A 288,358-nucleotide genomic window follows, 5' to 3' on the forward strand; every position below is an offset into this window, starting at 1 on the left:
TGTTGCAAGCAGAAATGAGCTGACAGGACTCCCAAAACCACGGATAACACTTGACGGATGATCTGATATCGTCGTGTTGGTGTTGTTCCTGGAACAACATAGTAAATGATGTTCCAGGATCAACATTGCAAGTGACCAATCACATTGTTGTGACGTAACTCTTTGGCGCGCCAAGCCATTGGTGCATTTATGAAATTCCAATGTTGCAAGGACAATATCAATTCTGCTTAGCGTTTATTAAAGGGTTAGGGTTAGGGTCAGGTGCAACACTTGACTATCTTAACTCGTATGGCAATCTCTTTGACGCACGCACAGGTTCACAGGCTAACGACAGACCTGGATGAATGGATGCAGACCCACTCTCTGCTTCTCTGCAGGTAAACTTCCCTCTAATCAACAAGATGGTTCATTAGAGGGAAGGTTAAAAGCAAGAACAGGAGGAGAGAATACTAAAGAAAAAAGGCAGACAAATGCTCCTAATGCCTAAAAGTAAGTGCCTGACCAATCTTAGTGTCTTAGCCTAAAATCACAGACTAAAACACTAAATAATCTGCTTTACATTTTAGCTCATCTTCATTTTCATATATTTTTTCAGATGTTTTCTCTGGTTCACTGCCGTGGTGCCTGTTGGGGTGGCTGTAGGAGCAGGTCATCTACTAATTGGAAGGTTGGTGGTTCGATCATTGGCTGCTCCAGCATTTCTTGGATAAGATAACGAACAACAAGTTGCCCTCTGAAGTATTCATCTGAGTGTGAATGATATAGATTAGATAGAAAGTGCTTGAGTGAATGGGATCGCTGAGGATGTTGTATAAAATGCTTTGAAACTGCTATATAGTATAAGCCAGCTATATAAAAACTCTTTTTATCAAAAATTTAGAAGGCATAAGAAACATTTTTAAATATTTTTTAGAGCAAAGTCAGTAATTTTTTTAAGAACCTCTAACATATTTGGCTGCTAATTCTATACATGCAGTGATATGTTATGGTGACATTTAAAATACAGTTTAGATTGGTTTAAATTGGGCTTCAAAATAAGTGTGCAGAGTAGTTTAAAGTAGGGCTGCCTTAAAGTGGCAAGAGTTGCTCCTACAAGAACTTTGCACGTGCTGCAAAGAAGACAAACAGCATAAAGTAAAATTGAACTCTTTAGATTCTGTAACCGTTTCTAACAATTTCTCATTTGCAACAAAAATGTGCATTATTAGCTTTAAGCATGTATCAACCTTCAACAGTGAGCTGCATTAAAAACAGGGTTTGGACTGAGGGGAGGAACAACGTGTGCTTGGATGGGTCTACAGGCCAGCTATTTATATGAATGAAGAGTTGATGAAAGATTACGAGAGTCACGTTCAGAGAGAGAAGGAAACTTTCTGGCACAAAGGACAGGGAACATTAAATGCTTGGAATAAGAAGTTAGTTCCCTGGTCTGTTTGTACTGTTTTTGGGAGACCAAAGGTGGTTAAAAATTTGATTAGCGCCTTAGTAATGTTTGCAGTGGTGATCCTCCGCAGAGGAATTGCTTCAGGGAACCGCGTGGATAAACACATTATGGTCAATAAAAACTGATTACCTGCCCGTGTTCTTGGCAACGGGCCAACACAATCCACCAAAACGTGTTCAAATGGCTCACCAACAGCAGGTATTGGACATAGTAGGGCACAGTTTGGTTTGGTTTGCCCACTAGTTGACACGTGTGACAGGTATTACAATACCTTGCAACATCTGCCTTCATTGCCGGCCAGAAGAAGTGCTGCAGAATACGGTCATACGTTTTAGTTATCCCCAAATGTCCTGACCAGGAATGATCGTGGGCTAATTGTAGCACATGCTGACGGAAACTAGCCAGGACCACTATCTGTTGGACTACACTCCAGTCCTCCCCTGGCTTTGAGGTCCATCTGCGCATTAACAATCCATTACAAACCAAAAACGTCTGCTTCCTGTCTCCTGTCGGACCATCACTCTCATCTATGGCGGCAAAACATTTGGCTAATGATGGGTCCTCTTTCTGAGCAAACATAAGGGAGAGGGGAGGCTGCGGGTTCAGGAGCAGGGTCAGCTACCTCTCGAGCCAGTTACTTGGCATCAGAACCCGCCTCCTCCCCGGAGGGCATCACATCCTTTTCCAAAATAGAGCCAACCACCGACTCTGACAAGCCAACCACTTCTCCCTGCCGATGGGCGTGTTGTTTTCGTCCGAAATCCGTTGTTTTCATTCTATATCTGTGTTTTCATTCAAATTCTGTTCTTGTCATTCTAATTCTGTTGTTTTTGTTGTTTTTTGTTCAAAAGCCGTTGTTTTCCTTCTAATCCAGTTCTTTTCATTCAAATTCCGTTCTTGTCATTCTAATTCTGTTGTCTCATTCAAATTCTGTTCTCTTCATTCTAATCCTGTTTCTTCATTCAAATTTTGTTGTTTTCATTCTAATTCAGTTCTTGTCATTCAAATTCCGTTCTTGTCATTCTAATTCTGTTGTTTTCATTCAAATTATGTTGTTTTCTTTCAATTTCTGTTGTTTTCATTCTAATTCTGTTGTTTTTATTCAAATTCCGTTCTTGTCATTCTAATTCTGTTGTTCTCATTCAAATTCCATTCTTGTCATTCTAATTCTGTTGTTTTCGTTCAAAAGCCGTTGTTTTCCTTCTAATCCAGTTCTTTTCATTCAAATTCCGGTGTTTTCATTCAAATTCCATTTTTGTCATTCTAATTCTGTTGTTCTCATTCAAGTTCTGTTCTCTTTATTCGAATACTGTTTTTTCATTCAAATTTTGTTCTTTTCATTCTAATTCAGTTCTTTTCATTCTAATTCTGTTGTTTTGATTCAAATTCATGTGTTTTCATTCAAATTCCATTCTTGTCATTCTATATCTGTTGTTTTCTTTCAATTTCCGTGGTTTTCATTCAAATTCTGTTGTTTTTATTCAAATTCCGTTCTTGTCATTCTAAAACTGTTTTTTTGTTCGAAATCTGTTGTTTTCCTTCTAATCCAGTTCTTTATATTCAAATTCTGTTCTCTTCATTCTACTTCTGTTGTTTTCATTCAAATTATATACTTTTCATTCTAATTCAAATCTTTTCATTCTAATTCAGTTTTCTTCATTCTAATTCAGTTCTTGTCATTCTAATTCTGTTGTTTTCATACAAATTCCTTTGTTTTCATTCAAGTTCCGTTCTTGTCATTCTAATTCTGTTGTTTTCATTCAAATTCTGTTGTTTTCATTCTATTTCTGTTGTTTTCATTCAAATTTTGTTCTTTTCATTCAAATTCTGTTGTTTCCTTTCAACTTCCGGTGTTTTCATTCAAATTTTGTTCTTTTCATTCTAATCCAGTTCTTTTCATTCAAATTCCTGTGTTTTCATTCTAATTCCATTGTTGTCATTCTAATTCTGTTGTTTTCGTTCGAAATCCGTTGTTTTCTTTCTAATCCAGTTCTTTTAATTCTGATTCTGTTGTTTTCTTTCAATTTCCGTGGTTTTCATTCTAATTCTGTTGTTTTTATTCAAATTACGTTCTTGTCATTCTAAATCTGTTTTTTTGTTCAAAAGCTGTTCTTTTCCTTCTAATCCTGTTGTTTTTATTCAAATTCTGTTCTCTTCATTCTAATTCTGTTGTTCTCATTCAAATTCTATTCTTGTCATTCGAATTCTTTTTTTTCTTTCAAATTCTGTTGTTTTCATTCAAATTTTCTTGTTTTCTTTCAACTTCCGGTGTTTTCGTTCAAATTCCATTGTTGTCATTCTAATTCTTTTGTTTTCATTCAAATTCTGTTCTCTTCATTCTAATACTGTTTTTTTCATTCTAATTTAGTTCTTTTCATTCTGAGTCTGTTGTTTTCTTTCAAATTATGTTGTTTTCCTTCTAATTTAGTTCTTTACATTCTAATTCTGTTGTTTTCATTCAAAATCCGTTGTTTTCCTTCTAATCCAGTTCTTTTCATTCAAATTCCGGTGTTTTCATTCAAATTCCATTCTTGTCATTCTAATTCTGTTGTTTTCATTCAAATGTTGTTCTTTTCATTCAAATTTTGTTGTTTTCATTCAACTTCCGGTGTTTTCATTCAAATTTTGTTCTTTTCATTCAAATTTTTTTCTTTTCATTCAAATTCCATTCTTGTCATTCGAATTCTCTTGTTTTTTTTCTAATTCCGTTCTTGTCATCCTAATTCTGTTGTTTTCATTCTAATTCTATTGTTTTCATTCAAATTCCATTCTTGTCATTCTAATTCTGTTGTTTTTGTTCGAAATCCATTGTTTTCCTTCTAGAAACAAAAACAAAGCAAACCATAACAGAAGGGAAGGACAGATATACAAATCAAGTTTCAGGCTGTTACAGTTTTTCTCCATTGGTTTGGCTCATTTCTCGAAACAGAAATTACATTCTCAAAATAACATGGACAAACCTCCAAACCTCTTGGCAAATGTTCACAACAGAATGGCATTTCTCATTCATTTTATCAAATGGCAAATGCCTTAGTACATGTCTCAATTGTCTCAGTGCATCTTTGCAAATGATTAAGTACAAGTAGCCTACAGTTATACAGTTAGCCCACATGTAGCACATTTTCCAAATGAATAGATCTTGTAGATCTAAACTGATTAGTTGATTCTCAGTCTAATGATCATTCTCTCCAAAACATGTCAGCATGATTTCATTGTATAAGTACTCGCATGCACAACCGTCTGTTCAATTGTCAAAATTGGTCAAGAACATAATACCATGAATACCATATATGAATTTCTTTGAATATTTGATAAATTGAGGACAGTCATTGACAGTCAGGTGAAACTAGGTGTCACACACAGGTGTGTTCCATGATTGTGTGCTGCCAAACACAGATATATAGAGCTTGACCAGAGCCAGTCTGATCTCTGAACATGGATAGACAAGGCCAAGCAAACGGACAAGGGGAAGTTCTTCCTCAAGGAAGAGGAGGAAGAAGAAGAAGAGGAGGACTGAGAATGCGTGGTGGAGGAATAGGGGGAAGAGGCCGAGGAGCGAGAAGACACTTTATGACATGGTTTATGACCATGTCATAAACCATGGCCTCACAATGGCAGAGACAGGTTGTCGAGTGCAGCCTAATGTGCCTCGCTCTACAGTCTCCTCCATCATCCAAACCTTTCGCAGGGAAAACAGGTATGTACGCTATGTAATCTATTATGGAATTATATGTTGTATAGGACAGGGCACTGTGCGTGAGGCAAAAAATTTATAACTTACTGTAGAGATTTTGTGTGCATCTGCCCACAGTGGTAGGTCTATACTAGCAGGTGGAGAGGACTAGTGGAATGTTTTGATACTAAATATGACAAGAAATATATTTAACAAAAAACTGTAAACTATGGAATTACATAATTTATACAGTTTAGAGTAGTATTCCAGTCACTGTGCAGCGGGAGAATGAGTACAGCGACCACTGAATAAGTCCTTGTTTTTTGATTTTGTGTTCATACAATTTACTACTGTAATGTACATTTTCTTTTTACATATGTATGAAACTTTCTTTTGCGTGTGAATAAAAAATGGTTATCATTTCCTTGGTAGTGTGAGTGCAATCTGTGATGTCAAACCTTGGAGGCTACTCTTTTCTGTTGTATATTGTTGGTCCTCTGCCATAGTGACAAAACATCTAAACATTTTGTATGGCAGTACTCACACAATGGCAAAGGGACGATGCATTTTGGGGGCACTGACTATTCAGATTAGAAAGAAATGTAGTTTTGACACATGAGTGAACTGTTTTAGGGGAGATATGAGCTTTTGCAGGTGGACCATGTTGTTGTGATCAACCATCCAGGTTTATTTTGACAGAAGCACCAAGAATGATGAGACTGTCCAATATGTGTCGAGGAATGAGCCAAAGCTATTGAGAAGGATCTTTGCCATGTTGGAGACACTGACTGTTTAAATGAGAAAGGGATTTAGATTGAAGCCTGAGTGAACAGTTTTGGAAGAGATATGAGCTTTTGCAGGTGAGCTATAGTGTTGTGCTAAACTGTAAGAGTGTTTTGCCAAATGATCTTAGAGTTTTGAGAATGTAATTTCTGTTTAAAGAAATGAGCCAAACCAATGGTGAAAAACTGTAATTCCACAGTGTATACGTTTCAGTTCTCCAGAAAGTTGTAGAATTTTGACCATATAGCCCAAAACCTGTCCATTTTATTTCTTAATGTATAAGTTATTTTCTCCATAGATAGTATAGATGTCACTCCATTAAGCCATTGACATAGTCCACACACACACAGCCTTTCTGTCATACCACTTCTTCATGCTTGCCTGGGATGTACACAGGGCCTCTTTTGCTAATGAGGTGGCATGTTGCCTTCAATCCCTGCATGTCTTCACAAAATCTGCCACGTTAGTTTTTGGAACACCCCCTCTTTCAACACCTTTAGTGGGCCCCGCACATCGCGGCCAAACACAAGGGTAGCTGGGCTGAACCCCACGGACTCCTGCTTAGCATCGCGTATCGCAAACAGCACAAAGGGGACACCCTCATCCCAACTTTTGCCCGTGTCATGGCAGTACTTTTTCAGCATGGCCTTAAGTGTTTGGTGCCAACACTCAAGTGCACCCTGCGACTCTGGGTGTTCCATTCTGAATAAGAAAAGACAACAAAGGAGCTGAATGGTTTGGAACGCAAACCTAAGCATTGTTGTCTCCGTATTATTATCGTTCTTCCTTTTTTGTCCATTGTCAGTATTGCAGTGAATTTTGGCTTCATTTCCTGTTTTTTTTTTTTTTTGTTGTTGTTCTTTAAGATGTTCGAAATATTCTTGAGATTCTGCTCCATTATTTCATTTAACTTCCATAATACCTCACAGACCCAGTGTGCTTCCTTGGGATTAAGGTCCTGGTTCCTCTGTGTAGAGGCTGCTGAAGTTCAATGAAGTCATTTCTCATTGTTCCCAAAAACAGTTTGCAGTGCTTTTGTTTTATGACCAGCTGTCAAAAATCAGTTTGTCTGCAACAGTCAAACTACAGTTATCACAGTTAGTGAGATCAACCTTTTACCTCCTTCTGATGTAAGCAGTAATTGAAGCTTCTGACCTTAATCTATATCCCTCCAATTATCTTTGAGGGAAATTGCATGAATATATGTACAAATGTACCAGTATTTCTAATAAAGTGCTTGGATAGTGCATACATTTATAATGGATCAAGTTCCAATTAAATATTTTGCATATCTTGTCTATAATGCAAGGTCTTTGCAAGTTACCTCAAATCCTGCAGAGTGATCCTGCATTACTGGGACGTTGTTTTGGTTCACAAACATTACATGGTTAGAATGCACACAGGCAGTTTGTTGTACTATCACAGTGAGAAAACAAGGAATAAAGCATAAAGATTACCCAGGGCCTTTATCTCCCTTCATTTAGGTTTTTCAACCATGTATTAAGATATTTAATTCTGAATTTATAATTAAATGTAGTCCCATCATTACTTGTAATCAAAAGACAACTGAAGTCTCTAAAGAGTCTCCATCAGATTCCTCAAATGGCTGCCTCCATCTGTCTGGACAAATAATTGATTTGCCTCTGTGGTGTTATTCTCTGTGGAGCTGTGGAGGCGAACACAAATAACCTGAATGATGGCAACATTCAACCTGAAGTGGCAGTCAGAGCAAACGGTGTTTCACTAGTTTTTAATGGCTATTTTACAGTTTGTAAATTTTCTTTTGTATTCAACATAGAGTATGCTGTGAAAGAAATGAAGTGAATGACTCATCCACACGGGTTATTTATAGAGCGAGGGACAAAGCAGCTCCAGCAATGAGGGGAAGATGTCATAAAATGATAAGTGTTAACTCACAGCTTCCTGCGTCCACAGCGCAGATTAATTAAAAGTAGAAAGAAAAGAAAAATAATGTCAAAGGAAGAGCAACGAGCCCTGCAGTCAACAACAGGTCATGCTTTCTAATCCATTTGAGCGTTTTCTGTTTTTGTCACTGCTCAAGAGTTGTGTACGACCACGCCTATTGCTGCAAAAACACGTAAATCTTTTCTTTGCCTGCATCATCTTTTCAACATCTACACTCACAGTTGAGCAAAAGATGCAACCCTATTACTGACTCAGTTATTTCTTTCATTACAATCTTTCAGTAATGCTCACCAGCAGTGAGGGTAGGGCTGCTTGGACAATCTGTTCTTCTCTCTTCTATTTCAAAATTAAATGTCAAAATGTATTTGTTTGTGCTCTCCAGAAGCTTACAGGGAATCTTTTTACTAACGCACAGCCTAGTGAAGAGGAGGACATCGACTAAGCCTTCCAAAATCCTTACATCACTGTTGGAGAAAAAAAAAAAATCAATATTGAAATGTGTTATCAGGTGAAACAGTATGTTTGCTTGGGCTTACACACAATGCCACAGTTCAGGGAAGGTGCTTGAGTGAACACAAGCTGACAACTGCTGGCTGAAATCCTAAAAGATTGTAAATCTGAACTCAAAATGTAGCAGTTCAGTTTTATTTATATAGCGCCAAGTCACCTCAAGGCACTTTATATTGGAAGATAAAGAACCTACAATAATAGAGTGAAAATCCCAGCAGTGTGACGATCCCCTATAACCACTTGGAAACATTTGGAAAGAAAAACTCCCTTTTAAGAGGAAGAAACCTCCACCAGAACCAGGCTCGGAGGGGTGAGGGGAGGAAGAGAGCCAGACATGAATAATAACTAATAATCAAATGCAAAGCAGTGTATAAACACATAGAGAGTGAAAAAAAGTGAGTGAAGAGGAAATAGTGCGTTAATGTTGGGTCCAACTTTGAGGCCTTGATTTGGTGCTGTATAAATATAATTGAATTGAACTGAAGGGAACTGCATCATGGGAAGACCCAAGAAAAAAACACAAGCATACCAAGTATGCTGTCATATTCAAATGTCTGCCATATGGTGACTATAAGTGTGTCTACTACTTTGAAAATTAAAAGTATCAAGCAAAACGATTATACATGTGCCTGAGGTGGAAAAGAAGCATCAAATCAAATTACATGCAGCTGTTTGTGCTTGTTTTGACTTTTAACAGGAAAATCTGTCAACTTTTGCTTTGTTTCAAATTTCATTTGACATGCCGAGCACCACAAAGAAAGTTCCATTTTCTTTCATAATGCTGGTGTGGCTGCAGAAGTCTCAGAAGTGGTGCTATCAGCGGAGCAAGAAACCTCCAGCTGTAGGTGAGGTTAATATTTTTCTTCATGGATCAACTGATCCTTTAAGCCACTTTTGAAGTCTATAAGTTTCAATTTGGATCTCAAAGGATGGAGTTGGGTTGAAGAATCAGTTTAACATGCAAAGTGTACAGGTCATAAATGGATTGCCGTCGTGACTGCGCTCTGTAATGCGTCCATTGCACCTGGTGGGACATAAAGCCACTGCAGGGGGAATGTGAGGAACCGTGGAAAAATGTGAACTGAAAATCATCTGAATGAATAAGATTTATGTAAGGAAAATAAACTAACAGGAGTTTGCTGATGCTGCTGTGCTATCTTTACCTTTTTATTGTTATTTTGGATATTTTGTATGATTGTGAGCTGAAGAGTGTGAAGTTTTAATGGCTTCTGAACAGGGATGCCTTTCCAGTTTTAAAAGACAAAGCAAAAATCCCAAGGCACTGCTCCCAAAACCCACACAGCACAATACAGACGTGACAAGGGCTACAGCCAGACAATTTCCACTATCTGAGAGCCAGTCGACTTTATCTTCACCACCATGTCTTTGGGGAGTTTACTCACAAAGACCTCTGATAACGTATTGCTTTGACCCTCCACATCCTCCAGTTTCAATTCCAGAACATTTTACGCACTACTTAAACTTCTCTTTCTGACTTGTAACCATATCCCCATCTGAATTCCACATTTCTCCACCCTCAGCAACGTCCTACTTTCCACTGTCTGCAGTCACAGAAGATGTTTGCAGTTTTACGGCCTCATTAAATGCAAACAAAGCCAAAGTTTTAATCATGTGATGGCATTTGCTTCTACTTCACCCCTACACGACGCTCAAACACACCCATGCACAAGGGAGAATCTCAGCATTGATAGCAACTTTTTGTTGGAATTGACATTTAACAAAGTTAACCCTTTTCCAAACAGCATCCTCGCTGATATTGACGAAAAAATAGTTTCTTTTGATGAATCCAAGTGTCGAGGCCAGTGCTTGGCAGCTTTTATGTAACTGCTGGGCTTATAGTGAAGTGTCAACATAACAGGATACAGCGTAGAAGCAATAAAGCAGCCCTGTGAGTCAATACGCTGACAGACACCGAAGTAGTCACAGGGGATCTGTGTTGACAGCATAACTTTTCACACCTGTCCGTTCTTTGGAACTACATGACTCAGTTTGTTAACCCTTAAGTTTCTATTTGTAATGTGAGTATATGATTTTCTGTAGTAAGCCATCCTGAGCTGTGCTGAGCAATTTAGCATCGATTAGCTTGTTGTTTTGGTTTTAATCACTGAAGGTTAACTGTTTGGATTCAGTCTCACTACAAGGATTACCACTGTGGGTATTTACGAATTTAGAGAGAAAAATTAGTTCAAGGGACAATAAATGCTTACAAACATTCAAAAGCATTTACAATGGCACAAGACCTAGGTGCCGGGGTGGCAGTGGGTTGCAAAGCGACTTTTCAAATTCTGAGTTATGGATATGTGAAGGTCACTGCAGCTGTTCATTTTGAATTAGCTTTACAGTTTAAAATCCATTATGGATTGTTTTGTTTTTTTAATTGTTTCTATAATATTTATTTATACGTGTTGATGTTGGGTAATCACAAGTAACTGTGAGACTGAGTGTAAAATTCAAATCAGTGAGTTTATGCTTTTATGTTTTGTTGTACACGTGTGTTTTGCAGTCATGAGTCTCTCAGAGGCAGTAACAGCCACATGTTAGCCACTCCTCAAGATGGTATCCATCCATCTTTGGTCTCCATGGATACCAGCTGTGCACCTGAGCAAAGTGAAATCCATTTGTTGGTTGGAAATATGAGATCGGCAGATACGTGTGCATTCTGGTCAATTTTTAATTGAGTTCAACATGACTGTGTAATAGTCACAAGGAGGGTAATATGTTCAGCAGACTGCGCTGTGCATGAACACACACCCTCCGCTTGCACTTTCATCCTCTGTCTCTCGCTCGTGCTCTCTCTCTCTAGCGATTAGGTATAATTGCTGTCATTTTTTCTCTCGGTAATCGAACTCTGTGTGGGCACCAACATGATATGACACGAAAAGTACTGGGCCTCAGCACTTGTTCTCCGATGCTGAGGAAGTTAATTAAATTCACAATGAACCTCTGTCAAAATACACCCCAGATAATTCAGTTGTTTGGACAGTTTTCGCAATGGATTCCTGCTGGCAGACTGTATGTGTGTGCTCCAGCAGCAGTTCTGTTTGGAGTAAAGGAATCAGGTAGGAAAAAATGACAAGTTAAAACAGCTAATGAAGAGAGATATCAGCTGAGTATTTTAACAGCTGTGGGTGACAAGGAAGAGGAAACGGATTTGAGCACAGCCAAGAAAGAACATATTTGTTAGTCTGCCATGAGTGCTTAAATCCTGAGGAGAAAGATCACAGAAACCAAAAAAAAGAGGAGTGTCAGTAATCTATCACAGCGTTAGAAAACAGCATCAGATTTTGAGTTAATGTGTGTTTGTTTTAAAGACAAGTCACTTTTTTTCCCCATTTCAGTCATTTCTTCAGCAGCAGCTATTTTTTATTTAGGATAAATCATGACTTTTGGATTGAAAGCTGGGCTTATCTTGTAAGACATCCTGGAGTAAATGGTTTTGTTGCAGAAAGGGAGAGTTTGTTGCTGTTGGTCCTACCTAATATGTCCAGCTCCAAATACAGATTTTCCCACCTCTCTGGAAATGGATAAAATCTCTCTAGAAGGAAGCCTCTTCACTCGCTAGCCATCTTTGTAACACCACCAGGCAGTTATTTAAGCGGATGTTTTGAAGCTACTCTTTAAATCAGCTTTGGTGAGTGCAATAACGTTATTTTCAGTGGTCAGCACAACATAAAATCCTTAAAGTCTGTTAATTTTGCCCCCAAATAAGGTTTAAAAATCTAAAAGAAGATATACTTTTGATCATACACGTTTCCATACAGCCAATAAAGTCAACATCTCTTGCTCTTCCCAGCAGAGCACTGAACAAATGACGTGCGGATTCACATGATGAATGCAGTTAGCCAAGATAAAAACAGAAGCCAGTTTCTCAAACCTTTGTGAGAGATGTGTTTTACAGTGTGTGCTGTGACACACTAGTCACAGCCAATCAGGCATAACATTCTGACCTCCTAATATTGTGTTGGTCCCCCTTTTTTGAGGCATGGACTCTGCTAGACCCCTTGCAGGTTTGCTGTCATATCTGACACTAAGATGTTAGCAACAGATCCTTTCCAGTCCTGTACTTACAGACTTGTTTGTCCATCACATCCCTCAGATGTTCGATTGGATTGAGATCTGGGTAATTTAGCCAAATGAACACCTCAAACTCATTGTTATGCTCCTCGAACCATTCCTGAACCATTTTTGCTTTGTGGCAGAGTGCATAATCGTGCTGAAAGACACTACAGCCATCAGGGAAACTGTTTCAATGAAAGGGTGTACATGGTCTCCACCAGTGCTTAGGTAGGTGGTACGTGTCAGTGTAACACCTACATGTATGGCAAGACCCAAGATTTTCCAGCAGAACATGGTCTAAAGCATCACACTGCCTTTATAAGCTTGCCTTTTTCCCCATAGTGCATCGTGATGCCAGCTGTTCCCCAAGTTAAGTAAATTTGATTCATCAGACAAAGCCACCTTTTTCCATTGTTCCGATGTGCTCGCTTTTAGTGGTGGACAGGAGTCAGCATGAACACCCTTACTGGTCTGCAGTTATGCAACAAACTGTAATACTCTGTGTATTCTGGCACCCTTCTAGCAGAACTAGCTTTAACCTTTTCCGCAGTTTGAGCTATAGTAGCTCATCTGTTGGATCAGACTACATGTGCCAGCCTTCACTCCTCAGATGCATCAGTGAGCCTTGGATGCCAGTGTCCTTATCGCTTGTTCATCACTGTTCCTTCCTTGGACTACTGTTGATAGATACTGACAACTGCAGACTGGGAACACCTCACAAGAGCTGCAGTTTTGGAGATGCTGTTGCCCAGTCATCTAGCCACCACAGACCACTGGGTAAGAGTACCTCTCAAATCCTTACGCTTGCTCATTTTTCTGCTTCTAACGTCAATTTTGACGACCAAATGTTGACTCTGTCCCTAATATATCGTACCCACTAACCATCCTAATATTATTTTTGGCATTCATGCACGTTCTTCTTTTTTCCTTTCCTTGTGTGACCATCATTGGCTTATATTTCACAGCTACACAGGACAAGACGATCTATCTTTCTCCCCACTGAAATAATGGCCATGTTCTAGGTGATGCTGACCTTGTGCTTTTGGTGTTAATCCCCATAATTCATCCTCAGCATGGCCATAAACTGTTAACCCTTTAGACCCCAAAGGCCACAGCAGTATAATTTGCTACCATTTTTAGAAGCTTTGTGCTTTACCATTTTGATTCAACAGACATAGAGCTACTGTGGCTGTAAGCAGTAGTGGGATATTTCTGCACTAAATTGTGAATAAGCAACTGATCGTTTGAGGGCATTTTGTATGGATTGAAGCTCTTTTGAAAGATTCAGAGCACTTTAAAGGTATTTTTTCTTTTACAAACGAGCATGATGTGTTATCCATGTGTCATGTTCAAAGACACAAAAACCATCAGGTAAAATTAAGACAGTTTTGCTAGATTTAAACAAAACAAAACCTTTTTTCACTCCCACAACATACTGAAGTTTGATGATTAACCATTCACAATACATTTTAAAACACCAGGTACACCTGATCTGCTGGGTTCTATTTCTGAACATCTTTCTGCCAGCTAACAATTGTATATACCATTAACAACCAACAATACCAGTGCTAAGTAACCAAAACGTCTCCCATGAAAATGACCGAATGCCATGTAGGGATGAAATCTTTAAACTATTTCAATTTCAACTGCTGTTTATTTAGTTTATTTAATGGCTGCCCTGGTTCCTCAGCTTCCCTTGCATATATCTCAGTGGCAATGCATACAGACAAAAACATCTTCCTCCACTATTGACCTATCTAACAAGATCAATTGGATTAGATTAAAGCATGCTGTTTGTACATTCTGCCTGTACTCTGCATCCCACATAGCAAGGAAGTCTGGCCCGGATCTGGTGTCAAGCCGGCACTGCTGTCTGACTTCTGGCAGACGTATGTCATCCAGATATGGGCCAGGCCTGGCATAGATGGCACTGTCTATGTGATGGCATGCCATATCTAGCTTGATTGTGGTTTGGTGTATGTGGCCCAGGCTCATAGAAAACAGGTCTTCCCTGGATCCGGCATCAAGCTGGCACTTCTGACTGACTGGTGTCATGGCAGGGTGCATGTCAACCAGATGTGTGCCAGGTCTGGCAATGATGGCACTATTCATGTTCCTATTTTCCTATTTGAGTTAGAAGGCCCAAATGCCATGTTGCCATACTATACTGCAATGGTAGCCAATGTTTCAAATGCAGCTTAGACAGGTTTGTGAGTGTGCACTTTATCCACAACCCAGTGAAGGTTTACTCACGCTCAGCCAGTGGGTGGCTGTAGCTCAGGAGGTAGAGCAGGTCACCTACTGATCGGAAGGTTAGTGGTTTGATCCCTGGCTCCTCCAGTCTGCATGTCAAGAGTCTGAATGTGTAAGAATGTAGTTAGGAAGCACTCAGTTTAAAGAAAATGTGTGATTGACTGAACATGGAATGTTGCTTCCTTTTATGCTGTTTGTGACTCAGTTACTGTCATCTATGTATGTATCCATGATCGTTTATGTTAACGAGAGAGTGGGGAGTGAGTTGGAGGGTGGGGAGGGCTGCTTTTAACCATGTAAAGCACTTTGTGCTACATTTCTTTATGAAAAGTGCTTTATAAATAAAGATTGATTGATTGATTAATGTCTATTGCTGTTGATGCCAGCTCTGTCCTATGCTCAGGCTTGTTGGTCTTCTCCATCCCTACAGCCTCCCATGTATGCATGTGAAATCAAAAGCAAGTCCCAGAACAGAGATGTACAGCAAGTGACAGCATTTTGACATCACAAAGGTAACGGATAAAATTATTTTTTTATGAAACCTAGAAGGTAAACAGGGCTTGATCGGATCTGACAGGAGAGTTATGAGTTGGAAACAAGCAGGGGCTGAAAATAAAACCAACACATCTGCTAAAAACTCCAGTTGCTCTGATGGCCACTTGAGGCCCCACGTAACAACTGTAGGGTGGATGATTTGTAAGTCATCCATGTAGATACAAGTAAGTCAAGTTATTGTGATTGTCATGTGTTGTAGCAAATGCAGCAGATTGCTTTCTGCTCAGCTTCATCTCAACTAATCCAAATCAAGGAACTGGATGTCTTCAGTTTGTCTGGGCTGTTTTAAAATACTCCTCTATAGTACAGCCCAACAAACCAAACCAAATTTCCCACATCCACATCACTTACCTGTCATTGAGTAAAGTGTGTTTGAATGCTGGATTCTGTTTTTTGGCCAAAAAAGGAGGACAAAAACCTTCACATGTTGTTTTTGCACGAGTCTTAAACTATACTTTTTATTTTTATTTTTATTTTTTATCGAATAAAAGTATAATCTTGCAGTAATTCAGGGTAATTAGGGCAGTCAACAACTGAGGGAAGCATTTAGTTTATAAGGTCTTTTTTTCAATAGCTACATGAGCAAATGTTCAATTTTAGAGTTACTTTGATGTATTTTTTAATGTGTTTTGAAAAGCGTAGCTAGTGAATGATTCAGCCGGAGGATATTAGAGAGACTTGAATGCTTCAAATAAATTAACACAAAAGCACAACTTTGCATAATGTGCAAATGCAGAGAGTTGTGCTTCCACATGCACACACAGGTGCACGTACGCTTTCTCATTCACTAACACAGATCTGACCTATGAGTCATTCTGGCTCTACTTCCAGACACCCTCTCTCTCTGCCTCCCTCCCTCCCTAACCTGCTGGATGTCACAGATGGATGCAGCAGACAGCCGCAGTCTTAATGCTGTTTCCTGTCTCTCTCTGGGCACTTAGCAACCGCTCGGCTAAGGGCGAGTTTAACCAGCAATTAAAGGAGAAATTCGTCATCGCTCACCATTACAGAGAAGGATCGGGACTGGATAAACCAAAACAAAAGCATGAACAAGACCACTGAGTGAGAAACTGGGCTAATCATAAGATCAGCTTTGAATAATGTGTGAACTGATGTTTCATTAGAATTAAAATCACTCTGCGGTCCGAGTGACATGGGGCTTTATGGGAATTTGAAACTGACCAGTGTGTTCCCTGAACTGTTATCCTGTGGTTAGGTTATTGCTGACTGCAAGTCTCTCTGAGCCCAACGCAAATATATCAGCTTAGTGTGGTCCTAAATTAAAGCATGAAATCTTTTTAAAGAAAAAAATGTTGCACACAATCTCATGGCTAGCAAAGCTCACTCAGTCTGCAGATTTAAACAAAACTCTTTCTCATACAGTCAGTTCTCAACAAAAGCTTTTCCTTCTCTAACAGTAACTGTCCATGTCACAGCTACAAATCAGGTGCAGTCAGGTTTCAGTCCCTGAGTGCTGAAGCCCGGCATTCATAAAAGTCGCCAACATGCTGCTGACTCAATGATTGCAGATTTTCAGTCCTCCTCTGGCAAAAACATCAGCACAGAAAATCTAAGGAGCTTGGAAAGAAAAGCGTCTGGACTTCTTTAAGTTTCTTGAAGATGTTTCACCTCTCATCCGAGAAGTTTTTTCAGCTCTAAGAGCAAATGGTGGCGAGTCCCAGTATTTCAAGGTCACAAAGGTCATTCTTTCAAGGATGCCAACGTTCACATTTTGGACAGAGAAGACAGATGGATTGAAAGAGGAGTGAAAGAAGCCATCTGTCATGGTCCTGTATCTGATGACTCGGTGTTTTGTGTTTATTAATATTGTCTTATGTTCTTGTTCATCCTGGTTATGCATTCTGTTAAGCTTAGGTTTCGGTTCTGTACCCCCTCTGTTCCAGTTCAGTCAGGTCTCTGTGTAAAGTCCGTGTCTCTGAATCTGTGTCTCTGCATGCGTGTTGAGTTTCCTGTTTTACTTTGAAGGTCTTTGTCTTATGTCAGTGTCACAATGGGTTCACCCAAAACCTTGGCTAATTGCGACCCACACCTTGGCTTGTGTGATTAGGTAGAGGATCAATAGGGGGATACTCCCATAGGGGTTAAATTTCTGGGACTCTCCACCATTTCCTCTTAGACCTGAAGAAGCTTTTTGGGTGAGAGGTGAAACGTCTGCAAGAAACTTAAAGAAGTCCAGACACTTTTCTTTCCAAGTTCCTAAGACTACGACAACCTGGATGACTGAGGACCTTCACAGACATCAGCATAGAAACGGTGCACCGGAAGCTTTATGGCATGGGTTACCATGGTGAAGCAGTTCCTGTAGGTGTGACGTGTAGTAGGTTGAGTTCTTTTGTCTATATAGTATATTTGACATAAGTGCGTTACAAGCAATTATATAATAGTAATTATATTAATGAGTTACACTGTACATTACCTCACCTATCAAGAATTGGGCAGATGGGTCATGCCACAGCCTTGATTCAGTGGATCAACAAAAGTATGCACATTTTAAAGTTGAAATTCTTTAACAAATAATGATAAAATACACACAATCAATATTATGCCTACATATCAGGAATCATGCTTTTGCCTGTTGGTATTTTCTTCATGCATTTTGAAATTGCTATGTCTATATTTTAATTTTTCGTGTGCTTGGCTGTCTTGTTATACCTGTGAGAGTTAAGATCGAAGAAATTGGTTTAATAACCAAACAGGACTTGACTTAAAAAACATTTGCATCTCCTTGCTGCTCTCAAGCCTGTTAAACATGACTTTATAAGATGCAACGCGTGTGTAACAAAACATGCATGCATGAAAAGGGCAGACTTAATTCTTTAAGTCAAGTGAGTCATACTGTGGCATCTCAACACCTTCTAATTATTAATGTGGATAGTTACTGAGGGGTTTAAGTGTCATCCCCATGCAGCCGTTATGCCCATATGACAGAAGAGAACAGCTTTTCAGACACTGAGCGCTAAACAGGAAATGTTACACTGTATGTGAATGTAATATGTTATGACAGTCTGCTGGTCTTAGCCAGGTCTGGAGGAAAGACTGCAACAAACAGCAAAAACATGTGGTGTGATGTGTTGAGACAGCTGGATATCGTGCTAACACTCAGCCTTGCTAGCAACTTTCCAAAGTGGTCACTTGTGGTATTGCAGTTTAAAAAATCCTGTATTTTCCCGTAATTTAAATTTCAGCGATGAAATTGCTGCTTCACAACAAATGTAGGAAGTTTGTAACTCGCTCACTAGAATTTTCTCAACAAATTAAAATTAGCATTGTGGCTGCCTCAATCAACGCAGACAGTTACAGCTGATCAACTTCACCTGGTCCAATTCAAACTGGGCCTTTGGTCTGTATTTGTTGGATTTGTCTCTTTAAAAGCATGTTTTTATTAAAACAGTTTTGATGAGTGCAATGCAAATATTTCTTTAGTATGTAATGTAGCACTAATGAGTGTCTCATCTGTCTCCAGAAAAATAAAGACAATGATGGTCATATAGCTAAACTGGAGCTGTCATAAACCCAGCAATTTGCCCAAGGGGTGGACTCAAATGCAGACACCCCACACACTGGAAAACCATTTACAACAGTCTTTATTTAACCATGAAAATCACAGGGGAGAGGGGATCTGGGGCAGGAATGGCTGTGGGGACGAGATGGCGTCTAGTACTGGAGAGTGGGTCCTGGAAACCGGGTCATGGAGGGGAGAGCCGTGACAAATAAACTGAGGAATGAGGGAGGGTCTGCGAGAGCTAACAAAAGATAACAGAGGAGAGTTTGCTAGTGAGTTTGTTCGTGGAAGTATCAGACACAGTTCAGCAGCCAGAGAATCCAGGTTGCAGGGGCAGGTAACCAGGCAGGGAATATATTTCCAGATATTTCCAGAGCAGAAGAATGAAAGTTCACTCCGGTGAGTCCAATTTGCAGAAGCGACACCCTCGCCGGAAGGCACATAACAACCTGGCAGGTTGCTCTGGTGCTCTGGGTTAAGAAGCCCTCCTGCTGGTTGCACGTAGACAAAGCCCAGGTGAGATGTAGGAAGCTTCACCCCAAAGGTGTGGACAGCAGACCGGCAGCCACAGGTGGAATAGAATAAAATTTGTAGGTAACCTAGTGGGGAGCTTATAATACTATAAAGACCAGAGTTCCTTGAGTGGTAGTCTAAATTATTAGACTACCACTCAGTGTAAGGTTTGTGCCATACATGTTTAAAATCGTTTTTTAGGTTTCTGTAGAAGTATGCAAGTATGCACAAGCTCTTTAATCAAAAAGATATTTTTAATGGAGAAATATAATTACAGTAAGAATAAGTATTGTAAAAGTAGAAAAAAACACCGAACCACAGTATTATTTTGTATTTACTTTCATATCTCAACAGAAAAAAATAGTTTTAGTGGTTTAATGCTTGATTGATTTCTGACTTCTGCTTTCAGTTCAGTGAATTCAGTCATTTAGTTTTAATCAAGTTTTTTTTTGACAGATTAAAACAAATGTTATGGCAGGTGGTCTAATTATTTATTAGCACTGTAGGTGCAAAACACACAAGATCAGAGCAGAGCAAAAAGAAAAAAAGAAAAAAACAGCTGATACAAGCCAATACAGTTTATCCCATCTATGACTGTGGTATGCTAAGTCATCTGTACAGCAGACAGGAGAGACCTGTGAAAAAAAAAACGCTCATAATAAAATATTCAGTAGATCTGTGCTGTGGGAGCTTTGGGATCGAGAGAATCAATAAGAGGAAGCAAACGACACAGCATCTGAGACATATTTTTAAGAAGAGATGAAAAGGGGAGGTTGTAAACGCTGCGGGTTAAGAAGTGCAACAAGCCCTGAGGAGAGCTGAAACCCCAGTGTTCAGCTGAAATAGAAGCACAATTCAGCTTATGACTGCAGCCTTTTCTTCTGCTGTCATGCCCACTGACTGTTAGTTTTACGGTTTTGTGAGTTTTTTGCATCGCCTCATGTGCACCCCTCGCGTGTCCCTCCATGTGTTATGGTGTCTTCCGGTCTTATGCTACTCTCTTTGCGTTGCTTCTTTTGATTTTTTTTCTTCTTCCTGCCCTCATTTGTTTCCCTTGTGTTCAGTCACTTTAGTGTATTTATTGCGGCTTCATTGCCTCGTGCACTCTTAGAAAAAGATTGTATGTTTTCCCTTATTTATTTATTTTCACCTTGTGTTTTTGCTGCCAACTTTTGTCATCATGTTTTCATTATGTTTTTTTCTTTTCCTTTTCTGTCTTTTTTTAAAATTAAAGTTCTCCATTTGCTTTTTTGTTTGTTTGTTTTTTTAAAGTCTGTGTCCTGTGTTTGAGTATTTGTTTTGACCATATTTAACATCTACGACCTTGGCCAGTTTTTACACGGTTGAAGCAGCCAGTGTTGCTGCCCCATGCCAGTGTGTTTGTGTTTTTCTACAAGTCAAAATAACTCCTCTTACATTGTAGTTTCTTTACTTGTACCCATGGCATTGAATCCCCAAGGATTACAAATATAACTTATAGCTTTAAGTTGTAACCATGGTAAGCACAGTTTTCATCATTCACCTGAGAGTTATCCTGCTGCACTTGAGCACGACATCATCAGTGGCTGTCTGGTCAGTTGGCATGAATGGCATATTGATACCATTTGTAGCTGTCAATAACAAGTGGGATGAAAAATTCAGAATAATTAATTCAAATATGAGGACAAATAAAATGGTTCTATATTTGGATCTGATTAATTGATAAGAAAAGTTTCTTTTTTTCTTTCAGAATGTCCCCAGACTCAGTGAAACACAGGATTAAAGACTAAAATCTATGTGGGCAGTTATTCTGGAGACTCTCTTCCAGTTAATGTGTTGTAAGCAATAACTTTAAATTTAATGGTTAAAACTTCACAGATGGAATCATCAATCAAATCTGACAATAACTAACTTAATACATTTCTTGACTTATCAAAAGCAAATACCTTAAAATCCTCACAAGTTATCCTCCTGCAAATCATCTGCAAAGCTGCATCCTTTATAGGAAAAAATAAAGATAGCAAGCATTACGTCACCAACAGGTTATGAAGCCTTGAGCTGTGAGCTTTGAAACCGAACATCACAAGCTTACGCCGCCACATCCAGGTTTATCCTACTTTCTGGACCCAGTCATCATTCACAAAATACACTTGAGGTGTATTTTCAGGCTTCAGACTTGCAACTAGTGAATGAGTTCATAAACTCTTTGGCAAAGTGTTTACTGAGGTCGCACACGGAGGAACTGAAGAGTTATTTTCTAGGCTTCTAAACTGCTCGACTTCTTTTAGGAACCAGAAGAGTCGCCCCCTGCTGACTACTGTGAAGAATGCAGATTAAAAACCCTTAATAATGGGTTTTACTTTTCAGACCTGAAAGCTAGCTCCATCTCCATCTAAATAAATGGACTCATCCAAATGTCATGCTAGTTCATATTACGCAAGTGGTTAGCAAGGTTTATAATGAGCAGCAAACCGAAATCATGGCGCAGGGTGTAATAAAAAGGTCGGTCCACTGTGTCCATTTCACACTTCGCCTCTCAAATGTCTGAAATGTGCACATTTCACACATTTAGAAGTTGGGACCATTACTTTCCACTCCACATAGTCTGCCAGCCCAGACCTTGACAATACATCTTTTGCTCACTACCAACTTCTTGGCTTTAAATGTTTAATCTCCCCCTGCTGATAATGTAACGTTTGCATGCGTGTTATTTTTAGGCTTTAGCTCTCTAAAGCAGGATTCTGTCAGTGCCAGCCTGTGTTAGCCTAATATGGTTTTTCATGTGCTTCTGGATGAATGCCCATCTTTATTTGCATGTGTGCCTACATTTGTGATACCTGCCTGTCCAACCGGTATCTGCTGCGACCCTGGAGCAGAGGGTGCACTCCCTGCAAGCAGACTATGAAGCTGGGGAGCTCAGACAAGAGCTTTAACTTTATCCCTACAGATACAGTCAGGAGTCAAAGCTCAGCCTCTCTGCTCTTCCTCCCTCTTTTGCTTCTCTATAAATTTTCCATAGTAATGCATTACAATTTATTTGAGAAGCCTCACATTTAGCCCCCTGCTCCTTTACAAGTATCCCCACTGTTTTTGGATGTGTCACAGCACAAAGATTGTCTCACAGATATACCAGCAGGGCAAAAGAGGAGGGATGGGCAGGTTTATTTTTGTCTTTCAAGAGGATATAAACAATAAATATTTCCCTGCACATCCACAACACAACATCTGCTCTGTGGCTTTAAGATGAAGGGATGAGGCAGAAGCCTCATTCAAAAGCAGCAGCATCAAAGCCCAGTGAAAAGGCAGCATGACTCTGCACTGTATTTCAGAAGCAACGAGTGGATAGTCTGAGGGTTTTTTTTCTTTGTCCTCAGTGAAAGCTCAGTGAACCTAAAAGTTTAACTTTGCAGCAATAATTTGAGAATAATGCTTCAAGATGCACCAGACTAATCCAGTGCATCCAGTCCATAATATCCTCAGACAACTACTCCTAATCTGTTTTTTTGGGGGGTTTTTTTAAATAAATTTCATCGTCTCTCTGTCTGTGTCTCAGCAGTTGCCTTGGGCAGGAAAAGCAGGAGAAGAAAGAGATATGCTTAATACAAAAGAGAAAAGATCATGCACCAATGTACTATTACTGTGGTAAAGCAGTGCTGCTGTGTGATGTGTTGTGACAAGACTGATTAAAAGTGGCCAAGAATAGGCACAAGTGAGGGGGTGGAGAAGGAATGAGAGGATTGTCTTATAGAAACCACGAGAAGTTTAATTCACATTAAGTCATCTCAGCGTGCAGTACGACCAAACAATAACAACTGGAAACAGGCGCAATAATAAATCATAAATAAATATCATGTTACGGCAACGTAACATATTAACAAATAATTGCAAATAGTAGGAACTGTTTGGGGAATTATTAAAGCTAAAATCAAATGCTCAGATGTGTCACCATAAACCCACTCAGCTAGTCACAGCCTCTCTCAAGCAAGCGAATTCAAAGAATACTACCAAATTTAGCATGTTAGCTCCTGTTACCTGGAGCAACTGCAGCAAAATAAAGATTGCTGCTCCAGGTAAAATACACAGAAAATAGTAAAAAGAGTTTATTCTGTTTATTTGTCTATTTAAGTTAAGTCTAAAATGTTCCTTTTTTTTGTTGCTGCATAAACTCTGATATGGCTTATGATGCTGAAAAGTTTTGGAGTTCCTGTAACCTGCATTCTTTTTTATCACCACTAGGGGGCATCTCCACTGGTTACAACAACAAGTCCAGTTAAGAGACTACCAAGAAAAAGCCTCGTGTTCCATTATCTTGGAGAGTATATGGGTACAACCAGTTGTTTCAGGTCTTACTGAAAAAAACATGATGCTCATTTTGTAAATTGTTGTCACCATCAGAGCCAAACTGACAAGTCACCCGACGGCATCCTCACATGTCACGTTTACTTCCATAACCTCTACGTGGCAGTGGAGAGAAACGATCAACCTCACTAACGAAAGGGTGATGTCATAGTTGGTACAGCCATCATTTTATACAGTCTATGGAGATTTAAAAAAAAACAGTTTTGGTCTAATTTAACAGTTCCTAAATGTGACAGGGTAAAATTTATACTTAAAGTTATGCATAATGAAGGGAAGGCTGTTCAGTTTGGTTCAGCAAAAACATTTTATATTTCTCTGTCGGTTTTATGTTTGCCATCAAGGGCAATTTAAGGTGCATGTTTGTGTGGAAGCCACTAATGTCATGGTGATTAATGTGATTCGAACACACATTAAATTCTGTTAATTAAAGATATCCATGTGAAATAACATCTTAGAATGAGGGAGTTTTGTTTTGCTGACTTCTTGAAATACGATAAACCAACTGGCTGAAATGCAATACAGAAATGTAAGCTAATAATAATTAATGAATGTGGGATGTGAAATTTCACTGATGAAGCCTCAATTGGTGTTAATATCTGTGTAAAGTTTTTAGTTGTGCCTTTGAACGTCTCTTCTGCATCCTGTATCATTTACTTCCTTTTTTAAATCTGTATATGTGTCAGTCATGTGATCCTGCCAATTACATTTAGATTTTCATGAATGGCCAAAGTGCTTTGACTGTTTCTGATATACTGTCTGCACAAAGCGTCAGTAAACAAGTGAGTCATGGGTCTATAGATGCATAAAGCACTTTTTTTTTCCTACCGGCAGCCGGGCTCTCCTTTTCACAGAAATGGATTTGAGGACCGTTACGTAAATGCTGCTTTTAGGTGAAGCACTTCAAAATTAGCACCTCGGGGTCTTTTAATGGTTGTTTCACAAAAAAAAGATCATTTCATAAAATGTCAGGGTTTGGGTTTTCATCCTTTGATCCCTTTTTAGCAGCTCACATTCAATCTCCTGTAACCCTCCCAGGCAGATGTGCAGGCTGTAAACGTTCTGTTTCAGGAACCCAATGACTTCATTGTTTCCATCATTTCAGAGAAAGGTGACACACGTGGTGAGGGACATTTTGTATGTCTGCCCCGGTGTGTTGTAAAATGCCTTGGAGAGACTCTGAACACAGTCTGGTGCCACATCATGCATTTCAATAAAGACCAAAAAACTGATGCGTCTCACCTATTCACACACAGATACACACATAATCGACCGGAGAGAGGGGAGGCTGACGTCAAAGTCCCATTCAAAACCACTCCCTCTGCCTCACTCGCTCGCTCTCTCTACATTGTGCCTGCCAAGCTTCTGACAACCTGAGTTACGGAGCTGAATTATCGGCTGCTGGCCTCAGTAGTAATGAATGGAGAGCAGCCGGTCAGTCGCCAGGAGACAAACGCACAGAAAGGAAAGGCACAAAAGAAGAGAGGTGCCCTCAAACATTATAAGGCACACGCACAAACACCACAGCTACTATATTAAACACATTTTCTCAGTCATTTGGTTTACATGAGCAGCGGGAGCCTGTAAATGCAACATTTTTGCCACATTTAGAGCAGTTTAGGTTCATTTCTAGAAGCGGTTTAAGTCCTGTTGTACTGTTTGAAGGGGGTGGGCTCAGCTTATAAAAGGTGATGTAACTAACATATGTACACCAATCAGGATTTAGCAACATTTAAGAATCTGACAGACAGAGGTTCTTTGTTTTGCCCACTGTCTGTGAAATCGAATTTAAAGCTTTTTATTTTTCCATTTTGGCTTTAATTGCTGATTTTTACACTCCACCATACGCCTGATGGCATCACCAGGTCTTTTACTGTCCAGTTTACACATTGTAGTTGTTCTGTAGTTTCCTTGTGTAATGTAATACATAAGGCTATATACTGCATTCATTGAGTTAAAGGAATAAATAGCTCAAATAAACAAGAAATGCTCCATCCATTCAAGATTTCTTTCTAATCTTCTGAACTATTAAATGACTTGACTTGCAAAGGTACAACGATGAGTCAGCCAGAAATATAAATCTTGAAGATAGTACATCTCAGATTGTCCCAGTAGCTTAGCTGAATGTTAAAAACTTTCAGTTACATTTGAAAAATCTAGCTGAATATCTTGATGCACTTTTAATGTTTAGGATTTCACATTTGTGAGAGCTTAAGATTTTAGCATTAAATACCTTATATACACCTATAAATACCTACTGCCCAAAGCAGCAGTAATAGTTGTAATCATGTTGTGCACTCAGCATTTGTGGAAAAGTGGTTTGTTTTTGGCTTTTTTTAAACTAGCTTAGGCTATGAATGCTGTGGTATGTTTCATGGTACATGCTTGGCTGTTTTTCTTCTACTTTGAGCTGCTCCCTTTAGGGGGTCACCACAGTGGACCATCTGCCTCCATCTCATCCGAACCAGCATCCTCCTCTGTCACACTACCCCTCTGCATGTCCTCCTTCACTACATCCATTAACCTCTTCTTTGATCCTCCTTTTTTCCTCCTGCCTGGTGGCAGTCCATCTTTATAACCTTTGTCTGATATGTCCCTCCTCTGCATATGTCCAAACCATCTCAGCATTCCCTCTCTAACTTTGTCTCCAACCTACTCAACCTGAGCTGTCCTTCTGTATTCCTTTTATGTACTCATTTCAAATCCTTTTCATTCTGGTGACTCAAGCGATAATCTTAACATGTCCAGCTCAAGATCTTTTTGGTTAGTTACAATCAGCGCAGTGGTCTCTACAGAAATAAACATAAAATAAAATAATTGATACAACTTGCTGCTTGTTTCAGACAGTGAATGAAGTGAAGGGCTGCATGAAGGTCAAGTATAAGAAAAATAAATATCACTTTGAACTGTTTTGTAAAGTCACTAGAATCAAAGAATTAAAAATAAGAAGTAGAAGCGATAATATATTATTATATGACTACTATTTTCCATCTTTATTCAAACTAAAGAAAAAAAGAACCTTCTAAACTTCCTCTTCACTTAAGTTTCTGTTCGCCAGAATAAACTTAATCACCCTTGTGAGAGACGGCTGGAACAAAGACTCAGCCCAATTATTTTACATAATGTGTAATGAGACTGCAACCTGAGCTAGAAGTCAGTGCGGCAAAGTCAATCCTGTGCTTGAAAAAGTTTTACATCCACCACGTTACAAACGACATAAATAAATTACCATTTTGAAAAAGTGTGACATAACACAGCTGTATGAAAAAAAAAAAGGAAATTCTAATTGCCAATGAGAAACTTGTCATCTGACCTGAGAAAGCACTTTGTCTTTTTCAGTGGACAGGCGGTGGAAATGGGAGCGGAACTGAGCTGTAATTGGTTTCTGTTTACCAGTAATCTTTCCACGGACACAACCACAAGCAATTAGTCAGACAGCTCGGGCTTTATCAGTACAAAAGTGGCACAGTGTGTGGATGGGTGGATGTGTGCGTGTTATCCATGAGGGAGGGTGTAATTAGGATGAAGGAGGCATGAGATAAAAATTAGCTCTTTTGTCCTGGTTCTCTTTTACTCCCTTGGCCCTGACAGTGTCTTCTAGAAGTTGTGAATGTGACAACAGTGAGCCTCTAAAGTTCCTTAATGAATGGGAAAAGATGCTGTATGACTCATCAGTTCCCACCCCATGTACATACACATTTTAAACACAAAAGGGTTTTAAAGCAGATTGTATAATGTTTTGAAAAGCTTGAAAATGGAAGTGCTGACAAATGTTTTACCAAAAAGAAGAAGAAGAAGAATTGGGCTTTGTAAATCACATTAATTTGTTTACATTGTGTCAGGCTTTGTGAGTCATTGTGAGGAAGGACTACAAATGTGAGGATGCTGAAAAACCCAGAGAAGCGTTTTACTGCAGCTGTGACAAAGCGAAAAAACAAGAAAAGCTCCACTGAATGTCAGACAGCCCGGTCAGTGGAGGATAGCCAGAACTGAAATCAAACGCAGCAAAGCAGTGGATTTATGAATGAAACTGCAAGCACTGCACACACACACACACACACACACACACACACACACACAGATTTATAATAGACAAGATTTGACAGGCAGCCAAAAATAAATAGAGATCATAGTGCACGCTGGTTGACGGCACTCTCTCTTTCTCTCTCTCTCTCTCTCTCTCTCTCTCTCACACACACACACACACACACACACACACCTCCGCAGTCCCTCTGTCACCCCGCCCGTCTCTGGCTTTGGCGGAGTCCGTATGTGAGTCATCGGTGGACTTTTAACTGTCTCCGTCCCTCTGTGCTGCAGCAGAGACACAATGACAGCAGCCATTCAACACTTTCTGCTGGTAAACACACTATAAGCGCATTATATAATCAGCGCAGGCACACGGTAACTCATACATTCTGATTTTATTTAGTCCCTATCATTTAGGATTTTAACGGTGAATGGACCCTCAAAAGGTGAGTTAGTGTAAACAACTTGGTCTTCCTCCTCCGCCACATCTGAACAACAACAATAAGGTTTCTCAGAACAAACTGAATTTCAAACACCGCCTGAGTCGCGCTCTGTGATACCCTGGGCAGCCCTATAAACACGGGGCTTTATGCATCTCTATTATAAGCTGTGATGATGGCTGCACGAACTAATTTTAGTCCGTATTTAGAGACAGAAGCACTTTTGTTTGGCTGCCTCAAATGAAATACCCGCGTGCGCGTGCTGGGCGTTTTTAATGTAAGTGAACTCGTGCGCGTGGGTGTGTTGCGTATCTCCTGGCTCTCTGACGCAAGAGTCAGGTGGTTCCTCTAATAGCGCGAGGAGCTCTCCGCGGTCCTGAAATCCAGACTCGCACCGCGAGGCAGAGAGATGCTCAGCTCACTCCCGACCCTCAGCAGAAACTGAACTCCAGAGGTGAGCTATCTGTTGTTTGTGCTCGTGCCGTCTAACGCACGCGCTTTTCTCTTTTCTCGCCGCGAACAGAGAGCGGGCTTTTCAGTCGTTTAAAAAGAGCTTCGCTTTTTTGCCAACCTGATGCGCCGCTACAGATGTTGAGGAGCAGATGTTGTGTTGGTCGCAGAGTGCCTTTGTTCTCGCGCCGCTCCAGGTTATTTTCGGAGCCTCTGTGGCTTTTAAGAGTAACTTTTAGTGCTGCATATGTAAACATTAGTCTAACCATAATATTTGCCGAAGTTCGAGCAAGTTAAATGTAGGTTTGAAGAACCGATGGAGACGCAAACATGGTGCTTGTGATGCCGTAGCACTTCTGGTCTTTTCTCGTGTTCTTATTATTCTCTGTTATTCTCTATGTCATTATTTCTCTCACTGAGACACAATTCTTGTCTTAGTGAAAGAAATGAAATGAAAGAAATAAAATTATTCTGTAAGTATGATTTAATGAACGCTGACATTTATGTGCGGACTTAAAAGTTCGAAAAATAAAAAGGTCAGAAAACGCAAAAAAAATTGTTGTTCAGAGGTTTTCGGGCTAAAGGAGAGATTCCATGGGAACATCAGCCCTACCGGGTTACCTTGACAACAAGGGCCGTGACTCACGGAGAGCAGCAATTCGATGTCTAATGAGATTTTAGACGGGAGCTGGAAGGCGCTGCTGTTCCCGCTGCTGGCGAACACATTCCGGTGTCATCTCCAAATATCAGCGAGGGAAAACAAACAGTGTCTGACCTGCACAGCGATTTACACTCAGAGTCACGGCTACTACGTATTTTTACTTTGTAAAAAATATATTAACATACACTTGAAATGTGTCAGGTTAATAAAATTAAATAAACAATTCAATCTTCTGTCTGTCTTCAGGATTTTCTGTTAATTTAAAAAATGGTATGGAGTATGAAGTGCAGTATTTGTTTCCCAAATTCAGTAGAATACAGTCTGAAATACGAGTGAGGCCGAAATCTTTAAATCTGTAAGTACTTCTGTAAATGTAGCCTACTAAGGGTGGGGGTAGATGACATTTAGGAGGGCAATCATATTTAGTGGGAGCCCCACCACCGCTCCCACGCCCTCCCTGATTCTAACTACAGCAGAGCAGAGCGGATGTAAAAGGCTAACAGTAATTTAATAGTTTCTTCCCTGACATTTCACATTTATTCCAATGTGTTTGACCTGGTTTCCATCAGAGCACCAGTCATCCCTGTCACAGACAAACAAATGGACTCTGTGTCGCCAAAGATGTCACCGTGGTTTGCGCTGTTATCATCAAAGCAGACATTTAAATTGACAATGACAGCAGAAGCCATTTTAGAAATGCCAGAGCGGTAACCACTGAGAACCTGTTAGGTAAAACCGTGTAAAGGTCAGAGCTGACATGTGCTTCTTTTGTCTTTCATCTACAGGCGTCACCATGCCGTCACTCCCTGAGACCTCTGCCACAGGCAAACCTTTCCTTGTCTGTTTTGCCAACCTCCTCTTGATCCATCTCTTTCTCAGTTCCTCCAGCGTTCATGGGGCTTCGATGAGGGCGCATAGACTTCGTGGAAGTGAATCAGAGAGTAGGAATGTCCACCAGGTTCCTAACGCAGATATGCTGAAAGCCTTGGAGTACATTGAGAGCCTCCGTCAAAGAACCAATGTGAACCCTCCTCTCACTCCAGCTGCCGATGCTGGCCACATGGATGATGCTGAGAAGCTGCGTGCCATGGTGAGGCTTGCTTCCAACCCTACACAGAGCAAAGATGAGGAAGAGGAGGACGAGGAAGGAAGGGAGGATAAGAGTGAAGAGCTGCTGCAGGCTGTGCTCAGCACGCTCCAGCAGACGGAGGCCTCCAAGCCTGCTCTGCTTCGCCCCAGCGCAGAGAGGACAGACATGAAGCACCGGGTGTACGTGCAGCAGAAACAACAGAGCATCACGCCTCACAAGAAGCTGCCCTTAATGTTTGAGGATGAGGAGGAAGGTGAGGGGGATGAGGAAGAGGACGAGGAGGGGCTGGAGCATGACAGCCCATACAAACGTACCAATGAGAATGTGGAGGAGAAGTACACACCTCAGAACCTAGCCACGCTGCAGTCTGTTTTTGATGAACTTGACAAGCTGACCAGCCCAAAGACCACACATAAGCGCTTAGATGAGGAGGACAACATGGAGAAGGACGATGTAGATGAAGATCTGTTTAATGCGAGGAATGCAGTGTATGACGATATAGGAGGGGATCTGACAGACTGGGATCCACTAGAAGGACGGGAAGAGGAAGACGAGCAGGAGGAGAGGCAGAACAAATATGAGGCTTACAGAGGGCTCGATTACATCGACAACAATGACGAAGGGGCTGATGCGGATGAAGAAGAGGAGGAGGAGGATGGTGAAGGGTACCCCGTTAAAAGGTCAAAAGATCTGGATGATGCAGGAAATCTGGTGGACTACTACCTCCTGAAGGTGCTGGAGAAAACGGAAGAGGAAGAGCAAAAAAGAGAGCTAGAGGAGGAAGAGGAAAGAGAGAGGGCGGTGAGGATGGTGGCTCAGAGGCAGTACAGAGATAACATAGATCCACGGGTCATCTACAAACTCATTCAGATCTCCCAAAAATACCAGATCCCACCCGAAGACCTGTTGGACATGCTGAAAACAGGAGACTTGACAAATCAGGACAAGTCGCAAAAGAACAATGGTTTAGCCAGAGGAGAAACTACACTCTCTAAGATATCCTCAAAGAAGATAAACACCATTCCTCAGGAAAAATTCTACAACAGACGCCTGCCTTATCCGCAAAAGACCGCAGAGGAGCTAAGAACGGAAGAGATCCTTAAAATCCTGGGGCTGGGAGCGGCGGAGAATCCCATCAGGAAGCAGAAGCACCACAGAGGCTCACTGTCACGACTTCACAGTCAGCCTGCGGGAGTGTTTGGGGAATCCACTCCCACGCAAAGGCGCCTTCCCAGCACTTTCAAAGATGACTACGATGACACCGTGGATGAGGATGAACTGGCAGCATATCTAGCTGCTCAGATGCTGGCACAGTATCCCAAACCTGCGTACAGGAACAACAAGGCGACTCAAAAGCGGGAGGAAGCTGGCCAGAGCGCAACGGGCTCTTTTGAAAAGGCCATGGAGGAATATTTTGATCAAATGGATTCAGATAATAGCCCAAAGGAAAAGAAACTGTCTGAGGGTGACGAGAGGGGCAGTAACGCTCAAATGCAAGGCTTAGAGAATGAGGCAATGATGAAACTGCTGAGCTATCTGAACCCAGAAACTGAGGAAAGCGATGCCAAAACTGCCCCGGGAATATAAATCAGGCTGTAGATATATATACATAATTCTCTATTGTTTTGGTGGAAGGAAGAAAAATAAAGTATTTTGAAGAATAAAACATGCAGTCAACTTTAGTTATTCTGTAGGTTTACAAACGTTCCTGTTTATTAGCAGAAATGTAAGTGTTCAGACATTCTCTTGATGTTTTTCTTTTTGTTTTTTTCCAGATGACTTGGTTGCTCAAACAACACTTAATGAGTACACGTGTCTCACCAGCCTTACATTTCGACGCACACACAATCAAAGCCAGTGTTGGATCCTTTAGATTCACTTGTGTTTTTTTTGGTAATTCTTTCTTAAATGTGGTCATATGTGACATAGCTGAGGTAAATAAAGCATTGACTTTATTTTTTTCCTTACTGTCTAGTGTTTCTCCATTTGCTCACCACCACACAAAGCATCGGTCTTAACATATAATAAAGTCACAAAACAACTAATACTAAGTGAAAAAGGTGATATTGGCTCATTTCAGTCACTTCTCCTGTCACGAAACCCTGAGATTAATAAATATGAGCCTTCAAAGGCACTTACAGATGCAAACATCATTACTATTCTTCACACCTGAGTCAAAATATCACCAGGTTTGTGGTTGTTGTATGGCCACAGCACTACTCTGAAAGAGTCTTTACTGCCAAGCGATAAACATCTCGCTTCATGCTTTCAAATGTGAACCATCCGCCGTCCTCTCTTGGCTCAGTAGGCAGGTTTGCTCATGTATTCTTCCATCGTCTGTGGTGACATAAGAGCCACAAGAATGAATTTTCAAAGAGTCAGGGCAAAGCTTGGACTAGCTAAATGTTTGACAAAAGCTTAATATACCTCTTGGAGTGTGTCGGCCTCCTCCAAAGACACACCCACGGCCAGTTTGGAGGTTTCTAAGATCTCTCCTCCCATGAGGAACTCATCCAGGATGAAGTAAGCCTTCTCGAAGTTGAAAATGATGTCCAGCTCACACACCTGAAAAAGAACGACACAGCATGCATCAGATCAGAGAAATGAATACATCTCGTAACACTTCACTGAATAGTTGTTTTACCATAAACAATCAAACGATAATAATGGTAATGAATCATTTGCAATCAGCTTAAATCATTAGGGTGTGTAAAAAAACTATTATGGAATATGGAATGTACATTTTTAAATATTACAAAAACAATTTGATAAAAACTTAAAATTTCATAGGTGGGTGATAATTTTTCTCTCATCTGTATGCACTCCTGAAAAAATCTGTTATGAACATCAGTTGTGACTGTAACCATTTGGATAACGTTGATACATGTTTTACAAACCAACTCTTTACCGATCAGTAAACATCTATGTCTCTCAAACTACAAACTCAAGTTTAATTAACTATCAGTTTATTTTTTAAATGATACTTATTTAGTTATTTAAGTGTTATTAAGTGGATGAAACCACCAATTAAATTTCATTAAATTTTAGAAAGAAATTGCAAGTATATGAAAGAAAGAAAGAATTACAAGGAAAAATAAATACATATATGCAGACTTTTATATATTGTTGTCAAGCCAGTTTGTTTCCCAAACAAATTAAGATCCCAGTGTTTTGCATTGAGAATACAAACCACTCGTTCTCATTGGCTGGTTTTTGTAAATAAGAAGGTTCAGCTGATTTCTAAGTCTAGTCAAATCAGGAGTGCTTCAAAGTGTTTTGAAGCAGCGACAGATTACAGACACCAGAGGGAGTCTGACAAGCTTGAGCAAAGGAGTTTTTACTGTCCTCACCATGAAAAAAAAACCCCACATTGCACTGTTTCACCTAAAAAGGCACCCACAGTGACTCTGTACTTGATTTTTAGACTAAGCTCCTTTAACCTAATCAAGCTGTCTGAACTGAAGTTGATAGAGCTACATAAAGTGCACTCAACGTCCATTCAACATATCTGTATCTATGTGCAGAAGTTGAACACAGGCTGTGAGCCAGGGCCTGCCACCTGACATCACCCAATGTATAAAAAAGCTGAACCAATTTAGCCTGAGTGAGAAAAAATGCCAGCAGCCAGGGTGTCCAACAATCACATACTTGAGTGGCTGTATCTTTTCAATATTTGAGAAGAATTTTGAGAGGCTTGCATAACTCCCAGTATAACACTGGTGACTTAGGTCAACCTGTGCAGAGCTGTTATTAGCCAAAATAATTGAAAACATCTTAGCAGAGGTGCAGGGACAACTGAGAAAGATGGATGATGTTTAAAAAGAGCCCCTTAACAACCTCTGGATTGTTGTAGGCCATGGCATCCAACTCTACTTACGTTTCCAAAGTATTTATCCAGCAACTCAACATATCGGTGCAGCACCTCGAGGGCAAGCAGCTCATTATCCTTGTCCTCCAGACCAGCACAGAAGTACAGGCTGGCATACCTGCAGTGGAGGAAGAGAAAAGCTTATTGTGATAATTTTTACAATGTTGTCATAAAACAAGAATGCAGTGCAATATGGTGAAATATAAAAATATATATATATATATGTTAAGTGTAATTGTTGAATGTGTCATTGTGCTTCTTAAATTTGTAAGGTCTTAGTTCAATCTATACCAGGGGTGGGCAATTCCAGGCCTCGAGGGCCGGTGTCCCTGCAGGTTTTAGATCTCACCTTGGGTCAACACACCTGAATCACATGATTAGTTCGTTACCAGGCCTCTGGAGAACTTCAGGACATGTTGAGGAGCTAATTTAGCCATTTAAATCAGCTGTGTTGGTTCGAGGACACATCTAAAACCTGCAGCTTCCTGCTTTTATGACCCTTTTGGTGAGCAGGCGGTCACACACACCCACATACACACACATTCTCACATGCATGCACACACACACACACACACACACACGTTCTTGCACATGCATACAGGTGCACACACATACACACACATAGTGCCTTGTCTTAGAACCATTGGGGGGTTTTACAGAGGGAGGTGCTTGTGCTGTGATGTGTATTGTAACAGTTTGTCAATAAATAGCTGCGAGGGAAGCTGCTCTTTGAAGGATTTTGGGCTGGAGACAGGTTAGGAGTGTGAGCTCCAAGAGCTGGTTCTGACCCAAGACTTCCCTCGCTAGCGGGTTGGTTGTTCTGTTATGTCTTATTTTCTTCATGATGAATAAGTCTCTAAACTAGTGGGGCTTGTGGAAACACAGACCCAACAATATCTATATGTATATATATATTTAAGCTTGGTTCCTCTACCAGAGGCCTGGGAGTTTGTGGGTCCTGTGCAGTGTATGAAGCAACTTCTTTTCTAACTAAAGTTAACTGGACAACTGACCAGTAAGATGCTTCATGGACACGTGTTAGTTTATTTCCTTGTTGTTTCTTCACCAGTGAATAAGGTAAAAGAGTTGGTTCCAAGATAAATTTGCATTTGGAAACTTTGGCTGCGAAGCCATGACATGCAATCAAATAATCTCTCAAGATGCAAGTGAAACATGTCATCATTGGACAGCAAAAACAAACAAGTCCATCAGAGAGACAGCAGAAGCACTTTAAGTGTTGAAATGAGCAACCTGGCACACTCAAGAAGAAAAAAGTGCATAGGTAAGCATAGCAACAGAACTGCAGCCGATGATCACAGCATTCTTTCTAAGTAAAGAAAGTATACTCTCCATAAGGAATAAATTATCAAAGTGTGACACAAAGACCACAAAAGTTGCAACCATTCATCAGTCTTGATAGGCCAGAAACTGCAAAAAACCCAAGAGTTACATCTCAGACTCTACAGGCATTTAACTTTAAATATCAAAGTTCAGGTCAATGCAATTATAAAGATACTAGAAAGAATAAGTATGTTTTATTTGGAAGGTTTTTTAGGAGAAAGCCTCTTCTCTCTAAAAAGATCATGGCAGCACAACTTAGGTTTGCAAAGTTCTGCCTGGACAAACCACAACACTTGTTGAACAATGTCCTTTTGACAGACGAGACTGGAGTGGCGATATATGGCTGTAATGCACAGGGGTGGGGTTTGGGGGTGGTGCACACTAGAGACCTGTTCAAGGTGTATCCTGCCTCTTACCCTATGGTAGTTTAGATGAGCTTATATGATTCAGATAAGCAGTGGGTGGTTGTAGCTCAGGGGTTGAGCAGGTTATTGGGCCAAAATCCTCCTCAACAATGTGTGACACTAATAAAGCCACACAGAAAGCCATTATTTCAAATTATTGCTGCTACAGGCGACAGAGAGAGAGAGAATCTGCATAGTGTTTGTTAAGTAAATAATGACGTGTAATGTGTCATGTGTCATTAGTTACCTCAGGTTGTAATTTAAGACTAGGTAAATACAAAATTATGCCTTGATATGTAAAATCTTCAAAGTGAAAGAGGGTGTGCTTTCAACATCAGTGTGACTGGTTGCATCTTTCCAGGACAGAAATCATCTCAAACAAAAGAAAGGTGAAGAACCTCCAAATAAATACAGCATGTGTAGATGTTTTAACAGCTCTTGTCCGTTCTTTTCCATAACTACTGGATCTATTGTGAATTTCTCAACATTTACCATAAAGCCCAGTCTCAATACAAATGTGGCATTAAAGGCTTCATATAGAAAAATCTTTCCTTATTGGACTGTGATCTCCACCTGTAATGTAGGTCATCTGCTGATAACAAGTGTGTTCGCTCTGTGTGCAATTTTGAAGTATGAGCAAAGGCAACATGCACGTTAACCATTAAGCAATAAAGAGCCGTGTGTTGTGCCGCCACCTCTTGTAAACTATCTTGAGGTCCCTCCATTGGAGAAAGTTGCAGGAACGTGGCTGACGAGCCAACACTAGCATCATCATGTCCCGGATCACCTTCTTTTTCTCCCGGTCTGTTAATGGCGTGAACCATTTCTGCAGTCGCAGCTTCCCCTGTCGACTGAACAGCAACAGAAAGCGCATCTGAAGGTAAAGCGGATGGAAGAGCAGAAAACATTGACTTCGGTTTAGTCATTTTTAGCCCTGCAAACACATTGCTTGTAGCTAAAAAGTGGTTAATGTGTAGCTTTTCAGAGAAACACAAACATAGAGTGAAGCAGTGAACGGTAATACCTGCCTTTGCATGTGGCTGTGCCAAACCGCAATTACATTTCCCAACTAGACATGTGTAAAGATCACTAGGGAGACATAACACCTCTAAATCACCTTTGAGTGCAATAACACAGTAAATATAGTGGTTGTGTTGTGCAACAGCAATTAATGAAAGCTCTTCGCCCTGGGGTGAAGCTGCACAAAGCATTGCTTCTACCTGCAACAAGGTGACTATGAGAACATGTGGAGTAAAAATAGCCATGTGTGGAACAATACTTGCTGAATCAGACACTTTTTAACCCTGATGCAATTATTTTCTATGCTGTGTAAATACCAAAGAAACTAAAGCACCACAGATTTGCATTCATTTACTTGTCTGACTGGATCTGGGCTTTACCCAAAGTCTAGTTATCCTAACATGAGGAGGAGAGGGCTCACACAATTTTTTCTCCTCTAATTTCCACTTCTTAAAAACGTTTGGGCCATGCCTACCGATTTCATGACCTCTGAACGAGGAAGTTCTTATTATTAACTGATTATACAGCTATAATATACAAATCCAAATAACCTACAATCTGCTGATCTCAGGTTAAAAAAAAAAACAAGCAAACAACACACACAAACAATAATTTGGATACACTGAGCCAATAATTTGACATTTCATTGCCTATAAGCGGATAGAGCCACCCTAGTACATCCAGTTATGGGCACAGGTTACTTACCATTTTGTAAGCCGCCCAAATGAAACCCTGTAGCCCTGTAATTAAGCCCTGTAATCGCTGAATCCCAGTTCTCTCCCTTACTGCAGGATCGTGTGCACTCTCAAGTGTAGCGACATTGTTTATCTACCCAGAAATCCTTGCCGCTCCCACCTTCTTCCACCAAGAGCCGCGCCCTGCTACTCTGCAGCTGCTGATTGGCTGCAGAGTCGGCGCACTCAGACAGGTGAGCAGGCAGAGGGCTGCAGGTGGGGTATACAGTACACTTCAGCCTGGTGGGAAATGTAAGCTGCAGCCTCTGTTACATACTGCAACAGTGTCAAGCAAAGTTTGGGGTCACCCAATCAAAAATATAAGAGAAAAGCTAAAACTATGGCTTCTGTTTCAATTTATTTTCCTTTTAAATCAGCATTTTAACTTATAGCTAAATGCCATAGTTCTTTGTTTCTGCAGCAGGCTGTCAGTTGTTGTTTTTTTTGTCAGACTTTTGTCTCATAATTGTTGTGTATGTTTTTTTCCCCTTAGTATCAAATAATGTAACTTTTTTTTCTTTCTCCTCAATATTATTAACTTATCAGACGTTTTTCCCCTTTAGACACGGCTAGCTTAAACCTAACTGTAAATTGAAAGAACTAGCTTTTTTTGGCTAGCTATCAGTTAGCGGAATTCATGATGATTGCTTGGTAACCTATGTCTTTGTGGGTTTTTTTTTTATTATTGTATATTTCTATTTTATATTTTCGTGTATATTTACAATTTCTTTAAGCATCATCGTGTTAAAGACCTCACGGTCTTGTATTACCCCAATAGATCACTTCAATCTGGAAGTGAGTGATCACTTCACTCTGGAAGTGAGTGATCACTTCACTCTGGAAGTGATCACTTCACTCTGGAAGTGATCTATTAATCTTTTAAATGCTTCCCATTTAAAAGCAAAATGGGAAGCAGAGCCTTCAGCTTTCAGAGCTCTCTGTTGTGGTACCAGCTCCCAATTTGGATTTGTGACACAGACATCCTCTCTACTTTTAAGATTAGGCTTAAAATTGTAATTTTTGATAAATCTTGTAGTTAGTTTTTTTTTTTTTTTTTTTTGTTCTTCTTACCACTGTTGCCAAGTGCTTGCGCACAGGGGGTCCTCCGACTGTTAGAGGGTTCACTCCGACCTACAATATAAAGTGCCTTGAAATAATTATTATTGTGGTTTTGTGTAAATAACATTGAATTTAAATTTTAATATTTTATGTTGAGTATTTCACTCGAGGCCTCTTACTGTCTTACTGTTTTAGTATAGTAAAGCGTTACTGTCCGCTGGTGTAATGTCTTAGTGCTGCCGCTGGGCGGCCGCTAATGTTTATTCACGAGCTACACGTGGTTTTGGTCCACGGTAAAAGCTGGAGAAGTGAGCGGCGCACAGCGAGAGGCTTCCAGAGCAGCAACATGTCTCTGTACCGCAACTCCGCCTGGTTCCTGAAGGGAGTGACTGAGTTCACCAGGTAAGACATTTGTCCTGTTGTGTGTGCGCTGTGGGAGCCGGAGAGAGTCTGTGACTGTCCTGCTGTGCATCCTCAGTAGTGTGTGTGTTTGTGTGGAGGATCAGCACTCAACTAAAGACTTTTCTTATAACTGAATGACTGAAAGTTGATGGTAAACTATTTATAGCAAGCTTATTATAATCAACTTAAATGTGAATAAAACCATTTTAGTTAACTAAAATAAAAATGAAAACCAGACATTTGAAAGCATTCAAACTATCTAAAGTTTAATATAGTAAAATTTGGTATCACAAACTGCCTGATGAGGGTTTGATGGACGTTTTTATTGAGGCTTTGGTGCTTTTGTGTCGACTGTTTTCAAAAAGTTCTGTTTATATTGTAATATCTAAATTGATTTGACTAACCCTTACCTCTGACATTTGGTATAAATAAAATAAATTCATAAAGACTAAAACTAATAAAAAAAATAATCAAAACCAAGCATTTTCTAACAATACAAAGTAAACTGGAAAAAAAAAACACTCTGGAAGCTAACTGAAACTAAACTGAATTAAAAAAGAAATAAAAATAAAAACTAATAAGAAAATACAAAACTATAATAACTCAAAACCATAGTGACAGTAAGAAACGCCCACTGAAAGCAGTGTAAAGTATGAATAGATTAGGGGGTGGCTGCTGCTAAATGCTTCCTAATGTTAAAGTGAATGTAAATTTCTGTGAATTAACTGTAAGTGTTACAGCACACTATGTATTACTATGTTACAGTATTATCTTAATGATCAATTTTGATGTTTGACATTTGAAAGTGTGAAAATGAGGCTGCAAACTTTAGTCGTGGTTTATGATCACAGATGGAAGGTTTTAGCAACAGACCCCTGAACATCACAGATTTGTGAATCAGTGTACACTTTATACTGACTAAGCAAGAGGTTTGTAGGACCATAACTCAGTTTTTGAACGATAACAGGGCTCTAAGAGCTTTATCAGTCTTATGTGATCTATTGCAACCCCGAGATGCCTTTCCTCATCAGTACACAGCAAGCCAAGTGTTTTGAAGAGGTGCTTTCGTGATTGTTTCCCTTCTCTCCTTTGTTCTGTGTTATCTTATTCTCCTTGAGAGCTGCCCGACAACCCGCTCTGACCCTGCACTAATAGCTCTCTGCATGACACCAGCGAACAGAGCAGGCATTTAACCTCAGTAATTCTCTCTCTGCCTGTCCCCTTTATGCCCCACTTTGACCGCCCTTAACAATGCCATCTAAGACAATGGGGGGAATTGAGGTCCTTGGTGGCACACACGCTTAGACACACGCATACTCATAAATGACTGTTGTTGTCACCGCCATCACTCTCATCCCAAACCTCTCCTTGACAGAGACGATGCCAGGCACACACTTTCCTTCATTGTATCTGTACAGTAAAGCTGTGAGGACATTTACAGTCAGCAGGATGATCTCAAACACACACCCCTCGAACACAGAAGCAGAGCTAAATCTGATGGCAGCAGCAAATAAGCAGGCAGCTGGTATATATATGAAATGCTGTAGGTGTTGATGTTTTACAGGAATGCCTTCTTATCAGCGTCTAAGCGGTTTGTGGAGAAGGACCTGGAGGTGTCTGTGGCTGGACGTTCCTTTATGATAACAGGAGCCAACAGTGGCATCGGAAAAGCCACTGCCATGGCCATCGCCAAGAGAGGTACCACACATACGACCCTGTTTGTCTACAAATCAGCCCAAACATGGCACACAGGAAAGCAACACATAGTAAAATCGCTGAGAGAAAGAAGCAACATGTATGTCCATATGGATCTGTGAATTCATAAAAGGCCCAACTCCACATTTTTTAAAAATTCCAATTCCAACACTAAAAAACACTCAAAAACTCAAGTATTGTTTTTGTAGTTTTACAACACACAAAAGTTAAAATGTAAATAAAAATAAAATGTGATGGTTTGCAAATCTCATAAATACAGATGTTAAACATTTAAACATCAGTTGTTTAAACTGATGCATAATTTTAAGATAAATACGATTTTGAATTTGATGGCAGCCACACGCCACATAAAAGTCGATTGTCACAGTGTAGTGATTGTGTTTTCTTTTCATGATGCTCCAAATGTTTCAGCTGGGGAAAGGTCTGAAAGCTCAGCACCCTCACTCTACTACTATAAAGCCATGCTGTTGTAACAGTATGCAGTTTAACATAGTGAAGCTGAAATATGCAAGGCCTTCACTGAAAAAGACATTGTCTGGATAAGAACTTTAACCTCCAGTGAGCTGTGGACATCTGATCCTGATCCACTGATATCCACGAAAGAATGAAGTCTGTTTTTAATGCAGTCCTTTGGGGCCTGAGGATTAACATCCAATAATAATTTTATGTCTTGTCTTTTGTGCAGAGAATCCAATTACTTTTTTCAAGTAACAAGTAAAGTAAGGGATTACTGTTCCAAAAAAGTAATTAGATTACTGTTACTTTCCCGTAAGCACGCTGCGTTACTAAACCGTGATATTGTTTGGGAGAGTGTCTCGTGACAATGACGTACAAGCGTGCAAGTCCATGGCAGCAACAGACGTGTGTAGACCAACAATGGATAATATGGAGTGTGGGAGAGAGTACAACCATGCAGCGTTTAAAGCTTGAAAGTACTGACATTACTTTGAATTTGATTCTGTAAAAAGTGACAAAAACATTAGCGTCTGGTTTAAACTCTGCGTGGGAAGAAAACTTCTTTCTACAGCGAGAAATTAAACTAATCTGAGAAAGCACCTAGCACAGTGCAAAGGGAATGTGAAATTCACAAAGAAACCCCCGGATCCTACCACTGACATGACCGCTGCAGCACCGGGCAAACCTCCACCCGCCCCACTCCTCCTAAACAGGTGAAAAAAGACTTAAGGGTGACAGGACTTGGTGCTGCTGAATCTTGATTGATTATATTTATTTTTTGCTGTTTTACTTGCATCTATTTGAAAGAGTGAGTGTAAACACACACAAAAAAATTATTTTATATGCTGGAATATACAGAAAATAGGTTTAAGGGTTAAAGAATTTCTTCAAGTCAAAGACAGTTGCATATAATTTAATTTTTGCTTGATGCAATGTGCATAAAGTTAAACGATTAAAACTAATAAAATATGTTTTAAAAAGAGACTTTTTAATTTGATTCAATTTTATATGATGGATTCTGCAGAAAAAACAGAATTAGGCTGAAAGGTCTATTGCTTTATTACGTATTCAGGTTGTGTATAATAAAGTAACTAATTACTTTTGAAAATAAGTAATCAGTAAAGTAACAGGATTACTTTCTTGGAGAAGTAATCATAGGGTGACCATATTTTGATTTCCAAAAAAGAGGACACTTTAAACAACAGCCTTTGAATGAAAACAAACACTGTTGTGACAGTGATGTGCACTGTCTTGTTGGTATATGTATGATTTCTATACATTTTACATCAGATAAAAACTTTGGTTGTAAGATTCAGATAATTATTTTTTAAAAGCTAGACATTTTAAATGAACACATGGGAAAAAATTGAGAATAAGAAAGAAAAGTATTTCTTTGAGCCCCCCTTTCCCTACCTGCCCCCCTGGCAAAACTTTGCTAGATCCGCCACTGCACAGTTTCCAGCTGTCAGCTACATAGAAAAGGATCCTGGTGTTATTAGTCTCTCAGAAACAGTTCATAACTTCCCTTCAACTCATTCATGCCACCTTAAAGGTAACCCTGTTTCTACACCTTTTCAGCTCTGATGATTCAGTAAGGACATCTCCTGGTTTCATCTTCATGTTTCCCTCTCACCACATATCCAAACCGATATCATATCACTATCAGTAACATCATAGCACCCGCCCAGCTGTATAGAAACTCCGTCATGCTAGCTAGTACGCAGTATGAAAAAGTCAGAATAACGAAAATAAACTCCACCTAAACTTGGTTTATATCTGACCGAGATAGACTGCAGGTCATAACTTCTTACTTAAAGTTCAGTTCACCTGACACTCATCCACCTGCTGGCCTCTGAGTTATTTTTACACACCGGCTAGCATCTGGCCAATCCACCACCTTTCATTGTTTATACCGTTACAAAACAACAACAAAACCATCAGCCGTAAAAACAAAAAATCACCATCGGCCCACCGCGCAAATGCCCGATGGCCAGTCCAGCTATGGTCGGTACGAGAGAAATTTCTTTTGCAGTTGGTCTGAAAAGATGCACTTGCGCTTTGGGATCTTTTAAACATCATTAGGGGCGTTGGTGCGCGCTCTGTCCCGTCTGTGAGCGCAGAACAAGCGCTCACAAAGCAGCAGTTTCGGGGATGACATCACACATATGGGTCCTCTGAATACAGGAAAATAAAATACATTTTTATGAATCTCAAAAATCCCCCCGGAAGCCCCGGACAGAACGTGAAAAGCGGACATGTCCGGGGAAAAGGGGACGGTTGGTCACCCTAAGTAATCAGTAATTAGTAACAAATTACTATATTCAAGTAACCTGACCAACACTGCTTTTGTTGACAGAGATCTCGCTCTCCAGTTCATTGAATCTTTTTATGATATCATGTACTGGAGATGAATAGATAGTGAACTTTAGAATTTTATGTTGAGGAAAATAATTCTCAAATTTTTCCTCAATTTTCAGACAGTTTTTTCCAGATTGGTGAACTCTACTTCAGAGTAATTGCGTCTCTAAGATGCTCTTTTTTCATACCTAATAATGTAACAACCTGTTGCCAAGTAACAGGTACTAAAAACAGTCCAGCTGTTTTTAGTACTTGTTACTGTTCCAGCCGTTTCTCCTAACTTTTTTAGGGGACTGTTTCTGTCATTAATTCAAAATGAGGAAATTTTTTTTTTGTCTTAAATTTCTGGAAGTGGGGTTGTATATGACCGGCTAATAATAAAACAAAGTACATTCACAATCGAGTAATCTCTCAAGTGCAGGTTTTAAGGAAGCAAACAGTTCCAAAATAGTGGCCACAAAGCACATTGATGCTCCTTAAAAGACTTTTATAATAATAATAATAATAATAATGGATTGCATTTATATAGCGCTTTTCTAGACACTCAAAGTGCTTTACAATTCCACTATTCATTCACTCTCACATTCTCACACTTTATATTTAAAGATTGTAGTATTCATTCCATTTTTCAGGAAAAGGTTGATTTTAAGGTCCTTCTTTATCTTGTTATTGTATTCAACTGCTTATTTCCATTGCTAGTACCGTGATTTATGTTATGATCTTTGCCACAGGTGGAACGATCCACATGGTGTGCAGGAATAAGGACAAAGCTGAGGAGGCAAGGGCTGATATTGTCAAGGAGACTGGAAATAAAGTACAGTGTGACTCACTTTTCATCAACAAGATAGACTTGCACAAACAACCTTCAGTTTTACACCAGAGTTGACATTGATATTCATTCTGCTAAACGTCTGGTGTCATTACAGGAGGTCTATGTTCATATCCTCGACCTGTCTGAGACCAAGAAGGTCTGGGAGTTTGCTGAGGGCTTTAAGAGGAAGTACAAGTCTCTCAATGTACTGGTGAGCAACATATTAGTCTTTGGGGGTGGGGGGGTGGGGGGGTCCTGGCAACTGCGACGACTGAATGATCATATATTGATATGTTTTAGATCAATAATGCGGGTGCCATCATGAGCCAGAGGGATCTGAATGCAGAGGGGCTTGAGAAAAGCTTTGCTATTAATGTCCTGGGTGAGTCAAAGATCAGACAAGAGGTATGAAGACCAGTCTGATGAAAGGGAAAAATGAAAGATAGTTAATTTGTACTTCAATGTTTGGTCTTCTTCAGGGGTTTATATTCTCACCAAGAGTCTCATTCCACTGCTGGAGAAGAGTGTGGACCCCAGAGTGGTGAGTCAGATCATTCAACCCATGTTCACTGTCAGTCCACATAAAGTATTCACTCCTACAATATTGTGCAAAACTCTTGAGTCACCACCCCTTTCTTTATATTTTGCTTGGAAAATGGGACATAGGTAGGTGATTTATTGAACCTTGTGCCAGAATACATCCAAATAAAGTATATAAGGCCTCAGTTGTGCAAAATTCTAACAAGCTGGAAAGTTAGTATTTGATATGACTGCCTTTGTTCTCAGACTCAGCCTGAATGCTCTTTGGCAAGCTCTCTTTTAATTTCTTTAAGTAGTTTTCAGCAATAGTTCTCCAGGTTTCTTAAAGGACATTCAAAGCTCTTCTTTGTTTTACTGTCTGTCAATATAATCCCACCCTGAAACATCAGCCTTTTCCCTCAGTTTCCCTTCTTTAAGAATGGCTTTTTGACAGTCTGTGATACCACCTCTGATGAGGCTTCCTCAGGTCCTGTATCAGACTTTTTCTAGATTATTTTCTCCTGTTTCCTAAAGACATGACTTAATATACTGCTTTACATCTTTTAGGCCTGTCACTTCTTTTGTCCTCTACCTGTCTAGCTTCCTCAGTTCTTTAAGGACACGCTGGACACTTGTACTTTTTTGTAGATTCGATTAAAAAATGCAAACATTATTTTTTTAATTGACAAGCTGCTCAAAAGATGCAATTTAAAATCATTCTGTTCAACAACATTGGTTCATCCCTTGTGTTATTTGCATTTTTTTGCTTGAAAGATTCATATTTCACTGTTTAGTGGCTTAACAAACAACAACAAAAACACTCCTCTAAAAATGCTCATCTACAAAGCCTAGAGTGGAAAAGTAGCCAATGTCCAAAGAAAAACTTCTCAATGCTGAAGAACTTGTGCTCAAGACCACTTTTCAAAATGACAGAGAATGTCTCGGTCCCTGTAAGCAAAACAAAAAGAAATGAGGAATGTCTCAAGAGTTTTGCACAGTATTGTATATTGTTTTCAGAAACAGTCAGTAAAATATGAGGCTCTGGCCAACATAACTGGACAGTGTAATAATCAGGTAATGAGTCCGAGCTGTTGCATGAGGGCTATTTAATAGGTGAGCAAGGATTTGCACAAGTAAACATTGCAATAACACAATGACAAATAAAATACTAGATCGGCAACACTTAATGCAGGATTAAATGCAGTTGTAGTGATAATAGAGGATTTGGGATAAGTGTGGTTTATTTAGGTTTCTGTATTTGTGATCCGGTTTCAGTACTTTTTTGCTCACTAAACAAAGCATTAAGAGGTGTAACATTGGGTTTTAGGAAACTTTTTTAAGTGTGAATAGTTGGGGGGGGGGGGGGGGTCTACAGATTAATCCTCATTCCCATGTGTTCAGATCACAGTGTCATCAGGTGGGATGCTGGTGCAGAAGCTCAGGACAGGAAACCTGCAGTCTGAGAGAGGCCGCTACGACGGCACCATGGTCTACGCCCAGCACAAAGTAAGACCTGAACTAGAAGCATCTGCTCGTCACAATTGACAAGACTGGTCAGGTTTAACGTCCTTCGGCTGTCTGAGTTCTCCAGGAACCGAGCAAGTTTGAAAAGTTTGAAAATGAGTGAAAACAAGAAGAGTATAATTCTGGTCATTGTATGCTGATCTATGTATCGGAATATGACAATTTTAAGCACAGTCTTTAATCAGATATTGAAAGAACATATTTATCTTTGGTATAGCTGACAGATGATTAAGTGATGATTTATGAATAGATTTAGGATCCACATTATATCAGTGGTTTAAAAATTTATTTCACTTTTAGCTTACTGCTATGTCCAAACGAGAGACATCCTAAATTGAAATTATTAGCTGATGAAGAGAAAATTAGCTGAACACTACTTTTGATTAATTGTGTAATTTTTTTAAGCAATGATCCTCCACGGTTTGCTCATCTTCCTAGGTTTATATGTGTATTGGTTAAATCTATATATTTCTCCACTTTCTGTCACAATCTGAAGCCTCTCTGTTCACTCACTCAGTGGACACAGCAGTGAGAGAGCTTTTCCTGTGGCAGGAGAGCAAGACACCATTGTGAAGTGTTATCAAGAGCTGCTGAATCTAAAGTCTTTGAGTTGGAAGGTAAAGTAAAATGAGTTGATCACTGCTAAGGAGATGAGTCTTGTCACGGTGAGAGGGTATATATCATGAAGAGGTAAACTTGCCTTCCAGAATTCAAAACTGAAAACTTACCCAGTGAGCAAATGTCTGGGTTCAGCCCTGATTGGCAGTTGGATATTTGACTTAAAAGTATCACCTGCAGTGTTAAAGGTTTGGTTCATCGCATGACAAAGACGGGCGTTCACAGTCGATCATTGAGGTACACGGACCGTGCTAGATGCACTCAGACCTGCTTGATGATGTGTGTTCCAGAGGCAGCAGGTGGTGATGACAGAGCAGCTGGCAAAAACTCACACTAACATCCACTTCTCCGTCATGCATCCTGGCTGGGTGGATACTCCAGGTACCACTCACTCACATAAAGTAACATCCGAATGCTTACACAATTTACAAAAGCATTAGATGTATTCCATCTGTGTGCGTATTTAAGTTGATTTGCTCTCTGTTACCTGTGTGTGTGTGTGTGTGTGTGTGCGTGTGTGTGTGTGTGTGTGTGCGTGCGTTTCCCAGCAGTGGCCAATGCTATGCCAGACTTTCATCAATCCATGAAGGACAGCCTGCGGACCCCAGAGCAGGGCGCCGACACAGTGGTGTGGCTGTCTGTCTCTGAGGCTGCTGTCAAAAACCCCAGTGGACGTTTCTATCAGGGTATGTTTTACAATGCAAAATTCTTTTTTCCCCTTAATATGAACACAAAAATCCAAAATAAATGATCAAGATTTCCATTTAGGAATGTAAATTGGTAAGACAGAGAGAATAGCACAGCTGAATTGTGTATTGAACAGTAGTGAGATGAATGAGCTGCATGGGGTGTGCGTATGTGTGGATTTGGCCTGTGTCCATTGCAGCTGGAGGGGACTGCTTTGGTGCCAGATACCACCAAGGAGAACTCACACACAGATGCACTTTTTCATACGCACACTCACAAAATGTCCCTAGCGGCCTTGAAGAGAAAGGTTGTTGTCTGACAGCACTCTGCAAACTAGACATACATAAATGCAGTCACTTATAATAATAATTTCATCATAATAAAACAAAAAGTGACAGCAACTTGCTGTAACAACTGGAAGAAAGCCATAGATGGCTCTAATTTTTTAAAATTGTAATTAATTTAATTGGATTACTGCAACTCCCTTTTAATCGGGCATGGCCAAGGCACTTTGCCATGCCTGCAACTGGTGCAAAATGCTGCAGCACGGTTTTTAAATGGTAAATGGAAAATTTGAGCATATTACTCCAGTTCTGGCCTCCTTACACTGGCTTCCAATTGAATTTAGGATCTATTTTAAAATTATTTTACAGCTATCTTTTTTAAAATACTGGTCTCGCACCTGTATATTTGTCCAATCTGCTGAAGCCCTATGTCCCTCCTTATTAACTCCGGTCAGCTGAGTAGCTGTTGCTCTCAGTCCCTAAATCATGGCTAAAACTTAGAGGAGAATTCTCTACTGTCAAGTCAAGTCATCTTTATTTATATAGCACATTTGAAAGACATCAAGTGTCGGCCAAAGTGCTGAACAGAGGGATAATGTGGCCCTGAATATGGCCCTGAAGCTTTGAAATGCTTGTCCTCTTCACATTAGGCAATCTACTTCAGTGCTGGTCTTTACATCCAGGTTAAAAACTAATTTTTATTTGCTGACTATGGCCTCAGTGGGTAACTGACACTGTGTTGTTTTTAAAGTGCTATATAAATAAGTTATGGTATGGTAACAACTGCCTGCTTGAGCTTTTGCCAACTCATATACTTTGAAATTCAGACATATTTGAGGTGTTGGTGTACGTGTTGGCGCTGCTTTTGTGGTGACCTACAGCAGGCGTTTATTGTGTTTTCTAACTTTGTGGGGGGAGTTTTGTTGTTTTTAAATTCATTTTTTTTTTTTAAACTTTGTTTTTAACCTTGTTTTTAACTTGTGAGTTAACGGATTGTTTCCTTGATTTGTTTCTCATGTGTTTTTTTCCAAGATGGAGATTTTCTACCCTTCGTTCAGTCTCACAAACAATTAAACCTGAGGCACTCTGGATCCTCCTAACTTTATTTTTTATGTGATTCTTTATGTGATTCTAACTATTGTAATCTTAAGAAATCACTGAAAAAATTCTTTCAATATGTCACCTGTCCTACAAAGCATAATAAAACGCTGGATTTGTGTTACGGACCAATTAAGGGAACATATAAGTCTGTGGCTGGACCGACAGTAGGTTCTTCAGATCACGACATTGTTCAACTCCTCCCTGCTTATAGACCTGTGATTAAGAGGGAGATGGTCTGTGTGAAGCGGTCAAAAGTCTGGACAAAAGACAGTTCTCTTGCCCTTTGCTGGTGTTTTGATTGCACTGACTGGTCCTTGTTTCAAAAGAGCTCTTCTGACTTGGATGAACTTACTGATGTGGTGTGTAGCTATATTCCTTTTTGTAAAGACTCTGTGATTCCATCTAGAGAATTTAAGAGAGAGACTTTAACAAATAACAATAACAAACCGTGGCTCTCCAAAGAAGTCAAGGATCTGATTCTTAAAAGGAAAATTGCTTTTAATGAGGTTGACGTTTCCCCTGTGAGGATATTGAGGAAGGAGGTGAAGGTTGTAATAAAGAAGCCTAAGATGAGGTACAAAAATAAGATTGAGGCAGAACTCAGTAGTAATAACCTTAAGAGAGCTTGGTATGGTATGGAAACCATGACAGGGCTACAAACAAGGGGTAGCTGTAACATTTGCTTAGATGGGTTTACCTCCAACAACCATTTGGCAGATAGTTAGTACTTAATCTTCGTTTTGAGAATCTTGATCGTTCTATGCAAACGAGTACACTAAGAGAAAGGACTGCCATTCTCACATCATTTTTTATTGATGAGAGGGGTGTAGCTAATCTCTTTAGACACACTAAGAGTAAGAGTCCTGGACCTGACAACATCTGTGGACAGGTACTGAAAACTTGTGCTGATCAGTTGAGTGTGATTTTTTGTATCACATTTTTTCTCTTTCTTTAGAGTTACAGACAGTATCTAAGATTTGGAAACATGCTGTCATTGTTCCAGCTGCTAAGGGCAGTTCCCCTATGGTACTGAATGATTTTAGACCTGTGACTCTGACTTCTTTAGTGATGAAGACCTTTCAATGTCAGCTGAACATCACCTTGACCCTTTCCAGTTCACCTATAATGCAGGAAGAGACATGGGGGATGCTGTTGTCACACTCCTGCATTTCTTGTATAAGCATCTTGAGGAGCCTAACACTCATTCAAGTTTATTATTTGTTGACTTTTCATTTGCATTCAACACAATTCAGCCCTCCTAACTTGCCGATAGGCTTTATAATCATTTTAAGCTTGACCATAGTCTGATCAGTTGGATACTAGACTTTTTGACAAATAGGTCACGGATTGTGACCTATTAGTCAAAAAGGTTACAATCCGTGACCTTTTTGACTAATAGAGATAAGGCGCAGTTGGTGGAAGCTAAATCTCACTACAGCAGACACTTGCTTATCGAGTTTGAGCGAGCTATCCAGCAGTACACCCAAGTTACTTACATAGTCACAGGAAGAGCTAGCAAAAGGACCCAGGGCAGCACAAAGTTGGACACGAGGGATTTTACTGTTGAATACTACAATCTCAGACTTCTTATTACTTATTACTACTGATGCTTATTACTCAGGAACCATTCTTTGACCTCCCGCATGCATTCTTAAAAGTAGTGCAGGGACACAGCAAGGTCGTCAGTAAGTTCAAAATAGATCTGTATGTCATCGGCGTAACAGTGGAAGGCGATATTGTATTTTTCAAAGATTGCGCCTAGAGGGAACAAATACAATGAGAAAAGAATAGGGCCTAAAACTGATCCTTGAGGTACACCGCAACAGACCGGTGCAGAGGAAGAGGAGAAGGTGCCCAAGTTAACCGAAAAGGACCTGTCAGCGAGGTATGAATCAAACCAGTCAAGGGCAGTGCCTCTAATACCCACAGTGTGCTCAAGTCTTAATAATAGGATGTTATGGTCCACCATATCAAAAGCCGAAAACTAAAAAACACCTCTTAACCTTTTGAGTTTGGTGTATGGCAGAGTGCTGTGGACACCCAAGTTTGTGATTGCGTAGAATTTTTAAATCAATACCATGGTTCACCTACTGAAAATCTCAGTGAACTTGACTTCAAGGTCAGAGTTCCACATTTATAACACAGGTATGTCTACTAGGAGGCTAAACAGTAGCACTGTATTTATAAAGAATTACAAACAAAAATTATTATCCAATTTATTGATTGATTGATTTCCTAATTGAAAATTGAAGTGATCATTATTGGAGCAGTTTAATAAATTTTTGTAGTGTAATTTGCTGTTAATATCCTTTTTCAACCCCAGTTTGTGTTTTTGTCACTTTTGCCCGGGGTCAAAGAAGCAATGCTGGAGATTGCTTCCGTGTTCTCTTTTAGTGTCAATACACGGGAACCAGTTAGAGAGGCCAGGGTTGAAAAAGGGATGCCGGAGAACCTCCGAGGGTGTTATCCGCTGGTTTGCATCCAAGGCCAACATCTGTTTAATAAGGGTGACAAATAAATGTTGGCCATTTTCAGGTTCTCTTCCAACCTTCATTATCTGTTCGAGGTCATCAAGACATTTACGTTTTAAATATCGAGTCTCCAGGGATTGATATCCAGTCTCGTACTGAAATTGTTGGTCGCTCTTAAATGTCCAGCGCTGTTTGTTGTAGCTGTCTTCAATGAAATAGTCATCAGTGTAGATGCCAGAGTCAAGAATATGATCTTTTGGCCTCATGTATCCATGAGGGCATCATTTGATGGATTGACTGCAATGGCATTCATCTATTCTATGGGACATATTTCCATGCCATTCCAATGATTTATCCCAATGTCACATCTCACATTCAGCTTGTCAGCCTCTAATTGAGTCTCTGTGATAAGAAGCGCAGAGTGCAGACAGAGGAGGAGCAATCAATCTCTCCTCTGTGGTCACAAGTGTAAATGTTTAGATGTATAGCCATGTTACTTCCCATGTTAACTTGCACATCCATTAGAAGGAGCCAGCAGGTCTATAGACTCCCTCTGACCTGTTGGGCTTTTATCAGTGGGAGACTCTGCACCTGGACTCACATGTTTGTGTGCGTGGGTGTGATGAGTATTGATCAGTTCACAGGTGAGGGGTAAATTGTGCATTTTCTCTATTACAGAGTGCAAACTTTGATTTGTTTTACAGAATTATGGGTGTATATCCAAGTGTGACTTCCTTTGTGATTGTTTTTATGTCACAGGTCAGAACTGGGAGACACTAGAAGGTCGATGGGATTGTGACATAACCACCACAACCATCTCCCAACACACACATGCGTACACACACACTCCTCTCTCCCATAAGGAATGCCATTTTTCAGTCTGATGCTGACTTTCCTGTTTGAATTAGAGGTGCAAACATCAGTCTGCTGTGATAAATTGTGTTTATCCAGGGCCAAAGGATCAAGGCGACTGTAATAGTGTAAATTGATGAAGAAACAAAGAGAGGCACAACAAATGAGAGTGGAAAAAAATCCCAATGAAGTCAACATTGTATTTTGGCTGCTACAGAGAAAGGACAAAGAAGCTGAATGTGAAGCAGAAACAAAGGGATGGATGGATTTTAGCTTGAGTCAAAGAAGAGCAAGGCATGGGGGCATTAAGAGTGTCTGGAGGCCACACTTATCTCTTTCAGTGAGAGTAATGTGTGGGCTCACAGAGAGAAAATTAAGATGTGCATTTAAGGAGAAGCATGAACAAATCAATGAGCAGTTTAACACCACTAGTCAAAGGGGTGCAGGATACTTTTAGGGTAAGACCAGACTGGCGTTTGGATATGTGCTGATTTTCCACGACAGGTTATATGAAGGCTGATTTAATTCCATATTCCCCCTGATAAACAATTGAAATCAGTTTTCTTTGACATGAAAATCAAACCATTGGTTAGACAACACAAAAGTTTTTGTAAGTGCAACCCATCATGTTAACATCAGTGTGTGTGTGTGTGTATTTGCAACAGACCGGAAGATGGTGTCCACCCACCTGCCTTTGGCCTGGACCCACAGCTCCCCTCTGGAGGAACAAAAGTTAATGTCTGTACTGGAGGACTTAGCCAAGACGTTTCAGTCACACTAAGTAGGCACGAGACCAATACAACACTAACGCAACAAGTTTACACCGACTGAGGCTGGGCTCAGATTTCTTTCTTTTCTTTTTTTTTAAACAAAACAGATAAAGTTCCCCAGGTGATGGAGTAAGAATGAATCTTTGGTGCTCATTTAAAGTGGCAGTGCTATCTGTAGCCGCTAGTTTTAAGTAGTGAGTGCTAAGATGTTTGGGAATCCCAGCCTCATAATGCCAAACTAAAGTCACAGATGATGAAGGGATTAGCGAGATTTGTAATGCTTTACTACTTACATAAAGAAGCTTTTATATGTTTTTCAGACTTTATGAGAACTAAACACTTTATTGTAGAAGTGTTTGATAGTGATGCCTTTATAAGTGAGGTATTGTGTCGATTTGGAGATCCCTCATAAAGCACAGACAGCACAACCTGTCACTGAGACTTTATTAAAGTTGTCGATCAGATGGGAATCTGATGGGACCAAAGTCACACACGACCAGCCACGGGTTCAGTGTCCTGCTTGTGTTCTGATGACTTACAAACGTAAGCATGTGTGTTTGAAAGCTCTGTAAGTAACCTGTGTATTTGCTTTACTGTAGTGTAGTTTTTGTAATGTTCAGGCTGAACCCAGACTGGTATTGTGCTGTACTCTTTATGAGCTTAGACACACAGTGCAGCAGCATCACTTGACACACGCAATAAAATCTGTAGATTTATATTTGGTGATATCTGCCGAGCACCTTTAAAAAAAAACAAAAAAAAAAACCAACCCAAACAAACAGTGTTTTACTTACTGTGACTGCACTTGACTTTCTTGTAAATGCTTGCTTGAATAAAGAACAGCAGTGCTCGTTTTGTGTGAGTTTGTTCAACAGTTCTTACAAGTGGAAAGAAAAAAACCCAACAACCCACAGTCAAAGAAAGATATCAAATATTTTATTGGGCATCATATTTTTCTCTCTGTGCTCTGGCCAGAGGGGACAGAGAGACCAAAGTCAGCTCCGTATTGTCAACAGTATTTCAAAATACAGTTATCTGGAGATATTAACATCTTGTCTGGAACAGCAAGTGTCTTTTACAAGCAGTTGAAAGAGGAAAAAGTCAAGACAGAAATCAGCTTACAGAGTTTGATATTATGGGAGGTGGTGTTGTGGAATATGAGTCACGTTTTACATGTTAAAGTGGCCTCTCGTCCATTTTAGTGTTCGCTGAACTAAAAACAACAAAAACGACTCCCGTTCAAGACTGTGAAAGAAAAGGAACTAAGACATTAACCACAGGACGAAAAAAAAAAACCCCAGCTTGCTTCTGGCACTGGCAGACAAGTGTTGAAGATCTACTTTGTTCGCCATTTCTGCAAACAAAGAATCCAGGAGTTTCTCATTATCTGCTGTGCCTCTGACAGAAGACATGATAAGAATTAATGACTGGAGGAGACTTTAATGAAAGGAGAGCACTGACTCCTAATTGTACAGCAGCAGGACCATCAACCTTGTTGATCCCTAATGAATCATGGTGGTGTGTTTTTTTTTCCCCTAACAATACTTTGGGGTAGGACTGAAAGAACAGTCTGCCAACATTGATCAACTGCTCATCAGCCAGTTGCAGTTGCCCATTTCAGATACCACAGAGGCTCAGATAACAACAACAGCCTTGGAAATAAGTGAATACACATTTAAGCTGCACTGAGATTATCACATTAATAACGACTCAATTACAAGCAGAAAAACCCTAAGGCTGAAAACATGGAAACCAGTTCTTCAAATGGTTACTTGAGGCAGGCTCTGTCCTCACAGACCCCCGTGTAGGAATGGACAACTTTACAGCAGAAATAAACACGTTCATTACTGGTAACAAGAAATGTTTTTTTGTCTCTATAGCTACTTTCTGCAGTTGTGACAAAAGTTAGGGTAATTTTCTTCAGCACCCACCCCCCCCTTTTTTTTTTTTTTGGTTTAAATTACGTTTGGGCATAAAGTTTGGATTATACTGTCAGCAACGTGCCAGTGTTGTTCACTTTTCTTTCTGGTGTGAAAGTAAAACAAATAAATCAGTGGCCCTGAGAGGTCAAAACACCGGAAACTCAAAAAACACTGCAAAAGTACACAAAGTACAACAGAAGAAACAAAAAACATGCAAAAGGGTAAAAAAAAAAAAAAAAAAAAAAATTCAATAGAAAACCAACCTCAAAAAAAAAACAAAAAAAACCAGAAACGCAACAAAAGTGTTTTTGGGGAGACGGACCAGCTGTGGAGGTGACAAACTTCTTTCAAAGGTCTTTTTATTAGACAAAGGTTCCAATACAATGTATACAATAACACAAAATGCTTCAGAATATTCCAAAATTTCAATCTTGTTCCCACCCTAACCCCTAAAACAACAAATAATTGGCAGCCTGCTGCCCAACTGCCCAAAACAAACAGAAAAAAAAACCAAAACAAACAAAAGCAAAAAACAACAAACAGACTCATAAAAGGAAAAAAAAAAAAAAAAAAAAAAAAAAAACAAGGGGGGGGGGTTCCTTGGACTACTCAGTAACAGTAGTTGTGGGCCTTTCAAAGAAGTCCAGAAAGGGGGACCACAGTTTATAAAATTTATTTTTAGACCCACGAACTGTATATCTAATTTTTTCTAAATCCATACAAGACATTACATCTTTTAGCCATTGCGTGTGTAAGGGGGGAGAAGAGTCTTTCCACTTCAGCAGTATAGCTCGCCTGGCCAACAATAATGAAAAGTTTAACGTTTTGAGTCTGGAGTTGGACAGATTCAGATTCTGGACCGCACCAAACATAGCACAGAATGGCTCTGGTTCAATTTGATGCTGCAGGACTTCAGACATGGTATGGAAAACAGATTTCCAAAAGGTGGACAAAGAAGGGCAGGACCAGTACATATGAAACAATGTACCAGGGGCACCCCCACACCTTATACAGGCTGGGTCCACCCCTGGGTATATGTGTGCCAGTCTATCCCTGGACCAATGCCCCCGATGAACTATCTTAAATTGGATGAGTGTATGTCGAGCACACATTGATATATTGTGAACCTGGCCAAGGATAGAGTCCCACAGTTCATCCGTAATACGAAAGGTAAGGTCCTTTTCCCATTTAGATTTGATAACAGCTACTGAAGAGCCTTGTAAATTGGAAATTGAGCTGTACAAGGCTGATATTATGCCCCTTGAGGTTGGGTTTACCATTAAAAAATCATCTACTGGATTGTGTGGAGGCATCTGGGGGAATTCTGCTGTCACACTCTGCACGTAGTGTCTGGCCTGTAAGAACCTAAAAAACTGAGCTGGAGCTATGCCAAATTTGGCGGATATTTGAGAGAAACTTACAAATTGTCCATCTTCATATAAGTCTGCAAAGGATTTTAGGCCCTTTCTATGCCAGATATGAAAGGCATTATCTGCCATTGAGGGAACAAATAGGTGGTTTGCTGCAACTGGGCTTTGAAGTGAGAAAGCCCGGAGACCCAGACTCTTCCTAAACTGAGACCAGATTCTAAGAGATTGTCACCTCCACAACAATAGAGTTGTCCAGCAAACTAACAGTAAACAGCTAAAAGCAAACATGCATCTACAGCATTTTATGAATATGTGATTAAAACACATACTACCCCTCATCTTTTTCCTTAGGTCACAGATAAACCCTTTGTTCTGAAAGACGCTTAAAAGAAACAAACCTTTTATTCCGCAGCAGTTCCATCACAATACTGTGTCCCTAAAAACATTTCGTTTTTGTTCAGTTTTGTGAGATCCCCCCCCCCCAAAACTTCCATTGACTTTTGTGTGATTTTTTAATTTTTCTATTGGTCCTAAATGTCAAATAGACATTTTACTATTTGCTGGTGTTTCCTTAAGTATATGTGTTTGACCTCTCAGGGCCACCGTAGTTTTAATGTTAAAACTTTTAACTTTGGACTCTTCTCCTCTCAGCTTGACTCCTGCCAGTTACAAAATACAAATACGCAGCTTTAATAATATTATTTTTTAATAAGTGCACAAATTTTAAGTCATGTTTTATACCAGAGCTTCTGTGTCCACTTTGTGAAGAAATAAATCCCAAAAGAACCCAATATGTATGCTGACATTTAAAAATAAATGACCCTTCCTGTAAAGCTTTATATTATTGTCAGCTATCAGTCTAACCCCAAGTATAGCATTGTGTGCATGTAAATCATACATTATTTTGCTATAACAATCATCCCAAACTAACCAATCTCCATCCATGTAGCCATGTAAAATACTACATGATCCAACACCACAGATCATTTCAACATTAGCCAGTTTGCATGTGCTTTACTGAAGGTCTAGTTTGTCATTTATAACAAGGGAAATAAAGAAAACTAAGGATCCATTTACACTGATAACTGATAAATACTTTACTACAAATATAAATATACACTACATAATCAAAAAACTGGAATGTGAGTACATTTTCAAATCAGGAGTTCCAACATAATCTTCATTTGTCCACTTACAATAAGGCAAGCGTTAGTCTGACATGAGGGGATATTAGCCGCTATTTACAAGGATGCTACATGGAATTAAGCTATCGTTACTTCCACAGGTGAACTTACCAAAAAATGTTTTCTTTAATTCAAAAAGCAAGCATTGTGCAAGTAAGTGCAGTGCTGAGAACGTTATGAGACATCCTTGATGTACAGATGCACATCTGTGTTTAACCTGGGACACTGAAAAAAATCAGAAAGGGTGAGAGGAAACGAGAGCTTTGTGATGACATGAGTGCATGAGAGTGAGCGCGAGTGAACAGTCATAAGCACTGGCAAACCATTTAAAAAGGCTTTGTGTCCTTCTCTCTTTAAGGCTTTTGAAGGAACGCAGGCAGCACTCAGCTGTACCTCGATTTAGCTGGAGACAAATTCAGCACGTCAGCATTAAGTGCTACATTAGTTTAGAGTACCTGTCTAGTACCCAAGAGCCTTTGTGGTGGCAGAAAATCAATTTTTACACCACAATTTTAAATATTTTCCAAAGAAAGCGACGCATATCTAAGAGGTGGCATGCTGCTGTGCTTTTTGAAAAACTCATTTGCACCAGCATGACGTTAGGGAATTTATCCTACAAAGCTAATGCTAATCACATCTCAAACGGTAACGCAGCTCCTCGGAATGGTGGCGACAGGACTTTGTGGCTGTCGGCAACCCGTTCGTATGAATGTTTCCAACTTTTCCATCCTTCACCTGAGACGATGAGACGGAGGCTTGGTCACTGATGTCACGCAGCTGCATCAAATCCCCTGGGAGATATTTTATCAAGAGATTTCCTTCATCCTTCACAGAAGCGCCTGTTCTATTAATTTTCACATTACACATTTATTTAAGGTAAAATTGACATCAACAGAGCCCCGCCTAGTGACAACCTACTGATGTAAAACCTCCTGAGAGTGATTTAAGGCCAACTAGTGAAAGAAATCAGAGACAGAGAGAGTCATTTCAAGCATCCACCTCCACACACGTGACACAGGGCTATATACAGATGGTATGCTGTGATATGCAGTTTGTGGGCCACACTAATAAGCAAGGGAAGTTTTTACAGGAATGGCTAGTCAGCGATTTAGTGAAACACATACAATTCAAGGCCAAGAAAAAAGAAAAAGGGAAAAAGGACCTTTGTCAAAAGAAGCAATCAGATATACTTGAATGTAAACACTGATATCAATACCATTCGTCTCTTAGGAGAACCTGTTAGAGCAAATGCACACATGTACATGCACACAGTCCTCGTTGTGCTTAGGGTTGCGTTTCAGATCAGAGCATCAAATCAGTCAAACAATCTGATGTAAGACTGATGGTGAAATTAAAGAAAAGATTGTTATGAGAAGCAAAAATAATGTGGAGGGCTGCACACACGCACGCACACACGCACGCACACACACACACACACACGCACACACGCACACACACGCACACGTTCACCGAGCAGAAGCCTGGCTGCAGCTGAAGATCTCAGGCGTGAAGGGGAGCTGTACTGTACAGAGGGGTTTCCATGACATTAGAAGAATGGGCGGAGCAAATGAAGGGCCAGTGGGGCCACTGTGTAGAGGCCTTGGCCAATCAGCGTGGGGAGAAGCCTGTTGCTAAGCTACAGCCAACCACCTGTGTCATATCCCATATCTGTGGAGACAAACAGCCAACAAGAATGTCAGGACAGATAAATGTGGATGTAAAGTAAGGAAAACATGAAACAACACAAACTCCACAACAGTGTACACAACACCAAAGACAACAGGCTAGAAGGTTTTCAAGCAAGGCAGATATTCAAAAATGTTGAGACAATATATGCAAAAAGTGAAAACATGAATTTTTAAACTTTCTAAAGCTTTGATTGCATTATTATCATCACATATGACAAAAAAGTTGCAAATGTTTATTAATGAGAATCTAAAACCAGAGAAATTTAAAGGATTTTCTTTTCTTCTTGAAAATTCAAACATGTTTTCAAGTGCCTTGGCTCAATGCCTCTCTTCCAATCTCAGCATCAACAGTGAGCAACATTAGTAAACAGTAGCTTAGAATTGGAATGCAATAAAAACAAATACCAAGAAATGGTAAGCTAACATTACTCAGAAGAGAGCACGTTTTATGTAAGCTATTCAGACATTCAATTTATAGAGGGACTGCTTATGTTTGGCAACAGAACACTGTCTCGAACATCTAGTAACTCAATTAATCATTTAATTTATGTAGTGTAGATATGTTCCAGCTTGCTGGCTAACCACATCTGCCTTGCAAATGTTACCGCTAGCAAAGGTGTGTGGAAATCCTAGTAGCTTACCAAAAACCATTGGCAGCTAACACCATCCATGACAGTAAGTTATGTATAATGTGGTACTAATTTTAGCCAAATATAAATAATTTAATGGCAAAATGCAGAGATTTATAGCTATCATTTGCTTTCTACAATGATAGCCAAAATTGGTGGGGTTACTTAAGTTACAGCTTGGTTTCTTATTCTTCATATGCCAAATCAAATTTGTTGTTAATTTAGTCATTCTCAGGTTTACAGTATATATACTGCTCTCTCAGCTATTGGACAATTCACATATACAATACATCCATAAATACAACACAATAGTGTACAAATTCCTGCACAATATTAATTACAATCATTAATAGTTCAGTATATTATGTGTTGCTCTTGCTAATTAGCCACCCCCACCATTAGCTAATAACTCCCAGTTCTACCATACAAATATGGCCATGTCCAGTTTCAAAAATCAAGATGTCCAAAATACCAAACTCAGAGAGGTAGTCTGTGAAACAATGGGTGACATCATGGTGGCCATCTCCATCTTTTACATACAGATTATGATCTAAGGTTTTTCAGATTTAACTGAGATCTGTTTTGGAAGGAGGATGAACATGACATAGCTCTGCACAATGTCACATGCAGTGCTGGTTTTAGTGGATGTGTGAAATCAGGAGTCCAAATAAAAGCAGTTTTTTAATGATATTTTTAAGGCTCTAATTCAGATTAAAAAGGTTTAGCATGCTGCTTTTTATAATGCTGAAAGGTTTTATAGGACTGCCTGTAAATATGAATGTTTTCATATATAAAAAAATAGGTAAAGCTAGATTGTGGGCTTGATTTGTTTTGGTTTGCATTTTGCTTCAGAGGCTCTGTGCTTAACACAGCCTGCTCACATGCATGAATTATCTGGTATCAAAGAACTGTTGTTGACCTTAACAATGCGATCACTTCCACAAGTGACCATCAGGCCTCTCGATGGATCCATGTCCATGTGAGCGATGTTGTGTTTCCCCTCGTGGAACGTGGCCAGCGGTGTCCGACTGCACACACAATGACAGCATTTCATTACTTTCCCTCACTAATCTGGTAAAGGGCTTATATAATGTGATTAAATACTACACAAAATTAAACTCACTCTTCTTCTTTGATGGTTTCAAAGCAGGCGTCACACACCCGTACCGGGAACTCAAAGCCCATGATTGGAAACGTGGAGCGTTTGGAGCTACATTTTCCACACACGGCTTTGCCGCATTTCCTGCAGTGGTGCTGCAACACAGGAAACAAGCTCATATCACATTGTGACTAATAATGAGAACATCAAAATGCTAAGGACACAGGCATGAGTAACCTACCTGTCTAAGTCCCAGGGTCTTAGTGTCCCACATCTGTTTGATATTCCAGAAGAAAGGCTGCTCACACTTCTGACAAGAGTCGCTGTCTAGCCACTGAGGCGCCTGCAGACAGACAGACTCGAAGGCTAACATTACACATGCAGAGACACTCGAGCATTCACACAAGGACTAAGATGAAAATACAAAGGAGCGACTAAACTCTTTACCACTGATAGCAACAATCTAATACTAAAACAGTGCACACAGAGAAAACTGGCTTATGATTCAAACCTCTTCTCTCTGCGTGTCCATGTTCCACACTGCGATGCCTCCATCAGCGGAGCATGACACCAACTGCCTGGTCAACTGGAGGTAACGCAGAGCCTGAACGCGCTCGCTAAAGGAGTCAAAGATACAGACAAGACAATACATATCTTAACAACTACAACAATAGTGGACAAGTGTTCACCTGGTGGTCAGAAACACCGTTGGAAACGATTTTCAACTTTCAGTCTGTTGATGCACAAATAAATTCACAGTGTTTCTATATGTTTCTGTCAGCTATTTTAATGTAATTTGCTCCCTAGTGGTCACAAATGATTAATCCTTTTCCTACAGTAGATAAACTGAAGACTAAACACGCTTAAGGTTAAAATTTCAACTTTAGATTAAGACTAAAAAGTTTATTGCAACTTTTGTTATTTAGTGCTGAATGCTCTGTGGCCATCAGCTCAGGCTGCAGACTGAATCCTTAAGACTTGATTTCTTTTTTACTACTCTTGTATATGAACTAACAAGGGATACGATCATCTCAGGGTACGACGACAACAGCCTCGCTTGCTGTTCAACCTTTTGCTTGTGAGCGCCAGCCCATCAGATGAAAGTTGGCTTAGAGGGAAAAGGAAGAGAACTAAAACAGCTTGCTTCACAGAGTTTATGAACTGAAGGCTGCATCATGGCCAAGTATAAGCTGTGTATGGAAACCTACAATAAGCAGAACAGGCCGACATTGATATATAAGTAAACTGGAGGACAGGATAAGGAAAAAAAAAGATACAGATCCACAACAGGGTTTAAGACCTGCAGTGTGTCATAACTCTCAGTTTATGGGTGTCTGAGAGATAAATGTCTGCAAATCCTGACAGGGAACAACGGGGTCTTTTGAGACTGGCTCTGATATGCATCAATGTACATGGGCTTTGTGGATAATTCCTGTACCTGGGAGGTGGTAAAATATGGATGAAGACCGGAGATAAAAATGGTGACAGTGCCTGCGGAAAGCTGCAACTGACACTAGGCGAGACCTGCCTTTGACAAGAGGATGCAGTTACAGAGTGTACTGCACATAGACACTGCTGTGAAAAGGATAAAAACAGGGACGTGGAGCTTTATTCCTGAGGAATCGTTCACATATCAACATCCCATTTTGCGAACTCACTTTGAAGTTCCCACATCTTTGACAAAAAGCAGAATGACAGCAAACTGGGATCCCATGCCTGAATGTAGCAACACTCGATAACTTACTGATGCCCCTGCAAGAGCAGCGTTCGTCCTTTGCGGCCTCCGATGTCCCACATAATGACACTGTGGTCGGAGGCCCCTGAGAAGAGCAGCCTCTGGACTGGGTCCCACCACAGCGCTCCTACACTACCTGAATGCAAAAGAAAACAGACTCATTATACGCGTTTCCATCTTCTGCCAGGAGCTCAACGGGACACAGGATCATGGTGCGATCTGCTGGCTCCACCCAGTGCCCGCTGGGAGAAATGCAGCCAGTTCCAAGTAACATTTTACAGCATGACTCTCTTAATGACTCCAGCTATAATTTAATTATTTTGTCTAATAAGCACGCACTACCACTATAACATATTACATATTTCTGTGCTATTGAGCCAAATGAAAGCCACATAGAGCAACTTCAAACACCAGTAATATCAGCGATGACTCTGACATTACATCTGACCTTTATGTTGTCTTTTCCAATTTTAATGGAACATAATCTCCATTAAATATTTGGGGCTTGTGCACAGTTGGAGCCCACCTATTAATATGTATCACCATCTGTCCAATTACCATGTGTAACCATAAGCACCAGAGCACAGGTGCAGATCAAAGAGAGCGGTAATAAGATTCAGACTGGTTTAATGCAAGCGTTTGTATTTTTAGGTTTTATAAAATTGTGTGATTTGCCTGTTCCACCTGGCTATACCACAGACGACAAGTTTGAGGCTAAAAAAAAAAAAACAGGCTCTGAAAGGATCACATATTTTACTCAGTGCCTGGTTATCAAAAACTGAAAGAAGAACACAGGGAAGTGTTTGTCTCACACAGCCAAGTGTCTCGGCAGTTCATATTTGTTGTGCGATCCATTTTCTTGGCACAGCTACAAGGACACTGAGCCCCATGACTGCAAATCTCATCTGAGTCACAGATCATCGTTTGCATTTGCATCTTGATACAAACTGAGTCATTCTCCCATCTAAAAAGCCTCAAGTGGCCACTGAGTGGTTCTGATGAGCATGAAAACATTGCAGCTGCCAAGCCTCAACTAAAACAAGCAGTTACAGGAACTTGTAGAGCTGCAAGTGAGAAGGCATTTTCCACCAACACCATCATCATCATCATCCAAAACAAAACAGCTGTTGAAATGAGAAAGAAAGGTCTGGCTTTTGCAGCTTAGTGCTATACTCGACATGATGAATTTTGCCACTTAAAGGCAAACAGCAGCAGTAGTGCCGTAAACTATGACGTGTTTACATCTTCTGTTAGCGCCACTTCTGTTTTTTTAAACTTTGTTGATCATTCTTTCCGTTTACCCGCCTGCTGTGAGCAGACATGTTTCTTGTGATTGTTTCTGAGTGGACTGAAAGAAAACATCATGCAACAACAGGTCAAACACAATACAGCTCCACAAACAGCTGCTGACAGTTTAGTCTGTCATCTAGCAGTGGGATCGGATTGTCTGGTTCTGCTGGAGGTTTCTTCCTGTTAAAAGGGAGTTTTTCCTTCCCACTTTCGCCAAGTGCTTGCTCATAGGGGGTCATCTGATCGTTTGGTCTTTACCTGTGCAAAGTGAACTAACTTAGCCCCCCCTCCCCGCCTCAAGGAGCAGATCATCTTACGTTACACGGGGAGACGTCTCTGCCTCACTCTCACTATAGCAAACTGGTGTTTTAAGCATATGTAAACATGGTGAACTATTGTGTGAGACCAGTTTTCCTGATAGGAAGACAAATGGAACTTGTTTTTGTGCCAGCTGCAGCTGTCATAGAACAGGAAGATTACATTCCTGGTGATATGATATGAGTTCTGGAGGCGATTTTGAAGCCAGGATATGATACTGACAGCTGGTGCGGTTCCTTCAGTGCAAGCAGCTGCGTCACTTACACCTCCAGGAGCAGCTTCCCGTACTGGTGCCGGGGTGACCAACGGTCAGCGATTGATGAGAGATTCAGCTCAAGAAAAACACCAACTGTTCGCCATAAGTCCCTAATTTGGAAGTTTTTTGTTTGATAACTTCCAAATTAGTGGGTATCACGAATTAAATAATGTGAATCAATAAGAGCTGATACTGACGTTTTAGCTTCTGTATAGCTTCTATGCTCAATACAATACTTATATCCCAATATATGAGCACTAACCTTACGGTACCATATAGGAAAACAACATAAGCCAACGTTTTTCCATTTTTCCTCCTGATCCAGGTCTCCTTGATGTCTAACAAGTTAATAATTGTAAGATTGTGATTTACATTTTCAAAATCTCAACCACACTTCTGTTCTGTGGTTTTTGATTGTGCTATAAGCTCTGTTACAGTGAATGACTTTAAATGTTTTTAGGACATATATAGACTAGAAAATCTAGTCAGTACAGTTATCGCTTCATTTATCTATACGTTTATCCACCGAGATCTCCAGACTGCAAGATGGTCTTTAAGCTTGTGGATGCATATTAATGAGAGATAACCCAGAACTCTCCTAAAAAGTTGCAAACAAGAAGGACCTCGAGAGAATATCATCACACATGAGTAAATTGGGAGGAAAAAAAAAAGCTCTAACAAGAAAGAAGGCAGGAATTATGTATTTAATTGCTGCATAAATGTTGGTATTTGGTGCCTGTTTATCAAGGAAGCGACATTTGTGTGTATCATGTATGCCTTTACCTTCATGACCCTTCAGTGTAGTGATGGTGGAGTACGTCTGCCTCTCCAGCTTCAGCAGAGTGATCTGTCCTGAGTGGTCGCCTACGAAGGCGTGCTGTGTCTCTTGATCGTATCTGAGCGAGGAGTCAGGGCTTGAACTGGCTTTACATGTTACTGTACTCTAAATGCGGCACAAACACTCGGTGAATAAAGGATACTGCAGGCAGGAGGCCCAGGCAGTGAAGTAGTGTCTCCCCAGCATGCTGCCACTCTGGGTGCACATCCAGCTCACACTCTTATCATGGCCGGTACTCACCACCCACTCACTCTCCAGGGAGAAGACCATATCTGACACGCGGTTCTGGTGGGCTGCAAAGAACAAATACATAATAAGTGCTAAAGAGCAACAATGCATGTAGATGACAAAAAGAAGACTTTGCTCTCTTTATGTCCTGATCCAATCACAGGTTCTGCTTAGTGTTCCTGTAATCCACACAAACTAATCCTTTCAAACAATTTGCAGTCAACATCTCAGCTTTTGCAAACAGCAGGGACTCAACTACTCCTGTTGTACTGTATTGTTTCAAACTGGCCAACAGCTACATTCAAATAAATCACAATAAATCCCACATACCCATGTGTAGGTTTTTCCAAGTATATTGAAAGCAGCAGTAATTAATGGCAACAGAACATAAACTAACTATAAAGTGGACAGAGGAAAGGTATTATAAGAATAGATATGGCCTACTTTCACAACATTAGCCTGTGTTTCAATTTCAAGGGCTTCTGGTAAGGTTAAGATTTCTGGATCTTTTATTCCAGATGTTTTCTACACCTTCTCTAAAAAGGAAAAAAAAGGAAAAAAATCTTTCCAAATGACCTGGGTGAGATGAGTGAAATAACCATTGTGTGCTTATTTAAATCACTGAAAATATAAATATGGTGACTACAGCAGCTTTAAATCAGATCACTTTATGTCACTAATCAGAATAATTGCCTTGCCGTTGTTTTCTTCTGTTAACTAGTAAAGTTCACATGTACAGAACTGAATAATCAAGTGTCAGTGTTACCAAATCAAAGACAAATAAAATAAAAATTAGTCTCAAACTCCTCTTCTGAGCCTGAATTATGGAATTAAATTGTGTGTGTGTTTTTTTTATAGACGTCACAGTGAAGCTAACCTTTGGAACTTTTGAATGTAAAATGACACAACCTTCTTATTTATTACTGCCATTATCTTTATGGCTGAGAGAAATGTAAAACATCACTGATAAAGTTCAGAAGGGAGTCATACTTGCCTAATCCAAGTGCACATGACCACATGACTAATTCTCTCCATTACTATTCATTTTGTATTTCCAGTGTCTGTACTCCTTTTTACTGCATTTGTCTTGTCTGCATAACTAGAGGAACATTTTTATCCCCTAAATCCGTCTAGCTTACTTACTTAAATCTGTAATCTGTGGGTGACTTGAGTGCTGGTGACGTAATGGCTATTACATCTATTATGACTAATAACGGCAAATAAGAATGTCCTCACCAGGTCGCGGTGAACACGCTCACATAATAAATGGAGCACAGACTTTGCTAAGTAATTAAACTGAAGTCCAGAGAGGAAGGATTTTTCTAAAATCATTCTTTTACAAAAATTTAGAAGCAGACTGAACACGTGCTGGCATAAAGGACATTAAAAGAGGTCAATGTTCTCTCGTGTACAGCTCTAAGGAAATTAACACTGCCTGCCAGTGATGATGCTAAACTGTGTATGGCTCACAGCTATGTTTAAACTGACTGTGGGTTTCTGTCGCTGCTGGTCAGGCTTGGCAGCTTGATTGTGCTACGAACGGTAGAAACCAGATGGACCATTATAGTGGTGACATGTGCTGGCTCAAGCCTGCTGAGGAGGATAAATAGCTGCTGGTACAGTCACAGGAACAAGCAACAGTGGCAGTATAACAGCAGATGAAGATCACAGTGGAATAACAGTTTAAAGGTGGCTGTGTTACAAAGCAAAAGAATTTTCTCAAACGCCTTCCACTTGGATCTATTAGCACAGTTTAAACGTGCATTTGTGGAGGGCTGACCTTCTGACTTCTTATTGCGATGAAGAAATATTTTGTGGGTGATGCTATCTGATAATACACCAGTAGTTTTCAAACCACGTCATCAGTTCTCTTTTTGACAGCTCATTTGCAGCGTCTCTGCAACAGATGACTCACTCAGGCTAAGGGCTGTTGACATCCCGGACCGGCTGAAGCCGTGGCACATTTGTAATACTGTCTTTTTCCTTCTCTCTTAATCTGGCGAGTCATGCACCAACCAAGAAAGTTTTCAATCTCATTTCCTCACTTATTAACCTCCCAGCTGTCAGTCAGGGCCTTTGCTGTGTCATAGTGTCCACTAACCGGAAACTGACAAGTTCTTCTTTACAAGCTTTTTGAAGTTTGAAAAAGGGAAGTGGATGTGTAAAAAGTACAGATTGAGTGAAGTAACAATCATTTGACAACTTTTTATTTGGGGGGAGGGGCAACCAATCTAAATATCAACAGTACTGATGCCAATGCTGATATTGGTATCGAATCAATACTAGGATCAATATTTTAGTTTCAGTGGCTCCTCCGTGTTCAGTACTTGCTCTCGTTCATCAGAAAGTAGACATGTTTGTGCAAACACTGCTCCTCTCACATAAACACACGCTGCTCCCCCTGTGTGGCTGTTCTGTGACTGTCAAACCACACAAAGTGTGTTTTAACAAGTCATTAGCCGATACCCTGGATAAGCCTCCTTTCTGCAACTTACAGTGACCAGAATTTATAAAAATGGACTTAATGTGTTATTCATTATGACCTGAAATGAATAATTTAGGCCATAAAATCATCAGGAAAGTTTTCACACAAGTCAAGGCTGAGGGCTGTTGTCCCATAGACTTCTATACAACCTTTTGACCTGTTCACCTGCCAGGTAATGCCCCTGGTTGCTATTAAAAAGAATGCAGTTTTAAGGCACTTCATCATTGCCTTCGATTTTGATATCATCTGTGGTTTAATAATCCACCACGTAGAGTTAGGCCTTTTAATTTAAGTCGAATGACTCGCTGATTAGCCTCGTACACTCAAACTGGACTCTACTTCTTCTATTAATTTTCTCATCTCATGATCTCACCTGGATACGTTTTCACGTGGTTCATCTTGTTGAAGTCTTCGGAGATGAGAAACTCCTGCAATTCGAGCAAACAAACAGAAATAACTTCAAATCAAATAACTCTTCAAACCCCCTAAAGCCAGATTCAACAAATAAAATATGAAGCCAACGTGTCTGGGTTAGCTACACTCACCACAATCGCCCCATTGTCCTGGCCTATGAAGATGCGCCTGCTGTCGTGGTGATACGACATGCAAGAGCATGGAGCTGGAAAGAAGTGAAGACATTCACAGTGAGCGGCAACGTCACACACAGGGGGTTTCATTATATGGCTGTAAATGCAGTCAGAGCAGGGAGGTAATGGATGAAAATAACTGTCATCAGTTTCTGAATGTATTTGTTTAATTCTGACTTCAGCTGTAGCTTTAAATTATGGAAGGATTCAAATTAGAAAAATGTTCTTTCATAAAGATCAACTGCTATTAATTCATGCCTCTTTTGTTGTGAGGACAGGAAAAATTGCATCAAGATGAAATCGAGCAGTAGATGTCATCCCTCTAAAATTCCTCCCTGGCAACATCGCCGTCTCTCAAACTTCAATAATGTGCAACACAGACACGTTCATGAGCAGTGCAAGCCAGACACAACCCTTCTGTCATCAGGAAAAACCTCAACCTGATCTGATTACAAAGCAGCAGCGATAAAAATGCACTCGTAAGAAACGCACGAAGATATATGAGAATATGTGATCAATAACAACATTTGTGGCACTCTTGATTCTGCAGCAGTTAAGTACGTGGCTAATGGGAGAAACAGCCATGTCAAATAAAATCAGTAACTGATGACATTTCAAAGTAGTCTCACCCAAGCGTGATACAGCGTTACTTACAGGAGACTGTATGGTAGATGCTCGGCCAGTACTGACCACTGTCTCTCTTCAGCCACACACGGATGGTTCTGCAGGAACATGCCACACAGGTGAACATTTAATGTAGTCTCCAGTGTTCAGTTAACTACAAGCAACGACATTCTCATTCTGTGCAGGACGTATTTTATGACATTAAACTTAACACCTTCCATGGAGGAAAGTACTCTGTACCTTGACAAGACCTGACTGTCAGAAGTAATATTAATACCAGAAGTGATGCCGACTTCATGCTTGACTGAGATCACAAATGAAACCACATTGTAGAAGAGGTGACTCAAAGCTAAACTTAGCATTAAACCACTTCTTGGATCTTCTTTTGGCCTGCTAACATCTGGAACCTGATTTTAATAAAAGCACTTCTAATGCAGATTTGGTTTTGATTCTTTCCACTGTAACACCTTATGACTCGGTCATTAAACGTGCCATTTACATAGGAAACTGGGCAGCTTTGCGGGATTCTCGTGTACTGTTGCATCTTCAGCACTTTTCATTTCAAGTGCAGGCAAAGTACGCTTCCCACAGCCTTTTTCTTCCATTAAAAAGGGAATTCAGTCAGTTTCATTTACTAGCAAGTAACGTGTCTGCATGCGAGGAAAAGAAAAACAGACATGAAACACAGCGTCTGTGCAGCTTTCTTCAAGGAACCTGTTTTAACACCCCACAACTTCTCCTTTTCATATGTACTGTGTAACATTGTTCGTATTAACTGAGTTCCCTTTACTCTGAAGGTGGATGTAGTCTCTTTTTTAACACTTGTGTCCAAGCATGCATTTTCTAAAATCTAACATGTCTAAGTGTGGTATTTAATGTCCACAAAAAAATTTAAAAAAATAAGATAAAGCACAGCCACTTCGATTACTACAAAAAAATGGGTTCCATTTCGACAAATAAATCCTCGAGCACCTGAAGGCATCATTTTGACAGTAATGTTTACTGTACTCGGTAGCAAGCTAGCTAGTAAGCACAACATTGCAAGCAGTTTTAATATCTTTACACATATTAAGCCACGAGTAGTAATAATAAACGGTACATACTGAACAAAAGAAGCTTTATTTTTACATTTCGTATTAGGTCCATTACTATTATCCAGAGATTTTCCGGATTGAACTCAGATTCTGAGTGTATTTCTATCCCCACACCCTCCTACGCTCTCCTCGGCTATTATGAAGCCTAGAAAATATATATTCTCAAAGCGATACAAGTTGCTTATTATCTTTATTCTGTCCTTCTTAAGCCAGTGCATCAGGTATTATGAGTCTAAAGACCAGTAAATAGACCGAGCCCCCGCTAGCTCGTATTAGGCTACACTTAGCTTGTCTGGTAAACATACCTGTCCTCGCTAACCGTGATTACTCCATCTTCTTTGGGTATTAAAACGGCTGCATTGACAGCGTCCGAGTGTCCCTCGATCTTGTTCAACAGAACCGGTCTAGCTGTCTGGGGCCTCGAGTGAATCTCCGCAGCCATGGTTTTAACTAGCCAGGAGTGTTTTCCTTCAGCTGATTTTCCTCCTTACTCGCCAGTAAAGGAGGATCAGCTGACACCCGGAGCCGCTGTCGGGATCACCGTAATAACGTGAGGAATGCGACCAACGAATTCAGACTGTGAATTTTATAAATGCTGTATGCGAGACTATTTGGTTTTTCCAGACGCTGGATCACAACACAAGCAACAAGTGCCACGAGACGCTAACTAATATTGCTGAGTTAGACCCAACTATAAGTAAATCACATATAATTCCCTTTCGTCTGTTTAAACGAGTTTTTCACGTAATAGGGCCACCAACAATTACAAATATTTGTTCAATGACAGGGACAGTGACAACCTACGGAAGAGGATTAAGGCCACTGGGCACGTCTATCTTTTTCTTCTTTTCTGACTTTAATCTCAGAATTCTGACTTTTTTCCTCTGAATTCTGGAAAAGAAGAAAAAAAAAGACGTGCCCACTTTTTTCCCCCAGTGGCCCTAATCCTCTTCCGTAGACAACCTTCTTAAAACGAGTAAAACCAATACAAATCTGTCATTAAGAAATACATTTTGACCTTGCAGAACCATCTAATTTTAGACCAGTCTCAGTCTATCCAACGGTTAGAGAAAGTGTTCTTCCAGCAGCTGCAGGCTTTTCTACACGATAATGATACCGGTGTCGTTTCTAGTCTGGTTTGATATTCCATCACAGCACAGGACCTGCTCTTTTAAGACTTTTTAATAGTCTCTGATGTATTGTTGATGATGGCGACTCTGTATACTCGTATTACTGAATCTCACTGCTGCATTCAGTCCAAGTAGAAGATCTTGATCTCACTTCTTGAGATAATGTTTTAGTCTTACCTGACTAGCAGGTCCTCTTCTAACACTGTTTCCATGCAATACGGAGTACCTCAAAGTCTCATTCTTTGTCCAGTTCTCTTCTCATTGTATATGCTACCATTTGCGTCTATATTTTTTTTTAAAAGGAAAAGAAAACAAAAGAAAAAAAGACAGAGACATCATGTAGACATGCAAGGAGATACAGTAGAGTGTGCACAGTACTGTATATGGTAAAATTGGTGTCTTTGTCCTATTGTAAATGATATATGGGGTTTTAACAATTTGTAAAATATCTTTTAATTCATTTATGTAACACAGGATTTGGACTTTTTACCCTGGGTTTTATTGGCACCCACATGACCAAAACAGAATTTTTTTTTATTGTGGAACTTGTATAAACAAGCCATCCATGACCCTCAATAATGAAAAGCTTTCAAGTACATTGTTGACGCTGACTAAAAACTAGATGGATCCGCTAAATTACTAATATATGACTGCCAGAGAGTCTATAATTGAAAAAAAAAGTACCATAATATTCAGATATACATGTAAAACTACCATAGTAGAGAAAATAATTATTTGATGTCCTGCTAAATGTATACGTTTGCTCATTTCAAAAGAATTGAACAGTCTCAAATCTTATGATACTTTCATTTTTTAGTGAAGAAAAGCAACGGAAAATCCAGAAATATATTCATGAAAATTACGCATTGATTTACATGTCATTGAGTGAAATAAGTATTTCACCCCCTACAACCCAGCCTGAATTCTGGCTCCCACAGATTTGATTACACTCAATGAATTCGAGATTCCTGATCTCACCTCGTTTTGTGTAGAACTTATGATCTGAAACACACTGCCAAGGCTGCAATGGAGTAGCTAAAGAACCAGTACATGGAGTGGCCCAGCCAATCTCCAGACCTAAGTCCTATAGAAATTCTGTGAAGGGAGCTGAAGCTTGGAGTTGCTAAGCAGCAGCTAAGTAACCTAAAGAATTTAGAGAGTTTCTGTAAAGAGGAGCGGACCAAAATCCCTCATGAGATGTGTGCAAACCTGGTAACCAACTACAAGAAAGTGTTGTGCACACCAACAAGAGTTTCTCCCCCGATTACTAAGTGATGTTTTGCTTGGACATCAAATACTTATTTCACTCAATAACATCCAAATAAATATATAACTTTTATGCAAAGTGTTTTTTTGATTTTTATTTGATATTCTGTCTTTATTAAAATAAACTTAACTGAACTGACAGAAACATCAGAGAATGTTTAGTTATTTGGGCAAACTTACAAACTAAAATAAACTGATTATCCTACTCCAGAGAAGAGAAAATACACAACTGACATTCAGTCTTTTAAAAATGTCATCAATTCAAAAAAAGTATACAAAAAAAATTAAAACAGCTGGAAAATTTAGTCAGCAAAATACATTTTATACAGCATGTTATGCAATACAGAAAATAAGTAACATAAAAAGCAACATTTAAAACAAATCACATCATATATCCACATTGTACAAACATGTTCAGCAAAGTGTGTTCTGTATATGTAGGGGTGTGTTTATGTTTACTTTGTATTCTGATACATGGCAGTGTATAAGCATATCCTGTTGTGATAAATGATGCTGTGGTTGATGACGGGGCTGGGCTCAAGGCTCGTTGATCTGGCCCATAAAGAGGACGGTACCTGGAGACAGACGCAAGGAGAACTCGTCATGGTGCCGTGCTTTACAATCAAACATTTTTCAGTATTTTAAGGTGGAAATGGAAGAAAATCTGTACCTGTCGGGTTATGTCTGATGAGGAATGCAAAAGGTCTGTCAACTGTAACCCAGGGTGGGGAGGAACGGGCCAACAAAATAGCAGCTAAACAAAAGCAAAACAGAACATTGTTAAAACATGGGAGAAACTTTAAGTTAAAGATGAGGCTTACTGAACAAATGCTCACTAGTGGCTGCTGCTGCTTTTGTTCCATCTTCATTCACGATTATTTTGGCTTTCTGGAGTGCCTTGGATACATGCACAGGCTCCGAACCTGAGGAAACAACAATACACAATCATCTTTGCTTTCTCAGTATGAACCAGACTTGCCACATGCAACATAGATTGCATAAATATAAAAGTATGTTTGTAAGCTACACCACATGATGGCAATAGAGCATCCCCATCTGCTGGAAAGCTGATGGGGTACTTTCCTAGGGAAAATCCTACAAACTCTTGGCCAATTACACCACAGGGTGGCACTAGAGCTCTTCATCCCCATCTCTTCTCATTCCAAACTTTCAAGAAGATGATGAATGGCGAGACAAGAGGAGCAGTGATTCAGTGTTTCACAGTGAACAGCCAACTACGATTCAAGCTCCTTACTGGCCATCAGTGACTCTCTGTAAACAGCAACAATCCATTCATACTTCCAGGCTCTGCTCATATCTAAATAGACTGGATAAATACTGTGGTGGTGCAAGAGAACATGCGTCAGCGTCTGGTTTGCAGTGACTCTGCTTTCACTCACTGAGGTGTCTGAAGTCAGCTTTGCCCTCACTGAAAATGTTCGTGATTCCCAGAGCTGAAAGTGGATCCTTCAAATCCACCTCTGCATCAGCCGTAAACCTGAGAACACAACGTAACAGACAATGTCACCATGTATCAAATTTGAAGGGACATTATATTTATGTGCGTTTGTGCCTTACTTTGGGATGAGCAGGCGGACTTTCCTCATGTGCATCAGTTTGGTCCAACTCTGCACTGTGGCTGTGCTGATGTGGGGAATCACATGAGACAGAGGGGTGTCCTCTTCAGACGGGAGAACGATTAGCATGCTGATGGTGTTGCCATGATAAGGAAGCTCAATTACCTTGTATTTGAGCCCCTGGGGTGTGGAGGCTAGGCCTAGCAGAATACAAAAATCTGAAGTTAGACAAAACAGACTTCCATCCCCTCCACATTATCTTTCTACCAACCCTGCACCAGCCATCACCATTTCCGTAATAATGAAGTTTACCATATACACAATGGTCAAATACAAATAAAATCTAAAAGACAAGTAAACACTAAAAGTACTGAACGCCACACACATCTGTAATCGCCCTTTTAGCACAGCACACCTTGATGACCCTCAAAACTTTCTCCTGGATCACTGAGTTCTAAGTTAAACTATCTGTAAGACAGTCACTATTAATCATCATGATTAACAGAAACATGAATTCTGCTCTCCCACAGAAAATTATAAATGCCAGTCGAAGCTCACTGTTTTATACTGAATGGTCCAGAGGAAGAAAGTTAAGGTTTTCAAAATGTTTTATGGGGGAATTAAGGAAATGAAGATCAACAAAAACATCAAGCTATCATTTTACTTAATTACTGTTGCATGTATAACTTTGTATTAGCTCACATTATGAGGCCTTCAGTATGGTGCTGTAGTACTTGATGTTTATAGTTAAGTACTACAGCATATGTTTGTATGTACTGTGAGCTGCTGCTGTAATTTCCCTTGTGGGATCAATCCAGTACCCATCCATCAGCTTAAGGTTAATTCGAGGCAAAGACATTAATAAGACAGAACACATTTTGAAGTGTTTGAGGTGTGACAAAAAAACAAAAAAAAAGGAAGAAAAAGAAAGAAAGAAAGAAAAAAGAAGAATGACAAAAACAGGTTTCATCCCATGGTTACACTTGTAAATTTGGGGATTTTTCTCCAGCTCTTTCTTACTTTGTTTTAATAAGCAAATTTATTTTTTTTCCAAGTCTTGCCAAACTCCAGATTTTGCCAGGACTTTCCACTGAACAACTCTGAATTTGTGTGGGTAAATGTTTTTGTTTAACCACAATGGTAATCAGTGATGGTTATCACTTTCTATTTAGTCTGGAAGCAGAAAATCCCCGGCTTCCTGAGGACAAACGTACTCTCCCAGAAAAGACCCATGAAGAACACCAACTGTAAGAATACTGTGTTAAATCAGCTAATAAGGGGGTATAGCATAAGACATATGCATGGTACAGTTTTTGCAGCTTTCAGCATTTCACTCAATTCAAATATGTCATTAACATTGCTTAAAGTTTGAGACAGCACTTTATAGCTTTTAAGTATCACCTTTACGTGCAAGTAGATGCTCTTGGATGATATACAAGAACAGCAAATGTGGAGCTGAATCAAAGCACATAACATAAGAGCAGTACCGCACCAGGGGTATCAAGACTCCCTCCCATTTTCAGGCTGTATATGCTTATTACACCAACCTACCTATTACAAAGTCAGATTGCCAAGTAAGTGTAAATGCCATGACAGCCATAAAACATTACTTTACCAGGGCATTGCACATTCTAGTGTTCTCTTTAGGACCCATGTGCTAGCTTGAAGACAATAATCCAAGCAACAGACTATCAACACTAAACTCAAAACACTTTAGGACACTGAAGAAAGTTAGATATCTGTAACTTGCAGCTTAACACGGCCTTAGTTCAAGAGCGTCTGTCCACAGCACTCGCGGGCCAGCACAACTCTGACAAGTCACCTAAATATAGACCTCTGACTGGTGTATCATTTCATTTCACACAGGACTAAATAATATCCTACAGAAGTGGCATGTCCAAGTCCTTAAAAAACAAAACAAAAAAACCTAACTCAACACAAACTCGCATATGAACCATAAACTGGCAGTGACTGCACCTGCATTATAATAAACCTGAAGTGCAATAATTTGGCAGTAGATGATGGCAGATGAGGTCTATTATCAATGAAGGCTGTACAAGGTAAAGTTCAGAGAAGCATCAGGTACTGAAAGAAAAGTGAACCAACCCAATGTTGTGCTGAAGTTATGCTTTTCATTATTTTCTGTGACAAATAACTGACACTGGTGCAGTGGTTTCCCTATTAAACAAGGTCAACAAGGTGTAATATAAGTAGGACATAGTATATAAAAATTGGAAAGGCAAAAGCTCATGCTGCTCTAAATATGCCATTTCCCAGCTTTTTTTTTTCCTATTCTTGACTGCATGATGCAAATGCGCCAGATTGGTCACTTAAAATACACCGTGCCGGCTGTGAGCACAGAAGCCCCACTCACTAGTGGGTGAGCTTTCTTCTTCCAATCACAAGAAGGCTTGCTAAAAAGGGCAGTGAGAAGAGGGACACCAGCTCGTTTCCAACAATGGATGAGCTGAGGAGCTGCACCAAGGTCCAGTATATGATCAATAGGAATTATTCTGAACTCTCAAATCATAAAGCTACATTAGTAACATAGAACAAATATATGGCGCTGACAAAACTGAACTTCTGTAAACCCCACACCGCAGTAATGTAATGGTTGATAAGCCAAGAGAGACTTTGTAGCACAAGCATTCACAGTAGCCAGTGAATTTTTACTAGTCTGTAGCCAATGTTGCAGAAGAGCTTTCTAATTATTGTGAAAATGTATCTAAAGGCTGCTTTGCAGTGGAAAACAATATAGACTGATAGTAATGTAGAATAATATGGCCTTTTTTTAGCATCATGATTTATCTAAAACACTGACTGCTCTTTTAGACACATTTAAATGCTTAGTCTCACATCACCACTCACCTATGTTAAAGATTGATAGCTGGGACATCATTGGAACTTTAATATCGATTCCATCGCCCCGGGTGAAGGTCCTCATCTTGGTGTTCTCAGGCTGGAAGCGAGACTTCCACAAGCCTTTGAAGTAGATGGAGTTGACAACGACCAGACGGGTCAGAGCAGGATCCAGCATGTCTGCTTTGATCAAGCTGGGGATGTGACCTGGATAAACATAGGAGCATTATTCCATCAAGTCAGACGTTTTAGAACATGGGCTGAATAACAGTCCTGCAGTATTTTCAATGTGTTCATGCAGAAAAGGAAAACGATCTTGTAGGTGACAATAAGCCTTGTAGCCAAGTATACAAAAAGTCCAAAACATGGACGCAGAAGTCTCCCCTTCCTTAGGTAAAACCAGTCCTTCTGCACCCACTTTAGGGAAGGAATGCCTACACTCTGAGACTCAACTGCATTCAAAGATGGAAGTTTAGTTTCTGTATACAGCTATATAATTGACAGCCAGTGTTACCTTTGGTTTTATTGTTGACCCACTCATTAATTTCATCGGCTGCTGCATCAGGGCTGCTGAAGTCCAGGCTCCTGCTCTGACACTGGAAGTTCTCTTTGTTGGAAGTCACAAAAGCCTCCTGCATGGGGAAATCCTTCTGGCTGAACATAGCATTTGCGATCAGCACGATGTCCTGGTTGGCTTTGCCCGTCAAGTTCTTATGCAGCTTCTTCAACATCTTGTAAGGACCTGTGCAAACCAGGTAAACTTTTAACTGTTCCTCAACACCACCCACGGTTTTTATACATTAGGCTAAAAACTGTAGGACTCAGAAGACATCTATAGCCTGAAATAGTCCTTACCATTTTTCTTGTAACGGAGAGCATTGAGGATTTGCTTCCTCGTGTCCCCGTGGGCTCCAGATAACAGCATGCCAAGGATTGAAGCCACCCCATGAGGCGAGAGCACCACATTTTCCAGGGGCTTGGCATGAACTACTTGCTGAAACACCTGGATGCCGAGATCAGAGCCCCTTTCACCGTAAGATGGTGCTTGGGACAGCACCCCCTTATGGCTGCACAAGGCCACCAATGCACAGAGGCACAATAAGGACATGTGCTTCATTTTGATACTTGCAACACCTACATAAACATTAGGAGAGGCAATTAGGATGACATTTATTTTACTTGAAGAAGTCATCTACCACTGCATGCATTTTTTAAACCACTTCCATAATAGATGGTTGTGACTCATGAATAAACACATATACCTTTACTCCCTCTTAAAGCAGCAAAATCATTCATCCAGTGTTGCAAGGTCTGACTAAGTCTTACTCACTGTGTCTAAACATCACAAGCTATCCCTAGCCAGAACACTTGAACTGCACTCTTCGTTCCTTTTAATTTGAGCTCAAAATAAGATTTAGGACAATTTTGGGGAAAATGCTTCAGCCTAAAACTGGCCACAAGAGCCAGACTCAATTCTCGGTGGGGACTTACTGAAGAGGTGCAGTATTTTCAGTGTGAACATAAATTAGGGCAAGTTGTATAGCTGCCACGTTTATTCACCAACTGGGGCGTGCTGTTAATAACAACAACAACAATAATAATAATAATATTGCTGAGAAAACACGGAAATGGATTTAACATGCAGTTTTCAAATGATCAACCAGAGTGCTTTTATAAAACATCGTGTTCAGAAGTTTGACGCACTCCAAATCTGCACTCAGCCACAATATTCCGCAACTCTATCTGGTGAGGAAATAGCAGGAAGCGTGAACATTAACTTATTAATTTCTGCAATAGAGGCGACCCCCACCCGTCAAACATTTAAACAACTACCAGTCCAGTTTTAAAGTGCTTTAAGAAAAACAACAAAAACAATACAAAACAGGTCACGTGAACACAACTACAATTATGCAGAACAACAATTAACTTCCCTTTGGTTCTTTGAAAAAACAAAAACGACAAAATATTTTTCCGCCAGGATGCGGGCATGTTTTCTTATTTTATTTCTTTAAATTAGATGCAATGCTTGAAGTCAATTAAAACACACAAAAAACGCTAGTCCTTACCTAACTAACCCGAGGGGCTTCGATTAGACTTGTCCCGCAGGTGAAATTGCAGCTGGTATTAGTCCGCTTTTTCGCTGCCGTTCAAACGACAACTCAAGTAGTTAACCCTCAAAGTCCACGAAGAGAGATCTTACTCTGGAGAAAGTTACACCTACTAGTGACTCCACCGCAGTTCCAAACAGGAATTTATCCTACTGTGAACCCCGCCTTCCGACCGCGCAGCCGACCATAAAACAGACATCCGTGTCTGTGTCAAACACGCATGTGCGACCGCTACACTTTCAAAGTAAAGGTCAGAAAAAAACCCTAAAGATTGTCGTTTTTAAACTCTCATAATTTAAATTAAGATGTATCCTCATAATTTAGAAAAGTTGTAGCTCACATTTCTCCGATAAGCAAAAGCAGATTAGATAATGATTAGCTTCATGAAGCTACTTCCGGTGGTGGCTTGGCCATCCAACTTGACACAACATCAGGAAGTGTGGTAATGTTTAAAAGCAGTATGAAACGTGCAAAAATAGTGATGTTTTGTCATATGAAATGGAGAATTACGGAGAGCCTACACTTTACCCTGATGAATATCAACATCATCAAAAACTGTCAAATTACTACGTAGACCCTTTCAACGTGTCCCTAAATGTTTCTAAGACTAACTATTGCTTAGTCTTTTCCAGTTATATTTATCCAAACTACATTTCACAGAGAATTTGAAAAATATATGCCCATACAAGAATTTTTTTTTTCTTTCTGATGGGTGTATGCAGCTGGAAAGTGTCTCACACACTTAAACACACCTGAGAAGAGGCTGAGTTTCAATTACATCCCTGCTACTGCCAAAGTGAGGATTAGGAGTAGGTTACTGGAGGTTTGAATTACAGGGGATTAAGACGGAGTGTGTGAGTAATTACTGCTAAAGACATCATAAATGTTTACCTCGACACACTGGACAGTGATCTGTCACATAACCTTATAATTTACTTGTATATTTTTTAGGTTGAACCTTGGGTTTAATAAGTTCCTTTCCCAGCCTCGAGTAAATAACTAGATCAAGGCTGTAAAAATACAACATGGGACACCCACAGTGGGGCTGCGTTCTGATCTACAGCTTTTGCTGAGTGTGTGTTTGGAATGGGGAGGGTCCTCCATGTCCAGATGCAGAGATGGGACTGTTATCATTGTTAGGCAAAGTGGGTCATTTTGTCTGGGTTGGGAGAATTCTGAGAAGGTCAGCGAACCCACAGCTGTGCACTACAATTGTGTCTTCCTACGTCTCTCCTCTTACTGATTTTTAAGCTAAACCCATCTACTTCAAAGGCAAAAAAAACAAACATAAGAACACTGCCACCCAACCCCATTGTGCAACTTGAAGCCCCAGATGTTTCCAGCGCACCTCTCTCTGGGCCAAACTAGAGATGATAATCACGCTTCTCCTGCTAGGTTTTAAACACACTCTTATCAAACACAACTAAACTTTTGCTGAACAAAACCAGATGTGTGCATGTTTGTGGAACACAAAAACACAAAGACATGAAGTGGAGCCATTTCTCGTCAAATTCCCAGTTAAAAGGTTTTGCAGCTTCACTGCTGCCCGTTTAAACAGGACTCTCATTCTTCTGTTGAAGTGAAATGTCGATAACCTTGGTTTTGAAAGCTTGATTAATGTTTTAAAGGCTTCTGGGGAAGCTGAAGTTTCTCAGTGCCAAAAGCATTTTGTCCAGATTTAGCGAGTGCTGTCTCCAAAAGCAAACAGCTTTTCCACATGAAAATTGATTAACTACAGCAATTATCCAGGCTACCGATGACTAAACCTAATAAATCAAATATATGCCTAGGAGAGTTAAACCTGACATTATAAACTCACTAATAAAAACTGTTCTAATTCTGCAAGATTCCATTTTTGAAACAAAGTACCCACAAATACAAGAAATAATTAAAAAAAAAAACTTTATTTATGAGCTCAAAACCTGAACTTGGACCTAAAGATTCTTGTGCAAAATAGAATTTCAGATCAACCAGAAATTTGGCAGGAAGCTAAGCACTCTTCTCCCACTCTCAGTGACCTGAAAGTATTACGCTTCAGTTGCAAAGCCACTGCTGGCTTATTTAGCTCTCAGTCATTGCTTCAGCCACTGCTGCAGAAGAAAGAAGATGTGGTCACGGGCCAGGGTCAGCTGTGGGGGATCGTCACTCCTGGCTGGGTACATGTTGGCGCAGTGAGAGGTTCCTGGATTGGGGAAAGAAAAAACAGTGGATAAGGCATGCAAAAGAGACAAAAAAGAAAAAAATATAGATGGAAACAAGAGTTCCAAGCACAATTAACCAGCAAATAAAATTAGAGTTGAACAAGTAAAGCATTGTTCTACTCTGAATTAGCTGTTTGGCTTATGTAATGTAAAGCAACCACAAACATAGTTCAGTCTCAGTGTGGACTTGTGTTAAAAGAAAATCAGTGCAATCTGATGTGCAGTTTGTAAGGTGTTTACTTAAAGGGGACCTCACTTCCAGCTTCACTGTTATATTGTTAAACTCTGTTTCCATGATTCACAGTTTAAAGAAATCTTTATCTTATGTGGGGCCTCCACTTCTACAAGCCTGCTGTTCCTTTGAGCCAACCTCTGACTGGCTGTCGCTCACAAACAGAAGATCTAAACAGCAGGTGGCTGTGGCTTCTGTGTTCACAGCCAGAGATGACCATATCCAGGACCACCGCTCTCAAAGACATCATTTAAACAAAAAAAAAAAAAAGGGATAATAGGGATAATAGGGATGTTTAGAGTAGTGTGCAGCCCGACCTTTTGGTTAACAGGGATTATTTGGACATATGCTGATCTCATGATTTAAAACAGACATTTTCCCCACAAACGTGTATCCAGAGTGTAAAACATAAACTTAACATAAAAATTCATTATGCATCATTTTTGTTCACCTTTGATGAAAATCGCAGGTAGGTCAGCTGAGATGTCCTGGGTGACCCCCAAGGCATGCCAGGGATCAATGGAGCCATTGGGGAACACAATTCTGCTTGAGCGGATGTCGTAAGCGCCGTAATACTCATTGGTCTGTGTGACAGCCTCCGCCACCTGCTCAGCACTGATGTTGTAAAAGTTTGTACACTGTTTCAGAAAATATCTGGATGGGAAGAAAAAGTAAAAAAAACAATAAGAATGACAACTGAATATGCAATTAAATGTGTGAGCTTTACTGGCCATGTTTGCTGTACTCACACAAGAGGGAAGCCAGCGAACGGCTGGTTGGGTGAATCGGTGCTCTGGTAGAATCCAAATTCAGCACAGGTCTGGTAGACCCACTGTCTCCCTGTCAAGACATACACAAAAATCTACCCATGAACAGCATGTTCATTTCCTTGTTAGCATTATACACAACATGTTATTAGAGCCAGCATTTCTAATAATTATCTTAAAATCACCTTGATTAAAAAAAAAAAAAAAAAAAAAAGTATTCATTTTCAGTTATTCAACCATAATAAATACAGGAACTGTACTGGAGCCCCAAGACAAAGAGGTGGGCAGGGAAGTTTATGCAAGCGCATCCCAAAGACTTTTCAAAGAGACCACATCCTGTTCCTGTGACCCTCCACCCCATCCCTCCCACTGATGAAGTCTGAGCTGACAACAGAAACGTGTGCATTTCTTCTTCTATATTATGTGCAGTATAAACCACGGGTGTTAAAGGGGATGCAGTTGTGCCAGATTCACTTCCCTGTTTTTAAACACATCTCCAGTGTGTTTTTAGACCGACAAATGGAATAGATTAACTCAATATTTATTTTCTCTGCAGACAGTCTCTGAACGAGCTATTGTGGTTTGCAGCCAGTTGTGATTCAGCACAGGTAAAAGCACCACCTCCAGGTAGAAAAGAACTGAGCTCCTGAATTCAGACCTAGCAGCTCACTTGTGTTCCGTTTGCTTTGGCATATAAACCTACAAAAACAAAGCGTGACGGCATACATAGCCACGGCAAAAGGAATGACTCGTATGACACTTTTGGCTGGAACTGGAAAGATATTCTGGGACACATGTCGGGCTTAATTTAACTTTTTAAAAAGTGAATACAATATAGGAACTTTAAACCCTCGTTTAGAAAAAGCAGCATTATTTTGGGATGTTATGTCAGGATTTATTTAGTAGTAAAGTTAAGCAATACTCCCAAATTAGCTTTTTTCCTTTTATTTTGGTTGTTCAAATCCTTCCATCAGCATAGTAACCACATGCCAGAACAAGCCTGTGACTGTTCTATTCCATTTCCTGAGGCTACTGCAGTGCTCCTGAATTATTGTTGGATGACAGTGGAAAGTCACGATGAGACATGACAGTTTCCCTTAAGTGCAACAACAAAAATAAACTACTCTACTAACAAAACAACAAAAGACAGCCTAAAATTGCAAGGTACAGAAATATCTGTTTCATAAGGACCACAAGCTAAAAGTTCAATAAAATGACCAAACCAAATACCACTTCCAAGGAAGACGCATCCACACCCACCTGCTATTGGAGCTGGTCCATCCCAAGATGTGTTAGTCATGTCGCTGACGTATTTGCTGAAGCTAGTGTCCAGGCATTTCATAGAGGTGGTCTCCATCATGAGACGGGCCACAGCTGCGTATCTGGCGTAAGGGTCTCCCAGTGAGCTGTCAGTCATCACACTACACAGCACCTTGATGGTGATGTTGGTACCAGTAACACCCTTTAATGACATATCACAGCACACCACAAGGAAAAGAAGATGGTTAGGATGACATAGAAACACTGTTTTCTCAACATTGATGGCAAGATGTGCAGTTATATTATTTTAATTTGTCAGAGCGGCTACTTTGGGTTATTATACCCTTGACCAAAGTTTCAAATAAATCAGTGTTTGCACAAATACAGGGAGGGACGGTGGTGCTGTTGTTAGGCCTGTCACCATACCGCACCACTCAAGGCCACACACCTGACCAGGGTGTACCCCACCACTTGCTGTGTGACAGCTAGGATAGACTCCAAACCCTGAATTATTTAAGTGGAAGAAAATAGATGTGGAAATAATCTCTGAGCCATAACTTTAGGCTTTAGTTTGTTTGTTTTCACCCTCACTCTTGGCTTTATATGACAGAGAGTCACAGAGAGAGAATACCCTAATATGGTCACAACTAGCTGCAAGACCAGATTTAAGCTCCTACAATACAATACAGAGTGTATAAGTGGATGTGAATAGGAAATCCTTAATCCCCATCCTATAAGGTGGTCCTAACAGGAAGTGGCAGTTTTTCAAATGGTTAAGTAGATGAAGTTTGGTCAGCATTTGTCAAACACTAAAACGCATGGCTATAATGGCACAACACTTGAGTGAGAAGTTGTGTTTGGAAAAGCAAACACATTTAACCCCCCACCCCACCCCCAAACAAAACACATGATCAAGGTTGAATTAGAAATTATTTTGACTTGGACATTACCAGAAGGTCTAAAACAGCTCTTGAAAGGACCTTGCGGTGTGATGGGCTTTTAAATATTTGGTACAAGCTCAATAAACAACATGAATATTTATTCATTTCATATGTGGACAAGGGCAGGGTATTTTAGAGTTCCCAGATGGTGACACTGAGATGAGGCCAACTGGCAAGAAATCCATCCTGTGAATCAGTTCCTGTAATACACACTAATCAACAAAGGCTCTTGTTGCTAATGCACTCCACCTTTAAAAGGGCAAACATTATCTTCACCCAATCCATCCAATAGTTGTGATATTGCAATCTTAGATAAAGTAGTGAACCAAAAAAAAAAAAAAAAAAAAGCCAATATAAACTCTAATCATGGGTGAAACCTAATTTCCTGTTTTAATTGCGAGGTGATAGTAGCAAGAAAACCTAGGCACACAGGGCAGCAGCATGAAGTGAGGAACAGTTCGCCCCCAGGCATCTTCTAACAACATGCAAGAATGTCTTCACAGGGCACTCTGGGATTTAAGGCGGTGAGAGACTCACTAGCAGCTTGACAAAAGAAGAAAGCTGAAAGTTAACTAAACCTTTCATCTTATGCAAATGAGAGTTAACTCTTGGCAGTTGTGTAGTGTTTCGCATATAAAAATTAAGCCGCAGAATAAGCCAGTAAGTTTATGTTTTACAGTCTGGATACACATCTGTGTTGCATTTTCAGTGGCCTGTTCTCTTTGGACAAACACGCATAATATATTCATGTCTTTGTCCTCACAAGTCTAGCCGTGTACAGTTAGTGGACATCGTTGATGCAGTTTCTGGCAAGTGTGGCGACCTGCTCCATGTATGGCCATTATGATCAGCACAAACACTGTGGCTTTTGAGTGGTTGCTGTCCAGCACTCTGGGTCCACATATACGCCCGTCTAAAATTACACTGGCAATTTTGAGTGCCTGAGGGTATTAACATTATCAAGTAAAGCTACATCAAAAGCTCTACCATAACCTGGATGTTGTCTTTATAGCAGTCAAAAATAAAATTTTGAATACCCTACAGTTTTTGAACTCAGCAGCTACCATCTTAGCTAGAAAGGAAAAAGGAAGGGCTCAAATGATATTGAGCCAAACGAGGAGGACACATCTTCAGCACTCATGGTAAAGCAAGTATCAGGAGGCAGTCCTGATCTCCCACAGACATGTGCTGATGAGTGTTTAATTCGAGACAGCACTACTCTGGTAAATGGCACATTCAGTGTGTCTCAATGCTTCCATTAGAGCGCTTTTTGACAGAGTGAGGCTGCAGGAGCAAACAGGTGGCAGTGATCAGAGCGGTGCTTACGTGAAAAAATGAACACCTAAGTGACCTGTGATTACCATTCCCCTATTCTATGTAAGAAAAAAAAAGAAAAAGGAAAACAAACTATTTGTACTTGCTCTACAAGCTGTACCGTTACATAAGGTCCTTCTGCATTTTATCAAGCACCCCATTGACAACCTTAAGCATAAAACCACTGCTGTGACTCTACTGCTTGAGTTACACCTCACCCCGAGTTCTTACCCAAATTCCTCAGCGGTACCCAAAACCTGCTAGTTTTCTCTGCCCTTTGTGTCAGAGAAGGCAGCTGTGGGCTTTGCCTGTCTGCTAGCACTGTGGACTATGTGGCCCGACGCTCCCTTCAGTTCTTTTATAAGCGTCTCTTTAGCTTGGGGCGACAGGAAACCAGAGAGACCAAAGGCTCTTTTGTTACTTTTTCACATCAGCTTATTGGTAACCGGACTCACGTCTCCTCCAGGCACCAGGGGGACAGAGAGGGGATGGGATGGGGAGTCACTTTTTTTTTTTTTTTTATAAAGAAAAGTGAGGAAAAGGTGAAAAGTACAGTAACCAAAGTAACCGACAAAAATCATGCACAATGGGACTTCTACTAAAAGGCTGTACATGTTTACTGCTGTACCACAACAGAATGCTGATCACACACACTTGCATGGATTTGTATCCTGTTCCTGAAATCTTACAGAGAAGACAAGAAGTTGCTGAGGAAAGTTCAGACAGTGCTGAAGAATAAAAGTGCCAAAAAGCACCAAATATCGACTTTGAAGCTGATTAGCACTGGGAAAACTGTGTTTTATATAAACTGTATTTTTGCACATTGGACCCATTTTCCTAGCAAAATATAAAGATACAGGGGTGGCTTAAGATTCTTGCACATTACTGTGCATTTATCGTGACCATGGGCTTCATCTTATGCTAGAAATACAAGCAAATCTCAAAAAGCACCAAACGAAACCGTACTGGCTTCTTTCATTTAAAAACAAGCCAAACCCCCCCACCATCCACTGTTATCTACTCTGTTGGCCTCCACTTTGCAGAGCAACAAGCCAGGCCCCACTTCTTATATAAACACACAGACACAGTAAGCAAGCAACAGGTCCCCGATGAAACCTTGGAAAAATTCTTCTGAGGCAATATCTCTGGGCCTCTTGCTGTTAGACAATGCAGGGTTTATCATGTTTCAACATACTGCCCGGCTCCCTGTTACACCCCTGACTCATAGCGGTCTTGCATTCAACTCAGCCCCTGATAGCTACAAAGCCTGTTCAGTGCTTAGTCAGCACACATAAATCATGTCTTAATTAAAACATTCTTTCCATATCAGATGTCTTGTCACATCAAACGGTATCAAAAATACGTGCTTGGGCACATTTTGTAGAGCAGCTCCACCCAAACACTACGCAAGCCATTTGTACTTACTGAACAACAGCTACAGATATGCATCTGTGGATCTATGACAATGAGAAAGCTCAGAGAAAATGGGCAGTAGGGGATAAATGCTGTGCCCTCTGCAAAATAATATCAAATTTTCCTGTAAGCAAGCATTTTCGTTTTGTACAACTTCTAACATATTAGATGGTTATCATTTTTGCACTGAGGATATCAAGAAGCACTCCAGAAGCCACAAGTCTGGCTCTTTCCCCCAAATACAGTTTGGCTTTCCCCTCACCTCAAACCCCCTGTTGTCTTCATTGTACTGGACCACATTCATGAAGTTGCCAGCCAGCGTTTCCAGGAAATAGGCAGAGTCCATGTCTGTCTGGATCTGTAGTTTGGAGCACAAACTGGAGGAGAAGAAACATGGGAATAGGGAAGGATATGAAGAAGTAGGTTGACAGGAAATTAGAAAAACCAGACGAAAAAAAATAAATAAAGGGGGGACAATAGTAAAGTACTAGCCAACAGCATGTGTTTGGGTGTTACTTTCTATAATATGCAGCTAGACGTAAATCCAAAGAACTGACTTCCCTTTTAATAAAGTATTCATTTACTCAAAGTCATCCATGCAAATGATTCGGACCGTCTGTCAAGCTGACAGTAATTACGGCAGTGATTGTACCTTACTGAGGTGCGTTTGTGGATGTACGTAGTTAAGTGTTCACTTTTGGTTTTATTGGACTCAACTCCCTTGTGTGTGCAGTGAACCAAAACTTCCTCCATGCTCAAGCTGTGACGCAAGCACTGCATTGCCTGATATTTTGCGGTTTTAAAGCTGGAAGCCTCCAAACCACCCCTGTGACCTCTGCCTGTAACGAGGACATGTCTGCGTGAAGCAGAAATAAAAAGATGGGCAGGTTCGCCAGTCCCTATGACAGCATAAGTTCCGCAAGACTTGCCCACGCCATTTAAGACGCTATTCAACACTGCTTATTTATCATGCTGACAGTCACTATAAGAACCTCAAATACAGGCTATAAAATAACATCAGAGGCTGCACACATGGCATGGGCAAGAATGACTTCATGTTTGTAACTGAGAATAATGGAAGTGAATGAAAAGAAAATAATGTAATAAGAGGGCTGAGAAAATAACCCAATAAAAGTAAATGCTGAAGTGTTTTGTTTACTCAGTCTTTTTAAGTAATGTTAAGCCTTGAAATCTTAGACAGCCACAGTAATAACAATAAAAATAATGATAAAGTGATGTAAGGAAATACAGCTAGACATTTCTGTGCGCAACCACACAGAAACCCTCCAGGGGCCCAGCTTCATCCAGAAAGCTGAGGCAATACTTCTGGAGCTGTTGACAACGCTCTGACCCAAGATGACCCTTGTTGCTCCTTCTCACTCACACTCTCACACACACACACACACACACACTCTCACACACACACACACACACACACACACACACACACTTTGACTACAACTCCAGGTCATGCCATCTACCAAAATACCAGCAGTCAGATGTATCAGTGGTCCTGGAAAAATCATCTGGTTCTCAGTGTGAATAAGATCAGACTAGAGAAGGAAGGGGATGTCAGCTGCACGGTCTGTGTCTAAGCTGGGACAGCATGTTGATGTGGTGGAGGAACACAAGCACCACCAACAAGCTCAACTGGAAGACCAACACAGAAGGTGTATACAAAAGATGATGGTCAGGCTCCGTTTCCTCAGGAAGCTGAGCTTTTTCAGTGTGTAACAAAGGAGATTTTCTATCACCCAGCTGTGGTGAGCATGGTGTACTTTGCTGTGGTCTGCCAGACTGATCAGGAAGGCTTACTCTGTAATTGGCTGCAAACTGGACACTCCGTTTATATAACATGCCTCAAGCTAAGGGCTCCTCTGGTCACGGCAAATAACAAAACAGAAGGATCACTTCCAGAGAGCAAATGTAACCTACTTGAAGTCTTTGGTGATGTTTTCATAGGTTCTGGGGTCTTTCAGGCGTTCGACGAGGTCATCCGAAGCCTTTTTCACTAGCAATGGGCACTCTGTGTTCTCTGAGGCCAGCGAACGCCAAACAACCTCCAAGTATTCTGGGAAAAAAAAAAAAAAAGAGAAAAAAGAAAAAAAGGCAGAGGGTGCGTGGACACTTAAACCTGGGCTGCTATAAAAAGACCACAATAATACACACACACACACAAAAAAGAAAAAAGCTCTTGGTTAAACATACAGGACCATTTTAGAGGCACCAATTTATCTTCAAAACAGCGTGTGAACCCAGTTCCATTTAAATGTTTGAGAGTGTTTATTTGGGTTTCAGTGAGGTTGAAAGTGAAATGATGAGTGAATTTCACAGCTTATAAAAGTCTAAAAGCTCAGAGGAGAAACTCCACATTACACAATCCAGGAATTTTTCCCCCCTTCTTAAGTGAAAGCCAACCTCTTACTGGTACTTTCTGACTTACTGCTGTGCTGTTTTGGGAAATGATAACCACGAACTTACTGCAGGACAAAAGAGATGGCTGATGCAAGTACACCATTGGTCCCAGGTGTTTTGTCTCTCACATGTCCCTAAATCCAAAAGGAAGGTCTACTGAATGTGTGCGATAGCATCTTAAAGACAGCACATGTGTGGGTGGAAGAGCCTAAATCCATGTTCAAAAGCTCCTCTGACCTCGATTCCAGCCTGCAGCCTTCCGGAGAAAAACAAAGGAGACGGCCAAATACAACACAGACACAGATAGAGAATGAGCTCTCATCTCTGATGTGTCTGAGCTTTTAGTTCCGAGACACTGACCAAAGCTAGAAAATTTGTCGAGTGGTTCGATTTGATGCTTTGTGTGTTTGGTGAGGGTGTTGATACTGCAATGTGTTTTTAATGTGTCATGCATTATATGAAACTGAATGTAATACTGAGAAGCACAACAAACAACACTTTAGCGTATCCTTAATGTGGTAATCCCACTTTGTTTCCTGAATGCATATACATGTATTATATTCAAATCCTAGATTGTTTTAAATGGAGTTCGGCCCATTCTAAAATCAGGACTAGACAACATTATTTAGGGCTTTGTTACACTGTTTGGGCTTTTTACATCACGTCTCTTCTCACCTGGAAAATTGACTGTGGCATAAACAGGTGCACTGGTGGCCACAGAGGCATGGACCAGGTGGGGGTATTTGAGCCTGAACCAAGCAGCCAGAGAGCCTGGGTAGGACCCACCGAACGCCACCCACTTCCTGTCAGTCAGCCCTCGGGCCTCGGCAATCATGGTGCGAAAGTGTGCTAGGTCAGCGAGCGCCTGACGACTGCTGAGGAAACGCAGGTTGTCTGTGCTGAGGTCCCTAAAAGAAAAGAGTAAGCATTCAGTATCAAACCACATTGTTCCATCTAGCGACTGGGCTACGGGCACACTGCAGTGCTGCCATCTAGTGGTGCTGATAAAACCAGCTGAGAAAATTCAGCTGGTGGTTTCAATGTAAATTTGTTCTGATCCTACAGTGTGCACAACCAGAGTTGGTGAAAACCTGCAAAGAGCTGTGCAAAGTGATTTAGCCATACTTAAGAGCACCTTGCTCTGGCAGAAACTTGCTGTGTAAAGATTCAAACTGAGGTTAACCACTTGAAAGGCACACAGCTCACTGGTGCATAAACAAAGGAAGCCTGACATTTTTAATACCAGTTTTTGCACCCACAACATTATTTTTTATTTTGGTATAACATATTTGGTGTGCAGTACTGCTTCACTTCTGCATTTGATCATTTTTGTTCATGCTGAGCTGAAATTTAAGGAAGTCAGTTATTTTCGATCGTGGCTCAAGAGTTGGGAGTTCGCCTTGTAATCGGAAGGTTGCCGGTTCGAGCCCCGGCTTAGACAGTCTCGGTCGTTGTGTCCTTGGGCAAGACACTTCACCCGTTGCCTACTGGTGGTGGTCAGAGGGCCCGGTGGCGCCAGTGTCCGGCAGCCTCGCCTCTGTCAGTGCGCCCCAGGGTGGCTGTGGCTACAATGTAGCTTGCCATCACCAGTGTGTGAATGTGTGTGTGAATGGGTGGATGACTGGATATGTAAAGCGCTTTGGGGTTCTTAGGGACTAGTAAAGCGCTATATAAATACAGGCCATTTACCATTTTACTCAGCTACAGTTCACACATGTCCCTTTACCTTATCACATGCGGGTAATTGTGGAGTTCCTGTTCTAAAAATAGGCCAGCTTTAACTCACACTAAACATGGGATTTGAGAGCCACTCATTTATGCTACATGATTGAGTTGTTAGAGTCATTTGTCACAGGGAAACCAAAAAAAGATGATATAGTGAAAATGATCAAAATATTCTGTGTACGGCCATCTTTGTGAATTTTGAACCACGAGTCACAGCCCTTCTGTCCGAGGGTTAAGACTTGGTTTTAGTGTTCAAGTTAGAATTAGGTTTCGGTTAGGGTAAGGGTTTGCAGACGGTTAAACTTGAGAGCAAGCATCTCAGGAATGCATTCGTGTCAATAAATGTTTTCATAGCTTTGTTAAACCTGCTGAACCTGAAGCAGTGTGATTGTGTGTGTTACCCTCTGCACAGGGTGAAGCTGAGGGTTGGATACAGAGTTGTCAAGACAGATGACCACAGACATAGAGATTTCTGTCATAAACAGGACATAAAGAGAGGGATAAACTTACACTGTAGGGTGACTCTTTCCATAGAAGCGATGCTCCAGCATCAAGCAAAGTGCTCCCAGTTTCTCAGCGTATGTGAGCCAAGTGCCATCCTCCATCCATGCTGGATTTGCTGGGCCCTCTCCCCCTATCATCAGAAACACCGGCCCACCAGGCTTGTAGAAGGCTTCATTTATAAAGTACCTCTGAGAGGGAACAACAAAGTGAGAGACATTCAGAAAGTAAAAAAAGATAAACACATCAGTGGGGTTGCAGTAAAATGAGCCAAAAAAGCTTTATCTTTCGTGACAGATGCATGCATTATGACACATTTGTCCAACTGCACAAGATTAGACCACACAGTTAAATCAAACAAACGTCCATATAAACCAACATGTAGACCTGCCTGCTTCCACACTCTTGTGTCAGCGCCGTTGAAGTGATCCAATTTCTGTGTGAACCATTGCTCCTCAAACAGAGATCCCTGTTTGGTGTCCTGCGCTTCTTTAAACCTCCTGAAAATGGAGTAGCGACCCTCTCCAACAGCACAGAGAGACAGAAACACGGCTACCTGACAAAGGAGCACCACAAACGTGTGAAAAGCCATAGTGCTAATAAAGAAGGAAATAGTGAAGGGCATGTGATATAGTGCAGAGAAGTCATATGACAAGTTGTGCTACTTTATAAAACTCCCAGAAAATAGGAAATACCAGCATTCATCTTAAAATCGCACAAAGCGCCTGTGTATTTACAAACTTCGCATATAATTGAAAACCTTATTTATTTAAGCCTTAAATATATTTTTTAAATTGTTTGGGTTTTGTTTTCATATGTTTTGCCACCTATAATGCACAGAACGGTGTGTAAAGGACACAACCTCTGTCAAATTTTTGGTCACTGTAACACTGTGAAATTGACCTCAATAATTATGCGTCTACTGTGTGGCGCATGCTTATAGCTATCAATAAATAGTGAAATAGCGCAGTTTCTCGTGTCTTTGACCATGAAATTTCACGTATCTGTTCCCTGTTTTACGGGACCTGAAGTACTCACAAACGACCACGACAGCCCGCCGCCAGTAGAGGCGGTAACGAGAAACCAGGACAGATTTTCTGTAGCGAAGAAGGTGCTCTCCTGGTTTCTGAACATTTCCGTTTGCTAACCAACAGTTCACAGAGCCACCACCATGGAGGAGGCAAAAAACAAAGAGAATAAGCAGCCCGAAAAGACTGATGAGAAGGACAAGGACAAGGAGAAGGCCCAGCAACCCTCGGGGAAGGATAAAGAGAAGAAAGAGGAGCAAGAATTGGTACGTTTTCGCCTTTTGCTCATTCATTGAAATGTAATCGAGCCAGACGTGTTAATTTGCCTTAGTCACTGTCGCTTTGACAACATGGTCGAGCAGGCCAAAAGTTAGTGGGATTTAAGATAGACGTCTACCGAGCTTCAATTTACTGGACTGCAATTAATAAGCATATGAAATGTAACCAGTCTGACTTATTAGCACGTTGTGGGCCTTTAAAATACTGCTAATAACCTCCGTTAGGTAATTTTAGCCTAGCCTACATCAGCCGGTATGCTAGCGTTAGCTTGCTAGTTGTTATGTCCGCTGTCTTTGCTGGCATTAATGTAGCTCTGCTAGCATGTTCGGCTAGTACTGGAAGACGTACTGTATGACACAGCAGCTAACGTGAAGTCACAGAAACTCACGCAGCAAAATCCCATCTATTCTGCAATATCATATCTGAGAACTAATTAGATTAACTTTACATTTTACAGTTAGTGAAAAGCTAAGTGAAATCCAGTGCAAACATGGACAGGCGAATTCTTATTCCGAATATTCAGCATCTTTATTTAGAGAAGTTTGTGCAAACAAACAGAATTTGACTCTACTTAAATTTGCTTTCTTCATAGTTATAATGTACATGCTATTGGGTTTAACAAAAGTGTACAAATTAAAAATGCTGAAAAAAATATAACTCGCAATTAAAGTATAGTATTATTAGTAAACCACATGTTACAGTAGCTTTAAAAGCCATACATTCATTGTTAGACAAATTCAGTAGACACATAATCATTATTATAAAGTAGATATTTAAGCAATGCCTGGTGGTATGTAAATAGTAATACTGATGGGCTTGAATATTTATACGATTTTATTAAGATTTAACAGAAAGAAATGTCATCTTGAGTTCTGCTTGGAAATCTGAATACAGGACTTTGCATTCAAGTATCTTGAATTCAGTGGGAGAAATCCCAACATTTTGGGATTTCCGAACTGAATGATTGAGCTTGCACCAAAACAAGCAGTTTATATAGTACTCACTGACTGGCAACAGTTGCCACTTATTAAGCAAATGTATTGTGTTGATATGCAACATCGGCAGTATTGAGAGGTCTTAAGGAGTCATGTTTTTTATTTTTATGGATTTGATTTATGACATTCTTATGTTGTCCTCATATTATTTCAGTCAGAAGAAGACAAGCAATTACAAGAGGATTTGGAGATGATGGTGGAGAGACTGAGTGTGAGTATTCACATTTCTCAACAACAACTTCTCTGTGTGTCGAGGTATGAAGCAAATTCCTACAAAGTAAAAATGTTTTTGTTTTTTGTTTTTTTTACATTTGCAGGAGAAAAACACAGCACTGTATCGTCCTGCATTAGAAGAACTGCGCAGACAGATTCGCTCTTCAACCACCTCCATGACCTCAGTACCTAAACCCCTGAAATTCCTGCGCCCACACTATGGCAAGCTCAAAGAACTCTATGAGGGCATGGCCCCTGGAGAGAACAAGGTGAGACTCTTGGCCAGAAAATGGACTGAATTTAGTATGAATAGATTCCTAAGAGTATGTGTATGTGTGTATATATATATATATATATATATATATACACAACATGAGGAAAGACGAGGAGAAAAAAGAACTCCCCCAGACTGAGCTCCAACAGGGAGATCAGTTTGAGAACAGGGGGGAAAAAAACACCTCAGCACAAAGCACATAAATCACCACATCTCACAAGATAGAAAACGTAAGCTTCAAAGGCGTTTGGACGGGGTGGGGGGGTGAGTGTAGGGGTGTGTCAGTGTACGCACGTGTCTGTGTGTGTGTTCCGTGTTCAGTCGAGAGAAAGTGTCGCTTCACTCAATTAGGCAAAAGTCAACAATCTTCGGTCAACGCGGATGGCCGTGAAGGAGGGGGGAGAGAGTCACAACAACAGTCTTGTTATGTAAGGGAGAATTTTGTTATTCCTGTCAGCTTTTGCCTTGAGCATCCAGCTGGCGCCAGGGTGGCCGCATGAGATGAAGATGGTAGTTGTTTTGGATAGTGCAAACAAACTGCCTCCAATTTTGCAGTTGGTCTAATGTCCGTCACTAGTCACCAGGTCTCTCAATTCCCGTTGCAGTGCCACCTCCAAGATATTATCCATATTGCGTTCAGTAAACCCAGTCTGAGTACTCACAGCCCTGCCGATCATGTCCGCCAGCCTTATGGGATTTTGAACAGCTGTAGCCGGTTCTTGTTCTTCGATAAGCCAGGTCCGAGCCAGCTCCAATCAGCCAGAACTCTGTTATTGTGGTTCCGAATTGGTAGATGTCGTTCAGTGTCCTCCATCGAGAGTGTCACCAGACACACGACGCAACGTCCATCGAGTATCCACCAGCAAACGTCTCCGCAGGACAATCGGGCTCTCCCAAGCCCCGGCTTCTCGCCGAGAGGGTGTCAATTTCGTTAAGGGACCAGTTGATCAAATCCATAATTCTTCTTTAGGTTTTTAGAGAACAAGTCTGGGAGACTCTCTGAGGGTTAGAGATAGGCAAGACTATACAAAAGACATGAGAAGCCAAGCAGGAAAGACAAGGGAGGGAGAGTGAGAAGGAGAAAAAGCAACGCCTCCGTCAAGAGCCAAGAAAGAAAGGTGGTGGAGTGGTTAGCATGAGGGTTACAAGTTCAACCTCCGCTGGGGCTTTTTGGATGACCTTTACTTGTTCTCACTGTACCTGTGTGGGTTTCCTCCGTGTTGTCCAGCTTCCTCCCACAGTTCAAAGACATGCATGACGGGTTATTTGGCCATGAATGTGAGGTAGACAAAGTACTTGGAAGTGTATAGAAATGCTGTATGAATGTGTGATTAAAATGGAACTTCTAGTTAAAAGTGCTCAATTACATTGTGGGTCATTTGAAAAATATCCAACATTAGTATTGGGTTTAAACAGTGTGTGTTCATGTTTGTTGTTGCAGCGCTTCTGTGCTGATGTCGTATCAGTGCTCGCTATGACCATGAGTGGTGAGAGGGAGTGTTTGAAGTACCGCCTAGTGGGCTCCCAGGAAGAGCTGGCCTCCTGGGGACATGAATACGTCAGGTAAGACATGTTACAGCGGAGTGCTGCGAAGGCCACAAGTTTCCTGCTGAGTAAAGGGCCCCGCTTTGGAATGATCTAACTGAGGAGTTCAGGTTTACATGTTTAGACATGTTGAAGTTTTCATAAAGGACTCTAATTGGCTCTCTGTTCACTAAGGTTTTTTGGTTTGCTTACAGTGAGAGGAACAGCTGCTGTCAGCTCTAGAAATATACTTTTAGTTCACCCTGGTGTTCTTCAGCATAGTACTGCCTCTTTGCTGTCCACTATGTGTCAGCCAGAGATGAGCAGCCACAACTCTAAATATCTTTCACAATAATGTACTTTTACTGTTCAACATTGACATTTTTTAACAGTAGAATTTGCAGCAGCTCTGTAGCTCCACTTTTTCACTGTCTCACTTTCTAGTAATTGAGAATGTTCCATGTAACCATCTGATTGCTAATGAAACTGAAACTTGTCACTTATTTGGAACTTTTTGAAAAGTGCAAAAGTCAGTACTAACCACTTCCCAAATGATTAGTTACTGATTTCTTTGGATTAGTGATTGAGGTCTAATTAGTTGCATTTTGAGTTTGTTGTCTGCACCAAAAGTCTGTTGATTTGATACTGAAAGGAATTTATGCAAAAGCTTGACAGATATTGTGTTTTTCCTTCTGATGAATAAGTGGAAAACATTTTTATTTTCCTTTGCCTCATTTTTTGGTGAGTCTGTTTGGAGTCACTATTCTGTCTGTGTCTTTCAGACACCTTGCAGGTGAGGTGGCTAAAGAGTGGCAGGAGGTAGAGGAGAATGATAAGACCCAGCAGGAAACGCTTTTGAAACTAGTGAAGGAGATTGTGCCCTACAACATGGCCCACAATGCTGAGCACGAGGCATGTGACCTGCTGATGGAGATTGAGAGGCTGGACATGCTGGAGGACTATATTGATGAAAACGCATACGGCAAAGTCTGCCTCTACCTCACCAGGTGTGTTTGAGCTATTCTACACAAACCTTGTTTAGTTTAGCATGTTGTATAGTATAAATATGAATTAGTGATTTTTCACTGGAATATGAGCATCTTTTAACTTTGTGCTTCACTTCTTCAGCTGTGTGAGTTACGTTCCTGAGCCAGAGAACTCGGCACTGCTGAGATGTGCCTTGAACATCTTCAGGAAGTTCAACTGTTATCCAGAAGCCCTGCGCCTGGCCCTGATGCTCAATGATGTGGAGCTTGTCGAAAACATCTTCACATCCTGCAAAGACATGTAAGAACTTTAAAGTTCTGCCTTTAACTTTAAAGACCCAACATGATCATGTTGGTTCTCACAGGTGCAAAACTTACTGACACAATTTCTGAGTGTGCATATATATTTAACTCTATTAAGGTATATCAAAGTCATTTAGTCAGATATTAGTGGATAAGGTGCATTAAACACAAACTCCTTGTAATTTTATTGTTTCCAGAGTCATCCAGAAACAGATGGCATTCATGTTGGGTCGTCATGGCATGTTCCTGGAGCTTAATGAGGATGTAGAGGACTATGAAGACCTGACTGAGATCATGTCAAATGTGCAGCTCAACAGCAACTTCTTGGCCCTGGCTAGAGAGGTAGGACAGGAGGTTATAAAGAAATGTATTTTAAGGTTTAAGAAATATATTGAGAATTGTTCAATAAGGGGTGGTATGGTGGTTAGCACTGTTGCCTCACAGGAAGAAGAGCCTGAGTTCAATTCCACCATCAGACCAGGGTCTTTCTGGGTGGAGTTTGAATGCTCTCCCCGTGTTTGCGTACTCCCTGGGTACTCCAGCTTTATTTATAGTGGGGTTAACTCTGAATTGCCCTAGGTGTGAATGTGAGTGCAAATGGTTGTCTGTCTTTATGTGTTAGCCCTAAAACAGCTGGGACACACTCTGGCTCATAAGGTTGCATATACAGCTGTGGTCAGATGTTTGGAAACTGTGGGGAAAATAATTTTTTGATCACCTGGTGAATTTGTAAGCTTGCTCAGGTAGAAAGAAATGAACAATCTAGTATAGTTATGGTACTTTCATTTTAAAGGAGAGCGACAGCAAAAATGCCATTAAGTGAAATAAGTATTTGATCCCCAAGCAAGACATGACCTGTTGGCATTTACAGTGGCAATTTCTTGTAGTTGGTCTCCAGGTTTGCACATATCTCAGGAGGGAATTTGGCCCACTCCTCTTCAAGTTTCTTGTTTTCTTGACAAGCTTGTTAGTGAGCTTGTGTAGTTTTGGGCTGATCCACCACCTTTCTTCTGGTAAAACTCACCCATGAGGCAAGATCTTACATGAAGATCCAGACTGATGGTGATTGATAGTCATTTTCTTTCCATATCTGAATAATCGCACAAACAGTTGTCACCTTCTTACCAAACTTGTTGCTGATGGTCTAGTAGTCCATTCCAGCCTGTTGCATGTCTACAATCTTGTTCCTGACGTCCTTTGACAGCTTTTTGTTCTTGCCAATGGTGGTGGAGAGGGTGGACTGAAAGAAATTGATTCTGTGCACAAGTGTGCTTTGTAGCAATAAAAGATAGATTGACTGTAATCTGTGTACCACATAGAAACACAGCCGATCTGTGAGACCCAGAATTCTGGTTGGATGGAGAGGATGAAATGCCTATATCACTCAGACATGCAGATCAATTTATAACTTCAATGTAATGTGTTTTTGCTGGATTTTCTGTTCATATTCAGTCTCTATCCATTAGAATGAAACTGTCATAAAAATTAGATGAATGAATGAATTTAAAAAAAAATCACCCCAAAAAATAAATTCAGCTTGTGAAGCCAATATTTTTTCTTTAAATCAATAAACATGCATGCTGTCATTCCACCCTGGAGAAACAGTTTGACGCAAAGTTCAAAATTATGAGTGACGTTCATCCTTATGAATGAACATTATGAGTGACGGTAAACTTCTGATCAAACTGTACAAATAAAACTGTTAAATGGCAACAAAAAGCTGCAAAAGGTTTTCATGAAGATAGATTTATGTTTTTTATTTACAAGTCAAACATTGAGTGTTTTGATTGCCCAGTTTTCACATCATGACAGCTTATTTAGATCCATCCTATCATATAACAACTTGTCGTCTGCGTTGCACAACACTTCAGTTATTAATAACAACTTTGAGGAAATGTTTTTCAAAGGGTTAGAAACGATGGTATGTAATGTGATGATATGGTCAACAACATCTAAACTTCCAGTATCCAAACCTTTTTGTGCCCAGATTTTGATATCAAAATTCAGGTACCCAGAAAGGTGAAAGCACTGAATGAAAAGCCTAAAATGACTCTCATCACTGGCACTTTAAGAATAATGGTCTATAATTCATAAAGGGAGATGGATGATTATACCCTAAGCACAGCTTCACTCTCTAATGACTCAGTCCTTTTTACTTTTATTAATAACAAACTTGTCTTGTCTTCCCCAGTTGGATATCATGGAGCCCAAAGTACCAGATGACATCTATAAAACACACCTGGAAAACAACAGTGAGTACATGTGAAAAGGTTTACTGTTTCTGTTCTGTTAGGTGGCATATCAATTTGAAGACTGATATACTCGTTTTCATTCTTTAAAAACTTTTAGCAGTCTCAGTTTGGTTTGCTTTAACCTCTGTATCGTGAGCACATGTGCTGCAATTTGGTTTCACCTTTCACCACTGGGACACTGGGAGATAAAGTGAGGAGCATTGTTAGGACTGTCTGGTTGTAATAACATAACAAAACTGCAGCACATAGAAAAATAAGAAGGTAACAAATACGACTGGGCCATATCATAACGTTCACGGTAATACCGGTATAATGTTGGGCAACGATAAGAAAATGAAATATTGCTATAGAATGTGGGTAAAACGCACAGTGCCCTTGTTTTCATACGCACATGGCGGAGAATGACATGGGCGAAAGCGGATTGTTGAATGAAACGGATGAACCAGAATTGGTTTGTAAAAATGCTGCAACTTCAGTGGTGTGGAACTGGTTTAGCTTTCGTCCGTCAGATACGCAACAAAGCACTATTTTTGGTAGTGCATGCTAGCGGGCCGTCGTTATTACCGTGTTGTTTGGAAAATACTGCACACTTAAAATCAATCCTTTGATTTTTCTGAAAGTCGACAGTGCCCCTTATAATCTCGTGTGCCTTATGTATGAATTCTGGTTGTGTTTACTGACCTCGAAACGATTTTATGTACACGGCGCTGGAAAATCTGTCAAATGCTTTAGTACGACTTTGCTAAGCTACGAACCTGCACCGCTTGATGGATTGTTGGAGTATTACAGCTATCGTAGGGAGGAGCCTCGCGGAGTGATACGTACTGTGCTTCAACGTAATATTACCGTATTGTGTGTATAACCTCTTTTTAAGTTTTGTGGATATTATACATGGTTATACTGAGGATATGTCGGCCAATTTCCACTGGAAATGCCTTTTGGTTAAACTGTCAGCAAGGAATTTGTATTTGCACTCTTGAATTTTTATATAACTTTAATGCACATAAAAAACAGTTGCTTGTTTAAGTGAAAATACATTGACGGTTTGTTTTTTGCACTAATAAAGTTGTGGAGTTGTAAAATATTTTGTCTAGTGTCAATTATATAGTCAGTTATATCGTTATCGCAAATTTTCAAATGTATATCGTGATAAATATTTTTGGTCATATCACCCTGCTCTAGTAACAAATCTTCTGACATAAAAACTATATGACCCTTCAGTGATGAACTTCAGAATTTAAGTGGAAGGATCTATACTTGCAGAGTGATGACAGTACACCAACAGGACCAGCCCTTGGCTTTTTGGCGTGCAAGACAAGATTAAATTTTAAACCCCTTTTCCCCTAATACTGAGTTGGCAACTCAACTCAGCTTGACTTGACTTAATTCGACTCAGTTTTTAGGGTTTTCCACTGGGTGGTGGTATCTAGTACCAGGTACCTTTTTTTTTTTTTTTAGTAGCTCTTCACCTTGGGTCCCAAGCTGAGTTGAGCCGAAAAAACTCCAATCATGGGAGTGACGTCACTGGATGACTCACAAGAGTGACTACTTCACAAAAATCTCCATCAGAGCTGAAGTGGACCAGACAGAAAGCTGGATCCTCTTCTTTTTGAATGCAAAAGTGCTTCTCTCTCTCTCTCTCTGTTGCTCTCTTTGTATCTCTATATCTCTCTCTATCTGTCACTCTTGGTTCACTTTAAGAGGCCGGTGTTTGGTTTTTTAAATCCATTCACATCATTAAAGACAAAATGAGGTAGTTTGATACGATCTGTGTTTTGTGATTTACTGTTAAGTTGAGCTAAATGTACCCACGCTCCATCACCTTTGTGCTGTATGTGGCAGGGTTTGGAGGCAGTGGCTCCCAAGTGGACTCGGCCCGGATGAACTTGGCTTCTTCTTTTGTGAACGGCTTTGTGAACGCAGCCTTTGGACAAGATAAACTCCTCACAGATGATGGCAACAAGTGGCTGTACAAGAACAAGGACCACGGTATGAGAAAACACACGTAGCACACACAGCATATAAAGGTGGAGGGCTTCTGTGGCTATACTGGGTACCTTTCAATCTCACAACCATATATCTGTGAGCATTTCTGGCAGTCTTCAGCACATTTTATTTTCCGCTGTCTTCAGGCATGTTGAGCGCTGCAGCTTCCTTGGGTATGATCCTGCTGTGGGATGTGGATGGTGGTCTGACGCAGATTGACAAATACCTCTACTCTTCTGAAGACTACATCAAGGTATAGTTTGGATATATTCAAGAGGACACGTCAAACTTTTCCTTATATACAGATCAGTGTCCTCTTTTGACATTCGTAATGCATCTGCAGCACTGTTTTTATAGCAAGGCAGTTATATAAAGAGCTCACTCTTCACTGACTTGATTTTAACAATTAACTCTGTGAACAACATAAGTGATCCTCAGACTTATTGTGAATTAGGAGAGGTATAAAGTGAACCCCTATGGCTATCACCTTTTTGGTTTATTTTGTTTGTTTTTTTCCTCATGCATCATCCTTGTCTGTGCAGTCTGGTGCCCTTCTGGCCTGTGGCATTGTAAACTCAGGTGTAAGGAATGAGTGTGATCCAGCTCTTGCCCTGCTGTCTGACTACGTCCTCCACAACAGTAACATCATGAGGATAGGAGCCATCTTTGGGTGAGGAGAATGCTTGTAGAAACCATTCATAAAGATATCTTGTCTTATATTCTTTGAATGTTAAGTAATCACATTATGTCCTGCTCCTTTTCTTCTTTTTTTCAGACTGGGTCTTGCTTATGCTGGCTCCAACAGAGAAGATGTCCTGTCTCTCCTTCTCCCCGTCATGGGAGACTCTAAATCCAGCATGGAGGTATGGCTTCACATTTTCTATATAGCTCCCCATTCTTAAGGAGGATCAGATTAGTATCATTTCTGTGTGTCTTAAATCCTCAGGTGGTTGGTGTGACGGCGCTGGCATGTGGTATGATCGCAGTAGGAACTTGTAATGGTGATGTGACCTCCACCATTGTCCAGACCATCATGGAGAAGAACGAACAGGAGTTGAAGGACACATATGCTCGCTGGCTGCCTTTGGGCTTGGGACTAAACCACCTGGGTATGCATTTGCGGAGAACACGGAAAAATAAAATGCACAATTTCTCAAAGTTTGACAACTTTTTCTGAATCATTTTGTGCTGAATAAAATCTTTTAATTTCTTATTGTAGTGCATAATTTCTTTCCTGCTGGTCAGCTGCTCTAACTGCTGTCATTTCATTGGCTTTAGGGAAAGGAGAGGCAATTGAGACGACTCTGGCAGCTCTGCAGGTTGTCCCTGAACCCTTCCGCAGTTTTGCCAACACGCTAGTGGATATTTGTGCATATGCAGGTTAGTCTTTTAGGCTTACCACACACCTACTGCAGACCTATGTACTGTGTTAGTTATATTTCACTGCTATAATTTCCTCTCCTTCTGTCCAGGATCTGGTAATGTGCTAAAGGTGCAACAGCTTCTCCACATCTGCAGTGAGCATTATGAAGCCAAGGAGAAGGAAAAAGAGGAGGACAAAGATAAGAAGGACAAGAAGGACAAAGACAAGAAGGAGACTGCTGCTGACATGGGCTCCCACCAAGTAAGGACAGACTTGTAGTCCTTATAATCATACATCAGTTCTTTTTATTTATCTGTTTTCCTACATGGGTAGAAGAAAAAAAAAAAACTTATACTTTGTTTACTCCATCAGGGTGTGGCTGTTCTTGGCATTGCCCTTATTGCCATGGGAGAGGAGATTGGCTCAGAGATGGCGCTGCGAACATTTGGACACCTGGTCAGTTACACTACTTTACTGGCAGTGAATCTTTTCAGTTTCATTGCTGAATGCTTTGTTGCCTTATCTCACCATCTCTGTGAGAAAAATTCATGTTTTCTCAAAAATGAAGTCAGCACTGACTTCTGTTCTGCATTTGATTCTTCTCACTCACATCACTCCTCCTTCTTATTCTTAAAGAGTTCCTTTCTGTCACTTGTATACAAGGGTGCAACAGCCTAAGTAGGCAATTCATATATTTAGAAACACATTTTTGTTCCTGTATATTCCTGATTTATGCTGTCATGAACTTTCTTTTTTTTTCTTTGCATTTTATCAGCTGCGTTACGGTGAGCCCACCCTGAGGCGAGCGGTGCCCCTGGCCCTTGCGCTCATTTCTGTGTCTAACCCGCGTCTGAACATCTTGGACACCCTCAGCAAGTTTTCCCATGATGCTGACCCCGAGGTCTCCCACAACTCCATCTTTGCCATGGGCATGGTGGGCAGTGGTAAGTTTAGGAACAATATGAAATCATGAAAACTAACAATGGTTGCCATTATACAGTACTTTGCTAAAATATTGAGCCGCTCCTCATTTCTTGATATTTCGCTTCCAAAGAAACTTGTAATATTTTAAAATGATCTTGAGCAATAGTTCTCCAGCTTTCTGAAGAGTTTTCTTTGGCCATTGGCTGCTTTGTCACTCATTTTCTGTTCAGGCCTTGTACCTGACCATTTTCAGAAGAATGTTATTTTAATAACACCAATCCTAAATCTGATTCTAAATATTATCATCCTTGAATAATTTCTGGAAACTGGACAAGTGAAAGATAGAACAAAAAATAGCAGGCTTTTAAACTCTCTACGGCAAATGAATAGTATCTGAAAATCATGTCCTTAACAAATAGGGGGGAAAAATCAGCAAAGAATTGATAGAGGAGCTGAGAGATACATCTGGCACCTCCACCTACTACGTCATCTGTGTCATTAGAAATGAAAATGATCTCAGTGGAAGAGTAGCTATCAAAAAGCCTTTCTTAAGGGAAGAGAACAAGGAGAAAGGCTGAGATATGCCAAATAACACAAGACCTGGACTTAAAAGTGGCAACAGGTCTGATCGAGGGATGAATCTAAATTTGAAGGTTTTGGTTCAAATTCTTAATGTGTACAGAAGAGGGCAGTGCTGTGAATATCCACAACCACCTATGAAACACAGTGGAGGCTCTGTCATGGTTGCTTCATTTCAGCCAGTGCTGATGGAGATATTGTCAAAATTGATGTAATTATGAACACTGAAAAGTACTGTCAGGTTTTTCTCCACCATGCAATACCAACTACAAAGCATTTGATTGGAAACAGCATACATTTTCAGCATGATAATGATGCAAATCACACTGCTGATGCAGTAGCGGCACATCTGGATAGAAAAACACACTGTTAGTCATGGACTGGCCTCCCCAGAGCCTTAAAGAAGCCTGGAACATTTCCTGAGGACTACTTAAAGAAATTACAGAAAGCTACCTAGCCCTCAGCCTGCTTTGCTGTGCATTTTATTTTCATTCTACAATGAGACTCCTTTTACAAAATAAGTATCTTTTTGCGTTAAGTAAGACTCAAAATTACTGACTGTCAAATTAGTCACCAAAAACCCAGTTTCAAAATGTTTACTGAGATCATAGCTCAATTTAGAACTAGGATCTCTTCCTGTGCTGGCTATTTGTAAAAAATGCTGCTGTGTCCAAGGGATTTTCCTAGTAGCTAATTTCCTAGTCAGTTCAGTTATAAGTAGAATAATAAACTGGTCCAAAATGAAGAAAAATACAGAAAGCAGTTAAAATTGTCGTCATGTAGCAGTTAAAAATGTCCCAGCTTGCATAGACTGGTTCATTATCTTGCTCAAAGTACTGCAGAACCATGCTAATTGGTTAAGACGCTAAAGTGCCAGCTATCCGAAAAACTAACTGGACTGAAGTTTCTCACTAAAAATTTCACAGAATGCTTGAAGGTACATATTACTTAGTTGGCATTTTCAATGGAGCACAATGCCTCCTCGACTGAGAGTGCCACCGGTGTCAATGCCCTTTACAAGTTTAACAGCTCTTAATTTTTTCCATTTCCTCAGGCACAAATAATGCCCGACTGGCAGCCATGCTGCGGCAGCTGGCACAATATCACGCCAAAGATCCCAATAATCTCTTCATGGTCCGACTGGCTCAGGTGGGTGGCAAACAAAAGGAACCCTGTACAAGACACAAATTAACTTTTGGAAAAGTGTGTGAGTGTGTGTGTGTTTGTGTGTACGCGCACGTCTTGCATGTGTGTGTGTTAGAGTAATTATTGACTTTTTGCCGTGTTTGCCTCTGCAGGGTCTGACTCACCTGGGCAAAGGCACACTCACACTCTGTCCCTACCATAGCGACAGGCAGCTGATGAGTCAGGTTGCTGTGGCGGGACTGCTCACTGTGCTCGTCTCCTTCCTCGACGTCAAGAACAGTGAGTTAATTTTCTCCCACTCAGCTGCACACATCCATTATTAGTCAGTAATTTGAAAGTTCTTTTGAACCGAGAGTCTCCTGTGCTAACATCCCCTCGTGTCTTGTGTGCATTACAGTAATCCTGGGAAAATCTCACTACATTCTCTATGGCCTGGTAGCAGCCATGCAGCCACGTATGTTGGTCACATTCGATGAGGAACTCCGACCGCTGCCTGTGTCTGTTAGAGTTGGACAGGTAAAGCCTGGGATAACTTATTTGAGACATTTAAGTCTGCAGAGCTTATTGACTCCGTCTTTTCTCCCTAACACAAAGCACCACAGATAAAGTTTCAAACTGTGTTCAGAGAAAGATGAGATTACCTATCCTACTAACCCATGTAATTAATTCCCTCCTGAACAGGTTCTGCTGTCCTTTTTTTTCCTCTCTGTTGAAAAGTTGCTGTTGAGTTCCTGAAAGCAAGAAGAACTTTAACAGCTCTTTTTCAGAGAAATAAAAATGTTTAAGAATAGAAGCGTGGTGGAGAATGGTATGTAATTTAATAGCCAAAAAATGGACATGGTTGTTTAACACAATTTTCTCTGACCTGTCTACAGGCTGTGGATGTTGTGGGCCAGGCAGGTAAGCCTAAGGCCATCACAGGTTTCCAGACTCACACCACGCCAGTGTTGCTGGCTCATGGAGAAAGGGCAGAGCTGGCCACAGAGGAGTACCTGCCCGTCACGCCCATACTGGAGGGCTTTGTCATCCTCCGCAAGAACCCTAACTATGAAACCTAGACTGCACCCGTCCTCACTGGCCTTTTCTCGTGTTTCTAAGGGTAGCCCTCCATGGCTCTTGGCAGTTGTTATAATTAGTTGTTCATTGCATGGCTGGAAAAGGGCTAGACAGGCCTGTCTTTCTTCATCTGTCGTCTGCAGCCCAGCTCTAGCAATCATTAAAAATGGATGGATAGGGTCTGGTTAATTGGACTGGTATGACACAGGGAGGGCATACTGGGACCTCATCCTCTCTACATAAAGATGGTTTCCTCATTGCTCCAATTTTGATCCATCTCTCCCACATGTACTGAACCAGCTGTTTGACTGACCTGAGGCCAGTTTATAAAGTGGGACCTGTTCAACATCAGCAAATGAATGACTAAAATCCTGCAAAATCCTCATCAGTACTTCACATGTTTTTCCCCGCCAACTATTAAATTCATTTTAATAAAAGCATTTAAAAGTGTGTATTCAGCATCACGATTTTCTTTTTGGTTTTTGTTACAGTACTGTACAAGGTTGAATCAGTAATAAAAACGTCGACCAGTTTGTGGAAATGTTGTGACTGTTTGTTTTGTTTTTTTTAATTAAGAAGCAAAATATGTTTTATTTCTCTTGCTAAACCTATTCAAGCAGTTAACATGGCTTTGCTATTCAAGTGAGCATGTTAGCAGTAAAAATGAAGTTTATAGTTTTAATAGTTTATAGCTGCCACCTAAATTGCTTGGTTCAACTTTGAATTTCCAACTGAATCTCATTACACTTTAGTTGATCTATTAATTTTTGTTTTTAACAAGAATTGCCAAGCTTTTGCCACATTTTAAACGCTGAATATACTCAACGGTGTCTTTGCTATTTTGCTTTGATCTTCATATGTATTTATTCCATTTAAATGCTTTCTTATTGCTATGTGATAATAAAAGAGTAGCCATGATAATAGTTTGAACCAACTCAGGACGTCAGCCTACTATAGTCACTGAAAAAGCCAATGGATGCCTGTTACTCACAAGAAGAGTAGAGAAAACACTGGTGACTAAAGATTTTAAATTATTGTTCAGAACATGATCACTGGGAAACTTTCACGTGATGGGATTTTGCCGGAATTACTAGGTACCGGCTTCCGGGAAGACTTTCCGTCCGTCCGGCTCCGCGGACTCAAGGAGAGAAAGGTAACGCCACAATCCTCAGCTAAATTCTTTATTAAAACGTTTAATATTTGAGATAAATGTTACGTCTCTGTTCTATGGAGACTCTGGTGGGACGTTCAGACCAACCTTTCACATTTTAGTGGGGTGATTTGGCTGTGTCCTGTGACTTTGTTGAGTGTTTTCTGCTGGATGGTGTTCCTGCTGTGTTTTTAGGGATTAGCTAGCTAGCTGGTCGCTAGCATTCCATGCTAACGCGACGTGGGTGTTCTTTCTTCATTTTAGCTTGTCCGGCTAGCAAGCTAGCATTTCGATAGACAGCCAAGTTGCTTACATGCCCGTTTGATTCGGGGACACACATTATGTTATGTGTACTATATCATATAAGATAAGTGATACACAGACTGTCGTGTCACAGTGCTGTTGTTTCGCCGGTAAACGTAAATTCTCCTGCTAGCTATTGAACCGTTTGTAGGCTAGCTACAAAGTAGCCTACATAAGATACGTGAGCAGCGAAACCACTTTTGGCTGGTGAAGGCGTGTTTTGCCGAAGTGCCAAGCTCCCGACTGAAAGTATTAGAACTCCTTTACACCTTTTTGGCTGCCCGGCTTTACATAAAGAGATCACTGTAATCATTTAATGTATGTATTATAACATGCATACTGAGAGCTTGATACCTGAAACCATGTGATGGTGATTGGTGCCGGGTTGGGCAAGCATGTAAAGCTAATTTAAAGATCTGGATGTATACATGGAGCAAGAGTCTTTTTCTTCAAGAGAAAAACAAATGCTACAACTCCAATTCCAGGAATGAAGAGAAATTGGACATTGTGTTTTGGAGCCTGAGTGGTTGAGTAGATGGATCACTGTGCTTTTAACTTGTCAACTGCAGTGGGAAATAAGCCACACGAGAATCTGGGATTTCCTCTCGGCATCCCCTGTACTGCACCGGTGTAAGCGTAGGTAGGTTGTCAGAACTGAGCGAGATGTTTGGCTGCAAAGTGAAACTGAGGTGTCTGACTCATTCGGGTTAGTTACAGTATCCATCACTGTCACGACACCACTGGCATCACTGCCGCGCAGTTTATCCTCATATAGCTAAAGCTATAGCAGCTATTGAACCAACGAGCTAATAACCAGGAGCCACCTGCTTAGCTCGACCAGGTTAGTATTTCTCCTCCTTAGATCGGACCTGTGTCACGCTTGTCTTCATTGCTGCTTCCTCTGCACGTTGTTGGACGTCTATGCTTTGTGCCGTACGTGAAATAGATGGTTGTCATATGTGCTGTCGGCTGAGGTGTGGCTGGCTTGAAGCCGGCAGCTGGGCTGTGCATCGCGCCAGTAGCAGGAGAAACCACGTGGTAGATCGAGGTTGGGCCTAGGAAAGTTAGCAGCATGGCTAACTGCATAACATGCAGCAGCGCGTTTGTATTTGCAGATGTTTAGGGCAGCTTCTATTGTGCGTGAATATGCGTTTACTGTAAATAACACGGGAATAGATGCATTTGTCGTGTGTTTGGAGTACGCGTAAACACTGACACGCCCCTGTGTCAAAGGAAAAGTGTCTCACAGTTTGGACAGACCGTTGTCTTGACAAGCTTGGTGTAAATGTCTCTGCTGTATCTGTGTCATTCATATATATACACATACATGCATATATATATATATATATATATATATATATATATATATATATGGTGGGGGGCAGTCAAACGCTGGTATTGGTGGTATGTTCACATTTAAACCTTTTGATGATCACTTCGTCTACTGCAGCAAACACGAGGCTGATGTTAAGGACTGCAACCATGTGACCTTATCTGGGAGTGTGGGTCCAAAATGGATGCTGTTTCTTATAGATGGCATACAGTCTATATAGCTAATACAGGCAGGTGTTTATTGTCTGTCTTGTCTCTATCAGTGAACATTCATATTTGATATGCAGTGGTTTCAGACAAGCTTTATTTGGAGGAAATGAATAAAACTCACAGCAGACAAACACATGGAGCCAGCTTCTCACAGTTTGCCTGACATAAGGATACTGCCGAGCATCCTGTTGTGAAATTTGAAAGCCTGGAGACTGGGCATGTGTGGGTTTTGGCAGATTGTTACCAGAGGAACATGGGGACAGGACCGAGAAGGGGAGGGAGGAGACAGGCTGTGCTGGCGTGATGCTGTGTCACTGCAGCTACGTTCTAATTGTATGTTCATCATTGTCAGAGTGGGATGCCTGCTTGTCACAGACTGTTGATGCTCAAATGGGATGATTATTGGTCAGTGTCAACAGCGGAGTACAGACTGTAAAGTATTGTTTTGTTTGTTTCATCCATACTGTTTAATTCACTCCACTTCAGAAAATGTCAGAGGAATTATTAACCAGGCTGAGAAAACAGTGACTTGAATGGAAATTTGTAATGTCTGATAAGATTAACTTGAAAAGTATGAGCAGGGTTAGGGCTTCAACAAAAAAAGGAAGTGTAATAGTAAAAAGAGTGACGAGTAAGATTGAGGTGGTTTGGACACGTGTGCAGGAGGGATAGTGGATATACTGCACAAAGGATGTTGAATACAGAGCTGCCTGGCAGGAGGAAAAGAAGAAGATCTCAAAGGAGGATGGATGTAGTGGAAGAGGACCTGTTGCTGGTCAGTGTGACACATAGGGTAAGATGGAGGCAGATGATCTGCTGTGGCGACCCTTGAAAGGAGAAGCAGAAACAAGATGATGGTAAAAAGCTGTGAGCTTTCAATGGGGATTGTATAAATCAAGTTGTATTGAGCAGATTTGTGGAAAATGTGGTAATGCGGCTTTTCCTGTGGCTCCTAATCAAAAACTGTATTTTAAAAAAAAAAATGGATGCAACTTCCTGGTCTGAAATGAAGCCAGTATGGAAGTGGTCTAAATCTGTATTCTTTCTAATGGCCAACACAGTGTGACTCCCATGTTTACGAAAGGGTCCATTTGAGAATTGTTTGTGAAAACATCCCTTTGCTTCCTTGCTCTATGACCTCTTTAAAGGCTTTCCTGTCAGTCACCATTTTATCAAATACTGAATTATGTTAATTTTATAAGTTATGATTCTCATTAGAAAAACAGCAGTAGCATGTAATAAAGCATTAGGCAATGAGTGTGCAGAATCCTTTGGTTTCCCGGTCAGGGGACCAGCATGGTTGTGGTTTGGTCGTTTGCTGTGGCTGCATCTATCTCAACTCAGTCCTGAGGCTTTTCTAAATATATAAGCCTCTGCTTTGAGTGTTTCTCTTGTAAATGCCCAACTTTATGTAAGTGCTATTTTAAATCTGTGGACTATCTCTGGGAGAAGCAGCACAGTACAGGAGGAAATCTGACTGAGTTTATTTCCTGTTACCTTTCTGCTTAGGTCAGTGAACTTGAATATTGACCTAATTTCTTCCAAGTGTGTTGGTCCTGTCTATAAATGACAGAACAAAAACACAACTTTGCAAAATAAGCATGTTGTTGTCTTTGCATACTGAATTAAAACTATAGTCGTCGAGCATTAAAGTGATTCAGCGAAGCCTACCACTGCTGGAGCTTTCTGAACTACGTTATCACAACAGACTACACAGTGCCACTGACTGTGACAGGTACAAACGTCAGGCCAATAAAATGTGTACAAAAGTTAAGTTACTAAGGTCATGTGCATTTGCAAATAGGCTTTGTGCAAAAGCCTGAGAGACGAGTGGTTTAGTTTATAATATTTGCAGGCATGAAAAAGTGACTTGCTTTCTTGTATCTTTGGTTGTTTTTTCCACCGCTGTCTCCCCCAGGCAGGAAAGTTTGTCTAGTTCTAAGTGCAGATGTGTCTTTTTGTTGTTGTTTTTTGGGGGGGGGGCGGGGGGTTATAGGTTTAGTAAACAGTTGATTTACAGTAATGTCGCTCTGGGTAAAGGGAGTCTAAATCATGTGTGTTCAAACACAGACAGTGGTTACACCCTTTATAGGAGACATGACAGCCAACTTCACTAGCAGCAAACTTTGGTTACCGACAGCAGAAGCTTATGTAACTGTTGAAGGAGCATGTATCCCCGTCAGTCGTGCTGGCTAAATTTCCACAGTGCTGCATGTCAGAGAAGCTCAAATGACTGGCCTGTGTGTTATAAGGGGATGGGGTGGGGTTCGGTGGCGGTGTGGATGACTTTCCTCTGCCCCCCACCCCCACCCAAAAACAAAAAACCCACATTCCTGCAAGGAAGGTCGACCACTGGGATCTTTGCTTGTACAGTAGGCTATTCCCGGGTTTATTTTTGGTGCTTCAGATTTTAATATGTGAACACTAATTTCAGCAATTCATTACTGGATTATATACAATTTTAAGACATGCTGCTGAGCTCACTTGACTGATGTTAGTGGACAGAAAGTGAGTCTGTTATAAACAGTGCAGTTTGTGTTTGCTGCTTGATTGGATCTTCTAAGTATCTACATATCCTTCCCTCTATCACATAACCCTTATCTGGAAGAAAACAAAGATATGTAGTTAAACTGCCAGTGGTAATTCAACATAATTAAAGAATTACATGTGCTGGTAGCAGCTGCTATGCTGTTAAAATCTGAATTTTATCATGCTACTGTTGCATACCCAGTGTGTGTGACTTTCATGTGTTGGGTTGTAACAGTTTTGAAGCAGAGATTCAAACTGCAATATAGACCATGTTTCCCCCCATGGAGATCTTATTGCCTAGTTAAAATAGGATGGTCTGGTAAAAGCTATAATGTTATATTGTTAAGGAAATGGAGGACCAGAAATGCATCCAAATAATGGAATTTATTTTCTTCATGGTCATCTGATAAAGCTTGTTATTTGTTTTTCATGCAAAACGCAGAGGTATGAAGCGAGCTGTAGATTTGGAGAATGGCTATTTTCCTAGTCGTGTAATCTGTGTCTTTGTGCTTGTTGGTATAGACAGATAATTTCTGAACTGCTGTGAAACATGTTCCTTGGAGTCTTGGAGTTGGATAATGTGGTTTACGACATTATCTGCAGATGCTCTTTCTGACATGGTGCATGCAGTGATGGTGTTAGACATGATGTTGGCAGAGCGTGTCAGGAAACAGGGCCGCTTGCTCACTATGATCTCACCAGACTTTTACCTGGACTTTCCTCACAACATCACAGTCTGAAATCAAATAGACCTTATACTGGAGAGATTTTGCCCTCTCACTCACACCTTTGTCTGGGGATGTGCTGAAAAGTTGAGGGCTGCTGCGCATGTGTGAAAACTGCTTCAGTGTGATGCAAAATGACTAATGACTGGAGTAGGTCGTTTTTTAGGCTCTCTTTTAGCCCTGAGATTGTTTACCTAGCATTTGGTTCAAGCCAGCCCAGCTAAGCCTAACAGTCTTTCTATGGATGAGCCTGTGAACTGCCGCCTATCACCCTCCTGCATTCTTTCCTCACTTATATTGCTGCCTTCCTTAAAAGCTCTGCAGCTCCACTATGGTGTGAATAGTTCAATCAATGTCAGGGATTTCACCTGGCTGTATAGAAACCCTATTTGTTGAAATTGATTAGATTTATGTCCCCTTGCATTTATGTATTGTTATAGTCATAGAAACGGTGGTGATAACAACTATTTGTTATTTCCTCTTTGAAAAAAAACAAACATCCGGAATCATCATGACTCAGGCTTTTTATTCTGCTGCCTCAGAGTGTGAGTACTTGTGTATGTGTATCAGTAAAAAGAGTGTGTGTCAGTGACAGCGATAATGTAGTGTTTGGGCTATGAATACCAGATGTGTTTATTATTAGTAAAGACTATATAAGCTAGGGAGAAATCTTACTATGTATGACATACGGAGATGACCATTTAGTCAGCAGGGTGACTGTTTTGTTTGAGTGTATCATCATGTGGTGATCAGACTAAATGGAGAGCACATTTCAGAGACTGAGCAGTTGGAACAATAGACAATGGCAATCTGTTGTTGTACACAGAATTGTTCTGGTAGGTGTGAGCTGATTCATGCTCCCTGAATTTTAAAACAGTTCAACTTTGGTTAGCAGCATTGATCTAATACAGTAGATAAGTGTCAGTGCTGATAGTGGCGTCACTAAATGACCACTGTACAAATCTGCAAAAGTGTTTCTTTGTTATTAATATAAACTTATTCATTTGAAGAGTTTCTCCACTTATTTAGGATGCACCCAGTCAATAACCCCCCCCCCTTTTTTTTTTCCTTCACAAATATTCTGCTGCTATATCGGTATTGGGGATTCAGACAACTCACAAATACGTTTTGGGGGTTTTTTTTGGTCCACAAAACAAACCTCACAGTTTGGCCTATGGCTACTACACAGCTGGAAGCCCATTAGGGCTGTTGGGAGTCCATAGCGACAGGTTAGACGACTGCCGGTGGAGGGGGGCGGGGGTGGGAAATTAGCACATTTTAACAGGGAACAGCGACACGAAAGTCACGTGGTCTGTCAATCTCTATGAGAGGTTGACAGACCACGTGACTTTCGCGCATTGCATGCCGGTAACTCGTGGCAAAACAATCCAAGTACTGCATCAAATGCAAGCATTTGCAGCACCGCAAAACGTTCATTCTCCAGTTCCAATACCTTCTTGCTTTTTCTTTGCCCCCCAAAAAAGTTATGTACAAAACGAAGGAGAACAATGCCGGTCCATACAAAGACAGACTTGATGAAAAGGCAAAGAAAAGATACGAGGAAAAAATCAAAGGAGTGAAAGGGTTAGACCCTTACGAGCACACAGAGTGGACAAAATACGTTAGCGTGCTGCCCAACTTTCACCACGCTCATATTTATAATTATACGCTTCTTGGAGTGAGTGCATACACTCATGAAGTTTAGTAACTTCAGGTCACTGCAACAAGCCCAGGTACAGTTTACCGACGGATGGGTACAGGACCATGAAATGCACCGTGTAGAACGAAAGACCATCGTATGTATCATAAGTTTACCAGTCTCACAAATCGTCTTCATAAATACACATTCGTTAACCGTTTATTAATAGGACCTTTGAGCTCAACGGTAATTAATTAGTAGTGGAAATAATTTCTGGTTCGCATTACAGAAATGTAGCAGTGACAATAATATTGTATGCTGTAATCGTACTGGGCAATTAGTGATAGCATAGCGCCACAATTTCTGTTCAGCGCCAGACTTGCTTGTAACCTATATCACCAATTATGTTATGAAAAATGAGGTATTAACTACTACAAAACACTGACCTTTGTGGAAATGCTTGGAGCAGACTAACCTGTGAGCTGGAGTGTTCTGGGACGTTATATTTGGTCTTTGAATGGCTGCAATCCAGGCCATCTGTCGCCTCTTTTTACTTCGGAAACATGGCTCGAATAATTTCTCTTCAACGACATAATCCGATAAAAAAAACCGATCTCTTTACCCGTCGGCTTCATGGCTGTCATGCGACCGGCTATTGCAGTTAATAATACAACAGCTTCTTGACAGTTTTTTGTGTTTCTTTTTATCGCTGTGTAACTGATTTCAATTGAAAGCCTGCGTGCGCTAGTACCTCTTGCCACGAGTTCCCAGAATTCTTTGCGGTTTTACCCTTGAATGACGTCACATTTTCAATCTCTATTGGTTGAATTCTTCTTGCTTACTACGTAAAGACTGCTGTTGTTGATAGCAGACAGTCAGGCAGTTTATTTCTCACTCCTAGCATGTTATCTTAAACATATGCAGTGTCTAAGGTACTTACTACACGGATGTCCGCGGAACTGTTCAAGGTAAAACTGTAGTGGGTCATTGCATTTACCTGTTTTTAATTGTTGTAACTGTCAAGATTATCATTATATGCGTATTTAATGCTAATACTAAAGAAGGAGCTAGCTAAAACGATATATTAGCGTACTTAGCGGTGGTTCAGTGGGGTTAATTTATCTTGCAACACAATGAGGTATAACACTTCAGGTTTAATGTAAACGAGTGCTCAAATTCAATTTACTGGCTATTGTTTTTCAATTATTATTTTTAATTTTTAGTCAAGTTTTACGTAGCACTATGATTGAAATGTAACATGTTTTAAGTCAGAAAGCTATTGAACCATTCAGAAAACGTGTGCTGTTAAACAGAAAGTGCAGGGAAGACAATGTTAGCTGGCTAGCTTTTAAAGGTAAAAACGGCTTCAGTGCTTTGTTAGCTCTGTTTCTTTGTCTTTATCTTTGAGTATCTCAGCCTTTGTACTTAAACCAAAACAAGAGATGTTTCATTGCAAATGTGCTGGTGGTGATAAATACTTTATAATTACATAAGTGTGGAATTGGGTATTGTAGACTTTGTATATTTTTCCAGCCTGTTTGTAAGGCAGCTGTTTAAAAAGTAGTGTCTATAAAGTTTAAAATGTGATGCAAGCTGATATGTGGTCATTGTAAACAAGGTTTTTCTTTCTCTTTGACTTTTAGGGAAAAAAAATACCCAGTGTAACGACACTTGGACCTTAAAGGATTTATAAATGTAAGTCTAGTGAAGGCTCTCACTTTTTTATGTAAGACTTCAGTTAAACTGCAACTGCTATCCACTTCAATACACTGTGTAATCCACAGTGTTACCGTTGTGACCTTTGAAATGGCAGGTAATATAATCACCAAAGACCAGTTTAACCCTTTGGTCATTTCTTTTTTCAGACTTGTACACAGGTCCACATCTGCCTCCCCATGCAGAGCTCCATGAAATGAATAAAGCACCACAGCCTATAACGGGACCCCCATCCACTCCCCACCCTGCCCCTTCCCCCGGCCTTTCACAGGTAAGATGCAGCGTTACTTAACTCTGCATATTGGCTCTACAAGGGTGTGGTTTTCTTTCTCACTGTGTATTCTAAGAGCCAGGGCAGTCGTTGAAGTGCTTTGTGAAGATAATGAAAAGTAGATCACTCAACAATAGAGGTTCTCTGATAGAGGACAGCTGCAGCAGACGCAAGTCTTGTGTTTTTTGACAATACTGTGGAAAGTCCCACAGCAGTTGATGTCCTCCATAGTAATTAACTGGAATGATGTCTATGACTGTCTTTTTCAGATCATGCTAACCTCTTAACGTGGGCGAAAACTTGAATATTATAACTGGACTCCAGTTGGAGTCGAGCCACAGATTCATAAACACACTATGAGCTTATTATTATTATTATCTTGCCATCATATTGTCAGGGGCCAGAATAGCCTGCAGCATCTTTGTAACTATCCAGCTAAGCACTGTTATTTTTAATTGTGATTTTATTTATTTTGGTGTTTGTGTGTTTTTTACTTTGTCTCAAAAATAGCTATAAAGTACTTACTTGCCGGTTGTCTACACCCCATAAACATAAATCGGAAAAGATGTCTGTAATATAAACAGTAAAGCCTTTACACAGTTGTGGGATTCTACAGCCTCACCTTTTTGGCTCTCTTAACGCTCTTCTGCTGTTGTTCTCACTTCCTGTCTTCTGCAGCCCTCATTCCCCCCTGGGCAGCCCCCATCTGTAGTGTTTGCCACCCAACCTCCACAAATGAACCCAACACCACAACCCCGACAGGTAGGCTTGCTCACTCCTCAGAAACGACTGTTCCATCAGGGAAAATATTATCTAGTCAGAAGCATGACAATTTACAAATTGGATTCATTGCTTTCTACACAAGTTCATTTTTGTGGTGCAATGCAAATATTTTTGTTTATTTCTAACTTGCATCTGATCAGTCCAGACAAACCACGCAGGGTAAAAATGCTATTGTGCAGTTTTGCAAAACTTCTACTCACTGGCACTATCCTAAATGTATAGGGTTCTTAGAATGCCTGCATGTCTGTTTGCAAACTTTCCTCCAGCTCTGCGAAATGTAAACGGTCACTGTGGTCTTCATTACATGTCTTATGAAGTATTGGAGCTTAATCTACATGATCTAAATTCTTTTGTTTCTTACTGCCCCTGATTGATTTGAGTAAATGCAATCAGCTTAAAGGCAGCTTGATTAATACATTAATATCAGATCTGTAATATTTTGTATGTAGCCTTGTAAAAAAATTTAATAATTAAAAAAAATATAGGGCAAGTTAAGAAAAAGCACATGCTATGACAGCCATTTTCATATGATGAGCTCCAGTTGGAAACGTACAGAACTGAAATAACCTGTTAGTGGGGAGTGAAGCATGGAGTTTGAGCTTTTGTCTTTAATCTCTGTCCTGTCTGCCTCTCCTCCTCTAGTTTGCCCCTGGGCCCCGGCCTATACATCAACAGGTACTAACAGCACAGCTGACTAACTTGAGGGTGGGAGGGGGATTTCTACCATTTTAATGCATGTGAGAAGCAGTGGAGAAGGCCAAGATTTCAGGAATAAAATGACCACAAACTGGTGGTTCCTGATTCAGAGACTACATGATAATATTTTTAACATTTTATGTTTATTTTACATTTTACGTTTATGTAATTAACATTGCCCAATAATGCAAAATTAACTTGATGATAACTGAAGTTAATGTTTTAAGTAAATATTGAATTTACTGTGATAAAGGTTAAATTGCATTTGGGTTATGCTTTATAATAAAATGCATAAATGTTGCACCAACATTTCAGAAATGCAGCTAGGCCTGATTCACTGGGATTCACTGTTGTGCCTTTTATCTGCATGCTGCTTGTTAATTCACTGCTTAGCTAAGATTTGGTGGTTTCTGGGCGCTTTCCTCTAACTGATTGTCATGCCTTCCTTTTCTCACTCTTTCTCTTCCCACCTTCTTCTTGCTTCTATTGAATGTGTGTCTGTGTGTGATCTGTGCTTGTGCTGCTGAAGGGAAGCTTCAGATCGCTACAGGTAACTCAGGTTTTCTCTTTCCTCACAGTTTTTCCCTCCACTTTTCCCTTCTTTCACCCTCTGGAGGAGTGCATATGTGTGAGCCTAATATTTGGCAGTGTTGTGCTTTGTTGGCTTGGTGTCATTTTTCTGGCTATAGCAGTTAGCTCCCAGGCCAGCAGCAGAATGTCAATGAGGAGGCTCTGAATGAACCAGCATTAGCTGCTTTATCTCTGCTGGCAGACAGGGCCAATATGTTTCCAGTTGGAGTCGAGCCACAGATTCACAAACACACTGTGAGCTTATTATTAGGCTGAACAAGCTAGTTTCCCTGGGTCCAAGAGATAAAATAATGCAAAGGGCATTTATTCATGTCAGAGGTTTCAGAGAGGTAGCAAATGGTCCTGTTTTGTTTTTCTTTCTTCTCTGTGGTCCATCACACCATATTTCTTCTTGTCTTTTTCACAACCCACACTTGCTTCACCTTTGCTTTTCTACTATCTTCTTAGCCCTACTACCCCAACAGACCCAACCTGCCTCCCAGCAGTGGGCCAAGAGGTATCCCACCCAGCAGTGCTCCTCGGCCTGTGACCCCCACCCACGTCTACCAGGCAGGCCCTGGCTCCCAAATGATGATGATCCCCCAGCAACAGTTGCCCTTTCCCAGTTCGCCACAGGGACCTGCCTACATCATACAGTCACAGGTAGGGGGCACAACTTGTGTGTGTGGTTTGTTTTTTTTGGTTTTTTTTGTTTCTGCTAGAAGTTTTCTTTGTATTGTATTGTAGGGTCTATATCTTACAATATAAAGCTCATTGAGGCAACTGTTGTAATTTGGTGGTGCTATAAAAATAAGATGGAATTAAATTGAAAATATAGGTTTGTTAGCTCTATTAAAAATGCATTAATTTTTTATTTAGATAAATTTTGTAACCCTGCATCCACAAAATGAGGCTTAGTGACTCAAACTGCTCAAAGTGGTTAATGGTGCAGAGGCATTTGTAATTTTGTTGCAGAAATTACCAGGATTTCTACTTTGATTACTCAGAAAATGTGGTCTGGTCTTCTTATCCAAATGTGTGAAAATGTGCCGGTGTCTGGAGATACCCATTTGCAGCTACTTGGGTTGTAGAGGTGCTTCTCATTTATAAATAAAGACAATTTGGTTTCTGTCTGTTTGCACATCTTAAGGACAAAAAACGTCATTATTCAATTATATTCAGACACAAGAACACTTCTGAGGTGAACTGTCTCCTGCTGTACTACATTTGAAAGATGGCAGCCTTGTATAATGCACTAACCTCTTTTGAGTACCAATATGTCACAGTCCTGAGAAAAGCACCTGAGTGTATTGATTTCACCTTATTGCATAGCCACTATGTATGTAGTAGTATGTAGTAGTTCCTCCTCAACATACCACCAGAGTTTTGAAGCTGTGTTTCACATAGTTTAATCGAGCCACATAGTAACACAAATGGGTGAAGGGTGTCCCATTTCACAAAAAATAGAAAGCAAGTGCACAAATGCAAAAAAAAAAAAAAAGGAACAGGAAAATGTAGCAACATTACAACGGTAATGGATTGCTTATTTGGAGAAGTAACAAAAAAGCAGATTACTTTTTTCATTACATTAGTTTTGCAATTCAGATTCTAATGAAGTCTTCTGAAAGGAAACAAGAAAATTGTATTACACACCACAGTCTCCCTCCTAACTGTAAAGCATCATGGAGGGATCCTTATGGTTTGAGGCTGCTTGTAGTCACTGAGGGAACAACAAACCAAAGACTGAAGGCAGAATTCTTTATAGTTTTTATAATATTCAAGTTTTAGCCCATGTTAGAGGTTGGCATGAAATCCTTGTAATTCCAAAGTGTTCAAATTTTTTTTTGCTTCTACAACTTTAGTGATCTATATCTGTATCTAATGATGTTTTGTTTTTCTCCATTTATCTTCTCTTCTATCTTCCACCCGCTCTCTGGTTTGCCTCTTCAGTACCGGTCACCAACCTACGTTCCCACACCTCAGCAGTTCCCAGTCCCAACAGGCACCCCAGGCTATTACCCAGGCACAAGCCCTGCAGAATATGGTACTTACGGTAAGAGGTTTTACCTGAGTCTCATCTGTGCCACTCACCTAGTAACAAGCACCATTCTTACACTTGGCAAACTAAATCAGTTGGAGAGAAAAACAATTATGAAGATCGATAGTACACTTTGTAATGAAACGCAAGGACAAGTTGCAACAAAATTTAAATAGGAAGGGTGAGAGGCGAGGAAAATGTCAAGTGAAAAAAAACACCACCCAAAATAATAAATTTTATTTATAGGTGCCTTTCACCATACTCAAGGACCCCTTAGAAGCAATTAAACAAAAGTATATCTTAAGTATAGATAAAATAACTGTAGGAAAATACCATATAGCAAAAAGTTAATATGTCTTAATCTGAAATCAAACGGAATAGAGAAGCTTAAAAAGATGTGTTTAAAGACTGACTTTAAAGATGGTAAGACTGTCAGAGTAGTGACTGTGCCGTGGGCAAGACTTTGAAAGACGTGGGGCTACTTGGCTGAAACAAACAGCTGTTAGAGTAAGAGCAACATAGGAGGAGCATCTCAGTTTGGGAAAGAGTGGCAATGTGAAGAAGTTGGAGAGAGATGGGAGTGCAAGATTATCAAGAGACTTGAAAGTAAGAAGCAGAATCTTAAAAATTAATGCAACATTTTACAGGAAGCTGTGTAACATGTCATTAAATCCTCAGTAGTTGCTCACATATTGCACAGTGATCAGCCTTTAGCTGAAGTCTTCTTTGTTGTTGTTTTTTTTTTTTTGTTGTTGAGGAATTCTGACTTGTTACTCTTTCAGTGTTTGTCTTCATGTAAGTGTTTACAAGAAAATAACCGTCTTACCTTAATAAACTACACGCTTCTGAGATTTCTAATAATTACATTCATCTTGTCCCCTGCCACCCACTCATTATTTATGCATCTCTTTGTGCGAGACACTTCTGGCTAACATGAAATGAGAATGAACAGGAGTGGAGTATAAGGTGTTATAAAAAGCAGTGACAATTTTAAAGACCGTGAGAGAGAGAATAAACAGGAAAGATGACCTTCTCTCAGCCAGCATGGACCATATGACCTTAACGAATAGCAGTTACAACTCGCACTGTGTTCCTATTGATGGGTGTGGCTGCATTCCCCCAAAAGTTTAAAGTTGCTGACTATTCGTGTCAAAGTGGTTATGTACAAATGGGCCCACAACAGCATCCTTAGAAATCTGCACTTAGTAATAGAGGTAAAATTTATGTACATCACAGTATAAAAGCCTTCAATGATTATATTTAATACACACAAAAGTGTCTTCATTTTACATTTACTCATAGTCATTTTGTTCCACATCAACTGAGTATAGCTGCAACAGACACATTTATTGCTGATCTTATGTGCTGTGCCTCCATCTAGTGGTAACTGTGTGTCATTGGACCATAAAACCTAGTGATGCCCTGAAACAAACTTGCTGACCTCCTCCTACCAGGCATTTGAACTATGTGTTGTCTTTGTTGAACTGAATGCAGAGGCCTCAATGCAGACCTGTAAAAACACAATCCTTCCTATGAGACTGCTCATAGGAAGGATTCCACTATTTGCTCTTGAATGTGGAGTATGTGTGTGTTGGGTTGTGCATGGGACAGTTAAACTGTATAGGGCTGAAGGTCTGGACTTGTGCATTAATTTATGGTAAATTCACATGTTTTGCATATATAAATTTATATTTTCAGATATTTTGCAGTTCCTTTCTGAACAGCAATCTGTGTGCGTTTGACTGAAGGCATATTTATACCCACCACTGTAACCCTCACAAAACAAACAAACAAACACACTCTGAAAATGGTGTTACATTGTAGCTCAGGCGGTAGAGCAGGTCATCTACTGATCGGAAGGTTGGTGGTTCTAGACTAGGCTTCCTCTAGTCCCCTAGTCTGCATGCCAAATATCCTTGGGCAAGATATTAACCCCAAATTGCTCTCCAATGCATCCATCGGAGTATGAATGTTACTTAGAAAGCACTTAGAACAATGTGCTTGTGCGAATGGGTGTGAATGGGTGAATGCACAAGTTGTGTAAAGCGCTTTGAGTGCTCAGAAGGGTAGAAAAGCACTATATAAGAACCAGTCCATTTACCATTTACAAATGCTATTGTGAGCTGCTCTTTGGTGTCATTTTGGCCAGTCGTGGACCTGTTCACGTTTGTAGCCTGGCCCACTGTGTTGGAATGTATAATCATATTGGTTTTTTCCACTGATATAACAAGGGATCAGATCATTCCTGATTACACAGAAGGAGCTGTTGTAAAGGCATGAAAAGCAGAGACTTTCTGGAGAAAATTTTGGTAACACACACTCTGCAAGTGTGGCGCACCCTTGGCATTAGGGATGGGTATTGAAACCCGGTTCTTGTTGAGAACCGGTTCCCAATGTTTCAATTCCCTGGAATTGTTTGGCATTTTTGCAAACTATTCCCTTATCGATTCCAGTGGCCCCGTATGACGTCACCACGTTGCGGAGCGTCATTTACCTGGCAGGAAACATGGTGGCTCAAATGCTCAAAAGTTTGATTATACTTTACGAGAACGGATGACAACAGGGCAACTTGCAATACTTGCAACGTAGATATTTCATTTAAGGGAGGAAACACTACGAATATGCAAAAGCATTTGGTCACAAAACACGCGATAACCTTAAATGAATGTCGTGTTTTTTAATTCCGCTCCGGACTCGTGAATCTCAACCCAGCAGCAGCGGTAACGTTTGCACGTCCTCTCCCGTTAATGCCGCAGGTAAATAATCAACTAGCAGTGCATATTATGTTAGCGCGATCTGCCTTATTACAAAACCTGCCATTACTGTGCATTTAGGTGACCATGATGAGAGAGAGAGACAGAGTCTGGCTCAGATGCTGGCAGTTCTCACTGCAGTCTACCGGTAGCGTCTCCTTTCAGGCCAGGATAGACGAATGTCACCGAGCAGTGACTAAGTTTGTGGTCAAAGGCTTGCACCCATTTGCCACAGCAGATGCCCCGATTTTCAGTAAGTGAATGTGTTTAATTGTAGGCAGGGACATTACTGAATATTCTTGTGTAATTGCTACAGAATAATTTATGTTATACTTTGTTATTGCTACAGAAAAATATTTATTTTATTATTTTACATTTACAATTTTTTTTTTTCCTGGGGACCCATTGAAGAGCCATAGGCTGGATCTCTTAAGATCTCACTGTTGGGTTTGTAAGGCCATGTTACTCCTAAATTTCTATCTTGTTCAAAGAGAAGATATAAAACAAAGTTCTAAGCTAATCGACCTTAGTGTTCTCCTTTTTAAAAAGAATCGATAAAGAATCGAATCGTTAAACAGAATCGAAAATGGAATCAGAATCGTGAAAATCTTATCAATACCCATCCCTACTTGGCATCACTATAAATTATGGTGGGACAGTGATCTTGTCACATTTGGTGTGTGATACAACCAGTGCAGTGACTATAAACAAGCCATTACGTTCATGTCTTTGCTTATAAGAGAAGTCAGTGTGGAAAATGTGCCAGTGTTATTTATTCTGTGTGAGTTTTGCTACTGTTAACATGCATTTTCAGGATAAGATCTTTTTAGTATGAGTGGCCTTAAATGGTTAGATTTGTTTTATGGACAGTTTCTACACATTGGCCTAACAAGCAAACAATCCCTTGATCAGTTCTGGTAGTAGGCACACATACCTTTGGGGTTTTGTCCCCCTTTTGATTAAAGGAGCAATCCAAAGTAACTTTACTGGTCATGAGAAAAATTTAATCAGGAGAATACACTAATCTCAAACTTCAGATTACAGACAAGAGAATGAATTCTAGTGTCCGTTCAGGATTTGACATGTCGATGTAGTCTTGGATGATTTCAGCAAGTTCAAACATATTCTTATAGTTTAACTGTATTCCTACGCCTCCCTGTGTCAATGGTAGCGCAGGGTGGTGTAGCAGGTTTTTGCATTGCCTGACAACAAGAAAACTGAGTCAAAACCTCCTGGCCAACCAGAGGCTTTCTGTGTGAGGCTTCCATGTTCTTCAAGATTTCAAGATTCTTTATTTGTGACATACATGGTTATACAGGTATAACACGCAGTGAAATGTGACCTGATACGCTCCCCAACTGTGCAAAGACAGACAGACAGACCTTTATATACAGTGAATGAGTATATACAAGGTTTGCACATGGGTTTTCTTCAGGTTCTCTGGCTTCCTCTTGGCTAATTAGGAATTCTGAAGATACTATAGGTGGGGATGTTAAAATGTTAGCATAATTGTGTTTTGTGTTTGCCCCGTGGACTCGTAACCTCTTCAGAACCTCCTTAATCACACACATCAAAGGCCTATACAGCTTCTATAGCAGCTCTTCTATAGAGATTGACAGACCACGTGACTGTCGCACATTGCATGCCGGGAACTCATGGCAAAACAATCCAAGTACCGCATCAAATGCAAGCATTTGCAGCACCGCAAAACGTTCATTCTCCGGTTCCAATACCTTCTTGCTTTTTCTTTGTCCCCCAAAAACGTTATGTACAAAACAAAGGAGAACGATGCCGGTCCGTACAAAGACAGACTTGATGAAAAGGCAAAGAAAACATACGAGGAAAAAATCAAAGGAGTGAAAGGGTTAGACCCTTACAAGCACACAGAGTGGAAAAAATACGTTAGCGCAAAATACGCTCATTTATAATTATACGGTTCTTGGAGTGAGTGCATACACTCATGAAGTTCAGTAACTTCAGGTCACTGCAACAAGCCCAGGTACAGTTTACCGACGGATGGGTACAGGACCTTGAAATGCACCGTGTAGAACGAAAGACCATTGTACGTATCATAAGTTTACCAGTCTCACAAATCATCTTCATAAATACACATTCGTTAACCATTTATTAATAGGACCTTTGAGCTCAACGGTAATTAATTAGTAGTGGAAATAATTTCTGGTTTGCATTACAGAAATGTAGCAGTGACAATAATATTGTATGTTGTAATCTTACTGGGCAATTAGTGATACAAAACTGTTTTACCCTGTGAATAAAAGTATATGTTTTTGTCAATGTACCATGGTAATAACAGAAGCGAAACGCAATATTGTGTCAGGACAATTCACTATTTATGCACAATAAACAAAGGAGCATAGCGCGACAATTTCTGTTCAGCGCCAGACTTGCTTGTAACCTATATCGCCAATTATGTTATGAAAAATGACGTATTAACTACTACAAAACACTGACCTTTGTGGGAATGCTTGGAGCAGACTAACATGTGAGCTGGAGCGTTCTGGGACGTTATATTTGGTCTTTGAATGGCTGCAATCCAGGCCATCCGTCCGCTCTTTGTTACTTCGGAAATATGGCTCGAACAATTTCTCTTCAACGACGTAATCCGATTAAAAACCAATAAAAACTCGATAAAAACTCTTTACCCGTCGGCTTCCCAGGGCTGTCATGCGACCGGCTATTGCAGTTAATAATACAACATCTTGCCATTTTTTGTGTTTCTTTTTATCGCTGTGTAATGTCATTTCAATTGAAAGCCTGCGTGCGCTAGTACCTCTTGCCACGAGTTCCCAGAATCCTTTGCGGTTTTACCCCTGAATGACGTCACATTTTCAATCTCTATAGGAGTTTGAACAGGATCATTTTTGTCTGCCCAAACAGTCTGACAATGCTTTACTAAATTTTAAACTTCTGTGGAGTTTTAGTAATGAGTGAATCTTTACAATACTTAAATGTGTGGTCTGAATACTGAACCCTCCCACGTCTTGTACAAACCCAGATAGTTTGACCCTAACAGAAACACTTCCCATTCTGTACTTTTGACTGAGATGGCACATAAAAGTGCATTTAAGTGTCAGTCTGCACCACAGCAGAGCTACAGCTGATAGGAATGGGCTGTGTGGCTGTTGAGCCTGCTGATTTCATGTTTATTATGACACTGAAAATAATCTCCTGCGTGTCTGTTGCATCAGTCATTCTGACAGTCCCTTGGCATGTCGTGAAATCAGATGGCACATGACATAAAATAACTGTCCAGTGACTGTAAGACATGGCTCTTTAAACCTGGTTGCTGAGGACCTTGACTTCACTGCTGCTTGCTTCATGAAGATGTCTTGAGCCAAAAAAGGGATTCATGTGTGGAAGTAATGCTTTTTTTTTTTTTTTTTTGCCCTCTTAAGATCTATGCTCGTCATAGTTATAATCCCAGAATATCATTTTGCCTCCATTCAGCCATCTATGTGGTGGAGTGTTTCTTAAAACACACATACATAGAAACAGCCCTCCCCCTACACACACACACACCAAATCCGTTTGACTCTTATGTGTTAACCAAAGATCAGATAACATGGCTGTGGTGGAGAGATAGAGGAGTCTTCAGGGAAGTCAGAGCCACTCGGAATGGCACAGTTTAGTTTGTCTGCCACTATACTCAAGAGGAGGGAGGTGGGGAGGAATCAGCAAGGTCAGAGGGAGGAGCAAAATGGAGACACACTGGAAGAGGGAGGGCTGAGGACTAAAAGAAGTCATTCTGAGAGGGCACCTGTAGAGAGGACAGGGAAGAAAGTTAGAGAGGGGGTTTAAAGAGAAAACCCCCTCTAAATTGTATTTCTGTACAGTCTTTACATTCTGCAGCAGTTCAACATGGGCAACCATGGTTCTCGAGAGCAGGAGGACTCTGAGGGTAGGTGTTTTCTAGACGGTGTCTCTTTGCAGCCCCCCATCCCCCTCTTATGGCAAACTTTTGTGCTTTGAGTCATATCTCAGGTCTCTTATTTACAGTATTGGGATACTGTCCAAGTCTCATTCCGCCTTCTGGCTTTCTGCTTTTATGAACCTTCTCCCTCTCTCTGTCTTTCTATCGCTCACTTTCTTCCCTCCCTTTCCATGTCGCACTCAGTCTTCCCCCAGCCGGTGTGGGTTTTTGACTATATTTAGGCTGTGCTGCTTCTGGGCAACAATGCAGACTCAGTAATGTGAGTTAGACTGTAATGCATGCAGCAGGGGAGAGAAGCAGAGCAGGAGCTAGCTACTCCCAACCTGAAAGAGAGGCCTCTTCAGTTTAGAGTTTTGGGGGGTGGGGGTCCTTCTTGTTTTTCTTGTTTGTGTTTTTTTTTTTAGTCTAAGTCTTGTAAAAGTGGGCTACACCTGATTTTGAACTGTAGCTGAGGCCAGTTACACGGCCAGGTAATGTCACTGAGTGGTTTTGTCTTGTTGACAGTATTGACCAGGTATGCAAAAAGCATTTGCTTGCTCTTTAGGAGGGCGTAACACTGGCAGCAGCTTTCTTGGCAAGTTTGTGAATGTGATAAGTTTTTAATTCCTTATGAGATCACCAATGCTGAGCTGACACAGCAGACTGCTGTGTCATGGTCTGAAAACCTACTTGGGGTTCTTCTTGGTACCATGTTTGCTTAACTGTTGCATTTGGTGAAATGCTGATTTTAGGCAGTTGTTTCTATTCTAGCAAATCTCTACTGAAAGAATCTAATTGAATTATTTATTCCCAGGAAAATAAGTAATTAAAATCACCTGATACTTGATGTTATTAACTTAGCTACTGTTTGTGTAGAAATGAGCTAAACAAAAATAGACACGATAATAAAGTCGTAAAATAAGGAGCTGCAAGAGTTTAAGACATTTGCCCTTTTTTAACTGCTGAAATATAATATTTCGCCCTAATATTACATTACATGAACTAAGTCATTTATCATATTTTTGAGTTAGAATTTTAAATTTTCCTTAATTCGTTTTATACAAAATCATTTTTCTGCTATTGGGGAAAATGGATTTGTTGAAAATTAGTTGAAAACAGTAATTGTTGTTATGGCATCCTTTCAAAAAATAGGTGCAGTTTTGGTCATTTTCCATTACGATCGACTATGCATGACTGTGCATGGCGTTGCTATACCAGTGTAGCTTGTGACATCATTTGTATGCTACACGGATACCACACCAATGGAGACACCGAGGCGATGGTGTTCCTGCTGCTTGGTGTATGCCTTTTTTTGACAGACTCTCAGACCACAGTGGGTTTTTTTTTTTTGTGTAGCCGTTAACATCATTGCTGGGTTTGAAAAATGATGGTTTTGATTTTTGTGAAGGAGACGTTCTCATCACACATCGTGTGACACCACTAACTAGCTAATCAGTGGCATGCAGTCTGACATCACATTTTTTAGATCACGTCAGATCCCTTAGAACCCCGGCCGAGTAGGTACTAAAAAAGTACCTGGTACCAGGTACTACCACCTAATTGGTGTTTCAGAAATCCCAAAAAAAGTCAAGGCAAGGCGAGCGAGGAGGTACTAGGGGAAAAGGGCTACAAGTTCGGTTAAATTGGTCAACACAATCAGCCTGAGGAAGCTTTAAAACATTCATGTTTAAACATTCATACTTAAACTGAAGTGAGCAAACTCACTCTTGACACTAATTGAAATGAATCCGAAATGAAAGCAAAAATTAAAACTATCTGAAAATATACAAAAAATTATCTGGTAACCAGAAGCAAGGTATTTATTTAAGTGGTATTTGTTTTAAGTTGATGTGTTTATGTTAAGTCAATATGACTTGGTTTACATTCTTCTGTCTGTGATTCACAGCAGGGGCCTACTACCCTGCACAGCCACAGTTCACCCCCTCGGTCCAGGCAGGACCTGTGATTATGAATCCTGCACCTCAACAACCACAGCCACCCCCTCAGCCTGCCCAGCACATCCCTACCAAACGGGAACGCAAACAGGTACAGTCAGCATTCCTAATTCAAAAATGTGCCACAAACTCTCTGTGCTGCTTTGAGATGCATGTGATACAGGATATGTGTTTTATCTGCTTATGACTTGTGTGTATCCTCAATTACATTTGCTTTTATGCAAAATCACCACATCTCTCTAGACAGACTTAACATAATCTTAAATAATCATATGTTATTAGCAAAAGACAATCCTTGGAAGTTATCAAAGAGGAGACACTATATAAAAAAGTGAACACAGCACTCAAACAATCCTGACAAGAAAATTATGAATGAAGGTCCTTGATAATGAAAGTGGTGTCTTGCAACTGGATTTGAGATGAGTCAAAAATGTTGTTGCCTTTTTGATTTCATGATATTATATTATTATATTAGAAGTATTGGTCAGATAGTGTGTATTACTGCAGCTTTTGCACAATTTATAGATGGATAATTTATGGTCACTGGAGACACATTGTAGCATTATGAGCAAGTATGTGTATCATTGTAATCCAGTTTCAATACAATGCAATGGGATACAGAAACATCCTTGTTGCTTGTTATGATTAAGGCTTGAATTGGGACACTGAATTCAATTTACTGATTGAAAAAGATATTAATAAACTTGTCTTTAACTTCTTATTTTGTATAGCTGAGCTGCTGTACAATGTATTCCCTGATTTAACAAAATGTCTAGTGTTCCCCCTGTGCTCTAAAATGGCCCTCGCCTGGTATGTGGTAGCTCTCTGTGAACTCAAGCCCCTCTTGTGTCACCATCCTTTTACATCTGCGACATCTGCAGCAATGCTTACATTTGACTGAACAGTGTAACCTGCTGCTTTTCTCAGTCTGAAAAGTGAGCGATCCACTGTACGTGATCTATGAGACACACAAAATGTGAAGCTCTGGTTGCAAGATGATAAATGTCATTGGTGATATCACACAAAATATCTGCTTGTAATTACATTACATTGTGCTTTGGCTGTTAATATAAAGGGCTGGGGTTTGTGTGTGCGCATGTGCACACTACAAGACTTGCATTCCTTGAGTTTCGGGAGTGATGTGCTTTAAAGGAGCACCAAGAGATTTGGTGTCTTGTACAGGGCACATTGACAGAAATTAGGTTCTACTGTGAACGGATAAAGGCAGCTTCACACAGAGGTAGTGTTGTGTGTGTATGTGTCTGGGTTTGTAGCTTTTTAAAGTGTTTGTTGCTAGTGGTCTCTCCGTGCAAAAATCGGATACCAGCTGACTTGCAAGAACTAAATGCCATTTTTTTTCTCTACTCCCCTGTTTGTGTGCTCTCACTATCACCCCACGTCAAAGAGAGTGTTCAGCGGGGTGGGGGGTGGAGGACATGTCAGCACATAGCTCAGCTCCACGTGGCCACCAGTCTCCTCCCCCGTTTGAGCCGGAAGGGCTAAACAGTCAGCCTTCCTCTGCTGCTGTGGCACCCCACCCCCCCTTCCTGCTCCAATTCTACATTTTCTTTTCTGCTCTCAAAAATCAGAAAAAAGTCTAACTTGAAGAGAGTGTGCAGGATGACTGAACAGAGAGAGAGCGGGATTGAGGAAACGGGGAGTTTCTTATGGTAAACCTTCAGTTGTTCATTTGACAACTTTTTGTTCCTGGAAACCCTCCCATTCTCCCTGCAATTGCCCCTCCTTCACACTCTGGCCCCTTTAACTGTTTGTTAGTTTCTGTGGGCGGGGGTTTGCACATTCCAATACCAAAGCGTTACAAGGCCAGTTTTTTTCCTCTTCTGTTTAGCATATGAGAAACGGTCAAGTCGTTAGCCAGCGTACTGAGAGTCAGGCCCAGCCCTGCTCTGTCTTCCGTATAGCTCTTCTGTCTCGTGCTGGATTTCTATTGTGGGAGCTAAGTTGAGAAGGAGCTACTTGTTATCCACCCACTGTCCTGTTTTTTTGTTTTTTTTTTGGTGGGGGTTTAAAGTCCAGCCCTAAGCCAGCCAGATCTGTTACTCCAGCCCTCGGATGATAGAGGCCCACTGGGGTTTGTAGCACTCTGGGAGAGGAGTTGCAAGCAGGCTGAATCAGGTAAAGGTCAGCATGGTTGAGCTAATACTATCAAAAGTAGGTCAGAGTGCAAAAGTGTTAAAAACGGTTTAATCCTTTTCTAGGAATGGCTGGTGTCACTGAAGTTAGCAGCATTTGGACTCCTGAATTCATTGTTACTTTGTGTGACTGAGAAAACACGCGTTTGTAACATATAAGAAGAGTGCAGTGTGTACACAGGAATGCATTCTGTTGTCAGATCTGATTGTGTTTTGCCTTCGTGTGAGCAGGCTTTTTCAACAACAACGGCTTAAAGCAGCAGTGGAGTTTTGTTTCGCTGTTTAGCTTCAAGTTGGTTTAATTTAATTCACGCTCAGTCAGACAGCTTTTCTGGTGACTCAGAGGCTGAAGCACATTCAGTTGGGCAGCAGAGGAATTTGCATGGTGGTTAGAGTTTGGATTTTGTGTGCCTCAGTGAAGAAATGTAGCTTTCATTCAATGAGGCAAGCTAGTGAATAAGAGCTAAAGGGAGGACTGTGGAAAAAAGACGAATGTAGGCACTGCACCATGGGAAGCAGGTTTTTTTCTCCTGCCTTTATTCTTCATTTGAAGTTAGTTTCAACTAAAGTGTTGTCTGTGTTATTTACCTGCTGTCCCTCACCCTCATCTTTTGTTCTTTTTACTTACACCAGTAGCTCATCTACTTTCTTTCCTCCACAGATCAGAATAAGAGACCCAAACCAAGGAGGTCGAGACATCACAGAAGAGATTATGTCAGGGGGCCGTAGTGGCTCCACCCCAACCCCACCTCAGGTAAGCCACAGAGCCACATTCTTAACTAACAGTACTCAGGAGAGCGGCCATACAAGCACACTGTTCGCTTTTTATAATTTCATACACTTGAAAGTGACGTTACCTGACAACTACTGCTTTCTGGGGTCCATATTAAAATATAGAAAAAAACAGAAAGGACTAGAATTGACTCACATGCTCTGCCCACATGTTACTGCTTGGAAAAAATGCTGATAGCCATTTCCAATGTGATACACTATAATCTGTCAAAATTAAACTGACTGGCACTTTGACACGTGGCTTTTAAAACCAGCTGGGATTTGAGCCTGTTTTTTCTTTTCCTTTTTCCCCCAATATTCAAATGGAGAAAAAAAAGTGTTAACCTCAATTGTAAGCTCACCTTTCAGTTTGTGTGTATGTCTCCCACCAGACATCTGGATCAGAAAGTACGTCATTGACCCAGGCCAACGGTGAGAGTGTCCCAGCTGCTACTACACCAGCACTGGTTAGACCAGGTGAGTGGCACATGCAGAGTCTTGAACACAGTCGATACATATTTTACTTACTACGAACTTTATAACTCCACCAGGTTGTGGAATGCTCTCCCTACATCATTACGTTGCCTTGATTGTATTTACTCTTTTAAAAAGCAGCTTAAGACTCATTTATTTAGATTGGCTTTTAATTAGATTTGTGCTGTGTTTTATTATTAATGTATTTTATGTATTTCTGTTTTATATTACTGTGAAGCACTTTGTGGTTTTTATCCTGTGAAAAGTGCTATATAAATAAATTGATTTGATTTAATTTGATAACTGTTATTTGTATGCATCCTGCTTAGCCGTTTGTACTTTCATAACCATTTTTTACTTTGAATAGGTCTTAAATTCACCTATAAAATGAAATGATTCCAGTTAATGTTTTCATCTTGTGATTACTTAATTGTTAAGATTGACTTCTACCAGTAAACAGCAATAACTGTTTAAAGAAGCTAGGAGAAAGGACAGATAGAGCCTGCGCTATGTATGACTTAATGTTTCTTTACTTTGGATATCTTGTTAAAGTAACTGGAGACCAAACTTGATTCATGAAACAAGCCATCTATGTGGATATAAGGCATGTTAAATCACAGCCTGTGGGCATAAGCAGTTCTTAGTTGAAACACATTTCCTTTTCACTGTTCAGTTGTTTGTACATATTTTAGTCTGTGTGAGCATCGAGGAGCCCCGTGGTGAACAACAAGTATCTTGGTGAATCTTGAGCAGTCAGCATCGCATGATTGGTAATTTTTCCAACTAAGGTTAAGTAGGGTTATCTGTATGGAAGTGCACACAACTGCTATCAAGCACCACTTTCAAAATAAGAGTGATGAGAATTTTCCTAGTAAATCCATGCTGCTTGGTGCCATTCTCTCTGCTGGATTTAAACATAGTTAAAATAAGTTGTTAACTTGAGTGGCTCGCCCAAGTGTAGGAAAACAGGGAAGCTGGTTTATTTTGGGAAGGGGGTTGAATGAGGTGTAGATATATAACATAAAAAGCTTTATTATCCTCACATAGTTGACCTGTGGATGAATATCTGTTTATAGGTTTTCAGAAACGATGTATTCAGTGTTGATTGTAAAAACACGAATATAACTGTGTCATTTTTTTTTCTGACTTTTGACCCTTCAGATGACAGAAGGAAACCTACACCTCCACCTGTGGCAAAGACCCCTGAACTTCACAAAGGCGACTCCATCCCTACAGAGGCTAACACCTCTGATACGAACACTAAGACCCCGTTACCCGCTCCTCTGTCAGAAGCTGAGAACACGCCTATTAACACTATTTCTGCACTTGCACCGAGCCCTCCTGTTCCAGATGTGATGGATGCGCCTCCATCTCACAGGGAACCTACACCCCCTCCCCAGTCAGCACCTGAGATACCTGCCTATCCTGCACCCCTTCCTGATCCTGTCCCCACCTCTGCTGCACTGAACAAAGTTGACAATAAAGCACCAGAGGCAAAAGAGGAGGTGGCAAAGGAAGAGGAGACTAAAGCAGAAGAGAATGTGATGTCAGTAGACACACCCCAAACTCCTCCTTCCTCCACTAATGGTGTGGCCGAGTTGGAACCTGAAAGGCTGTCGGTCACGTTACCACCAAGTCACCTAGAGGACCCTCTGGAGTCTCCAATTGCACAGCCTGAGGAGCTCCGACTACCCAACGGGCTGCCGCTCCCAGCCCCTCAAGACCCCGAAGCGCCTGCCGTCAACACAGCTGAACGTGACGACAGCCCCATAGCTGAACCAGATGTCAGTCAGCAGCCGATAATACAGACATCTGCAGACGTCGCTCAGGCAGGACTATATCTAGAAGCCATACCTCCACCTGTTAAACATTCAACCCCTGCACCCTGTGCTCAAGAAGTGGAACCACCTCAGGCGGCACCTGCCCAGCCTGAGGTTTCAGAAACTGTTCCTGCAGCCACTCTGGATGTTAAGGAAGACACTCCAGTGCCCCAGTCTAGCACCACGGAAGAGACGTCTTCTCCTACAGAGACAGTTTCAATAACTGACAACACCCCAGAAAAGGTGCCCACTCCTCCCCCTCCTACAGCAGAGGAGAGGGAAGACACTCCTTCTCCCCCACAGACGGTCACCTCTGCCCCTGTAGAAACTACTATGCAAGGTTAGTCACTTCCCCAAGTTTGATTTATTTTAGTCATTTGTTTCTGCTTTCTACAAACTGAGAATTGAGTCATCCTTAGATTTTCTGTCAGATGCGGTATTTTTGAGCTCATCTGAGGCTGCCTGTCTTTCTTTCTCTAGCTGCTGTGTCTGTGCCAAAGAAAAAAAGAAAAATGAAGGATCTAAACAAAAAGGAGGCTGTGGGAGACCTCCTGGATGCCTTTAAGGAGGTATCTGATCGATGATGTATTTGTTCATTCATTCTCATACTTTTCTTGCCTGTTGTAACTAATCTGCAATTACTCCATATCCACTGAAGCTGAAAAAGAAACTAGTCATCAACCCTTTCAAGGGACATAAGACGAACTGCAGTTGCTGAATTTTACTGTAATGTCTTAATGAAGCTCATATTTATGAGCTTCCTAAATACCAAACTGATTTTTCTGACTAAGCAGCAAAAGGTGGTTGCACCAGAGCCTGAGCCAGTCCCAGCACCAGAGCCCCAGCCCCCTGCCACTGCTCCTCCTGCCCAAGAGGAGGCAGACTTAACCTGGGAGGACAAGGAGGACAAGCTGGATGCTGAGAATATTCAGCCGGATCCTCTCAATCCGACTGCCACTGACAAGAAGTATCAGTACAAAGAGGGTGGGTGTCTGAAACTTGACAGAATTTATTCATTGAGTGGTCTACCTTCCTCCTCTCATATGTTGTGAAATGTCTTTTAACAAGAAGACATCTTCTGTTTTCTGTTTGTTTCAGAACAATGGATGCCAATAAACACAGAAGAGAAGAAGAAATATGACCGTGAGTTTCTTCTGGGATTCCAGTTCATCTCAGCCAGTATGAACAAACCCGAGGGTCTACCAGCCATCAGTGATGTTGTCCTGGACAAGGTGCAAAGATTTACCCTAACGTCTAGTCTAAGTGAAATAAGACCAAAAAAAAAACATGTCTAGATCACATAGTAGTGGAAATTGTAATTAAGTTCCCATCCTGCTTTCTGTCTTTTCAGGCTAATAAAACACCTCTGCGACAACTCGACCCCAGTCGCCTTCCAGGAATGAACTGCGGCCCTGACTTCACGCCCTCCTTTGCCAACCTTGGCAGGCCCAGCATGGGAGGAGGAAGCAGAGGACCAGTGAGTTCAATTTTTCTTTGTGTAACCCAGCACTTTCCAATTGAATTATTACTTCAATTAAATCATGTTTTGATGTTTCCCTTACAGTCTCCAGGTATGGGCATGGGGATTGGCGGACCACGTCGCTCTCAACAAATGCCGAGGAAAGAACTGAGGAAAATCATCAGCAGCATGCCACTCAGTGATGAGGTGCAGCTGAACAAAGCAGAGAAGGCGTGGAAGTCTTCAGTGAAGAAAAGCACTCGTAGCCGTGGGGCAGAGGAGGTAGATGAGAGTGAACCAGAGCAGATCAAGACCCAGGAGCTGTTTAAACGGGTGCGCAGCATCCTCAATAAACTGACCCCCCAAAAGTTTCAGCAGCTCATGAAACAAGTAACAGAACTGACCATTGACACAGAAGAGCGGTTGAAAGGAGTCATAGACCTCACCTTTGAAAAGGCCATCTCTGAACCAGACTTCTCTGTGGCCTATGCCAACATGTGCCGCTGCCTTATGGGGGTAAGTGATGTCTCACCCAATATAGATGCTTGAATATTTACAATGGAAGTGTTGTTGTTTATATGTTTAACTTATGCAGCAGAGTAGGGGTGGGCGGTATAAACGGTATATGGTAGAAACGATATGAATTTGGCCAACGGTAGAGATTTTGCCTGTAGCACTCTACCGCGAGATTTGTCGATATGTCAAGTCTGTATCATATTGTTGTGTGATTGATGGATAAACGGTAAATGAAGAGGAAGTAATACATGCTTTACCAAACACAGAACACAAAATCACTTTTAAGCTTGTTCACACACAGCTATGAGTGATTAACATGACATAGCAGAACATAGATATTAGCTAAACATTTAAAACGGTATCAGCTGACTGCAGGTTTCTCCAACCTTCACAAACCGTGCATTTGCATAGTGACTGAAACTAGCACCACTGAGTAACAAAAGGCCTTGAGGTCAGTTTCACGATCATTAATATGCAAATTGTCAAGATTAATGGCCATGAGTACCATTCACAGAGAGTTGGGGAGTGGCTGCAATGTAGTCGAGCAATTTGTGGTCCTTTGTGATTACTTGCAATCACAGCATAGAAACATGGTGAAAGATGAACTCTTACAGGGTCATTATGCTCGCTTTGCGCTACTGGCTGTGCCTAGTTTGACATCACATCCTTTGTCGCACACCACAATCTTGCCGGCACTTTGGCTGGTCATGCGCCTTTTGATTTTGTAACTTAGCGCGGTGTGCCGCAGCTGCATCTGTACAGTGTCCGGTTGGTTTTTGCCACCATTTTAATTATTTTCCAGCACCAGAGCTCAGACATTCACAGATACATCAAGGGAGACCTTGGGACTGTTTGAAAACTTGAGGCTTTGTTGAAAGAACAACATAACACTCAGCAACGTCTTTGGTTCCCGTTTTGACTTTTCTCCTCTAATATCAGCACTTATGTGCCAGTATTGTCTGGGTGATGACACCTAACATTCAAGAGAATACTGCAGTGGCTTCCTGTGCCTAATTGAAATAAATAAAATAAATAGAAGTGACTGTGAGACGATGTTTAAGCAGTGAGCGAAGCGACTTGGGGGTATTGTAGGGCACCATTTTTTTTTAATTGAACTTCTGAAGTGAGATAACTAACTGTACTGTATATTTTTTATATGTATAAATGTGTGTGTGTGCATGTATATATGTTTTTTGCTGTTGTTGTTTTTGTTTTTTTAAATAACATTGTTCGATCTTAAATGTAGTTGTTGGCAATGCAGGAAGCCCGAACTCCACCCCAAAAGTGACATCATGTTTTGTAGGGCTGCACGATTAATCGTTAGAAAATCACAATCTCAATTCATACTTGTGTGCGATCTCATTTCCAAATGACAACGATTTAAAAAAAAAAGAAGAAAAAAGACGATGACGATTGTACCGCATTTTGATCGAGGACGTAATCTGCATGAAAACAAGCGCTCACTCTTCCTGTTCAACAAATGACAAGGGCGGAGCCTTATACTACGTGATACAGAAGCTGGCTGCTAAAAATGGCAGGGAAAAAACAACGGAGAGCACGTCAGGGATGACGAGAAAGTGACTGGAGAAAATCCGTCCCGGTCAACCACCCAAACATCAATAACGGGAACCTTATACAGCGCTTCCCTATACCCGTCAAACTCCCGCAGGCACAAAGAAATTACGGAGGCTATTACTTATCACCTGACCAAAGATATGGCTCCCATTAACACTGTGCAAAACGAGGGATTTAGGAAAATGATCAACACCCTAGACAATAGCTACACACAATTTTTCTATTGTTGCACTACCTGGTCTATACACGCAGTGTCAGCAACGGTGGAGACGGAATTTCAAGCAGTACAACATTTTGCGGCAACGACAAAATGTGAGACATTTGTTGTTTTTATGTTTATTTATTGTTTTTATGTTCAGTCTCAACTGTTACGAAGTTGATGTGCAGTTAATAAGTGCAATAAATATTTATACTGGAAAAGAAAATCGTGAGAGAATCGTGATCTCAATTCTAAGCAAAAAAATCGTGATTCTCATTTTATGCAAAATCGTGCAGCCCTAATGGTTTGTAATAGATTGACACTGGGGTTGGCAGATGCAACAATGCTTTTGCAGTGGTGTCAATCCTCGTACTGCTAGTTTACAAATGTCTTTGAGTCTCCAGTGATGAACTCAAATTAGTGCCACGTGTCTGGGCCACTGATCTAAGTGATGGGATTGAGGGACTGAGGAGCCACTGCAACACTGAGCTTGCACCCTGTCTTCTTTTGCCATTTACTTAACATATGTTTTCTTTCTCTGCTTTTTTCAGCTTAGAGTCGAAATTCCAGATAAACCAGGAGCCACTGTAAATTTTCGCAAGCTGCTGCTAAATCGATGCCAGAAGGAGTTTGAGAAGGATAAGGACGATGATGAGATTTTTGAGAAGAAGCAGAAAGAGCTGGAAGCTGCATCCGGGGTATGTATGCTGCATTGTGAAGTATTATTTGCACAAAGGAAGTCATGTGTCAAGTCAATAGTTAAACATCTGAAAGGTTCCAGAGATCCATCTAACTGTACTTGTTTTGAATGCCTTTTTTTTGTGTTTGTTTCCCAGGAGGAGGAGAAGCAGCGGCTCCTTGAGGAGTTAGAAGAGGCTAAGGACAAGGCCAGGAGGAGGTCTCTAGGCAATATCAAGTTCATTGGTGAGCTGTTCAAGCTGAAAATGCTCACAGAGGTCATCATGCACGACTGCATTGTCAAGCTGCTCAAAAACCATGACGAGGAGTCTCTGGAGTGCCTGTGCAGACTATTGTCCACCATTGGCAAGGACCTTGACTTTGAGAAGGCCAAGGTACAAAACACACACATGTTGGAGACACATGACCGAGATGCATACAACCCAAGATTCTATCATTTTGACTGATAAACACACAATGCACTTAACCTAACTATTGTGTCCCACTTCAGCCTCGTATGGACCAATACTTCAATCAGATGGAGAAAATAATAAAGGAGAGGAAGACCACCTCCAGGATCCGTTTCATGTTGCAGGATGTGCTGGACCTTCGACGGGTAAATAACAAAGTCGCATATGGACTCAATGAGCTGTTTTGCATATATAATTTGGAGCTTGAGCCTTTTCCCCAACTAAATCTCTCTAGTTGTAGATTCGTTGTTTTAAAAAAAAATAAGATCTAGCTTTTTAAAGCCTGACCCACTATGCAACACTTGAGATTTTACAGGCACTTTTATTAAATCAGATAAAGTGATAGAAAATGCGATTTCATATATCATATTTAAATCTGTTGGGTTCCCAATTAGGAGCTGCTGCTCCTAAACACAGAGCTACTCTGTGCCATTGGCTGAGACAACAAACAGCAGCATGTTCATTCATCCATTCATCTTCTCTCAATTGAAGTAACAGGATTTGAGTGATCCTATGCTATGTCATCATGTGTGCCTCATAATTTTCCTGTCACCCCTTCCCCCCCAATTTATCTCAATTACGTGCAACTTTCTGAAGCCAGTTAAGTCTGGTGGTATTGAAGCTTCTTTCTTTTGAAGGAATGTTGCAGTCCTTCAGTTAGGCTTCCAGTCCCTCCCACAAAGTCCTACAAAACCTGCTGTTTTCAGTGTTTTTCAAGCTGGAATCTGCTGCTCTGTGTCAGTGTAGTGGCCCAGTTTAATTGAAGCACATACTGCATGTTTTATTTCCTTTCAAGACAAAAACAGAAACGTGACTGGAATGATTATCTCACTCTCTCTCGCTGTCTTGTTCTATGAACACTGTAGTTATAAAGGTCACTGATTTAGAGACACTCATCAAAATGACAAGGGCACATAAGCTCTGCTTTGTGTTCATTCATACAATAGTGACATAGACAGAAAAAGAATACATTTTCAAAGTCATCCTCATTTTTTGTGTGTGTGTGTGTGTGTGTTTGTTGTTGTTTCCCCCCATCATTCTCACAATTCTGTCTTGTACTTGTTCCAGAATAACTGGGTGCCCCGGCGAGGCGATCAGGGTCCCAAGACCATCGACCAGATCCACAAAGAGGCTGAGCTGGAGGAACACAGGGAGCAGATGAAGGTGCAGCAAGCCCTCATCTCTAAGAAGGAATCCAGTGGAGGCTCAGGAGGCAGGATGGGTGGAGGCCGTCGGGGCCCTCACTCTCCAGGTCGTCGAGGCCCTCATTCTCCAGGCCGTAGGGGAACCCACTCCCCAGGGCGTGGTGCCTCTCCCCAGGATGACGGCTGGAACACAGTGCCCATCTCTAAAAACAGACCTATTGACACCTCTCGCCTTAGCAAAATCACTAAGGTAAGAGAGGGAGGGGGTTTCTTCTCACACACAACGTGAGCACATTTTGACAATCGATTGAAAATATCAGACTTCTAATGACAGCTTTTTCTTCTCAGACTCCTGTTCTTGACTTCAACAATCAGCTGCTTGCCCCAGGAGGTAAAGGCACATGGGGCAGCTGGGGTAAGGGCAGTAGCGGTGGCACAAGTGCCAAGCCTGCAGATTCTGGTAGGTTTTTTCCACAAATGTGTTTATATATCAAAGAATTATGTATTTGTGGTAATAAGAACTGAAGTTTAATTTATATCATGTGCCTGTTTTAATCCCCAGGCTCAGAGACGGGTAGCCGACCAGCCACCAGCACGCTCAACAGGTTCTCAGCCCTGCAGCAGCCTTCGTCCTCAGGCTCTTCAATAGACACAGATAAGAGAATTCCTCAGAGGTGAGCAAAGGGACACAATTCTCATTACCAGCTCAAACCTTTCAGTATTCATACTGTGAGTGTGTAGAGATGTATTTTACAATTGTACGACTTCTTGTCTGAACTCTACAGAAACAGCTTGAGTCGAGAACGAAGTGATCGCTTCGACCGCTCAGATCGTGGCAGCGACCGCTTCGAGCGACGTGACGACCGTGATCGAAACCAGCTCCAGGTCACTAAACGCAGTTTCAGTCGGGAGAAGGAGGAGCGGAGTCGGGACAGAGAGCAGCGTGGCCCTGCTGATCCAGTCCGCCGTGTGGCGAGCATGACGGATGACCGAGACAGCAGAGAACGGGCCAGAAGCAGAGAGAATGGTAGCCTGCCTGAGATAACTTTAGCATATAATATTAAATATTTAAAACTTAAATTAAAAAATCTTTTCACAATACTAAATAAAGAAATCAGACAGCAGGAGACCAGACTTGAAAAAAAAAAAGTCCTTTTCAGATACCTGGGCTCATCATCACACCAGTATAAACTTGGAAAATTCTTTCTGCAAAAGTTAGGGGTCCATGCCCCTAGATCAGGGGTGTCAAGCTCAAATACACAGTGGGCCAAAATTCAAAACTGGAACAAGGTCGCGGGCTAACATTAATATTTATTGAAAAAAAAAAAAAAATCTTCCTCCAGATTTAAGAATGAATCTCTTCTTATGGACTCAAACAAGTTTTGCTGAAAAACTGAATATGGAACAAGCAAAGCTTAATACTAAACAATATATATTAGCTGTATAATACCAGTAGGCCAGCTCTAATAATAATTTGGTATGGCTTCGCGGGCCAAATGTAATTAGGCTGCCAAATTTGGCCCGCGGGCCAGAGTTTGCCCTAGATTAACTTTTTTTTTTATGAATGAAAAAATGACATCCATGATGTAGTTAGTGTTTCTAGACATGTTGGTTGCAGGACATGTACAGAGTACTCATAGCTCTTGGTGTGAGCACAGTGGCCTTCATTTACTAATATGTGCGTGTAAAAGTTCTTATTTATGACATGGGCCAATTTTGCTCTTACCGCCATGCATATGTTAGTGAAGCAGACTCGCTCTAAATTAACCAGAAAAGCATTGTTGCTTCTGCCGACCAAAAACAGAAATCACTTGCACCACTGAGGCAAAAAAGAAGGAGATAGTCAGACTGGAGAAACTTAAAAAAAAAAAAGCGGTTGGGTCCAAGGAGGAAGCCAGCAAGTGTTTCCATGGGAGTGATAACAGTTTAAAAATAAAGTCTGAAATAATGACGTTTTTCAATATTGTTTCTTCTGAGAAACTCGCTATGGGTCAAGTTTTTAAAAAGTTTGTAATCGAAGTTTATTTGTTTAAAAAGAATTAAAACTAAGAGACAACAAGGAAAAGAACAGGTGGAAGATGACGAACAGCACATCTGTCAGCCCAAATGAAAAAAATTGCTGCAAGGGCAGGGGGGAAAAATCCAGATTTTCCAGCATCTGTGGGACAGTGCCAGTAAATAAACTGCAATTAATGGCATCCAGCTTGCTTGATGTTATTTATTATGAAATATGAGATCAGTTAAAAAAGGTCTGTTTCAGAGGACGAGATAGATGGTGATGATTTTTTTTTTAATCAGAGCTACCGCACTGCTCTCTAAGAATAACAATCTGGATTTTAAAAGTCACATAATGACTTCTGCAGCTCTTTTTGTCATCAGTGCATGATTCTCTGAAAGCTTCAAATAATCAGATTTTTTTTTTTGTTGTTGTTGTTGTTGTTAGGGGGGAAAAATCAACTCCACCCCAAACATAAAAATGTTGGCAGGACTGTTGTGCTCCTCATTATTCAGTTGACTTCAATTTGAAGATTTACAAGAAGATAACTGTGGAAACAATGTTTCTGTTTGTTTTTTTCCCCCTCATGTAGCTTAAAATCTGATTTGCTGTTCTCTTTCTTCTTGTTGTTCTGTGAACAGCGAAGAGGGAGAAAGCTGCCACCCCTCCACCTCCCCAGACCCCCACCAAGCCTGCCTTGACCGAGGAGGAGTTGGAAAAGAAGTCCACAGCCATCATTGAGGAGTACCTCCATATCAACGACATGAAGGTACACACTGATGCTGCTTTTTAAACACACACACACAGAGCAAGGACACCTAAAATTAAATACAAAAAACAACAACTACCTTTTACCTTTTGTTTATGTGAAAAGTATTCACAAAGTGCTTTTGTGGACCAATTAAAGCACTTTATAATTAATGCTGCTCTAATAGTCTTCTTATTCACAGTGAGGGTTTCAGTGTATTTCCATCATCTAAAGTCCGCATTGTTGACGCCCGAACATCTATTTCTTACACTTAAAGCCATGAGAGGATAAAAGAGGAGCTTATGATTCACTGCTGTCTTTCTGTCCTTGTCTGTCCCCACAGGAGGCTCTGCAGTGCGTGCAGGAGATAAATAGCACTCAGCTGCTGTTTGTGTTTGTACGAAACGGGCTGGAGTCAACACTGGAGCGCAGCACGATCGCCAGGGAGCACATGGGCCTGCTGCTGCACCAGCTCATTAAGACCGGCATCCTACCAAAGGAGCAGTACTACAAAGGGTGAGTACAGAACCCCCAGGGAGGTGCTGGGTTAACCGGTAAAGTTTGGACCAGCAGGACTCCACATTACCAGCGGCCCGCGGGGAAACATCAGGCTTGTGAATATTTTTCTGCATTTCGTGATCTTAAAACCCCCTGTCCGGCCAAAAAGCAGTGAGTTTCCATATGTTGCTACCAGCATGGTGCGATGCTGCTTAATAATCTCATCTGCTGAGTCAAGTTGGGCTTGTTCTTGTATTTCTTAACCCTTGAATAATCTTTGATGTCCGTGTACTGTGCTTCTTTTTTCAGGCTTAAGGAAATCCTGGAGGTGGCAGAAGACATGGCGATAGACATCCCCCATATCTGGCTCTACCTGGCTGAGCTGATCACTCCCATGCTTCAAGAGGGAGGCATCCCCATGGGAGAACTTTTCAGGTTTGTTATAATACTTGCTAAGTCTCTCAACACTTCAGATGAGGAATAAATGAGATATTTCTATTTGTTGATGGTTAATTCATTGGTTGCCTGATGTGTCTTCAGGGAGGTCTCAAAGCCTTTGATCCCTCTGGGCAAAGCTGGAGTCCTGCTGGTTCACATCCTCACTTTACTCTGTAAAGGAATGGTAAGAGCTGCTCATTATTATGTCATATTGTGTTTTTGAAAAGCTAGCATATATACATAAACTTTTGTCCCAGAAAAAAACAAGATTAAGATCTATTCATGTGGCATTCATAAATATGATTGAGTTTTCCATCAGTCTACAAACATCTCTTTCCTCCCATCAGAGCCATAAAAAGGCAGGTACAATGTGGAGGGAGGCAGGCCTGCGGTGGAAGGACTTCCTCCCTGAGGACGTAGACCTCAACAAGTTTGTGACAGAAAAGGTGAGGGTTCACAGCTGGCTGGCTGTGGTTATCCTCGATGTAATTCAACACTGCGAAGGAAAAAAGCAAGAATCTAAAGCTCAGGTCTTAACTGAGGAGTCTGATTACTAAACATCTGGACGTGACTTTGTGTTCACATAGTTAAAGAAAACCTCCACAGGGTTATCATGCTCCATTTCTTTTATTCTATCTTGAATTAGCGTTACATAATTCAGTTTTTTTGACCGTATTAAGGATATCAGCATTGTACATCATACAGATCCAAGTGTGGAAAAAAAGTATCTTACCACTGTAATGACAGATGCTGAAGAAATGCAGAAAAATGACCAGAGGTGGAAAGTAATAACTCATCAAATGTTAGGTATCATCATTGTTTATGTGATCTTAAACTACCACACATGGATCTTAAATGAGTTCCATTAATAATAGTAGTATAATAGTCTAATCCTCCAGTCCAATATGCAGTGTTACAATCCTCTCATCACATTTTATGTAATGCAGGATAAAAGGAAGAAATATTCTCATAGCATGTGATGTGACAAACGTCGTGAAAAATGACCACGATGTCCCTCTCTCTCTCTGTCTGTAGAATGTGGAGTTTACACTGGGCGATGAGTCGGAGAAGGACAAGAAGGAGCTCAGCACTGCAGATCTGACCAGCCAGCTGGACAGACTGATCCAGGACAAGGCTGACAACCAGAGGATCTTTGACTGGATTGAGGTTTGTTTCAGATCCACTCATGTGGGTTCTGACTTTTAGAACCTGAAAATGTGTCATCGTTAGTTTCTCAACAAAGCAACTTTCGTAACCGCAGCACTAACAGAACTGATTCAGACAGGTCGTCGTATTTTGGGTGGTGTTTTCCCGTTTTGTGCACACGTAAATAAACGTGATTCTTTGTAGGCCAACCTGGATGAGCAGCAGACCTCCTCCAACATGTTTGTCAGAGCGCTGATGACCTGCATCTGCCAGTCAGCAATTTGTGAGTCATTCTGCACTCTTCACATTAAACACTATTAACACTAGACTAAGTAGACTAGTAGACTTCCTGGTCCACTTCAGTTCTGATGGGCTTTAAGTCCTCTTACCGTATTACTGAACTTTGGGACCTTTTACTGCTGAAATCAGTTAAATCGTGTGTTACTTAAAGTGAGCCTTTAGTTCCTTCACAGCTGACAGGACTTCATTTATGTCTCATCTGCTAGGAAACTTTTTTTATATTTTTATTTCATTCCTTTTTTTAACGTTCTGTTAATTGTCAGTATGTGTGGCTTTAGTTGTACTTTTAGGAATGAAAGAGCTGCTACTCATTGTGTGAAAATAATCCAGGCCAGAGGGTGTAGTCAGAGTGAAATGTGAATATTCTTGAACTTTTCCTCCACAGGTGAGAATCCCTACAAGGTTGACAGCGAGCAGATCAAACAGAGGGCGAAGCTCCTGCAGAAATACCTGAAGGATGAACAGAAGGAGCTACAGGCTCTGTATGCTCTGCAGGCCCTCATGTTGCAGATGGAGCAGCCTGCCAGTAAGTAGCTCATTCAGGCTCAGGTTGTCCTTTGTCACTGCTTTGAAATTCAGATTTCTGCTTCTCTTCATGCTACAACTTAAAAGATTAAGAAAGTGATCTGCATCATTTCCTCATTCCTCACCATTTTCCTCATTTCCTTTCTCCCCTCACTCATCAGATCTGCTGCGAATGTTCTTCGACACACTCTACGATGAAGACGTGATCAAAGAGGAGGCCTTCTACAAGTGGGAGTCCAGCAAAGACCCCGCTGAACAGCAGGGGAAGGGCGTGGCCTTGAAGTCCGTCACTGCCTTCTTCACGTGGCTCCGCGAAGCCGAGGATGAATCCGATAACAGCTAGGGGCTGCTGGGAGAATCGATGAGAGTTCTGGGCAAACCCATGGGGAGAGCGAATGTTCTGTGGATGATTCACAAGAGGCTGAATCAGCAAAATCCTTCTGCATAAACAGAAAAAAAAATAAAGAAAAAAAAACTTCTTCAACTGGGAGAGATTGTATTATGGATCGAACATTCGATCCTTTTTTTTCTTGTTTGTTTTCAGTTTCTTGTTTTTCTTCTGTGCAACCGAATGTCTTTTTTGAAACAAACACAGGATTAACTAAAGAGATGAATAGATTTGAGAGAGAGAGAGAGAGAATGCTGAGAAGAGTTGAAAGCTGTAGGAATGCTCTGATGCTGTTTCCTTCAGTATTTTTATTTTTTGGGTTGTTTTCAGAAAGCTTTTTGTCGCCACGGCAAAACTACTCAAGACATTTTGCTTAAAGACAGAAAATATAACAGAAGACTTTAAAAGGCTGTTCACATCTATATTTTTGATGAATTCACCCTTTATCATGTGGACATGACAGATGTCATGCTACATGTCCGCCGTTTGGATCTACATGACGTGCTAATGTAGAGCTTTTTGTTTCCCTTTTCAAAGTGTTGGATGATTAAGGGTGGTTTGTTTTGTTTTTTTCTTTTTTCTTTTTTTTTTTTGTAAGAAAAAATTGAAAACTACAAAGAAAAGAGCCGTCTAAGAGACATTTCAGTCATGAGTGAATGCAACGGTTGTGGACTTTCTGAGGACGTTGTCACTGAGGAGAGGGGCAATGAACATTGACCATTTTGCTGCTTGCAGGGGTGGCAGCGATGCTACCCTTTAAAACCCCAGCCCAACTCAATCCCACCACCCCCACCCTCTAATGTGTCGGTTTCACTTGTTTCCTGCTCTTCAAAAACGAACTGTGGACTGAGAGGGAGAGCAAGAGCGAGGGATCATGGTTTCACCCTCGTTCAAAGCCGGTTGGTGTTTTTTTTGTTTTTAAGAAAAAGTATCATTATTGAAACTTGAAAAAGTATACAGACAAAAATCCACTTTAATGACAAAGGACTTTTAAGAAAAGTTTAACAGTACGAATCCTAAGGCCTTTCTTTGCTTCCATGAGTGGAAATGCATTTCAGGAGAGTTCTGTAAATATACGATGAATAGTTTTCTTTTAAAGAAATTATGCTAATGTAACCCCTATTTCCCCTGCTCCTCTGAAACAATGTGGCAGTTTTTCCCCCGTATTTATATTTTTCTCTCCTCAGCTGGCAGAAGGTGCTTGTGATATCCAACCCCAGTCATTGATTACAGTTTAATTGAAAAATTGTAAATACTTTTCTGCTTTACTTTATTAAAAAAGCTATTTAATTAAAGAAAATTATTGCCTCTTTTCACATCCAGAACTGGAAGAGATAATAAAGATGGTTGCAAATAAAAAGGAAAATGCAGATGCTTGTGGTTTTGTGACCGGAGGCGGCAGCAAGGCCGGTGCTGTTTTGCCACTTTGATGAAATGAAATGTAGTGGTTGAGGTTTGATTTTTTTTTTTTTTTTTTTCTTCAGACACGTGAAACAGATTTCCCTAACAATATATTAGGTTGTATTTTTGTTTTTTAAATGAGTATCTTTCAGGTTAAAAAATAAATCAGAGGGCTTTATTATAGACACTTATCTCCTGAGTTTGAGCTTCATTATGAGACACGAGTCATGAATCAGAAAAATTAGAAATCTAAAAACTAGGATGAATAGGGTTTTAGCCAGGGGAGGTGGTGGCATGGCCAGGGCTGCTTTCCCGCTTTGATCCTGTGATTGGAGCATTCCTCAGTGACTGCAGATTTGTTGACTGAGTGTGAATCACCCCAAAGGTGACTGGTGGCCTTTTGGGTGCACTGAACTTGTTATCATTGTTCCAGAAGTCAGTTTGAGATCTGTGACATGTCATATTATCCTACTAGAGGCAGCCATCGTTCTGCTCTTCTGCATACCTTGGTTGCATCCATCCGTCCATTTTCTTCCGCCTATTTGATTCTGGACTGCTGGAGCCTATCTCAGCTGTTATAGGGCGAGAGGCAGGGTACACCCTAGACAAGTCGGCGGTCTGCCAAAGAGCTAACACATAATAGCCCTTCACACATAACCAGTTAACCTAATCACACTAACTGCATGTCTCTGGACTGTAGGAGGAAGCCAAAGAACCCATGCAGACAGGGAGACCCTGGCCAGGTCATAGATTCAAACCCAGGCTGCTCTTGCTGTGATGCTAACCAGTGTTATTTGCGCAATCCCAGCAGATCACCAGTTTCTGAAATACCAGCCCGTCTGGGACCAGCAACTCTGGTTCAAAGTCTCGGAAATCACCTTCCTTCCTTACTCTGGTGCTTGGTTTGAACTTTAACAAGTTGTCTTTAACATGTTTACATGACTAAATACAATAAGTCATGTGATTGACTGATTAGATATTTGCATTAAGGAGCAGTTGAAGAGGTGTACTTGTTTAAAAAGTGGCTTTGGAATTCAAGTTAAACCTGATTTTTATTTCCCTATACACAAAAAACCTGAAGATTACAGGACAAATCTCACAGAGCAAACAAAAACATCTGCTTGAAGTTGGCAGTGGTGGACACAGGCCTTTCTAAAAATAAAATAATAATAATAATTTAAAATTCACAGCAGAAATATCTCTTCATTAATGTCTCCCACAGCAAATCGCTTTGACTACTTCAGTTCAGACAGGTGAGCTGTTATCTGTTTTCTCCAGTGTAATGAGAGTTGATCCACTGACTGACCTTCAGTGTATAACTCCATTTCAATAATGGCTTTCAGGATGTGGCATCTTTAGTAATTAAAGTATCAAAATGAGGCAGTCATGTTACGATACATCAAAGCCATGAGAAACTGTCATTTCTGAGTGGCCCATGTCTGACAGGCGGTCTCACTTTAGCTCTGAGAAGAGCTTTACTTTGATAGTACAGTGAAACAGCACATCAAACAAGTCATTTTTTTCTTTTTTTGTCTAGTAATGAAATTCATTGCTTTCTTTTTTTTTTCCTTCCTATGTTTTACATTGTTTAATTATTAAGCAGCAGCTGCAGATGTGGCCTGACCCACTAACTGATGGAGCTCATATCAACCAATCATTTAACAGCTAGCCTCTAAACTCCGGGGATACCTGCTGACATGTATCAGGGGACAGATGTAATGTTACACATTGGTAACTCAGAGACAGAGTGTCACATGCAGTCTGCAGCTCAGAGACATGCTGCTGTGGTCAGCAGAAGTTATGTAACTAGAGGCCAGGACACAGGTTACAAAAACACAGAGGAGACATCTGTTCTGTCATTCCGGTGGGGGTGGGGGTTCACACTAAACTGAAAAGAGCTGGACTTCTTGGGGATCTCTGGAAAGTAGGGCTGGCCTGGATTAATTCACCAAGAAACACTAACACATTAAGTATAGAAGCAGTAGAGCAGCTTTGAATTAGAATATGAAATAATCAGCAGGAAACTCCAGGTCTAACAAATCAAGACAAAAAGCAGGTGCTGTGGTGGCCAATAGAGGCTGAAATAAGCATGTTTCCAACATGGTGCAAAAACATTATTGTCGTTATTGTTTTACAATTAGGGCCATGGTTGCTGATCAACATGGCTAACTGCTACCTGCTAATCACTGCTAATTAGAATAAAACTGAACCTCTGGACTGTTGGTGCCTTTTGGAGCATTATTGGAAATATTTGAAAAATACTGCTGCTTTCTACTGCCTAGTCCTTTACTTCTGTGTTTATTTGTATAGCAAAAAACATTACACATTACAAAGTGCTTCACAATTTCAGTTAAAGCCACACATAAAGATATGTATACATGTTACACCTTATTCCTACATGTGCACAAATAGATGTAAACTATGGCCCCAAATAATGGGGGACAGATTAAAGGAAAGCTAAACCATGAAAAGAGTTTTCAGAAGTTGGTTGAAACAAATGAGTGATTCAGACGACCTGACAGGCTGAGGAAGGATGTTTCAAAGTTCATCACCTCTGGTTTTAAAATCAGAGCATGGATCGATTAAAAGATCTTGATCAGATGATCTGAGCAGTGGCTCTGCAATATAGGCAACATGTTAGTGATAGGATTTTAAAGTGGACTCTGGAGATGTGGTGAAAAGGAAGCAGGAACAGTTGTTGTTTGTGAGCGTCAGCCTTTCTGCTCTGTTCTGCACCAATCAGAGACAGGCTATGGAGGACTGAGAGAGGACTGTGAAAAGTGAGCTACACACTAAATCATATTTCTATGAGCTAACCATCATCACTAGCTAGACATTTCTTACAGAAGCTGACCCAACATCACATGATGTGGTGTTGAGATAAGCCAAACCTATTTTATTCACTTGTCTGATGGACATCATTAATAATAATGATAAAATTAAAAAAAAATCTTTTTATCACTGATTGCAGTAAAAACACACACTGTTTGACGATTTGTGACACAAAGTCTGTAGGAGCACTTTTTATTTTTCCCTTTACTTTTACTTTTGCATGTTTCCATAACTGCAGTAACACATAACTGTATCAGGGTTGTGTCAAAAACTGTTAGGTACTCTAAACACCCCCCCCCCCCCCCCCCCCCCCCCCTCACGCACTTACAGCAAGGAAAAGTTATTCAATATCTCACATTCAGAGAACATGTTCACTTTGGATCTGTGATTCAGGTCCAAATACACACAGATCAGATTAGTTCTTCCGATAAAGAGGAGGAAAAACAACCTGTTTTGTTTGCAAGAATCTGCTCTCTGCCTTTTTCATCATGTAATCCACAAGCTGTGACTGTTCCTGTGCTATATCCTGTGGGGTTTTTTTTTTGTTTGTTTGGTTTTTTTTGGGGGGGGGGGGGGGGTATATCATACTGTGAGAAAGCTGCCAGTTCAGTCTGTAACACTAATATCTAATATGAGCTGCAGAGTGTAGTGTAGCCTTCTTTCCCCACCTCCCACCATCAGCCTGAAATAGAACGGTATGGTTGTGCTGGACCGCTCCTAAATGCAACTCGGGCCAACAGAGTGTGTAAGCTCAGCAAACTCTGCCTGTACAAATAAAGAAGCAGTGCTGTTCCCACATTCTTCCTCCTTTTTTTTATATTCATTTATATTCCTTTAAGTCAGTGTGGTCTCTGTTCAGCAGCGCTTCACACAATCGACCTACAGCAGCACCTTTTGTAGGCTGTAAGTCGACCTGTGTGTAACCACAGCGAGGCCTTCATTTTAAACCTGTATCATCTTATAACACGTGTTAGGAGAGCCGCCGTCTCCCTGCTGACACCACACCGCCTCATGTAGGGAGGAGGGGGTCGTACCGCCTTATCTCCAGCCTCAGCTGCACGATCGCGCTCAGCTGGAACCGGTTTTCACATGACATTTCCACCACTGTTACACCATCATTCCTCACATGTAATCCTTCCAAAGCATGTTTGTTCTGGGTACTGTGACTAGATAAAGTTGGACCAGAGGGAAAACCCTTAGGCAGCATTACAAGGTGTTTTTTCCACAGTGGGTCAGCACGTTTGAGGGTGTTGCTGACTGGATGGGACACACAGGCTTGAGTCAGTCATGTGAACCAGAGCTGTCTGCAGTTAACACTTCCAAACACACATCAAAGTCAGGGGAAACGTGAGCGGTGACGCTTTGTATGGAGACGAGATCTTAGTCTGACATTCACTTGAGATTTTACATCTGAGTGATGCTGTATCTTAAATCCATCTGCTGTATATTTTCCTGTTTATCTGCAAATGGATTATAAACGAACGTTTATAGGACACACTTGTATGCACATCTGTTGAATGTTTGAAATCTTACTAAGATTGTATCTTTCTTTTTGATGGAGGCAGGTAAACCCTGAAAAATATGGTTTTGGGGATATGAAGATAAACTGTATGTGGAATCAAGAGGCTAATAAGCAGATCTAAAGTGCTGATTTCCAAATAAACACCTGCAAAAAAGTGACATTAAAGATGATGTTTTTTATGTAAAGGGATTTTGTTACTTTTTTCTGTCTGCCCTTTTAATATCTACACTGAAACACAGCATTCGAATGCACAGGGAACACATTTGGATTTTTCCATGGCCTCATCCTGCTTTGACGTTTCATTTCAGATACTTTGCCATATATAGAAATCATGAGGAAGTATTTAAATTGTCTTTTGAATGTTTGGACAAGTACATATTAAGATAAATATGCAAAAATACAAAATCACTTGGAAAAGTACACTTAAGCCATGATAATTAGAATCAGAGGTTCCAGGGACTGCTAGTTAGAACCTCCCTATTCAAATATCCACCACAGTAAAGTGTGTGGTGTCATCATACAAAGATCTAAAGAGCTCCCTCGGGCCTTTGTTTGGTGGGGGTGGTAGGGGGTCTGGCAAGGATTAAAAAAAAAAAAAAAATTACTAATTGCAGTGGAATAAATCACCTGATTGCACACCACACCACCATCATCATGGAGGGCAGATTTCCAGCAGCTTTGTTCAGCACAGCCTGCCCTGACAAATTCAGCCCAAGAGCAGAAGTCTCTGTGACCCCGAAACCCAGGCCCAGATGACTCTTGCTGCTGTTGCTGTCAGAGCAGACACATCAACAATCACAACATGGTTCCCCAAATTTAAAATACGTGCCAGGAAAGTTCTGCAAAACTTTAACATATGGGGAAAACCCGGCTTACAGATAATGCCCTTTAATCAAAGGATTAACATCTGTGTGGCTCAGACACAAGATGGCATTTCAGGAGAGGAACCTGGTCTGGGTCACGACACTGGATATTAAAAATGGTCCTAAACGCTTTCACCAGAGAAAAAAATCCACCAGTGATTGGCTCAAAAACAAAAAGTGCTACAGCCTTGCCAAAACCAGATTTGGAATGTCATTGGAATTTATGGAAATTTGAAGTCAGAAATATCACAGCTGAAAGAATTTTGCCGTGAAAAGTGAACATCAGAGAGGCTTAATAACAACACCAAATGCCTTTCATAAATCTTGCTAAAGGGGGCCGTACTAGATTCTCATGCTTTTTGTACAATATACAATATTATATCTCTTCTTGAATAAATGACTAAAATTATTTTTCTTTCACTTGTCAAAATATGTAATACATGAATTAATTTAAATTGAACAAAATTAAAATCTTGCAAGTCTGAGGAGCGAGTTGCATTAAACTTCAGTAATAGTCACTATTGCATACACTAGAGGGCGCCATTACACTGTGTATATTCCCCACATTCACTATATTGAGTGACCATGCCAGCTTTTGCAAATCTCTCAAACACTAAAACTGTCTCCAAGCAGCAGATAACAAACAAACACACGTTTTAAAAATATAATAGGGAGCCAAAATCACTGTTGGATCGGTGACATCTATACATTACAAATGCATTCATTTTGTTTCACTTATTTTGTTATTTTTTGAGTCTAGCTTTATCCTACAAATTGCTGCCATGACCCGTTTTCCCCGCACAGGTACCATTGGAGTTTAACCCAAACACATACACAACAGTAAACTAATGAGCTGACACCATATCGTCATGAATCATAGGCCCACGGCAGATGGTGGGTGTGTGCAACAGCCTGCTGTCCTGCTCACCGCAGAGACCCACAGCAGTGAGGACACAGTGTGGTCGCATCTCTCCACCACCGTCAGTGACAGCATGTCAGCGTCTTGGACTCGCTGCACAGCGCACCGCATCAACCCATTCAGCTGTGACAGTTTGCTTTTCTCACAGAGGTGCTGTCAGTTTTTGCTGTTTCGATGAAGCAGAGGTTGGCCAAGGTCGCAAAACAATGTTTTAATAATGTTTTACAAAAGTTACAAATATGAAGTGGATGATATATATATAAAAAAACTGATTCAAGAAGAACAAAATGTGGAACACAAGCATTAAATTGTCCTGAAGTCTGGCAGTGAAATGAATTAAGCTACAATTAATCCAAACGAGCACCTTGAAGCCCCTTATACCTGCATTCTTTTTAATGGCCAGCACCAGGTTTTATTTAAATATTGAATAGCTGAAAATTACCCTTGGCTTGCCGGCTCTGTGACATCAGTAAACACCTTCCTGCTGACTAATTTGCTAAATTATGGTCATTTTTAGAATCTGGGAGGCCAAACAGCCACAGTCTCAATCGCTGTGAGTACACTGACCTCTCAAAGTTCAGGTATTATTCAACTGTTTTACATGCATAGTAAACTGCATAGCAGTGTGTGTATTTAGCTAAAAGGGAAACGGTGAAGATGAGAGAGAAACTTTTTCTATGTAGCATTTAAAATGATTTAAGTTGCAAAATTTGATTTTATGAAATGTTTGAATCCTAGTATCATCACTGTTAATGTAATAGACTGATATTAGCATTATTTAGATTTACAGTTTTATGACCATGTAATAAAGTTTTGCTACCACAGCTTCATTTATTTTTGACCACTTGGGCCATAACTGCACAGGCTGGTAAATGTAGCGTTTTTAAAAAAAATGCATTTTGGCCTTTCGTCTAAACATAAATGGCATTTTAGCTCACTGAAAACAGAGCTTTTTAGAAAACGTCCTCCAGCATCAAGATGCTCAGTTTCTGCGTTTACATGTCAAAGTCACGTGTGGTCAAAGGAGAGCCACTGTATTATTGTTTGTAGGTTTCTGATTGGCTAGCATTCCTACAAGGTGTAAAGTTCAGGGTAGTTATGCCTATTGTTCTGGCATGCACTGTTTTCATGTGGACTGGGATATTTCTCAAAATGAAAGTATAAAATCCCCATTAAAAACATCACAGTTTATTCTCCAAATTTTCAGATCACTCAATTTAGCATGAACTATGATTTGCATTGACTATTTATTATGTTTAACAACACATGGAAATGAGTAAGTGCAAGCAGATTTACTGTTTATGTAATTCAATTCGTAAGGTAAAGACCCTACAATATCTTTATTAAGGTAAAGACCCTACAATAATAGAGAGAAAACAAAGAAAACCTCAACAATCAGATGACCCAGTATGAACAAGCTGTTTGGCAACAGTAGGAAGGAAAAACTCCCTTTTGACAGGAAGAAACCTCCACCATCTCTGCGGCGTTGGGGATGAGGGGAGGAAGACAGGATAGAAGACATCCTGTGGAAGAGAAGTGGAGATTAATAATAACTAACCATTAAATATTTGTAAATGTAAAAAACATTAAATATGTGTTATGTAGAGACCAATATTAAATAAAAAAAATAAACATTAAATATTAAATTAGAATTATTGCATACTGTGCATCTTCAAATAATTTTAGCTATAGAAAAACTAAAACGTTTTTAACTGATAACCGGATTTGAGGCTTTACGTGCTCATGCTGTTGGTCTCGTGTGTCTTCACTATCATTTCTCATTCTTTTTCTGCCTTCTGACCAGAATCCATCAGTAATGATATTTTAATTAAATATGAAACCTCACAGACTTTGTTTGCTTTGATGGTGTCCCATCTTTTCCTACTTTGATACCAGACTCATACTTTTAGTGCTGAGCTCCCAGTATTTCTGGGACTCACTTTTGAAAACTTTTTCAAATGTTACTTAAAAAAAAAAGAAAAAAAAAAAGTCACATTTGTTTTTTCTTTCTTATGGGTCAAGGTCACACAAACTGTATGCCACGCCCCTTTCCACATTTTTTCCTCTATTTGCTCTCATTTACAGAAAAAATATAAAAAGGAAAGAAGAAAAACTATATTTCCATTCCCATTAAGGAGATTAAAATTGTTTTGCGTTTTTGGCATTAATGCCTCATTCACACCAGTGAGACTAATCAGTGAACTTGCAGGGAACATTATGTGATTAAATTACCTGTGTGACGCATGGCACCTGTTGAAAAACACGCTTTCTGCATCGGTTGCCATGTTACCTCTTGTTCTCTCAGAAGGGTGATGTGGAAATTTTGGACAAGCAATCAAATAAAACATGATTGTCGATACTTATATCCCTTCTTGCTAATGTATTCATTGGAAAATAGATGGCTGAGTGCTTCTGGCTTTCAGCTCAGTCCCGGCGGACTCTGTCTTTCTCACTTACATAACTGTATTGCTCTGTTGCATTATCTCTCAGATACAGTCCATTTATGGTTAGAAATCACACACACACACACACACACACACACACACACACACACACACACAAACTTTCAATTGCTGTTTGGTATGTTCGCATGCATTTCCTTGATCTTTGTCACGGGGTCATAAATAATGCCCGTGTATACGCTCAATTCAATGCTGTCATTAAAACTACTCTTAATGAGCCCTCTAGTCAAGGACTAACCACAAATACTCATAGGTTTATTATTGTGTTTTTTTTGTGTCTTATTTCTCCTCCATGCCAACCACAACATTTTTTTTTCACTCAATGGGTCATATAAGGCTGCCACAGGTTGATTGGTCTTTATGCATTTATGACATGCTGTTAAAGATGACTGACAGCAGGTTAGATTGGAAACGGGTATTATTAGAGTGGAAGAGTTGATTCGAGACTTAGAGGAGCAGACTGCAATCTCGATCGTGGCCATGGAGTCCACAAGAAGGTCATTCCTGGCTCTCTTTCTGTTGGTGGTGCTTGGGTCATCCATTGCCACAGGTAAGGAAAGAAGGAAAACAAACTCTTGTTTTAGTTTTGTTTTGGGTTTTCTTCTGCTTTGATGTTTTCTAAATCAGATATTGAGTCAGTACATGTGACATTATGTTTGACATGAAACTCCTCTGCAGGACAAACAGGTTAGTTTGCTGTGCTGTGATGGATTTAAAGTAAAGAACAGTGTGTGATTGGTGATTTGATGGCCAGAGTTGGGTTACATCCAATGTAGCAGAGATAAATTTGAAGTTAGGCTGATGATACTGTTTTGTATAAAGACAGCATAAACAGTGTACTGTGAGTGTAGATAATGGAAATCAGCCAGGAGAACTCATGAAACATCTGCTCACATCCATTTGTACATTCACAAAGAGCAGCAGTGTCCCAGATCAGCTGATCACAGCCTGTACACAAAGATAAACTACTGGAGCTCTTAATAGAAATTGCTTCTATTATTTTATTATTACATTAATATAGCACAATGTTTAGTTAGCTTTGGATAAAAACAGCTGAAGTATCTGTACTTCTACTTAAGTACTGAATGTGTGTACTTTTGCCACATCTGGCTCAAATCTTATCCTATACACTTTATTTACCAGTATCTTACACTTTGCTGACCATTCAGCTCATAAGTCTCGTTTTTGTGTCACAGGGTAGTTTGACTGATTTTCAGCTTTTACATTTAAGCATTACAACTGCTTGCTGTATTGTAACCAGTGTGGGAACACTTCAGCTAGTGAGTAAATCGGTTAATCAATATTTGCTTCACTGGCCATATTAGCCATATGCATAGAGACACATTCATTTAAAAAGTGAATAAAAACCTCAACTCTTGACAGATAACAGCCTCTGCATATTCTTCATCTAATGCTTCCATTGTTTTACATTTACCGAACCTCAGGGCTCACACATCAAGCCAAACACACACAGTCTTTAAATGGCATTTCAATCGTGTTCGGCATTTACACTACAAATGGCTGCTCAACTGCGTTCACCATGTACAAAATCAACAATAAGCACTATAACCTTCAACTGAAACCCTTTCAGTGCTTCAGTGATATTTCCTGAATTAACTGCTCCACTGCGTTCAGACTTTACACATCAGCTGACATGCCCACTTCATCTGCTTTCATTTAAATGTTTCAGCTGAAGTTCATTTTAATTGTAAGTGAATCAATACCTGCGTTTAATCAAAAACCAGTTTCACTGTTTCCATCTTAAGCTTGCATTTCATTTACGTTTCAAATGTACATTCATTCTGCTGCCTTCAAATACTGATGAACCAAACAGTACACCCATTGTTTCGACCTTTAACACTGTTCAAACCCTTTCAGATTTCAGCTCTTTACCTTTAAACAAAAACCTTGAACTGCTCCTAACCAAGAACTTCTATTGGTAGCACACAACAAGTAGACCACTTGTCCTTGTATTAGTTTTTCCATTGTCCTTTCTTTCAGTATTGGTATTTGAGTGCCACTTCAACCAGAACTTCATTTTTTTTCTTCCAGTGTTACAGCTGCAGAAATTCACCCACAAGCAAAAATGCTACGATAACATCAGAGTGACCTGAAAATGTTGAGTTTGATGTATGATTCTCCGTTTTTAACCTAAGAATCAAACTTCTTCTCTATTTAAAAGCTTTAAAACTCCATCATCCACCAATTCGGAGTCCCTTTCCCTGTCTTTACCCTCTTTTCACTTTCCCTTTTTTCTTTTTAATGATGTCTCACCTTCCACCCTTCCTTTCATGGTCCCCGGTTGTTTTTTGACAGGATCTTCCAAACTTTCCAAGTCAGCACTTTGAGTGCAGATGGAGTTGCACAAAACTTCCTGTCATCAGCAATCACTGTGAATTAATGGACTACTGTATCAGAATAACTGTTTAACAGAACAGAGATGTACTGCAGTAGATAAGAGAGCATTAAAGTGAGGTGTGACAGCTGTTGCTGCAAACAAACACTGCAGTAAACACACATTCAAGTCTCGAAAGAGTTTCTTTCTAACACTGCTCACAGTGATCTCTGCAGGAAGCGCCGAACAAAGCTTTGATTGTGATCTGTGGAATTTTAGGCGGAAGTTTTCTCCAAGTTTAAAGTTACACCTGAAGTGAGATACTGATTTCCTGCAGGAACATGCTGCGCTATAAACACTTTCACATTCAGGAACTCGTGCGAAGCATCTTAGATAAAACTGTAATTATGCTACAGTTCAAAGGTTTAGAACGTTGCTATATGGAAAACATATTTCAAGGTCAAACTAAATTAACTTGATCAGAAATTTGTAAATAACAAAGATTGTGGATCTATAATCATTATGTGTTTATTATGTTTTTTAACTGCATCTGTACTTTGGAGCCCGTTTTTAGAGAGCCTCACTCCTGTTCTAAAGACACATTGTAATACTCAATTAAAAGGCTGATTAAACATTTTAAAAATCCATTCTGTAATTATGTTAGTACATATTAAAATTATTCTGCTGACTTAATAAGTAATACTTTTATCTAGCTGAGTACCCGGAGCATTAACATCAGTAGATTACAAGCCCAGAATGGTCTAAATTCATCAAAGTATTCTTGTTTGATGAAAAGAAGGCCATTTGAAAACCTCAACATTATGTATTATTCACTCCACAGAACAACACAAACTGAGTCGAACCAGGAGAAAGTTTCAGCTTGAACCTGATTGTGCTGCTTTGTTAACTGCATCACACACTGTTGTATGAAACATCAGTGTTTTGGCAGTTTCCTACAGTCAATAGGCTTTATTGCTTAATAGCCAGATGAGTCAGAGAATAAAACTCTTATTAAGAAAGGCGTTTTTAGACTACAGGGTGGGCCATTTATATGGATACACCGTAATAACATGGGAATGGTTGGTGATATTAAAGTCCTGTTTGTGGCACATTAGTATATGTGAGGGGGCAAACTCCTCAAGATGGGTGGTGACCATGGTGACCATTTAGAAGTCAGCCATCTTGGATAGAACTTTTGTTTTTTAAATAGGAAGAGGGCCATGTGACACATCAAACTTATTGGTAATGTGACAAGAAAAACAATGGTGTGCTTGGTTTCAACGTAACTTTATTCTTTCATGAGTTATTTACAAGTTTCTGACCACTTATAAAATGTGTTCAATGTGCTGCCCATTGTGTTGGATTGTCAATGCAACCCTCTTCTCCCACTCTTCACACACTGATAGCAACACCGCAGGAGAAATGCCAGCACAGGCATCCAGTATCCGTAGTTTCAGGTGCTGCACATTTCATATCTTCACACCATAGACAATTGCCTTCAGATGACCCCAAAGTCTAAAGACCCCCATAAAAGTCTAAAGGGGTCAGATCGGGAGACCTTGGGGGCCATTCAACTGCCCCACGATGACCAATCCACTTTCCAGGAAACTGTTCATCTAGGAATGCTCGGACCTGGCAACCATAATGTGGTGGTGCACCATCTTGCTGGAAAAACTCAGGGAATGTGCCAGCTTCAGTGCATAAAGAGGGAAACACATCATCATGTAGCAATTTCAAATATCCAGTGGCCTTGAGGTTTCCATTGATGAAGAATGGACCCACTATCGTTGTACCCCATATACCACACCAAACCATCACTTTTGTTTTTCCAACAGTCTTGGAGGGATCCATCCAATGTGGGTCAGTGTCAGACCAATAACGGTGGTTTTGTTTGTCAACTTCACCATTCACATAAAAGTTTGCCTCATCACTGAACAAAATCTTCTGCGTGAACTGAGGGTCCTGTTCCAATTTTTGTTTTGCCCATTCTGCAAATTCTGTGCACCAATCTGGGTCATCCTCGTTGAGATGCTGCAGTAGCTGGAGTTTGTAAGGGTGCCATTTGTGAGTAGCTAATATCCGCCAAAGTTCGACTAATGCCACTCTCCAGTGACATGCGGCGAGTGCTACGCTGTGGGCTCTTGCTGAATGAAGCTAGGACAGCCACTGATGTTTCTTCATTAGTGACAGTTTGCTTGCGTCCACATTTTGGCAAATCCAACACTAAACCAGTTTCACAAAACTTAGCAAGCAGTTTGCTAACTGTAGCATGGGAGATGGGTGGTGTCGTAGGGTGTCTTGCATTGAAATCTGCTGCAATGACCCGGTTACTGCGTTCACCAGATATCAACACAATTTCGATCCGCTCCTCACGTGTTAACCTCTTCGACATGTCAATGGCTGTGAACAAAGAGAAACTTGTAATTAACTCATGAAAGAATAAAGTTACGTTGAAACCAAGCACACCATTGTTTTTCTTGTGACATTACCAATAAGTTTGATGTGTCACATGGCCCTCTTCCTATTGAAAAAAGCAAAAGTTGTATCCAAGATGGCCGACTTCTAAATGGCCACCATGGTCACCACCCATCTTGAGGAGTTTGCCCCCTCACATATACTAATGTGCCACAAACAGGACTTTAATATCACCAACCATTCCCATGTTATTACGGTGTATCCATATAAATGGCCCACCCTGTATAATGAAACACATATAGGCTCCAAACATTTACTCTCCAGACGTAAACTGTCTTTAAGCAGCAGCTTCATCTATAGTTATCAGTTACCCTTTTAATATAATGAATGTGAACTGCTTAAAATGCCCCTCTATGTGCCCATATATCTCCAATTTAAAGGTAATGAGTGATTACTGAGTAATTATTATGGTATGTACAATTTTGCTTAAATTTATTTCAGTGTACTTACTTCAGTTGTGAGAACACTGAATTTCCAGCTACAGTGGGAAATGCTAAGTGTTATATCACAGTTTTGTCTGAAAGCAACCGGTATCAAGATCAGATGAACTCCAATATATAAGAGAAGCTTCAATAAAAGTTAAGCTGGTGCTTGTGTTGAGTGCATATTTTTGTTTGAACTGATGTTTTAAACAGCACTCTGACTCCTGTGTTTGCCTTAAGTTGAGGAAGAGAACTCAGAGTTCTGGAGGTCACAGGCGAGGAAGACACTGCAGGCAGCACTAGACAGGAAGCTGAACACCAACGTTGCCAAGAACATCCTGTTTTTCCTTGGAGATGGTAGGTTACACAACACTGTCAATCCTTTGCACGAATATCATCAGACAGCCTCACTCGGCTGTACAGTTAAAACAAGCAGAATAAGTAAAGAGTGCTTGAATTACTTTTTTATATACATAAATCATTTCAGACAAATATTTTAAAGGAAAACAAGAAGATGCAGGAGGAAGTTATTTGTGTTTATCAAAGCTACAATGTGCGAATTTGTGTCTGTGGGTCTCAGGTATGGGACTCACAACCCTCACAGCAGCTCGTATTCTCAAGGGACAGCTGGAGAACCAGCCAGGGGAGGAGACAGTGATGGCCATGGACAGCTTCCCCAATGTGGGGCTGGCCAAGGTACACACACACACACACACACACACACAATTATAATATAAAAAGAGGAACCCATGGTACCATATACAGTGGGGCAAAAAAGTATTTAGTCAGCCACCGATTGTGCAAGTTCCCCCACTTAAAATGATGACAGAGGTCAGTAATTTGCACCAGAGGTACACTTCAACTGTGAGAGACAGAATGTGAAAAAAAAAATCCATGAATTCACATGGTAGGATTTGTAAAGAATTTATTCGTAAATCAGGGTGGAAAATAAGTATTTGGTCAATAACAAAAATACAACTCAATACTTTGTAACATAACCTTTGTTGGCAATAGCAGAGGTCAAACATTTACTATAGGTCTTTACCAGGTTTGCACACACAGTAGCTGGTATTTTGGCCCATTCCTCCATGCAGATCTTCTCAAGAGCAGTGATGTTTTGGGGCTGTCGCCGAGCAACACGGACTTTCAACTCCCGCCACAGATTTTCTATGGGGTTGAGGTCTGGAGACTGGCTAGGCCACTCCAGGACTTTCAAATGCTTCTTACGGAGCCACTCCTTTGTTGCCCGGGCGGTGTGTTTTGGATCATTGTCATGTTGGAAGACCCAGCCTCGTTTCATCTTCAAAGTTCTCACTGATGGAAGGAGGTTTTGGCTCAAAATCTCACGATACCTGGCCCCATTCATTCTGTCCTTAACACGGATCAGTCATCCTGTCCCCTTGGCAGAAAAACAGCCCCATAGCATGATGTTTCCACCCCCATGCTTCACAGTAGGTATGGTGTTCTTGGGATGCAACTCAGTATTCTTCTTCCTCCAAACACGACGAGTTGAGTTTATACCAAAAAGTTCTACTTTGGTTTCATCTGACCACATGACATTCTCCCAATCCTCTGCTGTATCATCCATGTGCTCTCTGGCAAACTTCAGACGGGCCTGGACATGCACTGGCTTCAGCAGTGGAACACGTCTGGCACTGCGGGATTTGATTCCCTGCCGTTGTAGTGTGTTACTGATGGTGACCTTTGTTACTTTGGTCCCAGCTCTCTGCAGGTCATTCACCAGGTCCCCCCGTGTGGTTCTGGGATCTTTGCTCACCGTTCTCATGATCATTTTGACCCCACGGGATGAGATCTTGCGTGGAGCCCCAGATCGAGGGAGATTATCAGTGGTCTTGTATGTCTTCCATTTTCTGATGATTGCTCCCACAGTTGATTTTTTCACACCAAGCTGCTTGCCTATTGTAGATTCACTCTTCCCAGTCTGGTGCAGGTCTACAATTCTTTTCCTGGTGTCCTTCGAAAGCTCTTTGGTCTTGGCCATGGCGGAGTTTGGAGTCTGACTGGTTGAGGCTGTGGACAGGTGTCTTTTATACAGATGATGAGGTCAAACAGGTGCCATTCATACAGGTAACGAGTGGGGAAAGAAAAGCTTCTTACAGAAGACGTTACAGGTCTGTGAGAGCCAGGGATTTTCCTTGTTTGAGGTGACCAAATACTTATTTTCCACCCTGATTTACGAATAAATTCTTTACAAATCCTACCATGTGAATTCATGGATTTTTTTTTCACATTCTGTCTCTCACAGTTGAAGTGTACCTCTGGTGCAAATTACTGACCTCTGTCATCATTTTAAGTGGGGGAACTTGCACAATCGGTGGCTGACTAAATACTTTTTTGCCCCACTGTAGCTGCTGCGCCAGCCACAGTACAACGTGTGATGAAGTCATTTAAGTATATGCAGATCAGTGGTTTCAAACATAAGGCCCGGGGGCCAGAATCAGCCTGACACAGACTCTGGCCCACTTGCACAGCTTTAGAAAAATGAAGAAAGGAATTTGGGACTTTTGAGTGTATTTTCATTAGTTTTAACGCTTTATCTTTACTGTCCTCGCCCATGGGCCATTTATGCTACCCCAAAGTAATTAGGTAGCAGATTAAGAAAAAGAAGAAAATTAAGAAAAGACAGAACAGAAAAGTTCTTATTTTTTCACTTTTTTCTGTGAGATATCAAAAAAAGACTTTCTGATTTATAATTACAGAAGATGAAATGAGCTGCCAGAAGTTTTTCTGTAATTTTACTCATTGATTTCTTACAGTTTCAGCCAAAAGAGTTGGGGTGACAGATTCCTTTCATTTACTGCAGCAGCATTTTTTTATTATGTAGAAAAACTGAAATGTCCTGTTGAAATTGCACTTCTTTTTCTTATATTAAGATATCTCAATGATTAATTCTATAATTAAACTTTTTTTTACACTGACAGAAAGAAGAATTTCACTGGTCACAATGGAAATGAGTCTGACATCCCTATTTTAGATTTTCAGTACTGAATATGAATGCAATCAGCCCTGTAGGCACACAGTTTCTGTGTGAGGGGCCTTATGTCAGACTGGTCTCATAGTAACTAATATATATTATTAAACTAATGTATTTCAGTTAGACCTTGTGTCTACAGCACGTGTTTTGGAAAGCCTTTAGCAGGCGGCTGTAACTCTTCTAACCAGGAATACAAGCCTGTGACTTGTTAGACTTAATGCTTTACCCTAAATAATAACATCAACTAATACAAAATTTTATATTAAAAACATATTAAAAATAAAACAACTTAAGCAGAAAACGCTGTCACATGTATTGCTCAAACTGTGGACTTTCACGTGAGTGACAAAAGGGACTTAAAAATGGAGGATATTAATATCAGGGAGATGGATCAAAAATCAGTGACAGGAAAGGTAAGGATAGCAAAATAGTGTGTAGGAACATTAAAAACAAAAAATAGCCTTTGTTGTCAGACAAACATCTATTGTGCTTAGAAAATGAGTGCACCATAACCTTCTTTAAAAGAAACTAGAGTAGACAATGTCTGTGAAGGTTCTCAGTCATCCAGGTCATCGTAGTCAAAGGAGCTTGCAAAGAAAAGCGTCTGGACTTCTTTAAGTTACTTGAAGACGTTTCACCTCTCATCCGAGAGGCTTCTTCAGTTCTAAGGTCAAATGGTGGAGAGTCCCAGATATAACCCTAGTGGGAGTGTCCCCCCACAGAGGGACAAAAGGACCCCCTGATGATCCTCTAATCGCCTGAGCCAAGGTGTGGAACTGGGTGTGGGTCCCAATCAGCCAGAGTTTCGGGTGATTTCATTGTGAAACCTGGCCCCACCTTATCATGCGAATTCCTGAGGTCAGATGGCCCAGGGTGTGAGTGGGCGTTAAGGCGTCTGGGAAGGGATCTCAAAACTGGATTATAGATGGCAGAGAGTTGGTGTCGTAAACCACCGCCTCTGTTCAAAGATGGTCGCTCACAGTGGACATAGATGGCTTCTTTCACTCCTCTTTCAAACCATCTGTCCTCTCTGTCCAAAATGTGAACATTGGCATCCTCGAAAGAGTGTCCTTTATCCTTAAGATGCAGATGGACAGCTGAAAGCATGACATCCCGGTGTACTTCAGACCCAGCAACACACTCAGACAAAAACTGGTTCACCCGAAAGACAAAACGCCAAAACACAGACTTAACAATGTGGTGTATGCTGTACAGTGCAGCGAGGAATGCCCAGACCTCTACATTGGAGAGACCAAACAGCCACTTCACAAGCGCATGGCACAACACAGAAGAGCCACCTCCACAGGACAAGATTCAGCTGTCCATCTGCATCTTAAGGATAAAGGACACTCTTTCGAGGATGCCAATGTTCACATTTTGGACAGAGAGGACAGATGGTTTGAAAGAGGAGTGAAAAAAGCCATCTATGTCCACTGTGAGCGACCATCTTTGAACAGAGGCGGTGGTTTACGACACCAACTCTCTGCCATCTATAATCCAGTTTTGAGATCCCTTCCCAGACGCCTTAACGCCCACTCACACCCTGGGCCATCTGACCTCAGGAATTCGCATGATAAGGTGGGGCCAGGTTTCACAATGAACTCACCTGAAACTCTGGCTGATTGGGACCCACACCCAGTTCCACACCTTGGCTCAGGCGATTAGAGGATCATCAGGGGGTCCTTTTGTCCCTCTGTGGGGGGACACTCCCACTAGGGTTATATCTGGGACTCTCCACCATTTGACCTTAGAACTGAAGAAGCCTCTCGGATGAGAGGTGAAACGTCTTCAAGTAACTTAAAGAAGTCCAGACGCTTTTCTTTGCAAGCTCCTTTGACTAGAGTAGACAATTGTATATTCTTCTGGAATTTTATATACGCATACAATGGCAATAAAGGGCTATTCTATAGCAAAACGAGCCACAGTGTATGAATTTTAACTGTTAATTGTAAAGCTAGCTATGAACCATGGCTAGTCTTACCTACAGCTAAGCCAGCTGTTTTCTGTCTGTAACCGGAAAGATATCCTTGTTAAAGGACCATTTGTTTCTAATTTAAGATAATCACTGTTCACTAAAGCCTCATCAGAAATGCTCTCAGTGGAAGGGTGGAAGAAACCATTCTTGGGGAAGGGAAATGAGAAAAAATAGTTAAGCTATGCCAAATTATACAAGACCTGGACTGAAAATCAGTGGTAACAGATATGGAGTCCAAATTTGAAACTTTTAATTTAAATTATCTTCAGTATCTACGGTGGTGTATTTTAACAATGTTAGGAGAGGGTATAACAGTGGAGGTTCTTTTATGTTACAGGGCTGGATTTCAACCAGTGGTGTTGGGAATGTTGTCAAAATCTATCAAATTATTCGCACAAAAGAGTACCATCAGATTGTGATTTACCATAGAATACCATACAATAAAGATTGATTGGTAATGGCTTTACTTTCGAGCATGATAACAATCCCAAACGCATTATCAATGCAGTAAAAACATACCTGGATAGACAAACACACCATGACACAGAGCCCAGAACTCAACATTACAGAAGCAGAGTGGGACAATTGGTAGAAAAGGGAACATAAGCTTGCCTGAGACAGTTCAGGCTGTGTGGAAGAATAAAGGTGGTCATATTAAAAATTGAATTTCAAGTTCATCAGTTTTTTAAAACCTTTTTGCCTTATTTTAAATGTTTGCACATGTTTTAATAAATATAAAGATGTGAAAAATGGCTCAAGCACAGTAGCACTGAAAACTGAATTTCAAATACTTCAGTGTGTGCAATGAAACTATGGCTCACAAAAGGAAGAGTTCTACGTGTCTACAGAAGAGGGAAAATTACTTTAATACCTTTTATTTTTTGAATATCTCCAGATGCCCACTTACTCTGGCACCACCACACAACCCTAGGAGTAAAGGGAGCTTAATGAGACAATACTGAAAATATTTACACCACTTATTTCACACGTCATTAAAGTTTAAAAGCTTTTTGCCAAGCAGTATATTTTATTTAAGCTTTCCTTTGTGTATGTGTGTGTGTACTGTGCAGACCTACAGTGTGGACTTCCAGGTTGCAGACAGCGCAGCCACAGCCACAGCCTATCTGTGTGGGGTGAAGACCAACCTGAACATCGTTGGAGTGAATGCGGCGGGTCGCAACGGAGTATGCAGAACTCAGAAGGGCAACGAGGTGACGTCCATCTTGAAGTGGGCCAAAGATGCTGGTGAGCCACTGAAGACAAGAAATGTCATTAACTGAATCTTTAAAAAGATTTTTTTCATCTGTAGACCAAAACTCCAAGCAGTAGTAGTGGAGTATTAGTACATCACTATTTATTTTATTTATTTATTTAGGACAGTGCATGTTAATGAACATAAATGTAAAAAAAAAAAAAAATTACATGAATGTAAACATACCAGATTATAGCCAAGGGCTAATTTCCATCTGTTGTCCTTAAGCATAAAAAATAGACATAATAATTTATAAAAATTCATCATTCATTCATAATAAAAACTCCATCACCAAACTTACACATACACACCATTCTGTTCCCAAATAAAACATTAAAACTATACAACTCATACATGATCACACACTTGATTATTCATCCTTTAATGCCCAAATGTATAAAGATTGTAGCACAAAACCTAAGGAAAAAATGGGCGAATTTAAAATTCACCTATATATTCTGAGTATGTCAACAAACGTGCTAACATTTTGGACTTCTCGCCTTCATCAGAGCATGAGGAACAAGAGTCACGTGTATGCAGCAGTTTGGATGCTAACTGGGTCAAAGAGTCAAAAGACGACAGAACTATACAACTTTGTTTTTAATCATTATCATACCAAAAAGCTTACTTTACTGCAGTTAGTTGAATGTGTCAAATGAAAAAAAAAGAAACATAAGATGGGGGGCAATCGTGGCTCAAGAGTTGGGAGTTTGCCTTGTAATTGGAAGGTTGCCGGTTTGAGCCCGGGCTTGGACAGTCTCGGTCGTTGTGCCCTTGGGCAAGACACTTTACCCGTTGCCTACTGGTGGTGGTCAGAGGGCCCGGTGGCGCCAGTGTCCGGCAGCCTCGCCTCTGTCAGTGCGCCCCAGGGTGGCTGTGGCTACAATGTAGCTGCCATCACCAGTGTGTGAATGACTGGATATGTAAAGTGCTTTGGGGTCCGTAGGGACTAGTAAAGCGCTATATAAAATACAGGCCATTTACCATTTACCATTTAAGATGGCTAGCTATTCTGAATGTTTGAAACATAAATTGGGGGGGAAGTTTTATGCTGTGCTCCGTGAAGCTTATTTGGATTGGAAAAACTGTTGAGCCAGTCAGAGCTTTGTAAGTGAAATTAAAAAAAGGTTACGCCATATTTTTTATGCCAGAGGCGGAAAAATGGAAACAGAAACATTTGCATAAAAATGACAAAATGTCGATGATGAGAACCGCAAAGCAGAGCATAAAAACATTTAAATTAGCATTTTTATTCAATTGACATGCTTCAGAAAACACTGCTGCAGCTTTTTTGTTGACGGGTAATTCAGCGGCGGAGACGACATTTAGTGGCAGATGATTGTAAATGTAAGAAAATACCTTTAAATGAGAATTTAACTGATGTTTAAAAACAAGATGCCACAAGATTAAAGCGAAAAAAGCCCATAACATTTCACCATAATGCTTACATGATGTATAATAATGAGCAAATGATTTATAAAACAGACTAATGGTAATGGTGATATTCAGCAGATGGCAACAGGCTCATGTGAACAAGTGCAACTCATTGCTGCACAGATGACACTCAGAGGATAAGAATTTAAAAGATGCCGTGATTGAAGCAACAAATGGGATTGTGTGACTCTTGTACAAAGAGCAGGCAGATACCTGACATGGCCCTGCGTGTCACATTTAGGTTCTAGCTTCTGTCAAAAGAAAATCCCCCAGGTCTTACACGGCCTCAACAAAACCTGATTTTACAGCTGAGCGCTCTGCTGTGAGCTGCAGTGCCCTGTCAGAGTGGTATTACAGGGGCCACCGGGGAGCAGGGAGCAACAGCAGCTCGCAGCTCGCAGCCTCAGGTTCCACCACAGCATAATCTACTACACAGGAAAGCACCTTGACTGTTATCGTGTTCCAGTGTTATCAGCAGCCATAAATATCTCATGACACGCACACAGGCAGAGTGTCATGGCCATGACCCCAGCGCTATGCCAAAGACCGATGCTCAGGTGTGCGAATGTTGCAGAGAACCAGTTTTTTGAAGACACTTCTATTTAATATAGTAAAAAACATTTTGGAGCCCGGCACCTCTTGAGATAACTCTGAGGCATCACAGGAGGCTTTTTCTTCACTGATATCTTTGCTTTTTTCCTCTTAAGTAATAACCCTGCACAATTAAAATTACATATTAGCTGGAGTTTTATTTTATTCATTCATCAAGTCTAGAAAACTATGTCAAAATTCCCCTCTAAACCCCATGGTGAAGTGTCAAAGTGAGGCTCAGTGCTCACATTTGACAGCCTGCAAGCATATTTCTTTCATTTTTGAAAAATCGCTCGAACAATTAGCTGTCCTAATTGTTTGGATTAATTGCCTGTGGATTGGCTAATTGTTTAATCAACCATTTGCTGCCGCCTACAGTGCACATTACAGACTGTTATGTCTTTAATGACTTTTGAGTTTCAGCACACTTTTTCCAAGTGAGCATAAAGAACTTTGATCCCTCTGATACATGACAGAGATTTGTAATCTCACAAATGGGGTGGCTGTAGCTCAGGAGGTAGAGCAGGTCACCTACTGATCGGAAGGTTGGTGGTTCGATCCTTGGCTCCTCCAGTCTGCATGTCAAGTATCCTTGGGCAAGATACTAACCCCAAGTTGCTCTCCGATGCGTCCATCGGAGTATGAATGTGTGTGAATCTAGTTAGATAGCACTAAGTATAGAAAAAGTGCTTGTGAGAATGGGTGTGATTGGGTGAATGTGGCATGTTGTATAGAGCGCTTTGAGTACTCCGAGAGAGTAGAAAAGCGCTATATACGAATCAGTCCAGTCCACATCACCACTTCATGAAGCCATGAGTATCTGTGTCTGATAATTTGCCGTCACATCACTGCAGCTATCACACTGAGACTGCAATCTTAAACTTTGAATGTCTGTCAGATGAAGGATAAGTAAGTACTAAAAGGACAATAAGTACTGTATCTACTAGACTTCACACCAAGATAACTTTTGCATTCAGAGTTGAGAAAGTTTTTGACTAATGACTAATGACTTTTCTTCCTGCTCATAGAGTATTCATACATGGAGCAGAGTGCTTTTTGTTAACCTGTGTTAAACAGGAAGCGACTGTGTTTACGTTGCAGGCAAGTCTGTGGGCATCGTAACAACCACAAGGGTGCAACACGCCACCCCAGCAGGCAGCTACGCCCACAGTGCCAGCAGGACGTGGTACAGTGATGCTGATATGCCTGATTCTGCGAAGACAGACGGCTGCACGGATATCTCATTCCAGCTCATCAACAACACAGACATTGATGTACGCTTCTGTTTTTAACAGTATATATTGAACTTTTCAACGCCTGAATTTGATTTAAATGTTCGTGTGTGTGTGTGTGTGTGTGTGTGTGTGTGTGTGTTTTCAGGTGATCATTGGCGGCGGTAGAAAGTACATGACCCCTACTGGTACCAAGGACCCTGAATACCCCACAGACTACTTTTCAAACGGTAAAAGAAAGGATGGGCGTGACCTGATCAAAGAGTGGCAGAACTTAAAAACTGGGAAGGTAAAACACCTCTGCTCATAATAACAGGTAGAAGTAAGAAGTATGATGTGGTGTGAAATCAGAAGACCAAAAAACCTGTACATATACCGTCATATTAAAAAGATACGACACCCTCTTTCAATTGACAGTTTTATGTGTCAGGACATAATAAAAATCTTAAAAGTAGATAAATACAACATCAGTTAATCAATAACACGTGACATATTATAATGTGTGATTATTGATTGCATAACAACTGAACCCAAGTGCAGAATACTTTGGTATACAGAGGATTTCACTGTTAACTCCATGACTGCAAGGTACCCAGGTCTTACTGCTACACAAATCCAAATCATGACCCCTCTACCACCATGCTTGACAGTTGGTGTGAGGTGATGATATGCTGCTTTTGGTTTTATCCAAATGCGGTGCTGTGAAAAATCTCCACTTTGGTCCCATCTGACCAACAGACATTGTTCCAGAAGTCTTGTTTGTACAGATGCAGCTTTACAAACCTGAGCTGGGCTGCTATGTTGTTTTTAGAGAGAAGAGGTTTTCTCCTGGCAAACTTGTTTTGTCATGAACTTTACTATTTTTGGTGAGGGTGTGCTTAGTTTGTCACACACTGTTTTTGGCCTTTTGACTTAAATTTCTGTTGCATAAATAATGAAACGGTACAAGATGTCATATTTTCATTAAAATTTGTATTTATTGTAAGACCTGCTGAGGACTGGATGATTTTTATTTTGACCTGATATGTTTAAAGAGGGTCCAGTTGTGTGACTAATCTTATCAGTGTCTGCATCTGACTGTAACAGTTAACATTATCAGGGAGTTTTTGCTTAAACTTTATTCGCCAAAGGATACCAGAGGTGAATGTATTACAAAATGAATATTCTGCTATTTTTCCATAAGAAACGTGATTACTTGCATCATATAAGTACAGAAACCTGGTGCAGGTTTCATAGTTAGAACAGTTAAGTGTCCTTTACTTTGCACACAAAGCAGCTTCCTTCTGTTTGCTGGTGAGCCATACAGTGACTAATATCAAGCACAACCACTTTTGGTATTCTGCTTCCACTCTCCATGGTTATATGTATTCCTGTGTGTTACAGGTTGCCCACTATGTGTGGAATAAAGCAGATTTTGACACTGTTGACCCTGAAACCACTGACTACCTCATGGGTATGTTTTTTTCTCTTTTGCCCCTTCCTTTGCTCCCTCATGCATTCCCCTGTTGCTTCACATGTAACTAGACATTTAATAGAAACGTGGTTTCCAATTAATAAAATATCCTGCTAATGCATTTAATTGCTAAAAAATTTGCATGTGCAGACTAGAGATGGCACAATACCACTTTTTTATGTCCGATACCGATACCGATATCATAAATTTGGATATCTGCCGATACCGATATGAATCCGATATAGTGTGTTTTTTTAATCAATAAAACGTTTTTTTTTAATATCTTGCTGCATTTTGTATAATTTCATACTCAAGTTTAAATAAATAACAACACTAAAGCTATTCTGTTATACCTGTATGTAAAAAATACACTGCGCCGAAAATATTTCATAGTTCAGCAACACTGATCAATCTAATAAACTTAAACCTGCACCATCCTCCCTATTCTGGTATTTTAAAGAGTACTTAGCAGAAATATTAAGCAACCTAACTAATAGGGTTGCAAACTCCCAGCAAAAAAAATAGGGAACCACCCCCCACCCTCTTCCTCATGATGCTTAATTGATGTAATCAAATTTAATTTGATGCAGGGGGGAAATGCACAAAAATAAATTATTTTTCAAGAATAATTAAATAGATTCAACATCTTTCTTCAACAGAATTGCAGACTGCACAGATGGTACCTTCCCAAAGGAAAAAGTACTATAGCTTACTAGGGTATATTAGACTTAACAGTTACTATATACAGTAATGGACTTCTATATATTTTACATCAGATTAAAACTTTGGGTGTAAGAGTCAGACAATTATTTTTAAAAGCTAGACATTTTAAATGAGAATAAGAAAGAAAAGTATGTTTTTGTGCCCCCTTTTCCCTGTTCATGCCCTATCGGCCCCCCTGGCTATACTTTGCTAGATCCACCCCTGCACAGTTACCAGCCGTCAGCTACGTAGAAAAAGATCCTGGTGTAGAAAGTAATATTAAATAAATTCTAACAACAGCTTATCAAGCTTAATAGTGCTGCTGTTGTTCAGCCGCTGGTTTCCTCTTTCTGGTGAGAAGTGGGCCAAAAACTAAGAAGAGAGACGGACTCGCGACAGAAAAGCCGATCAGCTGATCATTAAGCAGTTTCACGATTGAAGTAGCAGCAGGAAAGAGAGAGAGAGAGAGTGAGAGAGAGAGAGAGGCAGTCGCTCCATATATCGGTTGTTAAGCTTAACGTGGGAATGGTTTACAGACATTCAGAGATGAACTTACACTCTTGCTTTACTTCTCTCTGGGAAAACTTCCTCGGAGATGAAATGCTGGTTTGCTAGCTAGGCTACAAATACACACAGCCGCTCTATCACGTGATGCACACTGCTGCGACGTGCTACGGTTATGAGCCGAGTTACGCTGTGTAGCAAGTTTTGTGAGGAGCTTTTTTGATATTTAATGGATCGGATTACATTTTTTATTTCTCGCCGATATCCGATCCAGTAATTTGGGTCAGTATCGGACCGATACCGATACGTAATATCGGATCGGTCCATCTCTAGTGCAGCCTGGAGCGGTGGTGGAGTCAGGCATCAACTTGGTTGTGCGTCACTTATTTTTTGAGTTTGGACTTTTGTTTTTATTTGCAGTTTATGTATCCAAATTATTTGTTTAGGGTTTTTTAAAAGGTCTATAATAAAGTAATACCTTAACCTTAGGAGCTTTTCTTTTTGTGTTCAGACTTCATAATTTAGTGACTCAGTTAACTAAGTGTACATAATATTAACCCTCTGGAGTCAACAGTCGCCAGTGCGTCCAAATCACATGATGGATTTAAGAAAACTCTGACTGCAAAACGCAGTCTCGCTGACTCTGTTTCAACTTGGGCCAACTGTGCTCTGCTTTTCTCTCTTGGATTTCCTACTCTTTTCTCAATCAGCACTGTTTTTGTTTTTTTCATTTTGTTCCATTCGAAAAAAGGATTTTATAAAAGGATTCTCAAATCCAAATATTACTTTACCAAAAAGTCCAGCAAGAACATCCAGGCGACACTGAAAAAACAGCTCAACACTGGGATAACTTTCGATTTTTAACTATTTTTCAGCAAATATTAGACAGTGAGAAAAAATGGTAGACTCTGATTCAGTTGAAATGTTTGCTTTTAGCTCTGTTTCAGAAAATGCTCCAATATATTTTTTCAGTACCAGGTGCTGTCAGTAAACCTTTGGTATTTGACGGTGTGTAGGAAGTGTAGGGATCCAGTCATTGTGCTTTTTGTGGACTGAGGGCTTGCTTGCTGCTATATTTTGGGTTTTCTCCTGCTGTGTGGTTAATCAGTTCCTGTGTGCTGAAAATAATGGTAATAGTAGGAGGAGGAAAATAGGACTTTCCTTGCCACTACACCCCCACTGATCACTGATAAATATAGCGCAGTTTTCCTTTCTCCTCCCCAGCTCTGTTCGAACCTGGTGATCTCCGCTACGAGGAGGAGAGGGACCCGAGCATGGATCCGTCCATCATCGAGACCACAGAAAAGGCCATCCGCATCCTACAGAAAAACCCTAAAGGCTTCTTCCTGTTAGTGGAGGGTGAGGACAGCAGCTTCATCTGTTTTCTACACATTCCCATCACTCCATCCAACAAACACTGGATAAAAAATTCCTGTGAGAGGACTAAAAATAGAAGGATCAGTTAAATTGCATAATAATCATACCCAACCAGCCCAAGTGACAGTTATATGTAAATAACTAAGTAATTGTTGTTTGCTGAAATATTAGTATGCGTACAACATAGGAGCTTGGTTGGGATAAATTGATTGTGCCATAGTGACAACATTGGCTCAGAGCATGGTGTGTACCTGTTGTTGACACTGATTCTGCATACAGCTCAATGAGTTTGCCGCAGCGTATGCTGATGGTGTGCTTCCGTTCCACGCGGCTGCCTCTCTGGCCTCCTTGTCTATCTCTCTTTTAATCTGAGGCAGCTGCCTGGGGACTCCACGGTGCCACTGCGTGTCTTCACAATGACTTTAAAAATAAGAGGCAAATATATAAATAGAAGTGGACATATGGTGCGCCCAATCACTGACAGCTTGCTGAGATCACAACTTATTAGCCGGGGTCTACTTTACTTTCCAATATAGCCAGTGGAGAGGAGAGGAGCGGGAGATGTGCTAATGCAGAAAAAAAATCACCCACTCTCTCTTCAGAAAAGGTTCAACTCGGAAACGTACCTGCTGCCAGGGGGAAAATATACAGACTGTATAACTCATTCAAATAATAGTTAACTGTTTCCTTGCAAGGTGTTTGGATGTTTATTAGGACTAAATATAACCTTTCAAAGTTTATTTTAAGTCTTCTGGGCAAGTGCAGCTCAAGTTGTTTGATGCTGATGAGACTTTAATCCAGCGATTTGTGGATTTTTAAAACTGTTCTTGGGAATCAGTGAGTGGAAGCTGTAATCTCCTAATGTCCAGGGTTACTGCCTTTGCACAACGCACATGTAAAATTTGTGTGAATATTGTGAGCTTAAAAAATAATTTTCAGATTCACCTGTTCATAATGCAGCTAATCACACTGACCGCTGGACAAATTTAGGCATTAATTTTTTCTGATATTTTGGATCCGAATAAACAGATCTGACCAATCAGATTGGTCAGATCATCAATCTTTTGGCACACACATAGATCATCATTGCTTTATTTTGACTTTGTTTGTTTCCCAGGGCATTTTTGGAAAATACATTTTTTGAAAAAAATGCTTTTGTTGTGTATATACATCACATATACATTAAATAAAAGTACTACATGAACTGTTTAGGATTCATGGCCACTTTATGTAGGAGATATTTTTAAAATTATGCTGGTTTTTCCAATTATTTTTCTGCTCCTAAAACCAAGACCAGAAGGCAGTACATCACTCTCCGTCATGTTTAACCCCTTCCTTCCTTGTGTTTACAGGTGGGCGTATTGACCAGGCTCACCATGCTGGGCGGGCCTCCATGGCCCTGCATGAGGCGGTTGCTTTTGACCGTGCTATCGCTAAGGGCCTCGAACTCACCGAAGAGCATGAAACTCTCACTGTAGTGATGGCTGACCACTCTCAGCCTCTTACCTTCAATGGCTTCCCCTTTCGTGGGAACAGCATTCTGGGTAATTATTAACAGAACTGCAATTCATTCATCTAAAAAAAAAAAAAAATCCTGCTTAAAAAGAATTTAGGATTTTCTTTAATCGTCAGTGTATCAGTAAGTTAAGCTTTCTCCACAATTCTTTCTTTTTCACCCCTCAAACCTTTACTCTGTGCCTCCATTCCCCCCTCCAGGTGTGTTTAGCCACTATGACAATAGACACCTGCGGCAGCATTTGTGCCTGTTGTGTGTGTGTGTGTGTGTGTGTGTGTGTGTGTGTGTGTGTGTGTGTGTGTGATGCCTGTATCCTCACAGCTTCAGTGTGCTTCTGCCACCAGCAGCTTGACATTTCATCTGCTGTCTCTCCCTGCAATTACAGCCAGGGTAAACACACATTACTGGCTGCCTTTCTCCTGCTTGCCTTTCTATTTCAGTCCCCAGCTTTCTCCCTCTTCTGTCTTCCATTTACCATCTACAACACTGATGACACCGTCTCTTCTACCTTTTTTCCTTCTAAGTTCTCAATCTCTTTCACCAGTTAATCTCCCTTTAAAGGGCTTTCCTATTGATCTTATGTGCTCCTTACCTCTTCAACTCTCTCTCCTCTTGCTCACTTTTCTGTTTTTATTAAGGTTTTAGACCTGAAAGTTTGACTTACCACAGAATAATTTTTTTTTACAGATGTATATAATAAAGATGAAGAGTAGCTGAGTCCCTTTTAGGTGCATTACTCAAGTGGTTAACTATTAAACTGTGTATCTACTCAGTAGATATTTTGTTTCCAAAAATGTATCAGCTCCAGAAGCAAAACATGTGGAAATCATAACCCCTCCACCTGCTGTGTTTGGTTTTCTCCAAATGTGGTGCTGTGCATTTTTGTCAGACTTTGATCTCGCCTGTCCAAAGGACATTGTTCCAGATCTTTAGTTTGTTCAGACACAACTTTACAAAGCTCAGCTGCTGCCATTTTCTTTTTATTAAAAAGAGGTTTTCTGCTGGTAATTCTTCCAATCAGGCATACTTATGAAGTCTTTTTCTGATTGTACTGTCATCAACTTTGAATACTAAGGTCTGAAGAGGTGAGATGTAGTTCTTGAGCTTTCTTCTTATTTTTGTTTTTTGAAATTTCTGTGAGGATTGCTGTCTGAACTCAGGGTGAATTTCCTGGGAAAATGGACAACTGTCTTGAATGTTTTCCACTTGTGAATAATCTTTCTCACTGTAGAAGATGGACTTCTGTCATGGTGTGCTGTGTGCAGGCAGGAGAACAGGACCCAAATGCTGGACTCACAGTGAACTAAAAGAGGAAGCTTTATTCCACTGTGGCAGAAACTCCAAACATAAACTCACAAAAACAGACCTAAACTGAAAACACAAAGCTAATAACAAACACTAGGAAAACCTAAAGACGAGAGACTGGGAGCACAAAAGAAAACCACACAGCAAGTTGAGGATGCAACACGATGCTGAACACTGAAGGACACACATACTATAAATACACATGAGGGAACGAGGAACAGGTGGGAACACAGCCGGGAGAAATTAGAGCTAACGAGACAGAGGAAACGAAACTAGAACACTGACATAAGACATAAACCTTCAAAATAAAACAGGAAATCCACAGACTCAACTCAGAGACAATTCCGACCAAGAACGGAGGGAACACAGAGTACAGGGACCAGAGTGACATGAGGAGCAGAGGAATACACAAGCTAAGAAACACAGAACAGAAACACCAGTAGTCATAAACCATGAACCAAAAGGAAAACAGACAAAAAAACAACAATACAAAATCAAGACACTGGGCCACTGACCCAGGACCGTAACGACTTCAAATAGTTTAGAAAGGATTTTGTAACCCAGATTGATGAGCAGAAATGATCTCTCAAAGATCATTGCTGATGTCTATCCTCCATGACGTTGTGGTAACGCACACCTGAATGCTTCAGACCAGCAAATTTCCCAAACTGCTTTCATGTAGGTCGACTGAGGAATAAAATATGCAGCCTGTTGTACTGAAATCGCACACACAGATTGTGATCAATTTGAGGTCTAGAATCATCCCAGCATTGGTGTCGTGTCTACTGTAACTAGTATGCGAGCTGGAGCAAAACTTCTTGGACGGTCTCATATAAGTCAATATGTAGTAAGATGATCCCAAAAGGTACTGATGGCACACACAACACTGAGGAATGGAGTTCAGTGACTCCTCTTTATGAAAGTGAAGTCCAGCAGACAGTGATCAGTTAGGGCAGCCTGTGCCAGACGTCTGTCAGTCAAAACAGCTACGCCTCTGACTGCAGTATTCAGATGGATGAGCTCTGCAAAAACCCACTCTTACTACAATGTGTAATTGGGAAAGGGAAAACATATCCAGAGGAAAACTGTCCAGAGAGTTGCCAAGAGTAGACAGAGAGAGCCAAAAACATTTTTTTGTTTCACTGTTCTAACAAAAAAATCGTTTCATCCTCAAGGAACTGCCGCTGTTTGGGACTTTGTTTCTCAGGCCTGGAGGCTGCTCCTCCTTCTCTCCATTTGTTACCAGTCATATTATCACTGTACTGTATCACTATCAGTCTTCAGAGTCTGTATTGATTGATCTGTGGTCGTGTCATGCTTTTCACACCTTTGCGCTCCCTCTTTCCTTTTCCTTTTTTACCCTCTTCCTCGTCCTCCCAGCGGTGCAGCAGTGCAGCAGTGATTAATGTGACTCTGAAACTCTGAGCTCTTCATCAGCGGGGAGACTCGCCAGGCTAATGGCTCATCTGGAGAGAAACGCTAAGATCGTCAACAAGCTCTAGACCTCCCGCAGCACCCTTGGGATCAAGCAATCCCTCCTCGCACTTGTGTTTGTGTGCGCATGATGTGTGTTTTTGTTTGTTTAGCACTCCGAGGCAGAAAGAAACAGCAGAAAAAAATAGAAAGATAAATCAAAAATAATGTTTGTGTCTTCCAGGTAAATCTCCACTGTGGGCAAGTGACATGTTGCCTTATACCACGCTCATGTATGGCAATGGACCTGGGCACAAAATGGTTAATGGCACACGCCCTGACATCCGCAATGTTGACACCAGTAAGACCCAGTCATTACTTCGTTGTTTCACAGAATTCACTACGTTAGATCTACTACCATGCTCCAGTCAGGCGCTGATATCATTCATCAAACCAGTTTTAAGTGCAAATGGGGTCTAATGTTCTTTGAAAGGACTAATCATCTGTATTCTATCCTTATCTTCTCCAGAATCTAAAGACTACATCCAGCAGGCAGCTGTCCCCGTAGATACAACAACCCACAGTGGAGAGGATGTGGCAGTGCTGGCCCGTGGACCCATGGCCCACCTCTTCCAGGGTGTCAACGAGCAGAACTATATTGCCCATGCCATGGGCTACGCTGCCTGCGTGGGTGCTGACCTAAGGCACTGTGAGGGGCAGACTGCACCACCTTTGGTTCACATAACCCTTGAATATAACAAGAACGGGGCCGGAGCAGTTCGTGCCTCAGCAGCTTTGCTCGGTAACTTCCTGAGCATGCTGTTGGCCATCACAGTCCTCATGTAAGATGTCAGCATCATAAAACAGTGCGAATGGGTTCTGTGATTTGCTCAAGGACACTTCAACACGGATGTGTTGGTTTCTTGCACCAGGGTTATCTTACAGCCTGCAAAGTGTCGTGATCGGACAGAGTGAATCAAGTCACAGAAATCATTAACTGACATGAGGACTGTCACTCCCGCAGTGACTGTAAAGAATTATTATGAAATGTAAGCTCATCAAGCGTCTACACTGGCAGTCTGTTGAATCCCTGGGCTATAACAATAAAGCAATCCTTTCCTAGAGAGTTGGCTTGCCAGTTTATTGATCTAAATTATTTAAACATACCAACGATCTCATTTGTTGACATTTTTGGCTTTATCAGAATGACAAATCTTCATTATCTGACCTTGTTTCCACAGTAAAACAAAGAAAAACAATCCCTCTGCCACATTTACATACACACGAGTGAAAGCTTTAAGAACAAAGTGAACAAAGCTGATATTTTTTGCATTATATTTCACATTTTTAAACGTGCTACGGATCATAACTGGCAGCATAATTAAAGAAACAAGTCTACATTTTGGCAAAATGTGCTAAATGGCATCCTTGCTAAAGGAGTCAGATGAATTTGTGTAGAGGCTAAAACAAAACAAACAAACAACAAAAACAAACACATTACTGAAACTAGCCTTGCTATCAGCCTTAGTGCTAAGCTAATGAAATCTTCTGCTGACTTTAGCTTCTCTCATCTAATTCTTGGCTGAAAGAGGAAACACGTATATCTCTTAAAAAATATGAAACTGTTCCTTTCACCTAAGTTCATATTTGTGACAAATGATCCATACATGTATTTACTGAAACTTCAAAATAAAATGGTTATTTTGCACTTTGCAAGCACTTTCTGTGAAATAAAAAATGGACCGTGATGTCACTCATTGTTGAGTGAGCTTCTGTCTAACTAACATGAATTTGGGTTTGATGAGCGACAGTGGAGTGGACAGGTGGAGCTATCTAAGAAATCTAGGAACGCTGCATGCTCATATAGTAGCAATTTGCCAGTAGTGATGGGATTTCTGGCTCTTTTTAGAGAACCGGCTCTTTCGGCTCCCAACCGGCTCTTCAGGTTGTTTTGCTGCTTTAATGAATTTATTATTAACAACAATATAAAATTATGCACAAAAGGAATTACTAATGTAAAAAAAAAAAAGTGGTTTTATTTATCTGTGTTTATATATAAATATATGCGGTGGCCCCTAGAGACAAAACACGTACAAATTCCAAAGCACATTTCTAGAGTTAACTGAACTTCCAAAACAGAGCTACTTAAATTACACAATTAAAGCATATGTGTATTGTTTGTGTATTTATACACAAGCACTCATATATATTCAAATAATTTTAAAAAATGTTCATTTACCTGTTACTACCACACGCCAAATCTGGTCGTTGGTACTTCCTGGCTTGTGTAGCCACTAGGTAACAAAAGCTCAACACTGCCCCTAGCATCCTGAAGCACTTTTGTTGTGTTTTGTACGTGCTTCAGGTTTTGTATGTGCTTCTGAGTTTTTACATGTTTTGGAGTTTGTAGGTGCTTTGTCTCTAGGGACCACCGTAAATATACTTTTATTTATTCACTCCACATAAAATGTAATAAATAAATCATATAATACAAAAACCAACTATTCACAGTTCAACTTTTAACTATTTAAATTTTCAGCTTTTTCATTTTAAACAAATTTAAAGTGAAACAACACAACACACTGCAAACCACAACACAATTAAATATAAATTAAAATATGAAAACAAAAAGAAGATGCATATTCTCTGTCATATGGACCTGCATGAATAAACTTTCTGAATCCTTTATCATTTGCAACTGAAAATAGTTGTGGATGATTACTATACCTTTCTAATCTGACGTTGTTGTCCCTGCCTTTCTTTCTCTCTCTATCCCTCCCGCTCTGTTCCTGTGCTACTGCAAGTGTAACTACCGCACCTCCCCCCTCTTCCCAACGCAAAGCATAAGGCTCGCGTGCGGAGTGAAGTGGGGGAAAAAAGTGCGAGAGAGAGGGTGAGAGAAAGAAAAATAAACCCCACGGCTTGCGTCGTTCACTTCAAAGATTCGGCTCTAAGAGCCGTGACCGACACATCACTATTTGCCAGTAACAAAGTAGGTCAGCCCTTAAACACACTGTGCTTTATCCTCCTTTTTGACTCAAACTGGGGCCATAAAATTGCATATTGTGTTTAAAAAGACTTAAAGAATAGAAATTGAGATCATAATCCACCTCTTAAGTATTTACTTACCTCATAGAAAAAAAAAGTAAGGGTATTTTGTCAGATTACTAGAATATGGCTGCTTTTAGCAGGAGTTGGACCTGTTGGTTGTTAAATAGAATGCAGGTTTAAGGTACTTTCACATTGGCTTCACTTTTCAGATCAGGAAGCTACATCAGTCTTGGAACTGGTGAGGAAAACGTGTCCATTTGTTGAACCTCATATTTAAGAGGAACATTGCGTTTTCCTGAACATGGAAGAGTGATCCAGCTCTTTTTCCTGATGAATGTATTTGAGGGTGCGTGGGAATGTGTGCAACCAGTTTATATGTGTTTTGTACAGTTGGACAAAGCATTCGACAGTCTATCACGGTATCCCGTGAGGAGTTTGTGATTATGGGGTATTCTCCCTGTTATTATGGGCTATCTGGTCACTGTACCTTAGTGCGAGCTCCAGTTAGAAGGAGCAGACCTAGGAGATAATGTTTCTGGTCTGTTTCTGTTTCTGGCTTTGAACAGCTCAGTATCCCCAATGGATAGCTTTTATTTGCTAACTTCATACAAAGTCCTGTTTACTGCACTTTTGAAAACACATTGTTTGATGAAAACACATCAGACTATTTTCATAATGCTTCTCAAGCATCATGGAGAACTGCATCAGTGTCATCTGTCTTTTCATCTAGTCCCACACCGACTCTGTGATATTGTGATCCGGTGATCCGGTGTTCTGAGAAACCATCCTACTCTGACAAAACGTCCTACCCGTATTATAATTTGACGTTGACTTGACCTAACCCTAACCCTACCCCTAACCATAACCAAAACCATAACCTTAAGAAGTATTCTGGATGGGTGAGAGAAAGAGTAGTTAATTTGGCGTTGGTGTTGTGCGCATGCGCCGCATCTGCGCAGAAACATTGGGTAGGATGTTTTTCCAGGTAGGATGGATTCCCAGAACACCAGGCTTTGTTGTTAAGTGTTTCAAGATTTCTTGTCCTTCCTGTGGGTGGAGATAGTTTTTTGCATTGCTTGGCTGCTGTAGTGTCACAAAATTATTTAAAGACCACAAAGATGTCTATCTTGGTGGTACTGGATATGAATTTAAACATAAGATAATTACTTAGCGCTGTATATTCTTATATGTCTTCATATTTACCCATTAAGTCACCAAAGAATCCTGTTACTGTATAGGCCTATTATTCCAGTTCATAACTAATTTTATAACCTGTTAGGAGAGAAGTCTGAAAATGCCTCCTTCTTCCTTTGATCCTCTCTAACATCCGCAGTGCTAATTGAGGTTTGAGGTGGGTTGGTTTGATGACATTACTACAGCGGTCCATTAATAATGCAAAATATGTAAAGATCACCTATTTTTATCCTTGGGAGACAGATTGCAGTAATTATTTTGGACATCTGTTAGGGTTAGGAGTTTGTGAAACCTGATTTTGACTCTCCCTGTACTCATTTAGACTGGCCCGAGGCCATCATCATTGTTTTAGATAACGGGCCTGCTCTCATCTTTTCCACACGTTCATTAAAGTCATTTGCAGATCATATGGTGGAGAGACGCTCAACAGCTTGAGAGGCGATGCAAGAGGAAGCGTTTTGTCTTTTGTCTGGAAGTGAGGTTTATTAATGAGTAGAAAGGACATGGCAAACAGGGACAACATTTCCCTTTGCAACATACATTCTCTGATATCATATGTAATGATTACTGTGTGCCAACACTCTATATAAACATTAGATTTGATGAAAAATTTAGACTTATTTAATGGTTTGACTCTGATTTGTATCCATTATTCCTTCTACACACATACACTCACCATTCATTTTGTAAGGTACACCTAACAAATACATTTAGTGGGTTAATTGGTGATTCTAAATTGCCCATAGGTGTGAATGTTGTCTCTATGTTTTAGCCCTGTGACAGGCTGGCAGCTTGTCCAGGGTGTACCCTGGCTCTCATCTATGGTAGCAGGGATAGGCTCCAGCAGAAAATTGATTTAAGTGACTCTGAATGTGCCGTGGTTGACCTAAAAACACGAAAGCATGGATCCATTGTGCCTTATAACAAAGGTTCATGCTGCTTCTGGTATTTTTGGCTGCAAAGCAGCATGAAGCTACACAGCATCAAACCTAAAATTATAGTTTGGTACCAAATTTAAACTGGTTCTGGTGACCTGTCCAAGATGTAAATGGTAAATGGACTGATTCTTATATAGCGCTTTTCTACTCTCTCAGAGCACTCAAAGCGCTCTATACAACATGCCACATTCACCCCCATTCTCACAAGCACTTTATCTATACTTAGTGCTATCTAACTACATTCACACACATTCATACTCCGATGGACGCATCGGCGAGCAACTTGGGGTTAGTATCTGCATGCCCAAGGATACTTGACATGCAGACTGGAGGAGCCAAGGATCGAACCACCAACCTTCCGATCAGTAGGTGACCTGCTCTACCTCCTGAGCTACAGCCACCCTGCTGGTCATCCTGTGACTGCTGGAACAGGCTCCAGCACCAGCACTTTCTGCTGTTCTTTATCCCACTTTCATAGCAGGAAAACCAAGAAAACTTCATCCAGCGTTGATATTCAACTGACATATGAGTGTGTCCCTATCTTCAGCATGTACTCACATTGAGATTTGCAGTTTATATCTTAAGAATAAACCCATGTACACAAACATACACAACACAAAACAAACATATAAAGTCTAAGGACAAGGGGCAGACAGAATTTCTTTATGGACAGAATTTCCCGGCGCGACAGACGGATTGGTGTTGCGGGTGCAGTTATGTGGACGCTGCACCGGTCTGCTGTGGTGAAGAGAGAGCTGAGTGCAAAAACAAAGCTCTCGATTTACCGGTCAGTCTACGTCCCTACCCTCACCCATGGTTATGAGCTGACACGGTTGCCTCCTGGACACCTCCTGGGTGAGATGTTCCGGGTATGTCCCACCAGGAGGAGGCCCCAGGGCAGACCCGGGACAAGTTGGAGAGATAATATCTCTCGGCTGGCCTGGGAAAGCCTTGGTGTTCCTCCAGACAAACTGGAGGAGGTGGCTGGGGGTCTGGGCTTATCTGCTTAGGCTGCTGCCCCCATGACCCGGATAAGCGAAAGAAGATGGATGGATGGATGGATGGATGGATGGACAGGCAGAGAAACATATAATGCACAAACACTCATGATATATTTTCAGAATTAGAAACTGTGCACGTGTGATTGCAGAAACATTCAGATAACACTTTATGTAATCAGATTACATAAAGGGATTATGTAATCAGAAGATGGGACTTCATAAGTTTTTAGCTTGTTCAACTGGTAAGCAACACAGAATGTGAAAACCTGTGTTTGTCTAAGACCTATGTTACAGTAAGCTATGGTCTGACGCTGCACTGTATTTAAATGTAAGCAGAGAACAGAGATAACTTGGCTGTTTGTGGTGGTGACAGCAAAAAGAAAAAGTTGTTATACTGCTGCTCCCTGCTCTTTGTTAAGGAGGACCACTCCACCTTTTCACATTAAGAGACATCACGTGTGATGAAACTGTGCACTGGAATATACAACAAGACGCTTTAAGGGGGTGGCAGAAGAATGCATATGAACAATATCACCATAATCAATAGAACACAACATAATCAAAGATCCTCTGTTTGCTTCGTCTTCGTCTCCAGAGCTTAGTGGTTCTCATATAAAGCCCCCAGTAGGGGATGGGACAGCTTGAGACAGCAGCAACAAGAACCTGGGACATAAGAACTGTCTCTTGGTAATTTCTCTGCTTTTCATTTAATCAGCCAGGCAGCTCTACAAAGCTCTACAATGCCGTCTCGTCCTCATTTTGCTGCATGAGACTAAATCTGCTGAGCTTGTTTATCAAGATCTCCTTCTTATCTGCAGCCTCGAGAGCCTGAAGCTGGCAGAAAGCTTCTGTTTCATCACTCGCCTTGTGTTCTGCGTGCCGTCGTAGGCTCTCTGAAGAAAAGGACGGCTACATTTTTCTTCAGCTGAGGGGGCTGCTCTCTCTAAACAGGCATTCTCTGTCTGATCACAGCACAAACAATCACTTCTTTTAACAGAATGGAAATCCTGTTCACGCCCTAGTTTCCCCCCCCCCTTTTTTTAAAGGTGGAATTCGCTTGATCATCCAGAACATTTTGATCAAAGAGGGAAATGTGACGATTGCAATAGCCTGCAAAAAAACTGTAAAATCTCCAACTTCTTAGTGACATTTTGCCGCTTCTATCACAGATTTCTAAACAACAGGTATTAAAACAACAACAAATGTGACTGGAATGCCTGTTTTTCTTTACTCTAAATCTTCATTTTTACATCTAAAATGTGTCAAGTTGTGTTTTCACATGCTTCAATGAAAAAAGCAGCCTTGTCTGTACAACACTTTGTCCATTTTAATCAATTTAAACATCTCTAACACATGCTTGCAATTATTCCTTGCATGTTTCCTAACTGTGTTTAACTTTTCTGATACTAGTTCTCATACGAAAAGGAGACACGCAAGCTATTCAGGACTGCTCTGCAGTCACACATAGCCTACTGTACTGCGCAACAGGCTCTCACCGCACTCCTACAGCTCCCACAGCTGCCTGTGCACCAGCCGTCCTTTCGGTGGCGCTAGAGCACTAGCTACAGTAGGCACAGGGCCCATCACACTGTATGGATTTGCCGCAACTTTTTCGGTGTGTGTTATGAGATGAGGGCTGCACTGCGGGGAGAGTGGGTGCAGAAGATTGCAGTCTTCTGCGGTTCAAACTGTAAAAAATCACACAACACGAGAAGACTGTGCACGTGCAGAAAGAAAGGCAAAAAAGAAAAAGGAAAAAAAGGCCCGTGTGACTAATGGCGGTCCTCCCACGGTTTGACTCTGTGATGAGTAAAGTGACACATGCCGCACATGTTAAGGCATCATGCTTGGATGTTTCTCATTCACTTTCTCTGTGTTTACTGTATAACAAGTTGGTCATTTTTAGCCATGATGTTCTCATGATGACACCGAGCCATTCACTCGTGTGTCCGTCGCGCCTTTTTAGGCACACAGCTCATATTGGACATGCTCCCGTGGGATCTGTGTGAAGCATACAGTCAGGCTGTATTCCTGCACAGCTCCAACTGAGTGACAAAGTAAATGTCTCAGCGACTTTTCCTAAAGCTGTCGGAGTTCCACATGTTCCAGACACAGTGAACTAACATTTCCTTCATACCTGCATAGGGCATTGTTGCAGCTAAAGCGGGAGCTTGAGGTGTCCAGTGGCTGATCCATAATATGTATCATGTATCCATGATAGATATTTTACTTACACTTTTTTTTAATTGCTTCCACCACTTGAATGAGGAGTATTTACACTTGAAATCAGTCTGCATTTTGCTCCATAGTTTAATTGTGTGGCCTGTGACCACCTTATGCTTCCTAATGCATGCTCATGGAGAGATGAAATCCAGCCACCATTGAAATAACCAATAATTAAAATAACTACTTTTATTTTCAACCAGGTCCAAGTTTGTTTGTTTATGTATTTAGTTTTTATTTAGGCATTTATTCCTGATTCAATTTCCTGATTTCCCATGTGCCCCTATTTGACAAAATAACTGGAAAGGAGTGCTGATTTAAAGCATACATTTATGTAGTTTATAGATAATAGCCTTTGAGTTACCGTCATGTAAAAATAAATAAATAAAGGATCCAGTGGATAATATCTCTACATGACGTTCTGCATTAGCGCGTTTTTTCGGGGGGGGGGGGGGGGGGGGGGTGGATAGAAAACGAATTTCAAAGAGCTCCACGATGGAGCTGTTCCTCCATATGAGGTAACAGGCGCAGTGTGGAGGTAGAGCGGCCTCGTGGGTCAGCAGCTCTGGGTCTATGTTTAGAGTCCTGGTGGGCGTTAAGAGAAAATTGGAAGGGAAGATGCTTGAGCGCCAACCTGCTCGCTTGGAGACAGGTTTAGGTCGCTTACAAATAGGTCACAACATGCCTTTCTCCTACTCTAGTCACTCTCTCTGCCCATGCAGGATTCTATAACGGGTAACTGGGATTGAGCATGCACGAGCACAAATATCCGGCTTTTTTCTTTCTTTGACAGCTTGTCTATATTTGGATGCGTGAAGCGGGAGGTCACAGAGAGCCTGCAGCTGGACCACTGCGCGCTGTGCGTATAGGAAAGTGGGTCTGATGTTCAGAAACGTGCCAGCCTTTGCGGGAAAGTTGTCCATTTGCGCGCATGCTTTTTTTTTTTTTTTTTTTTTTTTTTTAAATAGCTACTGTTATTGGACGTTTGCATTGCTACACCAACGTGTAGTCTGTGGTCATACAGACCCAACGCGACCTTTCCAACCCCACGGCTGTAGGTGGAAAAGTGGGTTTTTGTCGCTCTCGTAACATCACAACCTGCGCCAGGCTTCACACTGTGCGCGTTCCCTATTTAGACCGGATGACATATGCAACACGTTCCAGATTTGCCATCGTGCTTCTTCCACAGACGACGACATGAAATCCTCATCTGACACCTTCCTCCTCCCGTGTGCGCGCTGCTAACTCCTCCCTCTCTTCCTCCCTCATGTTGACTGGCATGTAAGGTGACACCAGCCAATCACGTCTCATTCCGCTTCTACTTCGAAGGCGGAAACTCAGATTTGGCCGTATATAAGCGGCCGAGCGTGGGATTTTTCTATCAATGTGTGTGCCTCCCAAGGTCCGTTCTGTGACGCGCGGGAATCTGTTTTGACAGCGTGGCGTGGCAGTGACCGAGCCGAGAGAACTCGACCCTCACAGCTGCCGGGCTGGGACTGAAACCCATGCCGCTGCTGCCAGACAGAGCGCTGTCCGCCCTCTGTGGTGCTGAACCTCAGGACCCGACCCTGCGACAGGTGACGTAGAGCTCGTCTAAGAGACTCAAGTGATAAAGAAGAAGAAGGAGAAGAAGAAAGCAACAGCAAAGCTGCACAAAGACTTTGTGTGTGTGGATTTGAAGCAGGTTAAAAACAGAAGAAAGTGAAAGCAGGGAGAGAAAGTGATGGCCGGACTCCCCCCCGCCCTCGGCGTCGCTGCAGCGGTGTGAGCACAGCAGTGCGCTGCCGCCTCGTACCGGAACCCAGCGGAGCCTCCGTAGGAGGAGAGTCAGAGATAAGTGAGGTACGCTCCGCGACTGTTAGGGGGGAACACATGTAATAGCTTGCGGTTCTACATGAAGCTGCAAATATGGGCTGTATCAGCTCCAAAGCGCCAGTTGGTAAGAAAGATTTTTGAATTTGCTTTCATTCAAAAAACAAAGAAAGAGAAAAAGAAAGCACGCTGAATGAAGCCTGTTTATTATTTTTATTTGTTTTTTTTCTTACGCTTATGTTTTTGCTGCAGCCTCTCGCAGGTACAGAGCGAATTTCGGGTGCTTGTATACGCACAGCATGCTGTGCCCGAGTCGCGGAGGCATATGATATTGCTGCTGAGTCATATGCACGCCAGTAAAAGAGCTTCAGTGTGCACACATAGCGCTTTACATGGCTGGAATTTCAACTCTATCAGAGGTTAATGGCGCGTGTGAGCGCAGGACTGCGTTTCTGTGTGTGTGTGTGTGTGCTGTGTGTGTGCGTGTGTGTTTGGATGGGGGGTGGGGGGCTAGAATCTGCAGCCTAAACATCGCGATGCTACGAGAGTTGCAAGAAGCTTTTGGGTGAGCACGCCAGTCAGAGACAGAGAAGACAAGCAGAGGTGCTCTTGACACCATCGAGGAAGAAACGGCGTTTCTTATAAATTTAACTTTAATTTCCTCTGATCCAAAGTCTGATCTGGACAAGATGGTTCTGACCGCGCTGAGCCAGTTCAGTTGTAAGGTAGGATGGCTTTTCTTTTCTCTTGTATACACGCGATCGCACACGCCACCCTGAAGAAAAATTCTTGATATAAAAGGCAGCTTGTTTACTGAAATCAGGGTGATTTTCTTCTTGGCATTAAAGTCAAAATTTCTCTCTAAAGAAAGAAAGGAACTCAGGATCAGTCCATCTTGGGGCACATATGCAGCGGCGGGTCATTTGCTTGTTGCCAAGAAACAAGCTCCCTGTTTCCTCCACATCTATTCTGCTCTCACGCTTGTTTACACCTTTGCCGCAAGTGTCTCCCATCCGCTCGCCTGGCGGCTAAATGCTGCCCAGGGTTCTCTGTGCTACCCCCGACCTCTGATGCCCTCCAGCCCGCCACCACCTTTGTGTATTTATCTAACTGGGTTTCCCACTCTGTAGCCATTAATTTAAATCCGAACCCACCACCTATCCAACCATCGATCCTTCCGTCTCCACACGTAAACAGACGCGGTGGTTGTTTTTCCTCCTCGTGATTCAGATGTTACAAAAAGCCGTTTGAACCCCGCTCTTTTTCATCTGCTGCACTCAGATGATTAGCAGTGGAAATGGTCACCCCCCGTCATTTGATGTCCCCTTGTCTACTTGTCGCGGAGTGCGTACTGACATGACATGCCCCCCCCCTCTCCGGTCCCATTACCCCTCACACAGGTCTGCCGCCTACGTGCACACGGTGTTACCGCACATCCAGCAAAGAGTGCAGCTAAGACAGCAGCCACCTGTTTGCCTCTCACATTCACACTGTAGATAAACGTGTGTGACATCACACCGGTCTTGACCTAATTGTGTTGATGGGCTCATAAGTCTGTCAGAGAGCCCGAAGACACCAGAGAGGCGAAGAGAAAGAGAGGGAAAGATGCACGGTCGAGGTCTCTCTTTCTACAGTTTCCACGACAACGGAAAGTACGGTGGAAGAGAGGGAGAGAGAGAAGGAGAAGGAAGGAGACCGAGTGCGAGCAGAGACCTAGGAGCACAATTAACAGATAAATACAAATAAAAGCCGAGACTGCAGCTCTCGTTTGCTGTGACGGGGGAGAGGAGACACTGCTTGAGGCTGCCTTTTAGATAGATCACAGTCAAGGGAAGAAGATTAATTAAGATTAAAAAAGAGCAAATTAGGCCCACGCGGAGGAGAACGGTGAGCCCCCCTCATAAGAAATGCGCCACATGTTTTTAGTCTTATTCTTCACCCTAACCTACACCACCTGTGCTCTTTCCTTTCATTCAGACCCCAGTCCCATCCACCTTACCCGCAGTCATGGCCGTGCCCCAAACGTGAGCTTCTAAAGGCCGAAATGCTCTTAATCTTCCAGTGCCCACTTCACGGAAGCACTGAGAGGACTAGTGCTTCCAGTGGTGGAATGTAACGTGGTACAGTCACGTACAGTGTTAATGTGAGTTACATGTATTTATATGTTAGTCTGTTTACACCATTAATTTAAGGCTTTAGTTACTTTATTATCTGTGGTATTTTAAAGCTCTAATAGAAATCTACTGATACCTGAGGCTGTATTGTTAGAGAAAAGGCTGTCTCGCAGTATAAATGTAAGGTAAGAAGTGCGCATGGGCTTTAAGTGGTCCAAAAACTTTAGACCGTAAACGTCCCTATCACCAGTGTCTGTGGATCTGTTTTTTCTTCCATGCATTTCTGATCCACAGCCACGACCGCAACCTTGATCTGACACGCGCGACGTGCCCAATGCAGGCTTGAAAGCAAAACGCATTTGTGAGTGTCTGTGCAGTGTCGCTCAAACCAACCGTGCGGGTTTAAAGGCCAGCAAAGCTGATCAACAAACATCTCAGCCTGCGGGGCTCGGTTTCAGGCGCCGAGCGGCTTTCCGGTGATTCGTTGCTGTCATGTGTATGTCAAATGCAAAAGAGTGAGGGTGCACAGCTTTCCACGCAGGCTCAAATGACCGTCTGGAACTCAATTGAAAACTACACAGAATACACGCACGTGCGCATCTTCCACTCCTCTGAACAATACTCGCATCGACTAAAGATGGCCTAGATTCAGCGATACAATACACCCCCACCCTCCTCCCCCCGATCGGGCATCCGATCTCATCACACCCAATTAAACAGCGCATATTGAATTCAGCAGGTGGGCAACATGAGCTCGGGGCGCTAAACTGCTGAAGTCCGGTGACTGATATCGGACTCAGTATTTGAGATGGGCGCTGGCGACTAATCGAGCGAGTTGTTCTTTTCACAGGCAGTAACTAGAAACGCCTCCCCTGCAGCGAAGGGTCGGAAAGATGAGCTGGGCACTGACATTTAAAGGCCCGCCTCCTAATCGCGTTTGTGCAGAACTGATTTGGAGAGATTGGAGTGGGCTGGGGGCGTGCACGTGGACGTAGACGCTGAGCGATGCAAAGTTGGGGGGAGCTGTCCTGGGGCTGAAATGTTCCGCAGCGCCGCGTTCACACGAGCACCTTTGGTCCTACATGCCCCCCCATACACACATTCTCTGTCTGTGAGGTCACGGAGAGGGCAAGATGATGGAAAGGTTAAAGGTTAATCAAGCGGACAGTCACGTGTCTGCGGGCGGTTCCGTGACGTTTGCAACCAGAAGGTTGCTTGGTGACATTTGCGCTTCTGGTAGTCGGTTTGTTCGTGACGTAGCCGGCTGACGTAAAAAAAACAAACGAGAAGACACGCTCCTTGGTTCCTTCTTTTTTAGTTTTGAATTTTATCAATTTCATTTTTTTAATGTTCTCTGCTTCAGTCCTTCCAAAAAAGTAGATCCGACTTTATGAAACATCTAACAGGCCCGAGCTGCCGCCAGAACCGTACGTGTGCATGACATAGCATGGCTTTAAGTGCATGAAAATATATGCACCGCCCGCCTCTTGTTATCTTACTACATATAGCCTCAGAATGCGCTGCAATAAAGAAGCCCAACACTTGCATACATTACATAAGGAGAAAAGCACGTACAGTAAATACGCCTTTAAGGCCTCAATTCAAATTTGTACTATTTAACATTCGGGTTTATTGTTATTACTTTTTAAAACTGGTCGGTATTTCAATTTTATTTTATTGTATTTACTGCAGCGTGTTTAGGAATTTGGTAGTTAAAGGGAAATTCGGTGTTTTAATTTTTTTCCGTTAAAACAAACAAACAAACGCAACTTTACCTTATATGGTCATCACCCCTGAGCGCCCGACCTATGGTCCCTCTGGAGGCATGACGTTGGCATGGTGACTGAAACTTTGAAACGCACGAGGTTAGCTTAAGCCTTAAAACTACAGTGCACTAAGAAGACAAAAAAGCACGTTACGAATTCTTAATTACACTTTATTGCCACGTTACTGTGGCTTTTGTCATAGTGTCACATTTTTGCTTATTATTTATGTCGCTATTCAACGCTTTACGGAGCAAGAATGCGGCGTGGAGCTGTTTTCTGACATGTTCATTTGATATAATCCTCACGTGGCTCTCTTCCTCCTGACAGTGGCGGTTGACGGTTCGTTGCGCGTGGACTGGAGCGCGGCAAGCTCCCTGTCTGACCTAGCGCTCCTGGGGAGCACGCGGACCTCCTTGGCGCGCAGGCTGATACTGACAGCACCTTTGGGCGCACTGGACTTCAGCGAGGTGCCCTTAATTCTCTCTTTATCATAGAAAAAAAAGGTTTTTGTGACATAACGACCCCGTGCAGTGTTTTCTGTTGGATAGCTCGGCTACAGTTCACGTTAGACATTTAAACACAGTTCTGAGTGCTTTCTAATGGGCACTAATGGCGATTCAAATGAAGACAACGTCACATTAAATGTAGTATCAGCAGGGTGCAGCGCCGTTTAAAGAGACCAGGCCTACTCGTACAAAATGGACATGTAGCCTATGTGTTTAATTAGATTCAAAAGCTTTTATCGGCACCTTAATTTCTTTTGGAAAGTGGTTCTGCATTGACAGTAATAAGATTATTATAGACCATTTTCACAGGTGTAAGAAACAATGGCTCAAGTCTGCCAGTGAATCATAACAGTGAACTAGTGTGCACAGAAGCAGGATCTCCCCTAATTTGTCCAAATATCCACAGTATCGATACCAGTACTGGCATTGGTATCAGATTGATACTAACAAAGTAGGACTGAAATGGAAAAATATACCTCAGACATGCACTGTATCTTTTTGTGTTTACTGTCATGTCGCCTATACTACATTTAAACAACAGAAGTTGACCCAAAGGGCTGTAGAGATGGCACATTACTCTCCAGGTCTCCAAAAACCCAGTTTCAAAATACACTGAAAGCTGAAAGTTGTCTTGTTAATTTATTATTATGGAAAGTAATCACAATCACAGTGATTTAGCGGTCGTTAAAATGTGTTCGAAATTTGCAAATTAATGATGAATCATCTCATAAATAATGTTACACTGTTCCCCCTATACATGCTGCTTTCATAAACTAAAGCTATCAGTATCAGCGTTGCTATCAGCAGTACTGGTCCTGTATTTACTTTGGGTGTAGTCATGCAAGATGTAGCGGTGGTAATATAAACGCTCATATTTGACATTAAGTATTTCAGTAATCTCCTCTCTAATTGCGCTGATTTGTTATTTCTGTTCTAACAGGCAGTCATGTTATCTGATGCAGATTGTTAACAGGGTGAAAGGGCAGGCTGCTGCAAAAGTTCACATGTTATTCTTTTATCTTCTGCCTTAAAAGGCTCACCTCTGGCAGCACAATTGTGGCTGAACACGTATGGTCTGGGCCACGTTTTAAGTAAACTGGTGGATTAAAACCTGCAGAAGCAACTATCAGATATGGCTGCATCTCCCCACATGAAGCGGAAAATGATTTCCTCAACCTTTCCTGCTCTGATAATTACCTTATTAATCAAGCCACCCAAGTCTGTAATGTGCATTTCAACCTGGGCTTCTTTTCTCCTTTTTAGCTGTTGCTGATACTAACCAGCTGGTTTTCAACCGATTTTACATGCCATTCAGGGTAATTAGTGGCTACTTCTTTCAAATTAGGAATTTTAAATGAAATCTCAGTGACGTGCAAGGTCCCTCACTCTGCACACGAGAGCTAGTGCTCTGCATATGCCCAACTGGAGCATCTGCCTGGATGTTCATTTGAATTCCCAAGCCTACAAATGAACACATTTGCACATTTTAATCTGTATTTCTGATCTGACAATTGAAAATACAGGTGGACTCAAGGCTTGACATGCTCTCTCGCAAAACTAAAAAGCCTTGGGGGATGCCCTTGTGTGGCAGGCATATATTTTAGTCCAGCGGCTCTCTCTGAGAAGTTTTGCAAATATCATCTTGAATGTGAATCTACTAATCTATGTGACCCCGATGCTTTGACCTATCTAAAAGATTCCTATAAGGAACAAAGAAGGGGTTCAACTACAGCAAGCTACTTAATGCAACAGCAGTGAGAGTTAGCAGGCTCATAATTGGCGGAGAGATGACAAGAGTGATGATGAATCCACCTTGCCCAGTTTTGTCAGTGGATACCATCTGGGTGTGAATAAGAGGTGTCGCATAGAGCCAGCCAGGCACTGATTAGCGGCATCTAAGTGATCCATTATGAAATGCAGCCTCTCGCTCTTCATGGGCGGGCCTGATATTGAACATCGGAGACTGTGAGAGACAGCTTGGCTGGACTGCTGAGCTCAACACATCTATATTACAGAGGAAGTGCTCTAATGCTTCACATTTAACAGACCCTGCTTCAGCATCCTACATTTCTATTTAATGCTACAACGTCCACTGTAAAAAGAAAGCAGGACGCCATGTGTGAGAGTCTCTAATCTGGCTGTCGGTTGGTGTTCTGAGTGTGTGACATCATTGGTGAATCACGCACGCAGACACGCCGGGAGGAATTGTTCCACGGCGACTGGTTGCCATAGAAATGTTCCCATTGTGGAAAAGTTAACAGACAGAGAGAGGGTGAGAAAAGAGGAAGACGGTAGAAACGTGGCGTGTCAAAATATTCAGGTTATTTTCCACAAGTGGAAGCAGAAGCCACAGCGCTCTGTTCCACTAACAGCTCTGAGGGCTTGAATTCTCAACTTTGTTTGTCATGTATGGGTGGCAGAAGAAGGGGTTGACATTTGGTAAACAAGAACAGGGTAATTGACTCAGTTGGCCAGTACAATGGTACAAGTTAGATTTCTGCTGTGACGGGACCTCAATTAGCCCATAAAACAAAAGCTATGGCTGTAAAATGCTTCTCTGCCAGGCTTATTGGAAAACCTGGGGCATTGTTTTATGTTAGTCTGTGGCTGTGTCACTGCAGACCAGTGAAATAGGTAAGCCTAATAATCCACTTTAGGTTCTTAATCATAGGTACAATAGCAAATGCAGCACATTCCAGTGTTTCCCCACAGATTTAGATTCTATTTGTGGTGAATAAACAATACCATTTGTAAGGCTCTCCTTTGCAAAAAATTGAATTCCCAAGTATTTTGTGACAGATAATGGGTTCAATTCCACCATCTTGTACTGCAGCTGTCAGCAGTAGCCCTAGTTCTGCCCTGTGAACTGCTTTTAGACCTGCTGCAGTTCTGGTAAGAGTGGCCCTCCAGCTCTCAGCACAGGCAAAGAAGAACTCCTTTCACAAACTGCAGTCCAAGATGGTGGAGTTGGAATCCCAGATCCTGACGGAGGAGCTGAAAGATATCCAGAGCCACCACAACAACAAGCCCGGCAGGACAAGAAGAGCTGGTTTAATAGCAACAGAACTTTCAAAATAAGAGCACAGGATTCTCCACTGGTAAATCAGTCAATCACAGATGGCACCGTTATTTCAAATAGATTGAAAAAAATTGTGTTAGCAAATGTACTTTGGTGGCAGTTATTCGATATATGTATGGCAACGGCTACAGTTTTTTTAATGGAGTGACAATCTTTGTAAAAAATTTAATAAGAAAAAACTAAATAAAAATAAAGAAATAAAACCTCAAAGTATGCTTTTATCTCAGTGCGCAGGCTTTCAGGTGATGCAGTTAAAGAGGCACTGATAATGCAAGTTGCTCTGATGAGTCCGCTGCATTTTTCTCTGTGCTGTCTCCAGGCCACGGCTCACACAGACAGCACTTAAGCAATGATTTAAAAGCCAAAGGTGAACCTGAGCAGCCTCTTTGCTGCTGGCAATCAGTAGACCATGAGGTTTTATGGATTCTGATGTGATGTGTGTACGTGCGTATTTGCACTGTTGTTCTTACAGGAGCCAGTACACTGACCTGCAGACATGAAACTTTAAAATGAAGGATTTTGACATTAAAACTCAGTCGGTTGTATTTAAAATATCTGAGGTATATAAATGTGTGCTACGTTGCACTGAATAAAGATTCTGCACAGCAGTCTTGAGCACCCTGTCTGCTCTGAGTACAGTTCATGTCTTCGTGTTCACTCTGCTGTTCAGTGGGGCAGTGGGAGAGCAGGGAGGGAGGGAGTCGGTGGAGGAGCAGAGTCGGTAGTCAGCATGATGATGCTCAAGCAGAGAGCTTGTACCCATGTTTTTCAAAAGCTTGTGTTCTTCATCAGAATAAGAAAAAGCGCATCGTGTTGGGGTAGTGATATCCCCCTGAAATCATCATGGAATATTCCACTGGAAAAAAAAACAAGCTGTGAAATGAAGTTTAGATTCATGAGGCAGGGTTAGACATGAGTTCTTGAGATGGATTTTCTCCAATGATGTATAAAATCCTCCCATGTTAGACTTTCTCAGAGCAGCTGTTTGAAAGCAAATAGGATATTTAGCTGTGGGTCGTTTCTGATTTCCAATTAAAGCCCAACATCATATGTTATTCTAGAGCTCCTTGACGCTATGCATCACATCTCCTCCAGATTATCCTCCCTCCGATCTGTGAGCAGCTCAGGAGGAGCACAGGAGGATTAGCACGTCTTGAGTGTGGGATCCCCTCTGCTGTGACAGCGCCCCTCTGACAGATAGTTTTGTCGTTCATTTATTCAGGCTGCTGTTTTGTTGCGGTTAAGTGGACTTGACACGACAAGGTCAGGGTGAAGCTCCTGTGTTGAGCTAACTTCATCACCAGTGTTCGCTGCACATCAGATGCGGCCTGCATAGACTGGTGACTCACTGCAACAAGGAAGGGAAATATGGCTTTCATAGTAGGTCAAGTAGTCCAGTGCTGTTCCTTTAGATGATTGAAACTAGAGCATCAGACAGCTCCATTGTGAGTCACAGTGGGATTGGAGACAACCTGTACCTGTTGAGATCCTCTTCAGCCTTTTACAAAAGAAATCATCAAATTGCTCAGTCAGCCAAGTGTGTTGACCCATATCAAGTAACAACGTGGGAGCATTAGCTCAGCATGCAGCCCTTGCTGCTGACGTGCTCCCACGTGAGTACAGGCCGTGCTATAAAAAGTTAGCAGACAAAGGAACTCGTCAACACCTGATACTCCCTCTGTGGTTTGAGTTTACAGAGCAGACAGATTTGACTGAGGACGGGGTGGAGGGAGGAAGGTCTTCAGTCTGGTTCTCTTAGTTCTCTATGGGGAAATTACCTGTCTACACGCACACACACACGTACACACACACACATTTAAACAGACAGAATTTTAACTATGTCAAAAAAAATAAAAATCTACCCAACAGAGTTGATGCCACTGGAGGGATTCACTTGGATAACAGCTGTTTGGAGATAATCTGTAAATAAATATGAGTGAAACACATAGAAATGCTCCATTTCCTCAACCATCTCCGTTCTTGCAGCCGCACAGCTAAATCCTCCATTGTATCTTGAGAACCATCTTCTCAGTTACCTGAACTATTAGTTTGCTAATTAGCCAGCAGGCAAAACCACTAAAGCTAACGTGAGTGCAACCAAGCATCAAGTATTTTTCTGCAACTTCTGTTTCAGCCCTTCAATGTGAAACACTATGCTCATCCAGAGTGCTTAAATAGGACATTTAACTTGCGATTGCGTGCTACATAAGTCGGTTAAACATAAGCACAGTCCAGCTTTGGAGTAACTGCTGTACATTATTGATGGTGTGCAGCGTGCAACTCATTAAAACACAGATTAAAGTGTGTAAAGAGAAAATTCTTCAGTTCACAAAGGCTTGTAGTAGTACTCTGTACTCTGAATCCAGGAGTTCCTTCTCCATCAAAAGGCAGCACTGTGTTTTCTCCTGTGACTCATAGCAGGATGTATTCAGAGCTGGCTCACATTCACACTGAGCTACTGTATGAGTTTTCACTCACTCTTATTTTTTTTTCTTTTCTTTTCTTTTCTGCCGTTTCAGGTGAATGTTGACGACACCATTGAAATGTTACCAAAATCAAGAAGAGCTCTCACTATTCAAGAGATTGCTGCGTTAGCACGATCCTCCCTGCACGGTGAGTGCTGCATGATATCGTACATGGTGAAAACACCTGATCGTTGCGAGGTCATGTTGCAGTCTAATCCTTGATATTTGGCATATAGGTATTTCCCAGGTGGTCAAGGACCATGTGACGAAGCCTACAGCCATGGCACAGGGCAGAGTAGCCCATCTAATAGAGTGGAAAGGCTGGTGCAAGCCTATAGACACTACAGCGGCCCTGGAATCAGACTTCAACTCCTATTCTGACCTCACTGAAGGAGAGCAGGAGGCACGCTTTGCTGCTGGTAAGATTTTGTGTTTCTTATAATGTATTGTAAAAAGTTATAGAGAGTGTTTGCATAGGCACTGGTAACAAACTGAAACAATGACTTAAGGCAAGAGGGGATATGAAAATGTCATGATGAAGCATTAGTTACACAAGAAACCATAATAAGAGTAAATTTAGGCTAATTTAACAGCAAACTCATGACCACTATATTAACGGCATATCAGTTTTGTATGCTCATGAACTTCAACAAATCACTGCAGGTACAATTTAGCATTAAACAAGACCTGTTCACAGAAACATCAACCCCAATCAGCTGATGGCTGGTTAGTACTCAGATTTCATATGTTACAGCTATTTAAGCTGCTTCAGCCTACATCCTGTGCAAGCGCTTTTGCAACCCACCTCCACCGCAGCACTTCCATCTAATGCTGTGTCAAACACAACATCGTCACTGTTAGTGTGATCAGGTAAACATGGGGAAAGGAGGTAATCTCTTGCCTGAGTTACACACGTTAATAATATCATTGCTGCACCGATTGCTGATTGCAACACGTGAAGGAAGAGTGGTTGGTGGCTGGATCTCAAACAGGATTAAATCAGCCACACTGTACAGTGGATGTGGGCGGATTGATCTGAAAAACAATAGTATTGATACCAACACAGGTATTGGTGTCAGATCACGACTAGCATGTTAGTATTAATACTTTGCTTCTGTCCTCCAAGTGCAATTTGTAGTTCACTGAAATTGCGTTAAACTGTCACATCTATTTTATTTTCAATTCAATTCAATTCAATTTTATTTATATAGCGCCAAATCACAACAAAAGTCGCCTCAAGGCGCTTCATAGATACAGAGAAAAACCCAACAATCATATGACCCCCTATGAGCAAGCACTTTGGCGACAGTGGGAAGTGTCTATAGCCTATTGCACATATGCACATTTAAACAACAGACGTTGACCCAATGTAAACATTCAAGGTCTCCAAAAAAAAAGAATTTTCAAAATGCATGATAAAATGACAGGTGTACTTTGTTGTGTACTAATCACAATCGCTGTAATTGCAGTAAATCACAGTGATTTAGTGGTCATTAAAATGTGTTTAAAATGTGCAAATTAGTGAAGCTTGAGCTCATAAATACTGACACATTGCTCTCCGCTATATAAGCTGCCTTTATAGGTTAAAAGTATCTGTATCTGTATTGGTATTGGCAATGCTGCTCCCATATTTGCTTGGTATCAGATGAACAACAAAGAGCTGCAGTACTGCACAGCACTGCTGTATAATGAGACGGGCAATGTGGCGATAAATTCCCTGACTTCCAAAAGTTGAATCAAAACACAAGAGCTTACAGTTTTGTGCACTTTAGCTGTTTGTAATGCAGAGTTCAGCCCGAGCTGAGATAACTCTAATGACATAACCGCGGTTAAGATGTTATTTTCCTTATGTAAGTAGAGCTTTCCTGGAACAGCCTGATTGTTTTTCCACAGCCAGTCACACCTGCCTTCCTAATTTGAATATTGAGATGTAATCACAAAGCAGGCAAAACTGAGACAACAAGAACACTCATTAATACCAGGTGTAAATACAAGGAGGCTCTAATGTCATTGGTCAGGTAAGATATCCAGACACTGATCACATGTTAGCATTTGTTGTCTTTAACTCTTCTCCTCCTCTCATGTTCCTCTGAGCGAGAGCGCACTCACCACAGCTCATCTGTCTCCTCTTTCTTTCCCTGACTCCCTTCATCTTTGCCTACTCTTTCACTCACTCTTGTCCCCTGTATTTATTCTCTTATCCTATTCGCTGTCCGTTCTTTAAATGTTTCTCCCCCTGACCTCTGTTTCTCTTACCTCTTTTCCATCTTTTTCACCCTGCCCCTCCTGCCCACTCTCCCTCTATTCTTTTGCTCGCTCCCTGCAATGCAGACTCTCAAGGTTAATTTGCACAGTGAGGTTTTGCTCCCGGCTAGTGGCACCATAACAGAGCGATTTTCTTCTGTGCCTCCTCTGTTCTGCCTTCTTTTTTCTGTCCTCTTTAACTGTTTACTCATCCGTCTTGTCTTTGTGATCTCATGGTCTTGTGTGTACGTGTATTGATGAGGCACCTAAATGTGCATTACATCCATACATAAGATCAACACACTATCAGGACTAAACCTGTACTCTTTGTATATAGTACTATTTATATAGTTCAAACAGTAATATATTTGTATAGTATTAGTTGATCCTGGCCAGCTAACTGTAATACATACCAGAGAGTGGTTTTTTTTTGCTTTGTTTTAAACGGTAGATAACAGCATGTAAACATAAAAGCTTCAAATCATTTCATTTCATTCATTTCTTTGTTTCTGTATTACAGTTGGAAGCAGTGGGGGTAGTTGTTGGAGAGATATTACTACACATTGTACTCCTCTTCATCTCAGGGAGCCGCCACTTGTGCTGACTCTCTTTATTTGTTTATCAAGTTTCACCTTGTAGGCTGTTATGGTGCTACTGTGGGTGACTGGAGACACTGTGTGAATGTCAGCAAGTGTGTTAATGCATTAAGCAGGCATGTGCGAATGTGTTAAGTGAGCATTTGGTGGGCTTAGTGCGTATTTGAGCTAGTTACTCTAGAACACACTGGTGTTTGTGAATATACTTCTGTGTATGTGTGTAGGAGGCGTGCTGAGAATTGAAAGAGCTGCTGGGGTTGTCCTTTCGATAGACTGACTTCTGCCAGCATGCTCAGACACACACACACACACACACACACACACACACACACACACACACACACACACACAGGCACAGGCACATCCACATTCACAGTCATGAATTCTTTGCAGGTAATCCTGCAGAGTATCTCCATACTCACACGTGCCTAGAATATCATCATGTGGCAAACTATGTATGTGTTCATTACAGTGAGTCCAGACCAGTTTCTGTTGCCCTGCTAAGCAGCAGCACTGTAGCTGCATGGCCAGATATATATTACGCCAACGAGGTGAAGTTACATTATGAAAGGTTATGCTATGTCATGTTACGCTATATTATGTTATGTTACTCTATGCTATTGTTCTTTGTTATGCTATTTTCCGTTATGTTATGCTTTATTAAGCTACACATTGCAAGTTACGCTATGCTACGCTATGCTATGTGTCGTGTCCAAATTCATGGGCTGCATCCTTCTGAGGACCCGGCCCACGTAGACCGCGAAGGCCGGGTCCTCAGAAGGTCCGGTAGGCCGGAAGTAAACGGCTGGGGAAATTGGACGGTCTAGCCTTCTGATTAGCGTCAGCGCTGTCTCGGTGGAGTTTACTCGGCCGTCTGCTCCTTGCTGTCACTGGCGTAAATTCTCGACCGTCTCACACTTCTGTTTAATCAGTTTTCTGTTTGACGTTTATTCAGCTGTGTAAAAATCCCGGAGGAACCCACCCGGGGGATTAATAAAGTTTTATTTTATCTAATCTAATAACTTTAATCTCAGCCAAACCGATTTACTCACGAACAAATAAAACACTGAAAAAAGCCCAACAACAACATTTTTAGGTTGTCTAAGTGACTTATATATTACGTTTAACCTGAGTAGCAAAACTCAGGTGATCTGAAAATGATGTGCCGGGAGTTGTGCCGTTCTCTGCGGCTTCAGTGACCCTCGAGCTCCCGGCTTGCTATCGAGCTGGTGGGTAGCAGATGCTCCGAAAACGTCGAAGCACTTTTGCAAATATGCGATATCTTGATAAACCGAGCAGATATTTGATGTTTACACAGCTACTTTCTCGCCTGAAAATATGTTAAAAGTTTATTTTGTGACACAGAAAGATTAGTAAGCGTAATTTTAAAACTTAGTAGCGGCCGCCATTATTGGAAACTGGAGTTTGGCTGGGCCCCGCTATGAATTCTGGGATATGATAGGCCACGAAGGACACACCCGACCCATCCTTCAAATTCGGGGAAAAGGAGGACGCATTTGTCGGCTGCATTCGGAGGAGTCTACGAATTTGCACAGCCTTCGGCGCGTCGCTGTGACGTAATCGGTCTACAAATGCGGCCTCAGGAGGATGCAGCCCATGAATTTGGACACTATGCTATTATTCCTTGTTACGTTATGTTACTCTGTGCTACGTTACCCTGTGCTATGCTACGTTGTAAAGTGCTTCACCTATTGTAATGCTACCCTGTGGTACCCTCCATGACACTACTTTGCTACAAAATGTAGTTTTTTTAAAACTACATTTAATAATTAATAATTTGTTTTACTTTCCTGTTGTCAGTTTACTTTAGCATCTTGAATTATATTCAGATTTTCAAAAGACAAATTATAATTAATTAGATAATTAATAATAAATGTAATTATAACATTTAATAATTCTCATTATGAATAAATAATGAATAATATTTTATATAATTTTGTACTAATTTTCTTTAACTTATTTATATTTTGTTTTCTTATAGTTCATTTTACTTTATATTTTTGTTTTTAGTTAAACACATGTCTTTTTTACCTTATAGATATTTTGTGAAATACTATTTTTATTGATCTGAACTAAATGTTTACTTTTCTTATTAAAGTTATTTTATTATTGTAGCTTGTACTTAATGCTTGCTTAAAGGAATTATAAAAAGACTTGGAAAGGAGAAGTAAAGAGCAGCCCACACTATTTCTATTGCTGGTACATGTGCCAGTGTTTGTGAGGACGTTCAGGGCCAAGTTACAGTGAAAGATGAATGAGATCATTCATCTTTCACTGTGGGAGACAACGCACAAATACTGAGCATTGAGCAGGGAGAAAGAGAGTCAGAGAGACACGAGGTGATGGAGACAAAGGAGACAGAAATTCTAATAAGAAGAGAGGGGCAGGCAAGATTGCGCTATGAAAGACAATCGAACGGTTGTCATGAGCAGGCCAGTGGATAGTGTTTTATCAAGAAAGACATTTGTAAGAAAGGTATGACGAGAGTGGGCAGAGACATGATGAGGAAAACAGAGAAAGGGCTTTCTGTTTGGTCAGCTTCTGATGATGATAACGAGTGACTGGTCACTTGGTTCTTATAGCTTACTGGTTCTGGCACTTGCTGAGTCACATCAACAACACACACACACACACACACACACCACACACACACACACAATACTAAAGAGTTTAAGAATGTAACAATGTAAATGTAAGCACGTTTAACTTTAGTACACGTGAAAAACAAAAGGCTAGCTAGCTAGCATTTGCACTGACATTGGTGCTAATAGTTTATCAGTTTATCCTGGCTAAAAATTCTCTACTGGTGCCAGCTTAGTGGATCATGTACAGCCATCTGCCATCATGACTATGCATTAAATGCATCATGACATGCGTGGCATTTTTTCTTATTTTATAAAGAAATGATATCATTGTCATTTCAATAAAAATGTCAGTGCTGATCAATAATGGATCTTTCCTGCTATTATGAGAGGCAAACACATTTAGCCAGTGCTAGACTCTCATCTTTGTGCTTCTTCCAACTCACTGTCTCCTCGGCACTGGAAGGAATGCAACCTGCATAACAACACCGTCACACACTCTGTGACATCTGTTTGAAGTACACGAGCTAAATGGCTGCCGAACAGCATTTACTGCAAAAGGAGAACAGTCTGTGTCCCTTCTTATTCTGCGCCGTGTGCTTTGTTGATCGGTCAGACCTGCCAATTAAAATCAGCTACATGACGTGGAGGCTCACTGCCTTGCTGCTCCTTCTTGTTACTATGCCAATCATGTCATAGCTTGTGTGCATGTGTAGCTCAGGCGTGTCCGTGTGTGTTTGCAGGTGTGGCGGAGCAGTTTGCCATTGCAGAGGCTAAGCTGAGGGCCTGGTCCTCCGTGGATGGCGACGAGTCCAATGATGACTCATATGATGAAGACTATCTGCCTGCGAATGAGCCCACCACACAGAGCACAGGTAAGCACCCACACAGACACTAAATCACTAAATCACATTTACTTCCTTCATATTGTGCACTTCCTCCCTAATACCCTATTACACACCCTCTTCCTCACTCCCCCCCCCTTCGTTGTCTCTGTGTCTTTCATTGTCCCAGTGCCCTAGTTTTCATCCTCTCCAGACATTTTTTTTTTTGGTTCCTTGGTGCAATTTGATATCCCTCCTGCATGTTTAATATCATTTCCTTTGCAGCAGAGACAGTGTCTGTGTGAGGATGGTGTGTGAGCGGGTTATAAATACACAGAGTGCATCTGACCAAGGCAGTGTGTACGTGCATGCTCGTGTTCACCACGGCTTTCATCTTGATTACACGGAACCACCAATAACCCGTACTGCAGCTAATAAGGTTCACCTCATTCTTGCATCTATGTCTTCATATGATCATCAATGCTTTCTTACCTTGGGGCAAAGACCATTCAGTGAAGACATCTCCACATGTGCAAACCTGTTTGTGATATTAATCAGCTCGTGAAATGGGATCTGAGTTTGTGACACTGTGAAACCGACTTCTTCATTTTACTGTTGCATAGATCCCGACCTCTGCTGCTTCCACAGTGATTCCACTCAAATCACATTTTGTCATCCTTATAATGCCATGTTAGTATTTCTACTAAAAATATTTGCAGGACATTGCATGGCTTTATTTAAAGAGTAACTTTTTAACATTTTTAAACTCAGGCGCTTTTTAAACACTGTGCATTGAGTAGCTTCTAACATGAGAACGCTGGTGTTTTAACTTCCTGTGTCTTTTTAGCAGTAAACTCTGAAACATGAGTTTGTTTAAAAGGCACCCTATGGAGATAAATACATGTTCAGTAGAATGCATATGTGTTTGGTAACACTTTATAAAAAAAACCCAATAATTAATAGAGAGTAAATTCATAGTTAATTAAACTTATTTTTCTACTCTGAGATTATAGCAAAGCTTACCGTGATTGTCATTGAAAAGTTGCAGTGCTTAAGTTTATCAAATTATAAACTGTTTTTTGGTTGTCTAACACAAAACTGTAACTTGTGTTTTTGAAAGTACTTAAGTTGGCAGGGAGCGTGGCATTTAGAATAAATGACAAGAAAATAAACCTCGGGGCAGCAGTTTATATCCCATTATACCCAGTGCTTAGTTTTAACTTTTTAATTTTATTTATGCATTTATTTGTTACTTTTGTTGCAGTTTATTTAGTTGAAGTGGGCGGATTGAGCCAAATATTGATAGTATCGATACTAAAGCTGCTACTGGTATCGGATCGATATTAGCACAAACAGATCAATACTTTACTTCTATCCTCTAGTTTCAGTATATAATATAATATAATATAATATAATATAATATAATATAATATAATATAATATAATATAATCATATTATTTATTACATACCCTGAGGACGTAACACTACCGTTATTGCCATTTTAGTGTGTACTCTCAATCTAGAGTTTATGGTATGTCATCATGATATTTTAAAACAAAGAAACACAAAAAATTAAGACACAAATAAAAATTTATGACAAAATGACAAAACTGAAATAGCTCCTGAGTGCCTCTAGTGGTAAACGTCTCCATAGGGTTCCTTTAAATGAGGAAAAAAATAGATTTGATTCTGCAGTCAGTCACAAAAACCAACTGAAAATGTTATCTTATCGCTGTTCTTCTTCCTTCAGGACTTCATGCTTACAGTCTGTGTCATTCCCTCTAGATGTGCCATCTTATCCTCCCTACTTGAAGGACCTGATCCACAGTCAGCTTTGCCAACACCTCGGCTTCCGAAGCCCCTGTTGCGAGAGTCGAGGTGGAGGTGTAGAGGGAGGTGGCAGTGGAGAGCCCTCCCCTACAGCAGGCTCTCCTGACACCCTGTGCTCCAGCCTCTGCAGCTTAGATGAGCAGCACCCACTGCTGCGCGACCTGGGAGGCCACCGCGGCACCCACTCTTACAGCAATGCCGCAGAGCTTGCTGCAAAGATCCTGTCGGCGCTGCACGGACGGGAGGAGTTGCTCCTTGCCCGACTTCAGAGGGTGGGGCAGAGCGGGTCTGGCGGGGGAGACTGTGGCTTCCAAAGCCTGGGAGTGGTAGGGCGGGGCATCAGGCCCTGTGGGGGTCAGGACTCGCCTTGCTACTCAATGTCTTATTCTGACACGTACCTGTCACCAGGTGAGGACGACGACACCCCCTGCAAGGACTATGACAGCACCGTGTGCCAGGTGGAGGCGGAGCGCAATGGGGTGGAATACCCGCCCGACTACGACCCTCGCAGGAGGGTGTCCGACGTGGCCTCCTCTGGTGTCGTTTCTCTGGATGAGGAGGACGAAGAGGAGGAGGAGGAAGAAGAGAGGGCAGGAGAGCCAAACAATCAGTGACTCCTCTCTTCTCGCCTCAGTGTTGAATCCCTCCACACCCTCCGAAAGACTCCCTCGCCCCCTTCATGGCATCTGAAAAATGTCACCCTCTGAGCATGTTTTCTGTCTCTCCTTGGACTGATTAAATCATCCGTCTTTGCCTTACTTGCAGCATTTCCTCATAACTGCTTTGTCCTCATCCCACGTCTCCCGTCAGTTTTCCTTTGAAGGCGTCCAAACAATCCTTTTTCTTATCAATGTGAAAGCGGCGAGTGTGCTGGACTTGCTGAAGCAGCCCAGCGATCGTGGGTATGACGCTCACAGTTTTCGGCTCTGTTCTGTACCTGCGAAGCAAACAGACGCCGCTCCGAGGCACACAGAATGACTGAGAGTCCAAAACTCTGACTTACTATTTGCATGTTTCTTGCAAGTGCTGAAATCATTGGGCTGACCCGGTCTTGAGCACGATTTGTAATCTCAGCTGTTCTGTATAACCCCCCTCCCTCCCTGCCCATCTCCCCCCTCCCACCTCAGCGTCTCCCACAGGAGGGCAGGTTGACATTGCATCCTGGGACCTGCCCTTCCTCCCTCCCCCTAAACCCCTCTCCCTTGCAAGAGACTAAATAGCATCCTTTTTGGGCATGGCTTGCTGAGTATGCCAAACTATTTATCCCTGTCACTACCAATTATGAGCAAATGCTGGGAATGTCTTCAAAGTGACAGGACATAGTATGTATTTTAAAATAACAAAGTTAAAAAAAAAAACCTAACAAACAAACAAATTTGTCACAGATGATATGACAGAAATGATATGTTTTTATTGTACTAGTTTTCTATCACTCAAACAGTCATTGTTCATATTATTCCAAACGTCATTATGATGGGCATACGCCATAATGATCAGCTTTGGCTTCTGGATATTTTGAGTGATTCTGTGGATTCCTGCAGGGAAAACACAAGAATATTGGCAGTCCTGAAGTGGCTGTGGGTGTTCAGCAGGAAGCCACGCAGTCTTAAACAGACAGATATGTTTTTTTGTTTTTTCCTCTGTGAAGCGATAAGTTGCATTGGAGATTTTTCTATATTTTTGTATGCGTTGTCTTGCTTTGATCTCTTCGCCTATGCGGCGTGCCAGTGTATGTGGTTTTTTGCACGAAGCTAACGTGGCTGTAGATTTCTCCTTTTCTTTGTTATCACTGTGTGATATAGTCTACTGGGAAACAAACAAACAAAAAAGCATTCAAATGTGAACAAAAAAAAAAATTCAAAAGAGGATACTGTGATACAGTTTGTTATCGCCATTTGTCATGATCGTGAAGAGCTTCTTTTTTTCCCCTCCTTTCCTCCTTTTTTTCTTTCCAAAAATGCTCTTCGCTCTCTTCTCTCATGCTGACTCTCGGAAAGCTTTGCCTTTTATTCTCGACTTTCTCTTCTTTTTCTACGATGCTTGGCAAAAGGGCATGTTTATGTGACACGTTGCAGAATCTCCTGTCTCCATTGTGACGTCAGGAGTCCTGTTGAGGTTCTCCCAGAGGGACTGTCATTCATACAACTCAGGAAATCCCATCGGACCAGAGCATCGATGCATCCCGCCCCCGCTCGCATCACACCGCTCAGCTCTCATCCTCCGCCTGCTCGTGTGTGTGTGTGTGTGTGTGTGCTTTGTATGTGAGAAAAAGCCCGGTGCGCATACTCATTTTCTACAAATAATTAAAGCACAGAATCAGTCCCCACATCCCTTAATATATTTTGTTCGACTGTTTAGAAAAGCCTCACTGTGCTACTCTGTAAGTTTTTGCACAGGTGTGTGGGTGTGTTATTGTGTGTATGTGTGTCTGTATTGTAAGATGTCAGCAAGCACTTTAAGCTTGCACCGTATACTCATTCCAAAATCCCTTCAATGCAGCAATTCCCTTTAAAACAGTGTCTGGTGTAGCTGGGAGCTGGACAGAGGTTTGACTTCTACCAGTGTGGGAGATTAAAACAAACAAAAGGTGCATAAAATGAAAAAAAAATTAAGCAAAAAGTGTCGATAAAGCTAAATCGTCTGAATTCTGATCAAAACTATGTGAATATGAGGAGCGTTTGAAAAGATTGTGACAACTCAGGGGGAACCATTGAAGCTGTGCCTTTCATTTGACCTCCCATGTTTCATCATCGCCATAATCAAATCTACGATGTCACTCAGGCCGTAGCTTGGCCTCCTTCCCCCCTTTGCTTAAAAAAAAACAATAGGAGTGAGAGCAGAGTAAAAATCCTGAGTTGGAGTCGGACGGCGAGAGCAAAGATCCTGTTGCGTCTCCTCTGTGTCCGCCTGCTGTAGCTGGAGGTTACAGCCGGCCCATTTGCGTCATTGTCCTTTTGGTTGACATTAAAAGCTGGGCGATGCTGGCAAAGCGAGGTTGTGCTTTTGTCTGGGTGTCGTGACGCGAGTGTGCCATTGTCCACCCCCCACCCTGAAACCCCCTCCTTTTTTCCTCTATTTATCTTCTCACTTTGTCCACCACTGTGCACGCGTCTTCACCTTCCATCTGTGTGTGGCTGTGTGTGTGTGAGACTGAAGGTGATGCATTTTTCATTCACCCAGCTGTCTTATTCAGTCTCACACAGATCCACACAAGTGTGTTTTATTATTAGAGACTTCAGTCATTAACCTTTTCCTGTGTAGAAGTGGCATTTTTACGGATTTCTTCATCTTTTCTGTCCTCCTGGGAGTGTTTTGTCCATATAAAAAGTAAAAAATAGCAGATTTCCCACTGACACGCACGCAGACAGCCTGATGAATGTGTCCCGTTTCCATCCTGCTGTAGCCGTCCTGTCATTTCCTGTCTCCTCTCCTCCCACCTTTCTTTTGTCCCTTTCCCCATTCTCTCTCTTGCCCTGCATCTATCCCCACAGGGGTCTCATTACGTGTCCTAAGAGGACATCTGAGTGCCACCTTTGCCGACAGGCAATTAGCTAGTGATTATAAAACCGCCTGGTGATCAGGAGATGCGTGTCTCTCCTGTCTATCGTTTTCCCCTTCACTCTGTCGTCACCCTCCCTCCACTGCATCTCCTCACCACCACCACCACCACCTGTTTTCTAAGTGACATCTTTCCAGGTTGGCTGTCCCAGAAAACTCCTCACAGTTTTTTTTTTACTTCCACGGTCTCTGTTTTGAAGTGAACAATATTTTGTGGGCCACTAACAAAAGACCACCCTGCTGTCTCTGAGTCTGACAGATGTCTTTGCAGTGAAACATATTCCTTTGTGTGTGTGTGTGTGTGTGTGTGTGTGTCTGGGCAGTGTGTTTTCGTTTGTTGCTTCAGGCAAGCACTGACATTGGATACTTATTAGAGAGAAGTGTTCCAGATTCTGTGTGTACGTGTGTGATAGTGACGGGAGAACCCAGCGCTATAAAAAGACATCAAAACATCTGTTGGACAGTGTCAACGCAGGGGAGGGGGGGTGTATGAATATTCAGTTGGCGTTGGTGCCCCTGTCCCCTTATAACCTACCATTACCATTTTAGAGCAAAGCTGAAGGGCCTGGGGACGGATCTCTTTCTCTCCACGCCACAGCCCCACCCGCCTGTGGATATCAGGACGAGAGCTGCAAACACAAGAGCGTGAAAAGTGCTGCAGGAACAAAGAGAGTGGAATCTTCCCAGGCAGAGATGGTCTATGTTTAACTCACATTAGCCACTGCTGTTTTAATTAAAATGTTCCACAAATCCTCGGGGGTGGGCGTTTGGGTGCACACGGCGACGCGTGCACTCTGAAATGAGAGGAGGCTTGTGTGAGTTCAGAGAGCAAAGCCATTCAACTGAGAGAGCGGCATCGCAGCACTATGGGCTAACAGGGTACGAGGAAATGACTGTAAATGAATGTATTGTCCCATCCACATCCTACCTGGGATGCATGTACCACCACCCACATCCACCCATATCTAACACTCAACCCTCTCCTCCTTCTGAATTGAAATCCTCTCTCTCTCTTTCTTTCTTCCTCCCTCTTCTTTTTAATACTTTCTTCCTGTTTTGGCTGAATGTAATTATTTGAATATTGCCACATTGGATTTGAGAAAAAAAAACAACTGTTTGCTGCATCTGATATTATTTCAACTTAATAAAAATATTGTTATTGCTATTTACAAAAAAAAAAGTGTGTTGTTTTTTTTTTTATCGCACGGTGATGCAATGTTCTCCAAGGATTTTATACAGTGTTTAAAGGTTATGATTAGATAATGAACTATTACTTTACATCCTCTGTCAGCATCATTTAGTCCTGGACGCTCACTTTGGACACACAACATAAACCCTGTTGCAATTAGCTCCCTGACGTGATGACATAATTATGAAGTCATTAGCAGGGCCGAGGACGCTCGTTGGAGACAAACTGCACAGAATCAAGCTGGTTCCAGTGATCCTGCAGTAGTATGTATTTCATATTTCCATGACATCACAGGCCCCCAGGGAGCCGGCTAATGCATTTGGTGGTTCAGGAAAGAGTGGAGAGGATGGATAAATCAGAGCAGAGCTCGATACTGAGTTCACACTCAGTGTTACGTCCCCACATGAAAACTAGGCGAAGAGGGTGGGGGACAGTAACAGTTGGATCCGGGTTGAAATGAAAAGAACGCCAGGCAGAGGTATTTAACACAAAATATATCTTTATTATAATCAGTTAACTCAATATTCATATAAACAGTAACAACAAAAAGAGACGGCAACACTGCTTTAATGATAAATCAGACAGGCTAACCCAAAGAGATGATGACCACTTCAACAAAGAAAACAACTATAAGGCTTCAACAGAAAAAGACAGCAACGCTGCTATTAGCAATAACCAGGCAGGCCAAACAAAATAATGGAGGCCACCGACACTTAAGGAAGACCACTGCTAAGTTAAGAGCTACTCACAAAGAGCCACGCACGGTGGGGCTGGTCACACACAGCAGGCCTTTTCCACACCTACACCAGTATCACACACTGCCCAGCACAGCGGAAACCCACCAGAAGCCTCTCCCACACCCACACTGCTCTCCTCCAGCTTATATCACCTCTGAGGGTAATTGGTGGTAAATGAGGGCAGATGAGCAGCAGGTGTGTCCTAAGGGAGAAGGCAGAGAGAGGAGGAGGTGGAGAAAAAACACCACACCCACGCAAGGGCAGTTCCAGGAGGCCCAGCTAGGGCCGTAACACTCAGACAAATGTAAATCACCATTAGGTTTTGGGTCGCTGAACCCCAGTGATAACGAACTTAAAGACAAAAAAGAATCATTTTAAATTTCACAGACTTCATTCACAGCATAAAGTATGTAGATTGGCAAGCAGTGGAAATTATAACCTGACTTTAGGATAAAGTGAGCAGGATCGGGGGCTGTGACGGATGGTTAAATAAACATAACTGACCATCTGACCACATATATTTCAGCAACAGGGAAATGGTCTGTTGTCATTGTTTATGCACGATGACACCCTACACTTCATTTTTGGCTACATGTTATCTGACCACTTCTCCAACTCTTCTCACAGAAGTCAGACTGCCTCCAACATGAATATTCTGCAACATTAAATACTGTTTGAAATCAACTGTATATAATAACATTGTAGCCAGCATATAAATATAAACAAAGATAATAAAAAGATATTCCATTTTCTCATTAGACCCAATTACGTTTTGCAAACACAGAAAACACCCCGTACAGGCCGCTATAAAGAATGCAGATTTAAGGCACTTCAGGGGCGATTCTAGGATCAGAGTTTTGGGGTGCTGAGCACCCAGAGAGCTGCCCAGCCAGGCAAAATAAACTTTACACATCACGATAAGACTTCTTCCCTGTCTCTGTCAGTCCCTGCATCCTTAAATGTCTCCAGTTGTCCCAGGTTCTCTCTGACTGTCTCCTTGGTGCATTTAAACCCCTGTTCCTCCCTGTCCTCGTCGTCTGTTGTCTTCGTCTCCGTTATCAGTCATCATAATTTTACCATCTCTGTGCAAGTCTGCAAATTTATTTATTAAATCATAAGATTCTTAAATTCATCAAGTCTCTCTGTGCCTGGGTCCTCGTCACAAAACATGACATCACTGTTTTGTACATTTTAACACAATTTAATCCCCAAATTTTGAAAAGTCTGTAACAAAACCATCAAATCTGATAAAGTTTATTTAAATGCTATAAAAGAAGAATGGATTGGAATTAAAAAAAAAAAAACATATCCTAACCTTAATTACTGCGGGAGAATAATGAATAATGCTCATAGTGAGTAAAAAGTAAACTGAGTGCATTTTTTGGACAGAGATTCACTTTTAATGCGTATGTATAATGTAATACAGATACATAAAAAACACTCCCAAAACAGAATAAATTATTACAAATAAATTATTATATAATATTAAAAAAAAATTATAAAAATGGAGGCAACTTTGCCTGTGGTAGAATGTATACAATGTATGAAAAAATCTTTACTGCAGACACTAATTTGACTAATTTAATAATACTAATTTTGTGTTGTAAGATTTATGACTTTCATGCTTTCATAGTGGTACTTGGGAGAGCTTGACATTTTTATCAGGTGGTACACACTGTAAAAAGTTTGAGAAACACTGATAAGTGTGTGCTTTTGGAAAACGTTTAAAGCTGCTGTACAGAATCTTTGAAACAAGCTTAAAACATTTTTAGAATATAAACAGAGCATCTGCTTCTCTTTACAGCTCCTCACTCCACCAGGGCTGTTTGGCACTTTCTGATAGTGTGCAAATGTGATGTACACAGACAACTGGACGGTCCAAAAGTTGGCCTACCTATTACTGGCTGAGGTTTTAGTAGAGTTGTGGCTGAACCACATAAAAATATATAATTAATTTTAATCTCCCCGATCAATGATAATGTTATGTTGGAATATTGTTAAAGAGGGTCAAAAATGTTTCAACCCAGTTTGTTTTGCAGATTCTGTATAACAGCTTTAATATAGGGAGAACACAACTTCCTGATTGTGTGAGTAAAATCAGGTTTTTTCTCTTTGTCAGTTTAACAGTTTCTGTTTTGCCCGTCACTGTTCCCTGTCTGTTTTCTTACCTGGTTCTTCCTGACCTTGTACTTTCTCCTCATGTTCCCCTCTTTCCTCTCTCCCTCTTTGGACTGACAATCATACACAAATAGATTGTATTCAATTAGATGAAAAAATTACATTAATATGAAAAAAAAAAATACTATTAAGATTACTAATAAAAAAGTCCTCTCTCAGTGTACTTTCAACCAAAAGCCAAATAACCAAATCCCATGAACATCTAACATCTACGGATCACTTGATCTTACACTTTTACCTTTTTTTTGAAAAAAACTTCCTTATATCCATTACGAGCCTGGCTGTCTCTCTGTACACAAACACACACACACACACACACACACACACACACACACACACACACGCACACACACACACACACACACACAACAGGAGTTATAAGATTAATGGGCATTCAGTCAGCAGTCAGTTAGCTAGTTAGTATCCATTTCAAACAGGACAGTGGTAACAACAGCAGGCTACAGACAATTTTAAGTTTTAGATTTTAAATAGGCTGTATACATTTCAAAGGGAGCAACAGGACGATCAAATGTCGCTGATTTTACCATAGAGCAGGACGGATTGTAGGGTAGCAAACATCATTGTAAAACAAGTTTTCAACACTGCAGGTTACCTGGGTGTAATGTTGAAGCACCCCCAAAAATGGGCTAAAATCGCCCCTGTGACACTTCCACATCAGCTTTTCACACTCGAAAGAGAGGTTCATCTTTTATATACAGTTTATGGTCTTAATGCCACTCTGTGATTAGCTGTTTGTGGTTCTGCCATTAACAATGTCTGACTGATCAAAAGTTGTTTCAGTACAACATTTTAAAAACTTCACAGACAGAAACGAACAGAGTCAATCAGTTTTCTTGTAGGGGATTAAAAGCAGTATAAATATACTGATAAAATGTGAGTATATATCACTAAGTTGGTTCAGAAGTGAGCTTAGAGAAGGCAACACAACAGTTGACAGGTGTAGTGATTACTCCAGAAGAATGCAGATGTTAATAACCTGCAGATGCTTGTGACACTTCCATGGCCAAATGTTCCCGGACCAAAGAGCGTCAGATCAGTAAGCATTCAGATTACATTCAAATGAGAAGCATGTATTTCATTACAAGGCTCCTACTGTCTGCAGCTACCTTCTTGTTGAAATATATGTCTTTCATCCCATTTGACTTCAGAATAGCAAGAAGAAGGATCATTTTCACTCATATTTTAAGGGGCGACCGTGGCTCAGGGGGTTGGGAAGCGTATCTGTAACCAGAAGGTCGCCGGTTCGTTCCCCGGGCTCTCTGTCCTGGTCGTTGTGTCCTTGGGCAAGACACTTTACCCTACCGCCTATTGGTGTTGGCCAGAGGGGCCGATGGTGTGATATGGCAGCCTCGCTTCTGTCAGTCTGCCCCAGGGCAGCTGTGGCTACAACCGTAGCTTGCCTCCACCAGCATGTGAATGAATGGTGGCATTGTAAAGAGCTTTGGGTGCCTTGAAAAGCGCTATATAAATCCAATCCATTATCATATTTATCCTCTTATTTCCAGTGGAATATTTGTTTGCTCCTCACCTTGGAGGCGTTTTTTTCTCTGATCATCTTTTTTTGTCTGGGTTAAAAAGCAGAGCACAAGGTTCTCTCCGAGACAAAAAGAAAAGCTCGGTGTGAGTCAGGCACATCATTTATCAGATGGCGGTGTAATGTATCCATTGCATTCCTGTGAAGAGGCAAAACACATCTTTCTGACCTAGAAAGATAATTCAGTATGACAGGAGATCAGCTCTCACATTCCTTTTAATGATGCAAATGATTGTCAGTACTAGTGCACAGTATTAATATGTCATATAATACTAACCTACGAAGATGAACAAAGTCCCTTGTTTTTTTTATCCTTGTACCTGCACTACAGAGTATTTTAGATTAGCTATACAAAATACAGTTGACACCAGGGCCGAGGAAAAAAATGACACACTCAAAAAATAAAAAAGACTTCTTCATGGTACAAATCTCATCTTGTCCAGGCTGTGAAACAGAGTGGAACCACATCTGATCTTCCCAGCTCAGGCAGCCATGAACAGATCAGACCTCTGCCACAGAGTGAGAAATCTGATTATGAGACTTGGGCTTGAATGGCTCCAGCTCAGGCTGTGAGCTGAACATATCCAGTAGTATCTGGGTCAAGACTTAAAGAAAATTCAAATACAGAAAGTTTGAATTCTGAAAACTGTGACAATATAAATCCAGAATATTAATAGAAGACCTGCTGTAGAGCTGTACTTGAATTTAATTTATCTTCGACATTTTAATTTTAATTAACCTAAAATTCAGAAACCCATACAGAACCATCCAGCTTGTAGAGCTGATCAGCAATGCCATGAATTTAGGTACCGTAATTGAATTTTGTATAATTTTTATAATTTAAAATCAGTAATGCCAAAAGTCCCACTGATAAATGAAGCCAACGTGCTTGTTATTTAAAGCTGCATTTTTGTACTTACCACCAGGGGTGACTTTCCAGGTTGGAAAAGAATCTATGATATATATCAGAAATTATCTATCCCCCCAGTAAGCATTTTGAGTTTCTTGTGTCTCTGAGTTTTTGTATTATGATCTTAGTTCTCTTTGTTGCCCCAGTTTATTCTTTAGTCTAGTGTCTTAGTTTGGCTTTCTTGTTTTCTCTTTAGTTTTCTGAGTATTTAGTAGCTGCCCTCTGTCTCCTTGTTATTGTTCTCTGTGTTTCTTAGTTGCTCTGTCTCCCCTAGTCAAGTCTGCGTCTATGTTACATTTCCTGTTTTACTTTGAAGGTCTGTGTCCTACGTGAACGTATTGAGTTTCGCTTCCCTTGGGTCTCGTTATGTCCGATTTCTCCCAGCTGTGCTCCCCTTCTGTGTCTCATTACCCTCGTTATTTCCCAGTGTATTTAAGCCCTGTGTTTCTCTGTGTCAGTGTTGTGATCCCCCTCATGCTGTGTGTGGCTCCCTGTGCCTCACTGTGTGTTTTGTTAGAGTCTTCTCAGTTTAGGTTTTGTAGACATTCTTTGTTCAGCAATAAAAGCTGCCATTTTGAGTTCAATCCCGTTTCTAGTGAGTTTGCGTTTGGGTCCAATTCCTGCCTGCGCACAGCCGAAACATGACAAGTTAGTAGAGTTGCCAACCGTCCTGTAAAAAACGGAATTGTCCAGTATTCAGAGAAAATACACAGTTTGTCCCAGACTTCAGCTAGAATGGAAAAAAGACACAAAGCTGGAGTTATTCAGTCTTTACGCTGCAGCTGTTTTTTCTTCTCTCATTCTCTCCCCTCCCTCTCCTGTTGCTACTTCAATCATGAAACTGATCTATGACCAGCTGATCGGCTTTTCTCTCTTGTTGGTTTATCTCCCACTTTCACGTTTAAGCTTGATCAGCTGTTCTTAGAATTTATTTAATATTAATTTCTAGTATCAGCTGATGTTTGCTGGAGCCACGGCTGTAAAAGCTGCTGGTCATGATATTGGTTTGGCTATGTGGTGAGAGGGAAACATGAAGATGAAACCAGGAGATGTCCTTACTGAATCATCAGAGCTGAACAGGTGATGAACAGTGCACATCACTGTCACAACAGCGTTTGTTTTCATCCAAAGGTTTTATGGCTTTCCCTATAACACCTGGTGGGCCGGTCTCTAGTAAAAGTGCCCATTTTTTTGTCCCAGTCCAGCCCTGGGCACGACACACAGTGAATTAATCTGAGAAGGTGCATTAAAAAATAAATGGCCGGGCCAGCGGTGCACATCGCAAATTAGCTCACATACACACATTAGTTGTGCTGCTTCTTAATGACGGTATCTTAGCTAACAACCCCAACTACCAGATTCAACTTGTAATTGGCTAAAAATAACTTACAGAATTCATAATGCGCTTTCAGGACTTTCAGGCATATGTTCCAATGTTTTTTTTTCTGATCAAACCAGAAAGCTTTAATGAGCAGCTGGATTTGTCTCGCATTAACTGGCTGAGTTAATGCCAGTTAATGCGACATCAAAATGCAGCTGATTGAAGTGAAAACCTCGACTCTGTGGGGGTCAAAGTTTGCAGAACTATGAAAGCAGCTGGAATCCACAGCTGTGTGTGTTCATGGAGCTTGCATTTTCACCTGCTGGACATCACTACCTGACAAGTTTAACTGTCTTCAGAACATTGCAGAGGCCTTATTGACAGTATTTGGCTCTACATATCTGTGTGAGCAGATTTTCTCTCACATGAGTGTCCTCAGGTAGCCGCCTGAATGCTGGACACTCGGAGACCTGTGTCTCTGAGTGGGAGAGGATAGATCACATTAACATGTGTATCTCTGTATTAACAAACATGCCATATTGGCCCAGTTTATTTTTCTTATCATTGTTGTGAGGAGAGCATTTGCATTTTCTGTTGTACAGTTCATTTGCTGTTCTTGTTATGGATAAAAAGTCTTTTTTTGTTTCAAAATAAATGATAACCATTCACTAATAGCTGCCAACATCTGTGAACAAATCTAATTTTATAAAGTTGTTCTATGGTAAATGGCCTGTATTTGTATAGCGCTTTACTAGTCCCTAAGGACCCCAAAGCACTATACACACCCAGTCATCCATCCATTCACACACTGGTGATGGCAGCTACAGCTACAGCTGTACATACACAGCCGCAGCCACCCTGGGGCGCACTGACAGAGGCGAGGCTGCCAGACACTGGCGCCACCAGGCCCTCTGACCACCACCAGTAGGCAATGGGTGAAGTGTCTTGCCCAAGGACACAAGGACCGAGACTGTCCAAGCCCCGGCTTGAGCCACGATCGCCAGTCGCCAGTTCTATATAGTGTGTAACTGTTAATATAGAGCGTTATTAAATTTATTGCTAATACAATCATATGGCACATTGACTGCTGAGGAAATTCATCATCAGAAAGGTTGCCGACCCCTGGTGTAAACTGTGATGTTTGCACAGCCCAGTAATCGTTACGTTACATTGCAACAAAAATCTGCCCTAATTCTGCTGAATGTTTGGTCTTTTCCTGTTAGGATTGGGACAGGCTGTGGTGGAGCTGTTTTTCTTGTCTCTGTGCTTTCCGGTGGAGATGTGGGCGGACTCCTGCATAACCACCAATCACATTTCCTCAGGCTGCCTGTTACACACCTGCAGTCTATCATCATCAAAACTGTGTACTTAAGGGTCAGTATTGTGCCAGAAAGAGATTTCTGTTCTCTTTTTTTTTTCTTTGTCTTTTACGTGTAATATCTTTGTTTATTTTAGTAAATGTACCTATTCTGCAAGTATCATTATGACTCAGTGTTATTGTAGCTACATTATATTCAATCCAGTCCTTTGAGACTTTATAGCTGGATAAATAAAGGTTATATAAAAGTCATTTTGCCAAAAACTGATTGCAGCTTCTGCCTTGTGACAGGAATGTTGTTTGTGGCTCAAAAATACTTTTTATTATTCATGAGCGATATATTTGACATACGTATCACAGACTATAGGCCAACAAGTTATCTGCAGCAGTTTAAATATGACCAATCATTCTTTGGCAAATACTGGAAATCATTTTTTGGCTCTGGCTGTGGCGATGTCTTGTTTTTGTAAATACTCTGTCCTCTGCTTAGGCATTTGCCTGGTTTAGCTGTTTCCCCCATCGAGAAAAAGTGGATATCAGTACTTACCTGCAAACCCACCTGCCATCCCACTCTCCACCGCTCACCACATGACTCACAGAAGTCAGACTGCTAGCCTCAGCCTTTAACTGTCACCTCTTAAGTAAGAATGCTCTTCAGTCACACTCTGAGCCTGCCAGTCACTGCTAATCATCATTCATTTAATTCACTTAATGTACAGAATTCACTGCATGCATGCTACTACTGCACATTCACCTAATGTATATATTATATATCATATTCTCCCCCCCCCCCTTTTGCACAAGTCGAGGAGCGTGTCAGGTTTCATTTCACTGTGTGTTATACTTGTATAACTATGCATGTGACAAATAAAGAACCTTGAACCTAATACTCTCTCTCCTCTTCCAGATTCCAGCAGTCCGCCGCCCTTTGCTATTAAACGTCTTCACTAGGGATGGGTACCGGAATCCGGTGCCATGATGGTTCTGACATAAACGGTAGTAACCAGACCAAAAAGCAGCTCACATTTCGGTGCTTTATTTTTTCCTGAGATGTCATACACTTTGAATTCTAGCCAATCATTTTACGTTTCCGAGGATAGTAGGCGGGTCCAGGTACGTACGTTCTTTTAGAGCAGAGCTACAGATTAAAAATGCCCAAGGCGAAGCGGTAAAAAGTCTGGCTGTACTTCACAGCAAAATATGCAAACTCAGCAGCCTGCAACAAGTGCTTTAAGCTGATACTGTGATACTGTGATACTGTCAAAGGAGGTAACACCTCAAATCCGATGAAACACCTGGCGACGCATAGCGTTTTTTTTTTTTAAAAAAGCCGAGAAATGCACCGTATTTGATAGCTTGCTGCAAGACCTCACACCGAGCACATCTACTGCGGGTGTGGTGCCTGTTATCGGACCTGGAGTTAGCAACATCCCCCAAAATCCCGAAGAGGCGAGTCCTGGCCCCTAGCCCTGCCAGTGTAGCAGAAATGATGAGGATGATGATGGCAGCAGCAGCCGTTCTTCTCTGCGTGAGTAGCTTAATGTTGTTCGTGTGTAAGCTAACCACGTTATTACATTAATGCTTGTAAGGTGAACTAGCAAACACCATCATAGCTACATGAGGCTGTCTTCTTGTTTGATGGCAGATACTCCCTTCACCCTGGCCAAAAAGGCTAAAATGACCAAAGAAAAAGTGGAAAACAGTTAAACATGAGAGGTTTTTGGACAAAGTTTGTGTTTTTTCCATTGTTTAAGCACTGCTTCCAGCCAAGAGTGATACCATATATGCCCTATAGCTGCAGAAAAGGCTAACATTGTTATCTTTTTACAAAACAAACAGCTGAACATGAGAGGTTTTTGGACCAATTTTGTGTTCTCCATTCTTTAAGCACCATTTCAAAAGTACCGGTTTGGCACCGGTATCGGATAAAACCTAAACGATACCCATCCCTAGTCTTCACTGTACATATACCAGCTCCATTTGTTTAAATAAACCATTTAAGCTTAACGTCAGTTGTTTGGGTCTGCTTTCTGGGTCCAGCCATTACCAGCCTGTGACATTTCCAGCCGCTGCAGTAATCCCTCTCTGTGTATAGAAATCTTTGCTCCTGCAGCGATATACCACGGACCAGCCTGACTGCACACTTGTGCCTCCAAACCACCTGCACTGTGTGCGTGCCAAGTTACAGAAAGTGCAAGCACAAGTCACACTGGAATGACACCAACACACACGCCATGATTGTAGCAAGTGTCAGAGCATTTTCTTCTTTTTGTGCGTGTGCTCATTCTCGAGAAAGCCAAGCTTAAACTGTGTGTGTCTGTTTTTTCAAACCCACCAGGTAGGAACACAAAGTGAGTGTGCTTGAAGGCATTAGTACCAAAGTCTGATGGCTGGAAAGCACGCAGTTCCTGTCCAATAGAGGGCCAGACAGTCCCATCCTTGCCTGTTGCTTTTTGTTAGGCGTTATATTTGAAAGTAATTGATGATTTTATACATGTTTCCAGTCGAATTTGAAAAATTTCTACAGTTTAAGATTTAATTTGCAGCAGCTGCTATTTCTAGCCTTTTACCTCATTAACACCAGTTGACCATTTTTATCCCATCATCCATGTTGCAGCTAAGATACACCATCTGTTAGAGGTCAGCAGAGACTCTATGTTCTGGCTCCAGAGACCATAATGTGCCGCAAGAGACTAAAACTATTCCCAGTGGAGACAGTGGACCGCTGTGGGGGTGGAGCAGGACAGATGAACCCCTCTACCGCTGAGTGTGAGACGCTGAAGGACACACGGCTGAGTTTCTACATTTTTCAATGTTTTGTGTGTTTTGTGCATTTTTAGCTCATATAATTAAGATGTTTGAAAAGCTCTGAAAAGCCTCTTTAAAAGAAAAACAGAGGATTTATTAATGCATAATATTTTATACAAGGACGGATACAAGTGTTTCACCTGAGAGCACAAATTGGGACTGTCATGTTGATGTATGCTGCTTGTATTAACTGGATTGTTTCAGGTTTATAGGTTGTACATGATTGTGTCCCTGCTCCGACTGAGGCTGGTGTTAGCCCGAAGGGCAAAATGACACGCTGCTGAATGTCATTTTTCACATCCTCGGATGAAAAATGCACAAACAAACATAACATAAAACATATTAATATGACGCTCTTGAATGTCATTGTTGATGTGTGGCACTGTTTGGAGGGCAACTGTATCATCAGAAGGCAAATGTCATTACAATTAAAGCTTTTAGAGGGGGAATGGAAAAGGTCAACAGGGCCGGCATTTACACTGGCTCCTCTGGAGGGAAAAAGGTAAAAAACAACAACCTTTAACTTTTGTTCTGAAATGTGTTCTCTGGGGAAAACACTCGCCGTTACACATCTTAAAGTTTCTTTTATTCCATTAGCAGTTTAGAAGGATTTCAATGGCCAATTTGTTCATGCGTTATTGATAAAGTGCTTGCATCACGTGTGGGGTCAGTCCATCACTTTGCTATTTCTGACTACATGCCAGAAGCATCTCCAAGAGGTCCTCTTTACTTATCTCTGCCGTGTGTGTGTGTGTGTGTGAATAAGAAAGGGTCTCCACTCCTTATCAGTTTGTCCGTTACATTCTTGGCCCCAGTGGTCAAACAAAATGCCATTTATGGCCACAGGAGAGATACAGTACAGTAAAGTCCACAGTGTGCTCCACTGACCCATAATGCACCAGTGCTTTATAAAAGCCCACAGCGAGGACCTCTGGCTGGAGAGTAGCTTTGGGTTGCCCACTGCTTCTGCTGTATTTTGTCAGTAGAGCCTTGTATTTGAAACATAATCTTATTTTCTGAAGCCTGGTTGCTCAAAGAGTCAGACTGTGTTTTGGCACTGTGCGTGTCCCTCACTATGGCATCGCTGACATCTTCAAGCCGCAGAGCTTCCTCATCGTACCGCTCGTCAGCACGCTACAGCACTTCTAGCTCTTACTGCACAGAGGGGTCTTTGGATGGATCATCTGATTCACTGGATACAATTCTTGAGCCTTTTCTCGACTACGCCGATCATTCCAGTCTGTTTGGAGAGGAAGGCCCTGGAGGACCAAACTGTCTGGCCCCATTCAGAAGGCACAGCAGACCCTTCTATGGGCATGATGGTAAGGAACTCATGTGTCAGTATAGGTTAATATATGCTACACCTGCATTTTTGTGGGTTTCTTCACTCAGGGCTTTTCTTTACTAAATTTAAAATTAAAACACTTTTTTCAACATCTTCTTACCTAATATTCAAATAAGGAAGCTATAAACACTTAGTTAGCCAAAATTACTGCACAAAAGATAATACTTTTTCTTAAACACAGTATAACTGTAATGAACATGCCCAGAAATGAACAACTGAGCTTATAAACTCATCAGAAAAGTGTTCGTAGAGGTCAAGTCAAAAAGCTATTTTTCCACAGACTTCTATAGGACTGGAGGTCTTTTTGCAACCACAGCTTTCGCCATCTGGTGGCCTTTTGCAGAGAATGCAGGTTTAAGGCACTTCTGTACTTGCTTGGTTTTTCTGACCCAGAAGCTACAGCCATGATTTATATGTCTATGTTTGCATCCCTGTGCAGTTACAACAGTGAGGAACAAATCCATAGCTGAGAGCACTGGAAGTCATTTATTACCTCAGGAGTTAGTCATGCCAACTTATAGCTAGCTAAACTTTTACAATGTTTTTGGCCACAAAAATACTGCAAAAAGAAAATGTTCCTGTGTAATTTTGTAAATGGTAAATGGACTGGTTCTTATATAGCGCTTTTCTACTCTGTCCGAGCACTCAAAGCGCTTTATACAGCTAATTCATTCACCCAATCACACCCATTCACACAAGCACTTCTAAACTTAAGTGCTAAGTAGCTAACATTCATACACATTCACACTCCGATGGATGCATCGGAGAGCAACATGGGGTTAGTATCTTGCCCAAGGATATTTGGCATGCAGACTGGAGCAGCCTGGGATTGAACCACCGACCTTCTGGTTAGTGGCTGATCCGCTCTGCCACCTGAGCTACAGCCACCCCAGTGCATTTTTGAACATGAAATATTGCAAATTTTGCTATTCAGTCAATACCAAGGGCCAGTAATGCTGATACCAGTAGGTTACCGATAGCTTTCCCCTGATCTTATAGGTTAAAAGTAAGTGCTATGATTTATCAGATTAATCGTCGTTAAATTGCAAATTCTGAACACTTCTAATTACCACATTGTGATTTTTACTTTCCACAGTAATTAGCTAATACAACAAAACACAGCTTTTCATGTATTTTGAAGCTGTTTGTTTGGAGAGCTGGAATGTAAATGTGCTTGTCTCTAATGCACTTTGGGTCAGCTTCTGTTGTTAGAGGATAGAAATAAAGTATGGATCCTATCACACCAGTATCGATATGATGCCAATGTTTGTATCAATTACTATCAATATTTGGATTGATCTACACTGGCGCACATAAAGACACAGAAATGCATAACTTACACATTTGTGCTTCTGCTTTTAGTTTCATAAAGACATAACATGTATTTTTTATTTTTTGTGATCCTTCAGCAAGAACAAAAATCACAAGCCTGAAGACCTGCTATGGTTTGAGTCACTGTTCAGTGAAGGGGCTTAGCAAAGGGTCAGCAGCCAATAAAAAATTATTGATCAAAAGGTCCTAGGGTTTGTGTATTCTTTGATCTGATCGATGTGATTTAATTTGCTGTTATTATGCGTGACAAAAGTGCACAAAAACGGTCATCTTAGCTTCCTTGTGCTCCACATTAGCTGTTTTCGAGCAGCTGCTCACGAGTACCGTGATGGTAAGTCGTAGCTCTTTTCTTTATTTTGCACATAAGCAGGAAAAGAGGTCTTAGTAATCCATGTTACTGTTCTAGGTTAAATGAATAAAAAAGACCTGAAAAACAGCAACCAGCCTTAGCTGTGAGAGCGCACATGGCTCCAAACATTGTCTGCCAGGTAACATAATGGAGTAACTCTGAGTGGTCAATAAGGCTGGAAAAGAGCTGTATAAATGCAGTGCATTTAATAGCAAGGTGAAAATTATTATTACAGCAAAGGTGGAGTGCAGATATAGACTTATCATGACGTGTTAAATGAGTTATGCTGCACAGGGCACAGAGCTGTAACGACCAGAAATAATAAAAGGTTTATGATCCCACAGGCAGATTAAAGCAAAATCAATAACCAGACTAAAAATTTTATTTCACTGAATAGGAATATTTTCAGTTTCTCATGAGCTACCTGAGAACTGATGGGGACTGAAGGTGGAAATAAAATGAAAGCAATTCTTGCCCTGTTGTGTCTCTTCTTTACCAAAAGATTGTTTATTTTCTGACTAGCAGTAAAACACACTGACTGACCCTTCAGTCTGTCCCTGTCTGACGTCCACGGGCCTCTAAGTGCACAGGTTGTGGTTTAAAATCTGGAAACAACCCAAACGACTTAGGCTCAGGGCTCTGTATGGGGAGCTAAAACGTTCAGTGTCAAACTAATAGATGAGGTACATTGAAATGCACAGTAGTTTAAGTAAACTGTTTAGAACTCATAAATTAACCAATAATTTGTGTTTACTGTGCATATTTTGTTTTAAAAATACAAGATTGAATTAAATGACTTCATTTAACATTTTTTCTAATTTCATAATGACAGTGCCTCTCAAGGAAGTTTAACAGTTACTCTCAGTCTCATGTTAGAAACGAGCTAGTGCCATAAGTAATTCCGAATAATCCAGTCTGTGGACTTTGTAAATAAACACAGTGCACTGACTCAATAACATCTTATTTAATTAGGCTGAAAACATAGACTGTATACGGAAAATGGAGGCATCCATTGTGATGTCACCCACTGGTTGTTAACTCTGCACTTCGAAGGCCCTGGTTCAGCTTCATGATAATCACCATCTTGTTTTTCAGGAGCCAAGAGTTCTTCTATTTAGAGGATAGATGGAAGTGCTATGTTATGCAGCAAACAAAGTCAAGATGTCAAATTCAATCACACTAGTTAGTAATGAAAACTTTGAAGGGTTAACAAAGTCCTAAAAAAGTTAAAAAGAAGAGAAAAGAAGAAAAAAAAGATTCAAAACATTTAAAAAATGTTCATGAAGGTTCAAACTATCCATGAGGGCTAAGATTATTTTAAAAATTCTATAAATCCACTTTTAATACTATTATTTGTGCTATTTCTTTGTGGGTGTCCATGGCAATTGACCCACTTTGGGACTCAGCCTCAAGAGGCTATTAGAGGAACTGCAATCTGGAGCTGACTTTATTTTTTAGACACAACACAATATTTTCAGCAAAAACAAATGTCTTACAAATATAAATATTTCATAACGTTAACATGTTGATGGACTTTTCTACATTTTGTCTGTGATACATTTCCGTGAGCATTAACTATATTGCTTTATACGGCTGTAATGTTTGTGCATTTATTCTGCAGCTCCTGTGGGGGGCGCTGCAACAGTTGGACAGACCAGCACAGGTGGTGTAGTGAGGTGTCTGGGAGACAGTTACTACATGTCAGCTGATGTCAGCCAGTTTGAGCCACATGACGTAGTGGTGCTGGCCTACAACCAACACGTGGTCATCCACGCCCAGAAGGTGTGTAGGTGTATGTGTGTTTTGGGATTTCTGAATGAGTGAGGGGGGATTAACAGGGTATTTGTGAACTCTTGTAGCATGCAAATGTGCATGAGCGCACTCGTGGGACCGCTGGGATGCAACACTCATGTCTGGGTAAAGCTGTTATTGTTACAAAATCACTGCAAACAAATCAGCTGCTGCCATGAATTATCATTAGTCATGTCCAATGTTTTGTTTGTTGATCACAAAGTATGACATCTGCCATTTGAATCACTGATTAATATTTTGAATTTTTTAACTATTATGAATGCTTTCTAATTTCCATGAGTGACTCCAATAATTTGGGATTATTGTGAGTTTCTGAAAACAAATACAATAACATATTCTTCCATTCTGACTTAGTCAAAAAGCCCTCATCATAATTCACAAATGTCAATGTCAGGAGTCAGACAGGGTGAAGAGATCATATGACTTTCAACCATAAGACAAGAATAAGTTCTGCTGGGACCATTTTGCTTGCACTTTACCTTTAATGACACTGTTTAGTTAGGTTTATGCATTAAGTCAGACTTTATATTATGCAGATAGGTTTAGGTACTAATTGGTTATGATTAGGGACAAAAAATAAATAAATCATACACACTTCCTTATACAGAAACATTTTCTTAACATTTCCTTGCCAGAGGTATAACAGCTCCCTGGTTAACATGAGAATAATGAACCAGCACTTTAACCAGGGGACTCCAGGCATCTATTTCAGCTGTTGATACTTCAACTGAACTCAGAGAACCTGGTCTCAGGAAGAAATTCTAAACTTTGTGTTGTTGCTTCCCTTGAACAAGTATCAGTGAATTAATGGTGAAAGGCAGCTGATTGGTCTTGAGGATTTGACAGGGATTATTCCTTCTAGTGGAAGTATTCCCTGTAGTTATGTTTCCATGGCTGTATAAGGTGGAACATGTAGCACACTCTCAAAAAAGATGAGCTGATGATAGTCAAACTTGGCAGGGATGACAGGGATAGTTAAGTAGGTAGAGTAGTCACCCAATAATCGGAAGGTCAGGGGTTTAAATCCCCCGAACGGCTACTATGAGGTTCCCCTGAGCAAGGTATCATCTCATTTATAAAAGTATTATGGTTAAAGGCACAATAGAAAAATAAAATCACATATGTAACACGTAAAAGATGTTAATCTTGATTTGGTGCTCTCTTGGTGGTATAGGCTGTAAAAGTGGGGAGTTAATACTTTGTTGTCTGTGGGAGTGCAGAGATGCACCTAGACCAACAAAGCTTGGCCGTTCCATCTGTGTCTCACCATCAGTGCTACATTAAATCACACAAGGGATCATAAGCAGACATAAAATATTTTCTTAAGCCAGAAAAAAAGAGTTTGAAAAAACAGAATTTATCATAATAAAACATGTTTATGAGAAGACAGCATCTTCTCGTAAATCAAAAATGACTGACTGTTGTATAGTAAAATTATCTGGACCGCTGTCATATCCATCACATCGGACTCGGACGTGGTCTGTTGAGCTGCAGACAAGCTGGCGCTTGGTGCCTGTGCGGCTTTCTCGCTCTCCGCCTCCTCACAGTTTGACGTTAATCATTTTTAAAAGGTGAGAGAGCAGAAGGAGAAGTGGGAAGAGCCTTCGCTGCAGTCCAGGAAAATCATTTTAACAGGGTTAAGAAGGCAAATTGGCAAAAATCCACAAGCGTTCAACCTGCCTCGAAGACCTATAACAGTCAAAAAGCGTCTTCAGAGAGCAGCAGTCAGTGCTCATTTTCCTCTGCCTCTGTTTCCCCCTGCTTGTTCTTCACCAGCTGAGCACTGCAGCACTCCTTGCCTCCATCTCTTTCACTGCTTCTCACCTTCCTTTTGCACCCCAGCACTTTCCCTGACCTTGTTGCTCTTCTCACTTTTCTGTGCCCTTTCTTCCTTTTCATTCCCAGCTGGTCGATCCCTTGTTTGACTTTTCATCTCCATCCTTCAGGTTTTGGATGATGGCAGCATCAGTGACACGTTCACCCATAAGTCCCTGTTCCCTGAGGATATGGACCCCCTGTCAGTCAGTGGGACCCTTAACCCTGACGGTACCCTGGTGGTGAGTGTTCGCCGGAAATCAGCACTCACTGGGAATGAGCACCTGAGTATCCCAGTCTACAACAGTGGGGCTGACCTCTGACCTGTGCACACATATTGTGTCTCGTGGTTTCTCCCATGGTTTTAAATGATCTTTTATAACATTATAGTGTTGTTTATAGCTTATGCAAATTGTGTGGCCATGTGCACTGAATATTTATATAAATGAGTAACTAATTAATCATTATTTATAGTATAAGCACAACGTGGCACCACCACTTCCTCTTTTAGCTTGCAGTCACATCATTTGCCTCCAGTAAATCTCTCGCTGTCTCAACCCCTCTACCAGGATGATCAGGCTAAACACTCCACAATGCATTAACAATCCCACAAATGTATCAGGCAGATTATTAAATTTATGTTAACATCATGTTTTCTTACATTACTTTCCAAACAAAAGTCTCCAAACCCTTCAGGAACGTTCAGGTGCTGCAGGAACTAAAAGCCCAGGAAAGCCCATTGTTATCAGGCGTGTGGTAACTAGTCAAATAAAGCAACTCTTGTTTTCCCAGTGTTGTTTTTAATCACAAAAAACAGAGAAAAAAAACCAAAGCAAGACTTGATGATATAAAATGCAAAGCTCATCTTTGTGTTGTTTTGCTGAAGCGCAGTGAATAGACACGCTGCTAATAGCAGCAGAGGCTGATGGGACAGTACTTTCAGACCTGCACCATCATCTGGCTCACATGTGTCTGACAGAACACTCAGCTCCTCTCTTTGATCAGTCCAGCTGTGCACCTTTTGTATTTTTACACTTCAACTCAGTTTCATAGGCATCACTGAGGCGTGTACTGATCTCATAATGCTTCCAAAACACATGTGACCTCCAGCTCAATGCTGAGGCCCTCTGTATCTTGTCAAAACGAAGACGGGGGACTGTGCTGCTATTCTGCTAAACCTGCTGGTTTTACTCTGCAGATTTATTTCTCTGGAACAATTTTTTGCAGTAAAAGATGACATATTTATTGGATTATTATTTGCTGATGTAAAGTTTCAAACTGGTTTGAAGGTGTTTGTTCTAAAAATGTTATAAACTGTTCAAAACCTTCATGGTTGACTTCAGAAATCCTTGTTTTTAGACGATTCAACTAATCTGTGTTTCCATGTTAATTGAGTAAATTAAACGTATTCTGTTTAACTAAAGCAGATCTTTGTTGTCCAATTTGTATCAAAATCTGGTCTTTTCTTAGACGTGGAATAAATATGTGTTTGTACAAAAATGTCTAATGGTTGTTGGTTTGTCTGTCACTGATCAGAGAGCAAACAGATGGTGCAGAGTGGTGCTCACTGTGTCTCCCTTCTTCACTGTAAGCAGCGTCAGCTCTCAGAACAACCTCACAGTCTCGCTCAGATTCTCTACCTGCAATCTGCACACACACGTCTTAGAAAACTTTGAGGTTACATAGATCCCCGACCCACAAACCTAACCATCACCAGCAGGTCTACTTTAATAGTTGGTCTGTTGTAGAATCTGTTTTGAAGTCAAATAAAGGGCAGGAGAACAAAACACTTAATTTACATTGAATTTTAAAAAACAACATATCAACTTGATCATGCTCATTTAAGCTCAGTTTTCACGCCTACCACTTACTGAGTGGAATATGTGGAACTGAGAGGAAGTAGAGGTAAAACATGCTTGCCAACACTCGTTACATCCACTTTTAGTACAGCCGAAGCAGTAAATGTTTCCACTGTGCTTTGGATGATATTGATAGTGATGATCCACAAAAAAACAGAGCATGGATGACTGCACGTCATACCATCAATGATATCAGTCAGTTTTAAAAAGTTTGGAAGTTCCCACACTGTAAAAACTTACAAGAAGACTTTTTTTTTGAACATCTGCCTTGTCAGCATGAATGTATGGCACTTTGCCCAAGTGCTTTTTACCCCATTCACTGAGAGGAAACACCGGGTAGTTTACTTTATTCTTTCAACTCTGTCTGTCTGTTACAGCTGCAGTCAATGCTTTTCAGATTATTTGGGGTTAAAAAAAAAATGCATCTGGAGATCATGCATCATGCATGGAGATCATGCATCAATGATCTCCATAAACATGCACGCATGTAAACAAGCCCAAGTCTCCCTGGAGAAGTTCTGAGTGTCAGACTTTAAACTCAGTGAGGAACAGAGCTGCAGCCTACCTAACCGATGAACTCGTTTAGCTCATTAAGCTTTTAGCACAGAACTCCCCACCCATTACAGTCCAGATGCTCCCCTCTCTTTCACACCAAAACAACACAATGAAGAAACGATGTGTGTGTGTGTGTTTGCAAATTGTGAATGTGGAAGCAGCAGAAGGAGAGGGCAGGAAAGCACAAAAGTGTGTACTATCTGTTCATTATGGTGCCAACTGTTGCAACAAAGACTCCCGCTGGAAAAGCAGAGTCAGAAGGCTGTTAGTTCAGTTTAGAGCTGCGGTGCTGGAACAGACTCACTTGACCCACTTTAATGTCATTGGATATGTTGTGTTTACAACTCTACAGCAGCGGTGTTGAGAAGGAAGACCAGATCGTTGGCATTTCTTTTGAGGGAGCCTTTTCACCTCCCTTATCTAAGAAAGTGGAAATGGAAATGCAGTGTAGTTAAAACGCTGCAACGGACAGATGGAGTTTATTGTGTGTTCTGCTCTTATAAATGTCTACCAGGCACACAATCCTGCTAAATCCTTGTGCCCATCTCGTGTCCATCCGTGAGTGAATGCAGCAATGCTCAAAGGACACAGACTGTATATAAAAGATGGACATCACCACCTGAAACTTTGTTCTGTGCATTAAGTCCCTTCCATTGGTGGACGACCTCTCTCCTGTTTTGGTTACTAAACTTCAAAGAGAGGAAGTCTCGGAGCCATTACCACAGACTGTATATAAAAGATGGACAGTCACAGCGCCACTCTGGTTACTGCAAAGTCTCATTTTGGAAGTTTTGATCTGAGCATTATACACTGACATTTAACTCTTTGAAACCTGTTTCCCTTAAAGCAACACCTGATTTAATGGCCTTCTTAACACCAATGATCATAATTTATGAATCAAAATTCTTTGTTCAATAATAGAGAACGCTAAAGTCATCAGAAAAGCGTTACTAAAGATCAAGTAAGATGAAAGGTTGTTTTTTCCCCATAGATTTTCTCTTTGAAGCCACAAGATTTATCCCCTGCTGGCCATCAGAAACAATTCAGGTTTAAGGATCGTTGTCAGACCCTAAAAACTATGTCTGTCTTTCATGTGCAGTAATTGGATTTTTATGCAAATCCCTCCTTAGAGTGACCTGTTGTGACCCTACCACGGAGAAAACAATTTTCCATGTTTTTCTGTTTAAACCAGATGCTGTCAGATTACATTAATACTGTTAATGAAATCTGTTTTTCTATAATGCTATAAGTACTAGAGCTTCAGTTCACTCTGGCTCTTGTGTTGAAGTTGCTAGTAGAGACAAACAAAAATATGTGTATTTGTTTAATTCAGAAAACCTATGTAAATATGGATTATAAAAAGTTTCTTTCTTCCACAAGAGGCTATTAATATGAGGTAGACTGGGATTGTTTGGATTTTAGAACAGAAGTGTGCATAGGACAGGAGGTGAGTGTTCTTAGAAGACCTCTCCGCTGACCAAAAAGGGGTTTGGACAAAGCTGCGTGAAGCCTGTAACTCTCAGAGCTTTAAAAAGATTTGGGACAGACTGAACCATATTGAACACCGTAGCGGCATCGTTGTGTGTATGCCTCCCCACTGGGAGTATTAGTCAAAGACAAAAACAACACTCCAGGTGCCTTCCAGCTGCTGCTGAAGGGAGGAAAGAGAGCAGACAGCAAAGAAGCGCAGCTGCAGAAATTAAAGAAGACAGAAAAAAGAAAGAAGTCTCCAACAAATCGCCATGTTTGTTAAAATCTCATTTATTCATCACTGATATACAAAAACAATGTTTCTTTTTTTTTCGGTGCGAAAAATAGCTCTGGATTTTGTTCAGCTCGGTCTGGTTTGGGCCTCGGGGGTTTGCCATAGTGGAGGCCTCCAGTATTTACAGTCCCTTAGGAGTGGATAAAAGATTACCCTCATCAGCTGATGGGGGATTGGGGTCTTATCAAAGCCTCTCAGACTGAAGGAGAGGACAGAGGGGCTTATAATAAAACTTTCCCCAGAGCCTGTTTTATCAGGGAAAATCTGGGGTAGGCGCTTGTATGTCAGTGGCAGCTAATGTTTAAGGTAAAGGTTTCCCAAAAACCAAATGAGGTGTCAAACCCATTTTCCTTTTAAGACCTAAAGGTGTGAACAGTTACTTTAATATTTCAACACAGATTCTAGTGAGCTTTCATGGCAGCTTTTGGGAAACCTTTGCTTTAAACCATTATTTGTTCTCCAAAGCAAAAAGTCCATTATTCTCATGCCTAATGTTACAGCAGTCACCTTTAACCAGGCATCAACATCCACAGGTCACTGGTGAATCATTTAGGGTTAGGTTAACATCCACCTCTTTTAAAGTTTATTGCCTGTTTGAAACACCCAAATGCAAACGTTTTTTTTTTTTTTTTTTTAAAACACTGTAGTGGCAATTCCTCAATGCCTCATTTGAAATGGAACTTTTTAACTTTTACTTTTTTTTAGCATGTGGCTAAATGAAACCCGAACATAGATAAGTCCCCGGTGACTCAGTGCATGTTAAAAAGTTAGCCGCTCCACAGTGGCATCATGGTACATGAACATGGAAGATTCTGGATTTTTGTGTCGGTTTCAGGATTGTTACAACCCCCCTAATTCCATCGTCGCTTCATCACACAGTAGCTCCCGTGCGAGAGTAGCTTACATGTTTTTACACTTTTCAGGTTTCTTTACAAAAATAAGGTTATACCGCATTCACGCCATTGATTCAAACTGGGTTACAAAGTGAGATGAACCACTGTTATTGCACAAATTGATTAACCACAAATAGATCAACCATAAAAAACAAAACAAAAAACAAAACACAAAATGAGGAGGGGAGAAAAAAGAAAAGTACTACTTTTACTCTGATTAGCACTGGCTAATAAATATGCATGTAGCTAGGCCTGGGTCCGCCTGCTAGCAAAATGAGATGAAACGCAGTGAAAATGTCGGCAGAGACGAGGAAGGCTGCGGTAGGAGCTGGAATAATGAAAATTGATGAAAAGCACAAACAAATGAAAAGAACCAAATCAGTGGATGTCGGTCACTTGTCCCCCCCACCCGGGTGAGCTGTAATGGGGGTGGTGGGGCAGGTTCCATGGAGATAAGTGCACTCACATGCTCTGAAACCTCACCCACCCCACTCCCATACTGTATTTGCGTGTCTGTTTGTGTGTACAGAGCAGGTTCTCTGGTTGTGTACACGCACACACACACACACCCCGAGTGTCGATTGCTTATTCCCACTGTTAAAGAAGAGGAGGCACTTGTGAAATGAACATGTCAACAGTGGACCGCATGCTGGTCGCTTCCACTTTAACGTCTCATGGCTTCGTGATTACATTTCTTCCATTTTTCCCGCCATCGGGAGTCCCCCAGTTAGTGTTATTTGCATTTTACAAAAAAAGGACAAAAAAAGTCTATAATAATACAAATATATCCAACATCACGTTAAAATTTGCATTCGAAAAAAGAAAAAAAACAAAAAGAAACTTTAACTTTAAAAATCAACATAATGCGACAAATATAAAACAAGCCCCAAATTTCCTTCCAACAAGTCATGACTGGTTAAGACATTCAATAATGATTTTATATTACAGGAATGAAATTAAATATATTAATCTTTAAGTAGAAATGTGCTAACCCAAAAGTCCCCCCCATCCCGGGTTAAAATCAGGGGCTGAATAAAGCTCGCTGGATGAGTGGAAGATGCCATCAAAGAGAACAAAAATCACAGGCACATGATGGCAAACCTCATTCACTCCATCCATATTCATTCCTGTCAAGCTTTTGACTTTTTTGGGGTTTTTTTGGTACGTTATGTTCATAGAAACCCCCCCACACACACACACACATGCATTCTCTCTCATGCAAAGGCATGCTGCTATGTCACTGTGTGCGTTTTCAATTCATGGGGGGGTTGGGTGCAGCAAGACAAAACACCACCCGATAAACTAAAATTCATGCAACACATCGCACACAGAAGTGAACTTGGAGGGATATGTGTGTGTCTGTGTGTGAGTTTAAGGCATTCAGGGCTAATTCTGCAGGAAGTAGTGTCAGTAAAAAAAAAAAAAGAAAGAAAAAAAGGAGCGTGTCTTTAAAAGATGTGTTTGTCAGTAGTCAAAAATAAGTAACAAATATAGGGAAAAGATGGTTAGACGCTAGGCAAACCAGATCAGTGTTTTACTGTTGATGAGCAGCCGAGCCTGGAGCATTATGGCAGACATGAATGATTAAACTCAAAGTACTTTATCGTTATCTGTCAAGACAGAAAACTAAAACCCCGCTGCAGTTAAAACATTGACACGTCAGGTTTCTGGTTTAACACGAGGTGTGATCAAACTAACTCGTTTTAAAGTTCGGCAGGTCTCAAGTCAATGAACCGTCTTCTTGGGCATGGTAATCTATATGAACTGAAAACGGTCCAGTGGTGCCCGAGAAGATAACCTTGAAGTTGAGATCAGCCAAATTTGAATCAGGTAAGCTTTCTCATTCAACTTTCTCCAGTGGTGATGAAGTTGGTGATGGGACTGGTAAATTAACTGGAATGAATGATTAAACTAAATCTGTGAATGCTCTCTGCTGGTCACTTATAGATTTTCTTTAATGCTTTCTAATAAATAATGTTACTACTAATGTTTGTCATGGTTCCCACATGCCCGCACGTCATCATTGGGCACTCTTGCACTGTGCGCCTCACCCTGTGAACCACCCCGCCGTTTATCTGTTGGGGTTATGTCTCTGATACAAACTTACATGGCACTCAAAGGCAGATTGATGAGAGAGCACAGAGCAGCTGGTTAGGTAATGATGGCTTCATTCTTTCAGCCATCCATTTGCTCCATGCTCTTCCTCCCTCCCTCACTTGCTTCCTGCCCTCTCCATCCGCCCCAACCCTCTCTAGAACACTTATTAAAAGCTATATTTAGATAAGCAGAAAACCTTGACTCGCCGAGTGCATCGCCGTAAAATTGTTGGTGTGTGTTTCTATGTGCGTGTGAAGGATGCGGCTACAGCATGAAAGGAGGTTATGAAAAGGGCTACAGGTCCCTCAGTCACTGCCAACAGGCAAGTCTGCTTGCGTAGGCTCTGCTCTCAACCTGACCATTAAGACTCGAAGTGAAGAGGTAAAGAGGGGCAATGGAAATAAGAAAACACAGAAAAGCTAAGGCATCTCTCCCCTTATGAGTCCACTACTGGACAAACTGCAGTGTAATTTATAAAGAAATGGCAAATTCCAGTCAAACCCAGACCACCTGATCAGTCAGATAAATGAGGAAAACAAAGCCTAACGTGTTCTTGAGACGTAATAATTAAAAAAAAATAATCCTGTAGGATATAGTCGTTTTGCTACCTCCCTCTTCATGCGCACACCCATTGTCTCATTTCACTCACACACGCTTTCAAAAGACACATGCACACATTACAGTAGTCTTCCTTGTCACCACTGCTAAATTTCTCTACTTTAAGTGGAAGACTCATTCAAAGGATTACATCTGCAGGTTGAAACTTTGATCCCAAATCAAAAGACACACAAGCTAAACAAAGTCTGCTAAAAAAAGAGAGAGAGAGAGAAAAAGTAAGAATCCCTTTTCATTTTAACCCAGTCTCAGTAACCCTAATCCACACTGGCTCTGCTGTGGGTTCCCAAGGGTAAATGGAGAGCAGGGCACAGGTTTTGTTCCACTCCTCTGGTGGAGTGTCTCTCTGGGTCAGTGCAAGGCTCCTGGAGAAAGCACTGGGTGGTCCGGGAAGAACGGAAGTTAGCGGAGAAGGAGGGAGAGGAGCAGATGAGGCGAGAGATGAAGAGGAAGCTGGCCTGTTGATCCTGAGCCCTGAGGATTTTTGCATGTTTGTAGCTTTGCGTGATTAAAGACCTCAATGCTTCATCTTCCTCCTCCTTCTCTTCTTCCTCATCACCTTTTCCCTTACTGGGACTTCTCTTCGGACTCGGAGGGGGTGCTTTCGCGTGGCAGCGACATGCTCTTGTGGCGGTCCCACAGCTTGTGGAGCTCGGTGGTTTCGTTCTCGCTGCTGCTTGTGCCGCTGTCCCGGAAACTGGCCAGAGGGGGGCGCACCTTCACACCTTTCACAGTCACTGAGCCCTCAATTGCTTTACGGAGCTGGTTGAAGAAAGATAAGGTAGTTAGAATGGAAGCAGGAAGTGTGTGTGACCAGAACTTCACAGCACAATTTAAGGCTCCCAGTTTCAACAATCTGGACAGCACTACTATACTCAATTCAAAAGCAATTTTATTATTTATCACCAGGTCATCACTATAGTCCTGTAAGGAGACTTTAGTATATCATAAAGTAAAGATCCTTAAACATTAGAGAGCCATACCAAAAGTGGCAACAGTGGGGAGAAAGAAACCTCTGGCAGCTGGGTTGATGGACAATCAATTTTCAAAAAACAAAAACAAAAAAAAGGGAATGTCCAACTCAGTAGTACACAAACAATTTCTAAATTGTAACAGTAAGAAATATGTCATTGCAAAAGAAGCGTGCAGAATTTTATGATTGTAGTATTAAGGAATTGTATCATACATACATAGTACCAGTACAGTAATACACTGAAAAACACACTTTTTTCTATGCTAATTAAATATCCTCAATAAAAGCAAAATATATAACTTGGGTTTAAATTCTCTCTTTTTAAAAACAAAAAACAAAACATGATTTGGAAACCTTTAAAATCCTTTAAAAATATATACATTTCTTTTAAGGATTACTTTGTGGGAGAATAGTGTACATTAAAGATACACTCTTTGGGTTTGATGTTTGATGCGCACCAGATAAGAGGTTGCAACACATGTTTGCGTCCATATAAAAGGCACTGTTTTTGTCCGCTAGAGTGGGATTTTCATGGCATATTGTGCACCACATCTCTGTGCATTCATCATTTGTTTGAAGCCAGCTCACCTCCTGCAACCACTTTTCCGAGAATACGCACTTCTTTTGCAGTTCGGACGCCTTCTGACATTTCTTTGGAGGTGGAGGAACACCAAAGTAATTTCTTGAAGGAGCTTGCTTCTCCGACATCTTTAAGACTTCTAAACAAATGTCTGTCCTCCTCCAGAAAATCTTATGTACGCAAACGCGCGTTGTAACTTGTGTGCATTTTTTATTTTGACAGTGAATGCGCACCTGCGGCCCACTTATGTGCACCCCTGATTATAATGCTTGCCACACACACAGCAGTAATTGACAAAACTGCTTCTGCAGTCACAAATCTTCAGGAAAACATTGTATTACATAAAACCAATGATTGTCAGAGACTATTTTAGGTATTACCTAAGAGGTCTTTATCTGGTCAAACAAAATGGCACTAACAAAAGGTTGGATAAGGCAGCGAGACAGATAAATATGAAGGCATGCCGGCTCGGACGTCGCCCGGATTAACAAGGTCCGCGTGTGAGGGTCCAGGTTTTGAGGAACCAGGGCACCCTGACGAGAAGTGGGCTATTGGAACAAGAAGGCATCGGTGGGCAAGAGACGAAAACAGGGCGTTGTTGGAATGCTACTACGCAAGTAACCCTGGCGGAAGGGGCTACATGAATAGGATGAGGGACCAGGCACGTGCAGAGGGGGGGGCTAGAGGGGCTTGAGCACCCGCCCCTTTCCTGATGGGTGCCCAAAGTGCCCTTTTGTTGAGGCAACTTTTTAAAAAAAATTATTTATTTATTTTTTTAATGTGTGTGTGCGTGCGGAGTCCTGTCTGTGCCCCTCAACAATAATATTTAACTATTAATCACAGTTTTGCTGAATAAAAGGATCTGGCTTGCATCAGTTACATGATCACATTTAACCAATGATCGCCCTTGACGGCAGAACGCGCTGGTTACGAGCCGGGAACGAGCTCACAAAGAGCACGCGCATTTTTTGCGGTGCTGTAGGAGAAACACAAATTAACTCAGAGACACAGACTGATGCAACAAAACCAGTAAGTAAGTGTACAGCGTACACTGTAGTGTATAGCACACAGGAGTATTATCTTATTATGTACACGTTGGTAAGCTGTCTTGTTGCAACTGATGAACTGAAACAAACGAGCGTGCTGTGTGTGCAACAGCGCGACAAACATTACCTGTCCTTTTATTAACTGCACAAGTAGAGCTGGTCATAGCTGCTGGCTATCTGTGTAAGGCTGTCATGGGTCTGTATCTCTGTCCACCGTTTTAGGGAACATATTTAGTTTTAAAGTATTTAGAATATATTTAGTTTTAAAGTTTCCGGGCTTTTCCTGCCTTTCTGGAGGGATTATATTTCACTAAAAAACGGTCTAATATGCATGTCCACATAATTATGCATTATTATAATTATAATATATTAAAAAACACACGCTGTATTTTAAAGAACATACATTAAGAAGCAGATTATATTAGATTTATATTTTAAATAAGACAAAATTTGGATTTTACAGCAGTAAAATTATTGTATCTCTACAGTTTAAAAATGTAATAAGCTTTGCCCTGCACAGAGTGGATAGTGAAACAAATGGAATCATCATAAATACATTATTTCATATTTATTACTTCCCCCTCCTCATTGTTTTATTATTGTAGCTCTAGTAATAAATAATAATGTAAGGATTCTGGATCAGCACCATGATGCCCATAGTATATACAGTATTCTGAAGAAGGTCTAAAACGTCACTGTGTGTGTGTGCATGTGTGTGTTTTATTTAGATGGATTTAAAAAAAAAATATTACTCATGATATAACATTGTCCAGACATGCCTGGTAAGGACATGAGGAGGAAACAGTAGAGCTGTGTGAGGCTACTAAAGGCAGTGCTATAACATTTTTCTGTCATCATTTTATTATAGATTAAGTGTAAGAGTTGTTAGGTGTGGATAATTAGATTATAGTTTATTGCAATAGCAAGTTGTGCCTTGTTCTCAGATAGACAGCAAGTGGAGAGTGATATATGAAATGATGGGATGGAAGGAAGAAGAGAAGCAAAGAGTGATTCACAGGCAGAGCCGAGTTTATTTCTCACAGTTTTTTGTTGGCTTATGGTTCCAAGCGCTGTCACCAATCTTTGCATTTTGTTATTATCTCATGACACTTGTTTAATCAGCTACCATCTCTCCTATGGACTTTTTACTGTCTACAGTCTCAGATCAACACAGCCCTGCCCTCCAGCACTATCCACAGCAACCCCTCAACAGCAACATCATCAGGTAAAACATCGGCTACGTTTTCTTTGCCTTGTTGCCCATATTAGATTCTTAATGAATGTGTGTTGTTGTTATTCAGCCTGGCTCAATGTGCCCCTTTTTAACTTTGAGCACCCGCCCCTTTAAACCTCTCTGCACGGCCCTGTGAGGGACCTATGGATTCTTCGATACCCAACATCCACAATGACGGCGAAACAACTAGATGGCCGTAGTGATCGATGTAGCGGTTCCGAATGACAGCAACATCAGGAAGAAGGAACACGAGAAGCTCGAGAAATACCAAGGGCTCAGAGAAGAGCTCTAGAAGATGTGGAGAGTGAAGGTGACAGTGGTACCAGTGGTAATTGGAGCACTAGGTGCGGTGACTCCCAAACTAGGCGAGATCTCTGTCCAGAAGAGCGCAGTCCTAGGAACAGCTAAATTACTGCGCAGGACCCTCAAGCTCCCAGGCCTCTGGTAGAGGACCTGAGCTTGAAGGATTGACCGCCCACAGGGGCGAGTGGGGAATTTCTTTTTTTTTTTATTGAAAGTGACAGAATTTTACATTTATACAATAGACAGATATGTTGCACATATTAATTTAGTTGAAAACGTACATTACAATATCCTTTTAAATTTATTTATATGCTAAAGTTTTGAGCTTGTGTATCTGAAGTTCATAAATATTCTAAATCCTGCTCTATGCTTCACACTGTACAGAATAACTCTGATTAAACTCAACTATTATTTATTATTGGTGTTATTAGCAAAATTATGGATGTAGGACTTAGCTTATAAATCTTTATGCTAACTACTTTGACTTGCTTTCTTGCTAACTAACATTTTCTCTGTCTTAATGGAAATGCAGAAGATGAACTGTTTTGGTCCAGAGAGTAAAAGTGTACACTGAAATGTACTGAAAAAAGAAAACATTAACATGTTTTTTTAAAAATAATCTGATCGTATTGGGTTCATATTTCAATCTGCAGGCGTGTGAAAGTTTGTTATGGTTCTCTATTGAATCTCTCTGCTGTGTATTATTACATTTTCTGTTTGGCCAGACCAAGTTTGTCATTTGGCTTATAGCGGGAAAGATTTGGGTGCTACAGGTCACGTGGCAGCATTGAAAATAGGGCTGGGTATCGTCACTGATTTCTAGAATCGATTCGATCCACGATTTGATTCAATTCGATTTGAATCTGGGAAATTTTGCCTCAGACAGTCAGAAATATTATAATTCAGATCAGTACATTTACATATTTTTGTATCTATAAAAAGGAAGCTGACACTCATAAGACTTTATCAAAGGTGTGAGCATCACAGCAGATGCCTTTGTGTCAAAGTAGCTGAAGATAAAACACAGAAAAACATGAAGGTGATTCTCCTGGCCTGGGATTTTATAAAAATATTCTGCAGTAGATCAAAAACGAAAGAAAACCATTAATCAACTTATGAACATTACTTCTGAAGTTACAGCGGTTTTATTAGAGACACGGCTAAGCGTTTTGCATTTTGTATAATTTTAAAATGTTTAAATTTGTTCAGAAGCCTATTGAATGGCAGAAATTAGGTTTTCTTTTCAGAAGTAAGTAAAAGGAAAACAAACGTTGGCCGACAGCGCTGTAAACAACGGTAGACTTGTGCGTAACAAGCAAACGAATAATGCAGAACACAGATTTTTAGACGGGAAACTGTTCTTGAAGTACACAGAGAGAGAGAGAGAGAGAGCTGTGCATGAAGTGTGATTTTATTGTGGTGGAAGCAAAACAGCAAAAGTAAGAGGGAGTCCATGACGATGTTTATGTGAAGCGTAGTTTGGATCTTCTTTTGCTGCTGGTTCGGTCAATATTGTTTGGAGAGAGATAAAACTAACAGCTTTAGAATCAGCGCAAAAAGGGCGTAAACACAAAGCGCAGACCCGTCGACACATCAGAATCAGCAGCTGTCGGCTTTCAGCCCCGAGCATGTCCGTGCCGTCGGGTGAGAAAGGCGACATCTCACTGATTCTGATCCGCGGGTCCGCGCTTTGTTTTTACATCTTTGTGCAGAAGCTGTGTACCTGCCCTCATTTACTGTTTTAAATGTTTGCTGGTTGTCAAAATTTTGTGACGTTTCAGCTGAGATTGTGGAATTTTGGGCAAAAATACATTTATATAAAAAAATCGATTCAGGATTTTAATGAATCGATATCACATTATCCAAGCCAGAATCGATTTTAATCGATGAATCGATTATTAAAACCCACCCCTAATTGAAAACAGTCCTGTACGTGTGTTCTGGATCTGAAATAAAACTATGAAACGTACAAAGGCATCCCTGAAATAGTTGTTGTCCATATGTAGCAGAGACGCTGTGATGTAACCATGTGTTTGTGTGACAGACAGGCAGAATGGGAAGGCTGGTACACAGAACAAAAAATCCTAAATGTCAGGGACAGGCAAGCAGCACTGCACTTAGCAACAATCCTCTCTCCACTTCCTGGCCAATTCACAAAGAGTGAAGCGTTTTCAGTTGTTTATGAGGCAGGAGAGATGGAAAGAGAGGGAGCAGGAGAGGCGGCAGAGAACAGACAATGACAATAGATAGAGACAGCAATATTAAGCAGCCTTTAGTCTGTCACAGTACATAATAGACAGCAGGAGGAGGAATCATTAATGATGACTGAATGTCATCATTTGTGTGTGTACAGCACGGTGACAGCACTCCTGATGATATTGACAGTGACTTTACAGTTATTAAAAGCGGTGAACATACTGTCTGTGGAAATGACGACAGTCATGACTTTTCACATGACGCTGGGTGTCAAAGAAATGAACAGAAAAAATAGATTCTAATGTATTTTAAGTTCAGGAGGGATGAAACCATGAAATTAAACACAAGGGATTTTCATCTATTGATAACTCTGTTGTCACACCTTCCCCTCAAGTTAAGAGCCCGGGTGTCATCCTTGACAGTACTCTCTGTTCCACAGCGCATATAAATAATATCACTCGTCTACTCATTTTCATCTTCACACTATTAATCGCCGTTGTCCTTCACTTACTCTAAACAGTACAGCCACACCTGTTAATGCTCTTAATTCTCTTCTCTATCGCCTACCTCATAAATATCTCCATAAATTGCACTTGGTTCAGAATTTAGCTGCTTGTATTATATCCAGAACTGGTGTTAACATTTAACACCAGTTGTAAAACAGCTCCATTGGCTTCAAGTTCACCAACATATCAATTTCAAGATCTTCCTTCCACTTTCAAAGTCCTTCATAACCTCACTCCTCCATCTTTATCGGATCTTCTCCATACATACTCACCTCTGTCTGTTCCATGTGCTCACCTGACTGCCACGGGTCGCAGAGCTTTTAGTTGTCCTGCGCCAAGACTTCACCAGATCACCAGATCTCCACACTACAAATTCTCTTTCTACTCTTAAATCAGGTCTGAAAACCCATCTGTTCAGAACTCATGCTGTCACTATAACTTGGTATTTTGTTACCTGATTCGTTTTATAGTTTCATTTTATTTGTTTACTTTGGCGTATTGCCATTTGGGGTGGCTGTAGCTCAGGTGGCAGAGCGGATCAGCCACTAACCAGAAGGTTGGTGGTTCAATCCCAGGCTGCTCCAGTCTGCATGCCAAATATCCTTGGGCAAGATACTAACCCCATGTTGCTCTCCGATGCATCCATTGGAGTATGAATGTTAGATACTTAAGCTTAGAAGTGATTGGGTGAATGAATTAGCTGTATAAAGCGCTTTGAGTGCTCGGACAGAGTAGAAAAGTGCTATATAAGAACCAGTCCATTTACTTTATTTGTGTATAGGTTTTATTTTGCTATATTAATGTAAGGTGACCCTGAAGGTCTTTAAAGGTTTCTATAAATAAAATGTATTATTATTATCAAGCTAATAAATCAATTAAAGCTGCACAACATGAACATACGGCCCAAAGGGAAACTTAAAGAGATGCTTACTTCTTTAAGGGAAACCACCCCGATAAGGCGTCCAATGCTGGTGACGTAGGCGTGGTCGAGGCCAAGCAGGGAGAAGATGGTGTGGGTCTGCAGAAAAAAACCCACAAGTGGAGCATTGTTAGTAGAAACCAGCTCTGCTGGCATCTTACTCAAAATAGAATATGAAGCTCAGTTTGGGGAACGCACCACTGTTGACAATTATCCAACAATAATACCTGCATTCACACCGGATTCATTCAACTACTCAAATGTTCAGCTAAGTGGGATATTATCACTTTGGGAAATATAAGAGGGGGGCATGAGATGCTTAAAAATGGAAGTGGTAAAAACCTGCTTGTATCATAAGAACTAAGTAGTATCTGATGAAAACAACAGGAGGGAACAGATTAGACTGTAGATGGAAAATTCTTTATTAACTTGACTACAGAGCTATCAGGAAAGGTTCAAGGCAATGGTTTGGTCCAAGGTACACGTGTCCCAGTACCACATTCCTCTTGATTTGCAGTGGTTACAGCTGTACGCAACTGAGCAGTAGATGCAAACGTGTTTTACAAACTTCACAAAAGTTTTCATACAACCTTTGCGATCATAACCTTTGTGGAGAGCTCAAAATATTCTTAGCAATTTTCCCCCTTGAGAGCCAGGGGAGACCAATGCAGATCTATAAGGAGAGGATTTTATCAGACACGGCTCCCATGCTGAAGTTTGTAGTCTAGAACACGGATCTCTTAATTACTGAAAGTTGATTCAATAGTTGATTTTCAAACTTAAGTTTTTTTCTTGCACATTTGAGTTTAAGTCAAAAATTTGAGATGCTCAGATGAAAAATCTTAAGATAACATCCCAAAACGTTGACTTATGGATGTCAAAAAATGTTGTTTTTGTCAGTTGTGGAAACATCCATCCATCCATTCGCTTCCGCTTATCCTTTTCAGGATCACGGGGGGCGCTGGAGCCTATCCCAGCTGTCATAGGGCGAAAGGCAGGGTACACCCTGGACAGGTCGCCAGTCTGTCGCAGGGCCAACACACAGGGACAGACAACCATTCGCACTCACTTTTATTCGCACATTCACATCTAGTGACAATTTGGATTATCCAATTAACCTATCCCCAAAAGCTGCATGTCTTTGGACGGTGGGAGGAAGCCGGAGTACCCGGAGGGAACCCACGAAAACACGGGGAGAACATGCAAACTCCACACAGAAAGACCTGATGGTGGAATTGAACTCAGGACCTTCTTGCTGTGCGGCTTGTAATGGGTACAAACTGGTTGGACATTTTCTCTCTGTATCATTTATTGTTAGCACCTTGAGGTAACCATTGTTGTGTTATGGCACTATATAAATAAAACTGAATCGAAGTTATGATGCAGGATAAAAAATGTATTTAATAGTAAAATATAAAAGGTTTTCATAATTCTCTATTAGTATCATTATTCTTACATTTATACTTTGCTTTTCAACTTTAATATTCCATGAAATGTTGGTTTTATACTTTTCCATGATGCTATTTCGCTCTATTTACACACTCTGCCCTGTTAGTACTGTATTTGCTCAAGCAATGACTTGCTTTCCCCAAGGGGATCATTAAAATTTCATTGCATCTTATCTGCAGTACTAGAGTTACAGTGGAGGAGTGCGGCTGTGTGCAGCTAAAAGCAAAGAGTGTGAGGTCAAAAAAACTTCAGTGAGTAGATGAGGAAGTGTGCAGGATTAATGCCAGCTGAACTTTTTGTACTAGGCCCTTTTAGCATTTAATGGAACTTTCTCCTAAGCCAGAAGGGCACTTGGGATGTTTGAAATGGATCCCAGTGTACCAGGTAAACAGAAGCTGTGCCAAGGAGAAGATTGTTTAATGTTTTCAGGCAGCGCCCGACGTAATGTAATATGTGAAAGCGCTTCCTCAAGATCAGCTCAATCCTACGTCAACCCATTCACTTCTATTTAAATTGTCGCTCACTGATTAAAAGTGCTGCAAATAGCATTTCGCAATCAATTGATCAACAGCAAAGTAATTTGATTAGAAGCCTCCAGCACGCCAAAAGAGTCACATCTGGTGTTCATCCTCTTTAATCAGAAGTGTAAGCTGCTGCACAGCTGAACAGGAATCATGACAAATGTGGTCCCAACATGGCAAAGCTGCAAGAGTACTCAGGTAATACGGTCAATATTTGACCCACCAATGCCAACCATTGTGCATCTAATCCACTTATTGTCCCTTTTCAGAAAGTAATTTTAAAATCTTTTTGTAGTTTGCGGCCAAAATAAAACATGATTTTTTTAATTATTGGAAATCTATTCAACAGCATTTTGTCCCAAATACAACTTCTAATCGTTAAAAATGTCCGCAAGATGTGTGATGATAGTAAGGACAGCAAATTCTTCAGTCTGGGACATTTTTTTTAAAGTAAATTCGAGAGACAATAGATGATACGTTACAAACTGCAACACAGAAAGTTATCTGGCTATGCTGACTTATAGAATGAATTTCGGACATTAGTCAAAACAGCAAACAGATCAAGCCTCCAGGAAGTAGAGTTGGTGCTTTTTTCAGCAATTTCTTAATCAAACTATGAACAGAGAGCAGGCTTCATAAGTTCCCTTCTTTCAAAAAAATGTTGAAATTCTGAATATTCTCACGCTTTGAGACCTGTAAACTGATACCTCAAATGAACTGACAGCGGACCAAATCCCAGGCAGTTGGAGACTTGAGGTCTATATTGTCATGTAAATATTCCAAGGAACAGTCCATTACAAAATGGCCTGCAGACAAACAACAGCAACAGTAAACAGCTTGGGATAAATGGAAGCCAGAGAGTGAATAACTTCACATACACACATACACACACACTTTCACGTCTGTGTACAGCATCAGCAGTGGCAGTGTTTAATATGCTGAAGGAGATTGTGCGTGGTATTGGCTTTTGGCAGTGAGCAGTGGAGGGAGGAGAGAGATAGATTGGTGCAGGATCCCTCTCTTAAATGTTTAAAGAGTACTCACACAGAACCCAAAGAGTGTGTGTGTGTGTGTGTGTGTGTGTGTGTGTGTGTGTGTGTGTATGAGAAAGAGTGGGAGAGACAGAACGAGAGAGGCAACATTATGTATAGAGGACTTTAGGTACGGCCACAGCTGGTTTGTGTGTGGATGCTTTGTAAGAAGAGAGAATTTCCACACTGAAATGTGGGTTTGCTGGGTGTGCTGATGCTAGTGTAGGTTTTTTGTGTGTGTGTTTGTTCCTGTGTAGCTATATTTGTGAGGACCGAAATCTGCATTCTACTTTAATTGTGAGAACCAACAGGCACTTGTGAGGACGCACACACACCGGTCCTCACAAATTTGAAGGCCTTTTTGAGGCTCAAAATGTGGTTTTAGTGTCAGGGCTACAATTAAGTTATGGTTAGGTTTAGGGTAAGGGTTAGGCATTCATTTTTAATGGTTAGGGTAAGGGTCTAGGGAAACCATTATGTCAATGAAGGTCCTCACTAAGATAGCTGAACGTGTGTGTGTGTGTGTGTGTGTTGCAGTATGTAAACAAAATCAATTCAAGTTCTTTACGCTGAGTCACTCGGTGGGGAAGAACTTTGGCGTGAGGAAGTAGAACCAAAATTGTAATAAAGTGCTTTTGTGTGTATCAGGAGAATGAAACTGGCCTCACATGTTTCATGAATCAGTACATAACTACGGAGCGCCTCTGATGACATGGTCCAAAAAATAAATAATTTGTGGATACAAAATACTACTTCGTGGGCACGAAATGGGTATAACGTGCCCACGAAATGCTAATTTGTGGGCATGAAACACTTGACCGATAACCGTGATCCTTGCCAGGCCCTTGCAGTTGGTTCACAATAAAATCTATCCTGGCGTCCAGGTCGTACTTGCGTCTATAAAGCAACTGGGCTCTCAATATCCTGTTTAAATGTCTCTCCGTAACAATAGTTCCTTGCATTGCCAGGCTTTTCTAAATGCATTTGTAGCTCATTCCCAACCATCCCCACAAATTAGCATTTCGTGAGCATGTTATACCTATTTCGTGCCCTCGAAATAGTATTTCATGGCCACAAATAAGTATTTCGTGGGCATGTTATACTATTTTGAAGGCACGAAGTAGTATTTTGTGGCCACAATTTATTTATTTTTTGGACCATGTCATCAGAGGGGCTCCGTACATAACAGACATCAGGTCAGATTTTATGGTTTTCTGAAGTTATGGTCATTTTATAAAAAGTATTTTGTAAATTGTCTGTATTACATTTACTTTTACAAAAGCACTGAAATAAAGTCTGTGTTTCATAAAAATATTATGATGATAATATGTCAGGTGTGAAAATGTAGCTGTCTTTTTTAATCGGTTGTTTTGAATTTGATGCAATTTTTCACATTTTATATTTTATGATCATGAAACTTCCTCAACTGAAAATTATTTTTGCATTACAGATTCTGAATTTTTTTTTATATGCAATAGAGGCATTATCTATATGCCATATGTGACAACTTGTGAAGCTAATTTTCCAGATCATAACTGAACACTGGATTGTATAAAGGCAGCTTGTTTCAGTTTGTTCAGTCAAAAATGGACTGTCCTGCAGTCTGACCAACAAAAATGTGAATTGTAATCTAATTCAGTGTTTCATATGCAAGACACAAACACAATACAACATACAGGCAAAGCTAATTTCTTAATTTCTTTTGGGAACTATAGATGCGCCATGCTGTAGGGACAAGAGCTTCCTGTTAGCACACAGTTAAAAAGAAGCATCCATTTCTTTGTCTGAGGGTCATGTCTATAAAGAAGGCTGCATTAATGCTAGACAAAAGATCCGCCTGTGAAGTTTTACCTTTCTCGTCTTATGTTAATCAGTCTTGAATGCTTTACTTTTGGAAGGCTTAAATACAAACTAACTGCCATTTACACACAACAGGAAAAACTGTTTCCTAGTAGCAGGGACATTAGTTCCACACCGACACTGAACACAGTTATATCTACAAATCAGACCTTATGCAGTGACGTGCGCTCCACCAGCTGGAACGGGGCGGGGTCGATCTTGCAGTTGTTGAAGTTGACCTGCTCATCAAGCTGCCTCTCTTCCCACTCTGCAATCTGCAAGTCACATAGAGGATCAGTGAAGGTTTGCAGCAATATATGATTTTCACCAGCCTGTACACTACTGATCAGTTAATGAACTTAAGTGAACTTTATTATGTTAAGTTCAGATGACACAGGCTTGTTTTTAATTAACAATTAACTTACAGTGCAACACTTTTCTTTTGACTATCTATATGTGAGTGACAGGCTAAAGTGTACAGAGTAATGTCTTTATATGCATTGTCAGTCACTAATCAGAAGGCAAAGTGTAAAATAATCCTTCCTGACAAATCACATCCCTCTAACAGACAATCGATGGACCAGGCACCACAATGAATGACTCTATAAATCATAACGAGACCTACAACACCAGATGAAGGGAAAGGTGAGAGACGAAAAAGGAAGGGAGACGTACAGAAGAAGCAGTGACATGGCAGATGTAGGAGAGGTGAACAATAAGTTGGGGAGGGGCTGGAGAGGCAAAGTGTGAGGAATGTGTGGCTGACAGAGAGGAAATGAGAGGTGCTGTTGATGGATGAATTATGAATGATGTCATATCCAAAAATATAAGACTCCAGGGTAATAGGCCCATCTGGGGATATTGAGAAAAGCTAGAAAGCCAAGACTGTCAGGCTGTGATGTCACCAAAGTGGAGGCTGAAGTTGCAGTTAGAAAAACACAGATTTCTAAGACCAACAAAACCAAAGGCACTTGACAGCTCAACGGATTCAGTGCTGTCTGTGTAGTCAAAGCAGAGGTTATACCACAGCATCTTCATTAAAACATACTGTAGTTTACTGAGTCTAAAATCTCACGTGCCCTCGCATCACTAAAGGTTATTCCTCCCCTGAAAATAGTTTTAACCCCCCCCCCCCAAAAAAGATTATGCTAAACAGTACAATGTCCAAGTGTGGCAGAAAACTGAACCGCTTTCAAACTGAAAACAACATAGCATGGCATTAGTACAGGCAGGCCATGGCTGCCTGCCTTAACTAGCTAATCTCAAGGTGGGTTGAAATTATCTGATGGCTTACGTTACATTCTTCAACTTGTCTGATTGGCTAGCTTGTAAGAGCCACGCTCCTAAAAGTTAACCTGCCCATAGTTGTTGTGCAAGTGCAAGCTGCTTTGAAACCCACCTTCAGCCCAGCTTCTCTTTTGCATGTCATTTCTGAATTGATAAATGTTAAATCTGTTCATTTAAACATTGATAAATGTTAAATCTGTTCATTTAAACATTGATAAATGTTAAATCTTGCTCTGGTGTGTTATTGGTCTTGCTGCTCTTCAGCTTTTTATGTATCCACACGGAAGGGTGGTGAGGTCGCAAGACATATGCAGGCCTCCAAATATAACTTACTGCAAATAAAAGTAACAGAGACTACACTAGTTCTGACTTTGATACATTTTGGTGACGCATTCGACAGTACTTAAGAGCTAAATGAACTGGGTGCTTTGGTATTGGAATGGGATTTGGACGGAGTTGGAATAAAATGCCTTTCCTTTACTTCACTTAGAATGAATTCTATCATCATTATTAAAGACTATTTAATGCTAATTTTGATAATACTTTTTTTTTTACAGATGACTTTAACCCTGGAGAACCAATGGGGTCAGATCTGACCCCATGGGTTCTCCAGGGTTAAGGTTTATTCTGAAAGAGCTTTTAAACCATCCTGTGACCACCAGCATCTTTAAAGAGGACCTAATATATTCATTTCTAACCTCATTATTTTATTCTCTGATGCTATTGCTCTGCATGAATCACTTTCAAAGCTTCTCTCCCTTTAAGCCAACTTTCTCCTGATTGGCTACACTTTGCATCTAAGAATATATCTGAGGAGATAATAGGAATAGCCCCTCTCAATGACATCATAAAGACCTAAGAGTTTGAAACAGCATTTAGAGCAGTATGAAGGCTGAGCTTTGGGCCCACAGGGACTACTTGTACATATACTGACCTCTTTTATAAAAACTTTGGCCATGGTAAATGTGAATACCCATTATTAGAATGGTATATATCAGGCAGGAAATGAGGAAAAGAATAACAGGCTACCTTTAAAATTCAGGGAGCCTATGCAGGCAAGATGAGATAACCTGATGATATCACTATGACATAATCAGGGACTATTTTCCCATCTTGACAAACCTCCACCTGTGTTTTCACTGGCTGTGTAGTAACCCCTAATGAAGTGAAAAATTTTGTAGTGCCACCATTTTTTAATTTGCCAAAACAATTAACACGCTGATCTCTTACGCTCTCATTGCTCGGACTGGTTGTGCATCTTACCTCTCTAATGGTCATGTCATCTTCCACATCTCCATCATCCTGTAGATGAGAAGCAACAGAACAACAGTCAGTACAGAACATAAAGCTAACCAGTGTACTTTGTACAGTCTGTATGCCACAAATACACAGGCAAACAAAAGTTTGAATGGGAGACAAACAATGGACATCGGTGGGTTATTACCTCCATAAACATTCACTTGTACTTTTTAAGTGCGCCCCCTTCACTACATCTGTGCACAGAAGGCTAAATGACACATAATCGCCCATGCATCACATCATAAGTGTTGTACTGCGCCGCTGTCTCGAGACAGATGGACAGAAATGGATGAATGACTAAAGGAGCGACTACAGTATATTTAATGAGTGCGGGGGATGTGATGTATGAGATGTCAGAGCAGATGATCATTATAATGATGGATTGGCGGCATGCTCAGAACTCACAGCTCTTAACTGACAGGCGGACGCAGCAGGCACGGTTTGACGAGCGGAAGTCAAACTAGCAACCTTGTGCTTTGCAGAGATAAACCGGAAGGGTGCACTACCACGGGGTGTGTAAGCATGTGTGTGTTTAGTTGTGTGCTTGAGTGCAGGTATTTACACTCACAGGACTGGACGCAGCGCAACATGTGTGTGTGTGAGAGAAAGAGAGACATAAAGAAAGGCAGGGGGAATGTGACCCGAGGGCTGATGGAAGCCCTGAGCTCATTTATCCTCATCACCATAGTGGCCGACCTGTCGGTAACCCTAGCAACTGTTGCCGTGGGGTAGAAAGAGGTGCCCTACTGTAGCATGCAAGCAGAGGCCAGACGTGCCTGGAGTTTATGAGACAAAACAAACACGTAGACGCAACTACAGCACTTCAGCTCCTCTGTCTCACTGATCATTCTGCTTGTCACACAACACAAGGGCGCTCTGAATGTCACTAAGACACACCGTTGATCCAGGGGTGAAATGTAAAACACAGGAAGTTGGGGAGATTTCTGCATTTGCAGAGGGGGTAGGTCTCTGAATAGGAAATAGGGGCTTTTAGATAGATTAGCTGCTCTACTAAGACCAAATCTCTGCAATTTTGCAGAAGTGTGTGCATGTGTGTGTGCGTGTGTGTGCGTGTGTGAAAATAGTGGGAGGGTAAGGTTTTTGAGTCTCTGTGACACTGACAGTCAATTCAGAGAAACTGCGTGGGCATATTCAAATGAGAATTGAATGAGCATGTGAGTGCACAGAGACATACTGAGAGGCACTGAGCTCCAGAGTGCTGACAATGGGCTGATGAAACCATTATCGCCTGTTGTGCTGCAGGTTTGAGCAAACAAAAAGTCAAAGGGTCTGTTGCCCTTTCACTTGCTCCTCCTACAGCAGTCGTCTTTACTTTGAGTCAGTGGAACCATCCACAGGGCAGTGAAGAAATTTAAGTACATTTACTAAATTATTATCCAAAAGTTACAAAACAATACTTTGCCCCCAATGTCACAAATATTTATGAGTCACAACAGCAATAACATGCTGATACTGACACTGCTAAAATCATGCTTCTGTCTTTCATGGCTTTAGAGTAAAACTATTCACCTCTGAGCATTTAACCTTAACCTCCTAAGACCCGAACTCTTCCACAGCAGCATTTTTAATTTCTCTTTGATATTTGGGCATATTGGGGCCCGATGAATGTAAAAACAAAGAATTACCAGATTTTTTTTTACCTTATTTTTGTTTTTAAGAAAAATAAGAGCCACATATTAGGATATTCGTTTAAAATTTTGATAGAACTGTAGCAATATAATGTCCTCGTAAGTGGATATCAGGCCCTTGTAGAGCAAAATTGAGTATTTTGGTCTAAATAACCCAAAATGTGATGTCCACATATGTGGACGCCAGGTCCTAGGAGGTTAAAGAATTGATTCCCTTTCTGTGTGTCTGGAACACCACAACCATGTGCTGCCTGGCTGTTGAGTTTTCTTGGACTTAACCACCAGCTCATCAGAGCAGAATCATGCAGAACATAAAGGACCAAATAACTACACATAACAAATATTGGGGACATCTATTTATGTTTTGTAGGTCTGAAAGGAAAAATATCAGCTGATAATGACAGAAATATTGGTATTGTTCATAAAAATCCTGTATCACTTGGATTCCATTTAACATTATATCCAGAAAACCTGTAACCAAGTAGAAGCTTTGTACAGGTGATGTCTACTCACTCATTCAACATTTCATATTGAGGCTCAAGGTAGTGCTGGTGCGTTGCGTATACTTTTTGTAAGTTTTCATTGCATAAGGTTTGATATTAAAGTAAATTACATCCCTTACTGTCGAAAACAATCATCCAGTGCTTGCATTAGCAATGTCGATCAATGCCCTAGTTTTATCTAGATATTTTATTGTTTGACTTCAAGAAAAACAAAACGGCCAAAAATACAAAACTCGAGGTGCTAAAAATGGTGACTACGGCAATCTTTTTTATACAGTCTAAGGCTCAGATCTCATGAGATGTGGTCAAGTCATTGCAATGTTCATTTTTGTTGTTTATACTTTTGCGGGGTCCAAATCAAATTTCAGCTTGTTGCTTTCAGGTAAGATTAAAATGTTACCTTAAAGCACTGTAGTGGGTCTCTGGTCTTTGGACTGGGGTTTTAAATAGGGCCCGGCTGCTCTCTGTCCTCTGAATGGCTGTTACAACTGGTGCAGTGATTATAAAAGGTGCCATAAAGTTTAATGGGCTGTGTTTATGCTCAGTATAGTGTTGTATGCTCTTTCTCCAACTACACAGCACTGAATGGCACGATAGGGAAACATTGCAAATATAGTTGCTTATCACTCATGTCCACACTGTTGATTTCCTTGCTGCAGATGCCCACTTAGTTTATTGCTTTCAAATTTCATTACTGCCTTATCCATGTATTCGATTAGATTTGAAAGACTTTAACATAGTTTCAAAGTAACATCATTGATGGTTTCATTCAACTAGCGTGGAACAATAACGGAACTGTGGAGTGACACATTGTTACGACTGCTGGTTAAAGTTGTGAAAAAGGGGACGAGTAAATCTTTTTAATATTGTGACTAAAACCAGCACAAAGTTCTCCACACTGAACCTCTGATATCAAACATCAAATCAGTTCACCCTCAAAACAAATTACAGCCAGCATGTCACACTCATTTTCTCTAGATAAGCTCACCCTCTCTGCAGTGTTGTCTGAAATTATTCAGGAAATGAAAACTTCATCCTGTCCCCGGAATATTCTTCCTATCAGATACCTGAAGGACAATTTTAATGGAGTCAGTGTCTTTGTAATACAAAGAACTTGCTGCCATTGAACCCATTCTGAAAGGACTAACACTTGACCCTGATGACTTTAATCATTTCTGTCCCGTTTCAAATTTTTACAAAAGAATGTGTCCCGTACTGTAATCTGTGTCTGTTTTAGACAGACGACCATTTCAGGCAGACAGAGATCATTACAAAAGTGAGAATGTTCATTCCACCCAGAACAAAAATTTCAAGATTTGTTCAGCACTATCAGCCAAACTCATCACTGGTCTTAGTCCTTTAGACTTAACCTTGTGTTTAATGAAGTTAATCATTCTGTCTTCTTGGACTCTCTTTGGGACCAGGCCCGAGTTCAGCTTCTAATACAAGGTTTTCTCTGATGTCTGTATAGATATTAGAGATGGACCGATCCGATATTACGTATCGGTCCGATACTGACGTAAATTACTGGATCGGATATTGGAGAGAAATAAAAAATGTAATACGATCCATTAAATATCAAAAAAGCACCTCACAAAACTTGCAACACGGCTTAACTCGGCTCATAACCGTGGCACGTCGGAGCAGTGTGCTCACGTGATAGAGCGGCTGTGTGTATTTGGAGTCTTGCTACCAAACCAGCATTTCATCTCCGAGGAAGTTAAGCAAGTGTGTAAGTTCATCTCTGAATGTTTGTAAAGCATTCCAGCGTTAAGCTTAACAACCGATATATGGAGCGACTGCCTCTTCTCTCTCTCTCCCTCTCCTGCTGCTACTTCAATCATGAAACTGATTAATGATCAGCTGATCAGCTTTTCTGTCGCAAGTCCGTCTCTCTTCTTTGTTTTTGGCCCACTTCGCGCCAGAAAGAGGAAACCAGCGGCTGAACAACAGCAGCACGTTTAAGCTTGATAATCTGTTGTTAGAAATTATTTAATATTACTTTCTACACCAGGATCCTTTTCTACGTAGCTGACGGCTGGTAACTGTGCAGGGGCGGATCTAGCAAAGTTTAGCCAGGGGGGCCGATAGGGCATGAACAGGGAAAAGGGGGCACAAAGACATACTTTTCTTTCTTATTCTCATTTAAAATGTCTAGCTTTTAATAAATAATTATCTGAATCTTACACCCAAAGTTTTAATCTGATATAAAATATATAGAAGTCCATTACTGTATATAGTAACTATTAAGTCTAATATACCCTAGTAAGCTATACTACCTTTTCCTTTGGGAAGATACCATCTGTGCAGTCTGCAATTCTGTAGAAGAAAAATGTTGAATCTATTTAATTATTCTTGAAAAATAATTTATTATTTTTTTTCCACACTGCATCAAATTAAAGTTGATTACGTCGATTAAGCATCATGAGGTGGAGGGTGGGGGGTGGTTCCCTATTTTTTTTTACTGGGAGTTTGCAACCCTATTAGTTAGGTTGCTTAATATTTCTGCTAAGTACTCTTTAAAATACCAGAATAGGGAGGATGGAGCAGGTTTAAGTTTATTAGATTGATCAGTGTTGCTGAACTATGAAATATTTTGGGTGCAGTGTATTTTTTTGCATACAGGTATAACAGAATAGCTTTAGTGTTGTTGTTTATTTAAACTTGAGTATGAACTTATACAAAATGCAGCAAGGTATTAAAAAAACTGTTTTATTAATTAAAAACACACTATATCGGATTCATATCGGTATCGGCAGATGTCCAAATTTATGATCGGTATCGGTATCGGACATAAAAAAGTGGTATCGTGCCACCTCTAATACATATAATTCCTGTTACACACTGGTTGCCACTCTTTTAGTAGCCAATAATCCTCTTCTTTCATGTCATTTCAGTCAGATCAGATTGGACCAGCGATTCATAAATCAAAAGATTTGTTTTCAAGTCCTTACTAGCTTCTTGTAACAACTAGTTGGTACGAGACTGTTTAAAACTAGCGTCTTTATGTGAACTAAATCTACATCTCTTTTACGTTGCTTTTACATTTTTTTTAAATTGTTTTAGTAATAAGTGTAGTTGTTTATGGCTTTTTTTGGTGCGTAGGCACACAAGTCACATCAAACATGTGGAGCTGCCTGCTGTGAGTTATTTGATTTGCTAATTTTTGTATGCTTTTCTATAGTTATTGTTACGGACTTGCTGTCTACCTCTCCGCTCTTGTATTTACTGTTTAATTAATATTCTATTTCAGCCCAGTTCATTTTTCTTTTTGAAGTTATTGTTTTCTATGAATAAATGCAAAGCTAGGACTACTGTACATTTAAAAGCTATTAACAAATTACAGAATTAAATTAAAAAACTGGGATGACTTTCACTTGTTTAGAAATACTTAAATAGGGAGATATATTGCAAGAAGTAGCATTTATACATTATAAAATACATGAGAACTATCCAATTAGAGCAGGGCGATATGACCAAAAATATTTATCACAATATACATTTGAAAATTTGCGATAACGATATAACTGACGATATATTTGACACTAGTCAAAATACTTTACAACTCCACAACTTTATTAGTGCAAAAAAAAAAAACAAAACCCATCAATGTATTTTCACTAAAACAAGCAACTGTTTTTTATGTGCATTAAAGTTATATAAAAATTTAACTGTGCAAATGCAAATTCTTTGCTGACAGTTTAACCAAAAGGCATTTCCAGTGGAAATTGGCTGACATATCCTCAGCATAACCATGTATAATATCCACAAAACTTAAAAAGAGGTTATACACACACAATACGGTAATATTACGTTGAAGCACAGTACGTATCACTCCGCGAGGCTCCTGCCTACGATAGCCGTAATACTCCGAAAATCCATCAAGCGGTGCAGGTTCGTAGCTTAGCAAAGTTGTACTAAAACATTTGACAGATTTTCGAGCGCCATGTAACACATAAAATCGTTTTGAGGTCAGTAAACACAACCAGAATTCATACATAAGGCACACGGAATTATAAGGGGCACTGTCGACTTTCAGAAAAATCAAAGGATTGATTTTAAGTGTGCCGTATTTTCCAAAAAACACGTATTTACCCATATTCTATCGCGATATTCATTTTCTTATTGTTGCCGAACATTATACCGGTATTACCATGAACAGTATGATATGGCCCAGCACTATATCCAATGCTGCTATCCTAATGTCAAGAAAAAAGAGAACATATAGCCAGTGTTACTGGTATTTCTGGAAGGGTATGTCTGTGTTTTTGTTAAGGTAATTCAAGAACTGCCTTATCTACAAAAATTTGAAAGATAATTTCAAAATCAAGTGTCATTTCAGATGATCGCCTTGTTCTGTGTAAATATCAATCTGGTAGAAAGTACCAAATGGGAAGCATCAATTTAGAGTTCTGAACAATAAGAAGAAAATAACTGCATCATCTTTTATAATGAAACATCCCCAAGTTTTGTGCAGCTGGATGCCAGTAACACTGTGATGCATGTAATTGGTCTGGGCACTTGGAGGCTCAAGATATCACAGCATCTCAGATCATTATCTCCCAGCATCACTGATAATTGTGAAATTTTCAAGTTATTTGTCATAATAATGTTGGATAAACATGTCAAACAACTAGTGAAATCCTGATTTTTTCCCCCCCCGCCCGCGAGCTTGATAAAACTGCTGACATCAAACGATTCCTCCAATCAGTCACAGGTTTCTTTGCATCCATTTATATATTGCAAGTGCAGACAGTTTGCTGTTTGGTTTTGTCTTCTGTCACTATCATCATTTTCTCTAATTGTTTTCAAAGGTAGCAGCTGGTGTTATGTGCACGTATTAGAACAGAAAAGTAGGTTCTGACTAGTTTCCTCATTTTTGGCTGTGCCCGGCTGCCTCGTTTCCACTCATTCTCCCAGACTGAAGCAGTGGAGTGTGAACAGTCAAATAGCTAGTCAGAATTCAGTTTAGGATAGAGGACTCATTACACGCATGCACACACAGAACAGTGTTAGGGCAACAGGGAGTGAAACAACTTGTCTTTCCTGTCCTGATTGATGTACATTTATGCGCATTGCCATGTAGGTAAATGTCAAGAAAGAAAGCAGCACACATGTTGGTTGAGAAGCTTGGGTAAGAAAGCAGAGAGAAGTAAAGACAGAAAAGTGACGTTTCAAAAAATGATCCCACTGGCATCATAAATAAAGCATGGTAGCATTACGAAGGCACAAGAGTTGGGGTGGGAATGATGAGAAAAACAGCGAGAGGAGACAGAGAGACTAGGCGGCATCATTTCTCTGAAACAGACTACTGATGTCATTTACCCTGCATCAATATTTCACCGCCTAGATAGAAGGAGGAGGGGAGCAGGTGGTGAGGGGAGGTGCGGACAGATAACAGAGATACGACAGTGGGAGGAGGGCTTTTGGAGAAGTCACAGAGCTGGACAAAGAGTGTGAAATGAAGGTGCGAAGATAAAACTGTAGCCAGAAACGACAAGTGGAAGAAGTGTGAGAGAGAGGAGCAGTTGCAAGGGGAGAAGTAATAAGCTGATCTCTCTTCTGCCATGGGGGTGTAACTCAGAAGTAATAGGAGAGGGAACAACAATTGGCTAAATTTGTTTGTCCACATTCCTGCTCGGCCCCGCAGAGCCTCGGCAGACTGAGAGCAGCGCTGCGATCAGCAAAGCCCTCTGCCATGTGCATGTATACACTGTTGAATGTTAAGAACTCCTGATGACAGGGAAAACAAGCACACTTGTGTGTGTGCAACAGGGGTTCATAACTAATTGGTTCACTGCAAGACAATAATGACCAACATGCTTCTAGGCTCACTTAACACATCCAAAACTTCACTGCACTAATAATGCACCATCTGTCTCTCCACTGACCATGCAGTATGCTCCTCATGGGTGCACTCAACAAATCATTGGACTTTATTAAGTTACATCAGGCAGTGGCAGATGAGGACCATTGGAAGCTTGACTGGTCTTCACGAGAAATTAAACACTTAAAAGTATAGACAGGACATACATTTTTTTACATAATATGGGACCACTAAAAACATTCCTGCACTAATTCGTCCCCCGAGGGTATAATAATACCCAACTTGGTTTTATATATTGTGCAATAGATCTGGCTTGCCAGATGGCCAAACAGTTTCACATAAGCCACAGATTTTTATGTATTTTCAGAAACTGAAGTGTTATTGCTGAAACCAAGGGGCCTTGTGTGGCTTCAGATGTGGGTCGGGTTTTTCTTTACAAAAACCACAAATGATAGCGTGTGCTTCACTACAAAACCAATAAATGACCACTGAATAACAGAGGTGGGCAGATTCATCCAAATATCGCTACTATCAAAACCAACGCTGGTACTGGTATTGGACTGATACTGACATGATGAGTTCCATCCTCTAAATTCAGTATGCAGCCTACTGAACTGTGTTAAATTTATTTATTTTTGGAGGGAATGACAAACATACCTCAAACATAGAGTATGAAAAACCTTTTTGTGTTGACTGTCACGTCTATTTGATTTTTTAGCCTATAAAACGCTTTAACGGCTCAAGTTGACCCACAGTGCTTTAGAGACAGGCACATTTACATTCCAGTTCTTCAAAAAACCTAGTTTATTGCATTAACTAATTATTGTGGCAAGTAAAAGTCACTGTGGTTTGTGTTCACAATCTGCTAATTGATAAACATCGATCTCATAAATCATGAAACACCCTTCAACCATGTTATGAATGAACAAGTAAATAACTATGTTAGGGAGTGTTAGGGGAATCTGTTTACGTTTCTTGTGTCAAACAATGTGACTGTGGTTTGCCACAGTATTTTTTAGCATATTCTCGCATTAATTGGATTATATTTTCACACAAATGAATCAATGTCTGTTTCTATGGTATGTAGCTGTTCAGTTACGTGCCACTTGATTAGATATCAAAGAAATTATAATCTAACTATCTGCTGTCGTATGTCCTTGGTGTTTGTTGAAAGATGCCTGAAAATTTAAAAAAAAATAAAATAAAAATCATGCTGTGACAAATCAATACAGAGATTTAAATTTCCTTACAATTCGAATAAGTGTGTAGCAGTGATGACTATTGGAAGTTTTTCCTGTTTTGTGCTCCTTAATGCAGCATCCCATTGGAACGATCGATAGGATTTTTGTAAACAGTCAGAGAGCAGGCATGATGCGCTGCTGCGTAACTGATGCCTCAAAGACAAACGGCGCATACAATGAGCAACACTTCTTCTGTAAATGTGCGAAACAGGCCACATTTTACTTTGATTAATCTGTTCCATTACTACACTTGAAGAAATTATTTTGGTAATTCACCTCAAACTAAAGCGCCTCCTGTGCGTTACAGTCTGTGGTCTTTTGCCACCATGCAGCTCCACACAAATATTGTCATGATGTCATGGTGAGAAATACACGCCTTGGGGTTCAAATTTTTTGCCATCAAATGAAAAAAAGAAAAAGAAAAAACACTCCCAGCATGCCTCCTCTGTTACTAATTTCACACTTTTTGTTAAGTTCCTCAAGGCAAGTCTGACTTCTGCTGTGTTACTGCACAGCATGGATGTGTTAAGGAACCAAAATGTTGCATTTCGGGACAGCATTTGTGGTACTTCATAGCCAAGAGAAATCATTTCATAACAGAGCTGTATTTAAAAAAGTTTTTTTAGAAAGTTAAAAACCAAAAATATTTAACACTGGATATGGTGCTAAAAAGCCCTTCGAGAGCCAGTGGATGGACTTGATGGGGAAAGTGAATAATTTAAAAGCAAGATGCTGCCAGTGGGTTTCCTTCCTTATCAACAAAACTGTTCACAGTGTAATTCATCAGCTGTACACCACGGCTATGCACATGGCCCCTGAAGCGATAGATGAAAAATGATGTGACACTGTTCTGTGCTTTTCAGTGATTGAAAATGTGTACACACTTCAATAATTGTCACTGACATGTGAAACTAATGTGGCCCTTTTAGTGCCTCAAGTCTAAATCATTAACAGTGCTAATAGAGTCACACGGACACAATAATAACAACTGAGAATCAGAAGCACAGGACGCTCTTACTCCTAAACCATCACATACGGATGTTTGGTCAGGACTTTTACTTTTGAGTTTCCTTTAGGGTCATTTGTCTACTGCACTTCAGTAGAACCCCCTTAATGTCTGAAATGCCAAATACTCTCTGCTGACATGGTCTCTGTCTCATGATCAAACACCACTGTAACCAAGCATGAAGGGATGTTTGCCTTATGTTCCCCTCTTTTCAACCCAAAACCAAAGCCTAAAACCCCCTCAAAACATACTTTTTTTTTTTTTTTATCTTAATCCAGCTGGCCAGTCTCTGAAGACCAGTCTTTGAAAATGTGCTTAAAAAGGTTTCATTTTGGTTCAGAAGTGAAAAGTAACACTTCATTTGAATTTCACCTGTTTGGTTACCCACTGAACTCACTTCTGTTGAGTTTTAAAAGTTACCGAGGCCCGAGGAGTTAGATTTGTTTAAAAAGAAAAAAAAAGAAAGACATTTTTGATCACATCATGGGGCGACCGTAGCTCAGGGGGTTGGGAAGCGCATCTGTAACCGGAAGGTTGCCGGTTCGATCCCGTCCTGGTCGTTGTGTCCTTGGGCAAGACACTTTACCCTACCGCCTACTGGTGTTGGCCAGAGGGGCTGATGGCGCGATATGGCAGCCTCGCTTCTGTCAGTCTGCCCCAGGGCAGCTGTGGCTACAACCGTAGCTGTCTCCACCAGTGTGTGAATGCGAGAGTGAATGAATAGTGGCATTGTAAAGCGCTATATAAATCCAATCCATTATTATTATTATCCCTTTCACACATCATTTGGTCCACGAACACCGACTAATATTGTCGGAAGGCATTTTTTTCCGTAAAATCGAAAATATAGAAAACATGTTTCAAGGTAAGGGCAAATTGGTTTTCTGTCTCCATGTTAGCCCTGTGTGTTTCAGAAGATGAATGGACAGATGTTAATGCCACTCACATATTTCTCTACATGTAAGAGAAGATTCTCATTGGGCTGTGTTTGACTCTGCGGCACAGTTAGCTTATTTTGAGTCTGTTCCCACATGCTGCCACGCCTTTCAAACAAAAAGAAATATCTTTCTTGCAGAAAATCTGTGATTTGACTGTTTGCTTGGCATACTGCAATGACCGTACTGTCAGCTCCTGTAAAATTCCACCCGTCACTTCACCGACCTCTTTGCTTTCTGCAGTGTGTGGCAAACAGATAAGGGGCTACAGCTCAGCACACCCGAGCTACAGTAAATACTCAACCTAATTTTTTTATTGGTCATTCGGCTCAGCTGTTATTAATTAAAAAACAAAGAAACAAACATTTCGGTGCTCCACTAAAGTCTTACAGAAAGCAGACAAACTAATATCTCCAGGACTCAAAATTTGCAAGCCAAGTATGAGTGAAAATAAAGTGGTCTGCTCTTTTCTATTTTCTTTTTTCGGTGCGCTCGGTATGCTTGATTACGTTGTGATGATAACAAAAAGTTTCAAATCAAAAGATTGAAAAATTATATATACTGCTTTTGAATATTAGTCTGAACCAGACATTTAACCAAAAATGTTTCAAAGCAATGTGGACAACATGCTCACCGCAGAGAAACTCTTTAGGCTGGGTGGTGGCTCCTAGTGAATGAAGCGACATGTGACGAGTGAAAAACAATGTGACAGTTTGATGTGACAAAGGCTAGACTATGAATAAATCATTGATGCTAATTAATGAACAAATGTGAACTTATTCTGTCAGAATACATGATTAATTGACCTTAACAGTGTTTGATTTTCAGAAATTGGTGTCGTCTGCTGATGTCTGATCATTTGTCATGCAATGCTGACTGATCCTACGTCGCCAAATCATTTTTCTCAATTTATAATCAGACACTTGCTCTATTGATTGACATGCTGTAGTAATTGGATGGCGGGATGAGCATTCCAGTTTACACGGATATTCTCCAGTACTTCCCAATACTTCTCATGCATCATCATCATCATTTCCCGTGAGCTTGTCTAAGAACGCTGCCATTCTAAAGCGTGCCTGATGCTAATGAAGAGATATGATGCTCCTATTCTGATATTTAATGCTGCATGCACAGGTGAGTCTGCCACAGCACGACTTTTCCCTCCCCCCCACTGAACACTTAAGACGTGGGCCGCCAGAGCTTTTAAAGTCAGCTGCAAAAGATAACACCAGATTTTAGGTCACACCAGAAACAGGGCAGAGCCTGCTCTGGGAGGCGATCACTGATTGGACGCCTCGGGTGACACGGCTGATGATGGACAGCACAGCATGCATGATTGAACAGTATTGTCCTTGAAGAATACTTGACCGCAGCTCCACTACATCTTAATAAAATAAGACAGTAGCTGGACCATGTCAAAGTGGAGAAGACTTTAGATCCACAATCACAAATAAATTTTGCAACATGAATCACATTAAGCAGGTTTTATTAAACTGGACCAAACATGCTCGTTTCCAATTTCTGGACTCGGGTCAGAATAATTATTTTGATCTCATACTGGGGCCTGGTGGAGCACCTCAATTCATCCACTATCTGAAACAAGCCACTTTAAATTCCTTGCCCCTTTTTTTCAACAAACATCTTCTGCTAAAGAAGGTGGGTGGAGCTTCCGAGCCCCTTCACTTATATCAGACAAAGTAGAAAAGAAGAGATGGCCAGGTTGGGGCAAGTCTAAACTTCCATGCAACCCAAACCCAGATAAGCAGCAGATAATGAGCGGATGGATTAAAACTTTTTATTTCAGGCAGAAATTGTGGTGAAGGTTGTTCTTTTGCCATAGAATTTCCATTTTAATACAATTAAAAGGCTTCATCTGATGCACAGGATCTGAGGATTTGCATTCGTTTTTGATAAAATTCTAAATAAAGTTAAATGAAATATTCGAGTAATTTATGAGTATTTTTGGGCACAGTTAAATTACCCGTAACGACTATTAACTAGTGCATGCTTGGTGGTGTCGTGCATACCACATCACGCTTTTTATCCAAAAACTAAAAAAAGGCAATTTGGTTCACAATGGCACACAGGTCCCAATGATGCATCGCTGGCATTAGCACTCAGCAGTAGTGGATTTCAGTGGTCAAGTACTCTGCATAACCTTAACTGACCATCGGACCAGTGGAAACTGGTTAAGCTGAATGGATGGCAGCCTTTGCCAATAATATCACTGACTAGAGACAGTGAGAGGTCAGATGGAGTTACAGGCTGGACAAGAAAGACGATGTTCTGCACTTTTTTAGCACGATGGCATGCATCATCACATCCATCGGCATGTAGGATTAGCCCTGGGATGGAATGGTAGGGTGACAATCAGTTGATTGACTGATGAACCTGTTGACAGGCAGTTCCAGGCCCAGATCGGTGGCTCTTACCACGACGGATATCCGGACCCGTTTGGAAGACCTCCTGATGTCAGGAGACATTAGGCTCTCCATGTTGTTGTTTTTCTTCCGGGGCGACCAGAGACAAGCACACAGTGTTAACAACAACCTCAATGTCAATCTGACTTGGCAAAAAGTGCGACTTAAGGCACGGCAAAACTTTCCTGCAATACTGAGAAAAAAATAAATAAATTGAAGAGTTATTTCTATGAAACAAGCCATTAATGGGGTGATGCAGGAGTGAAGAGCTTTTCTTTAAAGTTCTGCAGGATGCAAGGCTGAGACAAACTGAAAGAGGTTTTATATTGAAGCTGTCTGAGATACTCTGTGTGTGTGTGTGTGTGTGTGTGTGTGTGTGTGTGTGTGTGGGAGGTACTGTACTGTAGAGCGTGAAGGACTGTATGTGAGAGATAGCATAGGACTGTGGGGGTGTACAGAATGTGTGAACAACAGGATGTGAGCCACTGCGTGTGTGTGTGTGTGTGTGTGTGTGTTGGCGCCGTTGTTGGGTGTATTCAAGGACATGACTCTCTCACCTCCAGGGCTTCTGTGTCTGGACTGGAGCAGAAAAGGTTCTTCAGTGCAATACCCGAATGATCATGTGGGCCTGAAACAGAGAGAGGAACCAGGGTTAGGTACCTTTTAGGTATGCAGCTCATAGCACCTCTCCCATCGAAATAGCATTCCAACATGTGAAAGAAAACAAGTGTGTTGTTCCAGATGTCTTCATTTTCACTGTGCTCCTATACTCTGTCAGTGTTGGGAAGGTTACTTTTAAAATGTATTCCATTACAGAATACATGCCCCAAAATGTATTCTGTAACGTATTCCGTTACGTTACTCAATGAGAGTAACGTATTCTGAATACTTTGGATTACTTAATATATTATCATGCATTTTACAGCTACGTGAATGTACTATTGCTGTGTGATTTATTACTGTTACTGAAGGTCCGCGGCTCCGAACCGTAGTAAAGGGACCTCTGGCTAATACGGTGGGTTCTGTGTCGGGCTCGTAGCCGAAAAATAGCTTTACTTTGTTGTCTGGGTCAACTCTGCTAGCGAGAGACAGAGAGAGGCGTTGAAAGGCTGCTCCAACTGAACTTATTGTTTCGGAGGAAAACACGAACAAAGCGTACAGTCGAGTTTTAATAGCTTACTTACAACTGGGCTCGTCAGGCACTCTTCTTGGCTGCAGTGGTTATTATTATATTTACATGCTTCCAGCTCCCGTTTTTGCTCGATGACAACTCGTACTTTTCGACTCTCCTTTTTCTCTCACCTCGCGCTCACAGACACATAACGGGTATGGCAGTCCATTCTCCCTGCAGCACGGACTACACTGCCCATGATGCTACATTCTGCATTCTGCCTATCAGCTTAGCACAACAACAACAAAAAGGCGCTCTCTCACCCAGGAAACACGCAGAGCGAGAGCGTCACCCTGTAACCATGGCAACCGCAATGCTGCCACCTGGAACAACAGAACGTAGCTGTCAAACAAAACCAAAACAGTCCTGACCCGCCACAATATGAAACAGGGAAGTACCGCCGTGTAATCCATTTATTTCAACAAAGTAACTGTATTCTAAATACCACCTTTTTAAACTGTAACTGTAACGGAATACAGTTACTCATATTTTGTATTTTAAATACGTAACGGCGGTACATGTATTCCATTACTCCCCAACACTGTACCCTGTGTCTGGTTTGTAATCCTATATTTTAAGCGTTCAATGGACTGGAAGGCTATGTGTGTGAGTACTGTAACCAAACTGCCTATGTAAACTGCTTTGCAACCCTCTTCCACTCATCTGAAACATAATCAGGTTTTTTGCCAAGCTTGTACACGAATGAGGATTGTGTCTTGGTGGCACGGTGCAAAAGGAAAGCGTTATAGAAATATAATATAGAATATATGGTATTTATAGCATATGTAATAAACACATCTCCTTATAAATAATAATTCAGATACAACAGAAGTATGTACTAACTGCCTACGTGTATTACTACAGGAATTAATCAATGTCAAGTTTTGTGCAGAAATGGGAACTAGCAGGCATATGCCATCCAGCTTTTAGTCTTAACAAAATCCAACATCTAAAGTGAGATCACACCAGCACTGACACAGCACAAAAACAAAGAGTGGACAAAGAGGTACAAAAGCGCCTGCTGTGGCTACTGACTCTTGATATTCTAAGCCTGGTTCGGTTTGTTAGGACACTGTACAAATCCTGCGTTCTGTTAGTTAACTGTTATCGGTTTTGTCATTTAACAGTGGCCACAAAGCAAAAACCGCCATTTGAAACTGTGAGATAGAAAAATGAGTACACTGTGTTGACACCTTGTGGCGAAGCAGACAAACAGTTAGAGATGAAGACAGCTGCAAGAGCTTATTAATCATGTGAGGACCAGAGACTGAGTGCTGTTATTAGCATTTTGTGAGTTTAGAGACAAAGACAGAATCACTCACGTTTCTTCCAGAGACATAAAATCTTTCTATTCTTGATTCTTTTGTATTTCCTGTTTTTTGCGTGTGTTTTATGCAGTTCTTACTGGTGGGAAGCTCGGTGGGTCGCTCCACCACAGAGGGTCTTTTCAGAGCAGGTTTGAGGGGCTTATGAGGTACTGGACGAGCGGGACTGAAGGACGACTCCTCAGTTGAGATCTGTGCGTACACACACAACACACACAAAGATAAGAAAATGCATTAAAAAGGTCAAATCCTGCTTAAGAGATCAGCATCTCTGTTATTTTTCCACACTCAGTAGAGAAACAGACGGACTTCTGCAGGTGTACATAATGAAGCAAACACACGGGGACACACGAGGGACAAAGAAAGAAAAGAAGCCAGCAGGAGCTGAGAACTAAAAGAATGCTTGTGATGGTCTTGTAAAATTTCATGACTTTAATGACTTGCCCTGCTGCCATTTCCATGACCTAAAAATATTTTTATTTGGTAAAAACAATATTGGTTCGTTTTATGAAAAAAGAAAAGGTAGGGTACTTGTATACCCTACTGTAGATGGGAAACTATGTGAACCTGCCTATTTTTAAATACTCTGAATTACCCAGAGTTTCTGGGCAGTAGCATGGCTGCATGCTTTTCTACACTGTATATATTATTTTCTTAAATATAAAGGGGACCCATTATGTTCAACTCCCGCTTCATATCTTTAGTCTTCCACAGCCATAGCTTTGCATGACTGATGTTATAGCAAATTTAAAATCATCAATGCAACTATTTGCCTTTACTACAAATACAGGCAGTAACAAATAGTGGTAAGAAGGCACAAAGTCAAAGAAAAGAAGAGACTGAAATGAGCATTGTGCACAAAACACACTCCTTGTTCCTGCTTCCACATCCATCCCTGAGGGCGTTCTGCTCAGCCACTCAGTGCAAACTGATAAAGGATGGGGAAAAAGGAGTTTAAGCACTGCAGTGCAGTACCTGCAACCAATGTGGACATCTATCTTTTACCTGGCTGCCCATTTCCATTTCTTTCTTTAAAAAAATAAAAATAAAAACACAGATAACCTCACACATTCATTCAATTCAAGACCTTGCAATACTGATAGAAACCCCTGGAACAAGCACTGGCAATGGAGAGGGGAAAGTAACTCCAATCTAACAGGAAGAAACCCTCAGGCTCAGGGTATTCCATGAGTTGGGGTGAAGGAAGAGAAAAATAATGAGCAGTGAGAAAAATAAACAATAAGCAATAAAAAACAAGTGAACAATAAACATGGTCAGGTCAGATCAAAAGATCAATCTGTCACGTTCCTGGGTCTGTTGACCCAGCGTTTTGAGTTTTAGTTTATTTGGATGATATTTTTGAGTTCTTTAGGGTAGCTAACTTGTTTATTAGTTTCCCTTTGTGTTTTCTGCCGCTGTATTTAAATTTCCCTCTCCCTTTGCCCTTTATGTGTTTCATGCTGCGTGTCTTATGTTGTCAAGTTTATATTGTCTTGTCTGCGTCACATGTTTCCTGTTATATTTTAAAGGTCTGTGTCCTATGTCAGTGTAGTCAGCTTTGCTTCCTTTGTCTCGTTATGTCAGACTAGTGTCAGCTGTTCCTCCATGTGTTCCCACTTCCCCTAATCACCTCCTGTGTATTTAAGTCCTCTGTTTTCAGTGTGTCATTGTCAGGTCGTCTGTTGTCCTTTGTGTCATGTTTCCAGGTTCTGTGCTCTAGGTATTTTTGTGTCCATGTTAGGGTTCATGTTTTGGGTTTCTATGTTATCTTAGCTCTCCCAGTTTAGGTTATTGTTTAGCTTCTCCTCTGCCTTTTGTTTTGTAATGTTTTCACCAGCCTTAATAAATGCCTCGCTTTCTGTTAACATTTAAGTTTTGTTTCATGGTGTCTGCATTTTGGGTCCTTTTCATAATACATACAGTCTGCCTCTGCCAGACTGTGACACAAACATGCACAGTGAAGGGTCAGAGACATCTGACAGAGAGGAAGAAGCACAAACGCCACAAGAAGAGATGATACAAAGTTAGTGAAATGCAATGTAGATACACAGAGGAGACATGCTCAGTGCATCATGGGGAATCTCTCAGCAGCATAACTATGGGAGGGGTCAAAGCCACCTGATCCGACACCTGATATCAAAAAGGAAAAATTTTAATATTGCAGATATAACAAGCATGGTCTCTGTCTCCTGAACCCAGTGTGTTATAGAGGCCTGACAGCTGGGGGCTCTGGCTCACATTGCACATGCAGATAATCTAGTAAACAAACACTGCAGGTTTGTCTTTTCTCAGACATCAATAACCTACAAGTTCAGGTAGAAGAAATAAAAATGCTGAATTTGTTACTTTCGTTTAAAACTTGAGATTCTTTCACAGAGGTGTAGCGTTTTCACCTGCACCTCTGTGAAAGAATCTCAGCAGCAGCAACCTCTCACCTGGAAGCGGACTTCCTGGCTGGTGCGCTGGCTGCCGTTGTCGTCGCTGGCTGGGTCCGACACGATGGATAGGCGTTTCTTCTCCTCGACGGCTCGTTCCCTGATGTACTGCAGCCGCCTGGCACGGCCGAGCTGCTGTGAGAGCAGCGACTGGAGCTGGGCACGCTCGATGGAACCCAGCAGGATCATTGACTCTGGGAGAGGAGGCACAAGAGGAAGAGGGAGAGGTAAGAAGAAGACAAAAAAGAGTGGAGGAGCAAGTTTGCAGAGGCGAGAAAAGTGAAGATAATGTAAACTTGTTTCAGGGACAAAGGGCGAGCACTGCAGGCAATTCCAAACACATGTCGCGGCACTGCAGAGAGCTCAGCTGAGTTACATAACAAAAGCAAAATGCAGTGGATGTGTATTAAGTAGTGTGGCGTGTGTATGTGTGCGAGTGAGTGTGCGTGTGGGTGGCCGCTTACTTGCGTTAAGTAATTGCCTTTGTGACAGTACGTGCTGATTATGTATTTGCTTAAATGCCGAAGCTAATTGTTCCTGCACGACTGCATAATTGAAATAGCGCTCGGAATACCAAATCTGCACTTCAGCGAGGCGGCCGGCACGATCAGCAGCCTGCACCCAGGCAGGTTTGTCAATCAATCAATTAAACTAATGAGCACATCACCAAGGGCGCTGGAATTTGTTTTTAGTGCGCTTACAGCAACATCAGCAGCAGCATGGAACAATGACATGAATAGCACATCAGACGGGGTGATTAGCATACTGTTCTCACACAGGATTTACTACTGTAATAACTGTTGTGTTTCTTATATCACTTTCACACTGGTGGGTGCTTGGAAATTTACACTTTTTTTTCTCTCTCTCTCTTTGTTGTAACACATTAAAAGGGACAGTTTTGGGCACACAGAAGCTGGCAGTCAACAATCAACTGTTGTTATTCACTTTGAATATCTGCTGGAAACGTCACTGGAAATTTAGGTTATGTAAAGGACCCAGAATGGGTCATTCTGCATGGGAACTGTAAGGATTGCGCCCTTAAAATCTGAAAATCTGTGAGCAAAACAAACACAGCCTTTCACAAATGTACATTGTTTGGGGTTTTTTTTAAGCTATTGAGGTATTTTCTCTGTTTACATTGGGGTTTAGTCAACTTCTGTTGCATTTTGTGCACTTTTGCAGTGCCTTTCTATTTACTGGTATTTTCTCAAGTTGCAGTGCATTTGCCCTCTCAGTGTCACTGTAGATGTCACTTAAAAGGACAGTAAAGCATTCTGGTACAGAAATGTTGTGTGATGTCTGGGTGAAAAGTGACAATTATGGATAGACATTAATCAAAAAATTGGTCTTTTTTTAAATCTTAAAGTCCTTTCATGAGGACAGAGGCATACACAACGCATACTGACTGTGACACAGATGAATGACTACGCTAACAGCTAAAATATAGAAAAATGGAGAGATTATGTCTCGCCTTGAACACCTCAGTGATCTAGAGGAGGTGGTCTGCGATACAATTGGGCTTTTCTCCTCTGCTTAGGCAGAAAATGGATGGATTGAAATTTTGTTATTTGTTTTCTTATTTGATTTAAATGAATGCTTAGTACTCTTAAAGTAGGGTCTTTAGTCATGAATAACAACAAATCTTTATATTCTTTTTAAATATCAGGGGACCCATGCATGGCACTTCTCACTGAATGACTCAGACCCTGTTTGCTTTGATGGTAGTCCTTGATCACTGACAACAATGTAGGTGAAAAGAACCTTTTCAGAGCCAGAACATTCATCTTTTATATAGGATGTGTCAAACTGAGAGAATTATGCAGCTTTGTGCTATGCAGTGGGCATGTCAGAGCTATTTTGCTGACAGCAGCAACCTGCTGCAGCTGGAAACAAGAATGAGAATGGAGTTATGTACAAGACAACAAGTATAATGAGCTAAAGATAATTGAGATTAATACAACTAATTAAAACAGAGTGTTGGGTTATACAACATTTCTCTGTGGGTTTGTAGTCACTCATACTACAGTGTGAGTGGCAACATTTCAATTATACACAGTAATCTGGGCCACTGGGAAATATTAGTGCAGTTTCACTGCCCATTTAAGGCCAGTGATTTGCCCAATTTGACCATCTTTTGGAAGACTCATTTGATTTGCCAAACGAAACCCGTTTACAGACTGAGCACACTGTATGCTAACAAGCACAGCTGTCAGTGGGAGTGGGAGCTGTGTGTTCAGTTTGTGTTCAGCTCAGCCTTCGATTTCATTCGAAATTGAGCAGAAACTCAGAAGTGACAAATAAAGTTTATTCTGTTTTGTTATAACAAAAACTACAGCACAGAGCTGTGTCATAAATATATAAACCAGTGCATTCTGACTTTAAGTTATGCGTTTCAAACTCGATTTTGGCCCATCAGAAATTTGAATCCAGACCACCTACTAATTTGTGTGCAAAGTGCACACACTTAAAATAAAATAGCCAGACACACCTCGAATGCACCTGCAAGCTAACATACTCACAAGAAAGGAAAGTAAACGGTGGAAGGCAAACAATCTCAAGAGGTTTTTACTGACTACTGGTTACTGACTTCAGTTTGGGTTGTTATTTTTGAACCACACATCGGCAGAGCTATGCAGCCATGCAGTGGCTCTGAAGTCAAAAGAGGGATGCAGTTATGCCAAAAGTGTTCCCAGAAATCTCAAAGTGCTGGAGCTCTGACTTTCTTCATATCAGAGGAAGTGGCTAAGGACATCTAGGGGGTAACTTTGCAATAGATCAACAATTAATTTAATTAAAGGTTGTGTTCAGCAGTGGTAGACGCGGGCAGATTTCATCATAAAATGCAACCCAATAACAAGGTTTTACTGATTCAAAGCCTTAATGATGCCAACTTTGTAGAAAATGTATGAAATAACATTCAAATGGCACAACGGGGCTAATAGTAACCAATTTTACACATTGGTGATTTTCAATAGGCTCCATATTGGCCCCTGGTGGTTCGAAATTTCAGTTTTTAGACAAACCTTTGAAGTTAATTATTAGACATGCACACATTTTTTAAATTTGTCTCTATTTGTGCTGTAGACACAGATAAATACAGTCATGTGGTTTCTTATAGAAAAAATATCTGGACATGTGTGCCATTGGAAATAAGTGTATGTATTGCAATGAAACCTGTTTGTGTATCAACAAGTGGAATAACATGAAACTAAACTTCTAAATGTGTTACTCAGACTTTATACTGATCTCTACGATGGTGCATGTGTGTTTGTGTGTACCAGCTGATTCCACGAGTGCGAGAGTTTTGAGCTGGCCTGTCAGCAGCACGTTATGCAGGTCTCTGTAGCAGCAGTTGAGTGTGATGTACCGCACGTTGCGTACCATAATGTCCTCTACACGAATATTGTACTTCCTGAAATGAGAAAAGAGGAGAGACATTTATCAAGTGGTCATAAAGATGAGAAAAAAAAGTGAGAATAAGACAGATGGATGCGAGAATTTATTTTTTATTTTTTTAAACATTCCTCTGAATAGCCCTTTTGTTGCTGACTTGTAAAAATTTTGTGACTGTCATGCATTTTTTCCTCTGATGAACGGTCAACTGAAGCTTGATTAGTGCATGGATCTATAAACGCTTCCCCCCACATACTGTACGGCTTTGACAGCACATCCTTCTTTCAGCTGACCGGTCAATCCAATAACACCTTACTCCGTCGACACGTCATCCGGATGCTGGTGCTCTGCGTACAGTATTGGAAAGTGGGTGACATTTCGCGAGCAGCTCTTGCCTCAGCATAATCGTACGCCCCAGTACACCAGTCAGAAACACTTGCATTTCTCTCCCTGAGAAAGCCTGAGCCGCCAAAACCTGCAAACATGACCGCAGTCACTCAGTGGTTTTCGCTGCCAAGCCTCCGCAGCCATGCCAGGATGCAGGCTCCTTCTGTGGTGACAAGTCAATACACTGACCTCGCTTTAAATACAAAGGTAAATTGATGACCATTGTCTGCTAGCTCCTCTTTAATACACACAATGCATGAAGTTAGTCCAACATCCCTCTTAGGGAAATGAATGGCAACAACACAGTTCTGCAGAAAGATTTTCTATTGACTCTCTTGAGGTGTTGCATCAAAGCCTAAATCCACTTTACAAACAGTATTCGAGGGTCAATTAACCTACACTGTAAAGAGTAGCATCTCAACCATACTAGACAAGAACATGAAAACAGGAAGGGAGTTCTTCTAGAACCAGTATTTTTTTTAATGCCACTGGACATAAAACTCGAGGCTGAAAAACTGTCCAATATTACCGTAATTCCAGGAAATGATTGACTCAGTATCTAAATTCAGACAGTGTTGGATTTATTTGTCTAGGTTTTGAGGTATTTACTTCCACTGTACACAACGGAGGTGAACTAAATCTTGTTTGTGTGCCTCACAGCACTGAAAAATGACATTAGGGGCACCAGCTTTCATTTTTCATCGGAAGCACTTTGGAATTTAGTTTCAGAAAAAAATGGTCCCAAAGAAAAATCCTTATAGTGAGGAAAGTAGACTCCTAGAAAGAAATGAATAATTGAAATATAACTTTTCGATTTTATGTACCCTCAGCAGGCATGTGCCTGTTAGATTTATTCCCACCCTTTTACAAAGCTTGCCACAGCTTGCCCAAACCCTAACTCTACGGCTATATAACAAGAGGACAATTAGAAAAAAACATGCAGTTTTGTAATCTAAATGACAGTAATAGAAGGTCTTTATCTTTGTTATCAATAACTCACCACTTTTAGACATCTTGTAAATCAAACCATGATCAGAGACCATGAAATGTTAATGAAATTCAGCATATTTTGGGCACCACTAAAGATTTTCCTGCTTCTCTACATACCTAATGTTATCATTAAGAGAAAAAAAAACATTGGAATCGTTACAGTGCTCTATTAGTCTGCAATGGAAAGCAGAAAATTAAAAAGAAAGGTGAGCAAAAAGATCCTTTCTGGTGCAATAGCAGCCTCTTTTAATTTGATAGTGGATCTGAGGGAATAATGTAATGCATGCCTCTGAACTGGCCACAACCACTGCCAAGACTAATTTCCCTCGAGATATCAAAGGCAGTTGATGAAATGTGATTGGTTTCTTCTTAATTGGACCTTCCTCCCCTGCAAAGACTGGGCAGGAAGATACTGATCAGTCTGATTTATATCGAAGTGAGCATCAACCTATATGTTTGAGCCAAGAGAAACAAGCTTATAGGGTTATAAACCCAGGCTTCATAGATCATCCACATTGCTCAGGGCAGAATGGAGGGGAGGGTTTGGCTGTTAGGTTTCTGCATGCTTGAGTGAAGAGGGTGCAGACATTCAGGACAAGCAGTGAAAACTAATAGCTAAAGGGCTGTAATGATCATCTGCTGGAGCAATTATTGTCAGAAAAATAGAGATAACAGTGGATTATAGACTATTCAATCAATCAGAACTGGCCATTATGAAATGACTAAGAAAAGCAAAGTGACAGAATAAACAAAAGACAAACACATGGAAAGTGATGTTATGTAACAGTCGCCACACTTTCTTTCAAATACCACTCCAGTGTTGAAGAACGGAAGGCACAGGAAAAGGTTTCATATGTGCAGCGGATCATATATCAGATCTTTGTATTTGTGTCCATCTCAACATGTCTGCTTGTATCTGCACTCATATCTGTAAGAGTTGTGCGGGAGCAAAGGATTGAAAAAAAATCTAATTCTGTCCATGCCTGTGTGGGAGTATGAGCAAATGTACATGCTATCATACGCGTGCACTGCACGGCAGGCATTACACAAGTGTTCCTGGATTTGTGAGTGTGTGTGTGTGGGTGGATGGTTGCGTGGGTGTGAGATGGATAATTTCCAGTTAGAGTGAAAAACACGTTCTGCTTGGAGCGGGCCACACTACCTACCTACAGTGTCTCACCTACAGGTCCGCCTCCACTTGCGTATGCTGCAGACACACGCACACACACACACAGGCCTGCTGATGGAAAGTGGTGTGTGAGAGAGAGTGAGGAAAGAGGCACCAAAGAAAATAGAGTAAATGAAGGAGGAGGTAGATAAGAGCTTTCTGCATAACGAGTCAAGTTCATGGAGGCCTATGTGTTATTAAAGATAGATGATTCCAAGAGTTTGTGTACGTGCTCAGTGTTTACACACAAACAAACACATTATACATATCATATGGATTCACAATACTGGCAACGTGTTGTTATATACAGAAAATGACAGATGGTTGTGTCATCACTTATTTTCAATATGTCCAGGCTCATATCCACACACACTCTATGCATGTGCGATTTTAAACATTTGCAAACGTAATCATTAAGATCCACACACACAGCCACCTGCCTTATATAGTGTTGGTCCCCCTTATCCTGGTAAAAGAGCCTGTACTGTCGAAGCATAGGCTCCACTAGACCCCTGAAGGTGTGCTGTGCTATCTGCCAACATGTTAGCAACAGATCCTCTAAGCCATAAGTTGTGAGGTGAAGCCTCTGTGGATCAGACTTGTTTGTCCAGCACGTCCCACAGATACTCCGATGGACTGAGATCTGGGGAATTTGGAAGCCAAGTCAACACCTCAAACTCATTGGTATGCTCCTCAAACTGAGCAATTTTGCTTTGTGGCAAAAAGCCTTGGGCACACATGACCCTGTCACTGGTTCATCACTGTTCCTTCTTGGACCACTTTTTATAGATACTGATCGCTGCAGACTGGAAACATGCCACAAGAGCTGCAGTTTTGGAGATGCTCTGACCCAGCTGTCCAGCCATCACAATTTGGCCCTTATCGTTATGCCTTATTGGTGCATGCATCTTATTTAGGCATTACAGGATTCATACAATATTATTGGAGGAAGTTGCGTTATGTGAATTCATGGGAAAATTCTTTTTAGGCTTCTTGTAATATCACAATGACCACTAGGATATATTGAGATAAAGGCTACCTATGCTTTATGCAGCTAATTTGAACTGCAAGAGTTGGCAGTAATGAGGTTAGATGAAAAAGGTGCCACACTGGAAAAATCCTTTAGACAGGCCACTGGGGAAAAAAAGGTTTTATTTTTCGACCAAAGTGTTTCCAACGAGAAGATTCAGTTTGTGTGAGAGAAGATTAGCTGGTTTACAAAACTTTACAAATATAAGTGAGAATAATATTCCAACCTACACCGAACAGTAGTACTAAACAGCCTCCCCAAGCTTTTTCATGTGGCATGTCCTCCCTGCTATGGGTGAGGTAGCCACAAATAGCATTATATAATCAGAAATAAGAGAAACCTACAAACTAGACAACAACTACTTGGTGAAAACACAGCTCACATTGCAGTTTCTTACTCTCCCCGACATACACATGCATACACGGACAAGACAAGATAGTGAGAGTGTGATTGAGAGGCCACAAGGTCACAGTAGATAATAAGAAGAGACAGAGGAGGAGAGAGCAGATAGAGTGAGAGGGGAATAGATAACGAAGAGATGGACAGCGAGGGTCAACTGAGGTGCTGGCATAGGGCTGTTCGATATAACGATATATATCAGATGACGATATAAAAACGTCTATCGTTTCATTTTACGCTATGGTTTGTTTCGTGGTGTCGCAAAATAAACTGTTTACGGCAATATTTTTTCATCGTTTTGATGGTCACTGTAGTGGCTATATAAATTTCTTAAAGTTCTCTCTTTCTCTTATATTTTATATAACCACACTATGGACGGACAAGCGCCTGTTTTTATGCGCTGTGGTTAGCAACAACGATGGTAACAGCATCGCGTGTCCACTTGTTTATGTTCCACATAAACCTTTCACAATAAAGCTCAAGATCCTGTTGAGACTTTTCAAAATAAACTGAATCACGTGAAAGAGCAGATTATTTACGGATGAGAACTAAAAAAAGAGCCGCCAGGTGCTAAAAAATAAACCTTAGACTCAAACGTTAGATCACGCTTTTCCCCGCAGCACGCCGTGTAATAAATACTCACAAAGAAAACGGCGGCCTTTACAACTTATATGTATATACTATACTTATATGTAAAATGTATAGTTTCATGCATCAGTTAAAACGCTCAACTCCAGCTACATGACGCCCAGCTGGAAACACTTCCCGCAAGACGAGCTGCCCGAGATTCACAGAATTTACAGAAAATGTTACATTTTTGTGATTTATATTGTTATCGGGACGATAGAATTCTTATATCGGGATATGAGATTTTGGTCATATCGCACAGCTGGCATGTAGGTGAAGGACTCAAGTAACACACATAAATGTAACTCTACAGGGAACAGCTTCAGAAAATAATGAACAAGCAGAGGACCAAACAAAACTTTTCCTCATTGCTTTCAATTTGTGAATGCCGCATCAAAATCCAACTATTATGTTCACCTAATGATTTGGCAGCATCTATAACATCAGTTCCAAACAATTACACCAACAGCGCTTTTGTATGGAATCACAGGGCTCTGATGACACCAGGCAGTGGGTAATCCTATTCAGCATTGTGTCTTTGGCATGCATTATTATTAAATGTGAAGTCCATTAAAAGCCATGTACCAAGTCAGGTTCCTCCAGCCACACTTGTATTTTTGTGCAGCAGATTTTATTGTAGTGCTATGATTGAGTTTAAACACCCAAATTAAAGGCAAAAGTCAAAGCCATTAAAAAACACTGCAGACTAATGCTGAAGCAAGTGTATTCAGTTATTGAGTGAGCAACTAAACACAAATGTATTCATACAGTCAGTATATTTCATACAGTTTAGCCACAGTATGTTAGGCTGAGGTAATCAGCAGAATGAAATGTCTCAACGCTTCATTCATAGTTAAACAGCGTGCCACATAGGACAAAATTCCCTGCTGAGCCTCCAGTTTGACTCTTTAACTTTATTGCAACATCTAGTAAAGGCTGCCCTGCGAAATAACTTCCATGGTTGATCATGGTTGATCATCAGTCACTGAGTGCCACCATAAACTTATCAGCGCCATTAAAGAATCTACAGCTGTGGTTGAAATTTCTCTACAACTAGTAGTTTCCCTTTGCCAGCTTAAAAAGGATTTCTTTGAAAACACTCATTGGACTGACCAATCAGAACAATGCAAAAGCGGAAGTCTCTTTCTCACCTTAGAAAGGTTTCTTGGAGCCACATCTGAGGTTCTGAGATCATCAGTTTTACCAACTGTGTAAATGCAAGCTATTCAGATGTGTCACTACATTGCCTAGGTCTGGAAGAAGACTCACACTGTCACCCTCAGAGAGGAAATTGTTCAGGAATAACCCAGGAACCACCTAGGCTCAAACCTGCCATGAACTACAAACTGCTGGAACATCTGCATCACTGTCAACCGTGAATCAAGTTTAATATCACCAAGGACTAAGAGGGTGCAGACCAAGAAAGAAGGCAATGCTCCAAACTAGACACCTTTACATCTGTTCACATGCACAAGCCAGATGCCTTTTAGAGATTTTTTTTTTACTTGGCACAAATAGTTACCAGAAATGTCAGAAAAAGTTATGTTTAGAGCAATAAAAAATGAACACTAACCGTGTAGGAACTATAAAGCATGGTGGTAGTGGTAGCATAACTCTCTGGAGCTGTTTTGCTGTTTTCTCTGGAGCTGTTTTTAGCTGAAAAATTGACACTACTGGGTGTTCCAACAACACAATTTTCCCAAACACATTAAAACAGATTTTTCGAATTGATGAAAGAGGGTGACATTAAGCTTCCGGCATGAACTCTGCTATACACTATATAATAATATGCTGTACATAATGCTGCTAATGCTGCTTAAATTAAAGTTACCTAAAAAGGGACTATATATATAATTTCTCCGACAATGCAGTGGATTCAGACTAACACTCTAATATCTGCAAAAAGTATTTTAATTGCTATCATGCCAACGTGATCATGCCAAAAACTTGAAAGCTAAATGTTAGCATGCTGTCTGTGGGCTAATGTAGGTACAGCGAATCTGACTCTGCCCCAAGGTAGCAAAATTCCTCTCATACAACCTCTGAAGTTTATAAATTTCCATGTTATGATTTGCAATGCTTAACTTCACATAATAATAAGTTACGCTAACAGCATAATAGGTTTGCCTTTATATTTACCAGATAAATATAACAAAATAATAAATCTTCTAATTCAGCCCCCACCCATTAATGTGTGCATTCTTTTTTTGAGATGACATACAGTTTTATTGGGCCCACTGACAACTTTATCATGCTAACATTTTAAAATCATTTTGTCTGTAGGGTAATAAAATTATAGCTGGCCTCAAGCTGTCCTAGGTACCAAAAATTAGCCTAGTAACACTTCTAATGCTGAGTAATTTTCATGTTGTACTTGTTTAATCTCACACTATGCTAAAGCTGACACACTGGTGGTCATAGTGGTCTTTCATTTACAAGCTATGCTACTGAGCTTTTCAAAATCATTAACAAAATCAATAAATGCATTTACCCTAATTTATTCCTTTCTTTGAAGCATACTTTTCAATTTGATTTCTTAACAATTTGATGCATAGATATTATATGACCTTTAACTTTTTGCACATACTATAAACCTTGACCATTATTTTTTGAATTCTTATTAGCTTTTGGTTTAGTAGTTAACATTCTGCATAATGGTATTTACAAAATTAAAACTTGTTTGTATTTTGTCTTGTTGTGTGCTGGTGTTTCTCTAGAATATACATACTCGTGATGACCCCAGCCCAGCTCTGGGAGGTAGGGAAGCTTCTTGATCCTGATGATGGAGTCGTAGAGGGAGGGCTGCAGGGACTGGGCCACGGCATTGGCTAAGATCACTGCTATCATCACTGGCAGGATGTGGGAGATCTGGCCAGTCAGCTCAAACACGATGACTGCAGTAGAAACTGTGTGGGTGACTGCTCCTGACAAGGCTGCAGCACCTTTGGGTTTGGGAGAGGACAGTGGGGTTAGTAGAGGACCAGAGAGAGAAAGTGTAGAAATAATTGGTTAGACGTTTGCTTGTAAGGTGAGATTTGGGGCTTTAGAAAGGGGTCCTTTGGGTGGCATTCAAAGCCCCCCCTCCAAAAACAGTTGGGTCAATACTAATATGATTTCAAAGAGCAATAAAATACTATCTTACTGTCCCCAGGCATATGACAAAGAGAACTGTTGATTAATGCCAGAGACGGAGTCTCAGTTCTTCAAAGGTCTTTTGAAGATGTTAAAAGAAAAAAAAACCTTTTTCTTGCACTTGGTTCCTTTACCATATTAATCCATCATCAGTGACTTCATTACTGTCTGCGTTCCCCCCAAAACTACAGGAAGTAAAATTAGCCAATCCCAAGATGAAAATACATAATCAGAAGTCTTTCAAACTATACAATAGAAAAGCTAACAATAACAAATTACTTGTTTTAGAACATGATCTATAACTTTCTTGTGTGAATTAGAGCAGTGCTTTCGGATGTTTTATAACAAACCTTCCAAGACTCTTTACTTCAACTACTACATGTCCATATTACACTATTATTGGTTGTTGCTGTTAGCTGTGATATAACATCTTATAAAAACATGTATAAAAAGTGGTAATTTTAGGCTTTACTTCCCTTGGTACAATCAGAAACTGTTTCTACTGAGCCTATAAAGACCTAAAAATTCATGTTATGTTATGGTCGTTGTTACTACATTTCAATCCAGTTTTGACTTGGCAGTTCTGCTGATTTTTTAGTGGTCATAGCCGGAGAACTGGTTTTTATTACTGTGACAGTAATCTTCGTTTTGAAGTTTTGGTCATTTTAGGAAAAAAACCTTTGAGCTTTGTGCTCGGCAAACTTCAAGGTACATAATTAAACTTCAAATGTCCACCTCCAAGTGTTTAAATCGATATTCCTACAAAACAGTCCAAATGCAGCAGGTGTACAAGATGTGCTCTAGCACTACACATGAATCCAAGCTTGACAGGGGAATTGAATGAACTTAAATCATTAACAGCATTTAAAAAAAATTATAATAATTTTACCTTAGTGTTGTAGCGTGCACAGTGGGATAGATTCTTTACATTGTCTACAAGAAGCTGTACATTATATAGAACACATTTCTAATCTAATCTACAAAATCAAACTTCAGATTTGGAAGTTAATTCACTCGAAGAGTCTTAAACAACAAAACAACAGAGCACTTCGCTCTCACACTGCAGGCTTACTTGTTGTTCCTCTAGTATTTAAAAGTAGAATGGGAGGGAGAGCCTTCAGTTTTTAGGCCCCTCTTCTGTGGAACCAGCTTCCAGTTTGAATTCAGGAGACAGACACTATCTCTACTTTCAAGATTAGGCTTAAAACTTTGCTTTTTGCTAAAGCATATAGTTTGGATCTGGTGACCCTTAATCCTTCCTTAGTTATGCTGCAATAGGTGTACGCTGCTGGGCGATTCCCATGATGCATCGAGTATTTCTTTTTCAGTCAACTTTCTCACTCACTATGTGTTAATAGACCTCTTTCCACTGAATCATACTTGTTATTAATCTCTGGCTCCACGACCCCAACTGGTTGTGGCAGATGGCCCCGCCCCTCCCTGAGCCTGGTTCTGCTGGAGGTTTCTTCCTGTCCCACTGTCGCCAAAGTGCTCGCTCATAGGGGGTCAAACGATTGTTGGGTTTTCCTCTGTATGTATTATTGTAGGGTCTACCTTACAATGTAAAGCACCTTGAGGAAACTGTTGCTGTGATTTGGCGCTATATAAATAAAAATGAATATAATTGAACACTATCTCATCCATACTGACTCAGTTCAAGCAACTAAATACACATTTATCCCCTCGCCCCACAGCCTTCTCCCCTATGTCCATAAAGCAAAAATCAACTATTTTGAATAATTCAATATAAAAGGAAACTTTACATTTGCAAATCTATTTAAAAAAAATAAATACAGAGTAGTTAAAAGAGGAATACTCTAGCCACATCAAAGCAGAAAGAGCAGCATGGGCAAAGTGAGTGTTTATCCTAACAGAGAAAATGGATGAGACCAATCCAAAGAATGAGATGAACACCAGGGGGAAGAATACCAGAGAATGAAAGCATTAAAATAAAAAGAGAAACAGATGGTGAGTAAGAGAGTCTACAAAGACAGGTTTCATTGTTCTTTCTCCTAACTTAATTAAGCCCATGTATGCCCCTCAGATAAATGCTACTGCTCCCTCTGCCCATCCCAACACTTATTCCTTAAAGCAAGCTCCGCTGCGAGATGAAAGAGGCTCATCAGAGTGTCAGGCCTGTAAAGGGGTGACTCATCAGCTATAGTGCAGCACAACAACAACAACATCAGCCCCAGAAAAGCAGCCACCGCCAACCCATAACACTGACATAATCAGCACGGCTGTCAACAAGTAGCAACTGTAGCAACGCTGCACCTCATTAGACACACAACTTCAGGAAGAATCTATAATGTATGTAGTGCAACCATTTCTTTAAAGAAACACTGGGTACAGCTTCACTATCCAGTGTATACAATCATTACCTTTTGCTGGTTATTATCACTTATTTTACTATTTCTCTGTGTATCCGGACAAATAAATCATCTAGACTGATACATCAGACATTAGCTTGTCGCAGTGTTTGTGGCTTCTGATGAGTAACAACAAACAGAAGTAAAGATATGCCATAGGGAAGTTCTGACTCATTAAAATAATGTCTCTATTCCACGGTTTGTTCACCAGAGAGTAAAGATCTCAATATTGTTTGTTTAATGTACACTTGTTTAATAAACCATACAGGAAAACTAAAAAAACAAAAGAAAATAAATATTTTGACATTATTAATAAGCTAAAATAATCATTTGCATTAACTAGCTCATTATTATCACTGTCCAGAGGGGGTATTTTTTGGACGTTATATGCGTAATTATTGGTAGTAAACTAGTAGTAGGAAATTATGGCTGTTGATTAACATTTTCCACATATTCTAACAAACTTATAAATGTTTATCACATTACTTTTACAATTCAGTTGCTCTCCTTGTGTTTAACTTACCTTGCTATTTGAATAACAAAGCTGTGACACTATGAGTGCAGTGCATTGTTGATTTAATGACTGTACTAGCACAAACAGGGGTGTGCAGTGTGAGTAAAAGTTGATGAGCAACAGCTGTCATATTTACCATTAACTTTCTATTTATCCTTGTTTAAAAATTGGAACTATTAAAAATTGTAATAAAATTATCGAGTTTCTGGCAGGTTTAAAAATTAAGTAAATACAACCTTTTTTTAAAAAAAAAAAAAAGTACAAATACAACCTGAGATGAACACTAACCTTATATTACACATTGTTTAGTACAGTTCATGGTTCAGGAGCTTGTAGAACAACCTGTAGCAGCAATAACTAATTATTTGCATGGCTATTAGTCTGTCATATTATTTTTTAGCGGGCATTCATGTATGCACAGCTCTCTTAAGGTCCCCAAACAGCATTTTAATCAGGTTAAGGTCTCAGCTTTGACTCTGTCTAGTGGATGCCCAATCCAGTTTGAAACAAGTCTTAGCTGTTGAACACAGCCTCACATTTTTCTCAAAACAAAGACTATGGTGTACAGGAGTTTATGGTCAGCTCAATAACAACCTAGCATTTGTCTAATAAATTATAACATGGGATAATGTGTCATGTTTGGTAGTTCATTTCTCAGAAATCTATACAGACAGACTTAAAATGCAGAGAAACAATACAGTTTCTTATCAATATATTCTTTTAACACTTAAATTATGTTCTTTTAACACTTTTTGTATTCATATATATATTGTTCAAGTACATTATTCAGTCAACACAAAACAAAAATATGCCTTTGCCAAGCAACAAAACAATGTCTGCTTCTTAACAGGACTCCTGGATTGCACATTAGCTTGGATATTCAACTTCCAGACTTTCTAGTGGAATATGAACATCTGACAACACCACTGTGAAGAAATTTGTTGTCTTTTTCAGCTGGTGTCTAAACTGAGGTTTCTTTGTCATGAATGGTCTGGGGATCTTATAAATATAATTTGATTTTGTCTGGAGTACTTGAGTCTGTTCATATTCCGTGTCACCTTTAATCAGGGTCAACTTAAAGCCTTAACTTGGAGCTGAAAAACGGAGCAATTCTGCTACAGGAAATATTTCTGTGCATTCACTTTTATTTCTCTTGCCATCAAAGATGAAAGCCCTTCACAGAAAGCCAAGAAGAAAAATGTGTATATAGGTTTATAATGCAAAGGCTGAATCACAGAGGAATTGTAGAAGCAAACGTCTTTTATTGCAGCAAAAATATGTAGATTAGGATGGAGAGTGAGAGACAGCTGAAAGGTGTGTGTCTTTAACTTACCCACAACAGCATAGCCTCCTGGCACTATGGGGTAGATGGTACCATCTGTGTTAATGCCATCAGGGAACCAGGCAGCCATGCTTTCTCCAACCAGACGACCAAAGGCTGCCCCTGAATTACACAGGGAAACAGAGACACACAATTGAGACAATTACGCAAGTGCAATATTGGTGGTGGCCCAGTAGATGCTGTAACGCCAACCACTAAAACATAAATCCTTAACATAAAACAATGCAAACATCTTTCATACCCTAAAAAGCTAAAAAGTTTTATAGTGAAAGTTTAATAACTGTATTTGATTATGATTTTTTCATTGTTTCCAAATATGAGCAATACACCACTGCTTTGGTGTAAGCACTACTTATTTGAAAAACCTTTCTCTAAATGGAAATGAACCAATTAAAAAAACAAAAACTGTAACAGATTTAACACTGCGCTTAGACCATACGTTGGTATTAAGCCACACCAGGGTATTTAAAAATTATTGATTTTTTCCCCCAACTGTTTTGAAAATACTGTACTGTGCCTTTCTTATACACCAGTACACATGTACTGTACTTTAGGGGTGGTGAACAAGAAAGATGGTTGTCTGACTCTGTGTTAGCACTGCAACATGCTGGTGACCAGTCCGGTGCGTACCCTGCCTCCCACCCTATGACAGTTGGGTTAAGGCTCCACCACCACCCTGAATTGGATGTGGTGTTCCTGGTCAAATGTCAGAAGGATATAAAGTTATGAAGTCAAAAGACATCACCTAATCCTATGTACCATATACCTACAGCGACAATTGCCTCCTCTCTCCTCAACTGAGAGCTGGATATTTGAAATGATTGTTATAGTTGCATCTTTTGTTTGGACAGGAAAGCAGGGTAGCAATTAGACTTAGAATAGCAGATTCAGTGGCAGCAGTTCCAGTGACAGTCTAGAATGCTAATTAGATTGGTCTCATAAGTTTCACTTCC

General features: G+C 40.8%; 12 protein-coding genes and 1 non-coding gene across 33 annotated transcripts in view; 8 read left to right on the forward strand and 5 right to left on the reverse strand.

Moving 5' to 3' along the window:
* Window positions 1-29,965: 29,965 nt before the first annotated feature.
* On the forward strand, window positions 29,966-32,217 carry scg2a (secretogranin II a). Its single transcript, XM_085131639.1, has one exon. The coding sequence runs from the start codon at window positions 29,966-29,968 to the stop codon at window positions 31,847-31,849; it is 1,884 nt and encodes a 627-aa protein (XP_084987765.1). The 3' UTR covers window positions 31,850-32,217.
* On the reverse strand, window positions 31,941-38,762 carry ap1s3a (adaptor related protein complex 1 subunit sigma 3a). 2 transcript variants are annotated; one of them, XM_085131655.1, is made up of 5 exons: window positions 38,701-38,762; window positions 36,571-36,749; window positions 34,140-34,248; window positions 32,690-32,827; window positions 31,941-32,599 (listed from the first exon to the last, which is right to left on the reverse strand). In XM_085131655.1, exons 2-5 carry the CDS (start codon window positions 36,747-36,749, stop codon window positions 32,564-32,566), a joined length of 462 nt encoding a protein of 153 aa, XP_084987781.1. In that variant the 5' UTR covers window positions 38,701-38,762; the 3' UTR covers window positions 31,941-32,563. The 2 variants fall into 2 exon arrangements, with proteins under 2 accessions (XP_084987781.1, XP_084987779.1); XM_085131653.1 differs by lacking the exon at window positions 38,701-38,762 and adding an exon at window positions 37,601-37,753.
* A 159-nt stretch (window positions 38,763-38,921) lies between these two features.
* Window positions 38,922-54,112, forward strand: dhrs12la (dehydrogenase/reductase 12-like a). Of its 2 annotated transcripts, none has more exons than XM_085131652.1 (10): window positions 38,922-39,090; window positions 40,655-40,788; window positions 44,352-44,434; window positions 44,547-44,642; window positions 44,732-44,813; window positions 44,911-44,972; window positions 46,352-46,456; window positions 47,383-47,473; window positions 47,644-47,778; window positions 53,153-54,112. In XM_085131652.1, exons 1-10 carry the CDS (start codon window positions 38,945-38,947, stop codon window positions 53,266-53,268), a joined length of 1,050 nt encoding a protein of 349 aa, XP_084987778.1. In that variant the 5' UTR covers window positions 38,922-38,944; the 3' UTR covers window positions 53,269-54,112. The 2 variants fall into 2 exon arrangements, with proteins under 2 accessions (XP_084987778.1, XP_084987777.1); XM_085131651.1 differs by having other exon boundaries at window positions 38,927-39,090; window positions 47,641-47,778.
* Window positions 54,113-57,237: 3,125 nt separating this feature from the next.
* wdfy1 (WD repeat and FYVE domain containing 1) lies at window positions 57,238-71,148 on the reverse strand. Its single transcript, XM_085131649.1, has 12 exons — window positions 70,910-71,148; window positions 69,541-69,608; window positions 68,845-68,918; window positions 68,673-68,727; window positions 65,729-65,879; window positions 65,532-65,644; window positions 62,894-63,020; window positions 61,661-61,766; window positions 61,391-61,492; window positions 61,174-61,304; window positions 60,970-61,078; window positions 57,238-59,401 (listed from the first exon to the last, which is right to left on the reverse strand). Exons 1-12 carry the CDS (start codon window positions 71,044-71,046, stop codon window positions 59,342-59,344), a joined length of 1,233 nt encoding a protein of 410 aa, XP_084987775.1. The 5' UTR covers window positions 71,047-71,148; the 3' UTR covers window positions 57,238-59,341.
* Window positions 71,149-73,239: 2,091 nt separating this feature from the next.
* serpine2 (serpin peptidase inhibitor, clade E (nexin, plasminogen activator inhibitor type 1), member 2) lies at window positions 73,240-79,749 on the reverse strand. The gene is made up of 9 exons (XM_085131650.1): window positions 79,503-79,749; window positions 78,292-78,570; window positions 77,951-78,178; window positions 77,446-77,643; window positions 74,579-74,777; window positions 74,401-74,498; window positions 73,837-73,923; window positions 73,671-73,754; window positions 73,240-73,575 (listed from the first exon to the last, which is right to left on the reverse strand). The coding sequence occupies exons 2-9, from the start codon at window positions 78,551-78,553 to the stop codon at window positions 73,538-73,540; spliced, it is 1,194 nt and encodes a 397-aa protein (XP_084987776.1). The 5' UTR covers window positions 78,554-78,570; window positions 79,503-79,749; the 3' UTR covers window positions 73,240-73,537.
* Window positions 79,750-81,434: 1,685 nt separating this feature from the next.
* Window positions 81,435-92,953, reverse strand: prss59 (serine protease 59, putative). Its single transcript, XM_085131641.1, has 9 exons — window positions 92,705-92,953; window positions 92,323-92,504; window positions 90,763-90,995; window positions 89,608-89,743; window positions 87,935-88,049; window positions 84,005-84,206; window positions 82,727-82,817; window positions 82,429-82,631; window positions 81,435-81,726 (listed from the first exon to the last, which is right to left on the reverse strand). Exons 1-9 carry the CDS (start codon window positions 92,936-92,938, stop codon window positions 81,617-81,619), a joined length of 1,506 nt encoding a protein of 501 aa, XP_084987767.1. The 5' UTR covers window positions 92,939-92,953; the 3' UTR covers window positions 81,435-81,616.
* Window positions 92,954-93,383: 430 nt separating this feature from the next.
* Window positions 93,384-107,762, forward strand: psmd2 (proteasome 26S subunit ubiquitin receptor, non-ATPase 2). Its single transcript, XM_085131638.1, has 21 exons — window positions 93,384-93,607; window positions 94,770-94,826; window positions 94,933-95,097; window positions 96,544-96,665; window positions 97,409-97,633; window positions 97,755-97,913; window positions 98,113-98,257; window positions 100,107-100,167; window positions 102,010-102,156; window positions 102,300-102,406; window positions 102,696-102,823; window positions 102,929-103,016; window positions 103,100-103,262; window positions 103,432-103,533; window positions 103,626-103,777; window positions 103,889-103,972; window positions 104,292-104,460; window positions 106,074-106,168; window positions 106,318-106,444; window positions 106,563-106,681; window positions 107,041-107,762. The coding sequence occupies exons 1-21, from the start codon at window positions 93,485-93,487 to the stop codon at window positions 107,221-107,223; spliced, it is 2,721 nt and encodes a 906-aa protein (XP_084987764.1). The 5' UTR covers window positions 93,384-93,484; the 3' UTR covers window positions 107,224-107,762.
* A 341-nt stretch (window positions 107,763-108,103) lies between these two features.
* LOC146504495 (eukaryotic translation initiation factor 4 gamma 1-like) lies at window positions 108,104-148,421 on the forward strand. Of its 10 annotated transcripts, none has more exons than XM_085131627.1 (32): window positions 108,104-108,374; window positions 116,753-116,804; window positions 116,975-117,096; window positions 117,775-117,858; window positions 118,522-118,554; window positions 119,105-119,125; window positions 119,614-119,808; window positions 121,096-121,198; window positions 129,774-129,913; window positions 132,637-132,729; window positions 133,139-133,223; window positions 134,382-135,380; window positions 135,521-135,609; window positions 135,832-136,024; window positions 136,139-136,272; window positions 136,392-137,015; window positions 139,341-139,487; window positions 139,626-139,862; window positions 139,979-140,083; window positions 141,006-141,332; window positions 141,431-141,542; window positions 141,645-141,756; window positions 141,868-142,109; window positions 143,720-143,847; window positions 144,170-144,342; window positions 144,634-144,759; window positions 144,865-144,946; window positions 145,110-145,208; window positions 145,798-145,929; window positions 146,113-146,191; window positions 146,594-146,734; window positions 146,895-148,421. In XM_085131627.1, exons 3-32 carry the CDS (start codon window positions 117,022-117,024, stop codon window positions 147,074-147,076), a joined length of 5,292 nt encoding a protein of 1,763 aa, XP_084987753.1. In that variant the 5' UTR covers window positions 108,104-108,374; window positions 116,753-116,804; window positions 116,975-117,021; the 3' UTR covers window positions 147,077-148,421. The 10 variants fall into 10 exon arrangements, with proteins under 10 accessions (XP_084987753.1, XP_084987755.1, XP_084987757.1 ...); XM_085131629.1 differs by lacking the exon at window positions 108,104-108,374 and having other exon boundaries at window positions 114,794-116,804; window positions 136,392-136,517; window positions 136,605-137,015; XM_085131631.1 differs by lacking the exon at window positions 108,104-108,374 and having other exon boundaries at window positions 114,794-116,804; window positions 121,096-121,189; window positions 136,392-136,517; window positions 136,605-137,015.
* Window positions 139,188-139,262, forward strand: LOC146504496 (small nucleolar RNA SNORD66). Its single transcript, XR_014869136.1, has one exon. It is a non-coding gene; the product is annotated as a small nucleolar RNA SNORD66 (small nucleolar RNA).
* A 9,056-nt stretch (window positions 148,422-157,477) lies between the features above and the next one.
* Window positions 157,478-182,126, forward strand: alp3 (alkaline phosphatase 3). The gene is made up of 11 exons (XM_085131640.1): window positions 157,478-157,670; window positions 162,593-162,709; window positions 162,933-163,048; window positions 168,393-168,567; window positions 171,701-171,873; window positions 171,980-172,120; window positions 173,215-173,284; window positions 175,715-175,849; window positions 177,220-177,411; window positions 180,346-180,462; window positions 180,631-182,126. Exons 1-11 carry the CDS (start codon window positions 157,601-157,603, stop codon window positions 180,945-180,947), a joined length of 1,623 nt encoding a protein of 540 aa, XP_084987766.1. The 5' UTR covers window positions 157,478-157,600; the 3' UTR covers window positions 180,948-182,126.
* A 6,896-nt stretch (window positions 182,127-189,022) lies between these two features.
* fam131ab (family with sequence similarity 131 member Ab) lies at window positions 189,023-210,601 on the forward strand. 7 transcript variants are annotated; one of them, XM_085131642.1, is made up of 6 exons: window positions 189,023-190,447; window positions 194,528-194,667; window positions 200,305-200,398; window positions 200,487-200,669; window positions 206,437-206,568; window positions 208,304-210,601. In XM_085131642.1, exons 1-6 carry the CDS (start codon window positions 190,417-190,419, stop codon window positions 208,960-208,962), a joined length of 1,239 nt encoding a protein of 412 aa, XP_084987768.1. In that variant the 5' UTR covers window positions 189,023-190,416; the 3' UTR covers window positions 208,963-210,601. The 7 variants fall into 7 exon arrangements, with proteins under 7 accessions (XP_084987768.1, XP_084987773.1, XP_084987771.1 ...); XM_085131647.1 differs by having other exon boundaries at window positions 189,034-190,350; XM_085131648.1 differs by lacking the exon at window positions 189,023-190,447 and adding an exon at window positions 190,455-191,045.
* Window positions 210,602-220,812: 10,211 nt separating this feature from the next.
* On the forward strand, window positions 220,813-232,302 carry hspb12 (heat shock protein, alpha-crystallin-related, b12). The gene is made up of 4 exons (XM_085131424.1): window positions 220,813-221,170; window positions 221,605-225,244; window positions 228,570-228,730; window positions 230,707-232,302. The coding sequence occupies exons 2-4, from the start codon at window positions 224,998-225,000 to the stop codon at window positions 230,896-230,898; spliced, it is 600 nt and encodes a 199-aa protein (XP_084987550.1). The 5' UTR covers window positions 220,813-221,170; window positions 221,605-224,997; the 3' UTR covers window positions 230,899-232,302.
* Window positions 232,303-234,732: 2,430 nt separating this feature from the next.
* LOC146504500 (chloride channel protein 2-like) overlaps window positions 234,733-288,358 on the reverse strand; it is a 217,965-nt gene continuing 164,339 nt past the window's right edge. For all 4 annotated transcript variants that reach the window (XM_085131423.1, XM_085131419.1, XM_085131421.1 and 1 more), the window contains 12 exons: window positions 287,397-287,507; window positions 282,777-282,990; window positions 275,333-275,466; window positions 272,055-272,248; window positions 269,700-269,811; window positions 267,681-267,751; window positions 267,136-267,210; window positions 265,338-265,370; window positions 253,507-253,545; window positions 251,127-251,231; window positions 246,129-246,215; window positions 234,733-239,121 (listed from right to left, as the gene is read on the reverse strand). In XM_085131423.1, the coding sequence (XP_084987549.1) occupies window positions 238,927-239,121; window positions 246,129-246,215; window positions 251,127-251,231; window positions 253,507-253,545; window positions 265,338-265,370; window positions 267,136-267,210; window positions 267,681-267,751; window positions 269,700-269,811; window positions 272,055-272,248; window positions 275,333-275,466; window positions 282,777-282,990; window positions 287,397-287,507 (1,370 nt within the window). In that variant the 3' untranslated portion in view covers window positions 234,733-238,926. The remainder of the gene's footprint in view (window positions 239,122-246,128; window positions 246,216-251,126; window positions 251,232-253,506; window positions 253,546-265,337; window positions 265,371-267,135; window positions 267,211-267,680; window positions 267,752-269,699; window positions 269,812-272,054; window positions 272,249-275,332; window positions 275,467-282,776; window positions 282,991-287,396; window positions 287,508-288,358) is intronic.

This window comes from Neolamprologus multifasciatus, chromosome 14 (genome assembly GCF_963576455.1).
Source record: "Neolamprologus multifasciatus chromosome 14, fNeoMul1.2, whole genome shotgun sequence".
NCBI lineage: Eukaryota > Metazoa > Chordata > Actinopteri > Cichliformes > Cichlidae > Neolamprologus > Neolamprologus multifasciatus.

Bases quoted from the DNA above. Each gene is read 5' to 3' on its own strand.
- scg2a (XM_085131639.1), top strand. From the start codon at position 29,966: ATGCCGTCACTCCCTGAGACCTCTGCCACAGGCAAACCTTTCCTTGTC.
- ap1s3a (XM_085131653.1), bottom strand. The intron at 34,249-36,570 runs GTGGCGGCACAA...CCTCCACTGCAG, and splicing joins CTCAAGATAGTTTACAAGAG to GTATGCCAGCCTGTACTTCT. The intron at 32,600-32,689 runs GTATATTAAGCT...ATGTCACCACAG, and splicing joins AGGCCGACACACTCCAAGAG to ACGATGGAAGAATACATGAG.
- dhrs12la (XM_085131651.1), top strand. From the start codon at position 38,945: ATGTTTATTCACGAGCTACACGTGGTTTTGGTCCACGGTAAAAGCTGG. The intron at 39,091-40,654 runs GTAAGACATTTG...GATGTTTTACAG, and splicing joins GGAGTGACTGAGTTCACCAG to GAATGCCTTCTTATCAGCGT. The intron at 44,435-44,546 runs GTACAGTGTGAC...GTGTCATTACAG, and splicing joins TCAAGGAGACTGGAAATAAA to GAGGTCTATGTTCATATCCT.
- wdfy1 (XM_085131649.1), bottom strand. From the start codon at position 71,046: ATGGCTGCGGAGATTCACTCGAGGCCCCAGACAGCTAGACCGGTTCTG. The intron at 65,645-65,728 runs GTATCCTTTATT...CTCCTCGCTCAG, and splicing joins GCCTGGGCCTCCTGCCTGCA to ATACGATCAAGAGACACAGC. The intron at 61,767-62,893 runs GTAAGTTATCGA...TGACTCCTTTAG, and splicing joins CTGCTCTTGCAGGGGCATCA to CGAGCGCGTTCAGGCTCTGC.
- serpine2 (XM_085131650.1), bottom strand. From the start codon at position 78,553: ATGAAGCACATGTCCTTATTGTGCCTCTGTGCATTGGTGGCCTTGTGC. The intron at 78,179-78,291 runs GTAAGGACTATT...TGGTTTGCACAG, and splicing joins TCTCCGTTACAAGAAAAATG to GTCCTTACAAGATGTTGAAG. The intron at 74,778-77,445 runs GTGAGTGGTGAT...GTATTCTGCTAG, and splicing joins GCTATCAATCTTTAACATAG to GCCTAGCCTCCACACCCCAG.
- prss59 (XM_085131641.1), bottom strand. From the start codon at position 92,938: ATGCCCTTCACTATTTCCTTCTTTATTAGCACTATGGCTTTTCACACG. The intron at 84,207-87,934 runs GTGAGGGGAAAG...ATGTCATTAAAG, and splicing joins AAGACAACAGGGGGTTTGAG to GGTGTTACTGGTACCAACAT. The intron at 82,818-84,004 runs GTGGGTGTGGAT...ATGTCTTGACAG, and splicing joins TGGACCAGCTCCAATAGCAG to GGAGACAGTGGGTCTACCAG.
- psmd2 (XM_085131638.1), top strand. From the start codon at position 93,485: ATGGAGGAGGCAAAAAACAAAGAGAATAAGCAGCCCGAAAAGACTGAT. The intron at 93,608-94,769 runs GTACGTTTTCGC...ATATTATTTCAG, and splicing joins AGAAAGAGGAGCAAGAATTG to TCAGAAGAAGACAAGCAATT. The intron at 100,168-102,009 runs GTGAGTACATGT...TGTATGTGGCAG, and splicing joins AACACACCTGGAAAACAACA to GGTTTGGAGGCAGTGGCTCC.
- LOC146504495 (XM_085131627.1), top strand. From the start codon at position 117,022: ATGAATAAAGCACCACAGCCTATAACGGGACCCCCATCCACTCCCCAC. The intron at 133,224-134,381 runs GTGAGTGGCACA...TTGACCCTTCAG, and splicing joins ACCAGCACTGGTTAGACCAG to ATGACAGAAGGAAACCTACA. The intron at 139,488-139,625 runs GTATGTATGCTG...TTTGTTTCCCAG, and splicing joins AGCTGGAAGCTGCATCCGGG to GAGGAGGAGAAGCAGCGGCT.
- alp3 (XM_085131640.1), top strand. From the start codon at position 157,601: ATGGAGTCCACAAGAAGGTCATTCCTGGCTCTCTTTCTGTTGGTGGTG. The intron at 157,671-162,592 runs GTAAGGAAAGAA...GTTTGCCTTAAG, and splicing joins TGGGTCATCCATTGCCACAG to TTGAGGAAGAGAACTCAGAG. The intron at 173,285-175,714 runs GTATGTTTTTTT...TCTCCTCCCCAG, and splicing joins AACCACTGACTACCTCATGG to CTCTGTTCGAACCTGGTGAT.
- fam131ab (XM_085131642.1), top strand. From the start codon at position 190,417: ATGGGCTGTATCAGCTCCAAAGCGCCAGTTG. The intron at 190,448-194,527 runs GTAAGAAAGATT...TCCTCCTGACAG, and splicing joins CAGCTCCAAAGCGCCAGTTG to TGGCGGTTGACGGTTCGTTG. The intron at 206,569-208,303 runs GTAAGCACCCAC...CATTCCCTCTAG, and splicing joins GCCCACCACACAGAGCACAG to ATGTGCCATCTTATCCTCCC.
- hspb12 (XM_085131424.1), top strand. From the start codon at position 224,998: ATGGCATCGCTGACATCTTCAAGCCGCAGAGCTTCCTCATCGTACCGC. The intron at 225,245-228,569 runs GTAAGGAACTCA...TTTATTCTGCAG, and splicing joins ACCCTTCTATGGGCATGATG to CTCCTGTGGGGGGCGCTGCA. The intron at 228,731-230,706 runs GTGTGTAGGTGT...TCCATCCTTCAG, and splicing joins TGGTCATCCACGCCCAGAAG to GTTTTGGATGATGGCAGCAT.